A 254,740-nucleotide genomic window follows, 5' to 3' on the forward strand; every position below is an offset into this window, starting at 1 on the left:
TTTATTCCCCTCCAGATTTAATCCTCATAGATATCACTTCTATAACCTTTTCTCTTCAGCAGCAGAAGGTACCATATTTTTCTTTTCCAATAACAGCTGAAATCCTCTGTTAGCCACAAGATAGAAGAGGCAGGGGCTGAAGAAAAAGAAGTCAGCAAAGAGGACCAAAGGCAGTGGCACCACTGGATGGCCACCGTCCCTGCCCTGTTGGGCCACTTTGTGCTCTGTGCCCCTTTTCCAGCTCTTCAGTGAGCGTGGTGTCCTCCAGAAGATCCCACAGGGATGATCAGTATGATATCTGGTACCCTGCCAGGAGGAAAGGGAACCTTTTGGTAAGAGCAATGCTTGCAGCAGCAGAGAATCTGTCTCTGCACCATTCCTAATCTTAAAAACATGCAGTTTGGCTGAGCTTCTTGGAGTGTTTTACTGGGGGTCAGACCAGATGTTCAAATGGGCCATGCCTCCTGGTTCTTTTAGTATATGTTGGCAGTGATAATTATCCAAGACCAGCATCAGATTTTTCAGCCCACTTCTGAAAATGAGAGTAGGTGTTTTGAGCACACTGGGAAGCGTGGGTTTGTTCCACTGGTTTGGGGGTTTTACAGGCGTGTCTGAAGGTGCTGCTATGGAAAAACTGAGACGCAGCAAAATGCTACTGCTTCTCCAATTGAAACCTTTCAGGCTTCTCAAATAGTCAGTTTTCTTGCTGGTCTTTGGGAAGAGAGGGGTCTTTCCCTGCTCTGCACCACGTGCTCTTGGGGAGCGCGATGACAGTGTCTGGGACAGAAAATCAGACAGGGGGATGGTGCTGCCGTTGGCATTAATTAGGTGACCCAGGAAGTGGGGTCTCATCCTGCTTTCTGCTTGCATTTTAACCAAACCTATGCGTGTTGTCACGGGCAGGGGAGAAGTGAGGGTAGATGTTTTTCTGATGTGTGTTCATAAACAATTTGAAGGACTTTGAAACATGACTCTCCGTGGCAAGTGAGTGGCTTGTTGATTAACAGCTGCGAGCGGAGCCGCAAACCTCCAAAGATCTCCTGTCAGGTCTGACTTGCTGAGCAAAAGAAGTATTAAAATACAGATGTAATTCAATTGTGCCTGGATTGCCGTTGTCTGGACCTTTGTGCCGTCACTTCTATAGCAGCAAAGTGGATGGGAAAATGTCACTGACCAGATTTGCGGAGATGCTGCTCTGCCTCTTTACCCTGACACATAAATAACTGCATGAGGTGCTGGACAATGGAAAAATCAGAGCTGCTCAGAGCAAATTGTTCTCAAAAACTGGACCAGGCCCGGCTGCAGCATGGTTGCCCCCCAGCAGTGGTCACCTTGGAGAGCCCTTGCACCTGTCTGCATATGGCACAGGGAGGGGTGGCAGGACCTTGCTGCCTGCCAAAGCACTCGAGCCCTCAAATGGATTTGTTTCCAACAAAAGAAAACTCAGCAGCAGATCAGGCCCTGGGTAGGAAATGCAGTTCTTGGTAAACTCATACGAACCCTGCAGAAAGCCACCTTCGCGCGCATGCGTGCACAGAACACATCACTAACATCAGTCTGGTTTTTAGAAGCAATAAATCATGCAAAAGCGAAATATGGCTAAGTGAAGAATTAAGGCTGATGAACTCTCACAGAGTGACAGCTAGACATCTAATCACTTCCAATAGTGCAAAAACACAGTGCTCAGAGAGGCACGGTGCACTGGAAAATGAAGTAGAATCACTAAAGCCTCCCGAAACATAAATCACAGCAGAATTTATTAATCACACAAAATACAAACAGCCATAAATCTGCCACAAACAAGCAGAGCAGGCCATTCGGAAGAGTGGGGAAAAATAAAGTGGAGGGAAATGAAAAAATATGAAGTAGAAATCAGAAGAATGAGAAGCCAATGACAGGGGAACAATTCTTGAGCTTAACATTTCACAGGGGAGCGATTCAAGCCTTTCCTTTTGCTGCTGTTAACGCAGGATTTGTGCAAGTGCCCTCTCATTCACAGCAGCTCCTTGTGGCTTGGGCCACCTCTTAGCAGAGTGGGATGGTAGAAGCTGGTGTGGAGTTGGACACGGGACTGCTCACCCTGGGCTCCACTCTCTGCCCACAAATTGGAATAACGCTTCCATCCTCACTGGTGCGAGCTCCAGGGCTGCAGGGAGGCTGCACAGAGCTCAGCAGCCCCGCAGACACAGCCTCAGGTGTCTTTGTTGCCTTTATTGGAATAATGCTGGTTACAGGCGGGATAAGTGAGCCTTAAGCTATGCAAAAGGCTGTAATTTTGACTGAGACTGCTCTTGGCAGGAGGTGATTTTTAAGTAAACTGTTGGTTCATGGAAAAGCTTCATTTCTTCTGTTCTAAAATTCCTGAGAACTTGAAGAGAATTCAGGAAATGGTCTTGGAAGGAGAAATGCTAGAGTGGGGAGGTGAAGGGAGTGTTAAAGAGACAGAGGGTGCAGAGCCCTCCTCCTCCTCCCTCTGGTGCTGGGGGATGTGAGCCCCCCTCCCTCTCCATGAGACACCAGTGGCCGTCCAACAAGGCGAATGCTCACAGGCTGTCCTGCTGATTTTCACTTTGGATGCATGATTAAACATTCCCAGGAGCACGGGCATGACCTCGCCACACCCTGACTTTGGGGAGCAAAGTCTACCTCCTCCTCTAGCAAAGATTCTGGGTTTGGGGTTTCTGCTTCTGGCAGAAAAGCGTCCTTCTGCTCATCTCACACCACCTTTCAGAGGAGTGATGCTCCACGTGGCATTTCTTCTACCCATGTTCACTTTTTCTCTTAGGAATGCAAGTGGCTTTGAGCTATAAACTAACATTATGATATTTTGCAAGTCATGCACCATAAAACGCTTTCTGCATTTTTGCGGGTCATGTTCAGTCATCCTTTGTTTTACTGTGACCACAACTCTTCCTTTTAGGACAATTGCATCACGTCTCCTGCCTCCCAGGGTGGGCATCGTTGCCTTTAATCTCCAGGGCATCCTGCTGTAAATCTTCCCCAGGCTCTGCTGCAGCGAAACAAAGAGACCAACTCTGCAAATTGGCTGAAAGAGCTCTTTGTTCTCTTTGTCATATGGGGCTGCAGTACAACTTTCCAGACCACGAGCAACTACTTTAAGTTTTACTTTTCTTTATTATTATCATTTAGTAATTTTTAGTAATTTCCAGCTACTTGCGGTAATTATTTGGAGTGTGAAAAGTTTTAAAGCAGACCATGAAAATTTTCACCCAGGAGTCCTAAAATGAATTGGCTACGGTAAACTCTGGCACAGTCGTGCTAATTTTTCATAATCTCGGATTACCAGGAGATCTGCAGGAAGTTGAATGAATGCCAGTAGCCTGTGAGTGTTCGAAAAGTGTCTGTATAACTTGTCAGCTTTCTGCTTTGTTAACTTCAGGCCAGTCCCTGTAAACTGAATGAGAGAGCCGTGAAGGACACAGCAGAGAACAAAAAGATGAGAGTGTGATTAACACCAGTCAATAAGTTTTGCTGTTTTCTTCTCCTTTATTTTGCAAAGAAATAGGTCTCATAAAAAAATAATAAAATATTAAAAAAAAAAAAAAAAAAAACTGATTTCTGCTAAGCTTTGGGTGTCCAGTTGCACAACATTTTGGTGTATTTATAAGGAACCCGGTGCCAGATTAGCAGAGTACACATTAAAAGGCTGAGCCTGGGTTCACTGACAGCTCTCAAAAAGCAGTTAGCAGCAGGGAGGCATTGCTGAGCAGGGATGTTACTTGTGGGTTCTGCCAAGACCACTTCCAGGCAAAGCCATTCAATATTTTTAGTAATGATCTGGAAGAAAATTACCTCCGACAATTACAGATGCTGCAACAATTGGCAAAGCAATTAATACCAGTGAAGACTGTGCAGTCAGAATAACCTGATTTCATTAATAATTCGGATCCATTCAAATAATCTGAATACCAGCAAACTCCTGGTCACTTGTTGAAGAAAAAACAAACCAGAAACTGTCTGTGGAAGCTTGGCTTCCCCCAGGGCATGGGGCTGAGTCCCTCTGATGGGCGGCCGGGCAGGAGCATGTTGAGAAATGGGCTTACACGATGCTGAGAAATATTGAAAGGGGAATTAATGAGTGGGAGTTTGGGGCTGACTTTCCAAACTTCTCAGAGCTGGAAGAAAGCCCTCAGTTTTGGTGTTGACATTTCAAAAATGTTATTAAAAATAAGGGGTGGAGGTTGCGGGTGGGAAATAGGCAGTGAAAGGATTTCCAAATACTGTCAGAAATGTCTCCCAGAGACACAGTGTTCGGTCCTTTTAGCTCATCCAAAGAAGATCAAGAGGTAACTTGATTATACAGTGTAAGAACCATCACAGGGAAAAAATACCAAGTACTAAAGGGCTCTTTAATCTGCGGGGAACGGCAGAGCCCTAACGGCTGCAAGTGAGAGGCAGACACATGTAAATGAGCGAGGCGGCTGGCTTCTGTAATGATGGGGCTGATTAGCCACCGAGACAAATTGTGGTCATTTTCGGAGAACATTGTGTCAGCATTCATAGCACCTCCTGCCTTTGTGAAATATCATTCCTGCTTGCTGTAGCCCTTAGAAATTGGTCTGTTTGCTTTGCAACAGACCGTGAGCTGGCAGCATTCGTCTGGGGCCATGGAGCATCCCGCAGCTCTCTTTGCTGGAGGGGACTGTAAGTGGGGATTGGTGGTGATTCCTGCCCCAAAAATGAGGTTTGGTACCAAAATCTCCTGTTGTGTACTGGGCAGGACAGCAGGACTCCCCCAGACCAGGCATGGCTCTGATCAGCCGTTCCAGGCAGACAGGGCTTCCTCAGCTCATCCCTTTCACCGTATTTAACTGTGCCCTAAATACCAGCCACGTTTCTCAGTAACTCTGAGGAGAGACCAATCTTCTAAGATTTAAGGTCAGATTTGTAGGAACAAGATTGGAAGCAAAAGGTGAGAAGTAAAACAAATACAAAACACAAGCCGAGCTGAGGTTTAACAAGCATATACCTCCCCTGACATGACTCCGATCTCCGAGCTGGCGATAAGCGTTCCCAGCAACAATCCATCTTCGAGGTGTTATCCTCATCTCCAAATACTTGTCCCCTTCACCAAGCCCCAGCTACATTTCCTTGGAGGTTTGTTCCATATATGAAGGTAACAGCCCTTGATCGTCCTATGTGGAGCCAGGTCTCCTGGGTTCTTGAAGGATGTCTCATCAACAGCTCAAATGCTGGTGATGGCCCTTCTCAGGTGGAGCAATACGTGTTTTAAAAGCAATTCCCACTTTGCTCCGAGCTGGCTTGCTGGAGTGACTGCCACCCACCCGGCTTGTTTTACCACGGGCTGCTGAGTAGCTCACACTAAATATTATATGAGACATCAGGTACACAGACGTCTCAAAAGTGCCTTTTGGCTCATTACCAGCTTCTTATACAGACCACACACCACACGCAGAAATACAGATGGCAGCGTGGTAGCGAGTGGTTTCCCCACCTCTTGCCCACATCAGGAGCACAATAGCACAGTGTCCTGGCACGGAACGAAAGTCTCCACTGGGAAATGCTGCCAGGACCTCCCATGGAGGGACCAGACCCGTCTTTCTCCCCCAAAACATAGAGTCTCTTTGCAGGCACCTGTGGGGCACTGTGATTCTCCCAATTTGCCTCTCATCCAGCCACACTGCAAAGCTAGGACATGGGAGCAGCGGCGCAACTCTCAGCCTTTCCAAACCCTGCAAGACTTCAGGGAAGGGAAAAGCTTTCTGAGAAGGAGATGGGAGAGGAGAAGAGGCTTGTGACAGGGTGATGTGTTGGGGGAACAGCATCCAGGTTTTCCTCGTTCCCCCTCCACCCCCATCGTAGCAGTTCTTACTCTGAGTAATGCCACGTCTCCCCCAGCGTTAGTTCCTTTTGCTGACCAAAATATTCTCAAAAAGCAGGGAGCAGAGGAAGATGAGGTAGCATGTTAGGGATGGAAATAACCTGCAGATGCTGGAGGAGGGTAGCACTGCAGGGAGACGATTCACCTTGCTGCCTTTGAACTTCTGGTCTCATGCACCAGGAGCCCCCTGCACACAGATGATCATTTCACTCCTACCAGGAATCACAAAAGGGGAACTGGAAGGAGTGGAGGGAGGTTTGAACTGCAGAAAGCACATTTTCTCTGCACTCTGCCTGTGTGCATTTTATTTGATTTAATAAATTAAGCATTACAGCAGAGACCACCATCACTCTCTGCAAAACACCTGTTTTTTTTTTCCTCTTTTGCAATTACTCCATCTGCCAACGTAAACAATAAATTCTGTCAGACCTCTTTTTAGTGCATTGTATACATCTCTGACTGGTGCTTAAGGCAGGATGCTCTTCCTTCGTTTTAGCAAAGACTTTGATTAAGAAATGTTCAAGGGGGAAAGAAACAACACTTATTTTAATAGGGCAAGGGTGGGGGAGGGCGATCAAGTACAATGAAAGAGGAAACCTTGTCACTGTGTCATGTTTAATTTGGTTCCTTGCCAGGTTGCTAAATTCAATTCAGATGCATGATCACACCTTAATAAATTCAATGGGGAAATTAAAATTTAACTATCTGCTCATGAAATGTTCATGCTGTTGGTAGTGTTTAATGACTAAAGACAGGATATGTTGAGTCAAAAAAAAAGGGAGATACCAGTCTGTTTTGCTATCAGGACACTCTATAAAATTTATTTAATCCTCTGGGTTTCATATTGAAAAAGTAAATATGGGTTTAAGCAGAAAATGGATTCCAGAAAGGCTCCTTCTAGGAGCTTTTGGGACAGGGGTTTCTTGCAGGTATGAGAGAGGGGTAGGACACGAGCTGAGGACCTCCAGGAACTCCAGAGGAGTCCAGAGGCTGGAGCAAAAACCTGCGGTATGGGCGGTTGGACTTCAGCTGTCATTTGCACCTCTCAGGGGCCCTTGAGCACAGCCCAGCCCCAGCTCCTCCATAGCTCGTTGTGCAACTCAGGGGATGGAGAGCGAGCCCCCAGCAGTGCCACCAGGGCAAGATGCTGCAGCCCTCCTCAGATCTGTGCCCTTCCCATCCCCAGGGCACAGGCACGAGGGCAGGGAGGCCACAGGCTCATGTTGACTCTGGATGGGACACATGTTCTTGAGTAAATCCTTGCCATTTCCCTGCAGCTGTAAATACACAGCACTATATATAACAACCTGCACCAGGGAGAGCAGCATCTGGGTACTGCGGGGATGAACGCGCCTGAAGGAAGGAGGACCAGGTTAGTGTCACAGCCAGAGGAGGGTTGCAGAGCTTGCTGCATTACAGCAGCAAAGCATCTGGTCTTGAGCTGCTCTCTGGGATCTGAGCTGGACAAAAACCTTGAAGAACTCACAGATATCCCTACAGGACCCTCCCCAGCCCTTCAGATCTAGCCTCAGATCTGCACACAGAGCCTCTGCTGCCAGCAGGGAGCTTAAATCAGCTGCAGAGCTCACAGGGCAATACCAGCAAGCTCTAAACTACTGTCCCACTCAAGAAGCCAAGGTAGAAGGAGATGGTTTAGCAGTGCAGCCAAATTGAAAACATCAGCACTGGGGTTGCTTTTGCTCCATATTGTTTGCAAAGTTATACAAAAACTGCTCTCCTGATCACTGCACACTCCATAAAACCCAGAGTGGGAGGCCTGGTGTGCTGCTAAACCCAGGAAAAGAGCAATCTCACTGCAGATGTCTGATAAAAGAAGCATAAAAGGCAAGAAGGAAAAGGTCAAATAAAAATGGCTGTGGAGGCGGCTGTAATAGCAACCCATCCTGTCCCCCCCCCAGTGATCCCAGGGGAACATGCAGGAGATTCAGAAACCTGTTTGACCTCATCAATAAGAACTGGAAATACCAGAAATATCTCAGAATTTTATTCATTTCTTCAGAGATGAGAAATAAGCACTTTAGTTTTTGGAAGGGAAACTGCGAAGGAACCTTTGCATTGGTCTGCCTGACACTCACTATTATAAATGTTTCCTGAAGCCTTGGGAGAAACTTTAACCTCTCCATCCTTTCAGGATGCTTTCATTTGCTGCAGAGGACCTCCTGCCTTGACAGGCACGTCCCCCGTCTCTTTTCAACTTGAAGTAGGAGTTACTTGAGGTGAAAACCTGGAGCATCTTTTAATTTTATTCATTTGGAAAAGTTTTAGAGGCAGAATGAAGGTTGGAGGGATAACTATTAAACTTGGCAGTGCTTTGACTTTGTAGTCTAAATAGCTTTCTTTTAATCAAGTAACTTTTTTTTTTTTTTTAATGGAATATTCATTGCTATTAGAGAACCCAGCCAAGCCTGAAACCCCTTGTGCTAAGTATAGTACACACGTAAGTGACTGTCCCTGCCTCCAAAAACCTCCAGTCGGGGTAAACAAGGCCAAGGATGGGCAGGGAATGGCAAAGAAGGTCAGCCAAGGTTGCAGCACAGTTTGGTAACCCAGCCCCGTGCTGAGGATGAGCACAATGTGAGGGCAAGGTGATGCACAAGCAGATGCACAGGGTTTAGGATCAAAAGGCGTCACCATATTCACCAGGCTGGCCTTCCTGGCCAGCATACCAGTCTCCCAAAGAGTTGTCCCCCACAGCATCAAAGCTCCAGGACGAGATGAGCAAGCTGAAGGTCTCAGTGGGTTTTCTGGTGCTTTAATGCTCCCCATGAGTGCCTCATTTGCAGTTTTTCCAATTTAAACTTCCTGCTCCTGGAGCTCCTTACAGACCAGAAAGCCAGGCTTGCTGGGATCTCATATAAGAGCACACCACAGCGAGGATCAGGTTTCAGGTTTTTTGACATAATGCCCAGCACGCCACACCGTGACCATCAGGGGTGTGCGAGGCTGTCATGCTTTCAGCTGGGGATGGGGTGGCTGGGCCACAGTTGGGGAGGGGAATGCTGCAGGGTCCTTTCTGTGCAAAAAATTAAAATTAAAATTAAAAAAGAAAGAAAGAAAGAAAGAAAGAAAGAAAGAAAGAAAGAAAGAAAGAAAGAAAGAAAGAAAGAAAGAAAGAAAGAAAGAAAGAAAGAAAGAAAGAAAGAAAGAAAGAAAGAAAGAAAGAAAGAAAGAAAAAGAAAGAAAAAGAAATGCAAACCTGAGGCAGCAGAGCAGCATCTCTCCTTCTCCTTCCCCCCGTGTTTGCGGTGATTCACTGGTCAGGTTGTGATCAATAACTGTGGTCTAATGTAGGAAAAAAGACCGTGGTTTAGGGAAAGAGAGCTCAGCTCTCTCCAGGGAAGCTTCCTACAGACATTAAAAGTATGTGCTGGATGCTCAGCCCCACCAACACCCCTGTGTGCAGCCCTCCTCCTGATTAGCAAGAGAGGACAATCCGACAGCCTAAATAAAACCAAGGGGACTCGGGAGAGCTCCTCACCTGAAAGGCAGAGACAGGAGAGCTGGGGGTGAGCGGGGGCTGGCGAGCAGGGAGCGGCTGTGAGTGGGGAAGCAGGACACGGCCCCATCCCCGTGGCCGTCCCGTGGGACCATCAGCTCCCCAGCGCCCAGCCCATGCAGCCCTGCCATCCCTTCCCTTCCCTTCCCAGCTTACTGCCTGCTGAAATGCAAAATAATTTAAATGAGGCTATAAAGATGTTAATTACGCTGAAGGAATTAACTGCTCATTAACTTAAACTTCCTGCTCGATTATTTTCATTACTGTCCCTCCTTTTAGGAGGAAAGGACACGTACCTGCTCCGGTGCTCCCCATCTGTCCTCTTCCCACGGCCTCCCCAGCAAGGCTGCCCAGCCCTCCTCGCCTCCTGCACATCTGGAGGCAGCGATGCACATCTGGGCACCCACGGCCAGGGCAAAATCAGGCAGAACACGGGGCAACTTGCTGCCTGGCTCTGCTCCCATCCCTCTCCCTCAATGACTGGGATCAAATTGGATGGTGTCCCTCCGTGCCTCAGTTTCTCCACCTGCATTATAATGAAGAGCTCGGAAAATCCACTTGTGGAATACCAGAAATGAAAGCCCAAGAGGATGTTAATGTTGAAACAAGATCTGGCAGCATGTTAGGAAATGCATTGTGAGGAGTCGTTTTGTGACAGCCAGGGAAACAGCCGAGCGATTTAACGCCGATAGTCATTGCCATCCCTCGTTTTTGTCCACAGATATGCCTGGGCTGATATTCCAAGTCATTCCTCACGTTGGCAACTTTCATCTCTTTCCACTCAAGCAAGCCCTATAAACTGCCTGTATTAAAACAATTAAATTACGTGCGTGGCGTTTACACAAATACTGGCACCTTCATTAATGGCAGCACTTAGGGATGCGAGCGGTGTCTGCGTCTGCTCTGCAATCCATCAGGGAGAAGAATCGAATTTGCCAGCCAGTTTGGTTAAAATATTTAAATGAGAGGTTTCTACACTTCAAGACAGAGGAAATACTGCCAGGGAATGTATCTGAAAAATCAGAGCTTATCGTGACACCTCTCAGAGGGCCATTTAGTCGGCTCTGCATACGGGTGGTGCTCGCTGCTGCTCAGCCCCAGCAGCCTGGTACTGAGCTCAGTGCCACGGGGAAGGCAGAGCTGCCTCCCCCAGCCTGCTTTGAGCCTTCCTTCTGCTAGCAGCCCCCCAAATATCTCTGAATCCTATGCTGGCAGAGACAACACACACCAAATCCTCCTTTGTACCCAAATTCTGTCACAGGGGTGAGATGATGTTCCTTGAGCATCACCAGGAGGGGTGGTGGAGCAGGCACTGGGGTGAATCCCCTGGCCCTGGGCAGCACTTCCCAAGCACTTCTTTATCCTGTGACGTTTTTATTTTATCTCTGTATTATTTGTACAGGTTAAGCCATGCATTGCAATGGAGTGCAAAACTGGCCAAAGCCACACTTTGCCTGCCTGTGTGCTCTTTTTGGCTCTGGTTCTTCATGCGACAGCAAAACGACGGCTGTGGCATACCAGAGAGATGCTTGGAAGGCAAATGGGCAGCCAGAGGTGGAACACATCCCTCCACATGGATGGGTGGCTGCAGAGATTGGTGCCCAGAAACCTTGGTGTCCCCAGGGGGCACGGTGTGGTGCTGAGGCCACTGTCCCAGCGTGGGAGGCGGCGCTGGAGGAGCCTGCAGGAGGCTGCTCCCCGAGCCTGAGATGAGCTGCCAGGAGAGGCTGGGAGCCGGGAAAAAGCAAACAGCCCTGGGAGGAAGAGACTTAACAGAAAAAGCCTGTGGTTTGTCGAAGGCAAGGTTGAACAGTGATTCCGTGTGTTCTGTAATTACCAACAGAGGGAAAAGGTAGCTGGTACTGGGGGAGGCTTTCATCCAGCAGACAAAAGCCTGATGAATCCAATGGCTGGAGGCTGAAGTTAGGAAGATTGAAATGTAGAATGCAAATATCTAAGACTGAAGATAATTAACAAGCTTCCCGATGACTGCTGTGCCAGGCAGTCAGCAGGCAGAGCGGGCAAGCTGCCCTCGTTGGGGTTTGTTGCATTTCCCCACTTAGCATCATGTGGCACGTGGGCAGCAAGGCAGGGCCAGCTCTGTGCACAGGTGGAGCAAATGGGACATGTACCTGGAGTGCCCAAAGTCCCGTGAAGCTGAGTTGGGGTTTCCCTGGATGCAGGAAGATGAAGGGAGGTCCTCAGCAGCCTGCTGTCCACCTCACAGGGGGAGCCACTCAGACTTAAACCCTTTTCTGCTCTCAGCACCTCCCTGGGTAGCACCCACCCATGGGACACAAAGACAATCAAAGACACCAAGAGCCCCCCCAGCTGTGCCACACATGGGGATTGCAATGAGTAGTCTGTCACTGATACCTTCAGTCTTACGTGGGATGTGCTGGGCCACGGCATGTGTCACGCTGATGTGCTACAGGGCTTTAAATACCTGCTGTGATGGCTTTCCTTCAGCTCCTGTGTTGTAGGGACTGCAGATCTGTATGAGGCATATCGTGCCTGATTAATTTTATGAACTGCATTGGGTCAAGGTTGATTTCTTTTCCAAATAAAATACCAGTTTAAAGTAACTCCATGCGCTTGCTAGCTTGGGGACATGGGGTGCCATTTTATTGGCTTGTGTAGATTGCTTGCTGGCTGTTTTTATTCTTTAATAAAACCTTTTGGCAGAGCTGTGGCTTCTTGTTGCCTTACAATTAGGGAGAGAACAACCAGTGCTCAACTCTGACACAGAGGTTTATGAAACCAGCAGAGAGATGCAGGGAGACCTCTAAGAACAATGAAGGCAGAACTGCTGGCTGCTAACAAGAAGGAAATGTGTTATTTTTAGCTATCCAAGAAGGTGGAAGGTGAAAAAAACAACACAAAAACAAAGAAAATCTATAGTCTGATCCAGGAAGCCAAGAAGCAGTGCCAAAAACAACACGGAGCTGACTCCCTGGCAGGGTATTTCTATTGCTAAAGAGGTGGAGGAGATGGGAGGGCTGCAGAGCACCGGGGTGCGAGGGTCTGCTTGCACTTTGCCAAGGCCAGGAGCCCTGTGGGTTCGGGAGGCTGGGGTGGCAGGAAGGTGACACCACAGTGATAAGCCCATGGGATGAGCAAGGAGCCCTCCCTTGGGATGTGGGGTGACAGGGACCTGCAGTGGGATGCTATGACCAGGTGTCTTCAGGACCTGCTGTGTGCTCACTGCCTGGCTGCTGGCTCGGTTCCTGCTGTCAGGGTTGTAGCAGGATGGGGCAGAGATGCCTGTGCTGGATTTAGGATTCCAAATGTTGCATAAGTAAACAGCGAAAATTCCTCTGCCATGAGAGATGCATCTGTGAATGTCCAGGTGCACAGTGTGAGAACAGGACAGAGAACACAACCAGGAAAGGGAAGGGGGGCATTTATTCAGATAACTGATCCCAGCTCTATTGGGAATGATGGTTATGGGCTGGAGCTGACTCCCTGCCAGTGGAGCATCCTCCCACAGAGGCGGCGTTGCATTATCGCATGTTTTGGATAGCCGGTGTCTGCACACACCGCCTGCAAAATCGAGCAAAACCCAGCTCCAGGGACTGCATTTCCAGCTAGAAGCTGTCTCACTGGTGGCACCCTGGAGCTTCCAGGCAGAGACACAGTGACACTAATCAGCTGGCGGTACCGTGCAGGAGCCAAATCAGGGGAAGGGAATGAAATCTAATTGACTTGTCCAGCGGCTTTGTCAAGGTTCCTCACTGCCATGTCCCATTCCCACGGCACCTCGGTGGGCCCCGAAGGAGCCTTCGCTGGGAACTGGGCGCATTGCAAATCCTCCCAGCCCCTCTGCTCTGCCTAAGGTCTGGTTCTTGCCAGGAGATGCCGGCTCACAAAGCACACCACGGCTTTCTCCTTCCCGAGGCCGGCACCACACAGAGCCGCAGTTTCCTGAGGCCAGCGGGGGATGCAGAAAGAGCTCTTGGCATGGAGGGGGAAGGACCTCCAGGGCTGACTTTACAGCATCGGTCTTTGGTTGTTCAAAGTCTTAAAAAAAGAAATGCACTCATCATTTTAACCCTTTTGCCTCGCTCAGATCCTTGCATCTCTCTTCACTTGGTGCTGTCTCTGTGTTTCTGCCACCCCACGGGCTGCAGCCCAGCCCGATGATGGGCAGCAGTGCCTGCACCACCCTGCTCAGAAAGGGATTTCGGGGAGGGCATCCTAACTGCTAGCTCCGGCCCCATGGGGTGAGTGCTGTCTCCTGCTACAGATTCACAGCAACCAGAAACACTTCAACGGGTCCAGCGTTGCCTACATTGCCATGCCCACCCCATTTAGATACCATTTAGCCTTTTTGCTGAGAAGAAACCTATTGCTCTCTGTGGGTTTAAGGCAGAGCAGCTCCCTGGCTCCCCAGGAGCCCACACTGATCCTGCACACTCATGCAAGGGGAGGGAGATGTAGGGGAAAAGGAGCAGGCTGTGCCGAGAGGGCAGATTCCCTCTCACATTTCTCTCTGCTGATTGCATCTGAAGGAGTTTGAGCAGCCAGTAGCATGGAGGTGCAGATGTTTGCTTTGGCATCCACCCATCCTGCCTCCCATAGCCTTGGGAAAAAAAAAAAAAACAAAAAACAGGATAACAGGATCTGCAACAGCTGCAACAAGTTGCAGTGTGTGCTCTCTGTGCTGCTGCCTGATGCTCAAAATAATCTTGTGTCATGTGCCTTGCAATGGCAATACAGTGTGACAGGGGTGTAACCCAGCCCAAGCAGAGCATGGCAAAGTGGTGCTACAAATCTGCCACCCTCAGGACCCCATGGGCTGCGACATTAACCCCAGTGCAGCATGACAGGAGCAGAGGGAGTGCTAAGAGCTGTGCTCTCCATTTCCCATTTGCTTAATCTCCAAGGGGTCTTTTGCATCATGAATGTCTTGCTGTGAAAACCCTGAGATTCGTTTGGTTTTTATACGCGTGGATTTGATGCTTTCTCAGCTCCATCAGCTGTAGGCAGGCCGTTGCATGCATCCCTTTGCAGGACTTTGCTGCTCTGCCCAAAGTGAGCACAGCACAGAAACCTACAGCAACATTTAGCATTGCAAGATGCCATGCACCCCCAGACTTGGGAAGCAGGTAGTGCTTCACAGCTGCTCAGGAGGTTGTGATAATGACAGTGATCAAACCAGCACTTAGCTCTTTTATAACCGCAAGCCTGAGAGCACCTTCTGCAGGAAGCTCTTCCCGAGCCTGCAGGTGGGATGTGGTTTATCCCTGGCACCAAGAGCCCAGCTCTGTGTCCTGAGCACACACTTCCCTGCGAGCACACCACCCCAGCTCTCAGCCACTTGTTTTTCCTCTCTCTGCACGACGGTTTCAAAGTCTGAATGGGAAACAAAAGATGAAAATCATTGTCAGTTGAAGTTCTCGCTGTCCCCACCCTCCACCTCTGATGCAGCTGCTCAGATGCTGGCGTTCGCACAAGCAATGAGCATCCCTCGGGGGACCATGCTGTCCCTCTGCTGCGAAGCTGCAGGCTGCCAGCGGATAAAACCCACGGAGATAGACAAGGCAAGCTGCAACTGCTCCGCAAAGCTCCCCCTTTTCAGTCCTGATGGACACGTTCTTTTCCTCTGGTATAAAAAAGACAATAGGAAATTTTTTTTATATATGTGAAAAAGTGAAACAGAGGTGTCCTGGAGCTATGGACTGTTTGCGAGTGCCTACAGCCAGGAAATTCTTGTTATCATTCAACATTTAAAGCTTCTAGTGGGATCTGTAAGAGGAGATTCCCTATGGGCCAGAACACTTGTCTCAGGGAAGATGCTTTGATTTTTGGAGGAGGTAGGAACTTACTCCTCTGCTTTCCAGGCATGACATTTATTGGGGGAAAGAGTCTTTTAAATCTTCACCAGCCATAGCTTGGAGCACTGCTGAAAAATGCTCCCACAGAGCAGACATTGTTTCCAAAAATCCAAATTATTTCAAAGATCAGGAGTTTGCTTTCACTTCTCTGTGTGGGTGAATGACACCAGGCCACTGTAACTAAAGTCGTGCAACCCCCCAAGGGAAAGGCACTTGTCACAGACAGCTTTCAGGGCCAGGGTGCCGCAGGCAAAGCCTTCCAGGCTGGTTGCAATAAAGCCAAGGGTGATGCTGGACTGAGATGGACGAACATCAGGATGTCCTAGCAAAACAAAATCACAGAGAATCTCCTGTATTTCTGTGATTTTGAAACATCCCTACCTCTACAAGGAGAGAACAGATCCCCTTAAGTCCCCCCAAAACTTGAAAGACAGAAAGAAATCAGCAGCAGGGTGAAGGCAGGGTCATACCGGGGCAGAATTGGGACCAGGACCTGGGCTGTGGGGGCTGGATGATGACAGTGGCAAAGAGGCTCCACCAGAAGCAAGATCCAGAGCCCTGACACCCAGAAGCAGTCCCAGATGGAAAAAAGAAGCCCGTGATGAGCCAACAAAGCCACTACAAATATTTTTAAACTTCTGGGTGTTTGTAAGGTCAAAGGAACGGGACCACAGCACCACCTTGGTCCATGGTTGATGCTGGGAAGCAGCCTGTTGATCCGAAAGTGGGGTCAATCCGTTTTGTTTTTAATAGTTACCCTGTATTAGCTCCTAGGCCTCAGCAACATAGACACCAACAGAGAAGCCCCCAGCCTCCCCAGAGGTCCATCCCTGCACTATTTCAGACACCCCAGCAAACTGCAGCCAGAGGAGCTCGTTAGGGGGTTTTTGGCCAAGTGCTGCTGTCATTTCCTGCACAAGGCAACAGCTTCCGAGGCTGATGGATTGAAAACAATTAGTCACTTCTCCTCCTTTCTTTGAGGAAAACACAGGCATGAGCAAACTCCCTGGCAGCGCATGTTGATTTCTGATAAAATAATTCATCCAAATGCCTATGCAAATCAGCTCTGGCCCATAATCACTAAAAATTTTAATGCTGTAAATATAATGAAAACATAATTAGCAATTAAAGACAAGGGTGACAGCCTGGTGCTATGGATGGAAATAATGGGAGTGTTGCTCTGCATCTGAATGCCGGTGGAAAGCAGCAGCCTTTGCAGGCTGTTGCTTCGAGTTCTGCAAGACACTAATTGAAACCCTCTCTCGAGGGTGAAGACCTCAGCACCTCCAGCAGCTTGGGATTACTGAAACACAGGGGAAGAGGATAATCCTGTCCTCCCTCGGAGGGTGTCAGCACATGCGCTTGCCCCCCAGGCTCTCTACAATGCTTTGTACAGATGCAGTGGTGCTTTGTACTGAACCCCCAAATGGGGTCCTTCATCCTACTCCTTTCCTTCCTCTGTTATTGACCTCCTTGTGAAACTCTGAGCTTTCCAAGTAACTCATTCAACTTAGGAGGACATAATTGCAGATATTGAAGCCATTGAGCCTGATCTCTGTGGGAAGCAGGGCACAACGCTCTCACCCTGGGATGGAGGAGCCTGTAAAGATTTATTCTCCTCTCCACCTTTAATGATGCAGAATTAGGAATTTAAATGCAGAACATTCAGCATCAGGTTTCCACACTTTGGCCTCCTCCCTGTGCTCAAAACCCTCCTTCTGTCGAGAGTGGCAATTATCTCCTGCCTCCTTCACAAGGACAGCGAGAAGTGCAATTAAGCAGGACATGAGTTTTTGTCAGCCATGTGCCCGCACCTCACATTAAAGCCAGTGGTATCTGAAGGGATAATTGAACCATGGGTGTTTGTGAAGCACATTTTGGGTGAGATGCGGATGTTTATTGCTGTGATGCAGCACCAGGGGCTTGCACAAAGGCTGAAATCCCAAGTGGGGTGCTGGATGCCCTTTCCAGCCTCACATCCTACCAGGGCTTTTGTGCCCAGGCTCATTATGGTTATTTTGGTCAACACACAGCACAAAGGCACTGCTGGGACAGGGGGTCAAAATCTCTGGTAATTTAGAAGCTCAGGAGACTGAAGTTGTACATGATGAGGGAAGAAAGGGAGCTGGGTTTTGGCCCATCGTGCACTGGTCCAGCCCCGGAACCACTTTGGGTTCAGGTCTCAACAAAAGCAGATGGCAACATCAGCTCTTTTGAAGCTGAGGTCTGGATCAGCCCATTTATCAGCACTGGCTGAAAACCCAATGTTCTGCTCCATCGGAAAATCTGACATTTTGAGTTCCTTTTTCAGTCCAAATCCAAGCCCATCAGCCCAGGCTTAAAAATTCCCCCAAGGCAGAGAAAGTTCTAAAAATGTTGCTGCCACATCATGGAAATATTATCTAGCACCTGGCCAAGTCTACCCCTGGATCCAACCTAAAATCCGAAGTCTCAGCTTTTAATAAGAATGGCTTTAGCTTTGGAGAGCGAATGTTTGAGTGATGTTAAAAAATGTACTTTATGGGAGGAAAATGAAAAAGTTGAAACTGTTCATTTTTGTGCTTTCCAGGGGTGAAGATCTCTTTGTGATCAATACTATTCGATGAGATTTTGGAATGATATTAGTGACCCTGTACTAGTAGCAATGCGGGATTATGGCTGGGGCGTACAGCTTTAATACTGAGGGGTTACTTGCTTTTCATTAGCATGGCATTATAGCAAAAGGGGAAATCCTTTATGAGCGTGATTAGAAGTGATTTTCATCTTTGGTGATGAGTAGCTGGGAGGGTTTCTGGAGCCCCCTGTTGCTCAGCAGTGAGGGTGGTCCCTTTCTGCCCTACAGACCAGACATCCTTGGATGTTCAGAGGTGCAGCAGACTTGTCCTCTGCTCAGCATCCCCACCTAACAGGGTCTCATCCTTTCACTCCTCTCCTCCAAACGCCCAGCCTGCCCCGTGGTCACCCCCTCCTCACCATTCAGCTCGGTTCAGTAGACCCAGATTGCCCAGCCTCTCTGTCCAATGGGATTCTGCTTGGCTGGGCTCGTATCTATTACCCAAAAGGATGCCACTAAACCCAGATGATTGGAAACAATTAAATGAGACACATCCTGCTGTTTGCCACATTGATTAAAAACATCATCCAGACACCATGAAAATTGACTAAATTTGTCACTGAAAACTCTGGGCTGGGAAGATCATTTGTCGCTTACACATCTCTGAGTGTGGTGTTAAAATGGAGACTTACTCTATGCGTGGCCACAAGGGATTTATATCTAAAGTAATAACTTAACGCCATGGCAAATGCTTTAATTTCTTTGTAGTATAAATTAGCATACTAATCTGATAATAATACATTACAGCCTAAAAAAAAAAAAAAAAAAAAAAAAAAAAAAAGATATCATGCATGGCTAATCATTATAGGAACTGAAACCATGACAAAGGATCGCACTGTAATTTGGCTGAAATTTCACGGTCATGCAGTGAGGAAGGTTAGGGGGGTTAGACTACAGGAACACTTCCAGTAGGGACCATCATATCAAAGGCTATCATGAGCATTAAAAAAAAATCATGATAAAAAAAAATTCAGCCAAAAATTTCACTGTGTATTTGTTGGTCTTTTATCTCTTGTATGAGAAGTATTCGTCAGGCTCTGTGGAAGTGGAAGGTTTAACACAGGAGTGAAGCCTAAACCCATCTGGGGCTGTTTTACTCAACCTGAGGTTCATGAGCTACAAGCAAGCATGTACAATATCAGGGAGCAGTGTGATGGAAAAATGTTATTTTGAAAAGCCAATATACACGTGCCGAGGATTTTCGAAAGAGAAAATAGCTAAAGAAGGGGAGAACAGCCTCCACGGGCTGTACTGAGAGATTTCTGCTGACCCCAGCAAGAGCTGGGGCACACAAACATCCAGACCCCCAGACATGGTTCTCCTAAATTGAGCTGAATCCCCTGCATTATTGTAAGGCAACACACACCCCCATGGCAGTGCTGCTGATGGACCACAGACCAGTCCTTCCTGCAGAGCAAGGCCTTAACTGAGGAGGTAATTAAGCATCAGGAGTAATTACCAGGAGACATGGGGGGATCTTCATCCCTTGAAATCCTTAGATCCAGACAGGGCAGCTTTCACAAAGCTTTGTTGTAGCCGAACCTGTAATTATGGGCTGGATGCCCATCAGGAGATAAGATGCTATGGTCTGTATTTATGCAGGATGATCTCGGGATGATTTCTGTGCTGCTGGGAGACTCCAGGCAGCACAAGGAACGTGTTCAGTTTTCAAGGTGAGCATACGAGGAGGTTGGCAAGCTAGGCTTTCTGTTCCAGGTATTTTGTTTAGATTTTTTTTTTTTTTTTGAAAGACATATTTTGTTTTGTTTTTGAAGAGCCTCACTGACAGACTGACCATACACACATCACACTCCTGAAATGGAGTGTTTTGGCAGAAACAGCAGAGAATTTAACTGGAAATAGTTCTGAACATTTTCATAGCTGACAAATTAAATTGCTTTATGTGGCTATGAATTTCATGAACCCCATAATGCCAATATCCTAGTTAAATTCCCTTAAATTTCTAGGGATGGAATGAGGATTATTCAGCTCTGCATTTGACATTCCTTTTCCTCTATTACATCTGTCAACAGGATTTAGGGGCCTTCTGTTCATCTCAAAATGGAAAAAAAAAATCTGCAGCTTGCAAAGAACTTGCTAGTTAAAATACTTTCTGCACAAATTAATACCAGGTAAAGACATGGCACACAGTGCAGCATCAACAGCAGAAGAAACACTCACCAGATGAAGAATTCCTACTTTGGTGAGCAACTGGAAATGAATAATTTTCAAATCAGCCTGATATACTTTATATTGTTCTGAATGAAAGGACTTATTTAAATTTGGAGTGATTTGATGCCAGACTTTATTTTTATTTATTTATTTATTTGCTTTACTTTAAGGAATTCGCTCCATTTCTATTAAAAGTGCATTGCTTTCTTCCTAACTGATGGAGTTTTTCTCTTTCAGTGCTACCTCTCCATCACCCCATGATGTGATCTGTTGTGCCCACACGCTTCTGCTCAGGTCCTGGTCCAGGTCCGTCCATCCTCCCTCCCTTCCTCCCTCCCTCCCTTCCTTCCTTCTTTTTTTCTCTTTTTCCTTCTGCTTTGCATCCTTCCTGTCCCAGCAATAAAGTGAGCCCAATGATAGCAAAGTCTCCCTGTGAATCAAAAGGCTTTTTTGGACTGCTGCAGAAGGAAGCTGAGACCCGCCAAATTAAAGATATCAGGCAGGGGCTGGTAAATTGAGAGTACCTGCTCATTTTTGAAGATCACAGAAGTGTACAGTTTTGTGAAACTACAGGAATTCCACCTCCAAATCCCACCTGTTTCTAGACAAAAGCTTTTTTTTAAAGGATGCTGGACAACAAAAGGCAACTCCATCCAAGTACAAAGCTCAAGTTAAACCTGAGCAGGAGCACAGGGAGGTTTGGTTCACACAAAAAATGCCCGCAGAAGCTAGACAACTTCAGAATAAAACAGCATGTGTGTAAATTCTGAATTGTTATATGGTAATTTCCAGACTGTTTGATTTACCCTACTTGAAGATCCAGCCTTAAATGCCTACATGGGTATCGGGGTGAGGGGTGATGTCTACAGGCAAAAATATCTAAGGCAGAAAAGACAAGAAGGGAAATGGGACTCATGGGAAGGGCAAAGACACCACAAGGCCACTTGCCAAGCCAAGGTCAAGCAGGAGGTCAGAGCCAGGAGAAATGCTCAGGGCCCTCCTTGCCTCCATCCACCGCATCTTCATAGCCTCACCTCCTTGTTTTCTTTGAAGAAGGGGTGAGGAAAATCACAGGAATGGATGCAAGAGATTCTTGCACTTGCTGTACGGGTGTTGCTCTGGGGGAATTGCTTCCACCTTTGTTTGGATATTTTTATTCCCTGTTCCTGCAGACCCAAACCAACCTGGCACCTGTTTTGCTCTGAGTTGCCATGGCAATTAGCGAGGTGTTGCATGGCCCCGCTGCAATCTGCAGCAGCCCTGTGCAGGCAGATCTCACAGGAAGCCAAAGATCTGAGCTGGCCTCAGGACTAACCCCAAACCAAATATGTACAGCTGCGCCTAGAATACATCACATCTAATGCTCCCCCTGCTAAGGAGGAGGAATTTAGTCAGGCACAAGTGAGGCAGATGGGTAAAATGCACCAAACTGAGACCATTTCTTCAAAATTTGGCCACAGCAGGTAGCTGCTTGATGGCAAGGATCTGGAAACTGCTTTTGAAAAATTAAGAAGCAAAGAGGCAAAATATCACGGGAGAATCAACTCTGCTGTTTCTGAGGGAAGAAATTAATCTTGTGAAAAATGCAGAGCATGGTCCAGATTTCTGGAGCAAAGCTGAGCTCTGCAAGGGCACCAGGAGTGGCTCTGGAGACCTGAGCTCGCCCCCTTGAGCCACGCTCCTGGCCAGCTTCAAAACCCTCAGCCTGAATTCCCAACCAATGCTGGGTCTCTGAGCTGCTCTCCATCACCTCAGTGCACTAAGCTTTCCATGAACATTTGTGCAACTTCCCAACCTTCCCCGCCTGCCTGATTCTCTGCAGGAGACGAGACCCAGAAGGATGGTGCGTACCCATGCCTGTGCTCTCCCTGCAGTTTCCTGATAAGCTGGCTGCGATGCCAACTCAATTTCTAGCTTGAGAAATCAAGCTGCTTCTTACTTCAAAATATTCCCCAGCCCTGCACCAAAATCTTGATATATATTTCCTGAGCACTGGAGATCCCTTGGTGTGTCCCCCCCGCTCAGCCTTGTCCCACCAGTTTGCATGGAAGCGTACTGATACTGGTCCCAGCTGGTTGCTGCATCATCTCTAGGCTTGCCAACTTAACTGGGTTTAACATTAATTATCCCCATCAGCAGTTTTAGCCCTGGGATTTCCCCTGAGCCCTGCAGGCTACATTAGACAAGGGTTCAATTTATACAAGGTCCTGGAATACCCCCTGGTACCTGTAACATCTGGCACAGCTCAGGGTTTCCACACTGCTGGGGTCTCAGCCCGGTCACAGACCCCGAAGGATATAAGGTTCCTGGGTCAGGACCTATCAGTTCCCCAGGGCTTTCTATGGCATTTGTCAGTGGTCAGGGAAAGGGAACTGAACCCAAAGCCCAGCGGTGGGGGCTATGCATGCACAGGCACAGTCATCTGGCTTGAGGAAGAAGTTAGATAGAAAGGCGTTTTTGTTTAGCTAGTCCCTCTTGGTCATTTGGGGCTGGAAAGGAAGCCAGAAGGCTGCTCTGTCATTTCCACAGCCCCGGACAGTGGCCAAAATGTTGACTGACATTCCGCTGTCTGGCCAAGAAGATGAGGCCTGAAATGGTGTATGATGGAGTCAGCAAGTAAAGAGCACTTAAATTGGCTTCTCCACCGGTTTCTCTGGGAGTACAGGCCAGGATAGATTGCTGTCACTACCATACCATGCTGGGGAAACTGAGGCATGAAACCTGATGACTTGCTGGGTGACCTCCAGCAGAAAAGTGGCATTGAGGGGACAGAAATAGAGCAGCCTGAGGTGCTCCTTGCTATCTCTGGACCACAGCGCATGCATCAAATATGGTGCAAGGGCAGATTTTAAGTAACACAGGGGGCTTCCATGCCCTGCTGAGCACTACTGGCTCTCATGGGGATGCCCACACATCCCATGAGGATAGCTACTTATCTCACGGGGATACCTGTATATCTCATGGGAATATCTAAATGTCCCATGGGAATACCAACATATATCTTGGGGATACCTACATATCTCATGGGGATATCTACATATCCCATGGGAACACCTTCATATACCACAGGGATACCTACAAGTTCCATGGGGATACCTACATATATCATGGGGATACCCATATATCTCATGGGGATACCTACATGTCTCAGGAAGGTATCTGTGTGTGTTCTACTCTCAGAAATCAAGACATTCACTCACTTTGCAAGGCCCCCTGCCCTGCACCAGGCTGGCTGTGTGCTGACTGGCCACCCGCAGCAGCTCAGAGCCAAGGACTTCATCCCACCGCACCCTGCCAGGACAGACAGCATCGGGGCCGTCAGGGGAGGGCAATGAGCCCAGGCCTGTCTGCAGCAGCACAAACCTACTGGAGGGGAATAAGCATGTGCAGGGCCAGAGAGGCTCCCATGATGAGCTTTTATGTGCTTAGGGAAGGTTATTCAGCTAGCAGCACAACTTCTGCATGGCGTAAATGCTTCTCAGGAGGACAGGCCTTGAGCTAGACCTTTGCTGCCCCCCCTGAGCATCCCTCCCTCGCTGCTGGCCCACGGCCGTCAGCGCCTTGATGAGCAGCTGTGATTAATTGTGTGAGCTCGCGGGCTCTCGTCGGGGGCTAACTGACAAGAGGTGAAGCGCGACAGTGAGTAATGGCAAGACCTTTGGAAGTCCAGGAGAAATTAAATCAACACAACAGTATTTGTTCGCTTTCGAGTCCCCTGTCCCCGCTTCGCCCCCCATGGTAATGGCATTTCAGGCTGCTTGGCTGCGTTCCCCACCTCATAAACCAGGGCTCAGCATCGCTGAGAGCAATGACTTTCAAAGTGCCGGTGATGCTGATGGCCTGGTGGCTGTGGTGGCAACATGCTGGGTTTAACCCTTTCCCCCTCCAGCAGCAGGGTTTTGCAAGCTCCGTGCCGAGGCAGAACGAGCCCTGCTGTTACGGCGCTCGTGCGGTCGCTGAGATGAACCGGTTTTTATTTTTAACTGACTGTGAAAATTGCTTGTGCCCAAGAGCCTCAGAGACTGAAATATCAATTGCCCAGGGCAACACAGCTAGCAAACACATTCATTTTTCATTCTTGGCCGCTGGAGTGAGAAAGACGTGTTGTGTGCGCAGATCTCTGTCTTCCCAGCTTGTTCAGTCCTTAATGTCTCTGCTCTTGGCAAGGGCACGGACAGAACCAGGCTGTCTTAGAGGTGCCCAACCCCATCAGAAGACAAGCAGGGACCTCATAAACTTGGCCCAGGCTCTGAAAGCATCACTGACACAACCATCCTGCACAGGATCTGGATTCACAGCTCTATAACCTGCTTGCAGACCTCCCAGAGCAACGCCTCTGACGTTGGGGCTGGGAGAACAAAAGTTTCTTTCCATCCTTGGTGGATTTTTTTTCCCACTGGGCTGGGCTCCTGCAGTCAGAGGACACAAAGCCATGCTCTGCGGGGAGGTAGCAGGGTATGGGAGGCAGGATGCACTCAGAGCAGATGCAGGAGGCCTGACCTTAGCCCCTTCTGGTGGTTTCTAGCGGTGGTGCAGGGGCACTGAAGGGACAATTCAGGCAACAGCAGTTTTCCCACATGGTAGTGGCATTTCAGGCTGTCTGGCTCCATTCCCCTGGGGCTTTCCAGCAGCAGGCTGAAGCCATCCCCTTTGACATGAGATACCCCAGGGTGTCAGTCATGGCCTGAGAGCATCCCAGAGCAGGGGGAACACATACAGACCACAGGGATTTGATTCTCCCTCCCCAGGGAGAATCAAATGTGAGTGACCGAAGTGCTCCTCAACTACAGACCAATAAGGAGGAAACCGTACTTCATGGCCCCCCAGCTTTGATACACACTCTATAAATGATTTATTTTTAATTATGAAAAGAGCTACAAGCAACCCAAAACCATGCAGCCTGCATTTTATGCTGTTTACAACCAATTTTTAATTTATTCTTCATTTATTTCCATTATTTTCTCTTTCCTATGTGGAAAGGAAACATTTGCAATCCGAGACGATGATTTAAGGGTTAAGGGAAAGGCTTGGAAAAAGCAGAGTAAAATCTCCAGCACAGGTTGGCTGGTTCAGCTGTTGTGGCTCCGGGGACACCTCATCTGCCAGGATGTGTGTGCAGGGGTCCAGCCTGGAGATGCCAAGAAGTCAAAGCCAGTGCTCTCTCCAGGTGTCTTCTGTCACAAGCAAAGAGAGATTTTCTTTTCTTCTCTGTAAAAAGCAGCTGACATATTAAAAAGAAGAAAAAAAAAAAAAAAAAAAAAAGACCAGCATTGCAACAGAGAGTTTTTTTGTTGTTGTTGTTATTTTTATTTTATTTATTTATTTGTTTATTTATGGTGGAAAAGTGATGCTTGGAGCAGGTTGTATTCTGCAGCCTGCTCTGCCTGTGCTGTGCTGCTGGCTGGGAGCAGACCTCGGCTCGCAGGGCAGCAGCAAACCTCACCCTGCCAGGGCACGTGGAGAGGGGCTGCGGGATGGAACCAGCTCCGAGGGACAAAGGAATGCTTGAAAGCGTACAGAGAGACTCCCAAAGCTGATCCAGCACTGCGATTTATGCACCACTCTGCATGCAAATCAGGATGCCTGTGCTTCACACTCTGTTTTTTCCAGCTTTGCTTGAAAGAGAGGTTTCTAAAGCCCTGACCCTTCAGGGACAAGCGTTCCTCCTGGCCACAGCAACCTGCACACTGCCTGCAATTACACAGCACATTAACAGCATTATTGAGATTATGTTCTGCCAGCTACACAAATGAGCTTCTCTCCTTCCAGCAGTTGCAGGCGCAAAGGACCCTTTGCTATTTGGGTGCAGTGAAGCCCACCAGCGAGAGCTCCCAGGCCCTAATGAGAGTCAAATGGCAACAACAACAGGCAGCAATGCTGCTTTGGCCTTGCAGCTTTTGTGCTGAGGCACGAGCAACTCGAAGGACTGCTCTGCTTTGGGAGGGAAAGTACATTCCTGATGGCACCTGGGTCACATCCTCAGCTGGAGAAACCTGGCAGAGTCCTGCAGAAATCAGCAGGTTTTATGGGGTGTAAATCAGCCCTGGCCCAGCACGGGGCACTTCACACATCTCTTGGAGCATTGCTGTTCTGCTGAAGCTGCCGGCAGCCTTTCTGCTGACTTCCCCCGGTGCTGGATTGCTTCCTAGAACAGCCTGGAGCCAAGGGCAGCAATGAGCTCTTATATATGGCTTGAACATCTGCCTGCTTTGGGAAGCTTAACAAAGGAAGAAGAAGCCACTCTGTCCTTCTGCAGAGGGGATAGAGGATACTCTGGTTCCCACCCTGACATTTGGACACAGGTCTGACCATCAGCAGTCCACATGTAAGCAGGACCAGGCTCCTGCTGTCCTGTTCAAGCCACAATACTGGTACCTGTTCTCCATCCCTCTTGTGACCTAGTTTCAAAGTGCTTATTACTCCAGGGAAAGACGAGAGATGGGGTTCTTCTCCATGACCAAGAAGGGGTCTGGGCCCTGTGTGACCTATCCTGAGCTCCAGACAACAGCTATGCCAAAGACATTTTGATATTCAATTGCTTGCTTGCTTTGCGGAACAAGCGATTTAGTAAAAGCCACTGCCAAGCTGCATCTGGGTTTCCACTGAGCTCCCAGGTTTAAAGAATTTTCCACAGGTAACAGAGCCTTCTTCCCTCTTCATCACAGAAAGACAAAGAACAACAGCTTGTCCTCTACCCAGGAGGTAACTGACATGTCTCCATCCCTCAGCAGACACCTAATGACTTGCTAGACCATGCTGATGCAGAAATGAGACCCCATCAGTCTTCAGCACATGCAGCTCAGTGCTCTCCTCACCAAGAGGACACCACCAGCCCACCACCCAGATGCTGATCCAGCTTTTCCCCTGCGCCTCTATGGCTCAGCCTCTCCGTTCCAAGATGATGAGTGGCAGAAAGATGACATCTGCCTTTGCTGTGGAGTGTCCCATGGCCTCCTCATGGCATGGGCCAGCCCTGTTTCCAGCTGTGTCCCCAGCCCTGCCTAGGGAAGAGCTCAAGCCTTGTCATTGCCCTGCAGCAAAGTTTTACTTTGCGTTTGGGCAGCTGGCTATTTGACTAGGAAATCCAAGCTGTGCTTGGAGGAAGAGCAATGGGCTGCGTCTTCAGCAAAGGCTAATGTAGCAGAAGGCAATTGCAAGGGAAATTACATCTTGTGGAAGCAGGTAGCCGTGCAATGATGTGAAAAGTGTTTTCCCTCCAGTGAGTATATGCATGCTGCTGATGTTTTGGTTTCCTTTATTTTTATTTTTTTAAGAAGGCGGATCAGGACTTGATGGTTGCAGTTTACTCCAGGGCAGATGATTTCATGGGTCTGCACACTCCGCAGCCACACTCGGGCAGGGCTGCTCGGGTTTGGTGCTCCTTCCAGCCCCAACATGCTGCCCTCTATAGTCCTTACTTGGAGAGGGGAATGATGGAGGCCAGTGGTGCAAATATCAGGGCAGTGCTGAAAATATCTCCGCATCCTTCAGGCCAGGGAGAGAAGATGATCTGGATGAGGGGAGACATTCCTGACACACCCAAATCTCTATTGCGAAGCAGAAATCCTGCTTGCTCCTGTGCTTGGGGTACATCCCTGCCCAGGATTTTGCCAGGCAAATGTTTTTCCTCACTACAATATCCAATTTATCCTTGTGTTCCCCTTCTGCAAACATTTAGCATCACTAATGTATCTCCTCTGCCAAATGCTGAACCTTCTTCCCAGGTTTCTTTATCTCTTTTTTGGGGGGGATCAGATGATCTGCATTCTTATGGGAGAAGAAGGGGCTGACAGGCCCACAATCACAGGCATCCAATTACAGCCCCTGCTGGGGCTGCTATAATAATATAAATAAAAACTCCCTTTCCCAGCCAAAAACAAAATATCTTTTGTTGAGCAGCTCATGTCTAACTGCACTCATGTGGGATCTCCGGGCCTGGATCTATGCATCCAGGTGTGAAAATATCAGCACTGGATTATAAACCACTCTGCCGATCCTTTGGGACAGGCAATGCCCCAGAAATACTAGCTGTGATTCTATTGCTTTCTCAGCGGGTCAAGTCCAGCCTGGGTCTGAGCAGCCTTTGCACACTGATTTGGGCATCAAGAGGCCACTAAATGAGTTTTGTGCAGTACACAGCTCATCAAGGATTCAAATGTAATAACAGTGTTTATAATGGATTTAAGTAAAAAAAAAATAAAAAAAAATCCCTTCATGCATAATTTATTTACGCCACGTATATATATAGTTGAAAATGTGCTGTGTTAGCTGTGAAAATTGCACAGCTAGCAAAAGGAGAGAAAATTCCCACCCATCCTCTTCATCTGACGGGTCAAAGAGACATTTCAAATTGTCAGATGCTACTGGCCCTAATGAAAATTTCGGTCATAAAAGCTCTTTGTAAGGAACAGATCCAAGCCAGGTGCTCCATGTGCCACGTGTCACTCTGACACTTGCAGTGTCACAACACTGAAGAGCCAGCGCTGTGTAGGGCAGTGTCCATCCCAGCCAGTGCGTTGCCCACCTCCAGGCAATTTCAGGGTGTGGATCTGGATCTTCTCTATTTTGTACCATGTTCTTGTATCATGCATTTGGGCAAGATGTCCTGAGAGCCACCATAAACCTTGCTTTTCTGTCCGAGAGTTCAGGATGCTGCTGTGCAGGTTGTTGCCCCACGAGCATGCCTCCACTGGGGCAAGGTCCTCCTGCTGCACTGCAAAAACATCGACATTTAATGGTGAGGCTGGGGGAAACACAAGGGCTGCTGAGAATTACAGCGTCTAGCTCCTGTAGAAGACAACATGTTTTGAAATGCAAACAATATGAGCACAAAGCCAGCGTCAAACCCCTAACCCCAAAGGGCTTATATCAGCACAGAGGAATGCTCCTTTGAGAAATAGCAGCAGACCTTGCCCAACTGTACTGGCAGCAGTACTGGCAGCAGGATGGAGCTGCAGAGCTGCCCATTTGCCAGCCAGAGAGATGGTACTTTGCTGCAGGGGTAGACCAAGACAGAGTTTTTGTCCCAAAGAGCTTATAATGAGGCCAAAAGCATCCACAAAACAACACAAAACAGACAAAAACACTTGGCAGATGCAGGTGGAAAACGCTGTGGGGGTGAGCTGGGACTGAAGGGCTCATTGCTGGCTCTTGATGCACAAATTCATTTTCTCCTCCTTTCCTTCCCTGTCTGGCTCGACATTTAGTTCAGTTCTTGTGGGGCTTAGTGACCTCCTCCTGACCCGGTAGCTGGGTCTCAACATGCCCCAGGGAAAGGGGAACCATAAATTTACCTTCACTCACTAAAATAAATTACCAGAAATTAATGTCCCATAATGAGACAATTTGTCATCACTGATAGGCCTGGCTTTAACGGAGGGTTTTAAAACAGCACCATTAATTTATATGGCTTTGCTATTTAATATTTAAAGAGGATGAATCTTGCCGAAAAGGCAGTGTGCTTGGAAAGCAGGGAGAGTGGGGGAGGAGAGGCGCAGGGGTGCACGTGGGTGTAGGGAGCACAGAACTGCCTCCTGCCTTCCATTCAAGGAAAGGTGGTTTTACCTCTATAAATTCAGGTGAGGGCTGCAAGACCTCTTGGGATACAGCCTGAGACTCCCTAAAAGTCAAGGGTCACAATGCATTCCCTGAAAACTGCAGTGTTATTTTTCCAGGGTCCCTCCACGCCCAGTGAGTGCTGGCTCCTGGTTGCTGCTAATTACTGGCAAATTTTCCCATCCTCAGCACAATAGGTTTGGGGCTAACAGCAAGCAAGACAATTTCTTCCAGTCGAAAAATCAGGGATGCCTGCAATGCTGATTTGCCTCCCTATGCCCTCATGCAAGGCTTCTGCCCAGAGGTTTGCAGGCCTGCTGTGGGTGTCACAGATGCAGCTGAATACAGCTGCATGGAGTAGAGGATCCCTGCTCCTGTGGCCAACAACCAGCCCTTTCCCATCCCTCTGGCTTCTGCAGGTAGATTTTTAGAGACGCACTCTGCAGGGTCAGAATCTTTATACTGGAAACAACCAGCTGGATTTCTGTAATGTTAAAATATGTTCCCATGATTTCACAACTTATTCCTCTCCTTCTGCTGTTCCTCTGCCAACCTCCGCACCTAAAAATGCTGAAATGCCAAGGCTGGGGGATTTAAGCACCAAAGAGCATCCAGACCTTTTGAATGGAGCTCCTCCATCCCCTCTTTTTCTGGAGGTAGTATTCATGGCAGGCAACATTCCCACCATCTCCTGCTCTCCCTGGAGTCTCTTGCCAAGCCCCAGAGCAGTCTCTTGAGGTTGCTGGACAAGCAATCCCATGCTCCTAATCAGTGACTCCCATTGGGATCTTGCACTGCTGCAGAAACTGGGTGAATAACAGCTCATAAAGCAGCATGGTGCCTGCCTGCTCCATCTCCTGTAGCAACACAGCCATCCCCACCGAGTGCTGTATCCATACCTGTCCAGCTCTGGGGCCCTTGGGGAGCTGCATTTAATTAAACTACCATTTACTGAGCTCAGCTGACTCCCTTCTCCCAGAGAGATCTTTATTATTATTTTCTGAGCCAATTGTTATTCCAGAGGAGATCTCTACATTTATTCCTCTTACAAAAGGGCCAAGGTGCCCACCTGTGGGGTTCAGAAGAGGATGGGTTTGACAGTGGGGGGCCCTGCAGGGGCTGAGCAGAGCAGCTCTGCACCAAGCCAAAGGCAAACACCCAAACCACAGGCAGTCTTCATGCTAATCAGATTTACTTCTTACACTTCATCCTAATTAGAAATCATTTTGGTGGCGTGTCCTACATTATACTCATAAATTAAATATTTCAAAACCCAAAAACGTTTAGCTCAATGCCTTCTTAGAATTACACTGCATATGAAACAGAGGCAAAGCCACTCCATTAAAACTATTGTTCTCCTAGAAATGTCATTAGGCTTCGCTTAGTGCAGTGAGTTATCGTGTAGCAGGACAATATGAAAATGCCCTGGGGAATCTGACCTGAAACACGTATAAAGTCGTAGTTTCAGCATGGACTTTCTGCTACCTTTATCAGAGCAACATCCCCCCAAAGCCTTGCGCTGCTGCAGCATCCACCCTATGGCAAAGGATGCTCCAGGGTGCTCGAGGCTTTCATCCAAGGACCACAGGGATTCCTCAGATGGAAGGAGACCTTTAGTAGACTATCTTTTCCTTTCTCTCCTGATCTCTGTGCTTGAAAGAAGGACATTTAGCTGCTCATACAGTGCGTCAGGCATTGTGAAAGGACCTGGGCTGGCTCACCTATATGTCCTAGCAAGCTGGCTGGACTCCTCATGAATCACTGAATTCATTTTCCAGTTAAAGTTCGCTGAAAACAAAGTGGGTCAAAATACTCTGTCTTGGCTTCTCTTCTGGGGCAGACATGGAGCTCTTTTATTACTTCTGCATGTCTCTGGGGATCTAATCTCAAATGTATCTCTCTTAACTGATGATTGTGACACAGATGTACAGTCCGAACCCCTTGGTTTACACATCAAAAGGGCTTTGCACACCGGTTGTAGTTTCCATGGGACATTACAAATTTAATCTCACACATTTTGCTCTTAGGCTGTTGGAACAGGCACTTATTTGGGGCGACATTGAGTTGTTTTCTTTGTCTCAGAACTTATTTCAGGTAACTTCAAGATGCATGGTGGGTGAACTGCCAGCATAAAACTTGAAATCCACATTTTGTGTTCATGTGAATAGGGAAATTAAACTGGATTAAGATGGGATTGAATTTTAACACAAAACACCTTTGGAATTAAGATCTTTATTCTGAATTTGCTTAATCCATTTACATTCCCTGGAGGAAATTTGATAGAATCATAAAATATCGTGACTTGGAAGGGAACCACAAAGGTCACTGAGTCCAAAATTCAACTTGGATCATCTTACTTCAGAATAAGGATGTACATGCTTGGAACTAATCAGACACAGTTTCCTATTCGGACACCTCCTTTCAAGTTGTGTTGAGAGCTTTTACTGCTGTTTTGCATGTATCTTTAGCAAATAAAATACTTCATGAAACTTACCAGTCCTTCAAGACCCCAGTTTTCCTTGTAAGGCTTGCTGGGTTAATTCATACCTGATACTGCCATATCAGAAACAAAGGCAACAAGTCCTAATCTGTTTCATATTTGTATGAATTTTATGGCATGCATCTAAGGAGAGAACTTTGCTCTTTCATCTTGAGATGATGCATCAACTCTATTAATCTTTGGGGCCAAAGAATCAATGAGCTTAATGGAGCAAACATCCCATTTATTTTTATGGGATCTAAACAGTGAAAATCACTGTATCATGTAGTAAAATTCCACATTTGACCAAAATATTTTCTGTTGGGTTCCAGCATCCTAAAGTGCAGATAAAGCCTGAAGCTTCAGAGAAAGGGCAGAAGCGCTTATAATGTGCTTAGCCAGTTGTTCAGCAGGCAAAAGCAAATTCATTCCTCTTCCCTTGGTAGTGTTCTTATGTCCTGAAGCATGAGGTTTCATTACCCTTATCATAGTCTTAGTTTGCACAGTGTCAAAGGTTATTAATGGTCATAAAATTACCTATTGCCATTTCATCTGTAACCAGTGTATTTCTCTTTATGGCAAGCCTGTTCCACATTGTGATTACCCAAAGCACTTGCAGAACAATGCCTTCATCCTGCAAGTTGGACCAGCAGTCATTTTATTCACATTATCTATGTGCACAATATAATATAAGCAATAATCTTTGCCTATTATTCTGACAACACAATATCCCATTAAGGTCAATGGTTCAAGAACTCATTTGACTTCAGTGGAACACAGGCTCATTAAAATAAGGCACTAATGCCACTTGAGGGGTACCCAGAAGATCTCAGAAAAAAGGAGCAAAAGGACCGTATTCTTCTCTCCCTTAAGTCCCCGCCAAAGGGAAAGAAGTGTTTATGTTAAATGAAAAGAAGTGTTTAGAAGCAGGATTTCCGTTTGAGGAGAAATCCCAGTGTTTAGGGGCTTTTCTTCAATGCAGATCAGAAGGGAAATTTTGAGATGTTGCATGCACCCAGACCATCAGCTGCAGGGATGCCAGGCAGTGAGCGAGGAGTGAGCATCAGCAGAGGACAAATCACTGCCTGCCTGGTGATGTGGCATTCTCAATGGGAAGATCAAGGCACACGATGATAAACAGGCCATAGGGAACATAAAAGAGGAATGAGAAGTGAGTCTGCAAGTGTATAAATTTTTAAAGGGGATAACAAAGAAATGGCTGGTGCACCTTCAGCAGAAGTCTAGGATGAATAGGATGGTTAAGATGTACACTGCCAAATTGATATCAGTTTGCTGAAGGGTCACCAAGGTTTGGCTGGAATTCATGATGGTAACAGTGGTGTACCTGCTCAGGTTACAGCAAGGGAAAAAAGGAGGTTAGGGAGATGGCAATAAATGAAATATGTTCAGATGGACCTGGCTTGGTAACATCCAGAGCACTTGCTGACCTAAATGACGCAGGCTCAGAGCTGGTGTGACTCTTGTCAAGGACACATGGACAGCAGGGGATGTCCCAGCAGGAAATGTCCCCAGGCTGGAAATGGAAAAGCATCACGCCTCTGTGTAGGGTGAAGGCAGATCCCATGACTACAGTTTAGTTACCTGGCCAGCCCTGATACACGCAGGTAATCAAACCTGCCTTTTGTGAGCCTCTGGAGGACAATGGAGAGATGAATCACAGCCAGCACAGATTTGTCAGGAACAAACTCATCTCCTGTTTTGACAGGGCCATAGGCTTTGTGGACAACGGAGAAGGATGCGCCCTCATGGAGCTCTGGGTGTAGTCCCCTGCTATATCCTTAAAAACAAGGTGTGGTGACATGACTGGCTATTTAGTGAACCTAAAACACTTTTAAAAACTCATTTTTGGAGGGTGATAAACAAAGGGTGATAAACTATTGTCTGGGCTCTTTGAGGTTGAGCAGGGGCCCTCCTTGGGGCTGGCGCTCTTTGATGAGTGCATTGCTGGCTTTGGTGATGAACTGGGAAGCATTCAGGTTAGGTCGGGAGGAAGATATGAGTGCTGGTATACATGATTAGTTAAGGACAGTGCAGGAATAATTGGCATGCTATAAAACCTATATTCTCTAATAATTGAAATACTAGCTCAATCTCTGCTATGTGGATGAGAACCGGGGAGTGCCAGTGGATTGCAAGGAGTCAGCATCAGCAAAGAAAATGTCCTGGGATATACAAGGACAGGGGGCTGCAGGGATGTGTAGGAGAAACCTCGTCTTTCTGCTTAGCCTAGAAAGGTCCCAGCTGAAGCTGAGAGGTCAGAGACAGACCCAGGGAAGAGGCAGAGCTGTTAGAAAGATCTGGGACTGCCTAATCTATGGACAAACTGACCAATGGAAGTATGATAACTGTGCACAAGTATATAAAAGGAAAGTGTTAAAAGGAAAGGAATGAGCCATTCCCTGTAAACTTCGCAGACAAAACAAGAAATAATGGGTTCACCTGCATCAAGGCTGGCATTATGGGAGCCTTTCTCACAGTAATAACAGCACAGCATTGAAATAGATTGCTCAGCTGATTGCAAAATCTCGGTTTCTAGAGGTTTTTCAGGAATAGGTTATACAAATATCTCCTAAGAAAGGTTTTTGCAGAACAGACCCTATGTTGTGGCTGTGACTAGATTAAACATCTTCAGTCCTGTCACTGTGAGTCTGTGCTCATATAGAAAATGCCATTCTTAATATTTAAAATCCATCTAAGAAGGTTGGTGTTATATATCTGTATTTACGGGTCTGTAAATATACACCTGAATATTAACCTTTATATTCAACAATCATATAGAAACCTATATTTAATGAATTTTAAAAAGCACTTTGATATAAGTTATTGGAAATGAGAATATCAGAGTTTTCAATTTCTCCTTTATTTGTAGGCAGAAATATCACTGAAATCAGTGACAAAAAGATTTTATTTAAAAAAGCATAAAAGCAACCCTCCATTTTCCAATAGCAAATGGATCAGTTTGAAGTGCAGAGTCACCCTAATTCCCAGCAATTAACTCTGAATGGCCTCCAGAGAGTTTTCTGCTGTAAAGAAGAGAGTTAAAACATTAACTCAGTACTCTCTCCGAGTCTTTATACGTGACTTATTACTGTCATTAATAGATCCTTATCTTTGCAAGGATATCGATAGAATAGGAAAGTGCTAGCTCCGCAGAGAGAAGGGAACAGAAGCTTTCCCACATCGCTGGGGGGCTGCAGATCCATCCCCAGCTCCACAGATCTCAGCCCTTCATTTTATAAGCAAAGAAACCAAAGTGCTCAGAAGGGCAAAGCCTTGCTTAAAGCTTACAGGGCAAAAAACAGCAGCCAGGGTGTAAAGAGCCCCAAATGTTTCTTTTACACACCAGAGGATGTAGGAAGCTGTGTAGGGGCATGGGTTCTGCAGCAGGGCTGCAGGGCAGGGCAGGCTGTTTTTTTCCCCCTACTCCAGTACAGAAAGAAGTGGCTCTGGCACACTGGAGGCTCCTTGCAAGCATCATTTCATCCCTGCAGCTTTCCCAGGGCCTGAAATCCATCACCGGGCCTGTCAAATGCCGAGGGCAGGGAGGTGAAATGTCCCTGGGGAGGTCAGCAATGAGTTGCTGTCAAGCCCAGGGATGAAGCTCACAGGGGGCCCCGCACCCACGTGTTGCTGCTCTGGGCTGGTACTTGTGGGGTTTATTAACAAAAGGCCAAGACAGAAGTTCATAAGTGGAGAAATAAAAGGAGGAGAGCAGGAATGATTAACATTTAGCATTTTCCTGCTCCTGCGCTGGTGTTTCTCCTGCTCAGCCCCACTATACTACTTCTCTCCCTTGCCTGCAGGCAGAAGTGTCTCCTTTTTCCCCCAAGGATCTGCCCAATATTTTAATTTCATCAGCCAAAAGTGCACTATTTCATAGGTTTTTGTGGGTATGGAAAAGGGCAGATGGGGTAAACATCAAACTCCATGGGCCACATTCAGACATGGTTTCGCAGGTATTTTGGAGCCGTACCCATGTGCCCTCTGGGTGGATTTGCCTCTCCAGCACTCCTGCGACAGCAGCAGTGACCCTGAGAGTGGAGCCCTGGAAAAAAAAAAGAAAAAAAAAAAAGGATACAGAACCTAAAAGAAATTTGTGCTTTCTAGGTCTCTCCTTCCAAGCATTTCCATCCCATCCTACCTCTATCACCCCAGTTGCCTCTGTTTTCTTTTCTTCTTCACTCCTTCACTGCTCAGCTGCGGCTGCCTCTGCTGATTTATGGAGGATGCATAGAAAGAGCTGCGAGACCCTTTGTTAGGTGCAATCGGTGCTGAATGGCCACAAAGATGTGGCTGCTGACCCCAGCACCTTTCTTCACCCCTAGCAAGCAGCACACACACCACAGGGCAAAACTATTTTAAGAAAGATTTGGGAAATTTTTAACAGGGTTATTTTCCATCTGATTTTCATTCCTTGTCCTGGGTGCCTTAGTGCCAGGAATGTGGCTGGGAGAGAGAGAAAAGCAGGCACCATGCATGCTTAGTGCATGCAGGGAAGGCTGTCAGGGGGTTGAATTTGGCTTTTTTGGTATCACAGCACAAGCCTGGATTTAGCTCTGTGCCTGCACGAGGCTCCTTGCACATCCGCTCATTGCTGGGTCATTTCTCTTACATGTTTCACTGGCCAAATATCAGCACCGAAAAAGTGGAAAACTGAGGCACAGAGAGATGCCTGATGCTGAGAAAATCCCAAGCATTAGACTGCCATGCCCAGCCTGGCAGGAAATCACTGTCTTTCAAACCAGCTGGAGTTTGTGCTTCTGGAGCAAATGTGAGAATTATTCATCAGCAAGGAAAGCGGTGGAGAGCCACAGGAATTGAAGTTGCAATTTTTCTTCTTCCTTCCACTGGAAGCTGCTTCTTATTCCTGCCTGTGCCAGGTTTCCCAACCCATTTTCTAGTGATGCTGTGATCAAAAAGCTCACTGAAGACTTGAGAGCAGCACGGTGACAGCAGAGCTGGCGAGCACCACTTCACCAACCCTGCCCCATTCATCTCAACCCACCTGGAGCCCCTCACAAATACTGTAAGCTCTTCTGTCCTGCTGGGTTTGTGCAGCATTGAGGGAATTCCCTTGCACTAAGGAATATGAGATTACTACTATCACTTTCCAGAAGTGTTTCGGTCACTTAAACATCTCATCCTTTATAAACAGGGGTTTCCTTGCTGGAAAGCTGGAGCCCTTTTGCGTGTCCTGCACGAAGAAGACAGGATAAGAGGCAGGCAGCAGCCACCCCACTATCCACACTTACAACTTCATTCACAGCAGCCCCAGCTGACTGCAGTGCTTGGTGGCTGCACCCACTGATGTATCTCAGCCTGGATAAGGATCTTCGCTCTGTCCTTCCCATGGCTTTGACAAATAATGTGAAGATCAGCCCCTGCTTGTTCCGGTGATGAAAGGACACAGACAAAACAGCTCAAGTGCTCCCAAACTTCACAGAGCCCTCCCTGCCTTGCTATTTCTCAGCTCTGTTTCTAAGGTTGCAGACTACATGAGAAAGGTGAGTTGCCCTGGCAACATCTCAGCATTCTGCCTGGGCAGAAATTACCTGTCAGTCTCTGAGAAAATGATGAAATGGCTGAGTCTGGGGGTTTCTCCTTCTGAAACAGGGTTTTTCTTCCCCTTTCCCCAGCTAACTTCACCAGCAGTGCTTAAGCCCTCCAGTAAATAAGAGAAAAATAAAAAGGAGGTGGAAATGCCCATTTCTGAAAATTTGGTGAACATCTGCTGTCTGCAACCAGGGGAAGGTGTCAGTGCTGGCCAACGTACAGTGCTGTTTCCAAGGTATTTAAGGGCAAAAGAAGGTTGAGAACCTGGTCTTGGACCAGGGAAGGCAGATTGAGCTGGGGCAGGTGGCCTCTGCTCCAAGAGGTGCCACAAGAGGTGCCACAGGAGGTGCCACAAGTCCCTCAGCTCACCAGCTCCTACCACTGAAGTCACAGTTCCTCTCCAAGCCCTGCAGGGATGATCAGGACAGGGGAACTTGGGGCTTTCTGAGCTATAATCCTTGGCTTCAATCCTGCCACCATTGCCCCATGTGCCCCACAGCCTCCCCTGAACCTCAGCCAGCAGCAGCAGAATGAAGGGAGATGTGGTTTCTCCCAGCCCGGCACAACGTAAGCCCCCTGAGCTCAGGAGGAGACGGGGATGTGCGATGCTACTGGGGGATGCCCAGATCCTCTGAAAATACATTAAAAATGTATAAATCACCTGTAGCATCTTAACAGCCTCATTCAGTGTTTTTTTCTTGCTGGAGACCCTGAGGCCATGGGACCCCTTGCATGGAGCAAGGCAACGCCAACAGGACCAGCACCGGCACCCAGCCTGACCCAGCTGCCCCCCAGCTGCATTGCCACCGCCTGTCCACCCACCCGGCTCTGTCAACACGTCTGGCTTGGGCTGGGATCAAAAGATCCCCAGAGAATGACAAGTCCAAGAGCCATTGGCATGCAGAGGGAGTGAAAAACCACAGCCTAAATCTCCACTGAATGCTCCTGCTGCTGCTGCTGGGGTTGGGATGTCAGGAGCATTTCCACGGTGTCCAGCAGCACACAGGGAGGTTTCAGTTCTGAACACAGCTACTTTCATGGAGTTTAATTCCAAAAGGATCTTGCTTCTCTTTTTTTTCTTTTCTTTCTTTCTTTCTCTTTCTCTTTCTCTTTCTCTTTCTCTTTCTCTTTCTCTTTCTCTTTCTCTTTCTCTTTCTCTTTCTCTCTCTCTTTCTTTCTTTCTCTCTTTCTCTCTCTCTTTCTCTTTCTCTCTTTCTCTCTCTCTTTCTCTCTCTCTCTTAATTTTCTCCCTTATCTCCCTTACTTTTCTTTTCTTTTCTTTTTTGACACCACTTGCATGTAAGAAGAAAGAAGGGCACCGCACCACTGCAGATCCCAAGCCCAATGCTGCAGAGATGGATGGAGTTAGAGCCATGATCTTACTACTAATTTCAAAGTAAATTTAATAGGTCACTTTGTGAGAAAGAAGAATGTTAAGAAGAAAAGAAAAGCAATCCAGAAGCACCATACTGGATACTGAACCGTGTTCTTCAGGACTTTCTTCAATCCAGCTCCAAGGCCACTCCTTCAGTAACAAGAAACAAAGGTGTTTCCTAATCGGAGCTAATTAACTCTTAATGAGCACCATGCAACAAGTGGTTTTGCACATGAATCACTGTGTCAAGGCAGGATTTCCTTGGCTGGCATGTCCACGGGAAAACAAACTCCTCCCTTCGGCAGGCATTTATCCCACAGTCCGATCACTAATTTGAGTCACGTTGCATCTTCCTTCAGGGAGGACAAGCCTGCAGCACGGGGGATGAAGCCTAATGAGGAGGACAGGGAACAACGGTCCCCATCTGCCCGGCACATTGGATGTGGGACTGAGTTTCCCATCCCCTTTGGAAGCAGTTGGTGGCAGCCCTGGCGCAGCCCAGCCACTGGTCCGTGGGGGCTGCAGCTTTGATGCCATCTGCCCGTTTCTACAGGAAAAGAGGTGATTACATGAAAAAAGAAGCAGAAGTGATGCTGTTACCCAACAGGGAACGTAATGGCTAGGCAGGAGTGGTGGTACGGACCAGAGGGAGGTTTTCAATCAAAGTCTTTTTTTTTTTTTCTTTAATTAAAAACATTTTTCCCCTCTGCTTTTTGAAGAAAAGCTTCAGGAATGTGTGTTCTTCTAATTACCATACCTAAGAACATGTGTGAAAGTGAAGCGAAACATCCCCTCCTGTGCATCCCTGCACTCTCCCTTTTCCTTCCTCCCTTCTATCTACAGGTGGAAAGGGTGACCAGGCAGAGGGGAGGGAGCAAACCTTGAATGAAACACATTTGCATTTCAACAAATGACCGTTTTGGGTGGAGGGGGGCAGTTTTATTTTTCCATAGGAAATATGAAAAAAAAAAAAAATCATGCATTTTTTGGTGGAGGGGGATTATTGCAGACTTTCCAGTAAAAGTCAACTTGTGTATATCCTGCTGAGGACATTTAATTATTTCTTCCTCATTCCATATCCCATAAGTGCAATTAAGTCCTTTAACAGTCAAGGAAACTGAGGCAGGACAGGATATAAGGTCATGCAGTATATCTTGGGCAGGAACAGAGCCAAGCAGAGATCCACCTGCTCTGCAGACAGGTCAGTGTTCATTATCCAGCTGTTTTTTTAATTGAGTCTAATGGGGAGGATGCTCTGGGGCCAGGCAGGGATCTCGGGCACAGGCATGGTGTGGGCAGTGCTCAGCACAGCCCTGCTTGGTGGATCCAACAAAATCCCTCCAACGTCCCTTCGGGGTCCTGTGATGGTAGGAAAAGTTCATGTGCCAGGATGGCCTTTTTCTGACAGCGTAGGGGGTGGCAGGGTGATGGATATGGCCTTCTCTTTCTCCGCCTCCAAGGAGAGTTTTCCATTTTAGCCATCATTAGGGCAGCCAGATCACATCAGCCACAGCCTTTAGACCCCGTCCCGGCATCCTGATCCTGCCATCAGTGCTCCCATTGGGATAAGCACAGGAATTGCTGATGGATGATGCTGTGGGGATGCAGGCGGGGAAGCCAGGAGCCCCTGACCTGCTCTAGCATGAGACATCAACACAGCCATCAGTCAATGGGTGGAAGCAGGAGGATAAATGAACAAGCCCCGAAACCCCCAGGGAACCACTGCAGTTATGCGTGGCCCAAACTGTCACCAAGCAATTTGTCACCCCAACCCTAGCCCTGAGCACGACCAGCCCCAAACACTCCATGGCACCTCCCCGTCCCCAAATATCACCTCTTTCCTGCTATACAAGGGGCTATCTGAGGGTTTTGGGGGCCAGCACAAGAATAATTACTTCCAGTTAGCAGCCAGATGGGATATTTATAGAAAACCATTAAAACAAATCCAATCTTCTTACGTCCTCCCTTGTACGTTGTTCATTACATTTCATCTGCTCTTGAAAGCCGCCTGAGCCTGAGGACATTGCGCTGCAGGGACCAGACCGTGTTCGTTTTGTTTTCATCTGCATCTGGTAACTAGGTTAAAATCTAAAGTAGGACTAATCAGGCTAAAAATAGCGCCGCTCCCTCCCCAGGATCAGGTCATCATCACCGCTCACGTCACTACTAATGTTAGCGTGCTGCTGACACCTGACAAACAGCATAGCTTTTAAAGGCAATTTAATGAAATTGGTAACTTTGCCTTCTTGATGTGCTCACTTGTATTTACACGCCGTGCTCCAGCATTCCTGCCCCGCACAGAACATTGCAGTGAGCCTGGGATTATGAAATCTTAGAGAAGACTTTTGGGTGAAAAATTTGGTGAATGCAGCTTTGATCTCCCCAACAAAACCTCTCCTCTTCTTACAAACTTTTCCCCCAGGTGACTCAATGCCCTTTACCCATTTCATTCATTGACTTCCCTAGAGGGGCTGAGAGGTGGACAGCCAGCCTACACAGTCAGAAATGCAGCCATGGAGAGGTACCTGCACTGCCTGACCCAGAAATACAGTTTATACCACCAAATTCCCAAGAATTTTGTACTTTTCAGGCGACACCAACCAGCCCACCCAGAGGAACGGACACCAGTACCATCTGTGTGCTGGATGTTGCAGAAGATGCAAGCCCTGAGGCTGTTTGTGAGCTTCCCCCCATTTCTGCCATGCTACAAAGCATAACAGTCCCTAAATCCTGCATTTTGTCCTTATCTTTGAACATACTCCTGGACACAGCCCTCCTCTGCTAGCGAGAGCAGACCTGCGTACTTGGACTTCAAGCTGTTACACACTTAGGAGCCTCTTGTGTCCTTGGATATAAACAGCCTTAGGAGCAGAGCCAAATTACACCCTGGGCCACAATTTATTGTGTTCTTGCTTTTTTATTTATTTTTTTGTTCTTTTAAAGGGAACAGGAACGTAATTGATCTCCACACAAACTCTCCATAAAATTCAGCACCACACAAGCCTTATCTCAGCCCCACTTACAACAACTCCGCATAATGGGGGCTATTTATGTCCCTGCCTCCTCTAAAATAAAACACATTCTTTAAGCTATTTGCAAGCGAGATCATCTCTGTTTCTTGAGAAAATGTATAAATAATGATAATGCAGCTAGAAACATGCTTTATAACTAGGTCTCTGGCAGCACGGGGAGCTGCATCAGTCTGTGCAGATGTTCAGCCTCCACGGGCAGCACACTGTGCCTCTTCACTGCAGTCCAAACGCCGACTGCAGACAGAGAGGAGGTATTTGTATTCCTGCCCTGGTTCATCCTCGCAGGACCTTGGTCCTCCAGAAGCACAAAAGGACCTCGTTCATCTCTCCTTATCTCCCACTACCGCTCACCACCTGGCTCTGCACTGCAGCCAGGTGCTCGCAGCCCAATGAAGGCAGCATGCACCATCCTCTGCCTCACCCAGCGCCCCGCAGGGCTGCTCGCTTGCTGAGTGCCGCTTCTCAGCATAGGGATGGGCTCCTGCAAGCAAGGTGTTGAAAATGAGAATTACTGACACCTTCCACACAGCCTAGCAAATTCCCCAGTCACAGCAGAACTGTAGTAACCCATTCGTATTCTCATCTAGAGATCAGATGATGTTACTCTGTAGTATTTGTTTCTGTTAATAAATGGAAATCCTGACTTGCTGGTCTGCCCTGGGGTGCCCAGGATGCTCGCACACCTCCGCCTGCAGCAGAAGTGCTTCCATCAGGCAGCAGCAGGGCAGGAGGCAGAGACCCTGTGTGATTTGCCTGCAGCAAGGAGAGAGTTAAACCCAGCATCCCATGCTGGGCTTGGGGTTTCTTTAATACTATCAAATATTTTCACTCTTTCTTCTGATTATTGCACTTAACATGAAACAGGCTCGATTCCCCAGGAGAACATTTAGGATTGCATTTGGCATGTACTGGCCGTCCCCCACTCCACTCACCAGAGGAAGGAGCCCTCTGGGGACCCGCTTCCCAATCAGTGCAGGGATAAATCAAGCAGGACACAAATTGCCCCTAACTCCCCCAATACGTGTTGCCCTGCACTGCTGAGGACACAAATGCGTATTAGCAATGGAGTTATCAGAAGAGGCGTTAACAAGAGGTCTGGGAAGGGATAGAAAGAGATATCTTTCATTTAAGTAAGGGAGAGCAGGGAAAATGCATAATCATATGAAGCCTCCTGGGTAAGCAATTTGTAGGAATAATATACATTTTCATAGAGTGGAGAACAGCCGGCTGACATAACATCCTTGGTAATGAATGGCTGAGGAAGCGTCAGCATGTACAGCCATCCATAACCACGAGTCATATCAGTGCTCACGGGCACAGCTCGGGGACAGCATGGGGACCTACCGGGGATGGCCACAGGCAGGAATCAGGGTGCAGGAAGGGTCTGGCAGCCCGAAGAGCTACCACCAAGTCACAGAACACCTCAGGCTGGATCTGAAAGGAGGGATGGAGGAGCTAAAACACAGTCTCCTGACACTGATAAATTCATTTCAGCTTTGTGTTCCCATTTTGCTGGTTACAGCTCCACTCCTTTCTCACAGCCCCATTGCAGATTGTGCAGAAATTGCCTACCAGGGGTGGATCATTGGGTTTGGGGGGACAGAGATCAAGCTGTGGCATGGATGCACCCGAAGCACCAGGAGTGCTAGGAAAACCAGTATTAATGCTGACATTTTGGGATAAATGGAACACCACCTTTAGGTGTGTTTTCAGTGGTGGTGGTGGAAGAAGGCTTGAAATAAACTTAGGGATTGACTCAGTTACCCAGACACGGAGAAAACTGAATAAACCCTGCCTTTACCTGCCCTGGCTGTGTGGGTAAGAGATGTATGCTGGCTGGGAGGCCACAGCAGCAGATTCCTTCCCAAGGATGAACAACACCTGGATGCCTATGCCCAAGGACATTCTTTTATCTGAGCACATCACAGGCTGGCACATTTTTACTTGCTACTGTTTTGTTTCTGGGAAGCACAAACCCTCCATCTCTTTTGGGTACACGGTACCAAGGCGCTGAGCTTTGCAGTGACCCCAGCCACCATGATCTCTGCAGATGGGCAGTCATGGGTCTTACATGCACAGGTCCGTGAGTTCCTGCCTTTGCTATTTATTCTCTGTTTGAATAACAGCCACCTCGTGTCTTGGTTGGGTTTTCTAGTGTTCCCTCCCTGCCCTGTGCTGGAGACTCGCTGGCTGCAGCAGCCTTGGAACAGCCGACAACTGATGTTCCTTCGGTACGGAGATGGGAGCCCCTACTTCTAAACAAACTCAGCAGAAAAACAAGCAAGAACAACCTGATGTGTCATCCTGCCTTTACGAATCCAGCCCGCAGAGCGCAATTAGGAAGGAGATCACTCAGCAGTGGCTTTCCAAGCGCTCTCGCGTTGCTTTCTCTCACCCGACAGGAGGGAAGGGAAAACATCAGCCTTCCCCGGTGCAGCGCTTGATCGTGAACTAATGCACAGCTCCGAGCCACGGCAAGGGAACTGAACCAAATCTGGTTAATTAGAGTGTCCAGACAGGCAGAATCCTTCCTATGCTCCTCGCAACACCTCAAAGGAGATTATATTTTGCCTTCAGTTAATAGAGAAGGAAGCGTTCCTCCAGGGACAGCTCTTATGCCTGCACAGCCACTGTGGCTCTGAGTTCAGGTACCGTGGGAGAAGGCATGGGCAAGGGGAGGCTCCCGGGGCTGCTGCTGGCTTTCAGATGCTGAGCATGGAATAAAATGTAGAATGTGTGAGCCCTGGAGGACTCCCTAGCTTAGCATCTCATGGACAGCAGTCACATCAGGCAAGCCAGCTCCACAGGGAGAGCCAAGCACGTATAAAGGCCATCAAAGGGCTCTTTGGAGAGGCAGAGATGAAGTGTTCTTTAGAAATTCTGCAGCACAGGTAATTGTAAATAGCCTGTGAGTACATTTACACTGGTAAATTGGACAATGCTCAGTCACGGGTCTGTGCCTTTGAAAGTGGCTCTCTGTGCTGCTAAACGGCTAAAGTGGCCCCAGGAGCAAGCATTTTGGTTGAGGCCTCCCTGTTCTAGTAGGTAAGGCTCCTGGCTTGAGCTATTCTCAAACTATGCCCAAGCACCATCTGTGGCACTGCTTGGTGATACCGACCAGTGTCATGCCAGGGAGCCTGCTGGCAGCTTTGACGTCTGCTTGTTGACAAGTCATGCCCAAGAAATGCCCTGGCCCTGCCCAGTTTGCCACCGTACATGAATTTTGGAAAAACAGATGGAAGAAAGACAACCAGCCCCTGTCATCACCCCTCTCTGGAGTGATTTACAGACTATTTGCAGCCACTGTGGGTGCACCCACACCTTCCAGTAAATTTAATGCTGCAGCCTGTCTTCAAGCACTGGGAACGTGCCAGCACAGTGGGCAGGAACAAAGCAGGTAAAGAACAATAGGAATTCATTAAGCAGCACAGCGTGCTCCTGCGCCTGAGTGCCTGGCTGTGATTTCACTCCATTCCTAAGGTTTGCGGAGCTATTAGGAGATAATTTGGTCATGCAGTACCAGAAATGACTTGCTCGGCTTTGAGGCTGTTGATTTGTTTTGGAGGTTTTTCTTTTTTATTCCTCCCAGCCTTTTCTGATTTCTCTTTTAAGCTCTTTCAACAAATCTGTGTTAATTTGTTAACTCAGATCTGTTGACTTGGTTTATCCTCTGCCTTGGCATGATGCCGTAAAGCCACCAGCAACACGGATAGGGTGAGAAGACTCCCAGGAATCTCCCAGGAGAAGAGGAAGAACTTCAGATGATTGCAGACCAACATGAAAGGGGTTCAAATCTAGAAAATGTTGGGTACCTGAGATACCCAGTTTTTAATTACTTTTGATATTATTATTTTTTTTAATGTTAAGAATGAGATGCTTGTGGCTGACTAGTTATATCATGAGAATGTCCATTTTTAAAGTGCTCTCTTGGGGTTCCTAGTCTGAGAAATTTAGTTAACAAACTTGCTTTAGACTTTTGCTTGTGCTCTTGAATGAACAGCTCAAGCAGGATACAAATCATAGCACAGAAGGAGTGCATAAATGATTCTTAAAAACTTCAGGGCTGGCAGATCCATAACTGATCTCAAGCAGCTTGAGTCTCATCCTTTAAAGCAAAACCCATCCCTCTTCAGAAAGCACTGCAAAAATGTTATCTATTTCTAACAGTATAACACTGCAACAACTTTAAAATTGCTCAATGGTGAATGTATGCAAGCAATGAAACTCTTAATGATGCCTGTAGCTGAAACAGCTTCTGTGCTGTTGATGGTGAAGGTCTGTTGGGCAACTGAACAGCAGAAGCACCGTGTAGTTGCCAAAAGCAGCGGAACAGTGGCAATCAGTACCTGGGCCTGAATTTCCTGGCACCAGCAGGACGTGTGTGCATGGAGCTGGCAAGTGGCTGTCACTGCCGCTGCTCTGGGATTCATCTTTTTTAGCTTTGCTCTTTAAAAGAGACACTTTAATTTTATGAGGAGATGCGTAACTACCTGCTCCTGGAACATCAAACCTACTGACGTGCAGCATCTGCCCATTGCTCACTGACCTGCTTGCTCTTCCAAACCACCGACACCTAGAAAACCTCTCCAGAAGGCCGAAGCTGGATGAGCATTTCCCCACGAATCCCCAGGCTTCCAAGCACTAAAGCCCAGCCTCTGGCTTGCTTTCAGCAGCTGATTCTCCCTCAGAGCCCGAAGCATCCTGCAGCCCTCCCAGCTGCCCCATCCCCACTCGCAGTCGGCAGCGCCACTGCCAGCTGTGCTGTGATGGTGCAGCCTCTTGATTTCCTCTCGTGGTGGAGTTTCTCCTTGTCATCCTGACCCCATTCAGTCCTTCTGCTTAATGAATTCCTGGCACTTTATTAACAAGAGATACCCAAGTGTGATAAAGGCCATTTTACAGAGCTGGATGAGTTGTGAAGAAAAGCAGAATTGAAGCATCAAAGAGATGCTTAGCTACAGATTATAAGAAATCTTTACATTGCAGCAAAGGCACAGAAGGGACATGGCAGGCTGGGGCTTACGTCCTTGTTTTGTCACGGACGACCTGTATGACTTTGCTGAGCAGACAAAGGGTCTAATCTGGGGAAGTGCTGGACCCTTTTCTATTGATCTGGAAAAATTCATTAGCACTTGATGACCACAGCATGGCAAGGGGATGGAGGACAGAGGGCAGAGTGCTGACTGCCTTGGAGGAGGCAGGTCTTCTCTCTCTCCACTGCCCACCTGCAGGAGAGGGCCCTGCAGGACAGTCCTGTGCAGATTAGAGGGACTTCTGCCAACTGTCAGACCATCTCACAGAGCCACCCAAGACACCCCGAGATGGGAAGCATTACTAGATATCTCGCTCAGAGAAACCAAGAAACAGGACAGGGTTGCCCAGAGCCAAGGAAGAGCTGATTTACCTGGGAATTAAAGTGTTTTGCATCCTATCATCCCAACCACCAGACTGTCACACCCTGATACATGCAGGTAGGGACTCAGACTCCATCACCACCTGGCTCATAAGGTCACCAACAGCTGTAAACCTGGCACCCACCAGGAAGCCACCGGGACACGTCACCCATCCTGGTGCTGAGCAAACCGTGGGAGCTCAGGTGGGCTGAGTTCTCCCAGGCACATTTTCTTTCATTTATATGACATGTTTTCAGAGATTTTCTTTCCGGAACAGAGCTGCTATGTTCTGGTTTCGCTGCATTAATGAATTGTAACAGGCAGTGCCCACTTCAGCATTATCCTTGCCACATCCACCTGTATTATCGACTCTGTGATGGGTGTTTCTTCTCCAGCTCTCATCTGTGCTGTCTTTTTCACTCCAGTCTTTTCCTGCTGAGTTGTCTTTTCCACACAGCGTTTGCCAAGGGGGGATTTTCCTCCTTTGCATTTCTAAGGTCTCTTTCATCCAGGGATCCCAACACACCCAGCCTCCACAATGCTCCTGTGAAGCAAAGACAGTAACAGAATAATTCACACAAGCACAACTGGAGCACCGGGATGCTCAAGGGTTACAGCCGAGTTCAGGACACGCAGCAGCAGCAGGGATGTGCAAGGATGCAGTGATGCTGCCACCAGACTGGCCCAGGGCTGTGCTGCACCCACAGATGCATCAGGCTGGGCTGGATGGGGCTTTGCACAGCCCCCGTCAGTGCAGAGTGAAGTGCCCTGAGCTTTATTCCCCAGTTGAACTCAGATTTAAATCCTGAGAGCAGCAGTGGTAATGTAGGGCCTGCAGTCCCATACATTTTCCCAAAACATAAGCTCCTAAGGGACGAAGTAGCATCATGGCTGTTGGTACTGAAAGGAGGAGGTGGAGGAGCCGGCTGGAGCGAAGCCTTACATTGTGCTGCTGTTGTCCCCTGTGCCACCCAGCCAGCTGACATCCCACCCACCAAATCCTTCAATACAGAAATGGCTTTTTTCCCCCTCTCTTGTTTGTCCAGCACTTTGCACTTGTAATCTGGAGAAATGAGCAAAAGGTTAAGTCCTGGGTGATATTCAGGCCTTCTTAGGAGAAGACAGAGAAAAACAAAGGTTAATTGCTAAAGAAGGAGAGTAAATAGCAAGGGATGGGGAGGAGGCTGAAATATCTTTTTGTTTTCTTCATTCCTATGAGGAAGAGAAAACAACATCTTCATAATTAATGCAAACAAGGGAGAGAAACCCAGAGCAGCAGGAGGAGAGCAGGGTGTTGGATGCCCTCGTCAGCAGTGTCTGCAGACTCAGCCCTGCTGCCGTGGGGCCTTGCGGTCTCTGGACCAGCAGCAATGCCAGAGAATCAGCAGAGGCAAAAATAATGCCTGTGCTTGGAAGACCTAGAGCCTGAAAACATGGCTGGCCCCATTTCCATACCCCAAAAGACCCTCAAACAAATCATTACGCAGTTTCTAAGCACCTGGAGGATAATAAAGTGATAAAAAAACAGCCAATGCGAATTTGTCAAGAGCAAATCTTGTCAAGCCAATCTAATTGCATTTTCTGACACAGAAACTGGCCCTGTGCATGGGAGGGGGGTGCGGATGTGATGCATCTTGACTTCAGTAAAGCTTTTGACATGGTCTCTCCTGACATCCTAAAGAAACACAGTTTAGAGGAATTCCCCCGAGGCAGATGTAAAATTGGTGGGAAATCTGTACTCGGAGAGTATTTATTCTCAGTTAATTGTTAAAATAGGGAAGATTTCTCATCCAGGGTCCCATAGGAACCTGTTCTGAGACCAAACACATCCTTTGAAAGCCGCAATGATGACAAAGATTGTACATTTAAAATTACTATGTGAGACCTGCAGAGGAGCGCTAAGCTTGAGTAGTGCAATTCAGAATGGAAGGGATGTTAGAAGTTAGGATGTTATTCTTATTCATGACTGTTAGAATATTTACTTATTCCAAATGTCTGGTATAAGTAAACATGAAAATTAAAAATAATTGTATAAAACCATGTATTGCATTAAAAGTGAAAGAAACCTACAGAGTCAACATTGGATAACCACCAGGTAGCAGCACAGAGAAGGAACCAGGGACATGCATGGGCTCCCTCTCCCTTTTCTCTAAGTGTTTGTTGGCCAGGGATAATCTATGGCCTCCTCTTGGGGCCCTCTGATCACCCCTAGAGGCTGAGCAGGTGCTGTTTACAACCATCCCATGGGAGCAGGGAAATATGCAACTGGAGCATCCCCAGCAACAGCCAGCGAGGGGATGTTTATGGAGCAGACCACAAGGATGACCATAAGGATGGTCAGCTCCAAACCAGGCTAACTGGGAGGACAGAGAAGTCTGCAGAAGGAGTTTCAGCAGGTACCAGGGGCAGCCAGACGGATGCCCTGCCCTCCCACAGCACAGCAGCTCTAGCCCATACCTGGGGGCCACCTCCCACCATCCGTCTGATTTTCCCCTCATCCTCAGCATCCTGAAGCCCACAGGGATTGCCAAGCACACCCTGCCTCCCCAGCCTTTCAGCCATGCTCCCACTTCATCCCTGCTGTGCAAACCCCTTGCACCGGTGCCTTGCAGGAGGACACGACCGGAGCTGGCTCAGCCGGCGGTGGGTAGTTTTTCGAGCTGACCCCTGCTGCCCTCGCTGCTGTAAGCAGACAGGCTTACATGATTACGCTGTCAAGGCACGGTGGCCTCTTTTCTGCAGAACAAGAGGGGTCATTTTGCCAGTCAAACCGTGCTGACATCCAGGGGCATGGACAGGGTCCAGCAACCGGCTCCTGGGGGCTGTGGCCAGGGGAACCCACTGCCATCTCCATTTCTAGGAGCATCCAGCACATCCAGACCTCGGTCTGAGGTCTGACAGCCAAACAGGAGACACAGAGCCCACGCTAAGGACAGCCTGTGTCTCGTATCACAACATCACATCATCCCCCCTCTAGCACAGTGCCTGCAGGGGACAGATGAGCCCATTCTGCACCACATTTGGGGGGCAGTTTCCCAGCTCAGAGCTCAGAGCTCCTTTTGTCACTGCTCAAGTTTAGAGTTGGTCCATGTGTTTAATCCATGATGATGCATTTGGATGTTACAAACATGTTAAAAATGCAAATCGTGGATCCTAGCGACGCTGAATGTCACCCCGCTATGTCTTAATTTAAAATCAAACCCAGCTTCATTTTAATGTTCTCCTTGTGCTGGGGCTTAGCAATAATTTTCACTTGTATAAATACACTCGCAATGCGTGTATACATATTTATGCTATTCCAAGAGGAAATAAAAAGCCATCAATAAAGCATATTATTTCTACAACTACAGAAATAACACGAGCAGTGACAGCAGACACAGAAAAAGACCATCTCTCTGGGGTTTTGGCAGAGAGTGGGTGCTGCCTTCAGCACTATTAGTATTAGCTGGGGGAGAGAGAGCATCCTGCCTGAAATATCGGCCTCGAGAACAGGATCTGTAGCATCCTTGGAAATGATGGCATCCCTGTGCCATCACTTTCACAGCGTGCCAGGGATGGAGCACGGCACAGATTCAGAGCACAGCTGGTGCCTGGGTCTGAGCTGAGCCTGGCACCTGACCCATGGAGGGGAGGGCACAGTGCAAGGGGGCACAGCCCCTGCTCTCACCGGCGGAGCTGGATGACAGTATTTCACCAGCAGAGGAGTGACCAGCTCTGGCTTTGGGCAGCGGAGAATTGCGAGCACCACACAGCTGATGCTCAGGCTGTTTGCTGTCCAGGAAGGGGCAGCGGGGTCCTTCCCACATGGACATGGTGCAGCACTGCTCTCGGGTCTGCTCCCTGGCAGGTGGCAAAGGGCACTGGCTGCTGGCTCTCCACTACAAAAATAGCTGGTGTGCACATGCCTTCTGTGCATTCAAATCCAAATTTCCAGGGAGGAGACGAACAGGCTGGGTCATGATGTCAGAGCAAAGATCAGCTTTTACATCCATCAGGATCTTCTCTGCTCTCCTCCTCCTCCTTTATACATTTTTTTCCCCATAATTCACCTATCAATGTTGGCATACGGAGTTAGGAACCAAATAGGACTCCTTGCCCTTTAGGTACAGCAGCTGAGAATAACCAGGGCCCCTTTGCCCAGGCTGGTTGCAGCCCGAATGAAGCATTTTGGATGCATCATTGCCCCAGTATCCCTGAGCCATGAGGGTGATGCTACAGCTTTCCCTTTGTTCTTCCCTCTCATCAATTATTTGATTTAATGGGTTGCTGCTTTACAGATAAATGCCTTTTCTGCTACATGCCTCTGCTCTTTGCACCTAGAAAAGAGGGACAGAGCCCTGCCCAGCCTGAGATCTTGGGAGCTGAGAGCGTTTTCTCCTGCTGATCCCTGCAGCCCCAGCAGGCCCTGATCTCCATTAGGAATCCCAGCTTGTGCCGTAATCGAGTTACAGCCTAATGTACTGAAGGCAGGATGCTGGACTCCACTTCAAGTGGAATATATCGTAACGCATTAAGCATTTCTCTTCAGATAGATAACTGGAGAAGAAGTGTTTCCATTATTTGTGCATGCCATCATACAGAAATGGCAGAGGGCCTAGGAGAGGATTACATTCTTTTTTTAATTCAATAAACAAATGTATAATTGTAACTTCTGGGAACCATCCTGCAGAAAAAAAAAAAATAATAATAATAAAATAGAACCTTGTCTCCCTGCTCTTAAATTCCAGTGCTGGTTAGAAACACCCAGAGAAAGGCTCTTTCTGGCCAGCAGAGAGCTTTATCAACCCTCCTGAGCAGCAGCTCTGGGTTAAGCCCAGCAGTCCCACCAATGCAGGGTCCTCAATTTTGATTCAAATACCTTCTCTCCAAGGACAGAGCAGAAGGTTCCCACTTGAATTTAGTCCCCAGCACCTCTGGGCAGGCCGTGGTCTCCCAGATTTACAGCAGAGCAGTCTGTGGTTAGGATCCTGAAGAGGCAATAGGGGCCAATTCCTGCACCAGGAGAATTTAATTAAGCCTCCTGCTTAAATATGCAACTCTAAACACTCTAAATATAGGTTGTGCTTTATGGAGGGAGAAGAGGCAGAGAGATCGTTTATTGAGATACAAAGCAATGATTTCAGCTGCAAAGCCTCTGAAACAGCAATACATCCAGCTGCCAAAGGCATCTTTTAAACCAGCCGCTTCTTGGTGGGAGAGAATAACACAGCCATCGCTATTGTCTTCCTTGCTTCCAGTTATATTCATGAGCATCTGTCCCTTGCCTCTGCAGGAAAAGTCCTGCCTGGCCTCAAGAAGGAGAGGAAAACTCTGTTGGTGATGTTCACATGGGAGACTGTGTGATACTTCAATTTAAACCTCATATCACAAGTATCTCCTGGAGAAAAGCCCCATAGCACACTCTTGGTCTGCCCTTCTCTTTTTCGTAGAGGGCCTGCAGGTGAAACGGCCTTGAGGGGACGCTGAGAACCTGCCTCCACCTGCAAGGGCTGCTCATGACCCCCATGGTGCTGCCTGCAAAGCACCCAGGGGTGAATGGCAGAGGTAGGGGAGCAGCAGTCCTGGGCTGGGAGTTCCCACATCCTTCAGATCCTGCCAGTGATGGAACACCAGCACTGCCACCGCTGTGACATCCCCACCCGCTGGTCCCAGCACACCAGGGACAGGGGGGTGACAGCACTGCAGAGGGGGAGGACAGAGCCAGATTCAGCGGATGAGCTCTCCTTTAATAAATCCCTCCTTTTCTTTGTTTCAAAGTTTTCATCATGATGAAGTAACCCAATTCAACAGAAAACTAATTCAGAGAAATTCATCAGCATGAGTGAAAATGCTTACCTGGGCACAAGAAGTTGGGATGATAACTTGTCATCAAGCCTGTCTTATATTAAAACAGGGTTCATACGTGTGATACACTCAGCAAAAATTCAAATTATTTACAGAAGTGGCCCAGGAATGTACAGGTCAAATTTACAGAGACAACCAGGTGTCCAGGACCCAGCCAAAGGCAGTGGGGGTGTCTAAGATGTTTAGCTGATTCACAGCCCCATCACGCTTGGCTGCTCACCAAACTCTGAACCAGGCAGTGACAGAAGGATTAGTCAAGGTCTTCAGGAGAGCCCGTGGCACAGCAGGAGCCTCTCACCATGCTGACCTACTCCAAAGGTTTGTGCCTTCATGCAAGCAGCCTGAGCACAGCTGCAGCCTTCCCTGATAGCTCATTTAGGAGCAGTAATTTTCCCAGTGAACAACAGACAGATGTATTTTCCTTGCTGTTATGATCACACTTGTAGGTGACAGCAATAAAACCGCCGTGGTTGTATTTCAGCTGGCTGAGCATCAGGAGAAAGCACCTGAGCTGAAGTGTTTCTGCCTTCTGCACAAGCCTTCCAGGGAGGATGCCCCAGGTGAGCCAAAAGCTACCTCCCCTCCTGCCAGAGCTCTCCCAGCATGTCCCATGAACAAAGACACCTCGCTGTGCTGGAGGACTGGGGACAACGTCAGGGTGAAGGCTTTCAGTAATTCATTTCACACAAAACCTGAGCATTCCTCTGGCAGGGGTGATGGCAGCAAGGCTGAGAGCTGATGCTGAGTTACCTGGGTTATATTAAGATGAGCAAATTGTGGAATAGCAGCAAGCCATGATAACAGGAAAGGAAGCTCCTCAGCTCGTTGCTGAGATGCTGAGAGGTGGCAATGCTGAACTCCAGGCTGCCTGCAGCACATTGCAACAGGCTCAGGGTCCCTCTCCTTACCTCCAGGCCAAGCATGCCCAGAAGAGCAGCTAACATCTGGGAGGATGAATGTGGCTGCCAAATGAGCATCTTGGCACCACCAGCAAAGGCAGAGCTTTTCTGGGAGGGCAACGAGCTTCCTCGGGGCAGACAGGCAGAAAAGCAAGCACTCTGCTGATGTGGGACCGATGCAGCGTGTCCCAGAGCCTGATGTAAGGGGAAGAGGCATTTCTTCTGCACACCTCGTATACCCCAAAGGTAATGCAACCGCAACAAGCACAAACAAACAGCACAAAAGCAACTCATAAAAAATGAAATAAAACTTAAAAATGCCTGGAGAATAGCTCTGGAGAGACTACAAATGCTTCTCACCAGGAACAAGATGAGGAAACATCTAATGGCACTGAAATTTTCTCTTTCTTTCCCCTCTCACAAATAATAAACTTTGCAAAGCAATGAAATTCAGAAAGAAGCAGTTTCCCTGAAGTTTGGAGTGGATCACTTAACAATTTTATAATTTCCAGAACTGGATGAGGTAAATGGAGAGGTGGAACAAAATTCCGACTACCTTCCTTCTCTGTTTTCAGAAGGAAACTTTTTTGGTTTCAGTTTTACAACTCTGTAGGCTTTTTTTTTTTTTTTTTTTTTTTTTTTTTTTAAGGCCTAAACTGATAAGGGACTAAAGGTATTTAAGGGGTTCAATACTTCAAGATAAAGGGGTTAATGGACTCAGAATGGTGTGCTGTGGTTTTCTGGGGCTGAATACTTGAAGCTGACACAAAATACCATTTTTCACCACCACGAAGCTGCAGCCACATCCTGGCAGGGCAGGAAGGAGCAGACTTTAGGGACCTTTCCACCCTCCCCAGGGACAGCCCACCCTTCCCGCACTGCACCCTCCTGACCAGAGCAGGTATAAAGCAGCTGAAACTGTGACAGCTTTCCAGACGGGGAAAGGAAAGGCTCCCCATAATCCCCCAGCTCAGCTGGTGCATCCAAGCAGTTTAGCAAAGGCCCCCTCTGTGCCATCTGCTAGACTGCAGCCAAGTCTGAGCCTCCAACACGCTCCTTTGCTGAGTCCTCAGAGAGGATCCAGGAACTAGAAGAAAGGGGAAACACAAAACCCCAGCCTTGCACCTTTCCCCAAATTATACTCAACATTTTAAAATAGGTTAATTTGTGAAACCAGGCACGTTTGTAGCAACACCTCAGACAGAACAGACTCTATCTTTCCCTCTTTCTCCAGCCTTTCTCTCTGCTGACTCATGCTGCAGACAGACCCGAGCGAGCTCTGGTTACTCCTTTTCTCACTTTCTTGTCCCATCCATAGGATAAATTCAATCCATCTCAGGAGACATTAGAATATAACAGAATAGAATATAACAATAGAATAGAATAGAATAGAATAGAATAGAATAGAATAGAATAGAATAGAATAGAATAGAATAGAATAGAATAGAATAGAATAGAATAGAATAGAATAGAATAGAATAGAATAGAATAGAATAGAATAGAATAGAATAGAATAGAAAAATAGGATAGGATAGGATAGGATAGGATAGGATAGGATAGGATAGGATAGGATAGGATAGGATAGGATAGGATAGGATAGGATAGGATAGGATAGAAGTCCAGCTGGAAAGGCCCTACAAAGTTCATCGAATCCAACAGTCATCAAGGTCTTTGAGACCAGCTTGCCTGGAGCTCTTCCTAAAGCATCACCACAGTGTTGTGACAGAAGATTTGCTCTGAATTAACCTATATAAAAATCTGAAAAGAAGAGCAGGGATTCTGCAGTCTTCATCACCCAAAGAGATCATTAATCCTCAAAGCAGGACTGGCTCAGGGTGGAGAATCAACAAGAGGTTCAAAAAGCTCAGGGCTTGTGGCTTTTGTCTGCTGGTCTGTCACTCCTGAACTTTGCCTCATCTGACTCACATGGGATATCACATCAGTGACAGCACAGATCCAGTCCAGTGAAGTGCTCCCTGGCTTTGTCTTGGTCTGGATCATTATTAAAAACACATTATGTTTAAATTAATTGGAAAGAGCATGGAGAACTAGCATGAGTGTGGGGCAGTGTTCCAGTGCACACCAGTATGAGGACAAAGTGCACCAGTTCCATCTAACACCTACAACGGGAAAAGCCCAGCAGTACGCAGAACTGGAGGCAGAGCACAGAAGAAATATCTATATGTTTATTCCTGTTAAGTTTTCTTTCTAATACTGTTATTTTCCTTGTTTTCCAGGCAGCTGTGTGGCATGAATGACATCACATGAGCCAAAGAGCATCTTCACCTTAACAGGAGTTTCAAGGGCCCTTTCTGCTAAAGGTTTTGGGTTTGGGGTTGAAAACTGAAAATTTTGGTTCTCTATATTTGACTGTATATCAACCTCACATGCCTTATTCAAGCAAGCTTAACAAGCTCCAACAGCACTGTCAGTGCTGTGCAATTCTCCTCTCGTTGCAAGTTCTCCCTGTAAATCCCAGCAAAGGCATGCAGCTCAGGCTGGAGGGCAGGGTTTGCTGGCCAAAGCTTACTCTCAGTATGGGACACGTAAGAAGCATCAATACACATCAATAATATCAATAACAAGCACTTTTTCGCCCTCTTTCTGAGATCATGTAATCAGAACCGACACGATAACGCTGGCCAGGAAGTTGAGACAGGAAGAGTGAGAAAGAAGATTAAAAGGGAGAAAATCTGGAAGCATTTCTGCTGAATTTGCTGTCAAAGATGCATCAAAGTAAATTACAACAAGCCCATATCTTCACCACCTTTCAAATTCCACCAGGTCGCTGCCACCCAGCCAGCCAGAAGCCAAAGGGACAGGAAAGATTTCACCATGAAGCACAAAGCTGCTCCTTGGAAAGTCTCGTTTTGTCCTGCAGTGAGCCTGGATTTTGCAATTTGTTTTATCATGCTGAACTCCCTCTGCCTGTGTCACACCAGGTGCTGATGAGTTCCCCAGGTGCTGATGAGTCCTTGCCGTGGGGTAGATGGTGCCTTGGAAGAGCTCTGAAATTGCTGCTTGATAACTTCAGAGCTAAAGGTGCCAGCCCAGGTACCCCAATCAGAGGAACAGAACTTCTCATCTTGAATAATTCACCATTTTTTTGTAATTCTTTCACAGTTTGCTTGTTCAGTTGCTTAATCTTTTAGAGATGCAGTTTTCCTGAATAACTCCTCTCTAGTCTCTGCAGTTTTAGTCTGGGTTTTCTTGGCTGTGATGGCCAGAGCTGTAACCCCTCTGGGCCAGCTGATGTCACTCAGAGTGAGGGGTTTCAGTGTTTCTTTCCCTCACCCTCAGAGCAGAACTTGCTCACAGACACTGAGAGAGGGGTCCCTAAACCCCTCCCAGGCACCCACTGCAGGAGATGTGCCTCTGCCTGACATCGTGTGGATCATCTTCAGTTACATTGGGCCAAGAAGACCATGAGGCAGAAGGGGAAGGGCATTGAGATATTGGCTGTGTCCTAGGGAAGGCAAAGAGCCCTGGATCCCACTGCTCCACCCCTGGCACAGCCATTTGCTCTCCATGGAAATAAAATAAAAAATGCTGCTATTGCACCAGTACAACAGCCAGATGCAACCTCAAGGGAGGCTCAGGCATCCCCGTGTGATGAGCCGTGGGGTTCTCTGCAGGATGGGCACACCCCAAGCCTGCTGTGAACGCCTTCCATTAGGAGCTGGCCTCCTTGCAGGGAGCCCCTGCCCTGGCTCAAATTTTTCTGGGAGTTCACAGCAGGTTTCTCTTAGCAGGGGGCCAGACCCCATTGCTGAAGGCAGTGGCTGCAGCTCCTGGCACTTGTTGCACAAGAGGCTGCAGCACTGCCAACCCAGGACACATCCCAAGGAGGGCACGGCTACCGACCAGACAAGACAAGGGCATTTGGGAGCTGCTGCCAAATTCTGGCATTAACAGCAGAGAACAGATCTCAACAGGCGCATCCAAGCAGCGCTTGAAGGGCAGGGATGCAGAAGGCTTCCAAAAGCGCAGCTGATGCCAGGCGCCAGGCAGACGGCAGGTCCTGCCCACGCCATCTGCCCGCTCCCAGCCTCCCTGGGCTTGGCGACTTAGGCAGAAGTTGCAGAAGTCACCCATCGCCTGCCGGCTGGCGCCTCAGGGTGCCAAACCCATGGCAAAAGGCAACCGTGCACCCAAGGTGCCAGGGAGAATCCAGCCCTCAGCTGCCACTAATTTGTCTGAAGCGGTGACAGACTTCATCTGTTTCCACCACAGGGGAAGGAGGTCCAAGAGGCACTGAACTGATCTGTGCAGGGAAACATTGCTGTGATTGCATCTGCAGAGGGAGCTGGAAGGCTGCTGACGTCCAGCCCTGGCTCCAGCAGCTCTCCTGCACCTCAGGAGCAACTTTCCCAGGGGCTGCTAAACCCAGCGACATTGTGCACATCAAGCAGCATGGGTAAGAAGGATCCAGAGGTCAAAACACAATCAAGGGGCACCAGAAATTAGTTCTGACATCCTCCTGCCTTTCTCTGAGGAGTCCAACCCTCTGGACCTCTATAGGTCCCTATGCAGGGGATGGGTAACCCCAGCTAGACTAGCCCTATATTCAGTTTATTCCTGATGGGCTCCTGGAGCCACTGGTCAAGTTTAGAAACTGAAGCCAACACATTGGGATATTTCCTCCATCCCACTTGGCCCCAGCCCCACCTTTACCACCAGCAGAACTAAAACCCATCGTGCCATGCCCAGGGCAGCAGCTGAGTGTTGCCAGTCGGTCTCATGGAAGTGCAAGGCAGAGAGCACAAAGTTTCTTTAATTTTGTCCCCTGCTCCAGCCTGGACAGATTCGTGTCGCACCAAAATCCAATTAAGTTATCCAGCCTCACTAAAGCCTCCAAGACTAACTAATGGATGTCACCATCTCACCGAGCAACACCACAGCTTTCGCCATGGAGATCTTCATGGGGTGGGACATGGCTGCCATTCTCTGCTTCTCTGTTCAGGGAAAGCACAGCCCAGGACAGACAGACCCCTTCAAGGACACATCATCACCAGGACTGACCCTGAGACCCCTTAAAGACCAGCCCCCTCATAAAATACTTGGATATCTGCAGTGGAAAAGAGCTATTATTTTTATTATTCCCATATGATCGCCTTGTGAGGTGCAGCTGGAGGAGTCCTCGATATGTTTCCCCGAAATATAGGCAATAAAACAATAACTATAAAAGTTAACAATAAATCTGATTCAGTGGTGCTGCTGGGACCTTCCCTCCGAGAGGAGATAACTCAATCATTTCCCCTCTCTTACTCCCAAATTAAAATGAATTGATTCCTCCAACAGTGGTGTGTTTATCATGTCTGCAGGCTGTCAATGTGCAGCAAGTTCCTCGGGTCCTATGGGTTCCTCCTACTTCAAAAACCTCAATCTGTCTTTGAGACAGCCCCATTATGGCAGCTAATGCAATCCCTCTCCCCCAACGCACATGTTCAAGTCCATCTTCCCAGGGGCAGCCCAAAGCCCTGTGCTCCCACAGCCTTTCTGACCTTGTTTCCACACAGCAAGGGGCTGGGGAATGCCCACGGGAACACAGCAAGCCCCCAAACCATCCTTTTATTGAGGTAAGGCCTTATGGACAGTCAGGAATGGGGGGAGGAAGGGGGAAAAGCATGAGATGGGGCAAGATGGGCTCTGCACCAAAGCACAGTGCTGCTTGTGGACACATTAATTTTACTTTGTTTCTTTGACTTTTCCATTTGAGAAGAAGGATTCACTGATGCTAAAGCTTTTCCTGGGAGCACACCAGTGTAGGCAGCATCCTTCCACCAGCCAGAAAAATGGGACACCAGGATGGTTCCTTCAGCTGCTAGAGAGCCCCCTTCAAAACCTAGTGCTGCTGGAGCTGCAGTGCGGATCCAAATGGTGGCTTTCACACCGCACTGAGCGAGCTACTTGGAATATCAGGTTCATTGCTAACAAAATGGTTTAGTGGGGTTTAGTGGTTTAGTGGGGACTGTTAGCGTTAGGTCAGAGGTTGGACTCAATGATCTTGAGGTCTCTTCCAACCTAGAAATTCTGTGATTCTGTGAAAACACTTCAAGAGTCTTTGGGGTTCACCCAGAGGCAGAACAGACCCAGGACCGTAGCATGAATTAAAGTAGAAGTGGTAGACCTGAGCCCTGAGCAGATTTGGAGGGGCACACGGCAGCTGGACTCCTGCTGGACTCCACAGGAGTTGCCACCTCTCCTTCTGTATTTAACCTCTGGCTTGGGAAAGAAGAAAATATCTGGCATAGTGCTCTGAGTGGTCTGCCTGCCCCTCTCCTCTAGTCTGCTTCTCAGTACTGCGGGGCTGTCTGAATCTTAGTCTGTTCCTGGAAAATGGGGAAAGAACAAACCCAGCAATTGTCCTGAATTACTTTTAAAATAAGTTTTAGAAGGAAAAAAAAAAAAAAAAAAAAAAAAAAACAGACCTCGGTTTAAAAGCTTGATCCTCTTGAAAGCTGCAATCTGCCCACTCTGCCTGATAAAACCACTTCAGTCTCCTTCAGCCATTCTGAACCTTCATGAAACAGAAAAAAACAAAAATCCTTTCTGTTGAGCTAATAGATTCCAGGTAAAAATTTCTCCCTCTTGCCATGATCATAACTCCTCAAAGGATAAATAATTCAAGTTTCTTGTGCCATCAGTCTTGTCCTCAAAAGCATGTCTGCTCCCTGCCCACTGCTACTGGAGCTGCTCTCTTCTGTGAGGACTCCAGCGAAAAGTGCTCCTCTAAAGCTGCATTTTGTTTTTATTCCTCCACTAATTAGTAAGATTAACAATGACAGCCCTGGGGTGGGTGCAGCACCTCCAGAGCAGCATCCCCAGCAGAGCCCCCCGGGATGCTCACTGCCCAGGATTTATTAACCCTGGGCTGTACCCCTGCATAAGAGACACCAGCAGAAAGCTCTTGCCTCACAAATAATCACTGCCTCAGGGCATCCAAAAAATACTTCAGACACCTGCCCTTTTTCAGACCAGCTGTCAGGAAGATCTTTATTTACAGGTCCTATCCTCATATTCCACTGAGAAGCTGCCCATAAGCACATAAGGGCTTCATCTTTGACTTACATTCTCTCTGGCTAAAGAACAAAAAATCTCCATTTAACTTCTCCCCCATGATACCTGTCCCAGGTTTATGAGATACAATAGCCCCAGCCTTCTGATGACACCAGGTATACATACACCTTGCCCATGGAGGAGACTCGGCAGCCTGGTTAAGGCAGCTCTGTTCAGATGCAAGGAGGTGGCCTGGTGGGAGAAGGGGGCTGCAAGCAGCATCTGGAAACAGCTGGCAGAGGGAGGCAGCTGCTGGTGGGAGCAGCCCAGCTGTCTAGGTGTCAACACCAGGGCTTTGGTCCATCTGGCCTGATCCTTGCTCTCAGAATCACCCAGAAGATATCCAACAGGGCACCTCTGGGTCCATCTGGTCCAACCCTTCTCCTCAAGCAAGGCCACCTAGAGCAGGTTGCCCAGGAACTGCTGGCAATGCTCCTCTCCTAGAATAATTTCAGCCCCCAGTGTGTGTGAGAGACTTTTTAAAGCAGAAGCAGTGTTCCTCTATGTAAGTGGGTATTTTCCTCCAGCACCTTTTACGTGACTGGTTTTGAACTCCAAAAAACTTGGGGCTTCTGTGACCTCCTGCAGCAAGGAGCTGCACTGGTAAGTGATTCTCACGTGGAGAACAGCATCCCCTTGTCCCTCTGAGCTCCCTTCTAGTGGTTTCATTCAGAGACTCACACTGGGAGCAGACTGGGAACAACAGCCCCTTGTCCAGCTTTCCCATAACCTGTCTCCTTCCCCAGCTGATTTCAGTGCACACTTGGGGTGGTGATGCCAGAAAACGGGGTCACAAAGGGTGTCAGCAGCCCTCTCTCAGATCAAAATCCCACCAGGACAATGCATTATTGATCAGGACAGGGGCAGGAGGCACCATTCCAACCACACAGCCCTTCTGCACCTTGCACAGCCCTTCTGCACCCCCCTGCTGCTGCCAAGGTTTCCATTTCCCTGGGGCTCCTGCTCCATCTCCAGCTGAGCACTTTCCCCGCGGCAGGTAGGGTGGGAAACGAAAACAGGAAAAGGTCAAGTGCTGAGCTGCTTGCTTGAGCTCTGAGTTATTCATTCAGCCAGCCAAAAGGTTATTAAGGCTTTACTGAAGCTCAGAAATTAATCTGCCAAACTCTTGATCCAAAACTTCCACACTTAACATTATAAAAGGGTTAACTAAGCATTGGTGGCCGTGCACCCACAGTTGTGTGACGGCTGGAGAGCCCACTGCTGCAACAGAACCTTTCTGAACACTGATCTACACCTGTTAATAAATAAATGAATAAGTATTTATTTATCTTGCTCTTGTGCTGTCCAAAAAAATCTTCCAAGGAGCAGAGAACTGGAAGGTTTGGGCATCGCTGCACCAAGTACCTGTGAGCAGTTGTGCAAGGCTCTGCACAACCACATCGAGTTTTTGCTCCAGCAAAAACAAAGTGAGGCTGTGGATGCAAAGGCAAGTTCATCTCCAGGCTTTTTTTTCCAGATGCAAGCCAAGATTGGAGGAGACGGCAGCCCAGAAACACCCTCATGGTCACTTCAGGCTGTTCAGAGCATGTCGAAGAAGCAAGGAGGTGGTGACTTGGGGCTCAGGAGCCTGCTGACCCTTTCTCCAGGCACGTGCATTCCCCAAACCCCTAGCTTCCTTCCCAGCTTTGTCTCTGAGCCCTGGGTACAGGAGCAACGTGATGTGCATCTCCTCTGCACCCACAGGTTATGGAGCCCAAGGGGACTTTTTGCCCTGTGGGATACCGCACATCTTGGATTTGAGCTCTTTTGGCAGGAAAAAAAAAAAATCCCCCAAAACTCCCACCAGTATTTTTGTAACTTTTCATGACAGGTAATTCCAGCTAGTTCTGAAACATCTGAGTGATTTATTGAAGCTTTACAGCAGAAGTACCACTGAAGTTACGTGAGTCACAGCAGCGTGTATTTGCATATGTCCATAATAAAAAGGGTTTTAAAAGAAGCAAGACAAAGTGATTGATGGTTTAAACAAACATTACTGTGTTATCAAAGGGAGATGTCTCAGCGAGCCTGACCCTTTCCTCTCAAAGTTTTCTGGGAAGTTGTTGTGCTTCCTCTTCAAACTTCAGAGAAAACCTGAAAAACAAAGGGTTTTTTTGATCAGCTCACTTGACACATTGCAAGGGAAAGTCCTCAGACTAACAGGGAGCTGCTCATCAGTGCACAGACAGCTTTGGGCACATGGGGCACTGCTCCTACCTGTGAGACCCCCAAATCCACCTGAGCAGTGCCACCTGCACCCCACTCTGCAGCACCCATGGGTCCCTGACAGCACCCACAGTTTGCAAGGCAAGGAGGTGGATGATGGGCACACCAGGCTGAAGGTTTTCCTGCACAGCAGAGGGAAATTGCATATGACCATAATAAAAAGAATTTTAAAAGAAGCAAAACAAAGCATTTGGTGGCTGAAACAAACATTGTCATGTTATCAAAAAAGATGTCTCCAGCAGGTGAGGCTTGGAAAATAAAAAACACATCTGGATGGATCTCCAGAGAAACTTCTTCCCAGTACTTTGTTATACAACTGATAAATAAAAGTAATTGTCACACAATTAGGTTTCCCATCTCCTCCAACTTCTTAATCACATCAAGATTAATTATCGGCACTCTTATTGTTTTGCTTTATGGGTTTCAGTTGTTTGTCTGCTCTTCTGGAGCTGCACTGAGATGAGAAAAGGCTTTGAAGCGGCTTAAATGGGAAATTCGAGGCAGTGGTTTTGTTAAAGTTGCTTCCTCTTAACAGCCAGCTTCATTTTCTCATCGGGCTGGATGTTCTGAAGTCATTTAATTGCAATTTAATCTTCCTACTCTCTCCTCTAATATATTTCGGTGCAGTTCACCGGGTTATATTGGCCAATTCATTAACAGCCTCTCTGATATTTGACATTTCGCTTTAGGGAAATGCAGGTATGTGATCTTTAATATTTTGAGCATTTCTTAATGAGATTTTGGGGCTGTGGGCTGGGAATTCTGATTATATATATTTTTTTTAATTTAAATGTTTACTTTAGGGCAACTTTGGGCATTTTTCTTGAATTTTCTGACCAGGGAGCAAAGGGAAATCAATGGGAAAGAGCAGCAACATTTGTAAGTAGAGAAACATGTAACTGCCTCTTGCCTCCCGAGCATACCAGGATTAGCAGCAGGAAAGTTTCCTAGTTCCAAATCCCAAGCTTTATTTTCCAGGACTTTTTTTTTTTTTTTTTTCTCCAGAAAGGATCTTGGGCTTTGCCCATAACAGTGTCTCTGCCAGCCGGTTTTGCTGCTATCACACCCAGCACACATGGCACATTGCATCCCTTTGTTAGCACGAATCTCCCCCAAAGCCACGGCTGAGGCCAGCCTGGGATGTGGCTCCTCTCCTCCAAAACCAGCCGAACATTTGCTGTGAATGGAGCTGGGGGATGGATACGTGCCCAGCAATGACAGCTCAGCCCTCTCAGCATAACGATGCTGAAATGAACTCCAGTCTTCTTTCACTTGATCGTTTAGCCTTGAGCTCACTACTTCACCCCTTTTCACCTTGCCTATAAAGGAAATCATAAAGATCCAAAACTGCACACATATGCAAGTAACCACGAAACCAGACTTTTAAAGACATTTGACAAAAAACATTAAAAGCATCTGAGACTTTCTTTTCAATTCCCAGACCTCTGAGCTCTAAAGGATCAGCAGTTGGTGCAGAAAGCCTACAACCTGCATAGACAAAGCCCATCAGATCCCAAAGGGAAATAGCCTTAAAATGGAGTTTGCTGCTGTGGCGCTTGGCAGAGGTTTTATCTCCATTTTGTGCCTCATTCTCTCTTTGGACGATGCTGAGTGCAATGCAGAAAGCAATCAGGGCATTAATTATGGCATGCATGCAGCATTTCTTATTATGGGATCATTGTTAGAAATGTAGAGTCAAATATGCAAAAAGTTTGGAAATACCAGAAATTAAGATTGCTTCTACCACCCTAATTAGGCCCCTGGTGAGCACGCATTACCTCCCAGCATTAATCACCGACCTACAACACTCCAGCCTCCATTGCTATTGCAGCATTTTTTAAAACTACAAAATATTTATCTTCTTGTTAACCTTTTGCAAAGCACACATCCCCTTCCCACACAGCAATACCTGCTGCTGCCTCTCAGTACAGAAGAAGGTCTGTGAGATATCAATGTGCTTTTTTTTGGGAAGGAGCCAAATGATGAATCAAAACAGCTACCAAATGCCATCAGCACGACTGGCACCTGGAAGATATTTTGTCTGGCAGGAGGGCTGTTGCATTTATTTGTTCCAAAGCTGTCTCCAGATAAAGGATGTTTAATTTTGCTGTCTCTTCCTGCAAGCTGCTCCCCGTATCTCTCAGCTGTGACCCCAGACCGTGCACTGCACCCACAGCGCTGAGCACCCCAAGTCACTCTTAGGGCAATCTGTGGCCCTGCCAGTGTTTTGTGGACTGCAGGAATACTTGCAGATCCCAGGCATCCCAGTAAGGACCCATTAAATAGAAGCAGACTTCCCAGTGTCTTCTTTTGGCTTGCTGGCTCTGGCTTGCCCTGCTTAAGCCAAAGGGAAGAAAAAAGCTGGCAAGAAGCAACTATCGTGACTTTGTTTCTTGAGGGGCTGTCAGCAGTGGGAATTTGCCTTCGGTCAGAGTTGCAGTGAGAATTATTTGTTTATTAGCTCAAGGGATGAAAGGGAGAGCTGTTCTTGCAGGGACAGTTAAACTCTTCCATGCAAATCCAGCCACACTGCAAAAACAGGTTATGCTAAATCGTGTGCACTGATTTTGGCTGTATAAGCCTGGCAGGGAGCATCGTCTCGTGGTTAGACTGAGAGATCTGGGTCCTTTCATCAGCTCTATTCATAACACCTAGTTGTAGGAGGCCTATAAAACCAGGCATCTTCTTTCTGCCTTAGTTTAAAGCAGTATTATTTTTTTCTCCCTATGCATCGAGAGATAGAATTAACTGATGGCTGCATAGTGCTCTAAGAGCCACAGGGAAATGGAGCTCCAAGTAATGCAATAATTAAACTGGGTGGTTAATGAGGTTTATAACTGAGTTGAAGGGTGGCTGTGAGGCGACTTGCCACACAGACAGCCAGGTCCTGCAGCCGCTGATTGCAACCAGAAGCTGCCTGGGATGAGGGCAAGGTGGAGACAGAGGGATGGGGGGAAAAATGGGGGGACGGTGTCACCAGAGGGGCACCTGGGTACCACCAGCAGTGACAACCTGTGCTTTGTGACCTTGTGTCCATGCACTGGGCAGAAAAAACAAGAGTATTTCTGCAGAAACGAAATGCCACATCAAGGCTCATGAATCATTCCTAACTATAAATCCAGGTTCTGCGATGGCTTTGGTTCCCCACACACTCCCATCCTTAATAACAGTATATAGTGCTAGCCGTATGCATTGGGTTATTGCCTCTGAAATGAAGCTGAACCTAATAACACTGTCAAAAGTGGAAACACTGTTTAGTCATTAATGGAATTCTAATAGCAAAGTCATTAATTGAAACCCAATAACGCTTTTCCATCCCAGTGACTTACTGCCATTGTTTGTGCTGAGAGGCCCAGACTTACATCTGCATCTCGTTTCCACGTTCAGCAGTGACTGGACCCATACCTTTTATCATTTCATATGCCTTCGGATCAGGGGATTTTCTACTTGTTATTCACTCTTAGGAAATTTAACAAGTCTACACAGGCTCTTTAAAGCTAATGTTGCATGAAATGCAGGGATAAACCAAAGCAGACAGCTTCATAAGTACAAACATACTATCAAACTGTTCCCATCACCCAGTCTTCTCCTAATGTGTTCATTATGTAAAATGGTTCAGAGGCTGGAGAAAACCCAGCACTGCCATGGTAGCAGTGCCAGGAAGGTATTTCCTTCCTTATTTAGACAGGAAATATAAATGAAATCACACTGTAGCCAAACAAACTCCTAACAAGACTTGTTATCAGCTAGTTCCCAGGTCAGGAAAGTGACAAAAATTGCCGTTTTGGGTTGCAAAGAGCATGAGTTTACTCCAGGGGCTTCTTGCCAGCAGGAATTAGAGCCAAGAGACCTGCAACTAGAGCCTATGGGCTAACCTGAGGGAATAGCCCTCTCTATACCTGTAGCACCCCTGGAGAGAGGCTATGACAGTTGTTGAAAAGCAAGGAGATGCTGCACCATTAGTCCAGGCCCAGAGACAGCATGTGTGCTTTGCACTATCCCCATTAAAAAAAAAAAAAAAAGAAAAAAAAAAAGTGTCAAAGCAGAGCAATAAATTTCAATACCGTGAAAGTCTCACCCAAACAAGATTAGCATCTTCCAAACAGCTTCTCCTTGAGCGTCATCAACTTGAATTTAAAGTTGGTGAAGTGTCTGAAGTGTGATTATACAAACCCACTTGTTCTTTACATCTTTTTAAGATCTTTTAATGCAAACATGCATTAAAATGCATGTTCATAATCCCAGCTGTTTGCTGCAGAAATCCTTCCCTTCATTTCCTATCTGCTGTTATCACGTGCTGGGGTCACAGGGAGGTGGTAGAGAGGGGTGGTGCAAAGCATGGGGCTTATTTAGCCCCACATAGGGTGGCAGGAATCTCAATATGAACCGCATCACATGTGAGTCCTCTTTTTTTATACTTTCAGTGGGGAAACAAAAAATATCCATGCTCACCAGAGCCTGGAACCTACCCCTGGGCCTTCTTGGCTCCTCTTCTGAGCAATCCTGCTTTGCTGGGTGGTAGTTGCTGGCCTGAGTCTTGCCGTTTTCTTGTAAAATAGAGCAGAAAAACATGCATCCATTCCCTCAGAGGAAGGGAATGGCCCTGATTAATTTTAGAGAAGCATTACAAGGTCAAAGGTATATTATTGCTAATTCATCTACATATTGAAGAGATGTCCAGCATTTTCCAGAGGACCCAGAGCATGACACACGCAGCGTTATAAAGCCAAGGTGTGTGCTGTCACAGCCCACAGTCGCTGGGTAATTTCAGCTGAATTTGACAAAGAGGTTAAGGTCTCCAAACTATTAACATCCTGCAGCTTTCTTGAGAAAGGGAGTGATCTGGGCACTTAAGTAACAGAATCAATTTTACCATCCTAAAAATAAAGTCGACATTTGCAATTCTTTCCATATGGAAAAGTCATCTTGGTCCACAGATTTGTTTTGTATAGCCTAATACCTTGTATAAATCCACTAACGTACCTCATACATATATAATTTTTATTGCCAAATGCATTGCAGAAGAGGCCTGCTTGGCCAATATTTAAAGTTTGTTGTATGACAGAGTATGCCCCAAATCTACTTCAGAGACAGTGAAACTTTGCAAGCACGTACACACAACATTAACATGCCTCAGCACCCTGGGAAGCAGCTCAATAAACTCCCTCGAAGACTAAACTGATGTCCTGAAATATCAGGGGAATTTCCTTGCAGCTTTGGAGACCAGACTTGTTTTGGCTGAGAAAGTGTCGCAGATTGTCATGTCCTTGTCTTTGTAGATTAGATGCTTCTGATCGCCTCTGCTCTCACAAACCGTTTCTTCAGCTGCCAGCAAGGAGCACTTCCCAGAGCCCCAGGGATTATGATTAAACGAGAAGAGGTGCTTGTTGCTTTCAGACTCCCCAGTGCCGGCCAGAGCCCCCCAAGTCCCTCCCAAGGACCCTGTAACTCAGGAGCTGTCAGAGGAGATTCTGCAAGCCAGCTCCTTCCTGCCCTTCTTCACTTTTTGGACTGAAAATACAGAAGAAATGAAGCCCTCCATGCAATAAAATTTTACAGCAGAAATTTTTTTCTATGGGGTGGGGGAGCAGAGATCCTTCCAGACCAGCACAACCCCCAGCAGCAGGAAGGAGGAGGTGTTTATGGAAGACATCACCCTACACCATCACTACCATATTTGCATGGGGCAAGCTCAATGGTGCTGGGTGCATTTTGGTTGCATACATGCTGTTTGTGAGGAGATGAAGGAGGGCTGCTTTGCTCTGCTCTGCTCTGCTCTTTTGATCTGATCTGATCTCCTCGATCCTTTGTCCCCACTGAGGCAGCAGTCCTCAGAGCATCAGGTGCCTGCTGATGACAACAAAGAGTGACAAACGAAGAGTGACAAATTAACTCAAGAGAGTGGAATGGTAAATCAGAGGAAGTGCAGATCCTCCCAAACCTCTGGGAACACAGCGGGCTTCTGAATGAACTGAGCAGCCCAGGGGGCAGGCTCTGCGGGCTGGGGGGTGCTGGTCTGTCGGGGCAGGAGGAGTGCTGGAGGGAAGGGCAGTGTTTGCTGCACAGAGTCCCAAGGGTGCTGGGCTGCTGCCAGGCAGGATCAGCCCCCAGGCACGCAGGAGGCACTTGCTCATTCCAAGTCACTTGCCCATCGCAGCATCTGCCCCAGCAGCAAGGCTCAGCTGCCAGCCCACAACAAACCTGGAGGTTTGTCTGCATGCTCCCCAGCTGGTGCTGGGGGAAGGTCCTCTCTCTACGTTTGGTTCTGTCTGGATACACAATATTTTCCTAAATCTCACCTTGTTACTGACACACAAAATAACAACCTTCCCTCATCCCCCTTTCTCTGTAGATTTAACATCCAAGTGTTGTTATTAAGGCTCCATTACTTTTACAAAACGCATGACAGATCATCTTGTGGAACTCTGTGAAGTACTATAAATAATTAAACTTCAGCTAGACTTGTCAAAATAAATGAGCAGAGTAGACTCCACTCTGTGGTGCCTTTGATTTTGTTTGTACGTGTTGGTGCTTATATTTTGTTATCTGCTAAATTGCAAAAATGAGCAAAGCAAGGAGGCCCTGCCACCGACCTCGTGTTACAGCACAGGGAGGTTGTAAAACCTCCTGCCTGCCTGGTTGGAGGCTTGCAGCCTTCAGCAGTGGCCAGCTTTGGGGGGAGTTTGGTGGCCAGGCTCCTCTTCCCAGCTGTGTTGCACCAGTGAGGAAAGCAAAGCTCCTTCTGGAAGGTGCACAGCTCCTCCTCAGCCACTCTTGAATTATTCATTGGGTATTAATGCATTTGACAAATCCAGTCTTCTCTGCATGAATTATCCACAAAGCAGTGCAGATTATGTTTTTGTATGTTTTTTTTCCCCAAAATTTATTTTTCATTTACAAATTGACCAGCAACTCCAATCAGTGCAGGTGGGCGGTGTGTGGGCTCCATCCCAAGCCTGCAGCAGGAGCAGACACCCCGCGAGGGCTGAGTTCAGAGCTGCCTCCCTCAGCCTGGCTGGGCAACACACACCTGTAGGGCACCAAACAGGGAGGAGAAAGGGGGTGAGACAGGAGCTGTGCCTCAGAAACCTCATCTGGGTGCAGAACTCATTGTGTCCCATTAATGTGAGCTTCCCACATGGTTTTAGAGCAAAGGACTGTGTGTGGGGGGATGCCCTACACCTTCACACTCATGTTTCAGGCACCTCCATAGCCCATACATCTCCCATCAGCCAAGACAGGCAAAATACACAACTTTCTCTGATCCATTCACTACCCCAAACATACCCGTATAGCCCAGCATTAAGCTCAAAGCCACTACAGTTCCCAGACTGCTCCCTTAATATATGGGATGAACTCGGGCAGCTCAATGCCACCTCCATTGATCTCATCCAGCCTCCTGTCTCCTTGCTCTGCAGTTCTTGGTCACGAAATGATCCCGACAACTCATCAGATGTCTCCAAACTGATGAAAACTCCTGCAAAAGAACAGGGGAGGCAGGGGATGGACTGGAGCATCCAGAAAGGGATTTTTATCTGAGTAATGGCAGAACCAGACTTTAAAACTCCAGCAAGACAGCAAAGGACTCTGGCTGCTAGCGAGGCTGTTGAAAAGCCTGCTTTGCCAAGACAGGAGCAGGAGGACTGGGCTCTCCCTTCTGACACATTGCCCTGCAGCAAACCGTTCAATTCATTCAATATCAAGGTGCAACTCCGCTTATTCCCCTGAGGCTGCATTTTTCCCCCTGGAAGATGCCAACCCACCGCTTTGTGCTCAGGCACAATTCACACCCTGATTCACCGTTGCCCTCCGCTGTCACCATCTGTACCAGAGAGTGTGAACGGCCGCTCGCATCCCTAGGAGCTTATTTCCATTTCACACTAATGCACGCTGCGGGCTGGTGGGACGCAGGTTTTACTTTCCCTGGGTGGGAGATGTTGGTGCAGAAGCTGCTAACCCACTAAGAAGCAGGCGCATGCTCCCCATGCTGAAAAAATCAGCCGCTGTCTGACCGTGCAGCACATGAGTGGGAACCCCTGCATGAAAAACCTCTCAGAGACCTCCATCCCAAATCTGGGTCCGATCTGGTGGATTCTGTATCCTGATAAAGGACCTCTATCTGCAGGCCTGCAGAGCCTTCCTGCCCTGCAAAGTGGCAGATAGCTCTTGTTTAGGGCTGCCAAGTGTAATACCTGCTGCTGCTACTGCTGACTAATGAGAGCGACACGGAGCTGGCTGCCAGGGATGTCCTTGGGAGAGAAAAGCAGCTCACGGGTCGCTGACCGGCAGAGGGCATTAAAAGGAGCATCCAACTGGAACCAGCAACATCACGGCTCCTGTCCGGTCTTGTGCACTGTCCTTGGAGATGGCAAAAGAAGGGAATTTCTTTGCTGGGACACAGGAGCTGCAGAATTTGCTGTAGCAGCATCCCCCGGGCAAGGTTGTGATTGGGATGCACCTTGGGGACCTGGAAGGAGACTCATGGTCGTGGTCACCTCTGGCCAGCATCGCCTCTGGCCACCTCCATCCGGACAGCTTTACCCCAGCTGAGATGTGCAAAATAATCCCCTCCTCTTACAGGGCTCACATCTTCAGAGAGGATCTAAAAGGAAGATCCTAAACAAGCAGGATTTTCAGGAGAGGGACTCAAAGGCCTTCCCCTTGAGCCTTTGCCAAGAAGCCGGGTCCCTGATGGGGAGGGTGAGGAGCAGCCCAAGATGGGAGGGACACAAAGAGGAGATTCAGCCCCAAAAGGGACTCAGAGCAACACATCATTTTTAGGCAGCCTGAGGCACTTCAATAAGCACCTGAATTGCCAGAAAGGCTGAAATTCTGGCAGCTCTCACCCGTCCTTTGCTGATGTCCGATTTTGAGGTGAAACACCAGGAAGGGAGGGGAGAGGGAAAAAAAAAAAAAAAAAAAAAAAAAAAAAAAAAAAAAAGAAAGAAAGAAAAAAAAAAAAGGAAATTACTCAGTTATTTTTTTCCCTAGCACTGGGAACCTGCGGAGGCTCTTTATGCCCATCTCCTGCTGCAGGTGGGAGACGAGCTCCACTTGGGAGACAAATTATGGTGGTGAGGCAGGTTGTTCCATGTTAATAGCATTAATTATCCCCCCCCCAGGAACCCCCACCAGTCACTGTCACCTGTCAGCCCAAGGGCCAGCCTTGCTTTTGTTTTCCTCTAATTCTGTAATTGGAAGGGAGGAAAGGGGGAAGAAAAAATCACCCCTCAAGTGTAAATCATTACACAAATTTTCCCAGTGCTAATTGTATGTTTATTTTGATGGAAGGCGGACTTGGGTAATTGCTCTCTGTCAGTTCATCCCTGCAAGCAGCTCCAGGGAGGTCACAGGTGGACCTGGCCAGCCCCAAGCAGGGAGAGTGCTCAAAGCTCATGCAGGGACAGAGGGGGAAAAAGAGAGCATGGAGAAAAGCCCCTTTGTGCCAAAGCACTAGAGGAGAGCTCTGAATGCACCAGCTGGATCAAAAGCTCCTTTTAGGCTCCTTCTCTTTTTGCTGCCAGTTGTTTTTCAGTCCGTGCACACTGCTGCCCTCCTAGCAGTGCCCGCTGACTGAGCAGGACAAAGCTGGAGACCTTCGTGGCCAGGGGAGGGTCAGCCCAGCAGTGCCACAGCAGCCTGAGGATCCTGTGGTGTAAAAGCCAGACCCCAGGGGCAACGGAAAGAGGCAGAAAGCAGGATTCATCCCCAAGAAGCCTCTGACTTGTCTCAGTTCAAACCAACAGCCTGACACCTCCAAGCCCTTTGCCTCCTGTGGCTGCCCCACAGGTTGTTATCACGTTTATTACCTGTCCTGCACCCTTCCTCCTGCCAGGCAGCCAAACAAACAGACTGCCCGTGCTATCATCCCAGCAGCCTAAGAGGGATGGAAAATTTAGCATCTTCCCCATGCAGCCCCGAGGAGCAAAGCCTCCTCCCAAGTCTGGCTCAAGATTCAGAGCCACAGGGAGGTCCCAGGGGACCACCAGGGGCCAGGCAGGGCATTCACTGCTGCCTGGCATCCCCAGCGAAGGCACTAAGAGGTCTGGGGACACCCTTTCCCCAAAACAGTGCTTCTGCCTTTAGCATAGGGCTGTGAAGGGGTGGGTGAGCATCTCCTCTGCCTCCCCTCTCTCTTGTGGTCTCAGTATTACTCACCAAGCCCACGAGCATTTTCAAGCTTCCTGACTCTTGCTGCAGTGGGTTTAAGCTTGCTAGAGGCTTGTTTGAGCAGCTCACTGTACCTGAGATATCCAGGTTTCTCTATGCATATTTCACCCACAGTAATTCAGCACTATCAGCAACACATTTAGATTTTTACCTTAAATCTTATATTCCCCACCTAAAGTCTGCAGGGGGAAGGACACACCTGACATGCTCTCAGTAAACAACATTCAAACTCGGCAGCTACCCACCAAGAGGAAGATGCTCTCCTGGAGCACCCTGGTGAGATAAAGTAACCATTTTTCTATACATTGGTGACCCGAGCTCACATTTATTCAGCTTAAATGTGGTATCAAGCTCTAGTGTGACTTTCATGCTAAAAATAATTGCAGTTTTCCAAATGTATTACAGAATTTCTTAGGAGATGGAAGCCCAGGGAGGATTCCCAAAAACTGAATATAAGGCTAAGAAATGAAAGAATAATTTAAAGCTTTCGAAATTAGATCATTTATTTTTTTTTTTTAATATTGTAAAATTCATAAAATCAATGATTCATGGAAATATTTGCCCAGCCATCAAGTCAGCTTTGTAACAGGGTAAATAATTGAGATGCATTTATTACATTATTTATTTGAAAATTCACAACATAAATAATTCAAATTCAGCTAATTATCTCAAAACTAAAGGCTAAAGGGAGACAACACGGTCCATTAGCTATGGCCAACTGATGGGGTTTCATTCGCCTTTACCAGGGGATGCACAAGGTCTTGGAAGGACACATCGATGCTCTTGAGCCAACCTCGGGGCTGCTATTAGGGCAGAGGGCGAGGGGACGGGTGCTGGTGTCCCCACTGCTGGCACCCATCCCCAGCCAGCTGTGGGGGTGAGCCAGGGGTGTGCAGGCACTCAGCACCACTCCAGCTCAATTAGCTGCAGGTTGAGCTGTGCTGATGGAGCAGGGTGGTTGGATGTCTCCATGGGTCACAGCTTCTGCCTTTCTCCACGCCTGGAGTGGCCACCGCACCTAGAATGGAACCACAGAATCATTTAGGTTGGGAAAGACCCCTAAAATCATCAAGTTAAACCAAAATGGGCCAAGTCCTTTGCATTGTAGCATCTCTCTGGAGCACTTTGTGGTGCCTGGAGACTTTTTCCCACAGTCCAAGTGCTGCAAGCTGGTGGGAGACAAAGGGCTCACCCCCACTTTTCCTGCAAAAAGCAGGTTTTCTGCGCTCCCTGAGGGGCTGCTGGGGCTGGCCAGCAGGCAAGAAAACACCTAGGTGCAGTCTGCAGGAGAGAACGGAACTGACCAGAGCTTGCTGTCCTCTCCCAGGGTCAGATCTGCCTTGGTCCAGGCAGGGAAGGCAGCTCTGTCCCCATCCATCCTGCTGCCAGGGCACAGAGGGGCAGCCCCTCTTCTGCAGGGGCTGTGCCCCCCGCGGGCTCGCAGCCACTTGCAACTTCTTCAGAATGAAACACCCCCAAACACACACATTTTTCCTTATCAGAAAAAAATAAAAATAAAAAATGAAGGATGTGTATTTTCCACTTAGCTCCATCAAGACTGTAGCCGTCATTAGCTGAATGCGTGTTGCAAAATGCATTTATCACTGTCTGGAAATGTTGACTATGTAAAACTTTAAACACAAGATTTTCTTTTTTCCTCTTCTAATGCTAATTTTTGAAATACACAAGTTTCATTATTAAAAGTTCAGCCTCTCCCCTTCCTCCCTCCCATCTCTCTCCCTTTTCTAACCTACTAAAATCTGACGGATGCATGGCTGCTGCTTTCAAATCCTGAACTTCATCAGGAATCCTGGAATAAGCAGCTTCCTGCCATCAGATCTGCTCCACATCTTAGGAAGAGGTTAGCGTCTGGGCTACAGCTGCAAATGAGAATTATAATAGAAAATTATACCTCTGTTTTGTAAAACACCACACAAGCAAATGAAGACTTATGCACATGCTTTATATAAAGCGTGAATTTCTTATTATGCAGTGCCATTACTGTAATTTTAGCAGCAGCAGATTTATTCTTAATCCTTGTTTGTTAGCGTGCAGTGGTGATGGGGATCCCACCTCGGGGTGCTGGGGCTGGGGGTGTCACCTCCGCCTGCGCCAGGCACCGGGGGCCTGGGGACGAGGGAAATAGGGACTGGATGAAGGCAGGGCAGGAGGAGGAGGTGGCACGGAGAGGAGAGCTTAGGGATGTGCTGTGGGCTGGAAGAGGGACTAGGAACCCCCCTTACCCATCAGTGCCCCCCATTGGTGCCCACCAGGAGAAAGGATGCTGGGCAAGCCTCAGCTCTGCTCTCTCCCCGACCCTCCTGTGCTCAGCCAACGGCTCCACTGTTGGGTCTCACAGGAGCAACATCTGAAATGATGGTCACAGATGTTTTTGCCCTGTTTGTGTCCATTTCTCTGCTCATCCCTCATCACCAGGCCTGGATGTGGCCATGGACATACACCTCCAGGCAGGGGGGACACAGAGCTCCATTTTCCCCTTCCCTTGGCACCACAGAGGCTCACACCTGCACTGCCCACACTGGTGCCCGTGCCCTTGCCCGCAGCCTGGCAGAGCTTCTGAGGACCACAGTGACCCCAGAGAAGGACCACAAGCTGCAGAGACCCCTTAGCTCTGTGCTGTGCCCACCTCAAGCACCCACAGCCCAGCTCCACCACCCGGGCTTATTCCCACACACAGTCCTGACCTTCGCTTGTGTCCTTGTGCAGGCTCAGCACCATCCCTACAACACCCTGCTTGTTCCCCTGCTCATCCAGGTGCTGTCCCCTGTGTCATGGGGACCCTAGCAGGGCAGGATGAAACCATGGGGACCCTCATGTGGAGCAGCCCAGATCTGCATTCTGCCATCACACAGCACTGCCCACCCCTGTGCAGGGGAGCGGGAAGGCTTTGGAGATATTTTCTTTGACAATACCTTTGAAATCTCTCCTCTGATCAGTATGCTGGGGCGTGCTCCATTCAGCACACATCCCCTTGTGCTGTCCTTTGCCAGAAGCCTCGTAGTCTCCCCGTCTCCTCACACAGAGCTGCCTTTCAGCTCGAGCCCCGCTTTTGTTCCAGCCTTGCCTCTCCCCAGAGGAGTCATTAACTCCGAGCCTCGGCTGCTCTTGCCACCAGCCTGGCGTGACGGCTCCTCTTTGGGAGCACGGGCTCGGCTCTCAGCTCAGCGGCAGTCGCTCTCGGTGACTTTGGCTCTCGTTTTTGCCTAAGCCAGTTATGTCCCTGGCTCGCCAGCCTCGCACAGTGCTTCCATCTGGATGTAATCTGCACCTCGTGTCACCCCAGGAAGCGGAGAGGAAGCCACTGCTTCTGGCAGAGGGAGAGCAGAGTTATTGAGGACAGCTTGTCTGGGCTAAGCCATGGTGCTGTCCTCTGCCCAGGAGCTGTGAGAGCTGGATCCTGGCTCCTGCCTGGCCCTGCAGCACGCTGAAGTCACTGCAGATGTGACCTCTCCCCATGCACCAGTGTGTGTATCCTGGACAGGACAAGAGCCCATGTGAGGTCTCCTTTTCCTTGCAAAAACTTGAATTTGTCAGGCAAAGGAGCTGCCCTGGTCCAGGGTGAGGGATACAGCTGCAGGAAAAACAATTACAGATGTGAGAGTCCCTGGGAGACAGCATCTGGGCAAGGGCATTTCTGCTGGAGAAGGCTGCTGTCCTGCAGCACCCCAGCAGTGTCCTGGCCCAGCAGGAAGCATCTTTGCAAAGAGTGGGCTACAGAAGTGCCATAAGGCTTAGTTCTCAGTACATGACATTTGGAGAAGACTTCCCTTCCTTGGTCCAGGTTCCTGGAGCATTTTTCTCTGCAAGGAGGAGGAACAGAACCCTTGCCTCTGCTCCAAGGATGCTGGGAGCTGGGAAGGAGCTGGGGGAGAAGATGACAGTGGTTGTCCTTGCTGGGGGCTATAAATGGTTGCTGACCTCCCCGTTAACCTCCATCCATCCCTCTAAGAGCTGCCTCTGCAGAGGTTATGGGAAGATAAAAGGAGCAGTGATTGTGCAGCTGATTTTAATGGCTCTGCCTGTGCCAGAGCCACCCACCTGCCCTGGCACAGGTCAGGGTCCTGCGAGCCCCAACCGCTCTGGGGAAGGGCCACATCCAGCACTCTGCTCCTTGCTGTGTTCGGGAACCAGACTCACATCCTCCCCGTGCCTTGCTCCAGCCACTCACTGAGGCTGAAACACCCTCCAGGCTGTCAAACCTCCGTGCACTTGCAAGGGAAACCCTCTTCTCCATGCACGCCTGCACTCCATCGCTCCCCGTCACTTGCTCTCACAAAGACCATAAATACGCATCAATTATCCTGTCCAGGACAGCCATCTCGGGCAACCGTGGTTTTAATAAACTATAATGTTATGCAAATTGGAGCTGATGTGTGTTTCTCCCTTTGCATCTCGGAGACATTTGTGCATGCCGGCAGACACGGCGATATTGCGTTAGCTCCCTCGTTGCTGTGACACCGGGGTTTGTAAGTGTGATTTATTTGCCTCTTGTAGCATCAGCCAAGCATGTCTCATGCCCAAGCTCCCAAAGATGCTGCAAGGTTCCTTTTTTTGTCTTTCTTCCAGCAGAAATATGATAAAGAGAAACCTCCCCCTTCCAGAAGAGGCTTGTCAATAGCTGATGAGGAGGTCTCTGCTGCAGGCTTGGGACCAGAATTGCTGATGCCTCTTCCTTCTGCTCTTTGTGCCACACTTGTGGTCACCAACACCAAGGGGTTTTCAAGAGGATTGCTGTTTGCTCCTAAGCACAGGAAACTGAGTAATGCTGCTGAGCCCCCACATCATCATAAAGATGCCTTCCTCTCACACTACCAACAAAGACAGTAAACTGAATTTTCTTATTTTCTGGGCATAAATCTAATCACAAAATTTTTCCTAGAAGCAACATGACCAAAGGCAAGTCGTGGTTTACCAATTTATTAAAGGCAGCTTTAGGTTGATTAATATCAGCACAAAAATGTTGCATGGTACCAAGACCTGCTGTCATTTCAAATGTGTTCAGGGTTCCCAGGAACCCCCCAGGCTGGAAATATTACTAGGGTAGCTGCAGCAGGAAGGGAAGGCTGGACTTTCACGCAAGGCATGGGGTGATTTCTTCCCAGACAAGCCAGACCCTGCGCCTTTGGACCATTTTGTATATCCCAGACTGGAAAAGGCTCAAAAAAAAAAAAAATCTCTCCTATGTCATATTCCCATCAGTACACCCCTGCCAGCTTCGTCAAAGTTCCCCTTGATCTGCCTTGGTGCAAGCGAGACAGAAAGAGTCACAGTGCAGTAAGAAAGGTGGAGAAGACAAATATTTGCTGAGCTTAGCCCAAGAACTTCCCCACAACTTTGCTTCCTCCAACCTGTGGCACTCAGTGCAGGGCTGCCCGTGCGTTTCTGTTGCATTTGCTCTGCAGAGAGCTGGAAGTCAGCGTTTTGGGCATCTTACAGAGCACCAGAGAAGGGGCTGGAGGAGCAGAAGCTCACACCCTGCCTCAAAGCATTTCCCTCACTGGTGAGGTGCTGAGGATGCTCCCGCTCAGCAGTCCTGGGGCTTGCAGAGCTGAAACCTGGCTTTGGGCACAAAAAATGCCCAAAGTGATCTGCAAACTATTCCTGACATCAAACTAACCACAAACTGTCTCTTTTTCTTTATGCAATGTGGTAACAAATAATCTTGGCTGCTTCTTGGGCAGGGAGGGGTTGTAGTGCTCCTTCCACCAGACATGGGGAAACTGAGGCACAAACCCACTCACAGCAGCGAGCTGCAGGCTTGGCCTCTCCGACCTTTTACTTTCCTGAAGAGCAATTCAGACGGAAGAAAAAAAAAAGGCACGACTGATTTGTTATAACAAAGCAAGCCAGCTCGAGCACCCCTCCCCAGCTTTCCAACAAAAGCAGAGCTTCACCCAGACGTTTTATGGGCGCAGCGTGACACTCTCCATAGAGACGGAAATGTTTATTTAGCCAAAACCCGACGTGCCCCCGCCGAACGGCCTCGTCAGACATTTTTCAAGCTGCCCTGATTTATACAAAGCCGGGAGCTGTGGCCCAGCCTCCCTCGCCCTTGCAGAGGGATTTTTCTCCCAGGGTTGGATGCTTTTAACTGCAGCGGTGCTGGGAGCCCTGCCCAGGGCCAAGGCGCTTCTGCGAGCACCAGAGCTCGCTCGACTGAAAGGTCAAGGGATGGAAATGGAAACATGCCCTAAAAAAGAAGAATTCCCGGGTGTAGGCAGCGGAGATTGTTCATCTCGGGCTGTTTACACAAGGAGAAGCAGCTCCCAAATAACCCCGAGCAGGGCAATGGCTGATTTTACAGCCTGTTCCTTCAGTGACCTGCTGGCTATTACCTGACCGGGAGATTTAATGTGTCAGGGGGGTGAGGGGTGGCTGCTTTCCTCCTCCCTCACCAGCCCTTTCTGCCCCGTAATGGGCTGCATCTGCTGAGCAGAGCCAGCAAGGCTGGGGGGGCTGCAGGGGGAGCCTGGATCCCATTAGCAAGTGCTGGGATCCTGCAGGAGAGAAGCCTCGGAGGGGCTTAGGGGATGCTGTGTTGCTTTGGGGAGACCCTGCCCTGCATCTTGCAGGGATAGAGGGTGGCTGGTTCTCCAAGGGGTTTCCCAGCTCCAGGCTGGCTCCATGGGAGGATTTCTGCACCCCCTTGGGTCCCTGGAGGTGTCCCAGGAGCTGCCCCCATCCCAGCATTGCTGACACACGTGCTGCTTGCTTTGGGTTTGCTAAATTCAGTGGGTTTGCCAGCTCCCTTCCAAGGTCAGACCTGCCCGTGGGTGGAAAACAATGCAAATTCGGTTTCAAGCCAGCCAAAGGTCGAGCTCTGGAGCATCCATTGGGAGCAAGGTTACAGAAGTGGAAAACAAAGCACGAACCCCTCCGGTTCCTGTTTGGTTTCTGCGATCCCTCTCCCCTCAAATCCTGCAAAAAAACCGAGCCCTTTGACACAGGAGGACAACTTGCATCCCAGCGGGGCTGTTTCCAACCAAGCCATGAACAAACCTTTAATTAAGCGAATTTAATTCATAAACGTACGGCGGGCTGCGAAGCTTTCCCTGATGTGCCTCAGTGTATCTGCGGGCTGGAAACACCCCATGGCTCAAAGGCTTTGCAGGCAGCCTAAGGAGATTGCGTGGGTCAAATGCAGCCAGCCAGCTTCTGCAAACTGCAGAGCTGTGGGAAATGGGGGCCAGGGGGTTACGGGAGAAAACGGCTTTTCTGCTGAGACATCCATGCTGGAGCAGGCTGGGGGCAATGCAGGCATGGTGGATGGAGGCAATAACGGGGGCAGAGCTGGCTCCTGCCACCTACACCCTGATAGGAAATTCTCCTGGCTTTGGGGTACCCTGTGCACGTTTTCAACCTGCTTACGCTCTCTGCAATGCTTCCAGCCATGATGTGCTCAGCTGGCCAAAGTCTGGGGCTGTTCTCACTTGCTGGTGACCTGCAAAGCCCTTCAAGAGCCCCAGCTGAGTGCTGCTCAGGGAGGGGAGAAGTCTGCCCCTGCTCCAGGCTTTGGTGGCACTGACATCCAGTAGCTAGGCACAGAGAGGACGATGGCCCATGCTTGGGAAACAATATCGCCCCTAATCCCCAAATTGTGTCTCCTGGGGATCGTTAACCAAACATCTTGTCCACAGCTTAATTGTAGCCAATTATGCCAGCAGGGAAAAGTGCACCTTCATTGTCTGGACACAAAGAGAAGCTGAGCAGGAGAGCTGGATCAATCTACTCAGAGGAAATGTAACAAATGGGGCTTTGTAACTATCTTTCTTCTTCCTTTTTTTTTTTTTTTTTTCTTCTTTTTTTTTTTCCCCTGTTCTGGCTTATTGCCAAGTCCAAAAAAAAAAAAACTGGGGCAAGGGGTGATAAGGGGGAGTAAATTTAGGTCAAACAGAGAAAAAAACACCAGGCAAATTAAGAAGGGAAGGATTTCATTCAGGTTTTAAAGTGTTTCTTTAAAGTCCTTAAAAATGGAATGAAGAAAAGTCCCAGCTGAAAAGGTCACGCTGAATCTAAAAAGAAAATAGCAGGGTCTCTTTCCACACATTTCAGCTGGGGGAGGAGGAAGGTGTGCTGGGAGCACTTTGGTGTCTCTGTGCTGTTCGTGGCGAGGGGAGCCCAGCACCCAGCTCCAGCAGCTGCAGAACAGCCCCCAGCCTTCCCCCTCCCTGCATCCCAGTACATCCCAGTGCATCCCAGTACGTCCCAGTGCCTGGTGGCAGCTAGAACCACTCCTGCATGTGCCCATGCTTACACTTGCCTGGTAACACTGCAGCTGGTGGGGAGGTGGCTCCAGTTTGGCCAATGCTCATCTCACCTGCCCAGTGCAATGGCCTGGGGCATACCCAATTGCAAGAACCATGGTTTTACAGATTTCCCCGAGTCACAGCCATCCATTTCCATCACTTGGGCTTACTCCCCAGTGTCGCTGCCTCCTGGCTGCTCTGAACTGGGTGACGGCTCCGGGCACAGTCTCAGGTGCCACATTTACACCACTGCTTGTGTAGGCAGGCTCTGTTGGATGGGGTAAGAGCAAGATGGATTGCACATGGTGCCTGTCACCAGAGGGGGAAAACCCACCTGTATGATCCATCCAGCCTCTCCCAGAGGTACTGGCAGAAGAACCAGGTCTCCCAAACCTCCAGGACCTTGTCCCAAAGCAGCAGGAGCTGCAGGCATGCTGCTCACCCAGGCACACATAGCTGCTTTTGCAAAGTGGCCAGGATCTGCTGGCGTGTCCTCAGTCCTCTGGGCTGGCTAAAGGGATGGAGGGGGAAATAAAGAGGAAACTGTATGATACACGATGAGCGAGAGCAAAAGAAGCATGTGGCCAGAGAGGAAAAGCAGGCACAGGGCCAGCACAGCTAGAGAACAGGCCAGACAAGGGAGAGGAAGTGTCTAAGAGCGAATCTCTGTGTATTTTCTACTAAAGTGCTCTGAAAGGCAGACAATTCATTGAGTGTCTGCCTCATCTCCTACTCCAATTAATTTAGCAATAGAAAAACCTCACACAGGCTCATCAGCCACGCTCTTCCTTTCATGACTGCTTTCCATCAGCTTATGCATATTTAAAACACCTCAATCCTTGATGCGCAGCAGGCATGCAACTCGGAGAAACTCCTTTCTGAAGAAGTCTCAGGTGAAGAGCCCGTCGCTTTACACCGTGACAAAGGACAATTGGATGGTGAAGGACACAGCTCTGGGTTTGCATCCAGTCCAGGTTGGTGGCAACCAAGAATCGCCACTTTCTTATGGCACTTTTAACAGTTTTACCTAAAAGACTTGGGGAACAAGGTCAGATATTTTCATCTCAAATCTCACCACCACTGGTGGACTGGTTGATGGTCCTACACTGAGTCTTGGACCACACCAGCCTCCTCAGAGGGGCATGAAGAGGAGTTTCTGCAGACCACAGCTGGGAGGTGATGCTGGGAGAGGACCTCTTGCCTTGGAGGACATGCACACAGGTTAACATCTCCGCCTCCGGGACTGCCAGACTTCACAGATTTCAAATAAAACAGAAAAGAAATGAAGCTGCCCATGGGAATGGGAACTTTCCCAGCCCACACGGGAGCCCCATGTTGTCAAAGTCCTGAGGCTGTGCATGGCCAGGTCTTGGCCAGGGACCTTCACAGAAAAGCCAGGGAGCTGCAGAGAGGGGATGTCAGCAGGTGGTGCTCTTCACCCGAAATCAGTGCCCCGGACTGTGGGATTAGGGGAAGCTCCTTTAGCTCGGGGCATCCTTCTTAGTGCTGAGTTATAAAACAGAGGTCCTGACTGCTCATGACCATTAAACTGCTCAGAGAATTGACTGTAAAAATCGCACATTCACTCAACAGCTCCATTCCCTCCGATACATCCCAGCCACGAGCAGAGGCTTTAGTGCTTCTCATACCTGCACGGAGATTGCTAAAGCCTACGCACAGAGCTGGTGGGATGGATCTGGTGCCTCCTGCCCCAGAAAAGTGGTGTGGGTGCTGCCCTCATAACCAGTTGCACATGAGGCACCCAGTTTGGTGGTTGGTCTGCTCTTAGCCGCTCGTCAGTTGTCAGCTGGACATGTTCCTTTGAAGGCTGTGGCATTTTGGGGGTTTCAGGGATGCTGTGTGTTTGCATGTGGGGGATGCAGCACGAGCAGCACTGTAAGGGGCAGGACGCTCCCAGCACGGCTGTCAGATCTCTGGTGTCAGGAGCATCAGTGATGCTGACAGCCAGGGACAGGGGAAAACCAACAATAAACACTGAGCCTAATTGGTCTGGAGCACTTGGGAGCACACTGAGAGGCTGGGAAGACCCCGGAGCCTGCCGGTCGGGGTGGTGACACCTCCCTGGGAAGACCCCAGAGCACCGAGGGTGTCAGCGCTGTGCCAGGGGGTGCTCTGATCTCCCCAGCTGGTCTCTGAAGAGTGACCATGACAGCCTCGAGGTCTCATTTTTGACAGCCCTACAGATGAATCCTCAGACAGTGCAGCTGGCATGAAACCCTGTAAAATTGTGGCTGTTTTTTACCAGGCTTCCCGACACACTGATATTCCTGGCACACGTTTGCAGCTCTTCTGACCAGCTGACATCTTTCCTCCTTGCACAGTGTTTAGGCAATTCTTAAGTCATTTTTCTCCATGTCAGGGTCTGCACCTTCTCTCACCTACTCCAATATGAGGAGCTGCTATTTGGGTGGAGGAAGAAATCCAGTTATGCCCTCCAAAATGTTTCTAAGACCAGCCTGGTGATACAAGGAGCAGAGCAAAAGAGTTTGGGTTAATAGCTAATATTTACAAAATACGTAATTTCTTCTGAAAGCCTTTGGGGAAGCTCAAACAATCCATTCAGGTTGTGACACGCATCCGGGCAAGAAATACAATGTACCCTGGGCTCACGAGCCAGCAGACTGCTATTTGTATGCAGCACCAGTCCTCGGTAACACTGCTTTGCTCTGCAGGCCATCCTCAGACGGGAGCACTGCTGGGTGGGCTTTTGGTGAAAGCACTGAGTGCTCTTTTGGAGCAGTGAGCAGTGAGAAACAAGGCACTGCATCGCCTTGGGGTGATGCTGAGCACCCGAGGACATGCAGGAAACCTCTGCCAAGAAGGAATGGGACCAGTGAGAGCAGGGGACCACGTCAGGGCTCTGCCCTGGGTGTTACAGGCTTGCTCTGACTTTCCCCTGCTCTCCCTCCACCCCTGAAATGCTGTGCGTGGGCTGCGCAGCGACTGCACTCAGCCAGCCAAAAAGAGGCAATTTCCGCAAGTCTTTACTGCATTTATAATTAAGAGGCACCGCGATTTCCTCCCAGCTGAATTGCCTTGGTAGGTCAGAGCTTGAAAGGGGCTCGCTTTGAAACAAGGACTGAGGCTGTTCAATTGGTTATTGATTATTAGCCTGGCCTCATTCCTCAGTAAAAGCAGGCATTAAGAGAAGAAACTCTCAGTCTGAGATCCAAGACCTTGCAACAGCTCTTAGAAAAATAGGGTTTATTTATTGAAGCACTGGCCCAGTAAAAGCAAATGTGATGGCATCTATTGATATTTGATTAGGGTTTTGCCAAGGGGCTAAAAATACATTATTAAATAAGCCTACCACCTATTATACACAAGAAAAAACTACACTACTGTCCCCTGCTGTCCCATATAGCCCATGTGTCTGTCTCCATCTGTTGTTTCTCACTGCAGTGTTCAGCTCTTTGTGGGCGAGAAACCATCTTTTTCATGATGAATGCCAAACACAGAGCACAACTGGGCCTGATTTGGGGCTGAGGTGTCTTGGTGTTGCAATAACAAAGACAAACACCATTGATTGTTGCGAATTAGGACACGTTGCAAACACCGAGGGAGGACAGGGAGACCACAAAGCATCTGAAGAGATTGAGAGGGAAGGGGGTGTTTGGTTTGTGGATGAACACATCTGTAATTGCTTGGTAGATGAGGTGGGGAGGAGAGGAACAGTCTGTTATTTGGGGTGAAATCTGTCTCACTGCTTTTATCCATCCGAAGTTAGGTATCTGGTCTAAGATCTCTGCATCAAATACAGCAAACTATACAGGTGTGATCCGGTTGCTTAAAAAGACATAGATATCTATACCAGATAAGATTCATGAGAGTATCCGGGGCACTCTGCAAGGCTGACCAGGCTGACACGGGACTTTTGGAAAACCTTCTGTCTTCCACACCAGCAGCTGGAGGTTGGGAAGCTCCTCCTGCACATCTGAGCCCCAAATCCTGTCCATCCTATGGCAATTTAGCCCTTGAAGAGGAGCCTGGCAAAGCATAAGTTACTCCAGGAAGGCTGTTTATCCCCATAGTGCTTGGGGCACCTTGCTGGCCAGACCACCACCGACAGATGGATAGAGATACATGGGATGAGCCCGGTCCTTCCAAAGTTCATGGGAAAGCTATGGGGCTTCACTGCTCCAACTTTCAGTACACCGAAAATTAAAAATCTGGCTCTTTTTGTGTGATTTTGTGTCTGATTCAGTCCCCACTAGGCATGGTGACAGTGACAACAGACAGGAGAGCTGGCAGTAGCCCGGGGACCCCTCAGCAAGGCAGCACACATCTCACTGCAGGGTTTCCCAAGGGAAGTGCTGCTGGAGGTGTGTGGTCAAAGGATAGAAATGCTGCTTTGTGGGAGGAGGTTATGGTAGCTCTGCAACTCCTTTCCCTCTCCTGACACCTCCCTTTGCCAGCCTGTTCCTCTCCCATATTGTCCGACTGAGTACAATCCAACTAAACCCCACCCTGCCCCAGACATTGAAGGTTGTTCCTTCTGTTTTAGGTAGAACAGTCCTAAAAGTAGTCTGGTTTCTTTCCACTCTGTCTGCTGGCTTAAAGTCATTCCCTTGGGCTGGAACCCTTGCATAAGATTTTGCAGCAGGAGATGTGTGTGCAGAGAAGCACAAACCCACTGGGAGCCTTCATGTGAGCTGTTGTGTCAGATCGGGCACAGGTGTGCTTGGGATGCCCCCTAAATCCTACAGTGATCAATTAGGTATATGAGGGGGAAAAATATACACAGCCCCCATGGGAAAACCAGCTTTGTATAGCCAGAAATACCTGGAGAAAGCTGTAGCACTCCCCAAATGTCTGCATCCAGTGGAGCAGAGGCCATGCACTGGGAGGCAGCACTGGGAGGCACTGGGAGGAGACAGCTCTGAGCTGGCCGGGCTGTGCAGCCCAGCTGGCAGGGCAAGGAGCGGGCTGGAAGCTCTCCGACCCATCCCTCCTCTTCTGCATTCATGGCTACCGATGAATATTTTACAAGGCGTGAAATATTTACGGTTGGAGTTGACCTTTTTTGTTGCTGATACATCACACGCGGTTAGATGTGATCCTTTCTCGGTGACATTTCCTGAGCCAGGAAAAAGTCACAAACTCCACCAAAGCTGTTCCCACGCTCAGCTCAAAAGCTAGAAGAGTTGACCCTGAACAGAACCACCGGGTCAGTTCCACCAGGCAAGAGATAACCACATGCTGGGAGCTCACTCCCGGACCTGAGGAGGGCTCCAGATGAGACCGGTGGACGAGTTCAGTCCCTCTGCCCAAGGCCCTGCTGTGTATTTTAAGTTTAAAGAATCTCAGCAATTCCCAGAATCTGGCAGGTGCCCAGACGGGACATCCTGAAGCATGGAGATTGGCCCAGGGATGGGAAGCAGGTTCCCCCATCACTCGTGAAAAAGGCTGAGAGAGGTCCTGGGAGGATGAAAAATGGTGCAGGCACTGCTTGTAAAGTTCAGGCATTTTTTTAAAGGATTGTCTGTATTTACAGGAATCTCTCAAAATCAGCTATTGGCCTGGCCAGTGTGTCCCCTTTGTGCCCATTCAACACTATGAACTCTCATCCTAAGGCATGCAGACAAGACACAACATTTTAACACACTGCTTAAGTCCTTAGGGAGCTGAAGACCTGCCACATCCCCCACTTTTAGGTCAGATTTTAAGTGTCCATACAGTGATGACACCGACATCCTTTTTTTTCTGCCCCTCCTTGTAGGTGTCCCAGTGCAGACAGCTCTGGAAGAGCTCCTCCTGATAAACCCACTGCCCCGGGGTGGGCCTGAGCACCATTTCCATTGCACGTCCTCCTTTGCAGCCAAGCAGCCTTCAGAGACAGCCAAGCCCAAGGGTGAAGGAGGATCCTTCTGGAGCAAGGAGAGTTTGGGAGGCAGGAACCAGAAGGAGCAGAGCTACCCTCCTGTGCCCAGGCTGTGGGTTGCCATCAAGGATGGGGTCCTGGGACCAGCTCCAACCCAGCCCAGTTCAGAGCAGCTCAGCCCTTCACGGCTGGGCCAAACCAGCTCTGCTTTTCCAAAGCTGCTCTCAGCTCTTCTCCCATCTGCTGCTCTCTGGCACAGAGGCAGCAGCAAAGGCAGAGCCTTGGGTATCTGCCACCAGGCCCACTTTGCATTCAAAGCCATCCCACATGTCTTGAGCTCCCACTCAGCCCAGAGCAGCTGCAATTCCTAAAAAAAAAACAAGTGTCAGAAGATGATACTCAAAGCAGCATTAAGCACAAGTGATCGGGCCACGCACCAGCAAAGCCTCCCAGTTGCACAGACCTCAGCTTCTCTGACACCATTTTAAGGAAGAAACTGCCAACCCAGCACTGAATTTGAGCTCATTTAAATTGAGAGTTTATAACTCCTCTGTAGTTTTCCCTTCTGATGCCTTTTCCCTTTCTTCTCCCTTTCCCAGTCTATTTCTTTTCCCTCTGTTTTCTCCTCTTTCTCCCCTTGCCCTTTCCTCTAAGAAATGAGCTCAGGATGAAGAGTATCTGTTTTCTGTTTGCTCTGTGACTATCATTACTGTTCCCCGTGCCTCTGCTGTCTGAATTCTGAAGACAGGGTGCAGTAAATGGGATGTTTAATCTTGCTGTCAGGCCCATATATCATTCCCCAAGCTCCTTCTGGGGTAGCGAGAGCAGCTCAATTGACAAAACAAGCCAAGGAATGAATAAACCAACAGAAAGTGTTCAGCCCCTGTTATTAATCCGAAGAGAGCCGCAGGAAGGGAGAAGCACACAGCAGTGCCTCCAGGGCCCCGTCCCTTCCCAGCAGAAAGGGGCACATTGCCCCGAGCATCTGTGCATCTCCCGCAGCTTCTCCCCATGAGCGAGCTGGTCAGTGCCTCTCACCGGCGTGCGGGAGCCATGGGAAGCAGCAGCAATTTCCCCTCCTCCCGCGAGTCTCATTTCCAGGGCGAGATGGACTTAATTGGTGTCTCCTCCAGGCACTGGCTTCCGCTGCATCTCAGAAGCGCCTGGTGTGCTCCGAGGTGCTGCTGTCGCGGGGAATGAGGACTCATTAAGCTGATGGGAGGCTGAGGGGAAGTGGCAAGTGAGGGCGGCGTTTCAGGAGCAGCCTTGCTCAGCGCGATGCCGGCGGCATTTTGCTGCGAGCCCACTGCACGCCCAGCAAAGCCATCTGCAAGGGGCGAGGGGAGCCTTCGTCCCCAGGGGTGGCAGCTCACACGGACACTGGCAGGGTGTTTAGCTCTGTGCTTTCGAGCTCAAAACAGCCTGTCAAACCGAGCTCCTCTAAAAGGAGCTGAACCATGATTTCCTCCTACATCCCCCTCTAAAATGACCGGTAGTGGCCATTTCTAAGCCCTCCCACAGGGATGCTGAGGCCAGTGCAAAGCACAGAATTCTTCAGGATTTGTGGCTTGGAAGGAGCCACCCAGCCCTCACACAACCCACAACAGGGGAAACAGCCTGAACATGATCCAAACACCTCACTTGCCTCTGACCCCTCCTTGGACACCTCAGCTTGGCCGTGGCAATGCCATGCCCATAATAAGACCAGCAGGAGGAGGCTGGAATAGAAAGGATTTTATTTTTTTCTCCCAGTTTCCTGGTGCTTGACGTGTTCTAGATGCAACAGTCCCACAAACACAGGGATGGCGAGGTAGTGTGTTCAAGGGCACAGAGCCAGGCACTGATAGAGGTGCTTTGCCATGAGGTGTTCAGCCCTGTATGGGCACAGCAATGGGATAAATGCATCCTGCAGATACCACGCACCACACGGGACAGGCTTGATAGTGGGAGCTGCCTCCTGGCCCCAGACCCCCAGACCTCTTGGCCCCAGACCTCCTGGCCTTCATCCACACATGAAGGAGAGTGTGAGATGTGCAGCAATGCTATCCTGAGCTCCCTGGGCAGAGGATTTCTGAGAGGAGAGTCCCCTCCACCTGCAGAGGGAGGACAGCAGCCTCCCCAGGAGGCACGTGCCCCGCCGGCCATTTCAGTGCTCAGGATGATGAAGATGTTTGTTAATGGAGCTGAGGTAAAAGGCTAGACTCATCCAACTGCGAGAAGTTTCTGGAGATGCCCAGCAGAATAATAATTGCAGCATTAAGCATTGGGAGGGTACTGAGCAGCGCAGTGACAGCAGGCAGGACCATCAGACGGGCAGGAATGCACGCACACAGCCACCCGGATCAGGAGGCGGGGAGCTGGGGGGGGTTAAAGCACATCCAACTGCTCAGGCAGTGGGGGCAGGGGATGAGAGGAGAGATGATTTCAAAGGTGGAAGGGAATGCTTTTAAGCGTAAACAAATGGAGCATCTGAGATCCCAGCTCATGACGGGGATGGATGCCGAGATCAGCATTATACCTCTGTGCATTTTAATGGGAAACATCTGCTTGTCTGCATGGTCGGGGAGGACAGCAGCTTTTAGGGAAATTGTTTTTTTTCACCTGTAGGACTCGAAAGACCTCCTAGGATTTCTCAGGAAGCCCATGTCCCCCTCCTGGTGGTCTCTGAGGTGCCCAGAGCCCAGCAGGAGGACATGAAGCATCTCTGTGTGCAAAGACAGCTCGTGTCCACATACACACTGGTGGGACAACTCCAGCAGAGCCATTCTCAATGGAAATCAGTTCTGATGAAGCAGATTCATGCACAAAGGCTTTACTGACCCTTAGGACAGCAGGAGGTTGTGGCACCCAGGTGATCTACAGATCTACAGATCTACAGATCAGCCCTGTTTCTGACCCTAAATTCGTGAGCAATATCTTAAACATGTTCAAAGCCAGTTCCTTCCCCATTCCTCAGTTTCCCCTGGTTTGACACAGCAACGACACTTCCTGGTGTCTGTCATCAGATGGTCTGAAGGGTGCAGAGCAGTGCAAAGTTACCGTGCTGGTTACAGCTAGAGGGTATTCTCATATTGCAAGCTGCAGTGGAGCAGACAGGGCTCTCAGCACACCCCAGTGAAACCCTAAGGAACTCAAGCACTTATTGCTCTTATTTATATGAACACTTGATCAGTAGTGACATATCTACTATGAGAGCTGGAGCAAGCAATGCAGAAAATGGGGAAATAAGAGAGAAAACGTTTCTGTTTGGAGCTGCAATGTAGAAATGACATCCAGTGCACCAGGAGCTGAACCAGGAGCCCTGAGCCTGCTCTGCTCAGCCACGGGTTGGCACGGGGCCTGTGAGGTCAGCTCTACCGCAGTGTGGGATTCATAAAAAAGAGCCCACAAACTGTCAAAAATCCATTAAAAATGCAGCCGTTACTTCTCATAAGAAGACATTCTGTCTGCATCGCCTTTCCCCACACCTACGCAAACAGCGGCGTGTTAGAACAGGACCGTGGCACCCTCCTGAGCAAAGATTAGTAAAACAAAAAGGGAAAAGCAAAGCAAAACAAAACAAAAAACCCCAACCTAGATAGGGATCAGCTGTCACTTCCAATCAAAACACTCCTCAGTGCCCTGTTTTCCCCCAAACTGCCACCAGCACGGCGGAGCTCTGCCTGCCCTGGCTCCACGCTCCCCGTCTGCAGCAGGGAGGTGATGGATGGCAGCTCCTCCTTGGCTGGGTTCCCAAGGCTTGGACCTTTTGCCCAAGATCTACCTGCTCCTGGGATGGGCAAACAGGGCCAGCAAAGCCCCCCCAGCCCTCCCTGCTTCTTCCACATGGCACCTCCCGCAGGCTGGGTGCCCGTTTGTCTTCTACCGTCAGAGCTCATTTAGTTATTACTCTTCATGTTGCCTCCAAAGCAACAACAGAAGAATGTAAAGTTGCAAAATGGAGTACTAAGGAAGGAGGAAATGACAAATTTTGGCACTTTTTCACCTTAAGCTTGCTGCAGGGTGTGTGTTTAATGTGATAAAGTTGTTCAGGAGGTGGTAACATGATTTTTTGCTCCCACAGGCCCTTCCACACTGCTGTCTGGTTATCTAGCTGGGCTCACACTGTGTGTTGGAGACATCCCAAGTGCAGCTGGATTGCTTCTCTCCAGGGCCCAGAAAGGCAGACTCTGGGAGCCTTGACCAGAAGGTGCCTTGTCCTTATGTTTGGTGATAGATGCCATCGTGACACTTAAATCTGGTACAATTAGCTGCTGCTCTGAACATTGCCCTGGCCTCTTTGTGGCAGAAAGTCTCCAGAGGGCATGGATGGCTGGATGTGTCTACAGCGTGGATGCAAGAGAGGAGAAGGAAGGTGTATCAGGTCCTTACTCAGTCCTAGTCCTACCTAGAACCACTGGCAGAAGGTGACCTGTTGCAGCACCAGAGCAGTGTCACCCCAAAAACCTCACCACAGGGGCTGATGGAAAGAAAGGCACTGAGAGAAGCGAACAGAGTGAGATGGAAGGCAGCCAGGCTTTGATGGGGGCTGTACGGTGCCGTCCCTGTCACAGCAGAGGTGGCCCTGGGGACTCTAGGAAGCCCCTTCCAGACCTGAGCAGCTATGGTTGGGGACAGCAGCACAAAACCAGCAGATGGTCTTGTGCAGATGGTGGCACTTAGGTGGTGACAGGAGCTTCCAATGGAGGTAACAGAACAGGGTGAGAAAGGAGGCTGGGCAAGAGAAGACTTCTCACCCATGTCCAGAGGTGCTCCTTGCCCACCCGGAGGACTTCAAATCTATTTCACCTCTCATCACCACAGCAGCAAAGAAATGCCTTTATGTCTCTTAGTAGCTGCTGGGACCAGGGGAGATGTCAGGATGACATGACCAGTGAGGGCCCAACAGACGATGGAAAACCTGGGATTCCTGCTCCCCTTCCTGGCCTCATCTGAATTACACTGAAGCTGGTGAAAGGGAAACACTCCCTTAAATGCACCCCACTGAGAAATGAGGAGTAGAGGAGTGTGGCGCCCTTCGGCAAGACATTTCCTCCATCCCCAAAGACACGTCTGAAGCAGCTAGAACGATCTGTGGCTTCCTTCAGCGAGAGGACCCAGGATGAAGCCCAGCTTTGACAGCTAGCAGAGTGGCGGTGAATCCCTGCCTAGTGCTGCTGGCCAGTCCTGGTGTGGATTAGATTACTCAGAAATTAAAAGGGAAAAAAAAATGACTTCACATCCCAGTTAAACAGCAGCTGAACAAAACTGAAGGAGAGCATAGGCTGGAAAAAGCCAATAACCGGTGTGTCCTGGAGCCAAGAAACACACAGCACAGAGGGTCTAGCTTGAGACAACTGCAAAGAAAAGACTTTTCCTGCAGTTTTTCCTTGCTCTGAAAAACCCTTTCTCGGCATGTGCGAAAGCCACTAGACAATCAGTCTGGATTAGTGAGACATCTGATTAAAACAAGCGCCAAGAACAATGGCTGCTGATGATGAGCAAGATTGGATTTAGGTCACATTAAAACACTGTGAATAAATCATCCCACTAAAGACCAATTACACCAGATTCTTTGATTGATGAACGGAAAAAAAAAATATATATATATTCTGATACATTTCTGTTGATTTCTGGGCTGCTCTTTAACCAATGTGTGCCCAGAACAAAGCACATTGTTCTTCAAGAAAAAAAAAAAAAAGAAAAAAAAAAGGCTGCTGGGAGAACTTTCTTGCCCTCCAAGGCTTTTGAAGAAGTGGTGTGGGACAGAGCAGAAACAGGTTGACCTGCACGTGTTCCAGTGTAACCTAAAGCAAGTTAGATTGTGTCTGTGACCATCTGTAAAGCGATGGAATAAGGTCCAGCCTTTCTCCTCATGCAGGGAAGAGGAGCACTCCCTTGACCCTCACTGTAACTCACCCTAGTTCCCCTTTAGAAAGCTCCCTCTAAAACCCATGACAGCACTTTGCCCCAGGTTACAGAGCCCTGCAAGAAGTAGCCTATCTGGGGTCTTCTGAAAGCTTCTCTGAGACTTTTTTCGGCTTTTGACTCTCCTTTTTCAAGGATGCTTTTGTTCTTTCTTCATCTCGTATCCCTCCTCTGTCCCATCTTCTCTTTCTCAGTGATTCTCTTCCTCCATTTCCAACAACTATAATAACTTATATATAAATTTAAAGAAGTAGAAACTGGACCCACTGAAATCAAAAGTTAAAACACCACTTTTTTAAGCAAAGCCGGGATTTCATCTAAAATCACCCTTTAAAAGAAATAATAAACACATGCTAAGCTGGGTAATACACGATAATCTTGACTTACTGTGCTAAATGTTTGACTTCCCATAGCCAACAACCTTTATCTACCTCATACCTCAAGTGCCTTTTCATATGCCACTGGTTATTGTTCCTCTATCTGTGTTCACCGACCTCTTAAACTATTATTTTTAAAAAATAATCTCTGTATTGTCTCACCTGAAGATACAAAGAACAATCCAGGAACAAAAGGGTATTCCCCTTCCTCACGGTTCATTGAGGTGGGTTGCAGAGATTTCTACCTGCTCTAAGCACATCCTAGAGTTAACCAAGCTCTTGCCCTTCCAGCAGTCTCTTATCCACCACTGTCCAGAGCCTCAGCACCCTAAATCTCCCATTACTCATGCAACTTCGGGTGCCCCCTCAAGATTCAAGCTTACACAGTACAGAAACTCCTACAAATGCACATCCTGATGCGAGCATGCATGCTCATGCAGGACCTGTTAAGATCCACTGGGAAGCAATGCTCCATTCCCAGCCTTGTCCTTGATTCTCTGAGCTCTCCAAAACTTGTGCTGGGTCCTTGTTTACTTTGGAAGCCACAGCTTTCCGTGTTCTACATGAGGCAGGCTCTGGCACAGCTATGTTGGCAGCTGAGCATTGGTGGCTGCAGAGAGAGCTGTCCTTTCCATATAATTGTCTTAGTGATCCCCCCAGGATGACAGGAACATTCCTATCCTGTAATAAATATGCCTGGACTGCCACCGAGGTGAAGGAGAAAGGATTAGTTACTAATCTTTTCTAATAGAGAAAACCAAGTTAACAAGCTTATTGATTTTGGTAAATAAAGCTCTTTCTGCTCCTGCCTTGTTTATATAAATACAAGCATATATTTAGATAAAGTACATATTGCCAACCCTGCATGCTGTTACTCAGCCCATCCCTGATGCACACTGGGCCAAGCCACCCCTAGAAGTTCTTGAATTCAGATCGCTTGCTCCCACCAAAACTACCACTGGAATATGCAATCCCTTTGCTAAATGTCTGCAAAGCATTAATTGGTTCTTATTTCATTTCTAACAAAGAATGTGAGAAGCTGAGCAGAGCTCAAAGGCAGCTTGCTCTAACCTGCCTCGCCACGGGGGACGTGCTTGCTAGGAATCAATGGCATAATCCATTTTGTTCTGTCTTGCAATGCACTCTTACATTTAAGCCACAAGGGCATTGTAGTTGTGATGCCAAATTAGTGCTGGCACAGAATACGTGCATCACCTGTGCCTGGCACATCACCTTTACAAACAAATTCCTAACTGTATTGCGTTTGGCATCCTTTACAGTCCAGGGGTTATCCAGAGTTTAGCTGCAGCTTTGACATCAGTGCTGAAGCATCACGGGAATTTGGTTCACAGCCTGACATAACAGCAAAAACAACTTTTCTTATGAAGACATGAATTACAATAGATCTTTAAGTATATATTACTACCAACCATAACAAATGTATTATTAATCACATGACGATTATATGTTTATTCCTATAGTTGTGTGTATGACAGCCCCAGCACATTCTGAAGAGTCTGGCATAATGTATGCTTTACATAAGCATATTCTTGATTAACAGTATCCTTTGATCCTTGGTTATCCATATAATTAATCTATCCTTGATTTTGGTTGCATAAACTGGTGACCAGATAAGGCTAGGAAGAGCTCATCTTTTAAAAAAAGTAAATATGAGATACAGGTTACTGAAAGAGAAATAAATAAAAAGATTAAGACACTTCTATGAGTCACCTAAATGAGATAGTTACGAAGGGAAAAAAAAAAAAAAAAAAAAAAAAAAAAACAGCAACAACAACAACAAAAACATATTTGTCATTGTAATATAAGAAAAAGGATAGTTGGTTTCATGAAGTATTTTTTATTCTTTTCCCGGAATCTGTCTACCTAAAATTCTTTGAACAATGAACTCACTAGAGGAGTCCAGACATTAAAGCTGCTCTCCCAGTAGATGTATTAGAAGACCAGCAGGGCTTCCAGCAAAACTAGACTCAACTTTCCTGCTCATTCGAAAGCAACCGTCAAACATAAACTAACAAAAATATTTAAAAATCTTTCAGGGTTTCTCTATACATTGCAAAGAAATCACAGCATGATAGAATTTGCTTTCTAAAAGCCATCCTTTGAAGGTCACCTTAAAAAAATCCCAAGAGAAAGCAAAGACCGAAATGCCTTAAAAGGAACTTTCCCGGCCATCAATTCAGCCCTTGCTATTGCTGGCAGCCACATAATAAAACCTATTCATAAAGCTCCATTTTAAACTACGTGGGCTTCTTGCCTCCACTGCTCCTGCTGGAACCTGTTCCAGGACCTCACTTTCTCCAGGCTTCGAGACCTTCTAATTTCCGGACTCGGTTTATTGATGGCCATTTTGTAAGAATTTGGTGCTGGGCCAGCCTCGTCCCTCGGTTCTCCTCCCTGCACAGCAAATCCCCGTGTTGCCCTGCTTGGGGAGACCATCACATTTGCTCCTGTTCTCCCTTTCCTCTGGGCAGACCAGGACAGGACCTTGCCCCCCCGGCCCCTCTGCAGATGGACCAAGAAGCGGCTTTTCCCAAGGGGAATCTAGAGCAGCTACCTTGGCTTATTGCTCCGAGCAACCTGCTGAAGGAACCCTTCTCTTTCCATTAGCAGGGCAGTTTAAAGACATTAGGCTGTGGAAGCTGCTTTTTGTGAATGGCTTTTCTCCCAGCTTTTGAGTGTCCCCTTCCCAGATCACCCCAGAAACCCCTATCCCAGACGCAACCTGACTTCCCTGCTCAGACAACATGCAAAAGGGGCAGTGAACACGTCCATGTGTTGGATCATTCGCATAAAGCCATGAATTAGCCTTGACATCAGGAAACAGCAATATTCCTCTGGTAGGCAAGCTCCAGGTACTTCAACGCTGTGCTTCTTCCTGTCCTGAAAGGAGCAAAGATATTGTGAGATCACAAATGGAGCTGCTGTCAAGCTGGGAAACTGGAGAGGAGACAAGCCCTTGTAGGTTTTACCTGGATGTGTCTCCCTAGCCAGGTTCTACATGGGGTGGAGGTGTACAGCCGGAGAGAACAGTATTCATCTCCTCCAGCAACATCAGAGCAAAATCTACATTTCCTGATCTCCTGTCGGGTTTTACAGCCAGACAGGTACCTGGCAGTGTGGCAGCTAACTGGCTTTCCAGCATCTCTACAGCAAACGTCTGAGCAGCATTGTCAAAACCTCTGAGAGCTGGAAATAATTGAACCAGAGACAAAGGTCTCCAGGAAACTGTAGCTGCTTCAACATCAGTTCTTATGTAAACAGAAGTGAATTACTTTTATGTGAGAAAATCTTGTATTTGATTTTATTTTAAAGTGGATTTTTTCGCTCCAAGATTGTTATAATTGTGTGTGTGCTTTCTTATGTTTCCAGTGACAGGACATAATGTGACATGCCACTCAGTGTTCATGGTGACAGAATGCAACATGACACATTAGCTACTACTCCTGCCATGTCACAATGTGACAGAGAGTGTCATTCGGAATGAAAATGCAGCAGTAATACAGATTGTACTATTATTTTGACCATTTCCCACTTTGTTTTTTGACCAGCTAAGGCAGTTTCTACTTGCTACTCATTAGAGTAATTTTTCTAAGGAGCCGCCTGTTTGTGCTGTAATGAAAATTTGACACTTCAAACAAGAAAAGAAGACAAGTACTTAGCACGCTAATTAGAGCAGAAACTATTTTCAATATCCTAGGAAGGTGACTCCAGTCTAACGCTGAGCAACACTACAACTAGCTCCTGCCATCCTGCCATACAACCCGGCATTCTCACCTCCATTTAAAGATCTCAAAAGCCCTTTGCAAACACTAATAAATTAAAATTGTTTTTTCTTTTTTCTATCTCCTTTTCAAAGGTAGGTGTGAAAGAAGGGAGGCGATGCATATTGAAAAGGAGGCTGCAACTGCAAAGGAGCTAAAATGGATTTCCCAAGGCACCACGTAAATCTCCATCACCTAAACCCCACTGCTGAACTCACTGGAGACTAGGAGAGGGGAAATGGAAGCAAAAACAAAGAACGGCTGAAAAATAGAACATATTACCCAGTGCCCAGTGCACTTTACCCTGACCTTCCTCACTTGATAACCTCTGATGTTCAAAGAAGTGCTCCTTTCACAAATGCCACAAATATTTGTTTCCTTTGATCACTGCTAAGTGGTCTGTAATATGCATGCTTAAGCTATTTTTTTTTTGTAACAAATTTAGCCTACTAAATTTAACCATTACCAAGGAGTGAGCACATTACTATTTACTGAAGAAAATCACTGTTGCCATTTTTGCAGCTCCTAGGTGGTACTTTATGTGCCACGACTTTCCTTCCTACATGCACAGGGCAGTCCTGTAGCCCCTTGTGTGGGTGCATGTACTGTATGCGTAGCTTTGAGAGTAACACTCTGTTTTCCCGGGCACAATCAGAAATGGTGAAGAGTTTTTAGCAACATGGATTTCTCATATATCCCTGTGTCAAAACCTTGTGGCTTTCCAAGCTGGAAAAATCCAAGGTTCCCTTGAACCTCTGCATCTTCAGGAGGTCCTCGCTGACCACGATAAGCAAGAAAGCCACAACTAGGAAAATCCTGACTGCCATGGATGTTGCACTGGTTCCATGAAGGTCTTTGAGAAAAAACAGGGCAATGTGAGAAAGCATTTGCAAAGTTGGAGGAGCAGGCGTAGCCCCAGGCTCCCACCACCCACCATCAAACAGGTAGGGCCAGGGTCCCCTCACACAAGCCGAATGTGTTACCCCTGTACTAGGGATGGCTTGCAGCCTGGTTTCCTCCTCCCAGCAAACCCTGTGGGTGCTGTGGCTGGTGTAAAAGCCTGGACATAGCTCTGTCCATCACTCTCACTCCAGTTTTGTGCTCTACAATGCCCTGGACTGGAGCCAGGAGCCACACAATATCTCACTTGTCCCATTTACCCACAGCTACGTGCTGCAGGAGTTACTGGCTCCTGCCCTTCCACCCTCAGGGCTTTCCTGAGGACACCCTAAATGCTCGGTAGAAGGCGATTTGCTCCTAACAGCATCTGGCCCTCAGCAAGTCCTTAAGATGACCAAGCAGCTAGAGGTAAAGGCAGGTGTGAGTGTAGGGCAGGCTGGTTTGATCTAAAGGGAGCCAGGACATTTCCTGACCTCTTACAGGCTTGCTGTGTCAGTCTAGAAAGCAGCCTCATTTTCCTAAGTCTTGACCCCGTGGAGGGGAACCAAAGTGCTTCCATCTCAAAAGTGCCTCAGGCAGCAAGAACCTGAGGGCTGAGAAATCCTAGAGCTCATCTAAGTACCAGAGCCTGAGAGAGTTCTCCCTCCACATTGATTTCCTTTTATCTTCCCCCATAAATCAGTCTTTTCAACTCTTATATCCTTTTCTGTTCCTTTCCTCTTAACACACTCCAATCCATCAACCTCTCTGCGATGCCAAATGCCCACAAAAGAACATCCTGTGCCATTCATGGCTCAACACAGCTGTCGAAGGAAAGGACTACATTCCCCAGCAGATTTTGAGTTGGGTGACATTTCTGAACACTCGATAATGGAAAATCTCCAATTCTTCTCATGTATACTGCAGGCCTAAAACAAAGCTGATGGGGACTGTTCAGTCTACACCAGGAAGATAAAACTCGACACACCAGCAGCTGCTCCATAAATCCAGACAGCATCAACATTATTTTAGAACACACCTTCATCCTAAATAATGCAATCGATGTAAATGAGAGCTGATGTGTTGATACATCAACATTTTATATAGACATCTAATCTACATATTTGCAGTCACAACAGATTCAAAGATTGATACTGATACCCAGTATAGTTTTATGGTATCTATTAAATGTATTACCCTCTCCATCAGAAAGCTGTATGTGACAGCGTATTCTCTCCTGAACCAATACGAGTAGGGCTGGGAGTGGGAGAAGTCATTTAGAAAGAGTGCTGTAAATGTCAAGTCTGTCATCTCTGTTATTAATATGTCATGAGTGGACTCTAGGTGATGCTCTCTGTGAGATGAGTGTTATGAATGGAATAAGCTGCATGTACAATTAATATTCCTCTTGATATATCATTTGTAAGTGTTTTAGAGAGGTTGTAAACAGGGAAAGCTTGCTTAGAGATGAATGAATTAAACAGGAGGGAAACAAAGGAAGAAAGAAAGGGAGAGGGAGCAACAAAATCCATGCATTTGATGATGTCCCATAGGCCACTACTTGGAGCTGGAGTTCAGCATGGGGCTGGCAAGGTGGACTGAGCTGCTCCACCCTTTGTTGCTTTCATTTTTAGTAGATCATTGGTCATTTTAGATAATGACAGTGAATTTCCATCCTCCTGATGCGACTGTCTAGCCCCAGTTCCAGGGACAGTTTGATGTGGAAGATCATCAAAGCCATCAGTGGAGGCTGATTTTTCCTGGGGGAAATAAGAACAAACAGCAACCAAAAAGAGAGGTGTGGAAGCAGTCATAGATAATTGACCTGCTAATTGTCCCCACGGTGTGATGGAAGCAGGAAGCCATCAGACTGCTTGTTTTGGGAAAGGAGGAGACTCCCCTGGATGGTGAAGCAGAAGACAAGAGACACACAGGGAAGCAGAGGCAAAGAAAGGCGGGAGCAGAGAGGCAGCTTTATTGACATAGAGCCTGAGTTCAGCTGCCCTTACAAAGCCTGCAGCCTCCTTCCAGGGTAATTTCAGTACTGGGCCACCATAAGTCTGTAAGTCCATTCCCACCCCTTCACCTGCCTTGGGCCGCTTTCTGTTCAGCCTCAGGCACCCATGGTTAATAAGGTGTTAAAACCGAGCACAGTAAATGAGCTGCTTCACCAGCTGCAGACAAGGAAGAAGACAGACACAGCATCCCTGTGGGAGCCACCAGCAGTGCTCCAGAGGCAGCTGTTGCTCCTTGAGCTGCTGGCTACATTCATTTTTTACTTTTCTAAGAAACTAACAGGGTGCCTCAGGTGCAGTATCGGCCAATCCTGTCTGCTTCCTAGAAAACAAACACCGGCAAGCTCTCCACTCCTCAGCCCTGAAAGCTGTGCTGGCTTTACGTCTCCTCTCTTGGGGCCAAGCAGGAGCAGGCAGAGAGAGGGGATGGCCAGGAGTGTCCCCTCCGCCCAGCCAGCCCCCCATGGCACAGGACTGTGCACACAACATGGGGAAGGGCTGCAGGGAGCGGGAACTCCTCAGCAAGCATTTTGGCCTCATTACTGCATGTTTTGCAGGCGTCCTTGGGCTCCCCTCAGCTCTAGTTGGGTAATGATGAGATGGAAATCTTGGCCAGCTACTGCAGACATCCATCAGCAGCCACTTCTGGAGGGACTGCTCTGCTGCGGCAACGCAGCCCTGCCGGCCATGGTCTAGACAGGGATTTCTGGCATGATGTGGGATCATAGCAGTCAGACGGATATTCCTTCTGAGCTTGCTTTTGAAAACAAAAACAAAACAAAAACAAAAACAAAAACAAAAGTGTTGGTGGTGGGGATTTAGATGTTGTTATCTCCCAGGATATAACCTGGAAGCTCTGAATATCCCAGTCGGGATAACTCAATTGCACTTTGGCACATCCTGAATGCAACAGAGAAGGTGTAACTTCTAAAATCACCATTCTGATCCTTGTGTAGAGAAAACCCAGAAAAGTGTGTGTCTTGGGGACACTGCAGAAAAATCAAGGTGAGGATGGAAAAGGCTAAATCCCATCAGGGAAAAACCTGATGGATGGTTTTGGCCTGTCCCTGGGTGATAGGTGCTGTATAAAAATAGAACAGCAAGTTGATACGATCTAAATAAAAGATGAAAGGCAGTCAGCGAATACAAAAGACGGCCAGCAAAGCACTCAGGTAACAAAGCAGTAATGAGCACAGTGCCTGCTGTATGCAAGGAGCAATTCCGGCACACGAGCGGCCTTGCCTCTGCCTCACTGCCCCAGCATCCCCATAGAGGTGCATTGGAAAGCTGACTGCATATGAGCCGTGCCTGCCCTCTGGACAAATGAGGGCTGGAGTCCCCCAGTTAACAGCCTAGTATCTCCCACCAGAATTAATTCACACAAAATGTGACAAGAAAAACCTGTGTGTGCTTTATATGAGTGAAAAAATCCACTGCTGACAGCCTGGCTTTGTGTTGCCTTAGTGCTTTTCAAGCAGGGCTCCCAGAGGACCTGGGGCCTTCGGCATGCTTTTAAGATAGGCTTGGATTAAAGCTGGCCAAGGAGCACCAGAGGGCTGGCAGAGCCCCCTGCCCAGCACGAGTAGTGGGGTCCCTGGTGAAACCAGGGCAGGCTGCCCTGAGGGAAGAGAAAGCTTGTCTTCATGCCTGCCACAGCCAGGCCCCTCACGGCGCACTGCAGGCCGCACCAATTCATTTTGCTCACCCTTGGAGAGGTGAATTCAATCCCACGTCAAGTTTTTAGAGCCAAGGGACTTAGTCAGTCCTGCTTGTAATGGAGGCGCTCAGGTTTGAGCTGCTCTCTCTCATTTTGGTGGGATGTCCAGCCTTCCAGCCTGAAGCTGGCCTGCAAGCCATTGCCAGGGCAGCGTGCTCCGCCAAGGAGAGTGGCTTGCAGTGTGAAGCCTTGTCACGGAGTAAGACATGGCCATGGTGAACTTATCATAGAGTCATAGAATGGCCTGGGTTGAAAAGGACCTTAAAGATCATCTAGTTTCAATCCTGTGAAGGCTATACAGTCAGAGGTATCCAAGAAAATACCCACACATGGCAAAGGACCACGCAGACCCCTTACATCACCCACTATCACAGAAAAGCTGGGAAATCCAGAGGGTTCAAAGAGTGCCTGTTGCCCGTATTTCCAGTCTGTAGAGATCAAGACCCATAGCACAAAGGAGGAAAATACACAAACCTGTATATATAGTGTCACAGAAGGAGAGACCAGCAGTGCCTCACAAGTGTGTCCATCCCTTCCACAACAGGAACACTCATGCATACACTTGGGAACTGTCTTTATCAATCCTTTTTTATTTTATTTTTTTCTGAGAGAAACACACATACCAGAATAAATAAATAAATAAATAAATAAATAAATAAATAAAAAGCAGGCAAGAACCTGAAGATCAAAAGCTCCTTTATTCTTTCAGTTCTCTCCAAAGAACACCTTTGGGATCCTATGGCCAGAGCCATCACTGTCCAAAGTGTTACAGAGCACCATGTTTCCATGCAGGCTGGGACTGGTGCAGTGTTCTCCACACCACCCTTTCTAACAATGTGTCAAGGCTCCTATGGAGTATTATCAGAGCTGATGCTTGCCACCTCCTCAATCAATCGTGTCTTTGTCCGACTGGCCAATACCTGTTACAAACTTTGTGAAAAAACAAAACCAGAACTTTGGTTAGATAAACCGGTGATGTTCCACTGACTGACGCTAATGCTTCACCAATTTACATGCGGTGAGGATCTGCTCAGACACAGTGCTGGGGCTTTTCTGAAGGGGAGACCCTTATAAAATAAGAGGGTCATGACACCATTGATTGAAAATAGGAGCCACATTTCACCCTTCACCTGATAGTGCAGCTGGGCACCCAACTTAAGTTACCTCCATGCCAACCAGCCCCAGCACAGTCCGCAAATTGGGAGACCAGGGCTGCCTCTAACTTGATGTCTTTCACAGGCTCAGCAGCACAGCTGTTAGAGGCTGGTGGAGGCTGGACCCTGGGACAGAGCAGGGAAAAGATGCTCGAGCCAAAACACTAATTGCTTTTCTCTGTGCAAGGAACAGGAGGGAGGAATATTTTCACCATACCGGAAAGCCAGATGAGATGGGCTTACGGTCTCCAGGAAGTCAGATGAGAAGGACTAATAGCCTGAGGGTTATGAATCTAGGAGGAGATGAAATGCAGAGAAAACCTTCCCTTGATCTAAGCCACGTTCCCGGTAAAGCGTGAATAACAGCCCTTGCAGGCCTGGCTGGCTGCTATCCTTTCCTTCCATTACGGGCAGTCTTCTGGGAGCCATTGCTGAGGCTGACTCTCATTTATTCTTCTGTTTACAGGGACTGGTCATTATTTACTGAAGCTTCTCCATGCCTCAACAGCATTTGCAACAAGTAGGAAGTACTGCATTTCTAAAGAGATAGACAGAGATGACGGAGAAGAAAAGGCCTCCAGTAATTGCTCCTATTTATCACGCTGGCTTCTCTGCCTTGCTCACACCAGGCTCTGCTGCTGTTAATGCAGGCTGTGGACACTCCCTGCCTGGAGGGGCTGGGCTGCATGCTCTGCTTTCCCTTCAGTCATGCCTTGCAGCAACACATGCTATTTCTTTGAAAGGCAGACAAGATGGAAGCAGAGCCTGAACAACTCTGAAGGTGGACTTTGCAGTGAGATGGGGTGGAGAGAGTTGGGTGCAGACCCTCTGTCTGCACTAACACGTGCATGAATGTGCAGACACAGATATGTATGTGCTTTCCTCCACAATGTGTGCTGATGCTTGCCATAATCCAGGACCAGCAGCTGTCAGTTGTAGATCAAACCTGTCGCAAAGCTCCATGCAGTGGCTGGGAGTTTTTCAGTCACGTTTGATGAACACTAGAGCTATGATTTCAGGAGGGAGGTGGCTGTTGTAACTTCATACAAACCACTACTTTGTGGTAACTCTAATGAGTCATGAAGCTTATACTGTTAATGATGCTGTCGCAAAACACTCCCAGAAGGATGCAATTAAGAAAGGTTGGTGATAATGGGCATTAAAGAGACATTTTATCAGCTCTCTGTTGGGTGGTAAAAAGCTGCTCAACCAGGCATATACCTGGGTAGAGCTGAAAGGTTCCCACATGCACTCTTTCTCTGCATCACCTCTTGCCCCAGTCTTCCCTGGTCTGTGGTTTCTATGGTTGCTATCATTAGCACTTCTGCACAGTACCTCTTGTGCACACACCCACTTCTCTTCAGCAGCCAGCAGACTCACCTCTTCCATCATGGGAGCCTTTAGCTGTCAGACAGGCACTTTCAGAGACAGTAGCTCTTTCTGTTGACTCAGGACATGAGATGTTCTTCTCTTGTTCCTCTCTTTTCACCAATTCTTCTGCTATTTCCTCACCTCTCAGCATTTTGGTAACATCTTGCTGTTATTAATGTAGCTGTACAATTCATCCCAGCTGAATCCTGACCCTACTGAGCTGGTGGTTGCTTATGCTGAAGGCAGTCCCTGTTGAGGAGAGCATAACATCCTAAAGAGACAAGATCAGGCAGTAGGAAAGGAAATGAAGTCCAGAAAGAGGGAGTCTCTAATCCAAAACCATCAGTAGTGGTCTCAGATCTCCAAGGCAGATATATCCACCTCAGTGACAACTATTTTGGGTTCCCTTCATGCTCTGAGGAAACTTCATGGCTTACTTCAGCTGTGTTATTCCAAACGTCTGCTCTAGGGTAAGATGAACCGCACTCTGAAGTCCACTATTTATCTCTACAGACTGTATAGGGACAGCCAGTTATGCTGAGAAGGATTCCAAGGATTTACTAGGGCAAAGTCTTAAATTCCTCTGCCAGTACAAAGTGGGCAAACTATCATCTTCCATAAAAACAATATATTCATTAAACTGCAGCAATTATTTTATGTCTCTCTCCCAGTTCAGTTGCACATCAGATAAAGTTCTTAGCCACAGAAGTATTCCCGAACAGCAACTCAGTGACCTGCGTGCTGCAGGGGAGCCAGGCTGTATATCACAAAGACATACAGCAGCCAAAAGATCTGAATCTTTTAACATCAGAGTAGGACGTGGCTGAACACACTACCAAGGGATGAGGGAGAACATAAATTATGATATCTACCATGCTATGCCTGCAGCTGGTCATGAAGAAACCATCTGTGTTTGTCTTCAGTTCGCCTTCACCTAAGGCACATAACTTTTTCTTCATTTCTAATATGAACTACAGCTTTCCAAAATGTTTTCTTTACAGCAGCTATTAAGAATGAAGGGTTAAAGTTGCCACTTTGTGTTTCTAACATGGTGTGGTATAACCAGCAACTAAATTACAGCAGGCCAGACAAAAGGGCAATGAGTCTCTGCTAGTCTTGCAAAAAAAAATTGCTCAGGTGCACTAATGCATCTTCTTGAGCAATGTCTCCTCCAGCAAAATTCTGCTTGCTGAGATGGTCCTTAATCAAAAAAATAGCTATTACCTGTGACATGACCAGGAGTTTGATGGTTCCCCCATCATCAGCAGGGGAAGGAGAAATGCTTTGCCACAGTGTCTAAAAAAATCCCATAAACCCAAAGATCAAAGGCCTGTGAGAAGAGCCTTGGAAGAGGAAACCTCTTCACCCCAAGGGGTGCCTGAGGAGAGACGACCAGGAGAGGAGATGTGCCTACAGAGCACGTTCCAGCAGCTCCTTTCAGGCAGCACCCAGGCAGCCCATTGCTAACAGGGATGACTCTTTAAGTAAGTCCTCCACTTCAGTGAGCCTGAGGTTATAATTTAGGGTCGAGAGCTCGGCAAACCTTTAACTGGCTGGGGATGAACCAGGTGCAGACACCCGTTCTCCTTCCAGACCCCATGAAATCCCCCTGTAGGACACTGTGCAGCACCCAGGTGACACAGCAACAACTGGCACGTCAGCAGGAGTCACGCAGCGTATATGTACAACCTCTCCTACAAGCACACAAAGGACATCTTCTCTCTGTCCACAGCAGTTGCAGGAAGAATTTACAGACACAGGTAATAAACTGTAGCAGCCCTAAGAGCTGGTTTCCCCCCCCAAAAGCTGTTTTGTTTTGTTTTGTATGGACACTGGCAGTCAGGATGATTTTTATTTTTTTTTTACCAGCTCTTCCTTCAGCATCCAGCATTTCCCCAGCCAGACCTCCTGCAGGCAGGCAGATAATACGCCGCCCGGCACACCGGGGACGCGAGTGCCTGACTTCCATGCTATTTCAGAGCCAGTGACCTACATACGAGCTGCGAGCCCTGGATGCCAGTCACAGCTAACGGGAGAGACGCTCCTCGGCTCGGTTTTAGATGCACTCACACACGAAGGATTTCTGCCTGGGTCATCAACCCTCGTTGGCAGAGCTTGCTGAAGCCTTGGTTTCCGGATACAGAGGAATGTGTTGGCGTGTACCAGCAAGGAAGCTGAGATCTGGCGAGATGCTCTGGGTGGGATGGGGTCTGTCCCACACCTGCCACCACTGAGGCTGTGAGTATCTCAAATGCTGGAGAACAGCCTGTGATAAAGAGGCTGTGTTAAAGATGGAATTGCACGCAGCTTGCTGACACCACAGTGAAGCGAATGGTGCCGTTAGCAGACCAGTGGGTTTTATAGGGTGCTCCAAATAAATCCTCCCCAGTGAACACTCCCTGCATAGCACCCCACAGCTGGCTGCTCTTCCAGCTGCGGAGCTGCTCCCGTGCTCAGATCCTGCCCCTCCCCTGCAAAGCATCGTGTGACTGCCTGCAACCTCTGCCCATCCCGCCCCTGAAACAGCTCAGTGACAACGATAAGGCCCAGCAGACTTCACTTTGGAAGGCATTTGAGCTTTGGAAACACTGCTGACTGTGTGACCCCGTTCCTGGGGTCTTCCCAGCCAGCCCCCAAGCCTTGCTGTGACCTCTGTGGAGGCAGGGACCCTCCCTGCCTCCCCCCTAAAGCCCAAGCCACGTGGATGCGATCACAGCAGAAGGGAAAAGCAATGTTATGTTGTAGCAGAACCATGCTGGCAGGTCAGAGACACAGAGACATCTCTGCTGCCCTGGTCCAAGGGCAGATGCAGGTCCTTGCAGCTCCAGCAGAGGAGCTCCTGCCACCTGAAGAACTTGGGGTCCTCATCACTTTGCAGGGCATCCTTCAGCCCATCTGCAGCCTGCTGAAACACGTCACGTTGCTGCAGAATCACACAGCTTTGGGCCGATCTAATCAGAAATATGGGGAAAGGAGAGAAGCTGTGATAAATATAACTTTGCAGAAGGTGATATTTCATAGCAGGCTCCAACCATACATGACGGGGGGGACCCAATAGAGATTGGACTGCAATGGAAACATCACCTTTTGAACAAGATACTTTATCTGTTAAATCAGTTCCCTCTCTTGTCAAATTAAATCCATAGCCCATTTAATCAGGGAAGTCAAAGCCAGATCCAGTGTCTCGGGGGAAGTTTTATTGGAAGCAGGTTCTCTCTTTGCAAAAAGGAAGGTAATATATATTTGAGACTGCATACTAATGCTAAAGAATTTGTCAGGAGGAAAAAAAAAAAAAAAAAGGAAGGAGGGAATGGTTCAGTTTCCCCACAGAAAATTATCTAGATTGGGGAAATATGAGCTGACCTAGTTTTCAAACTTCTTTTTTAAGCAGAAAGAAGTAAACCTTGTTCCTAATGTTTCTGAACAAGCATAGAAGCTTTGAAAGGCACACCAAAATTCAATAAACATAAAACAGAGGGGAGCAGGGGGTAGGTAGGGTAGCACTCCGTGGTGTCTATCCTGAAAGGGGTTGTGGAAAATTTGGGTCAGTCCCTGAGATAGGATGTCTTCTTGCCTTGATCCTTTCCAAAAGCATGGGCATCTCAAGGGCACTGGTGGGAAGCAGGGACAGGTCCTAGGTCCCATTTCTGGAATATGCTCTGAGCTCTTCTGCATGGATGAATCCTTTTGTGGGAAGAATGAATCCTGGTATAAGAAAAGCCAAAAAGAGTTAAAGAGGAGGTATGGCAGAGGGGGAAAACAAATAGGAGAGTAAACCAGAACCCAAAAAATCTGACCCACCAAAAGGCAGGACACACAGAAAGATATTTTGCTGCCTAAAAGTCAAACCAGCCTCTGGGAAGGAAGCAGCTGAATTTAAAGCAACCATTTTGGAGATAAAGACGACACTAAAATTACTGTTGAACATTATCCAAAAAGGCAGATAATGCCTAGATTACATCTTCAAAGTTTTATCGCCTTAAGCTAACGGAGAAGGAGAAGGGGGAGTGCAGGCTCTCGGGGAGAGAGACTTGGATTCCTAGGTCTGTTGTGAGCCACATTGACTTGGACTCCAATGTCCGGTATGTTTAATATGTAGATTGACTTAGGCTTTCTCAGTAAGTAATTTAAGAAAACAGCATCTGGAAAAAAAAAAAAAAAAAAAAAAAAAAAAAAAAGCCTTAAGTAATTTAAACTTGCTGCAAGCAAAGGCAGCAGAAGGTCAGTTTTTTTAACTTACGCAAAAAGTGATGACATGGTATCTGGAAAAGGGCCAGGTTTGTGCAGCAAAAGAGGATTTCCTGCTTGTATTCCCATCCATTGTAGCTCACTGCTCTCCTTTAAATGACATCTGGACGTGTGTGTGGGGATGCACATGTTTCCAGCCGCAGCAGGCACCCTGCAAGAGTTCTGAGCCTCCAAGGTTTCATCCTCCCAGCTGCGGCTGGCTGGTTAGGGACGTACCCCAGGCTGGTAGCGGTGTACTCAAGGGAAGAAGGATCCCCTCTAGCATGACAGAAGCAGCAAGGTAATGATTCAAAGAGATGGATTCTCCTTGCTGCCACTCCCAGGAGAAAATCTCCACTTCATCCCCTCTTTGTCTGGCTTGTCTGCTTAGGGTCCAGCTCAGCGAAGCATTTAAGCAAATGCTTAACTCCCATTGATTTCCAGGGGATTACGCACACAGCCTGAAATTAAGCACGTTTTTAAATGCTTTGTTGAGCCAGGGCCTGAAAAATGTGTTTTGCAGTGGTAGAGGACTCTCCCTGCATCTTTCCAGTGCCTCATGCAGCGGTCCCCAGAGCAAGGCAGAAACTGTTTGGGAATAAACATTTTGAGGCTTTCCCCCTGCTTTTTGTTGAGCTGTGATGTGGGACATCACGTGCTGACAGCCGACAGCGGGTGGGCTAAGCAAGCAGCTTTGCAGTGGTCTGCTTGTCACAGGGGTGTGCGATCGCAGAGGGAATGATGAGGAATTGCATGGAGCAATGCTCCTCATTGCTCCATGCAATGAGGAGACTGACTAAATCAGCCTACACCATGCAGTGGGGAGCAATTCCAGCTCCAGGTCCAGCTGTGCACCCAAACCTGTGTCTGGAGGAGCTCTGCACCTTCCCAGAGGAGAGCAGGAGATGGGGCAGCTCTGTCACCAGTATGGACAGCGGGAAAACCAGTGCCAGAGAAAGAGGACCCTTCAGGCCTGGCTTAGTCATGGTCTCACATAAAACCAACCTCAAATCATCCCATCCTGAAACCAAATCTCACAACTTTTGATTGCTTGAAGTCAACAGTATCTTTTGAGCTCCTTTGAACAGCAGCACTTTCATGGTGCAGGACCATGCAGAGCCTCCAACATGCTCTGCTGAGCATCCTCAGAGATGGATTTGACCAACTCTGGGGCTGTTTTCCAAGGTGCAACAGAAGTTATTTTCCTATCCTCCAGATTAACTATGCAGGAGACCCTGGGATTCCTTGGGTTTATTTTTTAAAGCTGAGAAATGAAGGTCAACATGGTGGCCTGGCCTGTATTAAGCTTCACTCCACAAAGTCTGAGCTGCTTTTTCTGAATTTTTCCACCAACTTTTAACATGAAGTAAAAGCTGAGCCTGGGATATTTCAATCCAAAGATGAAACACTTGGCGAAATGATAGAAAATTGAAATCAGAGGCTCACCATGGGGACAACCAGAGAGTGCTCCAAAGGGGGGTGCTACAACTTACCCCCCCATTATAATCCCTGCGTCTTTAGGTTTCTTTGTGATCAGTCGTTGGTGCTAAGTAACCACATTTTAGTATTAAAAAAAGCAATTTGTTCCAAATGCAGTGGCTACAGGAATGCCACATCCTATTCTTAACAACCCCATGATGTACTGACAGCAAGCCAAATCCTGTTCTCAATTACAGGAGTGTAAATTCACAGTAACTCAGTACACAGCCCTCTGTGAAGGGAGTGAGCAAATGCTCAGAGCTTTTGGAAATCACGTTGCAAGGATTTGCATATGCAATGATAACTGAAAGGCTGTCAGCCGGCACACGGGGACTGTGTGTAGCTGGGACGTGCCAGCAAGTTGGCATCAGTGACACCATCAGGTATCACTGCCCGTGCTCTGGATGGCAGAGATTTGGCAAAGTGAGCTTGTCAGACAGTGCCTGTATTTTTTTTCATGCTCCCATGCATGGGGAGATGCCTATTTACAGCGGAGTGACTCCAGGAGTGGGGATCAGAGCCGGGCTGGGGCACATCACCTCCTGCTGCATCCTGCAGCCCCTCTCCGCTCCAGCTGGGCAGCACACTGCCGAGCCCAGCATCAAAAGCCGGCGGCAGCGGCGGAGCAAAGCTGGGCTGAGCTTGAAAGACAAAGTCCTTGAGAAAGCCTCCACCCCCCCGGCGGCGGCGGAAAGCACGCCCGAGCCCACATACGCTGTCCCTGCCAGAGACTTCAAATGGAGACAGCATCTCCCTTGCGTGACTCCCCTTTCATGCGCCCGGATGCATCCGAAGTCCCTCGCCAGTGGGACGGCCGCTCGGCGAGGACGTGCTGGGGGAGGCCCGGCCTCCACAGTGCTCCCATTGTGGAGGGAACACAATGCAGTCACCGCAGAGCTCATGGGGAGAGCAGCAGCTTTGATGCACGGCAGAGGAGCTGGCTGTGGGGTCGGGTCACCCCCGGGGCTCGGCCCAGCGCTGGCTTCTTCCTTCTGTCCCCATGCGAGGGGGGCTCCAAATGCCTGATCCCTTCCAAAGAGGGCGAGGCTGGGGTTTTCTAAGGAGCGCTTGGGGCCGGGTGTCAGGATACCTGGGCTGTCCCATAAGCACAGGGAGGGACTCCCATCCTTCCCAGCAGCTGTTTTACAAGGTGCAGCAAGGCTCTGCTGTTTTCCCATCCCTCCCCTGAATGTCTCAGAGGCTGCACTGGAGGAAGCCCCATTTCCTCAGCTCTCCCTTACTTACCTGTCCTCCAGCACCCAGGGCCAGACTGCTCCTGAGCTCCATCCATCACATCCACCTACCCCTACCCAAAGGTTTCTGCTCCAGCACTGATCCCATGTGTACAATCCCACAGGTCTCCCCTTGGACCTCTCCGATGCAGCGCAGAACATCCCGTGGTGTAAATGAGCCCTCGTTAGCACCCTGGAGAAGGAGCGTGGAGCTGGGGGAGGAGGAACACAGACGTCTTGGGATGATGGGTCTGAGGCTGTGATTTTTTCTTGTTGACCAGAGGGGGAATTGCTGGAAGGGAGGCAGGACACAGCAGCTGGGAGTCACGTGAATCCTCTCCCAGTTTCAGCACTCACCCACACAGGTTGCTTGCAGAGGGCAGGCCGTTAGCTAAATGGATATAACATTTCTGGGGAAGGGAATGGAAATTACACCTGGGCTGTGGTTCATCTGCCACTCTGACTCCAATGCATACAAAAGCCCAAAGCCGCGCTGAGGAGCTGGCAGCCATCTCCTTTGGGATTACAGGAGCAGACTCCAAAGCAAAGCCCTTTCCAAGACTTGACATGCAAAAATGCAGTTTAGTGGCCTGATGTTCAAAGACACTTTTTTTTTCTCCAGGATCCCGGCCAGCAGCGAGAGAGGAACTGCACATGGGTGGCAGGGCTGAGCCCTGAAGCCAAATGTCTGTGAAGATGCATCTCATTTTGAGCATCTTTATTCCAAGACTGTGCCAGAGTGCACTTGTTGCTGTGGGTTAAATCCAAGCTTTACCCAACATAGCCAGAAGCCCATCACTGCCATCCGAGTGGGCAGAGCCTCTGCAATTACATCTACAGTGAAGCAGAGCAGACAGGAGCGTCTTGCAAGTTAGTTTACGACAAAGCAGGATCAGCCCCAGCTCGCTTTATTGCTCTTGTTTTACAAGCATCTGTTGTTTGGGAAACATCTGAAATGAGCACAGCCCGACGCAAGGCACCCTACGCAAAGCATCCTCTGTCAAAGGGGGAAATCTCAGACACGTGTCTGAAGAAAAAGACTTGAAAGCTTTTTGTTGTTGTGTTGGTGGTGGTAATTTTGTTTGGAAAAAAAAAAAAAAAAGGCCAGAGAAGAGATTTCTTTTTTGAGAACTCCCCCAGATGTTTGTGGTTTGGGATTTTTTGTTGTTGTTGTTAGTGCCTGGTTAGTTTCATGGATATTGAAACCTGCTCTGCTCACACAGAACAAGGGGGCTCTGATGATGTTCAAAGGGATCTGGAGAGCAGCAGTCGGCACAAAGCTGTGCTCCGCTTTCCTGTGCGGGAGGGAGGGGGAAGCAAATGGTGGGCAAGGGCCTCACGGGCGGCTCTTTGCTGCTCAGGCAGTGGGAACAAAGCCCAGGGAAACTGAGCTGTAAAGCAAGAGGTCCACAGAAACACTTGGGATTTTCTCCAGCACAACATTCCCAAAATATTTAATGGTGTTTGGATGCAGGTAGAAAACACAGCCCATGTGCCAACATGGGAGACTGGAGACGTTTTCTGCATGTCCCCCAAATCCTAACTGACTCCTGCTTCCCATCAGGGGCACCATGGGGCTGTCCTGATGCCAACTCTCTTTTGCAAACACTTTTTGCAAAGGGAATTTGATACGAGGTAGGGTAGGTGATAGCTTAGGACAAGAGGAACAAGCCCAAGAAGTGCATGGGGCATCAGGCTGAAATAGGGCCATACTGAAATATTCTGGAAAGGTCACACCTGGGGCAGAGCCTGAAATGAAGCAGATTTCCAAGCAGTTTGCATTCCCTCTCCAGAATTCCTGCCACCACATCTCGAAAGGCATCACCCGGCTGAAAGACTTGAACCAACTCAGAAACCAGGGGTTCCTTGAAGGGACACCAGAAGGACCCAGCGAGGGTGCAAAGAGCCCCCCACCGACCTCCATCGCTCCAGTTAGAGCTATTCCATTTTTTCCACCCTGAAACGCAGTTTGACCTAAAGGGGCATTTAATTGCAACATTTTCCACCAAACTGGGAACTGTCAAATGGCAGATCAGAGCTGAGCAGAAACAGACACCATGCAGCCGCAAGAGAGAAGACAGAGCTAATTACCCCCAGATTACAGATTGCAGGAGGGGGGGTGGAGGGACTGGGCTACTAAGTGGGCCAGTGAATTGGGCAAATTGAGTCATCTTGGCTCGGCGGTGTCAGCTCAGGTAAAGGCAGCTTCGCCTCCGCCCTTCTGCTGTGTCCGCCCACCTCCTCCCTTTCCATTTCAAGAGATTTCGGCACCTCGGCTCGACCCACTCAGTCAGCCGAGCACGGAGGGGCTGGATGGCTCATAAAGCTGGCGGGATTTCAGCAGGAGAAGATGCATGGCCTCTCAAAGGTAAATAAATAAAGCCTATGCAATGGCATCCTCGGGCAGGCAACAGCCAAGGCTGGGGCTGGAGAGAGGGAGGAGAAAAGCTCTCCTGTTCTCTGCATCCATCACCGCTAGGCGTACCTGAAATGGATCCAGGCAGAATAGATGGCACTAACCAGGTACATTTTTCACTAGGCTAACGAGGAGGTACTCTAAATCTTAGCAAGGAGACCTAAATAATGCAGTGAGCAAGACTGGTGCAGGTGAGAGGACAGAAGGGAGATAAGAGCCCCAAGAAAGCCTGCTGATATCCAAACCATTGCCCCAGCTCTGAGGTCAGCTCCACCATACTGGGATGTGGGGGTTTGGGCTCCATGGGTGCCCAGAGGCCCCATCCTCCTTCCAAGGGGACTCAAAGCAAGGCTGGGATGAAGATGTGGACCTGCAGCACCCTCATGGAAAGGCAGCAGCCTCAGGAACCACTTTCAGGGTCCTGAGGGCCTGTCTTCTCCCTAAACCCCAGCCTCCATCTCTCCTCTTTGACTTTTTTCTTAATATATGCATACTCCAAGAGAACATGATGCTGCTGTTAGAGACCTCTGCTCTTGGCTGCGACTGTGATGCCCTAGGACAAGAAAAGGAGGTGGAGAACAGCTTTGAGACCACCAAGACAGAGGACACTGCTCTTTCCTTGCACCCCTGCCTGGGTTCAGCTGCTGGACCTCTGCTTCTGAGGCTGTCAGCTCGAAGAGCCCCACAGGTATGAGATGCCTTACAGGGCTTTTTCCTTCTTCAGGGACATGCCCCATCAGACTACTGCTGGGTCCAGCCCCCAAGGCTGAAGGAAGAGCCTCATCCCAGGCGCTACCCTCCCCTATTTCTCTCCACCCTCGTTGAGCTCTGAGGACTGGATACCTGCCAACAAGCAGACAATTTAGCACCAAGTGTCTCTCTACTGATGTTTCCATCAAGACAGGGAACACGAAAGGCTCCACTGATTTACCGAGGCTCGCTGGTTCTGTGCCTTGACAAGAATTACAAAAGGAATCTCATTACAATCTCCTCGCTTCTCATCAGCCTGGCGCAGAGCCCACTTGTGAGCGGTGCCGATCAAAGCCTTGCTCGTGAAAGCCCTAAGGGTGTAGGAAGAGCTGTTAGAAATGCGTTTTTTCTTCTTGTTGTAGCCACAGCACTGGGGTGAAACCAGAGAAAGGCTGGAGGATCGAGCAGGGGACACAGCCTCTTGGGGTGGACAGGGCACAGAGCTCCACACGCTGCTCTGCTGGTCCCCGGGAGGCTCCCAGCTGCAGCCATGGGCAGTATCTGGAGAAAGCTGTGATCCTTGCAGAGCATCCAAGCCCACAGGGATAACCATCCTTTTGCCATTGATCCCAATAAACAGGGCACAACAGAGGGATTGGCAGCCACAAAGGGCTGGAAACCTACTTCCATGCTGACTCCATGCTGCGAGGTCACCTCTGGGATGTGCTGGGGACCCATGGGGACATGGGTGCTGTGCACAACATTGAGATGCCTGATTCAGGCTTTCCTTCCCAGCCCCTGGGAGGCATGGAGCAGGGTAGGAGATCCTCCCCAGCACAGTCAAAGGCCACAGCGTGGGGCGCTCTGCCGGGGGAAGGTCTATGAGAAGCCCCACGTTCACCATTAGGAACTGATCCAGGGGATATCGTGGATGAACATCTCAACTATAACCCAAGTTTGGCAGTAAGTGAGCAGGGATAAGGAGCTCTAAATCCCTCTGCCAGCATTGAGGGCTGTTGTGGAGGTCTTCCAACCCCCAGCAGACCACACAGGGACGTCTGGCCACAGGACTTTCCACCCTGAAGCTTCTCCTTTTAGCTCCAGTCACCGTCTGCCATGGGCAAGAGCAAATGCTGCAGTCCCTGGTGTACACCGGAGTGATACTTCCATTAGATTCCCTCCTTGGCTGAATGGAGGCTGGGTTGCAAATAATTCAATGTCGACTGAAAGGGTTTGGTAGACTTTCCTATTGTTTTGGCCCATTCAGTTAGGAAAATCCAATTGGTTTTCTGTTCCTCCTAGTAGTTTTGAAGCTGTCAATTAATTTCCAGAGATTTTGATAAAGTGGGAGAAGTTTCAAATATGTTACAGTGCTACAAACTGCATGAAAATAGATGGCTGGGAGAAGAGAACCTGTTAATGTCTCACTGGACAGCTGCAGGATGAATTTATCTGAGGTGTCAAGCACCAGTAAATCCACATTGGAAACTGATTTTAGAACTGTGCCCAGTCTCAGGAGAAGTTTTGATCAGAAATTGCACTTCTCTCATCACAGGAGGAAAGGAAAAGAAAAGAAAATTGAGAATCCCGGTTCCAGCTACTTCAGGGACAACTTGTTTTAGCCAGTGGAAATGTTCCTCTCTTTGACTGGGGAGTTGCTCTAATAATCTGGGTACCTCAATCTAGGGCAAGAAACTTTTTCTACCTATTATTAAATCAAGTAAATATTGAGACATCATGGAAATGGTATCATTGATGTTAGACTGCACAAGTGAGGTCTGATGGAGCATCAAGGAATAATTATGGCAAGAAGGGTCCCTAATAGGGACCCCCAGCACACGGGCTGGGTGCACATCCCACTGTTACCTTGATGTAACAGGGATTAAGTCTCAAAGCACCCTCAGACACCTTCAGTGTTGTGAACAAGGCTCTGTAAGGAATTCTTCTGACTTTTACACATGCGGCTTGTCAAAACAGTGGCGTCCAGCTCGTTAATGTATTTTACAACATCTACACAGCAGTGGCTTTTCTAGTGGCCATTAAGACAATTCCACTTGGCCGATTCCCCTCACCTCCTGTGTGCTGTCACAACGATCGGGCTCTGCATGTTTTGGAAAAGCAGACATATTTATGAGGGCTTAAATCTGGAGTCATTCCCGTAGGGTTTCCTTTAAATGTTTTCAGCATCTCCCCTTCCCTTACTCTGCAGACTCCAGCATAGGGGAAATTTTTTCAAAAGCCAGGTTAACTTGCTGAGACGTCATTATAAATCCAGGGCAAATAGGCCTGAGATGTTCTTTGCGAGCCTTTTTTTTTTTTTTTTTTCCAGTTAAATGAGCTCGGCAGTACAGCAACTACTTTGCAAATGCACAACAAATCTTTGAGGGTTGCCTCAGACCATAGGGTCTCTCTTTGCTGCAGGAAGGAAGGCACATCACTGGATTACACCTGCCAGGAAAATGCTTTTTTCATAAAGGTCGGACAAGCTCCTGCCATGATCCTTCAGGATAAAAAGAGATATTTGGTTCTGTTTACTCTGCATCATCCTTCTGCCTACACAGAGCCATCCCCAGCAGACAGGAGTAGCGCAATGACCACATGCAAGGGGCTCTGCAGGACGTGCCTGCAAGAGCAGCACTTCCCCCTTCAGCCTTTGGTGGACTGGAGATGTTCTCCTACCATGCACATCCCTTCCAGCAACGACTTGGTCAAGCCCTGGGAGGTCTGGAGCATGGTGAGCCCATCCCCACTGAGCATTTGATGCTTGTAGGGTGCTAGAAAACCAAGCCCAGTCATTGATGAAATGACTAGTAGTAGTGGGCAGATCCAAACCAAGACCAGCAAGGTTCATATAGCTGTCAGGTTGGGTGCTGCCAAGCAGGGATGATGAGACCCCAGAGAGGGACCAGCACAGGATCTGCTCAGAAGCCCACATCTCCCTTTCCATCCCCACCGGTACCAACAATTGCCATCCCTGCTCCATGGGCCCTCCCTACACCATCTCTTGTCCCACCTTCACCCCTGGCTTTAAAAATGGGATGGAGGGAGGGACATGGAGCAGCAGTTCAAGCCTGCTGGGTGACACCTGTGAGCCAGTCCCCTCTCTTGGGTATTCACTTTGTCTCCAAAGAGTACAACCACAGAAGGCAAACAATGGCTCTACTCTAGGAAGCCTCCAGCCATTAGCTAAGCACTAATAGTGTCTTTGCATTCAGTTTCACCTAAAGCAGGCCAGATGAAGGGCAGTTCAGGACACTCCTCCAGCTGCTCTTAGAGGTGGTTTCTCTCCGCTCAATCAATTGCTCTTGTGTCAAATACCCTTGCCCCAAGAGATATGCGAACACAGTTTGTTCAGCCTCTGATGAAGGCAGATGAAACACTCACTCATTTTCTGAGATTCAATCGTGCTAAAATCTATCAATTAACTAAAGACATTGGAGCTTGCTAATGTCAGACTAATTAAGACATGCTTCAAGCACTTCCTATTAGTTATTCTTGTGGTTATTAGGTGTGGAGGAGATGTATATATAGACAGGAGCTCGCTACTAAAGTAGGAAAATTGTTGCAAAATTAGGTTTTGGTGGGGTGTTCTGAAATGACGTTTGATGGATATTGATACTTGGGAAAACACACATCTAATATGAATATTAGCCATACTACAGCAGTATCTAGAAACCTCTCAAGGGATTGGGGCCTCTTACACTAGGCGCTGCGTGAAGAGCTGCTCCCCAAGAAGAAGCAATGCCAGAGGACCGCTGAGTTCCTCTGTTTCAGACACACTCCTGAAATGCCCCTCTCCTAAGCAAAGGGGAATGGGATAGCTTCATAAAACCAATATCTAATATGTAAATAACCAAAGCTTGGGGTGATCTTAGCCTTAGTGAGCCTGTGAGGCTTCATCCTGCTGATGCACTTCGTGACAGCACTGACCCTGCTCACAGGGCCTGGAGTCCCCCCCTTGGCCCTGCCCTGCAACCCAGACATCTCACCCCCCAAAAAGCTGGGCTCAGGGGCATCTCAGCCATGGTGCTGCTCTGTGAGAGGAGGGAAACAAAGGTTGGTTTGAGCGTCCTGCAAGCAGGAAGATGAATTAAACATGATTTGGGGCTGGGGCTACAGGAGTTGATCTCTGCTAAAGCACTGTCCATGTATGTCTGGAACTGAGTCTGGGACAGGAGAACTGGGTGACCAGGGCATCCATTGAGCCTCCTCCCTGCTGGGTACCGGGTGCATGGTCACACGAGCTGTTCCTATTGCATCTGCCTGTCCTGAGCAATTTGCAAACCTGCTGGCTGACTTCAGCACCATCTGAGAAGGGGTAAGAAGTCTCAGGCATATCATTTTTCTACAGGTGTTGTGAAATGTAGGTCAGAAGAAAATTCTGAGGGAGAGGCTGCCATAAAGACTTAGCTTTCCTTAGACTCCTGACTACTCCCACAGGAAGAAAGGAAGATGGAAGTGCCACCTACAGAGAAATCTTCCCTTCTGTGGTTAGAGCAGAGAGTCGATCTACAACATCTCTAGGAAATCAGAGGTCTTTTCCTGTCCTCCTGCTGTTGGAAAACACAGCTCAAGTGCTCCGAGCTGTGTTGCAACGCTGGAATTCTCACTTCAGTGGAGCAGAACGAAACATCAGGCCCAGAGAGGTGCCCAGGGACCACCTTTTCCATGAGCAGCAGACAAGGCAGCCCAGCCCCTTTGCTGAGACTGGTTGCACTGGTGCTTTTTTACAGAACAGCAGTAGAGCCCCAGGGAGGAGGACCATGAGCTGGAAGCCCCTTCTGACACCCTGCCCAAGGGGTACCGTGGGGTACAGAAAGCCTCTGTTCCTCCTTCCTGGGCCCCTGAGCCATTCAGCATCCTCAAAGAGCTGCTCTTTAATCAGGCATCTGAAATAGCAAATGAAAGAGTCAGCAGGGGAAGACGTTGAGTTATAAAGTCCCTAAGTTATAAAGGGAACTTACTATAAAGCTTGAAACTAGAGCAACCCGCCCATGAGTCTCCTCCTTGCAGCTATTCTCTTCTCTGTCCAGCAAAAACCTCAAGGGATCAACTCTCACTAAATTACCCTCTTCTCTGCCAGCCAGAAACTTGTATGCATCACCTCCCACTAAATTACCTCGTCTCTGGCCAGCTTGAAACCTCAGTGGCTCACCTCCCCTGCACTCCCCTCTGCCAGCCGCAATTAATCCTTCCAGCCGAATTTTCGTTCCAAACTTCTCCTCTAAGTGAAAGATCCAGGGCTCCAGTAAGGAAAAAAGTCTGAGCCTTCCAGAGACGTCTGAAAAGGCCTTGAGGAACAGGATCTTACCAGAGCCAGGCATGAAAGCCCAGGCTTTGCTTTTGCTGCTCCTTTAATGCTTCCTCTGATGTAGGAGGAATGGAGAGTTTTTTTCTCTTTTGTTGAAACAACTGCAGCTACGGGGATTTGTTTCTGCTCTGTCCTCCCCCCAGCTCCCCGAGGAAGGACAGAGCCACATCCCAGAACAGTCTGGGGGCTCTGAGATGCTCAAAGCTACGGCAACAAGGAGGGAGAAACCTTCAACATTTTTCATTCACACACTAAATCTCTTTGCAAAGTATTTGATCTGGCAGCCTCCAGAACATTTGTCAGGGGAGAGAGTCTTTGCTGTGTGGGGCTGGTGATAAAGAAAAACTGCCTGCCATCAGCTGACCACCTCGTCCCAGCAGGAGACATCCTATCTTGGGCACATCAAGGCAGATTTCATTATTAAAGAAGCTGTTTGTTTGCCCTGATCTATGGGAAGAAAAAAAATAAATAAAGGGGGAGGAGGGGATTTCTTTTGTTCTCCACAAGCAGCAAATCAGGGCTTCTGTTCTGTCTTCATTACCTGCTCAGTAATTGTCACTGCTGAGTGCCTGGTGAGACATCATGAAGGATGCTAAAAGCTTTCCTCTCCCTTTTTGCCTTTCCATCTGCTCATCTTCTTGCAGGCTGATGGAGGCAAGGTAACGTCCACTGTTTTTAAAGAAGCGAGGTGGTGTTCATGTAACCCCTGGCTTTATTTTTAACCTGTTAAATAATAAAAGTCAAATGGCCTCTTGCTTGTCTGCCCACCACCCTCAGCACCCACTGCAGGAGCTGATTTATTGGGAATAATGTCCTTGGGCTGTGAAGGTGAGGGCCCTGCCCTGCTGTGCCTTCACCTTGCCCAGAATTAACAAAACAAGGTGAAATTTGAGGTGTTTTAAAGGTAAAGCAGCTGGGGAGCAGCTGTTTCATTGCAACCTCCATTTCCCCCTCATTTTAGGAAAGGACACAGCTTTGATGGAGGTGCATAAGAGTTACTTTCCTACACAAATGTTGTAGAAATATGCAAATTTAAACCAGAAAGAATCATTAACAGTCCCTGAAGGGATAACTGGTGGCCATTCCACAACGCCCTTAGACAGCGCAGCCTCTGCTCCTCTCTCCCTTCTTCTAGGATGGAACTATTTGTGAGTAACCTGGATCCCTCTTGCTGCAATTTAAGCTCATGATGCCTTATCTTCTTCACGACAGACATCAAAAATCAGGTTTCATTTTCATCACACAATTAACATTCAGTAAAACCAACACTTTTTAAGGGAATGATCTACTTCACTGCCTTGCTTAATGGGAATATTGCAGTCATTTCTTAAAGCTGGTTGAAATGGCGCAGTATGTCATCTGCGCTGATGACACAAGATTGGCTTCCCATTTTAAGATGACAAACCATTTTGAAATGCAACTTGATTACCACACCACACTTCTTCCAAGGTGGTGCTGTGATTTGGGATATTTCAGGATTATCAAAGCTAAATCCTCCCATTGGGGAGGAAGCAGCACAGCACCGGGGCCCTCCCCAGGACTTCCCTATGACCTGCCCCTGATTTCAGCCTCCCAGCTCCCCATCAGAGCCTGCTCCAGCCCTCACTGATTGTATTTTATTTTTTTTAGGAAACTCGTATCTTCTAGTTTAAGTTCATTTATGCTAGTTTATACATGCTTATTTCCTAATTATTGCCTTTGAGCTTAAATAGCTCTTGTCCCTCCCTAGTGTCAACATTTTGGATGCCATTAGGAAAAGCAGCATTCCTCTTGTTCAGCCTCTGTTCACAGGACTAAACACAGGTTTCTGCAGTCTCAGAAAAAAAAAAAAAAACACAACAGTCCAAGTTCCCCAGGCATCCCAACAACCTTTCTTGGCTCCTCTTCTTTGCAGCGATGCAGGTGATTAAAAATTGCATGCAGAGAACAGATTTTGGCTCAGGTCTCGTTGGCTCAGGTGTTTTGCCTAAGCTGCTCTCAGGGTCTTGGGGCAGGAGGCGATGCTAACACCCACCAAGGGCAGAAAAATCTCCCTGTGGAGTTTAGGGTGGCATAATCTGCCTCTCCGATGGCTGTTCAAGGGGACAACCCATCCCTGACTAGGTATATTATACCATGGGTCACCCCCAAAAAATAAATAAAGGGAATACCCCCGCCTGGAAAGAGAAGGTTTTCCCTTCTTCCCCCACCAAAACCAAACCAGCAGCTAATTTTTAGGTTGCTGCATTGCCTGTTGGTGTGGATGCACACACGAGGAGATAATTTCTGCTTTCTAGGGCAGAGTCAGCACCAGACATCCCCCTCTCCCCACCCATAGGGAGGCCACTGCACACTCAGCCTCCTAAAATTTTGTGTTCATTCAAGCCCATAATGGCTAATTCAGCACCTCCAGGAGATCTCAAGGAGGCAGAAATAACGAAAATTTATTAATTAGGCTCTTATTAATTTATGAGAATTATTAAGTGCTGGTGTTCTGCTTGGCACCAGGCCTGGCTCCAGCTGGTGGGACTGCAGGTGCAGACAGGGAGAGCCTGCCACAAGGAGGGACTGACTTCTTGTGCCTGATGCCATGCCCCAGGGTGAGCAAAAAAATGCAGCTCCTGACTCCCACGTGTATTAAATGTCGTGCCCAAGCCATGCACATGCCCCGTACTTACAGGAGAGGTGGCAGCAGGGTGGGGAGCACTGGGAGGGTGGGCATGGTGCCTTATCAGAGCAGAGACAGAAAGGCAGGTGAGATGGGAAGGCTGTGGCCCAAAGCCTTCTTGGTGCAGCAGGACACAGCGCACAGGCTGTGGCTATTGCTGTTCCCCAGGCTGTGCACACACATCGATGTGCAGTCCTCTCTGCCTAAACCACCCCAACTCCTCATGTCAGCCCACGGAGGCCATTTAACACCAAACCTTCTCAGGACACCACTCTTCATGCAAAACACACTGCCGTGAAGTGCCCCCAAACCTGCCTGCTTTTAGAGCTTTTCCACAGATTTTAGCTGCTGAACTCATTGCCTCGAGCTGTTCTGGACTGGAAAAACCCTGGGGTGCAATAACAGGGATTCAGGCTGAAATCCGAGCCCCAGGCTGGGCATAAGACCCTGTCTTCCTGAGCAGGAATTAACTCCTAGCTGCTCACAGACACAAAGAAACTTTCAGCTGCACTTCAGAGACCAGCACAAGAAACCATTTCTATACCTAGCTGATGCTATTAAAGAAATTTGGGGGTTAGAGAGAGAAAAATCTGTGCCTCAGTGTCCCCAACAAGAAGCTAAAAGGAAGCTAAAGAAACATCTCCAGCAAAAAATCTGCCCTAGCTCCATGAAACCCTCTTGGTTTAGGCATGCTGCCTGGGATTTATACCATTAATCTCCCTGAATTCCCATGGACCCTCATCTTCCCCACCCACAGCAGCCCCTCCGGGGCACAGCACTGCCCTGCAGCTGTCTGGAGAGCACCCATGGGTGCCAGGGTGCCTGTCTGAGCCTTTCCCATGACCTACGTGCAGGGGCTTGCTACAGGCTTGGCCGATGAAAGCCTCCTCATTATCCAATTACCTTGAAATCACTTTTAACTCAGGCCAAATTAAGGTAAAATGCAAATAGAGGTGTTAATTCCTTGCATCCAGAAATAGATAACAGAGCCAGAGATGTTTGTAGAAGATGCAGGGGAGGGAATAAAGGAGAGCAAAACAAACAAACACAGAAAAAAGCACATATTTCACAAAGCTTCGTTATGTTCCAATAGAGCAGTCGTGAAAGGTCAGTGAAAGGCACAAAACACAAAGCTGGGTGGGAGACGATTTGGGACTCCACTAAGAACTTCTCCAAGCCTTTGGAAATTTCAGGTGGTTTCTGTGGTAGGATGCAAGCAGAACTGCCCAGCTCCTCCCCTTGCCAGGTAAGCTTACTTGTACCAGGCCTGCAGGAGAGCTCCCCAGCCTGTGCTGTAAGAGTCCCACTCTGCCTCTGGCACAATCCCTTCCCAAAATTCAAGCTGTGGAAGATGAACAGGCTTACTGCAAGTCAGCGGGCTGAGTCCAGGGAGAAATCCCATGGTCACATCAGGAAATGTCCTCTGTGGAGAGAGGAGTGGGGCTGCTTGAGTTTTCCTCTGGAAACCAATGGCAGGGAGGAAATTTGGTCTGGGTCTCATCAGAACCAGCTGTTCCAGCTCGGCATTCCCAATGGTTTAGTGTGGATAAGAAAGGATTGCAAAAAAATATAAATAAAATAAAATAAAATAAAATAAAATAAAATAAAATAAAATACAGAATCAGATTGGGATGTTTGGACTTTATCTAAATGAAACACTTCAATTGATTTAACCTTTTTTATTATTGTTATTATTTTGTTACAGGCAGTAGCGCAGGATCCCTATTATTTTTAATTGGCTCTGTTCCTCATTAGACTGAGCACAGATTGTCACACAGCAGAATTTCTCATTGAGTGCAAATCAAAGCACCAAATGTCTCGGCTCCAGCAGTCCTGGGCAAAATGCTCCTTCTCTGCACCTTTCTATGGGAGGAAATATCTCCCCATGGACTTCTCTGTCCTCTTCCATGTAGGACACAGGGCAAACTGTCCTGTCCACCCATCACGGGGGTGGCTGCAGCCCTGGGAAAAACAACGGCTGGTTTGCAGAGGGTAGGAAATACGTCTGAGCAGGTGAGAGACATGGGAGCAAATCCCAAAGGTGCCTTTACAGATGGCGATTGGCCCAAAGCAGGTAAATAATAGGAAAGGTTTATTAGGTCGCTGTATTAGCAACCATTAATATCTGCTGATGCTCAGGAAATGTCGTCATGCAGAGCAGGAATAGGCTGCTCTTTACCTTGAATCCCGTACAATAGACCAAAAATACTCCGAGGCGGCGTTCTGGAGCCGCCGGTGTCCGCCGTGCCCAGATAGCCATCGCTCCCATCAGGCAGTCCCATCTCTCAGACCAGGACAAGGAGTTTTATCCGGCCATTCTCTGCTGGGGTTTTATTTTGCATCTTTTAAAAAGAACTTCCTGTCCTTGGAAAGCAGGGGAAAGTGTGCAGGAGCTACAAAAAGAGAAAACCAGGGAGGATGCGTGGCTGAGTGGGATTTGCTGAGCCCAGGAGGTGAGCTCTGTGGGAGGGACCTTGGAGGAAATAGGGAACGATGGGAACGAGGATGTGGGGTTATTTTATTTACAGGGAGGTTGGGGAGAAGGCTGCAGGGGAGGACCCTCTGTGTCTGTGCAGCGGGGTGGGAGCAAGGGGTGGCTGGGTCCTTGCTGGGCTGAGGCATAATAGCCCATCCCTGCCTTCATTCCTCAATACCTGAACATTCTGGGGAAATTCATGGCCCCAGCCCAGATCCCCCACTCCCTCTGCAAAGAAGGAAGGGAACGGGATTCACCGAAGCCAGCACACCTTGGAGGAGCCTCCTGATGTTGGGGCTTGCTCCTCCCGTGGGCATGGAGGAGGCTTCTCCTCTCCTCCTTTCTTTGCTGAGAAGGGGCTGACCTGGCAGCGCTGCCTGCCTCCCAGGGGCAGTTTCCAGCTGCAAATCCCAGGCAGAGGTGGGTATTGCACCCTGCCTCGCGCTCCTCCCAGCATGTCCCAATGGCCCTCATCCAGCAGAAGCGCCTCTGGCACTGCACCCAGGTACCCTGGAGCATTTGGGCACCCTGGGGACCTGCCCAGGATTTGGGTGGTGCTGGGACATCCATACACAACATCCTTTGGTACCAATGTCCCTGGAATCTGGCACCTGACTCCTTTACACCTTTGAAATGCTGCCTTAGCAGAGATGCACAGCACCATGGGCAACAAAAAGCCACATCCAGCAAGGGAATTCCTGCAGGTGGGCTGTCCCAGTTATACCAGTGCATCTTTTGTGGCCATAAAATGTGGCTCTTCTACACTGCGATAGTGCTGGAACACCTGTGTTAGGAAATGGGATGGGCTGGTGGCCTGATGCCTTGGTGAGGGAGCCCTGGACCTTTCTGCACGTCAGAAAGCAAAAGCCACCAGCGGGGTGGCTGTGGGTGGTGGATGCCAGATGGGTTCTCCCTGAGCTGGAGAGCAGCCCCGTGCCTGCAGCAGCCACCTCCTGGGACTATGGGTGATGACAGCAGGGACACGTCCTGGCTGGTGGCTCTCCGAGGACTTCACTCATCCACAGGTGCTGACTTGGCCTGGGATGAAGCTTGGGGATGGACATGGCACACGGAGCCACACTGTGCTGGTCTGCAACACAGAGAGGCACAGTGCCTTCGTTTGCATCTCAGTAAATGTTATGTCCCAATTTTTAGTCTACATTAGGCTGCTTTGAAGTAAATCTCTCAAACCCTGCTGTGTTCTGCAAAGGGACAGGCAGGACAAATCACCTCCTCAAGGTTTCTTCATTGGATTCTTGGATAGACCACAGCGAATTGTACTCTGGTGGTACCGACCTCTTGATTGATCATGGAGGTGATATTTTCCATTTGATCTCTCCTATTTATTAGGATCATTTGGCATTCCAGCCCTGTCCTCCAACATACTCGCTGTCCCTTCCAGCGAGGTATCGTCTGCAAATTCAATAATCATCCTTGTTATGTCATCATTCAACCGTTAATGAAAATATTGAATGCATTTGCCCCCAGGAGAGCCCCTGTCTGGATGCCCACTCAATCCATACATCTGTTTTGACAGGGAGCTGCTGATAACCACTCCCTGGGTACCTCACCAACAGGTTTTTCACCCATCCTACAAGAGCTGCATGTGGACAAAGGTCCCCATGAGACAAAACCTCTTTGGCGTGACCATGTTTGACACAGACAGGTCCTTGTCCCTGCGCAGAGCAGGGCTCCCATTCACCAAAGGACATTTGATTGATTTGATGCCTCAGTTCTTGACAAGTCTGTCAAGACCGATGTCCTTGTTTTCTTCAGGGTGCTTCCAAGCAGTGTGATTACTTCATCCAATATTTTTCTAGTTATTAAAGCAAATTGGGAGGCTCAAAGCACCCTGGTTCATCTCTTCCCACCTTCTCGAAGTGCCTCCACAGGTCTTCAAAGGGAACAAACGCTTCCAGCTGGCTTAGCCAGGCTTTTAATATGTTTTACTGGCTTCAGGTAGTTCGAAAGCATCTCACCTTGGTGGCTTGCTCATGCCTCAGGTCCTGATTTAGTGCCTTGCCTGTATCTGTGCTTCTCTGTGACTCGGTGAGCCCTTGGGGCTGAGCCTTGCCCCATGCAGACCTCGGTGCCAGGTTTGACCTTGTTGCCATTCTGCTTCATCGTCCTCCCCCAAGCACAGGAACAGACATGGGAGCTGCTCCCTCCCATCCTCTCCAAACTGCTCATCGCTCTCATCCTCAAGACAAATCGTCCCATGTCCTTCAATTCCTTTTCCCAGACATTGGGCAAGCAAATTGTGAGAGCCCACATAATCAAAGTGCCTGAAAAGCCAAGCCCAACATTAACCCTTTGGCTTGCTGCTATTTAATTCTTTCCTTTGAAGGCTGAGAGCCTCTTCCCACTCCATCTGGAGCACGTTAGTACCAAACAAATCATTTCAGTGCTTTCAGAACTCTCTTAAAACAGACTGGAAGGAATTGCTGTATTTCAGCTAATGAGCTTGTCATTATTGCTTTAGGGTTATTTATTCCTATCTCGGGTTCCAGGAGCTGCATATCAGCCAGGTCTCCCCTCCCCAAGCTCACGCTGAGCTGGAGTCCTCATGTTTTAGGGTGTTTTACCCCTAAAACAGGCATCTTTGGCAACACATCTTTTTAAAGCATGGACTCAGTGATCATCCCAGTTACTGAAGACTTTGGGGACAGGTTGCCCAGGCAGTGGTGACGATCTCCATGCTCTTTCCTGTTCTGGGCTGGTACCTGAGGACCTTTCCCAGTGGTGTCCCACAAGGCGTTCAGCACTGGGCACTCAGCTGAGCATCGGTTCTGGTCTCGTGTGGTTGCCCAAAAGCCTGTGAACCAGGAAGGGGTTAGTGCCCTCCACCTATCAATTTGCAAAGTGAAGCCCCGGATAGGTTATTATTCTTGGATGCTCAACTCATCATGGAGATTTATGATGGGTCACTCACAGGGAGCCCATTTTGCTAAAAAAAAAAAAAAAAAAAAAAAAAAAAAGAAAAACACACCACTGGGGCTCTTTGGGGTCATCCTCCCAAATCCTGGGGGGCTGCAAGGGTGCTGTGGGAAGGGAACATTTCCATACAGCTGTTGGGGAGAAAAAAAAAACACACAAGGAATGGGGGTATAATTAGAGCCTGTTCCAAGCCTCCAGCCCGAATACCGACACCTCCCTGTGAGCAGTTATTCCCATAGCTTGTAGCAGCAGCTGGCTTAAGTCACTGCTGCTGGGTCTGGGGATGGTTTGACAGCCCGATTGGGTGGCCCTGCTGAATGTGAGATGCTTCTGGAGGCAATGACACCAAAAGTAGCTCCGAGGAGTGCACAGGGGCTGGGGGCGATGGGGACCTGCCAGGCTCCCCAGCCCCCACCGGCAGTGGCATTGCCCTGGCTCTCAGCGTCGCTGCTGCACCCGTGGAGGTCTGTCCTCTGCAACGCAAGAGAGCTGGTTAAACACAGCCAAGACTCCTTATGGAGGCCAGCACATCGCTGCCAAACCTCTCACCACGTTCGCTTCCAGGAATTGCTTTGGAAAGGAGAGTGGGACCTGAGGCCAGCAGGCGAGGATGCTTCCTTCCACCTCCCGCTCACGGAGAGGCACGTGGCCAGAGCAGGAGAGCTGGGCATAGCAGGGGGCTCCGAGCCAGGCACCCCCAAGGACCTGGGACAGTGGGAAGACCCCAGCAGGACACCCCAAGGATGGGAAACCCTTTTGCTGTGGGCTCACCCCCAGCAGCTCCCAGTGCTCAGCCACCCGCTGGTGACAGTGGTGGCCCTTGGGGACATGATGGCCTGGCTCTCGGCAGAGCTGGGGACACCCGCAGTGCTCACAGCCCCCCTGCACCCCGGTCCAGGATCAATGGGCACTGCTGGGCTGGCTCCTGCTGCTGCCGGCTCGTCAGCAGCCCCGCAGCGTTGCCATGGAGACCTTTAATTAATTATCCACCAGCCCTCGCCTGACAGCATCACACCGAGAGCGAGTGACATCTCCCTTCACCCGCAGCCCCTCGGCACGACAAAAAGCCGGGGCAGGCAGGCGGCAGCAAGAAAGCAGGCGAAGCCCTGGGCAGATAATGTTTAAATGACTTTATTTTTTGTTCTTTGTTTTTTTTTTTTTCCTTTTATAAATGGGCACAGCACAGAAATAATTAAAAAAAATAGACAGTACCATTACAGTGCTAGATCCGTTGGCAAAGATTATTTTTTATAGTCTTTTTTATTATTTTTAAAGTTTTGGCCATTGAGTAAGAACAAAAACAATTAACAAACATTTTATTTTATTTTTGTTTTTAAACAGACACTATGAAGCAATTTAAGTACTAAACTCTAGAAGAGTTATGTACATACAAAAAGAAGTTCTGTTTAAGATATGTTTCCTATTAAAAATATTTACATGCATTTTTTCCCTCCCATATTCATTGAAAGGTAAAACACTCGTAGTTTTCTTCTACTGTTAAAGATTTTTCATTCTCCTATTGGGAATTTAAACCAGCTCCAAAGAAAAAGTAAAGTGGGGCTCACTTGTTAGGTTTTCCTTTTTCTTTGAATTATTTAAATCTTCTGGAAAGGGATATTTTTGGACATATATCAATGGATTTTTTTTTCATTTTTTTTTCATTTTAATTTATACAAGAATGTCTCGTGTTTATTTACAGAAGAACCGATGGGCGGTGATTTATCCTGGCAACATGGTGGTGAGCGTTAGTGAGAGATAAGCACGTGATTTTAAAAAGTTCTATCAAACTGCAATGGATACGTATTTTTTCTAAAGTCAGCATTTCTGTCAGGTTTGATTGTCGGCTGTACATTTATGACTTAGACCAGGGGGACCCAGAAAAGGGTGGTTGACGCACGTAGAGTCACTGGTACCCTTGAGGTCTTTGGAAATGCAGCGATGGAGCTGTCTGCAAGGTGTGGGGGGTTAAATCTGGGCATTGCGCGGGCGTCTCCTAGGGTGAGTATTTTTTTTTAGCAAAATAATAAAAAGTTATAAAAAACCAAAGCCCAAAACTATGCGTGCTCCAGACTGAGACGTCTCTATGGAGCCGGAACGTGGGTGCGGCCGTGGAGCTGCAGGCACAGGTACGTGGGGCAAAGCAGCGCAGCCTCGCCGCCCTTCCTGGGGCTTCGCTGCCCCCTCGGGCTCCGTTTCGGCTCCAGCCAGGGAAAGGGGCAGGCGGCAAAGGGCTCCTTCCCCCAGCCCTGGCAGATCCCAGGGGGCAAGATCCGGCCCTCACTGCCATAGCTGGGGTGAAGGAAGGAGCCGGGAGCACAGGGACAAATCCTGCACCCCCAGCACTCCCTCCTCCCCATGAGGTGCAGTTTGCATTGAAGCTGTGCACGCGTGCGTGCTTTGCACACACACGTATATACATATATACATATATATTAATTACATACACATATATATACATACATACACGCACGCCACACACATCCCCGCCGCCTTGAGCGCAGCCGTGACACCGGTTAATCAGACAAATATTTCAGTGGTGGAAACCCCACGTCACTTTGGGAGCTGCTGGAGCCTCCTGGAAAGCTCCAAGCCCAGAAACTGTTATAACCATGAAAAGGGTGGTAGGGAAAAAAAAATAAAAATTTGTTCTGGTTTTTAGTTGATGGGTTTGCTCCCGGCACAGGCTCCATGCTGGTGGCTCTCAGTAGAGGTTGGATAACTCTTGGGAATAGGAGCCAAGGTTTGCATGGAGCAAAGATGGGTGGTCTTTGTCACCCACCCACCAAGCAAAACAGGGTGGAAATGGGAAATTTAGAGGCAAAGCAACATGTGCCAGGTCCTGCTGCTTATTTTTGGAAGGTCCAAACACAAAGAGGTTGCAGAGGAAGGAGAGGGGTGACCCACTCCCAGGCCTGCAAAACCCACCCGGGGCTGGGTGCTGCCACCAGCTGGGGCCACCTCCGTCCCCTTGCTCTCCTAAAATTGAGAAGCTGGCACAGCAAAGGGTCTTCCTTCGGCTTTGCCATCTCACAGGCACACTAAAGGCAGGGAAAAGCAGGAGGAACGTCCCTCCTCTGCACCCCAGGGCTCTTTGGGGCGTCCTCCTGCAGGCGCACAGCTGGAGGGATGAGCACGTCTGGGCACTGCCCCAGCTGTGCTCAGGGACACAGCTCCATGGGGACACGGGATTGGGGACAGGGCAGAACGGCCACAGTGGTGCCAAACTGGCCGGGCTTCGGCAAGGGGCTTATGGGCGAGATCCTCCTGTTACTGTTGGAATCAATTTCCCTAAAAACCTGCTCCATGGCCAAACCAACAGCTGCCTCCATACTCCCCCACCATGCTTCCTCGCCTCCTCCCCTGTTGTCCTGGCAGCAGGAAGCCCTCTCAAGCCCTGCAGAAGCTCCTGGATGGGGCAGCCAAGCCCTCCCATCCGCCTCCGGCCACCCCAGCAGCAGCAGCAGGCACCTGGGGTTTGTGCATCCCCTTCACAGAGAGCTGATGGAAGCTGCAGTTTTTGGAGCTGGGCTTTCCCCAAAAAAGCAGAGATGCTGCAGCCCCTGCTGGGAAGCCAGGCAGCAGGAAGGGCTCCTTTGGGGTTAGCTCCACACCAAAGCAGACCCCAAACCCCAAAGGACTCCTCCTTGAGACCATACAATTCCTTGAGCAATACAGCAACTGCGTGGAAGAAGCGGGCAATGAACTGACTTTGGTCAATTCTAATTATTGGTTTAATTGACTTCACCTTTATTTCACCCATGGTGGTCTCCTGCTTTTAATGACGACGAGGAAGCGCTGCCCAGCCTCCTCTCCCTGCCTGCCATCCTCACTTGTGGAACTGTCACGGATTTAAGTGCCAGGATTACAACTTAACACCAGCTGAGCGAGCTGAGGTTAAGCTTGAGTGAATAAAAAATTGTATTATAGAAGTTCAGACTATTAAAGGAGAAAAAATGGAATGAAGAAGATTAGAGAAGCAGCTAAGAAAAGCAGCATTTAAAAGATTAAGCTGGGAGTTTGTTTTTTTTTAATGCAAGCTCACAAGATTAAGTCCATGTTATTCCAAAAGATGGTGATTTGGGGTGGCCGTGATAATTGCCATGCCCAGCTCACGATGCCAAGAAGCTTGATCCTGCCACGCACCAAGAGCTGGGGCCCTTCGCGTGATCCCAATGGGACCAGACACACACAGCCATCAAACTCTCCCCTTCCAGCAGCTCAGAGAAAGCAGCCTTGGAGCAGGCACCAGCCTTCCTCAGCCACATGGTCCCCTTTCAGAGCATCCTCATCCTCATGCTGGCACGCACGCTGCCTCTGGGCGCATATACACACATGTACATCACCCTCTGCCTTTCAGCATCACCATCCCAGGCATCCAACAGGACAGTCTTCCCCAAACTCAACCAAAAGAATGACTGTTTTGAGGCTGACATCTCCAGATTTGGCATTATTAAAGCTGGCCTGTGCACAGGGACTCTGCTCCCTACCCTGAAATCAGTCCAGGTTGGTGTTTGGAGCTCAGGGACCGAACGCCGACACCAAACCTCAGCTCGGCACAATCACAAAGTCCCTCCCAGCCATCAGATGCAGTGCAACGAAAATTTACAGGGATTTCATTTCATATATATATATAACTGTGTATGTATGTGAGTGTATATATATATATATATATATAAAATATATGTGTTTGGCCCGTCAAATTCCTAACATGACAAGAAGCTCTGCTGTCTTGAAGCCTCCACCAGGGTGATAAATCCCTCTATGCCCTGAGGGGGACCAAGCATCTCTGTGTCTGTGCAGTTTAATTCTTGGTGCAACAGAGCCAAAGTAACCTTTTTTTTTTGTTATTTCCCAATTTAAATTGCTCTAAGGGTGAAGCCAAGGTCTCCACGGGACACCACTGAGATCGCAACCATCATTAAAACCAAGAGCCTTGACTGCATGGCGAGCAGTGCTTCAGCTAATTAAAAGCCAACTAATTGAAATATCTAATTGACTTTTCTGCGCAGAGGGCTTGCTCCAAAACCCAGCCTTTCTCGAAGGCATGGCTGGGGGCTCTGGATCAGGCCCTGCTGCTCTGCGCCCCGGGGACCATCGGAAGGGAAACCACTGCTCGGTGATGGTGGCTCCCAGCGTCTGCTGCCGGGCACCCCGAGCTGAGCCCCGGCTGGGAGTTTGGCAACAACAAATGGAACAGAAACGCTCAGCGCTGGGGCGCGCCGAAGCAGAGCAGCAGCTGAGCTGCCCCGCTTTGAGCCACCACTCTGCCCCGCCTGGTGCAGACCCCCTGCGATTTATTGCCTCTGGTTCTTCCTTGCTGCTGTGTCTCATGGCTGGCTGAGCTGTGTTAGGCATCGCCCCTGCACGAACAGCTTCTTCGCTTCCCCTTTTCCTCCCTGCCAGGCCCCAACGAGCGCCATCCCGTGCCATCTGAAAACCAGAGCCGCTGGTGGGGCTGCGCAAGCTGAGGTTTATTGGTCACAGTGAGAACCCAGCAAAAGCACGGTCCCGTCTCCAGCCACCCAAAAGCATGGTCCCTTCTCCACCACACCCCTCCACCACCGACACCATGGAGCCATCAGCTCTCCAGTCGTGCTTGGTGCTCTCGAGGAGGGTGGCGGTGGCCAGGGCGGTGCCGCACGAGGCACCCAAAGGTGGCTCCTTGGTGCTCGAAGAGGCGAGCTGGCTCCATTGCTCCTCCTGTACTGGCCGTGGTGGTGTTCATTTTGTCTTCCCCCACTCCAAGAGCAAAGCCCGGGGCTGCAGGTATTCCGGCCCCTTGTGCTTTTTTCAAGGTTTGAAGCGTATCTGAGAGTCGCATCCTCTTGTCAAACAGAAGCAGGGAGCAAGGTAACTCCTGCAAAGCAACCAGTCCCACTGAAAAAATAATAAAAAATAATAATAAAAAAAAAAGAGAGAGAGAGAGAGAGGGGGAAATAAACCTCCCTCCTTTCCAACAGGAAAAAAAAAAAAAAAAAGATAAATCCAAACCAACCCCCCTGCGCCCCAGGGCTGGTACAAGGTGTCCAGATCCCAGAGTCCGATGTGGTGGTGGGAAAAGCCCCGTGAGCTCCAGCCGCCGTCTGCAAAGCGGCACGTCCCTCATGCCGAAGATGCGGTTTCTCCTTTTGCATTTTTTTTTTTGCTTTTTAAATTCACAGTCTGATCCAAAAGAGAGAGAGAGAGAAAGAGAGAGACGGGATGGAGGAGAGGAGAAGGGAGAGTTTGGAGCAGGAAGGGGAGCGCGAGGCACGCCGGGCTCTTGTCCTACGCGTAAAACTCCTCCTGCTTGTCCGGCTTCTGGTAGGTGACGTTGGCTTGCTTAGGTTCCTCCAGTGTGTAGCTGCCCTCGTCCTTCTTCTTCATCCGGTAGATGAGCAGCATGACGAGGAAGGCAGCGAAGAGGGCTCCCACCACGCCACCCACAATCACCGCTGCAACAGAAAGGTGGAACAGCCATCAGAGGTGGAACCCGGCCCAACACGCAGAGCAAACAATTGGGAAACCCTGCTGGATGCTTGCCGTGTGCTTTGGGAGATGAATCCATGCTTAAACCTAAAGTGAAGGTGTTGGCCTCATGCAACAGTGTGATTCAAGGAGCTGAAACAGTTTCGTGATGTTGATGGATGGGCAGGACCCAAAGGACCAAGGCACCTCTGTCCTCTCTTGTGGTCAGGGTGGCCGGTGGCATTCAGCCATCACCATAGGACATCTTTTCCCTAAAACACCCTATTTCTTCCCATAAAATTCCTCCTAGCAAACACAAACTGTGCACAGCTCCGTGCTCTCCCTGCAAGGACGGGAAAACCCCAGGAAGCCCCCAGTACAGGCACTTGAAGTGTCTACTTCGGCGGGTGACAGGGGGTTATCCCAGGCTCAGCACCTCCCCAGCACCCTGCTGAAGACCAAGCCCTCTCCTGGGGGCTGTCCATCCCCCCTACCAGCCCACCACCTCTGCTCTCACCTATCAACACCTCCTTCCTCTCCAGGATGTTCTTCTGGGGTAGCTGAGCGGCCGAGCTGCCCGACTCTATCGTGTTGTCGATGAGCCCCGGCTCCGCGTTCCTGCCCGGCCCCGGTGCCGATGGCGGTGTCACCACGGCCACCACCTCGTTGCCCAGCTCGGGACGAGTTGTCTCCTCCTCCTCCCGGATCTCGAAGTCCCCACTGGGGCCACTGCTGACCGGGACTTCCAGGTCGCTGTCGAGGACTGTTGACACCTCCCCTGGCTCCACCTGGGAGAAAGGACAAGGTGGAGCAGCGGACAAGGACCTAGGGGTGGTTCCTGCCTCCAGCAGCACCAATGTGGCTAGAGGAAGGACACCAAAACACCGATGATCAGGTGGCATGGGGGATATCCCTTTGCCGTGCCGTTGCAGTGGGTGGTTGGATTGCAGAGAGCACCACAGCCCCACAACTTGGCAGTCACCAAAAAGGCTGAGCCCACCTGGGCTGACACCATTCTGGCCTGCCCCCACCCAGGTGCCCAGTTCTCTCCTCTGGCTTCCTCCAGAGACCAAAGGAGGGTCGGGGGGGCCAAGTCCCAGACCCTTGCTTGGTCTCTGTCCCCAGCACAGACCAAGAGCTGGCTGCAACATCTCAGACGCCTCCTTGAAAGGCAGGAGGTGGTGCAAGGTTTCGTGTTACAGCACCACAGCAAGGCTGAAGATAGGATGCCATCAGATGAGCCCCCCAAGCCCCAGGGATCCCCTCCCTCTCCTTCTCTCCCTTCATCCTGCTCTCACGTCTCCCTCAGACCACTGCAAATGCAGACGAGCAAAGAGCTCCTTGGGGATGAAGCTGGGGTGGGTGAGACGGGGCCCTCTCCATGTCACACTGCCCCTGGCATGAGCGCACGGCTCGCTGCTTCCGCAGGCACGCGGTTTTGTGACAGAGATTAATTGAAGGTCAGCGGGAGCCCGGAGCACTACACACATATATACGTACCCAGAAAAGAGGGACTAGTTTAGACAAATCACTCCACCTCTCAGTCAAAGCGGTTTTCAAAGGGCCCCTCAGGGGCTCTGAACGAGAGATGGAGCAGCGGATTAAATCCCCAGCTCAGGACCCCCGGCGGGCTGGAAATGCTCCATCACGCAGTAATTGCAGAGCATTTGGGACTCCCAGCGCCAGGCTGCAAGCCGGGCTGCAGTATGATGAGCTCAGCAAGTGTGTCCAGAGGAAAGCCCCTCTCTGCCCCTAAACCCCAGAGGAAAGCCCCCAACCTCCGGCCCTGCTCCCCCTCCTGCTTCCTGGCGAAGATGCTCTGGAGCAGCAGTCCCCCATCAGCCCCATCACTGCTCGTGCAGGAGCTGCCCCCACCCTCTCATCTCCCCTTTCCATCTCCCCAAATGTTCAACTCTCTGCAGAGCTGGGAAGACCCCCAACCCGGCTTGACCTCCTGCTGAGCTGCTGGCTCAGGATGGAGCCACCCCAAAAGCTGCCCGTCACCATCGCTTGGCTTCAAATGTGGTCCACGGGCCCTTCACCAGGCAAAAAGGGCTCCAGGCTCCTACCTGGGGGGCTTCTGTGGGTGGCAGCGTGGTGGGGCTGGAAGGCAAGGCAGTGCTTTTTTCCGTGAGGTCTGCAGTCCTGGAGGTGCTTGGTTTTGGCAGGGACCTGGGCTTGGCCGTGCTGGAGGGGACAAGCTGTGTCGTGGCCACCTCCGTCGGCGTGCTGGTTTCGAGGACGGACGTGGTGGGCGTCTCCAGGGTGGTGGCCCTCGTGGTGGCCGCCTTGGTGACAAAGGGGGGCAGGAACCTCCGGACGGTGGTGGGCTTGGCAGTGGCCACGGTGGTGGTGCTGGTGGTGGTGGTGGTGGTGGCCGCAGTGGTGGTGGTGGCAGCTGTGGTGGTGGTGGTGGTGGCGGTGGTGGTGGTGCTGGGGGCCTCACTGGCAGTGGTGCTGGTGGTGGTGGCCTTCCAGCTGGGGATCACCGGTGCCTCCGTCACCCTGGGGATATACGAGGCGCCGGTGGTCTGCTCGGGGACGGTGTCCTCGGTGGGGGACGTTTCAAAGGGGGTAGCCACGGGCTGCACCGCGGTGACGGGCAGCGCGGCTGCCGTGGTGGGGAGCGTGACGGACGTGTCCGTGGTGAGGCTGACGGCCGTCTCCAGCCCCGACTCCTGCTCGAAGTCTGAAAGGGGGGAGAAGAGCAAAGGGTGAGGCAATCACTTCCCAGGACTGACACCCACGTGGCCTCAGCACCCAAAAACCAAGGGGCATGGACCCGTTGTGGGTTCAGGAGGAACCAAGGGCTGCAAATTCCCAGGTGCTGAACAAAGCCCCCCTCTGTGTTCAGTGAAACCCCTAAAGCACCAGCACAGGCTATCAGGAGAGGGCTAATCCTGCCTGGTAGGGCTGGAGACCTAAATGGGAAATGGAGTCACTCAAGACCAACTTTTGGGGCCATTTCCTTTTGCTTTGGGCCAGGAGAGGGCAGAAAGGCTGCTCTGGAGTGGGGCAAGGGGCAATCCACCCCCCCCAGCACCCAGGGCCAGATCCCCATAGACCAGCACCCTTCCCCAGGAGCCCTGCAGCTACTCACAGCCCGAGCCAGAGCCCGAGTAGACATCATCCAGTTCGTCGTCCCCAAAGGGGTCATCATCCCCGGAGCCCTCCAGGTCCACCGGCCTCTCGTAGTTCTCATTGCGCCAGCGCTGAGCCTGCAAACAAGCAGGGAGAGCTGTGTTAGCTGGCCCCAACCGGGACAAGGGGGTCACCGAAGTCAGGCTGGGCCCTGCATGGCCCCCCCCAGGGTGGGTTACGTGGGACAGGATGGGGACAGCAAGGCCAAGAGAGCGGGACTGCAGGCAGTGCTCTCCCGCTGAGCTGCCCAGAAATGTTTTTTTCCCCCCAAATAATTCTCTGTTGCAAATCTTTCAGACAAGCTGACATTTTGTGGCGAGTTCACATTGGCACTGATAACATTTCCCATGGAAACGAGCCCTCTGGAAAAGGGGAAATATATGATTTTGGAAACTGTTAGAGAACACATTATTTTAGTTCTCCAGCTCGGTATTGTTCTGTTTTAAACGATTCTCACTTAATTCCTGGCTTAGGTGTGACAGCAACGCATGCTATCAGCTCAGAAAGTCACAGTATGAAACAATGTCAGACTTCAGATATTCCACGGCTGCTAAAACTTGAAGAGCCCTTGCTAGTAGGGCTCTTCAGCATCTTGTTTTGCAGATCAAAGTGTCTGCTGTTTGTGTTGCAAGGAAGCAGTTTGACACTTCATTACAACCCAAACAAGGAGGCTTTGATCTGTGAGATAGCATCAGATGTTTCAAGATGTAATGAGCCAGGTTAGTGCTTAAATGTAAAACAAGGGGGTAGAAGGGTCCCCCCTCCGCTCCTACAGGGTTTTACCTCTTGACAACCACTTCGAGTTTCTTTGTTCCCATTCCAGATTGGAACAAAAATGAAGTTTGAGATGTCAAAAGGTCTCATGATAGAGAAATGTGGGGCTTGGCTCAAGCTTTGCCCCCACGTCCCTTCCCCTGGCACCCATCAGCTCGAATAGAGAAGCCCCAGCTGCCATGGGGGAAATCGAGGTGTTGTCGAGGGGTGACAAGTGACATGAGCTCCAACAGCTTCGCAGTCCTTTGCTCTGACCCGTGGAGGACCGAGCTCCAGATGCCGGAGAGGAGATGGTAAAAGCGGGGCAAAACTGCTGCTCCAAGGACCGGTGCAAATGGCTTTGCTAAATAAGCAATGTCTGACCTATAAACCCGTGCCTGACCCCACAAGGACAAAACTGCCTGTGTCTCGCTCTGGTTCCCACACGGAGCACTCGGGTTGGAATCGAAGTGTGGACGTCCTGCAGAACCTCGCATCCACTGGCCTGGTGGTGGAAGCTTTGTGTGTGCCAGAGGGGTTTTATGAGCCAGGTCTTGTAGTCAGGGCTGTGAGGGAGCAGCCTGCCCCTTCCACAGGTGGGATTTCCCTTTCCTTTTTCCAGCCCATCCACTGTGACCAGCGTGGAAAAGCAAGGGAGAGACCAGGAGATCACAGGGGACAACACAGGGGCTGGTTCTGTGTCTTCTGAAGACTGATCTGCTGCAAACACAGCACAGGAGGGACTTGGGAGGCACTGGGGGTTCTATTACTGCCCCCCAGGCATCCATAAATTATGGGAAAGGCCACCAAAATTGACGGGAGGGCAAGGAAAAATTGCAGGGTTTGGGAGTCGGGAGAAGGAACATTTGAAGCTGCTTTTTTTTGCCTTTTGATTTCTGTGCTTGTTGGATACGGCATGGTCAGACATCAAAGCTTTCCAAAGAAGACAGAGATGCCCAGAAACTTGCATCTGTCTTCTTTTATGACTTTTTAAAATAAATGAGGACTAATCCTGTCATTTAATCCCAGACCTTCAGCCAGTTTTTATTCTAAAAACATCAAGGCTCCCCAAGAAACAAGGAGCTCGTAGCACAGGCGCTCCCCAGCCACCCCTCAGCCCTGCCGGCCGATCCGGGCGAGCTCCCCAAAGGTCACATTCTCTCTGCTCGACCTGCAGAGCCTCGCCGTAATGGGAGCCACATGGCCCGGCTCTGCTGAGCTCCCTTAAATTGGAACCAGACGAGGCAGCTCCAGCCATCGGCTCCCCGGCTCCCCGTGCATGGATGGGGAAAGGAAAAGGCAAAAAGCATGGACCCAGCATGCCCCCACCTGTCCGTCCGTCCGTCCATCCATCCATCCATCCATCCATCCATCCATCCATCCATCCATCTCTCCATCTATCCATCCCATGGGAAAGGAGAGGCTTGGCGTGTGCCCTGGCCGTATTTTGCCCAGGAAAAGAGGCAGGAGCAATGCAGCGTGCCACCACCCTGCTGCAAAGAACCAAAGCCAGCCGAGCTTTGGTTTGGGAACATCATATCAAAGCAACTGTGGCAGCTGCGGGTGCTGTTTGCAGACTGGGCTTGGTCCTGGCGGCCCCATGGTGACAAATCAGTGGGGATGTCCTGGAGATGATGGAAATTGCTGCACATCGCCTGGGCCTGGGTAAAGAGGGCAGCTGGGCAAAGAATGCCTGCAGCTGATCGCAGTGCTCAGCGCAGCTGAGCCCCCTACACCCCACGGTGACAGAGACAAATTACCCCTCGGCTGTGGGATGAGCCTCATCCACGCCATGCCAGGGCATGCCTGGTGCTCTCCCCGCACCCCATGGCAAAGGCAATGGCCAGTTTACTTCCAGCTGCCTAAAACTCCTGCCTGCCTGGCACACGTGTGAATTTCCCAGCCCCAAACCCAAAAGCAGAGCTTCCCATGGGAGCAACCTCACTGCACTTTGCTCGGACAGCAGCCGAGCCCACTCCAGGGAGTGGGATCCGGAATGGGTGAAGGGCAGGGATGCTCCAGCTTCGGGATCTGAAAACCCTGGGGCAGGGAGGCAAAAGGCTGGCCCTGCCACGAGGACACCTCCAGGTGTTCCTGGTATAGAGGGGGAGGTTCTGGGGACGTGGTTGTTCCCCCAAAACCCTACACACACCTCTTGATGCCCACCATTCCCCTTCCCTTACATAAAGCCCCTCCCGGCCTGAGCTGCCCCCTCTGCAGCGCTGACGCCATCGGTCAGGCTCATGCAATAAATCTTGGGGCCAGGCGGTGTTTATTTGGATTTACTGCTGCTTAGACTGTTAATGCTCTGCGTGCCCCAGCCCCCCCGGCATCGAGGGGGGACACAGCTGGGGGGAGCGCCGATTCCCCAGCTCACAGAGGATGAGGGCTCCCAGCCTGCTGCTCAGCAGGGATGCAGCTGGCTGGATTTGTCCTGGGGAAGAAACTTCAGCCAGGCTTTATTGCTGGTGCTCAGAGTAGTGCTGGGGGGCCGGCTGGCAGCACCCCTGGGTGTGCTGAGGAAACACAGGGATGTCCCCATGGTGGCAAAGGCACCCCCGGGCTGCGATGCTACCTGAGGTCTACAGCACACCAGGATGGGGTGTACGACAGCCTGGCAAGCCTGCTGGTGGCTGGGCATCGTGCAAGCTGCATCCGAACCCTAAAACATCAATTTAGGGATGGGGATATGCGCACAGCCAGCTCGAGCCAGGGGCCAGGAGCTCCCATCCCTGCAACTCCAACTTCTCAGGCCTCATGTCCCTTGGCAGGGGGCTCACCAACCAGCTCAGCCCTGCTTTTCTGGGGCCCTGCTGTCCCTTTGGCAAGGTCTGGGGCTGTGGGAGGTGGAAAGGAACAGAAAGGTTTCACCGTGCCCTGCAAAGCACCAGCTCCACCCTGGCCCACCAGTGCCACCACCCCGCAGCCCCTGCACTGGTCAGCTGAAACCACCCCAAATCAGTGCCAGGCACACAGAATTCCCATGTCACCAGCTCAGAACACGGAGATTGGTAAGGGAGACATCTCCCCCTGCCCCCCTGAGCCCAGGGGACCCTTCTGCTCCCGCAGCCCCCCACGGGCACACATCGATGCTGACCCAGCCTCGTGCTGTCCCCTCGATGCCTCCACACTGGGGCTTGGCTGGGCCAGCTGGGATGCGCAGCCAAGGGGCAGCAGCAGCAGAAATCACGGCCAAGTCCGGCGCTAAGAGCCTTGGAAAGCGAGCGAAAGCTCCAGCCCTTTGGCCTGGCCCCATCAGAGCTGAGCTGGGGATTAGAGAAGCTTCGGTCCCTCCACAGTGTCCGTGCACAGCAAACCCCCAAGCACCCCATCCTCTCCCTTTATCAAGGTGCGTTTATCATGGTTTTCCACACAGAAAAATGTAAAGATGGGGAAGAGGGTCCCCATGGTACACTCAACCCTCTCCATGCACGGCAGCGCTGGGTGCTTTGCTGGGGAAACCACGGCATGGAGGGGACCTGCAACCTCCTGCAGATGGCCACAGAGCTCCCCACATCTCAGAACATGTCCTGGGGAACCAGGATGGTTGGTTCGAGTCCTCCTAAATCCCCCACACAAACTCCTATGCACACCCTGCTGCATTCCCACTCCACTGTGGGATTTCTGGGGAGCCAGACCCTCACCCCAAATGCTCCCCCAAAAAGTGCTGCCGTGGCAGAAGCGAGCTTTGCCACTCAACATCTTGCAGTCACACCGGGAGGAAGGAAACATAAATCAATCCATCTCTAACGGCAGGGAAAGGCTGGCGAGCCTCCTCGGGATGCTCTCGGGTCCTTCTCCGGTAGCCATCGGCATGGCAACGGTCGCCAAGGAAACTGCCTCCATGGCGACGCATCCCTGGATGCGGGCGATGGGCGATGTCCGCGGGCGCACACACCCCAACCCCGGGCTCTGCTTCCCCAGGGGGGACATGGGGAAGTGGATGGCCCCAGGGGGGACACAAGGAGTGAGAAGGGGAAGAGCAACCCCAAAAAGCACAGAGCAGCTCCCAGGCAGGAGGCTCTGTGAGGGGGGAGATCCCGACAGAAAGCCCCGCACACGCTTTCCATGGGATTTAGGAGAGGGTCAGGGGATCTCCCCGCACCCCTGGATGGGGTGTATCCACACCAGCCTGGGTGCCTGAAGTTATTGAAGACTGTGGATGTGTCTCTGGACTTGAGAATTTCCCCTGAAGGAATCAGAAGGGAGATAAAAACTGAAACGTGGTGGTTTCTGAGGCAGCTGGGATGCACGGGGACAGGGCTTGCAGGCTTGGTTCATGCCCAGCGCCTGGGCTGGCAGCAATGGGGACGAAGCTGCGTGGTAAAATCCTTTCCCTAGCACACACCTGAGGCCCATCAGCAGCGTGCACAGCGAGCAGGGCTGAGCAACCCCAGGGGCTGCGTGAAGCAAAGCCCAGGGGAAGGGGTCTCCCAGCCCAGGGATCCCACATGCATCCCCCCACAGGGTCTGGCCCCAGCACCTAGTGCCACGTGTGGGGTTTGGGATAGGAATGGAGACCTGGTGTGGCTGGCTGCAGACAGAGGTGGTTTTACCCCAGGATTTGGATGTCCACGGCCATCCAGCACCCCGTGATACGGATGTCCACTGTCATGCAGCAGTCTCTGGCACAACCTGGGGCACAACACGAGGCTGAGGGGTAAGGATGCACGTGGAGGGCATCAGCAGGGATGCAGGGGACCAGCCCGCTCTGTGTCTCTGTGGGCAGGAGGTTAAAGAGGAAAAAGAAGATTGAATCGGTGGGAAGCAGCCTGGAGAATGGGATGGGGTGGTGCAGGGGAGTGTGGGGATTGGACTGTCCCCACTTTGTCCCTTGTAGCCAAACAGAGCTTCTCCTCCGGGTCTCTGCATCCCATCCCCTGCCCATGGCCAGGGAACTCAGCTTTTGCTTGCAAAATGAATAGGAAAAAAAAAAAAAAAAAAAAAAAAAAAAAAAAAAAAAAGCAGGCCAAAGGCCATGTGCTTTTTGTAAAGGTCTGTTTGCACTTCTACCCAGTGGCAGCCTCAGGAACCCCCAACCACCTGCTCCCAGTAGCACTCCCCAGCCCTGTGAGGGGAGGGACGTGGGCAGCAGCCTCCCCTTGCCAGGATGGAGCGATGCACGGGGAGGTGGCAGCTTGCAGGAGGCATCACTGAGCCAGGCAGAACAGCACTGAGCATCCCCCTGCTGCCATCCCCACAACAGGGACATGGGGACCTCTGGATGAAGCCAAGCTCTGTGTGCCCCACAGAATCCCGCAGCCACAGCACCCGGGGAGGGTGACAAAGCCGGCAGTGTTGGGAGGCTCAGGACACAGCCCCGGTCACCAACCTGTCCGTGGCCGAACTGTTTGCTCCAGGGAAGTGCACTGAACTGAGAACATACCCCAGGAAAAGCCTTGATTATTTCTGAGATATTTTCCAGAGAATATTTTCAATTAAATTGCTCCTTGAAAGCACCTTTCTGGTGCTTTCTACATACAGCCTTAGTAACTCATTCCAGCACATGATTTAGCGATACTATAAACAGTTGAAATAATATTAACTTGCGCATAAAGCTGAAACGAAAACACTGTTCCTGAACCTTAAAGACTCCACGATTCTTTTCCCACTACAGAATCGCTGAATTTCCGTGCTTTGATCCAAGGCTGAGTTAAAAATAAACCTGTTGGGAAGCTGCTGCTGACAGCAGGAGGACTGGTGCTGGAGACCATCGGGGCTGCTCGAGGAGAGCTGAGGAGGCCGGGCAGAGGGCAGCGGGATTTTGGGGGTGTAGGGTGCTGGTGGGGAGCAGAGGGGCTGATGCTCACGGCCGGCACAGATCCACCACGCGAGCCGTGGAGTGAGCTCAGTCGAGCAGCAGCCAATTATTTTTTTTTGTAACTTTATTCTTTTTCAACCTAATTAAGCCCCCGAATAACAGCTGCCTAAGCCCCTGCGCATTTTGATTTAATAGGCCGGTTACTTTATGCGAGTAAAATAATCATTAGCAGTTACCAAGTGGCAGCAATTATTCTGGCTCCGTACCGGCTCCGCACCGAGCAGGGTGCGGGCGCTGCCCAAACCCAAGCCCTGCACGTGTGTGAGCGCTGTCACCGCCGGGTGCACAGCCCTGGAGAGGGCTCAGCTCCTCCACCAGCATCCCCTCCTGCTCCTCAGGCTGCCTCCGGCAGCATCTTTTATTCCTGTTCCTCAATGGATTAGTGCCAGAGCTTACCCCGCTACACAATAAATATCCCCGAGCCAGGGCTGGCATGAAAAATAGCAAACCTCTCGACGTAAATCGTTGCTAACACCTCATCCCCCAGCACGCTCCGCTTTCTGCCTCTGGGGAGACGGAAGGGAAAAGAAAAAAAAAAAAGCAAACACAACAACCCACAAACAAAGCACCACCTCCTGCTGTATGCAAAGCGCCAAACGATGAGGTACAAACGAGCCCAGCGAGGCCGCTGCTGATGGGATTGCATCAGGCACTTGAGGATGATTCCCAGGGATGGATTCGCCCCAAGCACCAACCACCCCAGGGATGATGTGTTTTGGGGGAGGGGAAAAGCCATGCTGGGCCCTACGCCCCCCCACTGATGCTGCAGCCAGAGCATCAAGCTTTCTGCCCACTGAAAACCCCAAACCTCTGGTGCCTCGGTCCAGCTGGAGCATCCCGAGCTGCTGGAGGATGAGGGACCCACACACCCACATCAGTGCCCATAAACCAGCACAGAGGGCTGGGGAGATGTGCCCTGCGTGGGGAGCATCAACAATTCCCACAGGCAACCCCAGAAAAATCCCAGCACGTGCTATGATCTGGGGCTCGGCCCCAGGCTGGGGTCTTCCATGGGAAGAGCGCGGTGAGCTCGTCCCCATGAGGTGGGCTCAGGGCTGCTCCTTCCCGGGCTCTGCACGTTGGAGATGGCCCCGGCGGCTGAAATACACCGTGCGGGACCTTCCCCCCGCAGCCCAGAATTGATTTAATTTGCTCGGCTCCATAATCCTATTGCAGCTTAGCATGCAAAACCGTCTCGGGCTTTTCTCACCTTCCACAAAGGCGCATTTCCAAGCTGGCTCTCCAGAAAGAGACGCAGCTCTCCAAAGAGCCGGGAAATAGGACTTTAGATCTGTCCCCCCTCCTTACGCAGACACCACCCTGTCTGCTGAGCACCTCCCCAGCACCATCCCTGCTCCAGGACCATGCCCTGGGTGTTTTGCAATTTGCATGCCCCTGTCACTCCTCCAGCTCCCTGGGGAGTCCCCGCAGCACCGCCAGGCCCCAGGGGCTCGTGTTACCCAGTCTGGGGAAGCGTTTGGGTGGGACAAGTGTCACCCAGGAGCCGGGAGATGACCCTGCTTAAATAGATGCAATGTTTGCCTGCACCAGGGGCTGCAGCAGGGCTCTCACTGCATCGCCTCGCTGATTTATTGCTCCAGCCCCCTTAGGGCACACAGGTAACCCCAGCAAGGTGGAAGCAGCTAACAGCATCTCTCTTCCTGAGCTTTATCGCCTTTTATTTCCTTTTCCTTTTCAGTTTCCCTTCTCCATTGTTTTTTTGGCAAGTCTGTAAGTCCCTGCTGCTGCTGCAACAATTTCAGGCACAGGAAAACAGGCATTTGCTGCTTTTCACCCCAAAAGCAGCACAATTTTGCAATCTCTTCCTCTGGGCCATCTTTTTCTTGGCCAGCCACTGAAGGTTCAGCTTTCACACAGCCTCCAGCAGCGCCGGCTCCAGCAGCATTTTGGCGAGCTGAGTGTTTTGGCCCCAGCTCGCGATGCTCCACGCATCCCAATGTCCCCAGCCAGCCGGCTTTGGCTGCTGACACGCTTGCAGGTTACACCAACACCCCCCAGGTCCACCAGCTCTCGAGTGAGGAGGAAATATTTACCATCCCAGCATCTTACATGGAGGCTTTTGCACCACCAAGACATGCAGCAGGGCTGGGAAAACATTACGGTGCCTCCAGGCTCCCAGTGCAGTGATTTAATGCCTAGGGATATGACCCCAAAGCCAAGCCCCGAGGGGATGCTGATTTGAGTGCTCCCAGGGACAGGCACTGATCTACTGCCGTGGTTTGGGACCAAGGTGGTTTGGGACCGAGGTGCCGCTGTCACAAGAGGATGTGCCCGGGTTGGGGTTAACCCGGCAGCACTCAAAAAACCCACAAGTGGTGAGTGTTGCTTGCCTGACACTTTGATATCTGAAGTTTTTGCACCTTAAAAATAGACTGATGCATGATCAGATACAGAGAAACCTGGTGCTGGAGCTGCAAAGGTGGCGTGACAATCCCCCTCGGGTTTTCCGTCCGCCCCTCAGCCCAGACCACTCCCAGCAATTGCCCCCAGACACCTGGTGTCCCTGTGCCCAGGGCCACCACGGAGCAGGGAAAGGCCAGGAGCCAGCCCGGGGCCACATCCTGGCTCTACCCAGCCCCTCTGGGCCAGACAGCAGCAGGTCCCAGCTGGGAAATTCATTCCAGCTGCATCCTTTTGGCTGCAAAAGCAGCCCGCCTCCCTCTGCACGAAGCGCTCGGGAGCAGACAGACGTTTCCCACCCCCAGCAGATTGCCACCGGAGCTCCTCGATTTAGGGAAAGAAGAAAAGAAAAAAAGGTATTTCCTCTTTCTAGTCCACGCTCAAAGAGCCGTTAGGCTATATTTATCTGCCCTGAACTTTATCTGCTGCAGTTATTCATCTGGAAATGCAATCAATCTCCTTTCCGACGGCACCGGCCCATCCAGCCCCGCTCCCCGCTCCGCATCGTACTTTTCAGCAACCTCACGTGACGTGCAATAAAAAGTAACAGAAATGCAAGTAGAAGAAACCGAAAAGGCAGCTCCCCACATGGAGCAGCTCAAGCACTGGGTGAAACCTTGCCCTTTTGCAAAGCACGGGGGGTGGCGGGGGGCTGTGCAGCGGGGACCACCCGAAAGGCGACCCCCAGGGACCCCGTCTGCAACCGCTCGGGCTCTGCGCCGCGCCAGTAAGGCTGAGGTTTCCAGATGAAAGGCAAACTCCCGAACACAACGGAGAGCGGAGTCTTGACCCCGGTGTTGCCTTCTCTGGTTACCTTGCCCAGGAAGCGCCTCCATCCCCGCAGGGCTCATTTTACTATGAAAATAAACGGGCAGGACGGTTCGAGCCTTGGAAACGAGCAAAGTTTCTGCTAATGGACAAAAGCGACCCAAGCTGTGGCCGAGCCTTGGCTGAGTCCTCACCAGGCACAGGGGATTTTCAGGATTTCGGCACATGATGGGAAACGTTTCAAGTTCTCCCCTCCATATGTGTGTGTGTGAGCAGGGCTGTGCGCGCGTGCGTGCGCGCATGCACACGCGAGGGGTTATGTTGCTGGAAAGCACTCTTCAAATATTTATACAGCCTAAGCCTCATTGTTTCCTGCCCCCAGATGAAGTCCTTTTAATGAAATGTAACTAAACAAGCCGTTTCCATTCTGCCTTTCCAACGATAATTACGGCTGATACACTAAAGGGATGGCAGAGTTTCAACACCGCGCTGCAGAGAGGAAAACCAGCATCCTCGAGGCAGCTTCTCCTAACACGCAGCTCTGGCCCTGGGGCTTTGGGAAAGGGTTTAAATTTGGGCTGTGAACAATCAGAGCAGCCCACGTGGACGGGATGCTCACGAGACTGAGGTGGCATCACTGGTCCTGAGGCAAAATCCTGCAGGAGATGTAAGTGGTGGTTTTGGGAGAGCGATGCACGCAATGATGCCCATAACTTGGGAGGGGAGGAAGAAGAAAAAGAAGGAAAAAAAAAAAAAAAGATTAAAAAAGAAAAAGAAAAGAAATATCCAAGCTGCTTCAGACCCTCCTGGGACAGACCCTGCATGGCCGAAGAGGGGAGGATACAAGGATGCTCTTGGTGCTGCAGGTTAACCCCACCACCAGCAGTGCCCTGATTGCCGCTCACCCTCTTCCCAGAGCCCGTGCGGGATATCACCCTAATCACAGCGGGCATTTTGTTTGGTTGGGGAATAAGCAGCTGGAGCAGTGGGACTGTGGGCAGGAATGGGGCTGGAGGCTGCAGGCTTTGGAGCTGGTCTTCATTGAGCTGCCTGCAGTGAATGCAATGCGGGAGGAAGAGCATCCTGCTGGGCTTGGTGGGCAGAGGGAAACTGAGGCACAGCCTCGATCCTTCGCCTTTCCTTCATGGGAGGTCCCGTGGGGAGATGAGCAGAGCAGAGCCCTGCAGTGGGACTGGGCATCACCTGTGGTCACAGCAGTGCCCAAGCACCATGCAGCTCCTGAGATGCTCCATGCCTCCAAACAGTTGCCAAAGAGCACAGGGTTCCCAAAACCTCTAATTTCCAGGCTAAAAACACATTGGGGCATCCAGCCCTGCCCCACAACCTCAGAACAAACCAGTCTCTGAGAGGCTTTTGCTCTGCAAGGATCAAAATCTGCTGAAAAAAAAAGCATCAAGAAAAATGAGAGCGAAGCCACAGGCTTGTTGCAGCATTTTGATATTGATTTCCTGGCTGACATCCTTGATTTGGGCTGAAAAACTGCAGAAAACAAAGGGGTTACAGACAACCCAAGGCATCCGCTGTGCTGAGAAGGTCCAAGGGAGCTGCCCAGGTGGGGACAGCCAGGCTCGCAGGGGAAACTGAGGCACGGCACTCCCAAGGCCTGCAGCCACCTGGGAGAGCACCTGGCACTGCACACATCAAACCCGACGCTTGTGGCAGCGACAGGGCTCCCCAGAAAACTAAAAAAATGTGGAAAAGCCAAGAACACAGGCAAAGCAACCCACAAGCAGACTCTCAGCCCACCGCTATTTTTTTTTCCAGCTCTAAAATTGATTAAAATAGCCCCCGTGATCTGACTTAGCTGTTTCTATTTAGGACCCAAATAAGGACTTGTGAGCCCAAAAGCTTATCTGCTTGGGAGTATTTTTTCCCCAACTATATCAGTTGCTCTAATAAAAGCTGTGACCTCTCCCTGCAAACCTCCCATGCCCGTATCCTTCTCCTGGCACGGCTGCAGCCACCCGGCCACCACCACGCCGACCTCTCCGCCGTGCCCAGGCTGCTGTCAGAGGAACGACAAGATTAGAGCTGGCCCAACATTTGGCCAGCCAAAAAAAAATTAAAAAGCCAAAAGTTTATGCCTAGAATCTGCCTCCCTCTCCCAGTTCACTTCCATGTTCAGCGGTGAGACCTTCCCAGCCCGACACATGGCTCAGCACAAATCCTGGGTGCCTGAAGTGGTGCTGGAAAATCCCCCAGGGATGTTTTGAAGCAAAGGAAGCAGCAAAATGTGGGTGTAAGCACGTTGTGAAGCCACGGGCAGAGCCCAGACCTGGCCACAAGCATCTGTCTCGTGGTGTCCAGGTCCTCTTTGGCTGCTTGGTGGAGGTGGGGACCACAGGGGACCCACATTTGGGTGCTGGGACCCCTCCGGCTCTCACAAACCCTCACCCTGCTCCAGCAGATTTTGGCTCCATCGCTCTGCCAGGGCTTCTTGGAGAGCAAACTGGGAGCACTGGGCTCGCTCCCCCTCGGTTCAGCGAGGGACAGAGCCGGGATTAAGGCTGCGAGTGCAGGGATTACCGCAGCCCTCGGCCGGCTCCCGGCAGATTGTGAGTGCCATGGGGGAGGGCAGCACAAAGCCCCAGTGCCTCTGCGTTTGGTGGATTTCGTGGTGTAATAAATGCAGGATTTACCTGGGGAGGCTTTAAATGCTAAAATTACACCACTGGGGCGCACACACCGTGGCAGAAGCGAGCAACTGGTTTGCGAGGAGTGGGCAGCACTCGACCAAAGGATCAGGCGATCAAAGGAGCTCTTTTTCCCCAGGAATCCACAACCCAGCCCCCACGCCAAGCAACTCCCCACCGCCAGCCCCTTCTGCCCCAGGGGAAACTGAGGCACGGGGCAAAGCCCTGTCTGGGCTGTAAATCCCCTCTGCCATCAGCATCACCATGAGCAAGGGGATGAGTGGGTTTCCCTCGCTGCTCCTTGCTGCAGCCACAAGCATCAGCCTGAGCCCCACGCCCCATAAAGCTCCCCAACACCCAGCTGGCACTGAGCAGCCTGGGCTTTGTGATCCTCCCAGCTCCCCTTCCTGCTCGCTTCCAAAAACACAGGCGCAGATACGGCGCTGTTCTTGGCACCCCACGTCAGCAACCTCCTGGGCTCGCTGCCACTCGAGGCGTCCCCAGGGACACGTCTCAGGAGGGTGCAGCAAACACTGGGGTGGGGAACGCACGCTTCCCTCAGCCAGAATAAAAACAAGGAAGGAAATCCGGGCATTGCACGAGAAGCTGGTGCTCAGCCCAGCTCCATCCCCAGCCTCCAGCCCAACCAAGCCCCCCAGTGCTTCCCCAGGTACCATCAGGGTTTCCAGAGCCACACGTTGCATGTCCAGTGGATGACCTGCAGCCCACATCTTCACTCGGGGCAGTGCTATTTGCCCAGGAGGAACCCAGAGAGGTCTCTGTCAGAGCATTTTCACCCATCGCACAGTGGTTTCAGCAGTGTGGGTGCAAGGAGCCCTCAGCCCTGCAGCCTCAGCGGGGTGGGAGCTGCCCCAAAGCCACCAGGGCTGGGCACAGCTCAGCCAAACACCGGGCAGTGGCTGCAGGATTTGCTTCTCCCAGGCGTGCTGGGTTCATGCTGTGGCAGGGATGCTGGAGGACACTCAGAGGATGCTCAGAGGATATTTGGCTACTTGAGGCTGCTCGCTGTGCCTGGCTCCACTCCTTGCCCAAGGAGCAGGGACCCCACAGCCAGGCTTTAGCCGGGGAGGTCAGGAATGCTGTGATCCCCCCTCAGATTGCTCCTCCCAACCCAAAAAGATGCTTTTCAGTGCTGGCAGCCATCACTCTCTGTCCCCCAGACCAGCCTTGCATGGGGCACGTCCCCAGTGGGCGACGGTGGCAATCCAGCCCCTGGGGGTGACCTGCCCGCTGTCACCGGGGGGATGCCGATGTCACTCGGGGAGGCCCAAAACCTAATTACAAGACTCCCAACTGCTCACCTCGCCCCCAGGCCCCACCACCTCCCTCCATGCCTCCTGTCCCCGTGGTTTATCTCCCGTAAGCCGATTGCTCCCCGCAGCCAGTCCCCGGTGCCCGCCGGCCCCAGGTGAAGGGGCGCAGCCCACAGCCAGCCCAGCAGGATTACAGGGAATTAATTACAGCCGAAACGCGCCGGGGGCAGCGGGGCAGGAGCCAACGTGCCACCCCGGAGCATCCTCCCAGGGCTCCCCGTGGAGAGGTGTCCTTGTTCTCCACCTCATTTCCAGCCACAGCAGGAGGGCCGGATCCAAACCCTCCTGGAACGTGGGTGGGAGATGTCCCCAGGGGGTTTCCCTCTCGGTTTCCACAAGCACAAACGTGCCCAGCACCAGCACCCATCCCTGGCACCCATTGACCACGTCCCCAACATGGGGCGTCCCTAATTACAGCCACAAAAGGTTTGCTGCCCCTGTTCCCAGCAGGGGCTGTGGCGAGGCAGGGGCAGAGCCGGGGCTGCTCCTGCAGGGAGCAGATGGCTCAGGAGCCTAATCCTGCCCAGTGGGGGCGAGGAGGGGTCCGGGACCTCACCTCCTGGAGGGAAAATCCCCAGGGGATAGGAAGAGCCCAACCAAAGGGATGGCACCAAACCGCAAATCTGGCATTTAATCTGGAGAGGAGGATGCAGGAGGAAGGGCTCGGGGTAAATCCCTGCCCTGGGGGATGAGGCAAGGGAAAATCCATGGGGAAGCTTCCCGAGGCCGAGCGCTCCCCTGCTGGCACCTGCCCTGTCCCCAGCCAGGGAGCTGAGGCCACTGCGAGCTCTGGCCACGCACCCGCATCCTTTGGAGGAAAACCAGCCCGTGAGCCACATAACCCCCCTGCCCCATGCCAGCAAGGCAGATTTGGTGCCTGCCTGCTCTTTTCCAGGCTTAACTCCCCCAGCACAACACATCCCACCCGACCCATGCCTTGGGATAGCACAGAGGGGACGGGAGCTGATGGACGAGGCTGGAGGCGGCGCTGGGCTCGCTCTGTGCCTGCCACGCATCCCACTGTGGATTACAAAATCCCGTGGTGTCCTCCCCCAAATCACGGCCACAGAGGGTTTGCCACACCGGGGAGCACGGTCTGTATGTGAAATACAGGTCAGCTGGCGCTGCTGTTAAACACCTGGACGGTTTCCTTTAATTAAGGGGGGAAAAAAAAAAAAAAAACAACAAAAAAAGGAGAGCTGGAATCTGTCCCCCAGAGCAGCAGGGAGCTGCAGAGGGAGACCTGCAGCACGGGAGCCTAAAGGGTGGGATGTAAGAACACCCTGGGTCTGGTGCTGGGGGTGATGCTGCCAACGCTGCTCGGGAGCTTCATGCTGGGACCCTTCAGGACCCCTCTGTGCACCCTGCAAGCACCATTTGGGTGCACAGATCCTGGGAGCCCCCGTACACCCTCCTCCTCCTCGCCCTCCCCGGTTCACACTTGGAGCTCCTCCACAACCCCACAGTGACGGGGACGTCGCCTCTCATCCCTGAACCGCTGACCTGAAGCCTTGGATCAGCTGCAACACAGAGCCAAGCTCTGAGGCTGCCGCTCGCTGCCTGCCCAGGCTGCAGCCCTCTGCTACACAGCGGCAGCACGAGGACAGAGCAATTCCCCTGCAGGAGCAGCTGAGCACCGCCCGAGCCCTCGCCCCCATGCACCGGGCTCCCAGCGCCAAATTGTGGCTGGGAACCAGCTGGGGGGGTCCAGCCCCAAAACCTTGCAGGCCCAATAGAGCAAAACCCTTCCCAAAACACTTCCAGGAAGGCCAGGAGCAGAAAAAAAAAACAAAGCCCAGCTTATTGAATGTGGGGTGGGGAGCGGGCAGCCACCAGCAAGCCCATCCCGGTGCTTTGGCTGCACCACCTCATCCCCTTCCTCGCTTCCCGGGGAGCACAATGAGCAATTGTTTCTGGCGCCGCCGGGGAGCCCAAAATGACCTCACTGCTGCTGGCGGGACGAGGTTTGGGGTGGAAACGTGCGGGCACAGGAGGGGAATTACCCACCTGTTACAGGACGTGGGACCTGTGTTTCCAAACTCTTTTCTGCGAAGCTTCCAACGAGGGGTTGCAAACGCCTGCCTCGGAGAGCCCACATCTCTGCCCCACGGTTAGTTGGGGACATGGGGACAGCTCCTGCCCCTGGGGGGGATGCAACCCAGGGGCCACGCTGTGCAGGTGGGCGCTGCAGGGGCTGAAACGCACCCGGGACCCCCCCTCGGGGGCTTCACAAAAAAGGGGCACGGGGTCGGTGTGTGCCTGGGGCTACTCTGCCAAAACCACAGAGCAAAAAGTGCCTTAATGACCACAATAAGCAATTGCGGGATGATTTTTTAATACCATTTCATTTTCTGGGCTTGGCTTAATTGTGGTTATTTAAAAGCCACCAGAAAGCCCTGACACCAGCGGGCTCAGCACCGCTTGGGGGATGCAGGCAGCATCCTGGTCCAGGCTATAGAGCAAGCATAAAAAAGGCAAGAAATTCATTAAAAAAAAAAAAAAAAAAAAAAAAAAAACTATGAGGGGCAAGGAGGGCAGCTTTGTCCATCCCACATTTATGCACCTTTTAAAGGAAAAAAATGACCAGGGTCCTGAGTGAAGCGTGCCACGAGAACCATCCCGTACCTGCTCCTAAAACTGCTGCAGCTCAATTACCGGAGCCCCGCTGCCCCTCCCAACCCGTTCCCATGCTGAGCTGTAGCTAACGAACCTCCTAATAATGATTAATCAGGAATACATCAGAGCCTCCTGCACGCAGCTTTGCTGCTTGGAGCCTTATACAGAGCCCCCCTCCCAAACTGCAGCTCCCTCGACCGTTGCTGGAGGAGGGGGGGCTATTCCCAGGCCTTTCCCAAACAGCATTTAATTAGGAGTAATTAATCCAGGGGGTGCTTTGCTGCCCGCTGTCCCCAGCAGTAGGACATGGCGTTTCCAAGCCTGCCTGCTCTCCGCGGAAGGAGCTGTGCCCACCTTCCCCGGAGTTGTCATGGAAATGGTGATGGATGGCGAGGACGATGCTGCGCTTCCAAACCCCTGCGTGCTGCAGCCCCGAGCCCTGCGCTGCTCCCCCAGGGACCTGAGCAGCTGCACTCACCCTGCACCGGCACAAAGGGGCACCCCAGGGGGACACGGCCGGCTTTCGGGGATGGGGACGCAGAGGGAAACGAGCCTGGGCGGGCTTCACGCTTTGCAAATGCGTCTTTAAGGGGATTTCTTTATTTTTTTTCAGCCACTTCACTCGGAGAAAAGAGATCCCATGGGGAAAAGTGCCGCTGGAGATGTGCAGCGCACCTGGGGTGAGGAGGCAGCAGTGCGAGATGCCCGATCCCACAGCCCCATAAGTAGCCCCGGGTTACATCCCTGGGTTACATCCCCGGGTTACAGATGGAGGACGGAGCCCGCACACCAGCATGGCCACGACCTACTTTTGGACAGCACGGCTGGGGGAGCCCCATGGCGGGACCGGGGCTCAGCTCAGCCCCTCTGAGCCTCCCCAGCACCAATACCCAGGGGAAGGGGCCAAGGGGCTCTGAGTAGCCACCAGTTTCCACAAGGAAGCTCAGGATCCGGCCCCACTCATGTCACGAGCTGCAGGGGCTCAGCCAAATCTTTCGCACAGCACAGCACAGAGCGAGGAGCTGCTGGCAGTGCCTCTGGGGTGCTCCTTCCCTCAAGGACCACAGAAAGTGACTCGTTTCCACACAAATGCTGCTTTTTGCCATTTAAAAAAAAAAAAAAAAAAAAAAGACATAACCTGCTGCTGCCATGCATTGCCCCGCTCGCAGGCAGGAGGGAGGTTTGTGCTCCACATTCCTCCAGCAGCAAAAAGATTCAGAGCAGCTTTCGCCTTCCACAGGAGAGCCCCCTCCCCAGCACATTCAGCGTTACTCAGAGCTGTGCAGCGCTCCCAGGCTCTGCTGTTGAAGAAAAACTTATTATTGAAAGGGAAAAAAAAATAAAAAAAATCTCAGCTCGCTCTCAGCTTGAGTCACTGCAAGCAGGTGAGGAACAAACGGCAGCTGCAGGAGGAGGCTGCTCCTCGGCACCCCTTGTCAGAGGCTCTTTTCCACACCCAGAGCACTTTGCTTTACCGCCCGGCTGCTGAAAGCACGAGAGGATGAGACAAGAGGAAAAAGAGATGGATTCTGCCTGGCTTGCCTCTGAGAGGAGAAGAAATGAGTCTTTTTTCTGAGGGTGGGTGGTCAGTGCACTGACAAACACAGCAGCATCCCCACATGGGGACTGCCAAATCCAGCAGCACCCCTGCATGGGTTGGGTACCAGCATCCCACCAGGTGGACTGGTGGCACACACCAGTGTCCCCACGCCAGCCACAGCCAGGACACGGCCTCGCCACCTCCTGAGACCCACTGCTGTCCTCGCCACAGCCCCCAAATTGTCAGACCAGGAGGGAAACCAAAGCCGGGAGACCCCAGCGCCGCTTCTGCCTGGCGGAGCTTTGAAGACACGGCCCCAAGGAGCTCACAGCCCAGAGGGGAAAGGAAACGGAGCCCAGGTCTTGGTTTCTGAAGGAAAATGAAGGGGGTTTTCACACACTGAGGGTTTTCAGAGAGCAGCTGTGACTGCATGGGAAAGGCGCAACGCTGCGAAAGCAAACAAAGTCGGGACGTTTATTAGCCTGAAACTCCAACCAGCCCCGGGTTTCGTGTCCCAACAGGCCACCTCGTCCTCATAAAAGGCTCTTTTTTCCTCCACTTCCCCACACTTCAGCAGCACAGCAACATGACTTTCCAGGCCCCGGGTATCATCGGGCACCATCCCAGGGACATTCACACCTCCCTGGAAGCCCAGGGGGTTTCTCCACATCCCCAGGGGGGACACAAGGTTGTGCTTGCAGGCCTGGAGGTGCTTGAGGTGGGAGAGCTGGGCTTGGACCTTGCCCCTGCCTGCAGGGCATGGGGAGCAGGGAGGCTGCAGCCCCTGTGGATGGGAAATGCCTGGAAAAGAGCCGGGCTGCAATAACACAAACCGAGCCTTTTTTTTTTTTTCCCCTCTCCCTGTAATTGCTCCAGCTATTTTAACCGAGACAGACATTTCCTTGACGATTTTCAAGGGCTATAAATGTTTTATGCCCCTTTCCTCTCCGCCCAGACATCAGCCTGGTGCTGATGCTTGGTGCAAGCGGAGACCCGGCGTGGAGCCACGGCGGTGCCACCAGCCGGGGACAGCACAGCACGGGGACAGGGGACACGGACAGCCCGGCCACGTCCCCTTCTCCTCCTCCTGGAGGGATGCAGGAGGTGCCACCACCACCCGGCCTCCTCGCAAGATGTCTTTCTGTTGCAGGGAACTATATATAGTGCCCAGAGCCTTCGGGGGGCTGCTGCTTTCCGAGGTATTTATAGCTGCAGGCGAGCTCCGAGGACACGTGGGATGGAGCGGCTGGAATCGCACCGGGAAGGGCAGGATGCGGCCCCAGTCTGCAGGAGGGAGGCACAGGGGGGACCCTGCCTGGTCCCCAAAATTCATCCACCGGGGAGCACAGCCCCATCTCCAGAACCTCAGCACCCCTCCTGCTGCTCAGTGGGTATCATCCCAGGGGCGATACGGAGGAGCCCACAGCCCTTCCCCGGTGACTTTAGCCCAGAGCAAAACCAAACACAAATGCCCAAAGCACCCCAAGGAGACAGCCCCAGCGAGACCCCAAAATTCACAGTTTTAGCCCAGAAGCTCACTCCTCCGGCAGCAGAGAGGCAGGACACGGAGCCCTTCTTGCTTCCTTCAGCCCCAGCTGCGCTCCCTTTGCGGGCGGGATAAATCCCATTTCCTCCCCAGGCTGAGCCCAGCTGAGGCTGGATGCTGCACACACACAGCCTGGCTGGGCTTCGTCCCCTCTCTGCCAAAAATACGCGAGGAGCCTCATCTGCTCCAGATGTGGTCGGCACTGCCACTGAGGGGAAGCATCCATAGGGACGTGTGTGCCCCTCTAGGGACGATACAGCCCCTGGTAGCCCCTACAAGCCCATAAATGCCCCTCGGACCCCCACATGCCAGCTGGCACTTGGTGGGGTCCCCTGATTCCCCACAAGAAGAGCCTTCACCTCCCTCCTCCTCCTCCTGGAAAACAAAGGGATGGGGGAAGTTCTGCAGCCAGGACTCGTCCCCCCACCCCACACGGGGAGCGCCCACATCCCTGGGGCTTGCAAGCAGGGTGGATTTAAGGGCATTCGGGACCCCCATTGTGGGTCCTACATGGCTCTAAGTGCCACGGCCAGGAAGTGTCTGGGGTCAGAGGAGCACGGGGGTGCTGCAGGAAAAAAACAATTCAGCCCTGAATGTAAGGCAGGAGGGGGGTGAGGGAGGACTTACTGGGTTACCCCAATTACAGCTGCTAATTAGTACTCAAACTTCTGCAGCCCTTGCAACCCGCAGCCCCACCGATGGCTGGGAACAGTCCCTGACCAGAGCAGTGCTGGGGACACCCCAATACCGGGGGAGGGACACCCAAGAGCCCAGCCAGCTCGCCAACCCTCCCGCAGCCCTCTCCAGGAGCCTAATTGCAGCCTGCCAGGCAGCTAACTACCAAGTTGCACCCAAAACAATTATCTGCTGATAAATGGGGAGAAACAGCTCCTTTCAGCGCCAGGAGCAAACAAAAACAACCAATTACGGAGGCCGGGCGCTGCGAGCGGAGGCAGCCGGCTGCTGCGGGGCAGTGCCTGGAGCTCACCTGCGGGTCCCAGCACCTCCAGCGCCTGTATCCCCGGTGGGATGGTGACACCCCACAGCCACCAAGGCCAGCTCAGGACCCTATTGCATCCCAGATCACCGCCCGTGGTGTCTTGAGCCCCGATTTATGCCCCATCTGCAGGTGTGTGCCAGCACGCTCCCACTGGTGGTGATGGATTTTAACCCACATCGGGAGCCCCCCGAGGTCTGAAGCCCTCCTGGGATGGAGGCAGTGGCGGACACACATGGATGTGAGCCTCCAGGCACAGCTCAGCCCCTCAGGCAGTGACCTGCAACGGGCTTGTGGCTAATTAGAGCCTGATTAGTGCTCACAGTGCAGAAGGAGCTGGTGGTCCGTATCGCAGCCCCGCGGCACAGAGGAAGAGGAGGAGGAGGAAGCAGTGATGCTGGTTCACAGAGCCACAACCCCGGCATTTCCCAGCCCCAAATCGCCCTGATGTCCTCCCAGCACAGGTTCCCTCTCCGTCTGTCCCAGCTCGCCGCAGCGCCAAAAAAGGGAACCCTGTGCTCTGCCAGGCACAGACGAGAGCATCGCTGCACAGAATCACCCCCTTCCATCAACAAATACCTGGCAGCTCCGCGATTTTCCACTGGGACAGAGCCAGGGCTTCGGAGCAGGCTGAGCACCATCCCCAGCAGGCCCCCACTTTCTCCCCATGCCCCCCAGTGCCACCGCCGCTGTCACCCTGCTCAGATTTGCAGAGCCCTGTGCTGGGGGTGGGGGACCCCCACCAAACCCTCACCTTGCCTTTAGCAAATGGACGGGCAGCCTGCACAAGAGGGAGAAGGAAAATTAGAGGTTGGGTGATGCTACTTGCCAAAAAGCCTCCAAAAGAGGAAAAAAAAGTTATACATTTCCTGGAAAAAAAAAATAAAAATCATATATATATATATATATATATATATATATATATAAAAGACCATTTTTAACCAGAACTCCCACTCTCCTTTCCCAAAACACAGCCCTCTGGTGTATTTTGGATGTTTGCTAACATGAGCATCACTTAAAAAAAAAAAACAAGGCGAGCACGTGCTCGGCAAGGCATGCCCTCCTCACAGCAGTTCTTCAGCCCGACCAACGCGGCTCACAAAATAGCTTCGGCCTCCTCCTCCAGAAAACAGCATTTTTTGGCAAAGAAACCCTTTTGCCAACAAGTTTTGCTCAGAGCTGCCCGAGGGACGAGGCTGCCCCAGCTCCAGCCTCCCCCAGCTGCCTCCACCCTGACTGCAGGAGGTGAAAGCGGCCGGGGGCAATCCTTCAGCAAGGATTTCCCCCCCTCCTTGTCGCTAAAACCAGCCTCATTTCTCCCTTGGCCAGGAAAGAAGCAGCAGCCCCAAGATCACTGCTGTTATTTTTATCTGGAAATAACTCCTTTGAGCCGCGTCCAAGCCTCTCCAAGGCAGGGAGATGTTTTGCAGCGCGGCCGCGGAGAGCTGCGGGGACGTAAACACAGCCGGGGCAGAGCAAATGTCCCGGCCCAGAGCAGGCAGGACTCAAATCGCTCGTTTTGTGGGCTCGAATCGCTCGTTTTGTGGTGCTGAAGCACGAGAGGGGGATGCTTGGTTTGGGGAGCACCCCTCAGGGCAGGAGGTGGTGCTGCTGTGCTCCCCATTGCTGCCCACCCCATCCAACGCCACCCCCCAGCTCCGGGCACTGCTTGCAGCAGCACAGCTGGGTTAAATTCGGCTTTAACCAGGACTGGAATTAGCTGAAATCATTTTTTTAAAACAAAACAAAACAAAAAAAAGCTTTAAAATAACCAGCTCTGAAAACGCTTTCCCCTTCAAAGCAACAACAACAACAAAAGGCATCCTGTGCCACCCCCTGAAACCCATTTCTTCCCCCAAACCTCACTTGGAGGCGGGGGGGGATGCTCCGGCAGGGCTGGGTTTGGCGACCCCAGGAGCTGCCCTTCACCTTTGGGGGGCCCCATCCTGCCCCGCGGTGCTGGCCACAAAGGGCTTTTGCCCCGCGCAGCCCTGCACGGGGAGCTCGGCGAAAATGTCACATTAATTAACTGGGCGAGCTCTACGCGCCGCCACAAAAAGCCCTCTGTTCCCTCTGTTCCCTCTGTTCCCTCTGCTCCCTCTGCTCCCTCTGTTCCGCCCCGGCTCCCTGCCTCCCACCCCTGCTGTCCCCGGGGATGCTGAGGCTGGCAGCAGCCCTGCCGCTGGGTACGCTCCTCCCGGGGGGAGGAATTCCTGCTCCCCCCTGTCAATGCACATCGAGGGACCAGGGAAAGGCACAAAGAGAGGAGGGAAAAGCTGGAAAATGCTCCCGAGGCTCCGCTCCTCCCTCTGCACATGAGCTGAGGCTCCGTCTCCAGTGCCGCGGTGGGCACAGCAATGTAACCCCACAGAACCCACCCCAAAAAAACCCAGCCCGTGCCTGAAGCCATCCCAGGAGGGGCTGGGGGTGATGGAGCCAGAGCAAGAAAAGGTGATCCACAGCCCTTGGCTGCTTCCTCAGACCCGCCACGTGTCCATCTGTCCATCCACCTCGGCAGGGCTCCGGCAGGGACACAGACCCGAGCCACCGGCACCTGCGAGAGGTTACGGCTGATCTGCGCCCTCAGCGATTACGGTGCCGAGCTGATCCCTAAGCTGCGGGCTGCCAGAAGGGGCCAGGACAAAATCCTGCCCAGGGGCTGGGGTGGCAGGGGCTGGGGGCTCCTCTCGTCCCATCCCAAGCCGGGACTCCCATGGGGACGAGGCCGACCCGCTCCTCTGGGAGCCCAGCACTGGTGGCACCACCACCATGCAGGGATCACCCTCACCAATTAACACTCATTAACCCACCCTTTGCCCACAGCACCCAATTAATGTGAGCATGAGGAAGCAGCCCTGGATGCCACTTGGCTGCAAAAGCCCCGGCTCTGCACGAGAAGAGGAGGAGGAGGAGGAGGACAGAGTGATCGCCAGCCCGCCCTCCCGGCACAGAGCAGCCCTGGTACCAGCACCATGCACGGCGTCCCCAGCCCTGGGCTCCCCAACGAGCTCGGTGGCCCCGCTCCTTCCCATCTCACCCCCATCTCATGCCCATTTCCCTGCCTGCCTCCATCTTCCAGCTGGGACCGGGCTCCTTTCCCTTCTGCCTGGCTCCTGGGGCCACGCTTGGCTTCTCAGGTGGCTGCTACGGGGTTGAGCTGGTGGCCCCATGAGCAGGGTCTCCTCTCCGCCAAGCCACCTGGATTTCCCAAACAGATCCAAACCTTCATCCTCTGCCCAATGGGGACAGAACCAGCTCCAAAGCAAAAACACGGGGCAGGGAGTGGGCATGAGCAGCCAGAATCACGCTGCCACCTCCCACAGCCAGGCTCTGTCCCAGCAGGGGGGACAGGACGGGGACCCCACTCCGTGCCCCGAGCCCAGCGCCCCGACGGTCCCATCCTGGGGCAGCTCCTCCTGGCACCCAGCCCAGGAGCTGGAGCTATTTGTCAGCTCGCTTGGTGCAAATATTAATTTGAATTTTAATAAACCTCTTCAGGAGAGCTGCTTCGTTAGGGATGACGGATGCTGCTCCGGAGAAGGCGCGGGCAGGGCTTGCTGGCACAGAGACAAAACAGGACGTCAGCAAACATCCGCCGGGCTGGGGACGGGGCAGGACACGGCGTCCCCAGGCTCGGTGTCCCCGGGGACACCCAGGGCTCAGAGCACCCAGCCCCGCAGCATTCAGGGGATGGGGACGGGGCGCTCCACACCCAAATCGCATCCTGTGCACACCCCGCGGCTCTCACACAGGTTGCGGCCCCGATGCCACCAGCCAGGTGGGGACCAGGATCCAGCAACAACACAGGGATGGGCTTGTGGGCAGCGTCACCCTGTCCCTACACACAAGGGGGTCCCCAAATCCACCTCTCAGCCCCCTGACACTCGGCTGGGGTGCACTGGAGCTGTTCCAAGTCATTGCCCCCATCCTGGAGAACCTGGGGAGGGGGGACAGGTGAGACTTTGCCCAGCGCCACCAAACAGCTGTAAAGTGACTGCGAGGAGCAGCAGGGGAGCAGCGAGGCCTTGGCCCCCTCCAGCTGAGGATGCTCCGTGTCCCCCAGGTCCCCAGCGAACCTCCCCAGCCCGGCAGCTCCAAGCCTCGTGTTTAACGAACCCGCGGCCCTTCCTCACTAATTATCCTCAGCAAATGGCTGCACCGCCACCCGCCAGCTGCAGATCCCCAAATGGAAGAAATTAAGATCACCGAGGGGGGAGCAGGAGGCACACACACAACCGGGTGCTGGAGACGCAGCGCTCGCCACCGCGGGCACCCAGCGGCAAAAATGGGTCCAGCGGGTCCTCGGCTGTGATGGGTGAGGGATGGGACCACCCGGCGCTGCATCACCACGACCTGTCCCAAAGCTGGACCTGAGCCCCCACCACAGCCCCCCCCGGGTTGGAGGCTGAACGCCTTCTTCCCCAGTGTGATGTTGGGTGCCATAAACGCCCGGTGCGCCGTGACCGTGCGGCATCGCGCCCGGAGCCACACAGCGCTCGGGGCTGCTGGATCGAGGAAATCGCAGCCCTCGCTCGGTGTGTGCCCGGCACAGCCTCGGCAGCCCCCTGGGAGACGCAGAAGTTGCAGCTGCTGCTTCGGGGAGATGCAAACGCCACCGCCACAGCCCCGCACACCCACTGCAGCGGGAACGGGGGTACCGGGACCCCCAGGGAGCAGGGCGGGCTCCATGGCATTACATCCAGCATTAAATCCAGCATTAAATCCAGCAGGGCGTCCAGCACCAAGCAGCCAGGCCCTGGGACTTTTTCACGAGGAGAGGGAAAGGCAGGGAAGGCAGCCCGCATCCCTCCCTCCCTGCCTGCTTCGACACCCCGACGAGCCGTGCGGTGCCACCGTCGCTCCGCGCGCAGGGAAAGCCCCGTTCTGGGACCCGGCACGCACAGCATCGCCCTACAGCTGCCACCCCAAGAGCCACCCGGGTCCCTCGGGTGTCCCTATAACAAAAACACGGCACAGGGAGCGCAGGGCACGGGGTACCTGCTCGAGGCTGGCTCCGGCAGAGGGGTTCCCCTGGCTGCACGGAGGACAGGAGTGCCACAGCCCTGACCCCTTCCTCCTGCCCCTGCCCAAATCCCTCTCCTGGGAGCGGGGCTGGAAAATCCTCCTGGATGGGGGAGCCGGGGACCAGTGCGGGGATGGGAAACGCTGGGGTCCGGGGGGCTCAGCCCCACAGGGGGGGCAGCACCGGGGCAGGGCTGGATCTTTGCAGGGTCGGGGCCAAGCCCCACAAGTTTCTCTCCCCCTCCAGAAGCGGGGAGGGGGCACAGGTGGGATTTTCCCCCCGGCCGCCCCTCGGGGCTGCTTCAAGGCGCGTTTCCCCGTGACCTTCAAACGGCATCTACCTGCAGCCCCCTCCCGCACACCCTGCATCCCCCCCCCCGCCTGCCTGCACCCCAAAAACCTCAGCCTGCACCCGGCTGGGGGCGAGCATCACTTGGGGGGGGGGGGTGACGGACATCCCTTGGGGACAGGAGCATCCCTAGGGGGCCGGGAGGGCAGGCGTTGGGGGGCAGAACACGGCTTAGGGGGGCACCCTCTGAGGGGGGGGAGGCATCCCTTGGGGTTGGGGGGAGCATCCTTTGGGGGGGGGGGGGGGCTGTAGGGGAGGAGGTTGTAGGGGGGCACCCGCTGTGTGGGGAGAGGTTGGGGTGGGGGCTGCTGCTCTTCAGGGAGGCTGCAGCGGGTGGGGTGGGGGGGCTGAAGATATTTGTATAGGTTCGCTCTTCCCCAAAACTCCCCATCACCCCCCCCAAAACCAACCCCGAGCCCGAACCCCACCCTCCAAAGACCCGCGCCCACCCCGCGACATCCAACATCGGGGTCCCCTCACCCTCACCCTCACCCCCTTAAACACCCCCCCGGCCCCTCGCCCCCCACACTCACCGCGGCGGGGCGGGCGCCCCCCCCCCAGCAGCAGCAGCAGCAGCAGCGGCACCGCGAGGCCCCGCGGGCCCCGGGCGGGCGGCGGCGGCGGCGGCTCCGCGGGCATCTTCGGGCAGCGGCGGCGGCGGCGGGGCGGGGACGGAGCCTTTGTTGCCGCCGCCGCCCGCGGGAGGCGGTGTGCGAGCGGGGGGGGGGGGCCGCCGCCGAGCCGCCCGGCACAGCCCCAGCCCCAGCCCCAGCCCCAGCCCGAGCCCGACCCTCCCCGGCACGGCAACGGCACGGCACGGCCCTCCCCCGGCCCGCACGGCTCTGCCCCGCCCCACCCCGCTGAGAGGGGAGGGGAGGGGAGGGGGACGCCCCTAAGAGAGGGGGGGGTGTGGGGGGGGGAGGGGGGGGTGTGGGGAAATTGGGGGTGGGGGGGGGGTATGGGGGGGGTTGGGGGAATATGGGGGGGGTAAGGGGAATGTGGGGAGTTGGGGGGAATGGGGGGTGTGGGGGGGATTGGGAGGGTTGGGGGGAACGGGGGGGTTGGGGGGGTTATGGGGTGGCAGGGGGGAATGGGAGGGGAGAAGGAATATAGGGGGTAAGGGGGAAAATAGGGGGTGAGGGGGAAATGGGGGGTGAGGGGGAATATGGGAGGGTTGGGGGGAATGGGGAAATATGGGGGAAAATTGGCAGTGGGGGGAATGGGAGGGTGGGGGGAAAATGGGAGGGTATGGGGGAATATGAGGGGTGGGGGGAGAAATGTGGGGTTAGGGAGAACATGGGAGGGGTGGGGGGAATGGGGGCTTTGGGGGAAAAATTGGGGGTGGGGGGTGTGGGGGGGTTGGGGAGAGTGGGCAGGTAAGGGAAATATGGGAAGTTGGGGGGAACGGGGGGTGTGGGAGGGATTGGGGAGAATGGGGGGGTTGGGGGGAATATGGGGGGTGGGGGGGTTATGGGGGGATTTGTGGGGATATGGGGTGGGGGGGAATAAGGGGGCACGGGGTGGGGGAATGGGGGAGCCGAGGAGTAGATGGAGGGGTATGGGGTAAATAGGGGGATGTGGGGGTAGATGGGGGGGCACAGGGAGTATATGGGGGGGTATCAGGGAAGGTGGGGGGAGCCAGGGAGTGCAGAGGTGTGGGGGCTATGGGGTTATGGGGGTAGATAGGGAGTGTGCAGGGCTGTACGGGGAAAGGGGGACCCAGGGCGTATATAGGGGGGTATGGGGGCAGATGGGGGGAAGCAGGGGTATGTAGGGTGAGGGGGGGAGTAGATAGGGGGGTATGGGGAAGGTGGGGGGACACAAAGAACATATGGGGGGACATGCGGGTACACAGGGGTAGATACAGGGATATGGGGAAGATGGGGAGGCCCAGGGAGTGTATGGGGGGGTATGGGGGCAGATGAGGGGGTGCAGGGACAGAAAAGGGATATGGGGAAAAGGAGGAGACCAAGGAGTGTGTGGGGGTTATGAGGAAGGTGGGGGGACCCGGGGGTAGGTTGGGGGGGGAGGGGGGAATTTAGGGATTATAAAGGGTGGAATGGGGGGAGCCCAAAGGGTATATAGGGGGGACATGGGGGAAGAGGGGGGGACACAGGGACAGATAAGGGGGGCATGGGGAGGATGGGGGGGAGCCAGGGGCAGTTGAGGGGGGTCAGGGGGCACATGGGGACGGACACGGGGGGAGGAAGTGAGGGTAGATGGGGGGCACCCAGGAGTAGAGAGGGGGAATGGGGAAAATGGGGGGACACAGGGGGTATATGGGGAGCTTATGGGGGCATCTGGGGGGACACAGGTTAGTGGGGGAAAGTGGGGCAGAGGGGGGGGACCCAGGGGCAGAGAGGGGGATGCAGAGGCAGAGGGGGGGCATGGGGCAAAGTGGGGGGAGATGGGGGAAACCTGGGACAAATGGGGGGGTGCTGAGGGACCCCGGGGCAGCTGGGGGGGACCCAGGGGTAGGTGCGGGTACTCAGGGGAGATGGGGGGCAGCGGGCAGCTGGGGGGGGCGAGGGGCAGATGCAGGAGGGACCTGGCACCAAAGGGGACAGCGGGTCACCCCGACGGGCACGGGAGGTGGCAGCTCTGGGAGAGGTGGGAGCAGGGGGAAGGACACGGGGGGGGTTCTCTCTCGGGGCAGCCCTAGCGGGTTTCACACCTTCCCTGTGCAAATCTGAACAAATAAAACCACAAAAGCCCCGTCTGAACTCCAAGCGCTGCGGTGAATGAATGCAGGTGAGGAGCAGCGGCCTTACCTGGGGTTAGAGGGGAAATCAGGCAAAATCAGCTAAAAAACGAGCCCCGGCCCCGGCTGGGGTCTCTCCGAGGGGGGGGGGCAGAGCCCCGGGCCTGATCTCGGGGGCGTCGCTGCCCCTTCTGCCCCTCCTCATTGTGCAGTAATTAACGGGATGATGATGATGATGATGATGATGATGATAATAATAATAATAATAATAATAATAATAATAATAATAATAATAATAATAATAATGATGATGATGATGATGATGATGATGATGATGATCCTAGAGCACGGAGCTGCGCTAAGGCCGAGCCGGGGCCGGTTGCTGAGGCTGCACCGCCCCGCTGTGGCTGCCGCGCTCCCTGCAGCCGCCCCCGGCCCCGCCGCGTCCCCAAAAGCAGCCCCGAGCACCCCCGGGTGGGCACCCGGCGATGGGCACCCACGGGTGGGCACCCGGCGACGGCCCCGTGGCTCGGCTGGGACTCGGGGGGGTCCCAGCGGGGTCCCCGGAGGGGTCTGGGCGCAGCCGCTGCCACCGGCCCCGGTCCTCAGCCCCGCTGCAGCTTCATGGGCAGCGGGGATGCCGACCCCAAGGGGATGCCGACCCCAAGGGGATGCCGGCCCCATGGGGTGGGATGTGGCTGAGCTGGGGGCTGGGTTAGGGCTCCTGCATCTCTCAGCCCCGCGTCCCTTCCCCGGTGGTGGCAGCAGGGCCCCGTCCCCCCGCAGGGTCCCCATCCTGTCCCCAACAGGACCCCCCCCCAGCACCCAGGGGCCCTGTGCTGGCACCCACATCCTTCTTCCATGGCCAGGCGTGGAGCAGAAACCTGCAGGCAACACCAAAACCTCCAGGGTCGGTTCCTGAAGTCCCGCAGAGCTGTGCTGGGGAGCGGGGGTCAGGGCCAGCACTGAGCCCCCTCTCTTTCCGAGGTGCTGCTCAAGCAGCTCCCAAAGCTCAGGGACGCGGGCCCCCAGCACCACCCAAACCTTGTGGCCCCAAACCTGGTGAAAAAAAAAAAGGTGTCCGAAAGCCAAACCAGCTCTCGGCTAAGTTTAACGACAGGTGTGAAAACTGATTAAAGCCACTGCTGGGCCACGCGGGCACTGCCTTTTGGTGATGGGAAAGTGGCAGCGTGGGAAGCTGCAGGCATTTGACACAGAAAAAGTAAAAGCCCTTTGAAAGGAGCGGGCGTTACTGGAGCCTGCGCAACCCTTCCAGCAGCATCTGCGCTCCCGGAGCAGCTCGGTGTGCTTTTGGAGTCAAGTTTGGTCCAGTGAAAGCCATCACACTGACGTCTGTGCTGGGCATCAGTTCTTTTAAAATGCTAATTTCAGATGGAAACAAGCAGCATCACGTTCTACTACGAAACTGAAAATGTTTTAACAAGCTAAAGCAAAAATAAAAAAAAAAATCCCACAAAATGTGACGTTTCCTCCCCTCCTCCATCAGGGGCTTTGCACAAGTGCTTTGAACTTAATCAGGATTTCCAGCGATGCTGATGGCAACCTTCAGAAAAGGGTTAAGACCCAGCAGCCCCTGAAGTGCAGCAGTGGCAGGGAGGATCCTTTATGCTCGTAAATGAAGAAAAATTGGTGGTAAGCAGAGGCCAATTTTCTCTCTGAGCAGAGGTCGCGGTCAGAGTCCTGAGGGGATCTGCGTTCGGGGCGGGCTGCTCAAAGCATCCAGAAGGGATCTGGCAAAGGGGATGGGAAACAGACCCGGGGCTGCCTTGTAGCACTTAATTAGGGTAATAAAGGACCCTGAGGAGCCGCACAAGAACCTCCCAGGGCTCTGGGACAGAGCAGCTGCTGCTGACCTCAGGGTCGGGGTGAGGAACGGTGCTGGAGGAAGAACAACCCCAGCATCACTCACCCAGCGCCAGGCACGGGGCTGAACGCGGCCCCTGGGGAACCAGATCCTCAGAGATCCTCAGAGCTGGGGAAGTTTCCATGGAAACACAAGCTTGTGCTCAGCTGCAGCCACAGCAACTGCAGGCTGCTGGTTGTGGCGATGCTCAGCAGCCCCAAATTGCTCCTCGCATCGCTCCCTGCCCTTGGAGCGTCCCCACCCTGCCTGCTGGGCACAGCTCGTGGTGCTGCTCCCCTGACCCTTCCTCCTGCACACACAAACCAAAGGATATGAAAAAAAGTATGAAAAAGCTTCTGCACAACTAGCAGCTCCCTGGAGTGACAGTCCTGGACTGCAACAAGGGCAGGGTGGAGAGGAGGATGACAGAAGCCGAGGAAAGCATGAGTAGAGCACAAGAGGTAATGGGGAAAATTATTCCCTGCCCTTCTCAGCAAGAGCTGCAGTGCTTAAAAAGCAACCAAGAGGCAGTTTACCTACAGAAGGTGGTTATTCGGCTTGAACTTACCACCAGAGGATGGATGTTGTGTTTGCTTTGAGTTGGTACAGGCTCCAAAGAGGTTTAGCAATCCCAAGAGCACAGGTCAGACGCAGGCCAGAAAGCCCCAGACAGCAGCAGGACGGGTGCCAGAAGGGGGAAGCAGCACTAAGCCAGCACCAAGCACTCACTCTGCTCCCTCATCTCTGCACGTTGCTGCTCACAGAGGAGTTGGAGGCTTGCAAAGGAAGGCGAAAGCAGAGAGGGAGGTGTGGCGGTGGCACTCCACTCAGAGCGTCCAAATAAAGCACCAAGCCAGATTCCAAAGTTCTGTATTTTTCAAAATAAAGATCACACGTTGTTTAGAGACAATCTACACAAGAGTTACAAAAAATAGTCGCCCAGGCATAAGCATACACAGGTTTGTTAATTATACACATATGGTTACAAGTGTGCTTGCAAAAAAGTTCATTGGAAATATACACAAGGCTCTGTAAATGTACACCGTGTAGTGTTACAATTCTATATTCAAACAAGGAAAATTGACAGTATGTTACATTCACTTACAAGTAGACAAAATGCAAAATACAGTTCATCTTCTGTACAAAAAGGGAAGGTGATTCACACTTTACAAGGTGAAAAGGGACTCTGATTGTAAGGAAAACTAGGGGATTCTGTACTTTTGCACTTTTTGTTTCTTACTGTCACAAAATAAGCAAAACATTACTTTTTAAGATTCAAAAAAACACTATTTTGAACTGAATCATTTTGTATAACATTTAGAAAGGATCGCTACTGTTCAACTAGGTGACAAATAAAACCAAGCAATTTTTTTTTTTAAACATTAACTAGGCTGTATAAAGAGAACATTTCCTTCAAAAGAAAAAATTTACTTCTGGTTGAAATTACAATTTACAATATACAACACTATATGCTACGACCATAAAAGGTGTGAATATACACTGAAATGCACAGGTTTTGCTAATTCTTTTTTCTTACCAAAAAACGGGTTTATGTCGATTCAAACTTCTCCACATTTACATTACAGAGGTTTACAAATGTACAATTGTACAGTCAGAAGTATGTTCCACTACTAGGGTACATTATAGATACAGATCAGACATCAAAACAAGAAAATACTACAAATTTTTATATATGTAAAGTCTACACCAAGTATACACTATATATTTATAGAAGCAAGACCAAAGCCGAGTTGGATTTTTTTTTTCCTCATGCTAAATAATCAAATTGTGTCTCTCAATGTTAACAGAACAAACTGAGTAGGCAGTAAACAAGTACACCCGCCCCCCGCCCCCTTGCTTTAAAAACTTTCTGGGTGTGTACGTTTTCTTCCAAAAACGACCACTAAGCTACCTCCTTTAGCATGTTATACTCAAAAAAAACAAAACAAAAAAAAGCAATTAAAAAGTTTCAAAAACTTAATTCTTTTTAAACTGAAGCTTTAGCAAGTTGAATTTTTTTTATATTTATAAACAGTGTTAAAGGCATCCTTTGTGCCATTTAACTAAAATTCAAAAATTCTTGCTGACTTTTGACTAAAAGGAGAAAAAACAGGTATTTGCAAAAAAGTTGCCTGCAAGGCAGATGAATTAAAAACGTGTTTGTTTGTTTTCTTCTTCAAACCAACCACCCTGAAAGTTTCCACATTTGGAATATAGATACAACAGTGAACAAAAATGTGGCCTTCCATGTACATTTGATACCTATGTACAAGTATTCTATACACCAGTAAAACAGCAGGGCAATTAGTTAATTAAAAAAAATAATTAGTACATGTTATGCATAATAAAATTAAAGAAATTTACAAAGGCTTTTCTTTTTTTCTTTTCCTTTTTTTTTTTTTTTTCTCTTAGTAGTTTAGCAACCACAGACCGTTTTCTAACTGTACTGGAACAAGGTGGGTTGCTGGTTGTGAACGAGTGCCTGCTGGCAGCGAGCCCCGCAGCGCGCCGCCTCAGATGATGCCGTTGGGGGGGCCGCAGATGGGCCCGAGGTCAACCCCGTTCTTCATGTAGTACTTCTCCAGCTTGGCCAGGATGTGTTTGCCGTAGGTGTACTTGCGCAGGGTGGCGATGTGAGGCCGGATCTAGGAGGCAAAAGAGAGGGGTTGGGGTTGGTGACCTGACCCGCAGCCGCAGCGATCCCATCCCACGCCATGGCCGGCGCCAGCACAGGTGACCCGAAAATGCCTCAAGGAGTAGGGTACCCTTTGCTGTAATCACCTCAATCTGTGAACCAAATCAACGTTTCGTAACTCACTGATGGTATTTTTCAGGTTAATGGCCAAATGAATTCCTGGTCAAGCAGGTGGGATCTTGAGGCCTAATACAGGATCAAGCTGAATCCCTGTCTCGTGGATGAACCTAAAGCATTGTCCAAAGCGAGGCTGGCAAGACAGGACTCCTGGATGCTCGAGCTTCCCAAGGGTGCTCTGACCCCCTGCCCATCTCCACCTCTCTGGCCTGGGGACAGACTGACTGCTACCACAGAAAATACACTGCAAGGGGTGGTGCAGCTGAGCAGCTTTTACTGCACCTCAGCAGCCCCAAGAAGTGAGACAGCTGAGCAGGGCCTCACCCTCCTTCCACGCTCAGCTTCTGAAGGGCTCAAAGCCTGGAAGGGCTCCCAGTAGGAATTTCAGCAGTATATCTGGAGAGATACTGGGAAAGGCAAGCAGCCTGGGCTGAACAGCCGTTTAATTTCTGAACCTAAATACACCTTTTTCCGTTATTTTTAAGCAGACTTCACACAGTCATACTATTTCAGAGTAAAAGTCATCTGCAGCTCTACCAGAATTCCTGTAGCTGGAGTAAAGCCACCTTTACTGGAAGAACCAGACGAGGAAAACCTCTGTAGTAGCTGCGCTAGCGTCCTTGTGCTGCTGAAGTTCTTCTGACGAGCTTCAGAGCAACGAGACCTAAGAGCCATTTATTTTCATTACTGTTACTGTGCCACACCACCAGCAAGTTCCTGTGATAAGGCAACTACTACAGACTTTTTACTGCATGGTGGAAAGTGCAGACAGGACGAGGAGCAGCCAGAACACGACGTACAGCCCTCCCCTCTCCTCCCCTGCTCCTGGGGCGGACACATCACCATTGCTTGCCCTAGCCAGGGCTGACTGAACTCCCATGGGAAGTCCACCCCATACTCATCCTATCCATCAGCTCAGTCACTAGCTGTTTGAATTCTTACTCGACTTCAAGAACCAGTTTTGTAAAAATTGGATTTATGTCTCGGCCCTCCCCACATCGCGTTCCCAAGGAGGTCAGGCTGCTTCACTGAGGTTACAGGAGAACATTCCCAAGTCCAACAGCACTTTCTTTGTTCATCTTCATTTCTAAGCCTTTTTTTTTTTTTTTCTTAAATGACAGAACTGACTGTTAAGATTATTTTTATTTAGAAAAAAGTGCTGTTAAAAGCATGATGCAAACTGCTTGTTTGCACTACGAACAATTTTTACAATCCCAAACCAACGGGCAATGCACTCAGTTTTCCCAGGCTTTCATTCAGCTCGGTAACGCAGCTAACATCTTCACATTCAGCCAGTCTTATTTAGCTGTCATCCTGCTTCTATTTTTGACAGCCACACTGATAACCTGATTAGCATATTATTCAAAAGACTCCGCTTGACAAGAACAGGAACGTGTCGGTAAAGATTTTAAATGTATGTGCACACATCTCACAGATCAGCAGAGCTATGGGTCATTTTGCTCCAGTGAGGCTGTACACTTTTGTTTGTTTTTCTTCTGGACTAATACAGGCTTTGGTTTAAAGTAACTACTGTGGATGATTCCTAAACCTAAGAACTAGCCTACCTGATTATTTCAATTGCGTGTTTGTTGTTTACAAAGCAGGAAAATGAAGACATCACCTGATGTTTAGAGCCTCCCACCCTTGTGGAGCAGCCCTATAAGCCCTGGAAGGCAGGACTGGCAGCAACGCTTACTGAATTCCCAAATGTCTTCATTTTTGACAAACAGGAAGTCCTCAAACTGTTACACACTCCAACACTGCAGCGTAGTGCTAATCCCTGGAAGTTTCTCGTCAAAAACATATCCAAACCTGAGAAACACGGGACTTGATTAATGACTCCGGGCTCAGCAGCTACAGGAGCACCACACGTGCCCCATTAGCACGATGCGAACGGCTAACCTGACTTTCCTGATCAGCGCTGCAGAGCTGGGACACGAAGTGACAGGCAGAGCTTGGCAGCCCTTCGAGAGGCAGCCAGCAGTTCTGCGTTAGTGCTTGAGGTGCTCCGAGGTCTGGCTCAGCTCCGCTGAGTACATAACACATCTCTCATTAGCAAACGCTCTTCTCAGAGAGGGCAAGTGTGTCATCATTGCCAGACTTTCAAAAGGCACCTCGCCAGGCACCAAATTGGTGGCACTGCTACAGGAGACATCTTAGCGTTTTTTATCATCGCTCACTACGCCACAAGTGCAGAACTGGGTTACTAGGTCAGAGAAGATTGCTAGAAGCAACCAGCTAGTTTTAAGTCCAAACGGCATCTCATTAATTCATATAACATGAATATATTCCAACTACTACTTTCCTGCAACTTTGAAATACCTGGGTCGTTAGGAAGTTCTAAAGGCAAAAACAATTATCTCAGCCTTCGTTTCTCCCTGCAACCAGTGTGGCAGTGCCACTTCTTCCAGCACAAGCCCTGTACCCTTATCAATCGACAGCAGCTGCTTACCTTGTGCATGACAATCTTGCGCTGAGATGGCTCTGCCACATCGATCATCTTCTGTACCACGTAGTTGGCATACTGATCCTTCATCATGGTGTATAAGGCACTGTGAGGGCCATCATTCATAGTGCACACCTCATCGATCAACATGGCACGCTCCGTGCGGGAGGCATGGGTAACGCATTTCTCCACAACGTTGCTGTAACAATAAGAGGACGAGCAGTGAGCACGCAACATCCCCACTGGGCTTTTCGTTCCACCCCAAGGAGATCTCCTCAAGCTTCTAAGGAGGGCAGACCATTTGGGAAAGAGGTATGTGCTGGTGCAGAAGTTGAGTAACGTGAAACAAACAGGTCCAAGGACCTCAGGATCTGAGTGAGAATTTGGGTAGAGGACCAATTCAGGTTTTATTTCACCCAGATTTATTTGTCTGTCTCTACAGTGACGCTGTAGTGGAGATCAATGTCTGTTCTCACAGCACGCCCATTAGAGAAGCAGATGCGCTGCTCTTTGTTTGGCTTTCTCAGTAGTGGAGCTCGGCAGGAACAGAGGTCCAAGGTTATAACAACAGGGAAATATGATTCAGGAATGAAAGAACTTAGCAAAGAACTTCCCAAATTCCTGAATACATTAGATGACTAGTCTCTGCTCTCCAGAGAGCAGAGTTAAATAGGATATACGAAAGAGAAAAGAGTTTTGCTAGCCTTATCTGCTGCACCCCCGAATCATAAAATCACCAAGTGATTTGCCACAACTAGCGCTCAGCTCGGGGGACATGATACGCTAATTAACACTCCATCTGGAAAGAAGGTTAGAAAAAAGAGCAAGGCAAGGCAGGGAGAAAGAGGCTGAAACAACAGCGTTCAGACCGCACTCTTCTAATTCTTGTTAATGTTATACTTCCCTTGTGCCCATAAGAATTAAAGCACTATGTTACCCAATGCAAAGAGGGAGGTGTGTTATGCCTTTGAAGACATCAGCCTTCATGTTCGAATGGCTAGGAACACACACAAAAGGAATTCACAAATGTGGGAAGCATTACTCAGTTTTTACATCCATTAAGGTACCTGAATTTTGCTTCTACCCAAGACTAGCTCCATAGCACCTGGTCTAACAAGCTCAGACTGCTTCAGCTTCCCTAAGAGGATATCCTCAGGCATGCATCTCAGAAAGGACCACAAGGCATTGCGTAAGAAAAGCAGGATGAAAAAGAACTCTTGCTACATCGATTTCCTAAGCTCCCTTGTGGCTTGACACAACATCCCAGAGGTACTGAAAGGCTCTTAAAATGTTATCATTCAAGGGATAGTGATCACTTAAAAAAAAAAAAAAAACAAAACAAAACCACACACCACACAAACTGTTGGTCAAGTTCAGGAGCCTGAATTGGAACGACTCTTTTGCTTCTTCATCCTCCTTTGTTACAAGTAAAACTTACCTTGCAGGCTGCTCATCCCAGTTTTTAAGCAGTTATAAATAGCATTCTGCTGTTAAACAAAAAGTTATTTATCAACTCCTTTCACCTACTTACACCCCACCTCTAACTTCTGCAACTCTAGCACACATCCATACTCCCACGGGGCATGAAGACTTTAAGAAACAAATTCATACCTAGCAAATTTATGTTGACTCAACACAAGCACGTTGCCTCTAATTTCTGCTACAATCTTGCTCTTATCCTCAGGCCGACCATGTTCTAGTACATGCTGGATAACATAGTTCCCATACTGATCCTGTTTGAGAGACAGCAGAAGTGTGAGACAAAATCTGGACAGGAACCATTAGTACCAAGCTAGTTCCCAATGTGCATTAATTAAGTCTTACAAACTTGGACTAAACACTAATTAGAACATCTACTGTTTAAATCATACAAATACTTTATACTTCTACAGAAACATGCACCCTAGATTTTCACCAGGAGGTAAAATACTACATCTTTGTCCTGATTATAAAGCTCAAAACAATTTCCTTTAACATGAAATGCCAATACTCTGCTCTTCTCAATTTTTCTTTGTTCTAGCTACAAGATACTGTTCTTATCTACATTCATATTCTAGACATGTCTATACTCAGACAAGATACATGTTTATTTCACTCTAATTCCAGAGGCATGCCTTGGATGCCTCACCTCCACACCCAACCTCTTCCCACTATCCACATGCTATGTATGAGCACACAGGACAGGGTTTGTTTGATGTTAGATCCACCATGCCCCAGTGCGTGAACCCTAAAAAAAAAATAAATAATAAAAAAAAGGGTTCTCGGACTGCAAAGAAGAGAAAAGGCGGGCAGGAAGGGATGTGCATAAAAACACATTTTAAGAACCCCTTCTGAACAGGATCCAACTCCAGCTTTGATACCTGCTGGATATTTGCACGTAGCCAGAACAATTAGTGACGATGCATTTCTTGCCTGCCATTTTCCCTTCCACCCCACCCCAGGAACGGAATTCCTATGTTCACACAGCCCCACTAACACCACAGCTACAGTCTCAAACGTGCTGTTACCTTTCCTAATACAAAGCAGCAACCACAAATCTCGCAGCACCCACATCCCCTCAGACTGACCTGCACAAGCTGCTCGGTGTGTTGGTGGAGTTCCTCCAAGATGGGAAGAGTCTGCTCAGGAAGACAGTGCTCTAGGATCCTCTGAATCACACGACAGCCATATGGATGTGTAGACAACGCAAAAACCTGCGTTCAAGGAGACAGGCAAGCACAGGCAGCAACACATCTGTTAGTCTTTGTGGGTCCTGAAAACCTTTCTGAATTAAATGAACGCGTGGTGGTTTTTCCTGGGCATGGTAGGCAATGCCAGCTGCAGAACTCTGCTTGCAGCACCAGGTAACAAACTGAAGCTGGATACATCTCACTGCCCCAGGACTGCCTGGGTGACCACAGGCACATCACATCCCCACCCCTGCTTCAGCTTCTCCATCATGAAACAGGAACACAAGCAGTAAAGTGTCTTGATTAATGAAGAGAACACTTGGACAGCCAAGCATTATTGGAAGCGGTGTTAAAACAGTTTCAGAGGAATAAATTCAGCACACAGTTTGCCGGTTACCTAATTACAGCTATGTAATGAAAGCGTAGTATGAAACAGAAAGGTTAAAAATGCTCAGACAAGGATTTTCTTCAAGTACCCAGATTTGTTTAAAAGCCTTAACTGTGCTTAGCAGAAGCGACAACAAGGAATCTTCTTGCTCATTTCTAGAGGATTATCAAATCTGTCGGTAAGAACACCTTATTCATTTTATTATTGCTGTGCAATTTTCTTTCTAAAGCACGAAGTCCTAACTGCTTGCTTAAAATAAATTAAAAAACATAGCAAATCCAAGCACTGAAGTCAAATAGTCTACAAATTTTTAATAACCATTTTGAATAAACCGTGCAGGAAAACAGGACTTTAAAATGTAATTAACCACCAAAAAACGTTCTTGAGATGGTAAGTTTAATCTTGCACATGAAAGTTCAGATGGACCTGGGACAGCCAGTCAGAGAAACTGCAGTGCCATCAGCCAAGTTCCCAGATGTATTTCTGCCTTGCCTAACTCCCTCCTCGAAGGTCCAAAACTAAAGGTTAGCCAGCAGATTTGCTGAGCAAGTTTCCAGCCAGAGCCCTACTTGTTTTGACACAGCCAAGCAAGTCCACACTACCACAGCTGTTCCAGGAGCAGCCCAACTAATAAAGCCTGGTTCCTGCTACAATAACCCCAGGCTATCCTCACATCCCTGTGGCAAAACCCTCAGTACTTCAAAGTCCCCCACCAAAGCCAATTAAGCTGAAGCTGGAAACACCCTGAACAGCACTTTTGGAATGGAAGACAAGCCAACTACAACCAGAATAAAGGCATTAATACCCAGAACATCAATTCACAAGGGAAAATGAAGAAGAAAAAAAAAATGGAATAAAACAAGTAACTGCCCTTTGCTAGATGAAGCTTTTGTTTTGCCCCTGGTCTGGGATCCTTGGGAAACAGCAGCCTGATAATCCACTCCCACAGAGCAGATCTTAATGAAAATTTCCTACACCCACCACAAAACACTCTGCTCACCACCTTTACTATGAAGATGGATTAATAACAGACTTGCTTTTCCCCCATCAGTCAAAAATAGTATACGTTCCAGGAGAACAGACTTTTGCAAGGCTGCTTTGCTGCGATACACCTGCATGAAAATGACAAGCAGAGATGTGATCGAAGAGTTCCTAGGCTCACTCACATAGCTGCATAACCCTTTCACCCAATGCTTGCTAAAATTTAAATTCCCAAAGATTTGAATGAGTTACGGTCACTATTGTGCTACTCAAAGCAACGTAAGAACACGAAGAACGAGACTTAGATCTTGGTTAAGAACTTACCTGCCCCTTAAATGCATCAATGATAAACTGCAGGGACTGAGGCTGCACGCACTCGATGCACTTCTGCACCACGTGGTTACCGTTCTGGTCTTTCACACACTTGAGGACATGGCCGTCCAGCTCCCGTACCATCTCGTTCTATTAGGAGGAGAGAAAGACAAACAGAAAGCACCACCAGGACTCACGGCTGATAAATGCAAAGTTTTCACTGCTACACACGGTACAGGAACACGAAAGGCATGAAGGATGCACTGATGTATTTCAGTTATCTCAGTGAAGTTTTCCAGTGGCTGAGAGCTGAGATGAAGCCTGCTGTGCTACAGAAACCATCTAGAAAAATACTACAGGAAGATGAAACACTTTTCATTAACTTTAAGAGGACACCCATGTGCAAATATAAAATTTAAGATTTCCTCCCCCCCCAATATATAGCTTTTTTTTTTTTTTTTTTTTTTTTTTTGTGTCCCTCATTCCCTCATCTGCTCCCCTCATAAAGAAAGAAATCTGAGATGTTCAAGCTTCACACCACTCAAATGGAGTCAGCACTGGGATAAAAACTTGCTGGCATCTTACATATGCAGGCTAATATTACATGGTAATTAAGGAAATGGAGCAGCTAAGTTTTAGATATGACTAATGTGACAAACACACAGGCTGAAAACAACTGGAAAAGGATGGATGGCACTTGACTAATTTAACAACACTACGGAACGGGACGATGGACTTATTCTACTGGTACAAAAACGGGCATTTCGGGAACACGCAGCGCTCCCAGACAGCTTTCTAGAAGAAGACATTAGCAAATCCTTGGACCAGCAGTGCCACAGTTTGTGCCATCACACTTCCACTGTTATCCAAAGCCACACGTATTGCTAAGGCAATAGGTGTGCTCAGGCTTGACTCGGAGGCAACACGCATTTCTAAATCCTGTTTCAGCTTTTTAACTTAATAACCCACATTAAGATTCTTCTATTGTGATTCCTAATGCCTTTATTAGCTAGCTTGCATAGCATATTTTTCATCTTAATTCATTGCTAATAAAATCCTAGAGGAACAGCTTTATTAACGAGCTTTCAGTAGAATTTAGGCTATTCTCCACCTTTCCCAATGCTAGGCCTGGCTCAGCAGGAACCAGGGGCTCCTCATTCTCCTCTCTCTGTGGGGAAGCAGAACATTGACCCACATATCAAAGCAGCAATATCTCCGTGAATAATGAAGGTAGAACTCTGGCACTGCTTACTTCAAGGGATTTAAAATATCTCCTTATTCACTATTATTCACAATTTCCCCCTCAGCCAGCCTACATCACCTGACTGAAGGGAATTAATGGAGAACCAACACCATTAAGTGCTCAGTAGGACAACGAGATGACAACGAGACCCAAGAACATATCACACACTTACCAACCACAAGAAACATAACAAATATACCATAAACCAAACCAAAAGAACACCAGCCACAAACAAAAGCAAGAGTAACAGAAGTTTGCAGTCCGGGTCACCAAACAGCAAGGAACGTTAAACATCAAGAAGAAAGTTAAAATTGAAACTTACAATTACCTGCTGGTCTGGGGGAATAAACTCAAGGGCCTTCTGGATCACCCTACAGCCGTACATCTGCAAAGCCAGGGACAGAACATGCCCACGGATACGTTCTGCCAAGGCCAACTTCTGCTCCAGGCTGCCAAACTGGAAAGATTAAAACCAATCACTACAGACACAAAACCCTCACGCGGCCAAGCAGCACAGCAGCCCTCCCGTCCTGTGGTGCCGAAGTGTTAAACAAGAAACACTGCACCTACTGAAAAAAAACACCAGCCATAGCTCAACAGATCTCACCAGGCACAAGTGAGATGTCTGTTCTGTCTCTGACATGCCTGACATGTTTGAGACAAATTCCAGAGTCAAAGGTGCTACAACCACCAGGGCGACGTGCCAGTCTGCTAACGCGGCAACCCTTGAGACTGGGGCTCTGAAGTTATTGGATTCAAGATAAATAAAAAACCACGGCTTAGTGTAGAAGGAACAGACCAGTTTCAAGAAAGAGATGGCTGTCTGCTCACCTTCCTTGTACAGAATTACACGTTTTCTGTCAGTGAATGCTGATTGTTGTGTTTCTAAATACATGAGTACTGACTGCTCAGCACAGCATCCTTGGAAATGGGAAAATGAAGTCTCCTTGGCCCTAAATCTCCTGGATGCGCTGTTACTTATTCCTATACCTTTTGCACCTCTCAAAGCAAGGATTTACTCTTCATAAGAATTTTTGAGACCCCATTTCATTCACCCCAAGAGGAATGATGCAGCAGCATGTGGGGATGAGATGACATCAGCGATGACAGACATCCATCCTCTTAGCCAAATGGCAAGGCTTCTAAGAGCTCATCCTGTGCCTCAGGACAGCAGGAAGAACAGGAGTTGTGAAGAAAGGAATTAAGACTTACTTCAAAGAACTTCTGGATAACGTAATTTCCAAAGACATCGACCATCAACTGATAAGCCGCCTGGAGGATCTCGTTGAACACAAGCTGGCGTTCTGCTGGGGTAGCACGCTCCAGTTTCAGCTGAATAAACCTGAAACATAAGGTTGGTATGATGCCACTGGCACTTGTGCCCTCAAAGCACTAATACAAATCCATTCATAAGGCTCACACACTGAGCTCTTACAGAACAAAGATCTTTAAATCACAGGTGCCCTGTACCACAGGGATCTGAAACCTTGAGTGGTGGCAGTCATGAGACCTATGTCTACGTGTCATCTGTATCCCAAAATCTTAAGCAAAGCAAATCATAACTCGGTAATACAGCAAGGTCTTGCATCCAGGCAAATTTTGAAGCAAGCAAGCCTATCTTTGGAGAGGGGAGTCATGCTACCAGGACTTGTCGCCAGCCTATAAAAAGGAAGGTCTGAGTATTACACTACTTGGCTTTGTCTCTTCACACCCCCTTTCCCTCTTTACACCTCCTTTTTCCTTGCTTCAGGACGTGACACAAAGTGCCAGCTACGCTAAATCAAAGAGCAGCCGTTCCAAAAGCTCCCCACAGCGCAACGTTCTCAATCCCACCTGGATCCATGCTGATCCTGGGAGAACTCCATGATGTGCCCGGCAATCTCCCTCAGCTGTAAATTGGGGTACCGGTTATTGCGAAAGTCTTCGAGCAGCCTGCTTCGGCCAGAGGGCATAACGTCAGACATCCCATAGCGCAAGCGAGACGAAGGGAACAGCGTACTGCTGGGGCTGAAGAGGCTGGAGGCACTGCTCGCGCTGCGGTACTTGGCTTCAGCTCCAGGAGCAGCAGAGATGTAGCGGCCACTGCCGTTTGTCAGCCCTCCTGCAAGGCATAAAAAACAAGGGGGGTTCAAAAGATGAAATAAAGCGGCCGAGGAAGTAGTTTACAAAAAAGAAGCACAGCCTCTGCATGCCGTTTTGCTTCTATTTACTCCTCTTCCACCAAGATGGGTTGAGCTCAAGATTTCAGCACAGAACAGGCTGGAACAATTGCTGTTCCTCGCCACGTGTTCAAAATGCCTAAAACTGACAAGTGGCAATCCCACTGCTGGGATCTTTTTGCTCACGTGAAGTTTTCATTGCTTTATCCCCCATCCTCACTCACACAGCCCTTCGCTGCTGTGCGAAGGACTGAGTTAAACAGAAGCCCACCGGTGGTAGGGACAAAATCCAGATGAAATCAGACTACAAAAAGGCAGCAAGAAGCAAGAACAAAAAGTTCAGAGATTACAGAAAATCACTATTCAGTCTAGGTTAAAAAAAAAAAATAAAAGCAATAAAGACCACAAAAAAAAATCCTGTGCTTTCACATTGCCCTAAAGATTTCCATCCGTACTGAGAGCACTTTGCTACCCAGTGATGGGGATGGGGAACACTCACAGTCAGCAGACTGAGTGTTGATAGGAACCAGCTAAACCTTTCCTCACCATTTCCCTGCCCGTGATTTCTGAGCACGCAGCAGCACAGCACAGGGCTCTTCCCTTTCCTGTGAGGCTCGGGATCCCTCTGCTGGCCAAAGGCCGCAAGCTACTTGGGCAAGAGGGATTTTCCTGGGAGGAAGCAGGTTCCCACCAGAAAAATACTCTTCTGGCTTGGGGATCTGCCACCTGAGAGACCAACACGAGGCAGCAAGGGCAGGTCACCTGAAAAATCCACAGGGAATCTTTGCAAAGGAAGAGAAGGAAGGACCTTCGAGGCAACGGGCTGTAGGTCTGTCCACACGAACAGACCTCCTGGCAGCCACGCAAATGACAGGGTCAAAACAGGATTTAAAAATGTTTCAAAAAGGAGTGAACTGCAGTCCTCTGCCAACAATGCCTGGAGGAAGCTTGCCTGCAGGAAGCACTAGGTGAGAACTAGGTATCCGATAAGGGGCTAATTAAGTTCCCCTGTTTCTGAGCTGGGCAAGCATGTTCTGACACCTCCCGAGCTGGTGCCAAACCTCGGCTTTCTCAAGGAGAAAGCGACCCGAGAACTTCCTCTTCCCCTCCTTCCTGGGCTGCCTTGCCAACGGCGTGCCCATCGGTTCCTCCACCTGCCTTCCTCTTGGAGCCAGAGCTCTGATGTGACCCAAATTCCTTGCTGCTGGGAGGAGCGGGATACCCGAGGTAACACTGAACAAAGCGTGGGGTACCGGCATTCTGCGCTGCATCCGAAGCACTCGGAGTTAGCGCTTGTTTTCAGAAGCCTGGAGCAGGTGAGAGTCAGAACACAGACACTAAAATGACAAACTGTGTCCTGAGCAGCTCCTGCCAACGGCTGTACAAGGGAAGGGGTCAGCACTCCGTTCCCATCTGTGCCTCGTGTCTGAATTCAGAGGGGAAGCCTCACCGGCACGTGCAAAACCTTCGTGGTCAGAGGTTTGCCCAGTAAGGGCTTCAGATTGTTTTGGAGATCCCAGTTCAGGCACTGAAGTTCTGCCTCCTCCTGCTGGAGATGCTGACCCACGGTCTCTCCACAAGGGTCAGTGCTGTACTGAGAATTAGGGACTGGGGGGGGGACAGGTTTCCTAACAAAGCAACTGCTTCTGAAACCCATCCATCACCACCAAGGGCAGAAACCCTGGAGAAGCTCAGGCTCCTCTATGCCAACGGGTGTGGGAGCACAAGGAGACAGGCAAAGGATGCTCGTGTTATTCGTGTGATTTGACCAGTTCCTACAGAGAAACAGCTCCTCTTTGAGAGCAGCACGGGCTGGAAGCAGCGCTGCTGAGGCTCATGGGGACACTAAGCTAGAACAGAGGGACAAAATCCCAAAGAACAGAGATGCCTCCTGCAAGATGCTGGCCCTGACAGTTTCTCCTGTGTCCTCAGCCCCAACAAACCCCCAAAGCAGCTCTGCAAGCTGCCTGCAGCCATCCTCCCGGTCCCGCTAACACCAGGCTGCCCAGGCTGAGCGCCACCCCTCCGACAGGGAGCCAGGACATGAAGCTGTGCAGTCACAGCTGTGGCACGGTCGTCTCTGAACAGACCGACAGGGGAAGACCGGGTTGTCTTTATAGTGTGTGGGATATATACAGAGAAATCCGTATCTGGGGAGCAACACGTGCACAGACGTCCCAGGACTCCAATGCAGAGGAGATGCTCGGAGTCCTGCTGTGGCCCTAACAACTGCTTCCTGTTTTCAAACACTAAGTCATCTTCCTAGTGCTTGCTGGGACACTTAAGACAGACGTTAAATTAAAAGAACTACTGATTTCAGGAAAAAATGACAAAAGGATGAGCAAAAAAATAAAACACACAGGGGAAGAAACATAGAAGCTGCTTTGTCTTTCCTAGGCTGCTTAGGAAAGACAAAGCACTTCCTAAGCAAGCTTCCAGTGGACTTTTTCAGGGCCCCCAAACTGCTCAGAAACATGGGAGTTGCCTGCGTGCACAGGGCAGAGCGGTGGAAAACAGGAAGACAGACAGACAGCTCCAAGACAGCCGGCAGAGAAGAGGGCCGGGCTGCCCAGCAGCTCAGCACCAGGCAGGTCCCACTGGGAAGCGCAGGAGCCAGCAGCCCCCAGGGCACCCCCAGTGTCCCCTGCCCGTACCACCCAGTGCCCCTGGTCATCAGTGACAGAACTGCTGCTGGCACTGCCTACATGAACTGATGGAGCTGTAACCTGGCCAAAAATAAATGTTACAATTCATTTATTTTTAAATAATGTATGTGGTATTTCAGAATTTTGATCAGTACCAGGAAAGGAGAGGAGCCCTGCTGCCTTCAGAGCCCCTCAGCACGTACTTACCGACAGCTGTTGTACCCCAGCTGCACGTGGTGCACACACCTTTGAGCTTAAAGCATGCGGTTAGCTCAGACTGCCTCCTTCTGCAGTTCTTCTTATAAGAACTGCCTGCACGGCTATTTCAGGTACTTGCAATTGCCCAGACATTTCACAAGGTCACTTTACAAGCCCAGAAAACACCTAACGCGACAAATACACACCGCTTTTCACAGCTATGAGCCTTCAGAAAGCCAGAGGAGCAGGAGCTGAATCGTTACTACTTCCACACAGCACACAAGCCCAAGAAATGATCGACTTTCACATCCATGAGACAGGACAAAGTCAAATCCACGGCTTACATGGCATTTAATTGTACATCTGCTGATGGTGAGCAGGATTTAACACCTGCTTACCTCACCGTGTAACCCTGAAATCAAACAGCTCCCCCATGTTGTGTCGTCTGCCCCCACGACACAGCGATAGGGCTGTTCTAAACCTGGCTGCCCTCATTTCCCTTTCTGCAAACACCACGTTTGCGTGTTCCCATCTGTCCTTTCATTTTTAGATATTTAGTAACTCTCCTCAGCCTCCATCACCAATGACTTTTGATATCACCCCAAAACAGGAAAGGGGCCTGCCTCAAGCTTCTTGTAGGGAAGTAGTAGTGTCAGGGCTGTTTTTATAGCATTAAAACTTACTTTAAAACCAAAGGAAATGGTGATTACATTCAGCACTAACATCTTATGCTATGGGTGGAAGATAACCTTAATAAAGCGACCTCTTACAGATTTCCAGGTAAAAACCACACTGAGCTACGAGATTTCTTTCGCAATAGCTCCCAAGCATGAAGTCAGGCACAGAGGACCCGTGGCTACAAGGAGAGGAGCGTTTTGTCAGAGTGGGAAGACCCAGGCTCACTGCTCGGGGGCACAGGCCATTTATGTAAATGGGAACTCTCCTTCCTTCCCAGTGTTTGTTCTTAGAACAGATTAACCTTTCTCTGATCCAGTTTTTAAGATTCATTCTTTTGTTTGCCTGCAGGGGCAACAGCCTTTTCCTAGTGCCAGAATCTGAATCTGGTTAGTCTTCAGCACTAATTTATCGTAGCCATTTAACTGTCAGCTTAAGGACCGTACAGCTGCATAAATAAAGCTAAAAGCCCTTCAAATTCTATTAAAGCTCTGAACAAGAGATGGTAAATCTAAAAATCATATTTGTTACCATTTCATGCAAACTTTTAGCCAGCATCAACACTGAACACATATGCTTGTGGTAAACAAATCTATCTGATGAGTAATAGCGTGTGTGCATCTAGGAAGCATTCTGATCACCCACATCCAGACTGATGCTTGACAAACAAAAAGTCATTTTTTAAACAACTGCTAAATTATTTGGTGCAAAGGCAAAGAATAACCCACCTTTTTTGTTTATGAGGCCCTGGAATGAACACTTCAGGAAGCTCAGATGAGCACTGCTTTGTTATTTAATATGTCCTTTATTCATTCTAAAAGATTTACTTCATTGTATGTAGGAGTTCTGGACCAATTGAAATTTCAAATGGAAGACATACGTTACTCTATGCAAGTGACTTTACCAAAATTAAGAAAGCCTCTGCTATGCACTGAGCTGCTTTTGATAAGGGCATACTGATGGGAATTTCTGAAAAGCAAACTCACAAAATCCTCCGCTAAAAGTTGAGTATCACTCCTGATAATGTTACCTATTTTGGTTAAAAGAAGCTGTATCCTAAGCTTGTTAATTACTCAATGGAAAATTTAAAACATTTGACAAGTTTAAGGGTGAGTCCTACATATCTATTCAACCCAAGGGTAACAAGCAACTGGTGCTGGTACTGAGATCTGTGCAAAAAAAATCTTTTTAAAGCACTTGTAAATGTTATCCAAAATTTAGAAATGAGGAAGCAAGCAGGCCATGCGTGTACCTTCCTGTCTGACAGCTCAGCTATTCAGAGAGGCACCGACACACAACACAGGTACTACAGATCCTGCCTCAGTGTTTCACCTACTTCTGCAAAATCAGGGAACCTCTCGCAGGACTAAGAGCAGCGACCAGACCGCAAGCACCTCACCCACCCAGCAGCGGGGGTGTTTGTGTCTCTGCCCGGCAGGAGAGCAGACCAGCAGCAACGTGCCGTGCTGGGGCAGCGGCCCTGGGGCTCTTACCCAGGTTTAGACTTGAAGAAGATCCGTGTGAGGATAAGGAAGGTGGTGGAGTCTGAGAGTGGCCAGGTCCTTGGCTGGGCAGAGGCATACCCACAGGTCCAGGAGACGAGGAAAACCCAAGGCCATTATAAAAACTGTGTCCTATGGGTGTCAAACTGCTGGATGTCCTCTTGTACAGGTCACTGCTCCCTGTGAGGGAGTCTCGGCGGGAGCCGCTGCCAGTGTTGGAGTTAGCAACTGGAAGGAGGACAAGAGCAGAAGTGAGTGAAGACAACAAGGGCCCGAGACAACCGGAGAGCTGGGGAGGCGTGCAAAACAGGCAAAAATAGAACAGCACCTATTAACAACGCCACTGCAGAAGGCTGTTGTTCTCCTACAGGTGGTGTATGAGCCCATGTGAAATGCATTTAATAAAGTCATGTTGCTAATGATCAAGCAGAAATCCTCAATTTAAATAATTAGCTTGAATCCTGTCTGTCTCGTATAGTTTAAGAGTTTTCATACTGAGAGAACACTTCCAGAAAAACAGCCCCAAAAACCTAAAAGCCGAAAGATCAAGAAGATACAAACTACCTACAGGAAGCGACAGAACGAGAAACAACAGTGAGCATTTTGGCTTTTGGGCACAACCACTTGCATTTTGCATCTGAACCCTCAAAAGAAAAGTCTGTGTACTTCAAAGGGCTTCTTCCCTACGCATATCACTTAGTACAACATAAGATACTGCATCACCCTACAAGCAGTGCCTCATACTTATCCTTTGGCCGTTAGAGCTCAAACAAATCCAACAAGAGATTTTGTCTATTAATGTTTAAGATCATGTACAGTTTCTTGGATGTTTACTTGGAATCCTTATTCTCACCTTTCACTGTACTAAAAGAGCTGAAGAGTCATTTCTTTTTACTCATTTGCATCCAGCTTTATTGAGATGGTAATCAGAATTCAAGCTAAACACAAAACTAATGTTTTTGAAGAGTTTACTTGCTAGCCAAATAAAAACCTCTTTAAAAACACTGTCTACTTGAGGAAAAAAAAAGTCATTTTTGCATTAAAATCTGGTTTAGTAAATAGTGGAATTGATAACAATTTTAATGATCTTTTTTTTTCCATGACTGTAAATAATTTCTAGAAGCAACAGCCTCACATTTTATTCATGGATTAAGGGAAAACCGGTTTGTGCATCTTGGCTTTGGGCAAACTAGTCACTGAATTCAATTAGTTGAATAAACTGGAATGGAAGAAGTGAATACTGCATTTACTTCATCCAAGATGGTTCACATTGGGATTAAGAAAAATATTTAGAATAAATTTATTTAAAATCGTGACTTGATGCAGTGACACTGTCTTTTTTTTTTGATGAACCAGGTTCAAAAGGCATGTTTTAACTTCCCCTTCAGACGGATGAAAGCAGGAAAGTTCAGGATATAATTACTACCTCTAAGACTAAGCAGCAATTAAAACAATTGTTCTACTTAAAAGGAAGAAAAAAGGAAAAAACCCCAACCCATAAACATCTTTCTGGGTTGGTTTTATTCTGAAAAATCTTTGTCTCCAACTGGCTAACAAACAAATCAGAACAAATCTGAACAAAGAAATGATGTGCATAATATTTCTTGCAACCACAAAAAGTGACTGGTTTTTGGGTGTATGATAGAAATAATGACCAGAATAAAGCATAGAAACCACCTCAAATAAAAAGAGTCTTTAAATTACAAAAAGCAAGTTACTTAGCCATTACTCTGAGGTAAGAGCTAGCACACACAGTTACCCCTCCAGAGCCCGTTCCTGTCAGTCCAGTATCTCCACCGAGCACATGCAAGTAAAGGCAAGGCAACCCAGAGCTGTTTAACATCTGTAGCTACAAGGGGATGGCTGATAATGCGCCAAACGCTTACAGCAAAATAACAAATTTGCCATGTTACCTCTACCACATTAGCTGCCAGAAGAAGTTTCAGCAGCCTGGACTGCCCATTTTTAAAGCCAAAGCTGTGACGAAGCTGCAGCTCCTACCTGCTGTTCCAAAGCCTCCCAGCGCCGACCCCAGCGTGGCACCGAGAGAGCTGCTGCTCCCAAACCCCAGGGAGGTGTTGGCAGGCTGGGCAGAGCCCTGAGAGAAGAGGGAGCTGCTCTGGGAATTGCTGCTGAGAGAGTTGTTGCCATAAAACGAGCTGGAGGCCAGGTTGTTGGTAGGCTGCTGCTGAGGCTGGGGCTGAGGCTGCTGCGTTCCCAGAGGGCGAAATGGTCCGTTTGTTGTTCCTGCCAGGCCACCAGCTGCACCACTGGCCGAAGCTGCAGCTGCTGCAACTGCTGTAGAGAAAGTAACAGCATGCAGAGTTTGCAAAATGTGTTTCTGTATCCATTTTGGAAGTTAAACCTCAGCAGGATCCTTTTATTTCCCACAGATTTTTTTTTCCCCCCTCAGCAAGAAAACCTCCCTTTCACATCAAAAATCTGTAAACATCTCTGTACTTTACACCTATGCTCCACAAGTCCTACACAGAGACACCAAACAACAACAATGCAAAGTTGTTATTGCTGCTGTTGGTATTATTGGAGCTACATATATCAAACAAAGTTCCCTTTCTCCTAAAAACTGAGATTCAAATCAATTCAGCCACACACAGAGTAATATCTAATCAAGAAACAAGTTTTGAAACAATCAGAATTGTCCTTTGGTGCATGAAACCAAACCCTGCAGTGTTAAGAACATCAAAACCAAATACTTCTGTTTTCCAGCCAGTTCTAAAGAAAAAGCAAAATGAGAGCTACAAGGAAACAATTAAAAAGCCCATTTCATAATCTGTTACCAGCACTGGCAAGGACTGCTTACACACACAGATTCTTGCTGAAAAATTCCTTTTAAAGCCTTGACCTCCCAAAAGAACCCCAATAAAATCCAACAAAACTCATGGCAAAGACCAGGCCCATAACATTGTATGCAAGTAAGGTGATCATCTGGGAGTTTCACACAGGCTAAAAGCCTTTTATTACGTGGGAAACTGGATGCCAGCAGACCAGTTTAAATAACTGTCACGAAACCCTGCAGAATAACACGGTCTAAGCCACGCTACCTCTCAGGGGGATTTCTCGAGGCTCAGCCCACAGTGAGTCCAGAGGAAGTTCTCAGCAACAATCCCTGCATTGGATCTCAGTGAGGGCAAGTGGATCATCATCGCCAGCAGGGCGCGGGGGGGCTCGGTCCCACTCCCCGCAGGTCGAGGCAGATTTTCACCTGGCTGGTCTGGGACTCACCTGCTTGTGCTGCAGAGGAGCTGATGATGACGGGCGCGGGGGCCACGAGACGCACAGGGGCCCCCAGGCCATTCCTGGCTCCTGCGTTCACCACGAGAGCACCCGTTTGGTCGTAGTACGCGGCAGGAGCCAGCACCGGGTAACCTGGGGGAAGGCACAGCACAGAGCTCACCAAGCAGCACAGCACACAGCTACCATCCGACTGACTGTTCAGAAACATTGTTAAAGGAAGATCACAACAGATAAAGCGAGAGAACAACAGTTTTGATTCTTGTTAAGCAAGATTGTTTAATTAACAGTTATATCCTGAATTATTCCACAACTTTCATACCTCCATGTCTACCTTACTAAGTCTTTCAGTTAGGGAAGATTTTTTTCCCCTGAAACTACTACACTAACATTATCCTCTGTGTAAATTCTGTTATCCAGAGAAAAAAATGTCTTAAAATACTACAGCACTATTTCTTTCCCCTGACAAGTACAGCCTGTGCTGGCACTTGTCACATATGTGAGCACACCGCACTTCCAACTCTCCCGCTGTATGCTGGAGGGGCTGTGTGCACACGTGCAAACAAGACACCAAACTTATCTAAGGTGCTTTTTTTTTTTTTTTTTTTTTTTAAAGATACATATTTATAATAAAGCACCCTTCAGTATTTATGAATACTCTTAAATATGCTGGTAACACACACAGCAGCAGACTTTCTATAGAGTACAACTGTTAATTTAGGTACCCAGCTCCAGAATCCCATAGTTTAAAACACCACACACACATAAGAAACCCACATTCACGAAAAAATTACATCATTCTCCACAGCGAGGTCACAAAGCAGAAATTGTTCTGTGGATATTTGTTCTGAAACTATGGCACCCAGAACCTCAGAAAAGCAGATTTAAGAAAATTCACAGATCACTTGAAAGCACATCTGCTGCTACTCACTGTGTAACTTAATATGGCAGCATTCTTTTTTAGCCATAAAACAACCATGAAGCAACGCTGTGACACTTCTAGAGGGAAGGTCTGAGGCCAAAATGATCCTGTTTGGTTACATTTGACCAACAGGACATACTTGCACATTATTCAAAAAATACTTACGTATGCCCTTGGTCATTACAACCACATCCTGTATAACCGACGTCTTACCATTTGTACAGCCTCACGGATCAGAGCTAAGGCTTATATTGCAGCTTCTCTCTCGCAGAACAATAAATTATAACAAACCCCTGCCTTTGTCTCTTTTTCTCATTTTTTAAGCCACCAGTTTTTGTCTGGAAGAAATTACGAGGAGGAAGTCCTTAATCTGTTAAAGTCTAACACCCACCAGGATGCAGAGACAAGGCTAATGAACACGACTAAGGTGTCTCGGTGGTCTTAAAATAAAGATCACATAAGCTAGCATAAGCCACAGAAAAACCTGAAGACAACTTTCCATAGAAGCCATCAATTCTTTTGGGTAGGCAAGCAGCTAACGTGCCAGTACAGCAATCCAGTTGATAACATTTGTTTCATCCGTGGCACAGGGACCCGAACCCTGCTTTCACTTAACTGCGGCACAGGTAGCTCTGCTCGCATCTAACAGCCTCTCCAAAACGCCCTGGATACCCACAGATTAAAACCTACCAATACTGTAATAAAAACAAAACACTGCTGAGCACCAGGCAAACGTGACACCATGCAGAGACACAAAATGTAATTTTCGTGGATCTCGCTGGGCACTGGAGAAGTCACAGCCCCCTCGGGCTCCCTACCTGGCATCCCTGCTGCCAGCCCTTGTCCAAAGGCAAGGGCAGAGTTGACGGCTGCAGCAGCCACCAGCGGATCAGTCTGCTGTCCCTGCTGGTTCTGATTTGGGGTCAAAGGACGCTGACTGGCTCCTCCACGGAGAACCTGAAGAAAACAGAGGAAAATCAGCCTGTTTAGCTCGAGCCCCAGGAGTAAACCACGATAACCAGACACTTGCAGGACACCAGCAGCAACCTACTTTAAGTTCTTGCACGCAGCAGCAGCTGTGTCACAACCAGTGTGTGACAACCCCTTCCCTTTACTTGGAGAAATCCTGCCTTCTCCATCAGGACGTTTTAACACTATCACCATGGGTAAATGCATAGGACCCGATGGAAACAATACACCCTTTGTCAGGCTCCCTGAGCATAAACTGGAAGAGCTTCATTTTCTGACCTTTTTCATTTCGTGACATACCTCCAACACTCATCCTCTGTCAGAAGTGTCTGCGAGCCTCTGTCCCATTACAGATGGCATTCGGTCTCTGCCAGAAAGGCCCACTTGAGCAGAAACCTTAAAAGCCTGACTTTGGAGCTGTGGGCTGATGACACGAGGTGACCTGGGTTTTTCCAGCCACCATAGAGAATGGTGACCCAGTGACACGACACTTACTCACTGGAAATAATGACCAGAGATCACACACTGGCTTTGTGTATGTAGCTCTTGTGGTTTAAGCACATGTTGCTCTCAGAGGGGAAGATGGCAAACTGACCTTTCCTGTAATTACCTGCGACAGGCTTTGTTTGCAAAAGCCTTTTACTCAGTGGTGATGCAAGAGTCTGCACCCACTTGCGAGGTCAGCTTATTAAAAAAGCTGTCCCCTGGTACTCAGCACGTCTGGTTGCAGAAATTAACATCGTGTGTGTTACCCGATAAAGTTATTTAAAGGAAAAATTACTCCGTGCACAGAGGCTGGGAGAGGATACTGAAGCCAATAGATTTGGAGACATCCCAGAGTCAGCTATGGCTGTCAAAGCCTGAATGTGAACTCCTAACCTGGGACAATTCCTAGGCTGGAAACGAGCTGCAGCTCTCGGTAAGCAGGCACAGCACACGGGCACTGCAGAACGCGTGTGATGGACGACGTGCTGCAGAAGTGAAACGCTGGCATGTTTATAAATACACCCCCCTGTGTAAGACGTCGTGAGCATCACAAATCGACTGTCCATAATCATCATTCTAGGTTTCTAAAACACGTGCCTCAGCACTTCTTTGAAGAATTTCATCCAAAATTACCCACTCATCTTCTTACAGAGGGAAGGCCTGCATTAAAAACAATACACACAATCCCCACTCACACCTGCTCCGTGGCTATGAAGTAATGAAAAATATCACCAAGGCTACCATGATTGATATGTGTTGTTTTAATAGCTTAAGCCTGTGCAGAAGCTCTCAGAACATACCTATTTAAAGGGGAAAGGCTCCCAGTCTGAATGCCAAAGCATAGATGTGCCACACTCAACTCCGTTTACCTGGGTGCACGGATGTGTGCAGAAGGGCTGCTCAATGCGCTCCTGTCAGTGACCTGCCAGGTGGGGAGGTTTGATGATTAACTTTGTCAGGAGCAAAGTGTTCTCCTTCTGGTCACTGGTCCAGAATCATTGGTGTGAAAACATCACTGCTTTTATTATCTGAAAAGGCCTTATAATACTACACAACCGCTTTTTTGCTTTAGATTTTTTTGTTTTGAAGCAGAAGCTAATAAATGCAGTTACCAATTGCAATCTTCTCCGAGGGCTGAAATCTCCAAAGTACAAGCACCAGAAAGGAAGGCTCTGCGCTGCTACGACGCAAGCTCCTCGCTTTTCAGTCAGATAATGAACCCATTTTGTTTCCAAGCAGGAACTACCGTGGGACAGCAGCTGATAACACTGTGTAAAGCCAGCTCCAGGAGGCCCAGTGCTTTAACCAAACAGCAGACAGCTGGGCAGCAGAGGCAGCCAAGTAACAGGAGCCCAGGCCAGCTCCTGACACCTGCCCTGCAGACCCCTCCTTTGGCGTGAAAGGGGAGAAGTGGAATATATCTGAGCACGTCTAATGGGAGCGCAGCCCAACGCAGTGACAGCACAGCGCCTCTAATCCTTTAGCACCTGAGTTGACTACAGAGCTTTAGTAGCAATAATTACACTTTTACCATTGATTTATTGTGAAAGTTTTGTTGTTGTTTTTTTTTAGTGCCAGTATAAACAGCAACTTGACAATTTTTGGGGGTGGGTGGTCCTTTAGGGTCCCAGGATTTGGACTCAGTGATCCTTGTGGGTCCCTTCCAACTCAGATATTCCACGATTCCATAGTTTTATGATTTGCACTCCCATACTCTTTAATGAAAAGCTGAATTACACTTTTACATTTTTTATATATATATAAATTGTTCTGTATTAATTCTCAAAGCAGTCTCATTTTCCACCTTTTCCTCCAGCAGTTGCTGAATTCAAGTGTCATCTGCAGAGTTACAGCTATGATTAAATACCAGACATTCAAAATGCTTATTTTACTTAACTGAAATTAAGATTTACTAGATAAAAATTAAGATTTACCTAGGTTGATTTTTCTAGTTCAGAACAAAAATGGACAAAGAATTGCAAAAAACGTATTCTTTTACTCTTCTGTTGGAAAACATACAAGCTATGTAAGCCAATATTCTGCCCCTGCCAAGAGATTAAGACAAAACAGTTGGATGGTGCAAACCCCACCAACCTCATTTACAAAGCGTGTAAGCAGGAGCGTCCCCTCATCAGCCCTTCGTTGCCTGTTTTGTGAAATGTAAACGCCATTTAAACAACACACACCTACCTCTATATTCAACTCTAACATACTTATAGGGTAACAACTGATCACACCAAAAAAATCCTTAATTTTGTCCTTTTAGGTGTTAAATTCTTCTATTTTTGTGTGACTAAAGCATAACAGCTGTAGGCTTAGCCTTATAAAAATAGCAAGTTCAGTGTTTTCTTTTCACACAACTTTTGTTTCCAAGTCCTCGCACAGATACCAAACTAATTCATTTTGCTGTTATTTTGACCCTTTTAAATCTAGTCTTGACGGGAAAAGCATCATCCTGAAGATGAGAGCACACCACTTACTGACAGCTAGTATTTGACGGGCATTTTCATCCTCTCCGGGGCCTTCAACATGAAAACCAATTGCGTGGTGATAATTTCTGCTCGCACGCCAAGGACACGTGTTTGCCAACAAATGGCTGCAAATGACTTCAGGTGCAAAAGCATCCGCCCACTTACCTGTTGCTGGCCCTGCTGGGTTTGCTGAGTGGTCTGCTGATTTGCCGAGTTAGTCGCAGCGGCAGCTGCAGCCGCTTGCTGTTGGAAGAGACTGGCAGGATAAACTCCCCAGGGCGTAACTCCATAGTACTGGTGAGGGACAACCGCAGGGCCTAAAACGCCAAGGGAATCAGTGAGCTTGTGGAGTGTCACAGCCGTCACACAGCAAACGGTCACCAAAAATACCTGCACCTCATGCTTGGTTTAACAAAGCCTATTTCAAGGTGATCTGCTTTAAATCCTTTGCAAATACGAAGGCATTCTGCCATTTGCATTATTCATTTTAAGAGAGCTTACAAGTCAGACCTGAAATTTCATCTTTACTCGCTTTTACCTTACCAGATGAAGTCCAATTCTGCTGCCGGTGATCCTGCTGAAATTCCACGTTTTTATTGTTGAACCCTAATTACATAGTGAAGCACCAAAACTTTTTTTTTTTTAGCCTCTAACAAAAAGGAGAAGGAAATTTGTTTAAGCACAACAGAGATGTGCAAGTCTCTCCTGATCTCAGCTGACACTCACGGCTCAGTAACATCGATCATCAGATCTCCAAGAAATAAATTTTAAAAAATCCCTCTTCATAGCTGGATAGCATCAATTCGCAAGTGTCTAAAATGCCATTCCTCTAGCCACCGAGTCCTACCTTGTATTCACAAATAACCATTAAAGAGCCCAGAAGATCCTGTATCTTTCACTATTCCACTGTCCTTGAACTGCTGGCTACATTTAAGGGACTTTAAAAAAATAATAATAATCTTGGAAAACAGAGAAAACATAAAACACAAGGAATCTTCAGAAGTTCTCAAGCCTCAGGACATCGTACCCTTAATTTTGTGATAATAAAACAGCAGAACATATCCTTAACCAATTCTGGCTGGTGAAGAACTGCGATAACATAGCAGAAGAAACAAGTCCTTGGCGCTGAGCAGCGGGGTCCCTCCCACCAACTAACACCTATGTGAATCTAATAATATTTTTAATATGCCTGCTCTGTATCTTTTGGAAAGGTCAGCGGAGGAGGAGAAGTATTTCCTTAGCTTTTCAAGCACAACACCTATCCCATGATGTGTGGCTTCTTTCCCCACAGCAAAAGCACCTTACAGCAGGGGAGCCTTTTAGGATAGTGCCACATGGTCAACACTGTCGAATAAACAAGTAGTTAGTGAATTTGAACCACAGTTGTTCTTAGATGAAGAAAAAAAACCTATTTTAAGAGAGTTAGCATTTGAGTTCTAACTAAGTCATTTAAGTATCACTGTTAGTTATGTCTTACAAGTCACTGCACCAGAGAACAGATTTAACCCCACCAGCCCTGCCCTTCCTGACCTGAGCAGCTCCAGACACGCAGTTATCGATGGCTCACACCCTGTTTGCATCCAGCTAACACAGATCAGATGCAAAACGCTGGGGTGGTTCTGCACTCCAGAGAAAACAGTTCTCAGTGCTCCATCACATACAGGGAACTGGTTTGCCTCTGTCCTTGGGCTACTGGGAAGTTGCTGCGATACACCTTACCTGGGCAGAATTTGGGCAGCTCTCTGGGTTATTTTAATCTCGGTTTTAATTATCAAGCAAGCATAGTCTAGAGTGTTTTCTTTTTACCCTCCTAGTTAGAGATTGCTCATCAGATCTGCAAAAGCCTTGGGTGTTTAAAAGGAGAAGAGACAAGTCCTTTGAAGTCTGCAGGTAGCTAGGCTTAAAAGAGCTGCAGGTATTTCTGCAAGTCTGGCTCAGCTGAGTACTCGATGAGGTTCTCATTACTGAACCACGTTCTCAGTGAGGGCAAGTGTGTCATCATCGCCAGACATAAAAAAACCATGCGAAGTGTTTCTTTACTGCAGATGTTACACCTGCTTTTACACTTATTAATGATACACACACACGAGAAAACAAAAGCCATTTAGTGTCTTTGCAATCAAATGTTCCCACTACCGTGTCTCACTTACTGGCCACAGACACCCACAAATACTTCTTCCAGGAAACACCAGGAAAAACATATCAAAGTGTGTTCGGGGCAGGCTTTCCCCTTTTACTCTCGGCCTTCCCTCTCCAGTCACTTTAAGCAGAAGCCGTAGCTGCTCTCAGCAGAGCTGCACCAGACGTGCCGGGATTCCTGGACCTAGTGAACACCCAGCTACAGAGCCTCAGGTACCCCATGTCTGAAAATGCGAGGCTGCAAACAGCAGCTTTATCAAATATTTACAGCTTGTGGGCTGACGGCTTCAGAATTAACAGTAGGGCAACCACGGACATCCCAGGAGTCCCAGGAGTGGTGACTTTTTAGGGAGGGAGGGAGGAACAGCTCAACTCCAAGGCTCTTGTGCAGCCCCGTGCAAACCCTCTGGGGCCAGCACCAATCCAGACCAGGAGAAGCACCCTTGCACGACCCCGTGCCCAAGGCAGCTGGGGAAGATCCAGCTGTGCGTGCTCCCCAAAGCCCGGTCCCAGGCACTATGTGCATGCAACCATACCCGCTTCCAGCTCCAGGCTGGCTCTGCAAGGGACACAGCTCGGCACCAAGTGAACGAGGCTTCCAAGAAACCCAAGCTTGAGAAGCCCGGCACAGACACATCCGAACAGACTCTACCTTCAGTCTAGGAGCACTGTTTTTCCTGCGTGCAGATTATTCCAGCATCCACTTTTCTACAAAGAACAGAAACACTTTTCCACCTGTAACGCATCACCTCAGAAGGAATCAACATTCTCCAACTTAGAGGGAAAATCTAAAGGCGAAATTTCTTTTTCTGTTGTTGACATCTCTCTCAAGTGACAGAAGACAATTTCACAACACTTCCTAAAGCCAGCAGCATCTTCCCCAAAGTTTAAACTCACAAGCTATTCTCCTAGGTCTGCGATGCCCTTCCCTCTATTCAAATTTGCTCTTCTTTTAAGTGCTGCTATTGTTGAGAAGAAAAGAGTATTATCACAGGGCTGACAGCCTTACAATCATGAAAAAGCTGCCATAATGATCGAATCTTAATTGGCAGAATCATCTCTGCCATAAAACACACAAAAGTTTCCCCTCCACTCTTAAGAGAAGCTGTGAACAATAGGCTACCGACAACTCCAAACTCATTTCTTCCATCTCATTAACTTCTCCAAGTCTTCCCAATTTAATGCTCCCATACAAATCAGGAAGGCTGTCTGCTAGGCTTGTAACTCTGAACAGCTAAATAGTTCCACCCCCCTGCAGTGCATCACTCACTCTTATTAGAGAAAAGGCTTTCCAAACAGCTCTGAGTCTAGACAGAAGAGGTGCCTTCGCTAAAACAAACACCACCCAGAAGCAAAGTTTGTTGCATTGCCATTTTTAGCCGAGTCCAAAGCCCAACAGGACAGACCAAGTAACTCACATCTCAGAGCTGTAACGCTGTGAGCACACTGCAGTACGTTACACACTTTCACTTTGTTTTCAAGAGCCATGAAGTTTAAAAATTATTCAGGTCGAGACTTTCCTGCCAGTTTTTGGGAAGCTTCAGCTATCCTGGGGGGGATTTTCTAGTTCAGATTTATAAGGCCTCAGTCAGAGATTCAGGCATTTGCAGCTTCAACACTGCTGAGAAAAGGGTGGGAGGGGAAAGGGGGGGCTGAGAACACCCTTGCCATTTCCTAGAAATCCAGCAGCAGTTACACGTGGTCTTTCTATGAAAAGAAGACCCTGTCCTCCTGCTCCGCTGCACTTCAGCGTCCTGCTTAAGAACAAACACCAGCTTTAGGCACATTAAGGTGACACAAGAAGGCCACCCAGAAGCCTCTTCCTATAATACTTCCTTAGGAAGTGCTCCACAGCACTCTGCTGACTGTAACTGGCCCTGATCCCATTCCAGCACCCTCTTCCCCAGCAAGGCCTGCCTACAGCTCCCTACATTTTCCACAATGAGTTCAGGTCATTCATTCATTGTTATGCTTTCTTCATCACGTGCTGATTTATTGACTCCTGGACTATTCGAAATATCCTTGTACTCTAGCTCTTGGCTTTCCTCCATTTAATCCCAGCATCATCTGTTTGCCCACAACATGCTGCTACTTACACTTATCTTTCATTGCCATTATGCAATCAGCATACAAAATTCACAACAGCCAAAGAAGTCCAAAGCTCACATCTTTGAATTACAAACTCGATTCCTTACATAATTCCCTGTGATCTATTAAAAATGCCATACAAGCAGGTAGCACTTGCTAAAATCCCATTTCAAAGCCTGACCTGACACTGGCCCCAAAGCTTAGAAGCTCAGCAGCACGTACCTAACTGCTAAAGCTGTAAGGAGTCACAGCCCAAACCTACAATGCTGTCTGACAGAGCGCTCTGCTCACGTACACCCAAGGTTTCACAGTTCCCATTGGGCACAAACTATCTCACAGCAGAAGAGGTTTGCAAGGAGCAAGCAAGTGGAACGCGGCAACGGTGTGCAGCCTTCACTACAAAATAACCACTGCTCTCAGCTAAGTGGCTTCTATTTAAAACTAAGGCGGCTTCCACTCCAGGTGGCTCAAAAAAAGTGAAGCATGATTATAAAAATACTCTTCTGAAAGTACATTCTTCTTTTGTCCTCACCGCTAAGGCCAGAACTTTGTGGCATATGCAGTAGAAGTTCAACGTGCAATGTGTTCTTCACACCGTCTGATAAGCTGTTTTCCTGAGCTGTCATCTCGAGATACAACAATTTTGGCTACGACAGTTGGAAAGAATTTGGAAACTGATACTTGAACGTTTGGGAGAAAGATCCTGCACAAAGCCTAGAACCACCATCTTTGCCTGCCATCTGGAAAGCGACACACTCATCACGTAAGCCTCACAGCAGACACGGGATGTTTTCACCTACACGATCTAAAAAGCATACATTTTTAAGAGGCAGCGAGCAAAGGGAAAAGGTATCGTTTGCAGGATACACTGCAGTAAATCAAGCTAAGTAGCAACAAGATGCAATATTCCTGGCAGGAAAACACATCCTCCATCTTCATAGCATTTAAAAAGTGTATTTATAAAGGTATCTTTCACTACTGTCAGTTACCAAAGCGTCCCAAACATGTAACAACATTTATCTCTGCAAGTGCTTCACTTCAGATTTGCTCTGCTTGTTTATCCTCAGCAGAAAGAGAGACCACAGCAAGTGCTATACAAGAATTATCACATTTAATCTACAGAAAACAGGGTTTCCGAGACAAATTCCGCTTCAACTCCACAATGATATACAATTATCTCCCTGCGGAAGTTACAGTGTACTAATAATTTATTGCCACAGTCAGCAGAGTCTCAAGAACAGTTTTGGTACAGAACATGGCAAGGAATGCACAGACAACTGGAAGTACCTCACCTAACGTTGCAGCTGCTGCAAGTCCGGCTGCGTAGGGATCCGTGCCTGGAGGAGCGGCGCTGATGATGTATGGATTGGGGACAAAGGCAGCAGGAGCTAAACCTGCTGAAAACATACCTGTCAGTAAAAACAGACTTGACTAGAACTGAAGCCCTACCAAAATACCTCTGGCTATTTGGCTGACAAATTGTCTGACTGAACAGTGTGGAAGAAAGGCTCATGTTGCTTTAGGATTTTCAAGCTTTTTATAGGTTGCTCTCTATAGGCCTCTGTGTTTCCTAGAGTCTTATTATAGGAAACTACAGAGAATACGGTTTACATTGAAAAATCAACCTAATTCTAACACCGCAGTGCCCCATAAGGAAGGCTAGATTGGCAAAACAGTCTACATATAGTACCCATACCTGCTAGGGTACCTCTGCAGTGCAGATAAACCCTCACTGTTTAAGTGCTTATTAACAGCAGCTAGATATGAAGGCTATCTAATTGCTTGTTTGGAGTAGCAAGTTAATCAAGAACCAGTTTAGCCTACTTTCTGAGCTCCAGGCCAACTACACAATACCAGCACTCAATGCATTACTTTGGAAGGAGCTCAGCAATGTATGGACAGCATCACGGCACTGACAGTGCCTGCAGGCATTACCTCCTCTGCAAGGAAAGAGTTAATCATTAGAGAAATTACTGGTGGCCACGTAAAGGTGAAGAAGAATAAGTTAAAGCCGAAGAGCTTAATTCAGCTCTATCCCTGAACTCCAAAAACTACAGAACTGCATTGCACAGAGCTGAGAGCCACAACACATTTGTATTGGGCTTCTGGGTACCAAGAACTACCGATTAATTTGCCTATTGTGCTAAAAAACATTTAACCTTGAGATAGTTCAACTCTAATCATCCAGGAGTAGACCCTTTCACAGTTCTCTTTCTCTGCAGAGGATCAAGTGCTTTCTTCCCAGTCAATCCATACTGTTTTAATGATACGGATCATGTGCTTGCATAAATTACAGCTTTAAGTTAAAGTCAGACCCCAGGCAGCCAAAAATTCTACCCTGCAATAATTTAAACATGAGTTTTAAAGCTGAACCACAGGAAGCACATTCAGGCATCCACTGGACTGAGCATTTTTCCCCTCACTTCACTATGCTGCTCAGCCCAATTCATAGCAAGCAAGCACTTCAAAATGCTCTCATTACTGAACAGCACTCTCAGCAAGAGCGAGTGTCGTTCCTTCCAGACAAGAATGCTCTAGAGCTTTTAAAGTGCACAAAAGACATCTCCAGAATTTTTCAAGTATATCTTCAAACAATATTCTTCTGCTTATATGTCAAGTACTTACCAGTTGCAAAAACATGTTTAGGATTCTCTAAAATCGGCCCAATCTTTTTTCCTGCCATTTTCCCAGGACGTTGAGGGCTAAAAGACATCTAGTACAAGGTAACGTATCGAGTGCTAGACTTACCTATGTGAGGCTGATGGGCAGCTGCCAATGCATATTGCTGCTGCTGGGCTGCTGTTAGTTGTTGGACAGCAAGTGCATTCGGTCTTTGGAACAACTGAAGGGACAAAAGAACAAATAGGATCCTTTACTCATGCACAAAAAGCATTCTCTCAGTGTCTTTTACAGCAATCCCTTTATACTAGATTCATTTCCACAGCCACAGCCACTCCTCTTTAACAGGAAACATCTCAAAGTGAAATGACAAAACCGTATTTGAAACCAATTGCCCACAATAATCCGCCTAAAAAGAAAGCATTTCTGAAATACAGCTGAGCCCTACCCAGGGTTTTCTCTGCTCTCTGCACGCTGCCCAAAAGCCTCGCCTTCCCAGCTCCGCAGGCACACGCACCCCTCGCTGCAGCAGGGGGACCACTGGTGGCTGCCACAGCCTCTCTCAGAGCTCCAACAGCACCAGGTACACCGAGAACACAGCTGCAGCACCAGGCAGCCCAAGCTGCTTTCAGAGATGCTCTGAAACGGCCAGCGAGACACCAGCATGGTGTAAAGCTTGGAGTGGGAGAGATGATAGACTCGGGACAGCTTCGGAGGTCCTCCAGAGTCAGGAGCCCACAGCCCCTTGGACAAATGAGGGACAAAATGCTTTTTTCTTTCCATTCTTGCCCAAAATCACCTACATAAATCCAGGCGAGGAGCATGAATTCTTCTTTGCCCACAGTCAGAAAACAGCCCCTGGGACTTTCTGGTTAAGTCACCCAAGGCACATACAAGTTTGCCAACTTAATGTTCACTACAGCCTTTAGGAGCGACGTGCAGTGTTACTGAGACACTGCATAAACTTACTGAACTTGCTAAACTTATTTCCCCGTCTCCTGTGCCCAACTAGATGTCTCTACGCAAACATAACTCCCTGAATCAAAACCTCAGCAGACCACTGCTCATCTCCAGTAAAAACATTTAAAGCACATGCGGACGGCCACTCTGAACTAGCCAGAAGCAATGTTCATACCCATTTATTTCCAAAAGTGATCATTTTTGAAGTGTGAATGACTCCATGAGCTGCTGTGATAAGTGTTTTCTCTTTCTAATCACCTGGAAATAAAAGGGGCCTAAACGCTACAGAGTTTTCACACCTATTATCTCTGCCCTCCTCTCAGGTCTCCAGCAAGACAGCCAAGCTGCAGTTGTCAGAAGCTGCAATAATAATTCCGCCCAGATTTCTGGCAGAAACTTGCAGCTATCAACAAGGACAGAATCAGTTCGGAAGCAAGGGGCTTTGTAAGTGAAAATTGGACACGGTTCTCCTAAGAAGATAAGCAACTGTGCTTTTTAAGGAGAAAATGTGGGGGGAAAAAAAAAAAAAAAGTAATAGTCTATTTTAGGTTCCAAAGGAGAAACAACATGCAACAGATCAGACCCAGATTTAAGAACTGGAAACTCAATACCTGGGGGTCACAACCTATGCCTTCCCTAAAGGCTGCTTACCCCAAACATGCCAGGACGGCTCCACATGTCCAAGGAGGGCCCTAATGCTGCTCATGGAAAATGCATCAAATCCACAGGTCTTTTCTCACCTCCCCAGGCCTAACCTCAGAAAACATTCCTAGCAGTCTTTACTCAGAAAACATTCCCCCTGCCTTTCATTCTTTTTAATTAAACACCATTCAACAATACTTTATGCTTACACAACGCTGAGTGCTTGCAAGGGGTGTAATCTTCACTAATATATCATCTGTCATTAGCAGCTGGATCAAATACTTAGTGACATCTCTTAGTTAAATAAAGCAAGCACATCGCGGACACCGTGACCTCCAGGAAATGGACTGAAGGGTAGCGGCGCTGTAGGAGTCTCCAGCAGCATGTCGCTGGGATCAGAACCAGCAGAAGAGTTTAAAAACAAAACAAGAAACAACCTTCAACTGCTTCATTGCTCTAGACACATCTAGAACAGCCGTGCTTGCTTTTGTGGTCTGCTTTTGGGCTGAATTCAGTGATCAAATATTCTAGCTTTCTTCAGCTGCAAAAGCTTGACTCAAACTTTTAACTTTCCATGCTCTTGCATCCCTGGTATCAGATCTTCCATCACGCTAAGCTGCGTTCTGTCAAGCGAACAGTGGAAGAAATGGCTAGGTAAGTGGGTTTTCTTTTTGCCCTTCAGCTCAGCAGCTCATTGTCTCCTCTGAAACGAAGTTATCTTTTGCCCAGCCTACACATGCAGTGATTTCTACACCTCCAAAATGCATCTCAATGATTCATTTTTAAATTAGTAGTAGCAGCAAAAAAACTCAAAACATAAATATTTGACCTAATATTTTTTATATTTTTTTTTAATCATCATCGCTGTCTGCTTGCCCTCTCTCCCTCTTGTGACCACAGCTGATGACCGCTGGATCTGACCTGCAGCCCCGCAGGTACCCACGTGCATTGTGCTGTTGCTGAAATGAAGGCGCAGTGCCCAGCGCACCCTGCAAACGGCTGCTGCAGAGTTCACAGACCCAAAGATGAGACAGAAAGGATGCTCCTTTACCTAAAGTTGCAACTGGTGTAACAGAAGGGAAGAATATGGAACACAATGGCAGGGCAGAGCCCTTTCATCTGCTTCAGAAAAAAAAACAAACGAGCATCTCTGCATCTGCATCCTAAGCTAAGTAAGAGAACTAACGATCCGGCCCCAGCTTCGTTACCATTCCTTCCCCAGACTGTGCTCTTGAGCTTCTGTAAAGCCACGGGCAAACACTCGGCCGCTTACACTGCGCCACAGGCAGGGCTGCATTCCTCCTGGCTGCAGAAAACCTCTCAAATCTGTACAGAGCTTTCCTTTCAAAGGCAGAACAGGTGAATGTTGATACCTAAGCCCTGGACTCTGGCAGCGTCAGCCAGCCACCTCTCTCCCTCCCCCCCTGTATGCTTTAAAAGGCAGTTTCTCTAAGCCTCCAAACCAAGACTCGACTTCCCCAGGTGTGTGAGCAGCTGGAGCTCTGTGCAGCTGGGGGTTGTGCACTGCCTGTACCACACGCAGGGGAGCAGAGCCAACACTGTCGGAATTTCAGGCCGTGCTCAGCCAGCTAAGCCCCTACGCCACACGAGCTCTGGGAATCATCAACCCGATGTATTTAATGGCAGCCTTACCAAGGCCTGGATGCACGGTCTCCGTCTGCTGCCAGCACAGCCCCACGTTCCAACAGATCGCAGAAGACCAAAGGTCAATCTCCAGTAAAAGATTTTTGTCATCTTACTCAGAAACTTACATTAAATCAAGGTTAAACTACATTTCCACGTTAAATTGTAGTTTCCAGTAAGTGGAAAGAAAGAGAAGAATAGTCCTTAAAGAGCCATTAGCTGGAATTCACACAAATCCCCACACGGAGCATTTCAACCTCTTACAAATGGCATTTGGTGACAACCCACGAACAAGTGCCGTAGCTTTGGAGGGGTTCAGCAGTGTCACTTGACATTTCAAAGACTGAGGCTATTTTCTCTCTCACACAGGTACAGGAGTGAAGTATCTCTAGCAGTGTGCGGGGGAGCTCAGAGGGAATTCCAAGAAACCAGCACAGCCCAGCCCGTGTTACACGGCTATGGAAACACTGTGCAATTAGATTTCTGTAATCCAGTTTCTTCTGCAATATAAACATCTGACATCTCTAATCAGATTACACGTGATTAAGACCTTCCCTTCTTAATATTGCTTTTAGCTGCACTTGCTTGTAATCCCTTCAACGTATGTGACGCTTCCCAACGGACCAAGAAAGACGCTTTTAAAGAGATCTTTTTGTTCAGGACACTCGGGATGTGTTTCTGACAAATGAATGGAAAAAGCCCTGTACTTTCAGAAGACAGACCTCTTTCATCCAAGCTGCAGCAAATGCTAAGGAGCCCCGGCTGCTGGATAGAACATATTAAGGAAATGGGTCCAACTCTGAGCCAAGGCACGCTGCGCTTACACCGGCGTGCAGTGAGAGGTCGTGTGGCAGTGAAAAAAAATTAGGAATGATTTTCTATCTTAATGCAACATTCATGCTTACAAAAGCCTGTCATTTGCGCTTACTGTCGTTGTGAGTAGCTGTTGCAACAAAGCTGGAATTTTACAATAACAGCCCGCACTGAGCAGCCTGCCCTGCCTGCCCTCCGCGTCTCCCAGCCAGCGCTGAGCGTGCCAGACCCAGGCAGAAGGCACCCAGCCACACTCAGAGCACCAGGACATCTCCTGCTCTCCCACCAAATTTCGGTTTAAAGAAATGACAGAACCACAGCTTCACAGGCAACACAGAAAAAAGCTTTACGGATGATTACATAGAGATTACATCAGCCCCACACCGGTATTACTATGCGCTATACAGAGAAAACACAGGCATGTCTACAGGGCCATCCAGAGCCTGAACCCAGAAATGCACTTTGCTAAAACATGCTTTCCAGGGATGCCTTGCTTCAACAGGTTTTTTTTAGTCCTATTTTTTAAAGGCTAGGAAAAAAAAAAACTAGCTTGAACCAACTTGTAAATGAGCCTTAAACAGAAAACACTGCCAGACAAAATAGAAATCACAGGCTTCGCATCTCTGCGGTTGTTTTCCTATACAGGATGGTTCTTTAAAAGTCAGATAGCTGCAACGTGCTTAAAAATAAGCAAAACAAGTTTCATTGTTTAATTGCTTAAAAAAAAAAAAAGCCAAAGTAAGTTTTGCATTCAAGGTCCTACACCTGAGTAAGACAAAGACTTGGGAACAGCTTGCTTTTTTCTCCTTTCTGAGCTATACAGCGACTATTTAGCTTAATCATTAAAAAAATTTCCTCCATTAACCTCCCCAACGTGCTACATAAGAGAACAACCGACTGAACTAACGGTTATTTACATTGCCTTTAAGACTACGATAAGTCTCTGAAGGCAGGGCTTTCATATAAACATGGCAACAGTCCTTCCTCTGTACTCAGTGTCAATCAGGCTGTTTTGCTAAAAACCAATCAGATATTTCAGGAAACCCAGGGCCAGTAATATACTCCTGCAATAAGCTCCAACAAAGGATTTTATTCTTCTTTGAAGGATATTACGCTTACAAAAGGAAAGCAATAAACATTTACAGTCGTTACCCAAACGGGCAGGAACAGGAGCAGATTACAAGTCGATCGTTGGATCTAGGCCCAGCACTCAAGAGAGGCCAAACAGCAAGGCCAGGACTCGCCTTACTTGTCCGGGCTGAGGAGTCTGGGCTGCTGTTATGGGAGAAAAGGTCAAACAAACCCACCGGGCTGAGATAAAGTTCTGTAGTGCTGGACTCTGACCCCGGGTTTTGAACCATGCTCCAGTAAGATCGAGCTGGTTCAGATTCACCATCCCTTCGGCCTCCTCTGATCAGTACTGCCAAGATCCCAGAGCGGGGCTGCAGCACCCAGGCTGAGCAGTGGTTTGGCCTCTAAGTCACGTTAAGGGCTCAAGGGTTTTGTTGCTTAGTACACCTCACTAATTAAAAGCTCTTCTCCAAGGCAAGCTTACTCAAAAGCTACAGATGATCGATCACCAGCACCCTGCTGTGTCTGGCTGTTCGCTACAGGCCCTTCCACCTGCCGCTCGGACTGCATTTAACACAGGTCTCCTGCGTCGAGCTGACGAGGAGGCTACGTGCAGCACGCTGCAGACACACGTATGGCACAGGAACGATGAAACCATCCTGAGTCTTCCTCCGTAACGCCCCAAGGCGAGAGCCTGAGCTCACACTGACCCCAGGATGCCTCCGGCAGAGGAGCCCTGTCGGTACGTTACCTGCTGCTGGGAATTGTAATCGAAGAGCCCCACGGTGGCTGCGGCTGAGTCCACGGGTACTTGAGTGCCAGAATAATCAAACTGCAGAGGCTCCATGCCAACGTGCTCCATGGGATCCAGAGGAACACTCTGGGACTCTATGTTGGAGAAATCTTCCACCGGCTTGGCACCATTAGTACTCGCCAGCTGGGCTAAGCCCTCGGATCCGTTCTGGTTTGGACCCAGCAGATCTACTTCACTAGCAGAGTTCTGGCAATTACCAGGTGTGCGGCTACACGGAGAGAAAACACATCCGTCACTGGGCACATCCATTTAATGCTCTGTCACACAGCATCAGCTCTCAGCAGCAGACACTACTACCCAGAGATACTCAAAGATGGTGGGGAAAAAAAGAAAGAAGATGTAGGCAGCTATTCCAGACCCTCCTGGTATGAATTCTACAGAATAATTTGTGTATTAAAAAAAAAAAAAAAAAAAAAAAAACACCACACACACCACAAAATCCCCAAGCCTCTGCACTTCAAAGACCTGCTCCAGTACAAGTGTACAAGTACTCTTCTTTTTTTTCCTCCTCAAGTGAGGAGAAAGCCATAACAAGACATTTCAGAAATGGCAATGTTATTTTTCATAAAGCTATTCCATAACTACTGACTACATAAAGCTCTGACACTGTATCTCACTTGAAACCTTTCTGAAACAGCTGCCATGGTTTCCTATTCGCCTAACATAAGCACTGGGCTGAATTGAGAACTGGTTCGTCTCTATTCAAGGGCCAGCAGTATGGGCTCACAGTGTATTTGTTTTCCTTTTACAGCTTTCCTACATGCCAACACAAGGCTCAGCAAGCAGGTGAGCTAGCAAGAAATAGAAATACATTCTTTGATTTTATCAATAGCCAGATTTCACAAGGCCTTAATCTCGAGAACTACGAGGAACAAGTCCAAGAACTCAACTACAGCTCAGACCACTCTACAGGGAGGGTCAACATCTCGGTAGGTATTTCCAGAAGAATCCCATGCAAAGTAGCTAAAACTGCATGTGAAAACAATCCCAAGACTACACAATATGGAACCAGGTGTGCGCAGGCCATCAGTTATCCTCCACTTTCTCACAAGCACGTCCCTGCGTATGCTATAGTCCTTAGGGCACTGCTTCAGTGAGCCAACAAAGGCTTTTCACTACTGTTCCCAGAGCATGAAAGATCTTTCAGAAAAGTGTGACACTGATTAATTATTAACTGATGGTGCACATACCTGAAGTCTTTGACATCTGTGTCGATTCCATTCTGCACAGGCAAACCATTTGTTTTATCCATCACATCCCCCTCCTCCTTCAGATCTCCTAATTTATCGCCATCAAATGTGCCCTTATTTTTCTTATCCCCTTTGTCATTCTCATCATTCTCTGCATCCCTTGGCCCCTAGGCAAAAGAGACAATATTTTAATAAGCTTAGGTTTCAGATCAATTTTGCTTTCGTTCCAAGACATTAACAAATCAAAGAAACATGTCACAATCAAGTTAAGTTGCTTTTGAGCATTAGTTCTTACAAATAAAAACATAAAAAGAGCAAAATCATAAGTCATAATCAAAGAAACAAGGGAATCTGTTCTCATTCCCTTCCAAAAGAGGTTTCAGCTACCTGTTCAGTTTTTCCATTCAGTAAATCAGGGTCCAACTCTATCAGCTCTAAAAAAATCCCACCCCAAGATAATTTTAAAGAGAATTTACCCAAATCCTCTTTAGAAATGGGACTTGAGCACACTTCAAAATTAACTCAGGAGCTTTTAAACATAACAGCATGCACGGAGGTGTAAAAACTGAACTAGAGCCTCTCCATTGGTAATGCCTCCACGTCGGAGATGCGGGAACTGGCTGGGCAAGTGCATGCACCCAAGCACAACAGGAGCAAACAGGAGCAGCACGCAGCTGCCTCGCTTTTGGGGGGCATTACGGGGATTTGCACAGGGAACTCCACGGTGCAGCTCCTAAGAGCACCCGAGTCAATGACTGGCTCAGATCATGTAAACCTACAGCACTTTTTGCAGGGGAAAAAAAAAAAAAAAAAAAGGATTTGATTTCTTGTTGAGCATTTTGTAAGTGGCATGGCATCTGCAGCGTTCCCACCCCTAATGTCTGCATTTTATTTCACTTGGGAGAAGAATAAAGGGTGATTATGCCAGGGGCACAATTTTGAACAACAAAAGGAAGAGGAAAAACAACAAAATTTATGATAAAAAAACAGCAAGGGGCATATAAACATATTTATCATAGATAGTTTTGGTGCTGTCAAAAGACAGACACTGAAACCCTCTCTTCCACTTCAACTGAGGGAAAAACACTCCGCATACATACCAGGGCATTTGGACCCTGTATCAGCTAAATCATTTTTCCATTCTCTTTTTTTTGTTGTTGGTTTGTTTTTTGTTAGTCTTGTGTTTTTTTTTTTGTTTTTTTTTTTTTTTGGAGGGATGGAGGGGTAGCTTTCCTCCCATACTTAAAAAAAAAAAAAAAAAAAAAAGATCATTTTAAAAGTGACCATATTCTGATGTTTTCTGATAATTATGATGTTAAATAAAATCCAATCCTTCTTCACTGATACTAGAGAGCAGAATTGGAAATGCCAATTACAAACACAAATTCGGAGCCCTATTTTCACCCACACAACACGGTATTTACAAGTTTTCCCTTTGTTTCAGAACTGCCATCCTGACCACCAGTGCTGCAGAGCAGACGCCTCCCTGACCCCAATTCTGGATGATAAATCTGCTCCCTCCACTGACTGCTCCCCTCCCCCAAGTCATCTTTCCTAGGCTCTGGATTCAAGGAAGTTACCAGGTGCCCACTAATGAGGGTCAAAACTAAGAGGATGGATGAAGGAGGCCACAAACCATCTCCCTGAAGGGATGAGCACGGCAGTCTTCCAACAGTAACAAACCCACTCAGCTTTTCTGTTCTCCGACACTGACCCAGCACCCGGCTGACGAGGCAGAGCTGAGATGCAGCTCTTTTTTCCCCCAGTATGGGGACGGGACTCGATGATGCCTCTCCTGCCACATCCTTACGTTAGAGGCAGCAGTGACTGCACTCTCCTCCCCACCCCACCGAGCACAGTGACTAATGCCATTCCTCCCCAGGAAACAATATGCCCTTGACAGCATTCCCAGCCTGCAGTGGCTTTTGCAGCTACGTTACGTCTCTAGCATCGTTACATGGAGCTTTCTGTTCTTAGCCAGCAACAAAGCATCCACACGCTCACTCAAGAACCACGCTGCTCACTACAGGTACGTCTGCATGCTCTCCCAACCACGTGCTCAGCTGGCATTACTGCAGGCGTGCTTATCCTCAGAGCAACCTCCCTGTCCTTCACAGCCGCCTCCCCCACTGCACCCCTCCGTCGAGAAGCGCCGAACTGCTGAGCTACTGGAGCACGTAAAAGGAAGAAGGAACATCTGCCTCTAGGGATGGATTAACAAACAAACAAACCAAGCAGCAAATGGAGAAAACAACACAATGGGAACTCAAAGTTCAGAATCAGGCACACTTACAAATCCTCCTTTCCTTAGGCAGGAATCTCCCGGAGATGAGCTCAACACATACTCCACCATGCTAACTCCAAGTCCTCCACTCTCTGACCGTGGTGAAAGCACTGAGTTGACTTCACTATTCACATGAAAGCCCTGACCAGGTCTTCTCTGAACCATAATTGGTTGGGAAACAGAGTGATCTGGAACAAAAACATGTGCAATTCTTATAAGCAGATCCAACTATTCAAAGGAGACAAGTCATTAATACGTACTCTAGTGTCTTAATTGTACTAAGAAGCGCCAGCTTTTTGACTCTGATGATGTCCATTGGGAAGAGAAGGATTGCTCTCTCATTCAAAAAGTACTAGAACCTGTAAAGCTTACAAGTGACAACTGCATTCGAACTCTAAAATCATAAAATTTCAGAAATTTGTGTCTAAGTAAAGGATGTAATGTTTAAAAAGTTTTATTAAATGTAAATACTAGAACTCCTGTGTTAATACAGTGCGAAAAACAATCAGTCTCTGTTTTAATTGTCATCCCAAGTGTCATCCTGTGGTTACACCAGCTGCCATTTGTTTTCTTGGTCGTATGAGTTCACATTCTCGTAACTCACGATCACAGTTTCTCTCAGCTATTATTTCCTCAAGGAAAAGTTTGAAAACTTCACTTCTTTCTCTGGCCTCCTGCACCAGCCCCATCCCTTTATCCCCTCTGCAGTCTGAGGGTTTGAGATTCTGCACCAGAGCTGACTAAGGAGAGATGTCTCCAAGTCCTAGCAGGCTCTGCGAAAACTGCTGCCTGGGCAGGAGGTGACCTTACATCCCAGCGAGGGAAGGGAACTCAGCTCCTGCGTGTTATGACTGGTAGCAGCCAGTAAGCCAAAAATTACAGGCAGAAGACATAGTAGGTGCCCGGGGATGGTGAAGGGACACGGGATGTCATCGATGCTGTCATTTTCTTGTAAGGCGTAAGCCATCAAGAGAAGAAATTCCATCACTGCTCCGAGCTGCACTCCCTGCCTTCTCTCTCAATCCAGCACGAGCATCTTTGTGGCCGCAAGTAAAGCGGGGCTGAGCAGGCTTCTCTGGGATAAAGCTAACAAAAAGAGGAGCTAGTTTTAACCTAGATCATTTCCCCGGCAGACTTCATCACACTGCTGCGTAATTAATTGTACCACGAGGAGAAGAAGAGAGCAGCCTGCATCAGACAGGACTGTTTCTTTCAGTGGTACTGGCTTTAAGTGCCCACAAACTACCACAAGCTAAAGCAGCGAAGAACCAAAGCCGTGTGGGATGCCTGCAGCGCTGGGGACGCAGACAGAAGGGGAAAGGGATGCAGCAGAAGGCCGGGCTTCATCAGTTCCACTGCTCGTGGAACAAAGCAGACTGCTGGCCCAGGACACTTCTGCACCCCACCTCCAAACCGTGCTCCTCGCTCCCTGGGGTCACTGCCAGACCACGGCCGTTTCTTCGTTTTAGATGAGCAAAAGGGGAAACTGTGACTTCCCTGACTCACAGACAGCAGCGCAGGTCATGGCTCAGGAATAAAGGCTGCGAGGTGCACAGGACTAATTGAGAATAAACAAAGGAAGACGTGAGACTGACGGCTTTGACTCATGGAGATCTGTGATCAGCCAGCGTAGGAGGTTGCCTCCCCCACGTCTACCCTGCTTGGCTAGTGGGTGCAGCCAGCCCAGCAGGGGCAGCAAAGGAGAAAGTTTCAGCTATTACTGTAGAGTCTGGCTCCAGCCCTTTTTAATCCACCCTCAGCTTCAGTTTACATTAATACAAGCATGCACAAGCTGTTGTTGAGGACTGGATGCACGTGCTGCTAGGGAGACCCCTTGCAGGCAGGCCAAACAGCTGGAGGCTGCAGCTCCCCGAAATCTCCCCAGCACTCGGCGAGCCTGCAAGGTTCAGCCGAGAAGGTTTTGAGAAGCTACAACCCTTTTTCACAGCCATTTTGAAATTTAAACAATAAAAAATGCTCTTATCACATAGTTTACTAGAATAGTCTTTCTATCCCAATGCCTTTGCTCCAATAAGGATATTTTTGGCAGGCAAAATAAAAAAAACAATAACTAAAAAGAAAACAACAGTAAAGTTGCTCTCCTCTGGAGCTGTAGTTCTGCACAGTTGTTTGGAAACTGCCCAGGATACTCAGCAGTGTCTAAGGAGCGTATTCAGTACACATGGAAAGCACAAAAAATAAAGAGTAAAAGGTTAGCATTTCAAATTCAGCACATGCATGTGATTTTTTTTTTTTTTTTGCCATTTAACTAAAACAAACCTGAATGCTTTCCCCTTTAGTTCAAAATATGGGATGGTCTCTCATCCAAGAACAAAATTCTTGGCAGATAAACTTCAACAAAGCTAATTCAAAACATCATTGTATTTATTTATTTTAAAATTTATGTTGTTGGGCTTTGGTTGGTTAAGTATTTAAAAATTGTTTTTATCCCCCCACTAATCTTGTTCTCTAACATCTTTGTTCAAACTTCAATCCATCCTAGGGCAGGAAACGCATGAGAAAGTTTAAATTCAAATTTGAGTTGCAATCTAACATTTTTAAGCAGATAAACATAAGGGTACATACGTTCATGTTAGACAATTTATTTTATAGCTACGGATATCTTTTTAACTCTATCACAAAGCAATGTGGGTTTTTAAAGTTTTCTATCACATAACACAAGATTTTATTTTATATTTTTTTTCTTAAAAACTGCGTCGTCCAGACTGGCCAGCAATTTTGAGTAGATGAATTGCACATTTCTATGTTCAACCCCAACTACATTAAGTAAATAATTGAGCTACCTGATGTTCCCCAAGCACTGTCTCTCCACTGATCTCCCAGAAATATCCCTTTTGGTCCATCTTTGCTGGAATCATCAGATTCCCAAAACTTTTTACCCGGCAACAGCTGCTGCAATTAAAAAAAAAACAAAGCATGATTAAAATAAGTATAAAATGCAAACATAAACCATAAGCGTCTCCCTTCTAAACATGAGTCAATCATTAAACACAAACTGATACATGCTTTATAATCAAAATATTTACACACTCCTAGGGCAAAAGCCATACAACTGAGACAGTAATTCAATCTCAGCAATCCTCTTACATTCTTAAATGCTTTATGAACAACACACACGTAAGCGCACACATACAATTTGCATTCTCCAGCCTCTTAACACGAGAGCTACTTGCGAGAAAAAATATTAGCAGAAAAGCTGTTCTGAGCAGAATATTGTTGTGGCTTCCACCTGAGCTGCACAGATACGTCTCCTCTCAAACTACCCCGCATTTCCAGCAGGAACAAAACCCGAGGTTGTGATGCCAGCAGGGACAGAACACATCAAGAGGTGCCAAGAGCTCTCACTTCTTGCTTATTTAATGACTGCTGAGGACTCTCAATGCTCTGAAGGTTATTTGTAAACGCTAATAAGAGTGAACAGTTCTGGGCCACCACACCTGCCACGCATGCATTGCTCCTACGGGAGGAGAGGAGAGAGGTTATGCACTTACTGAGAACGAGACAAAGACATCCTTGGCTTGGATGAATCCAAGGAAGCTCGCACTGAAGTCCAGAAGATGGCTAAAAGAACAACGTGCCCTATTTAGGGGATGTGCTTTGAAAATCCCAGCCTCACAGAAGGAACACCTGCCGTGTGGCATCCACATATGGCAGAAGGAATTTCAAGCCCTCCTTAAGTGCCTTAGATGTCAAGTGTACAATCTTCAAATTAAATCTTCAGGCTGAATGAGATGTGTGCAATTCAGACGGCAAACAACAGCGCATTCATAGCAAATTAACAAGATAAATGAGCCTCGCCTGCTGAAGTTGGAATAAAACTAAAGGAACTGGAAGATTAACAAGTACTCACATCTGTACAAAATTACCATAGCACAAACAACAATCATTAGATTAGTCAACGTCTTCTATATATTATAAGTGCTGATAACTCCATACTCCATCAGCAGGCGTGCAAATTTAAGGCTACAGCAAACAGAGTGCTGGATGAGGACAAAGAGCGTGAACAAGTTCCCAGCTCACAGCGTTCACAGCACGCTGCCTTAACACCGACAATCAGGGAGGTCGTGCTCACTATTTACTTTTTACTTAAGGAAGATCTGTTTAGTCAGAAACATCTTGTGAAGCAGGTCTGTGTGTGTGAGATACAATCTGAGGTACACAGGTTTGGATAACTGGAATGATTACACCTCAACTGGGTATTAGGATGGGAACACCACCCATCTCAGCCAGCACGTGAGAAGCAGAATTCCTTCCAAATTCTCAGAAAGCCCCACCACAGAACAGATAAGAGGGAGGCTCCATCCGGTTATCGAACAGACACTCCAAGTTGCTGCTGCCTGTTACCTAAGAGTAATGCTGCTTTTGCGCCGAGAACAAAATCAATCCACAACAAACAAGCACAGGGAAAAAATAGATAAGCAAGCGTGATACGTTGGGAAAGAGCTCGTGCAGCCACGAGATGGAGGACAGCCAGGCCATCTGAGCAGAACCCAGGGCAGAAGCTTTCGGCCATGCCCCAAACCACTGGCTCCACGCAGTGCTGGGGTGGCTGAAGCTCGCTCCCAGCTCCTCGTGCCGGCCGCACGCCGCAGCCCGGGCACAACTCGTGCACGGACACCTGCGTGTGGGCTCTGCACGCTGACGGGAACGTAAACCGAAGCAATCCGCACCCACGCGGGGCAGATCAACATTTCCAACCGTAGCATCCAGGAGGTCACATTTTCAGAGGCCACGTGCCAGCAGCGCTCCTCCCAGCGGGCGCAGCAGGAGCGCCAGCACAGCGCCAGCACAGCGCCAGCACAGCGCCGCGCCTCCGCCCCCAGCCTCCCGCTGCCCACCCGCCGGAGGAGCCCAGACGCTCCTGGCAGGGCTGGGAACACCACTCACGTCTGCACACGCGGTCCCTAGCAAAAGGAGACATCGTTTGCTGCCACAGTGCTGCAAAAAACTAGTTACAGATGAATACAGCTCAACGACGCCGCGGTTTCTCTCAAAACATGCGCCTGTATGAGCTGTTTCCCCGCCGTAAAGCTCCTCTTCCAGCTCACACTGTTGTCACAGCCTCCCATCTACTAATTCAGGAGCAAAATACTTTGGAGCACAGATTTGAAGTAAAGGATGAGATAAGCTCATTCACCTTTTCTATGTCTGAGCACAACGCAGCACGCTCCAAAGTCCTTGAAGCGATGTGACGCTCCAAGCACAGCCGCACACGTGCCCTGTTACCTGTCTGTCCCTATGGCAGGGACAAACGCTTCAATACACGGATTTATTAGTGCCAGGAACACACGGGACTCGGACCCACCTTGCTTCCCAGCAGGTATAAACGCCATGTGAGAGGTCTCTCTTTAGCACACTGAAGGAGACAATGGCCCTTTCCCAAGTTTCGAACTAAACACTGGCTTTCTGTACCAAAAAGTTTCAATACACAAACACCAAACTTTTGCTATTCCCAGCTCTTCGACACAGAGCACACCATCCACACCCACGAACTCCCATCCTGCACACAGTCTGTCCAAGCGAGGCCATTTAATGGCCTGTTTGCCCTACAAGGTGTCCCAGGCTATTTTCAAGCTCTTTATTTGGCAGTGAGTCATTTCCACCCAAACTTCTCAAGGAGGAGGAAAAAAAACACCAAGAAGGCATTGTAGTCTAAGCACTAAGCTTCCTCTGGGTTTTATCGTCTTCTTTTTACTGCGAGAACAAGCCTCAGCTTGTTATTTTAACTCTCAAACCACTTAGTAGGAAGCACAGCATTTTCCCTGGCTGCTCCTCCTCTGCAGGAACGCAAGATACCAGCAAGCCACTTCTTTTTAGGCATCCTCCGGTGATTTTAGGATCTGTTATTGCATTGGCAACACAGCAGAAGCCTGCCTATAAGGCTCTCAAGCCAAGGAGAAGCTGCACTGTGCCCCTGCAGTTCTAACACGACAGCAAGGACGAGAGCAGCCCAGCAGCGAACGCCTCTCAGAGCCCCTGGGCCTGCTGCTGCTCCATCAGCACCAGGGGCACCGCCGGGGAGGTGAGGCGGTCGGGTTGGAGGAGGTGAGGCAGTCGGGTCGGGCCTTTCCAGCACTGATCTGCATAAACACACAGCACGCGTTACAAGTTCATCGCGGGGATTTTTGTTTCTTAAAGCCTCTGCCGTTCCTGGATGTCACAGGACGCAGCTTTTCCACTCCTGCTGACGCCGCCCCACCGTAGGTCCTCTCCTTCCTCACTCTCAGGAAGTTGAGAAGAAAGCAACATGGAGCAATTAAACTAAACCTCAGCTGCAGCTACAACTTCTCAAGCCCTTTAACAATACCTCGCAGTGTAAAAGGACAAGAGCTGTTTGGCAGACAAGCCTGAAATAAAAAGATGAGGAGTGTGGACTTGCAGAAAGGAGGCAGGAAGAGCTGAGCAGAACAGAGTATTTTTATCCACAAGCATCATCTCGTTTAGAGGAAAATTAAGCTCCTACCATAAGCTCTTGAGTTTCCAAAATGTAAATAAATTTCCCTCGTATGCTCCAGAAAGCAATAGCAAATTTTAAGTTTACAGAAATTATTTCTATTTTAAGAGAAAAAGGGAGTTTAAATTTAGAGCTAAAAAAAAAAAAAAAAAAAAAAAATCAAGCAGGAGGGAAAATTGGCATCTGTAAAGCAGCCCGAGGATTGCCGGGGAGCCCAGGAACTGCCTGGCCCGTAGAGCCGAAGCACTGTGGAATCTCAACATTTCTACAGCAATCCTAAAATCTGAAGCAAACATGATTAGGGGTTCAGATTATTAGGAGTAGCTCCTTCTCCCAAGGAAGCCTGTTGCAGGTAACTACGTTCAGTCTCCGTCCTTGGTGCTTTTCAGCTCGCTGCCTTCCCAGACAATATCAGCAGCGGCAACAAAATGAGATTTTTCCTCTTGCAGAACTCCAAAGCACTTTCTCACAAAATGCTCTCAAATTTCAATTATAAAATCATACAGTGAACACGTGGAAAGAGATATCCACAGATACAACCCCCATGCTCACATGCACACCTGCGACACAGCTGCACGAACTAGGTGCACTCACAACTGGAAGGGAAGGGAAGAGAACAACCCCTCCCATGAAGACGTGTGAATGAACCACAGCAACAAGCTCTGCCACGAAGTGCCACATACAGAGCACGCTTTTATTTGCATTCTGGTGGCTTCTATAACAAACACTGCTATTTTCTTGAAAATCCAAACTGATTCCCTACCACAGAAGGTAGCAAGATCCTTTCCTCTAGCTAGAGGATGAGCTGAGACTGAATCCTTCATTTCAACTGCCTTTTACTCCGTTACGTGGTTACGTGCACGTGTTTTGACACTTCACAATGCCATCCTGAAGAACTGTACCTACCACCTTACAGTTCTGTGCTGAATCACAAACAAGGGGCAGAAAAAACATTCTGATACTCGCTGTGCCACTGCACAACGAGCAAACCACAACTCTGCCCCCTGTAATTTCCTCTTTTCCCCTAGAAGATGAGCATAAAATTTCAGACTGAAAGCTCTGTAACATTAGCAGAAAGAAACAGAATATTAAGGTTTAATTTACATCTGTATTCTGGATGTATTTACTGATATCGAGGGGGAAAATAAAGCAAGAGACAATTTAAACAGATGGCAAGGGGGTCCTTGCTCTGTCAAGTAGTGCTCCATCCAAAACTAGAGGTTTAGCAGGCAGTAATTATCTTGTACTGAATTACACAACAGGCTGCCAAGATGATGAATTTTTCCTCAGGGAAAGTTGTTAGTTCCAATGGAGAAAAAGAAAACTTGTTTAAGTAAAAATAATCCAGTTTTTCAGGTTGAAAATTAAAAAGAGAAAATGCAGAGGATACAAAACCAGTTTATTTGTTCCCTGGTGATTTTCTTCCTATTTATTTATTAAAATTGACCCTATCTAGTACAAAAATAATCCTTCTAAGCCCTCTTACAGAAGACTTACAGATTTAGGCCAATATTCAATTTAGCAGAGAGGGAGGAGGCGAGGGGGGGGCGACTTACACATCAACAAAAGCAATTCTACAATCAACAAGTACTGAGCCTGGGCGTACAGACCCCACCGAGATGGGATTATCAATTAGACAAATTAAGTGAACTGATCCCCTTCAGACAAGGGAACACTACGATCACAGAAGCCACCTGTGCCCCACGGCAGCAGCTGGGGAACTCGGCTTACCCGCAGCAACAGGTACAAGGGGGCAGAGCTCACGGTCACACTCGGGCAGCAGCGCACTGCTCCCAAAACCAGCCACGACGGCCAGACGCGGCGTGCAAGGAGAGCTGGCGTCCCACTGGCAGCAGCACCGGGGTGAATGCTCAGTGCCACCCCCCAGCTCTTGGTCCCCGACCCCAAGCAGGGGCAGCCCCTGCCAGCTCCCACCTTGCAGGGCTCTGGCAGAAGAGCCTGCACGTAGCAGGAGGCAGGGTGTCACGTCTGGGAACACTGGGGAAGGTTAAACAAAAAAAATCCACCCTGCCACAACGTGCTGTTAACTGCATGCCACCAAACCCACGGCCGTGAGCAGCAGCTGCCAGTCTGCACCAGTTTGGGCCCCCCATCCCTGCTGGGCTCCTGCTCAGCCCCTGCACCTGGGCCAGCAGGTGCTTACAGACTGCTTCCGTCCTCCTGTTCCTCATGCTGCTAGCACTAGGTAGCTAAAACACTGCACAGAAACATTATTCACACCTCCCAGTAGTCCTCAGCCCAGCTCCAGCGATGACTGGATGAGAAGGGAGCGATCACTGCTGGTGAAAGCAGCGCCACGTGGGCTTTGTTTGCTTTTGTACCAGATAAAAGCAGCCTGGGCCCAACGTTACAACCACGGTGATTCAGAAAAAGCGCTGCTCACTGGAGGCAGGGTCTTATCGAGGCCCCAACCAGCTGCATCAAGGGGCACACAGACATGGAGAACACAAACTGCTTCAGCCTCTGCCATTAAGATACCTGCTGCAAGGCACCACGGGGCTGTTACCCCAGATATTCTTACTTGGAAATCTTTGGTTCAATTCTTGGCAGGTTTGAAGCTAAGGGCCCACCAGCTACCCCGTGTCTTCCCATTCCCATTCCCCTCCCACCCTCCTGGATTGCGTTACAGCTCGCTGCTCACCCAGCTGCTCAGTGCTGCAGGCTCACGGCCCAGCATAACCACCTAGCAAACCAAGAATGCTTCCGCAGCTCAAAACTCGTGTAATGCACGATGACAAATGCCACCTCAGTCTCTCTGCACTGTCCACTACACCAAAAAGACACCGCACGAATATTCAGTATCGCTAAGCTCCAGATAAGAGGGATTTATGTGAAGAAAAGCAGACATCCAGCTCCTTGTCTTGAAGGCCTGAAAAGAAAAAAACACTCGCATAGCTTGTGTTAAGCTTCAGATAAGCATCGCTGCTGCATGATCAAAGACCTCTGAAGACAGCACAAGAGGCAAGGACACACATTCTGGTCCGTGTGCTAAAGCAGCAAAGCCAGGCAGCCCCTGCGTGCTCTCTCTGAAATGCCCTTCTCCATCGTTTTGCTTCTGGCTTCACCAACTGCCAGACACCATCTCTTTTATTACTCTCCAGTGCAACATCTGCTGAGAAGCAGAGTTGGATACAGATCCAGTGAAGACTTCAGGATGCTTCCATTACTAGCAATCTGGACCAAGTGCTAAAAGCATAAGGAGGGAAATCAGATGTCCCCTTTGGAAGATGACTTTTAACATTACTGACCACATCTGCTACACATGAACCAAACCGTTTCCATTTCAGAGCAAGGCAAAGGGGTTTTCCACAGATCTTTTCAGCTTCACTTCCAAAAGCACCGCGCTGCCACTTGCACAGACAGCGAGGGGGCACAAGGCCAGCTGCAACGGGAGAGCGGGATTCTGGAGATCGAGAGAGATGCACTGCAGATCAAAGCTGTGGTGTTTTTTTTAAAAACTACTCTTAATTTCCCCAGATTAGGATATCTGTTCATCACAAATCAAAAGTTATCTGGATTTTGACAGCAGCACAGATCAGACATTAAATGTTTGACAGCGCCCTTTTAAAAAGCTCTGATGTGTTCAGAGGCAGAAACTCCTTAAACCACTAAAATTATGATATTGCTTACTGAGAAGCAAGGCAACGGGAAGATAAAAGATACACTAAATGCCTTGTTTTCCCAGATGTATAAATAAACACTCTTTTCCTCATCGTTCTCCTCCAGGGTTTTCAATATCAACTCAAAGTACAAGATTATCAACACTTCCTGCAGGTAAGAATCAGAAGCACAGATCTCGGCTTACAGCTCCTTAAATTGGCCAGCTGGATGTGTGCTGAAATACCTCAGGAAATACAGAGAAAATTCAATGGATAAAGAAAGGAAACTGCAGTGACTAACAGAGAAAAACCTAAGAGGAATAAGAAATGGTGTCTTAGCTCAGACAAAGAAAATGTGAAATGTCACCTCTCCTGGAAAAAACAGACACGCCAGAATGGGGAAAAGCCCAGTGACAAAAGGATGCCATCTCCAGAACTTCCAGTATCACAGTAACAAGAACGGAGAAGGAAAAAAAAGAATGAGTCATCATTTAAAAAGATCCAGTGAAGAAAACCTCGGATCCAACACCCCACCCCCAAAACCCGAAATTCACTTCTCTCCAGAAATCACTCAGGGCTGGTAGAAGCCAGCAAGCTTCGGAATGCCTTTAGGCGTTTCAAGTGGCACGATCTAATGCTGTATTAAGCACAAAATAAGTGCTATACTTACTCTTAGCAGGCTTTCGAAGAGCCTGTACACTCTATATCTGAAAACGAACGTCTTGCCCCAGTGAGGTGTTAAAAAAAAAAAAAAAAAAAAAAAAAGAAAAGGAGGATTCACAGAACATTCACACCCCTGTCATTCCCCGGCATGTTTCATATGGAGGCACATCAGCTGTTTTTCAGCAGCTTTAGATGGATTTTTTAACGTCGTGATTTCTCCTTTCTAAATCATCTTCATCTACTCTTAGTCAAGAGTCTCCGTGTAGGCTAATGTAACCTAGAGAACCAGAGATTTTCCTACCAAACAGCACCACACTGAACAATTCAGTATTACAATCTTGCTGAGAAGAATGGAAGAAGAGCAGAGAAGCCAGGCATCCAGCACCAGGAACTCACAGAGGTCCTTCACCTGACAGAGGCACACTACCCAAAGATGTTGGCTTTGCGTTTCCTCCACACCAATCGTTTCTGGATTCTACAGACTGCTTTTTAACCTGGTTCATAAACTGGGCTGCAGAAATAGGATGCACTCGAGATGCAGAAAAACTACTCTGAATTTGCCAGACAGGAGCACAGGAAGGAAGCCTCTCCAGCAAAACAGACCTGTAGCAAGCTAGAGGCAGACCTGCTGCACATCAACCCTCTCCTACAAGACATGATTTTCTCATCTCTGTTCTTCCACAAACCTCTGAAGGGACTGGCTACAAAGGAAAGGAAAGAAGTCAAGGAAAAGAAGCGTTTACATCCCACTTCTAGGGACCTAGAACAGCTAACTGAAGTAACTTGCTATTCTTCCAAGTCACCGTAAATAGGCAAGTTCTTTCTTCAAAGAAAAACCAAAGGTCACGTTCCCCAAATCTGCTGCTGCTCACTGCACTTGCGAGATTCAGGTAATTCCTCCTGTTTTGCTCTGAAGCTGGAACTGGAGGACCCACTATCTGACAGCTCCTGCTCAGTCCTTTGACCTGTCCGAAGCACTTAGCACTTCTGCAACCCTCGATTATGTTGCCCAGCTACTTCAAACACTAAACACAGCCTACGCTTTATGGCAAGAGCCAGAAGGTGGCCAGGAGCAGAAACCGGGCAGCAGACAATGACAGACAGCTAAACCCCACAACACTACGGGGTCTGAGATCACCGGATCCCAAAATAAACATGCTACCAGTATTGTAACACTTGTCACAAGACAGATTTCTAACTGTTCTTTTACAACCACCATTTTGCTGGTCGGTGATACAACAGGTGGAGGGCTTAGCTGTTCCTCCTACTAAGACGCATTCTAGCCTGACAGGTTTTTATTTTGTTACAGCACACACACACAACCTTCACAGCCACAATGGAGAACTTTCAAGTTCAGAATCATACCAGCAGCTTCAAAAAAACTCTTATTTTCCCCCTCCCCCCAAAACACAATATTTTTTCTGTATGTCTTTCGCTTACCTCTCCCATAGCCCGTCCTTCCAGAGCAAGCGCTTGGAAATCATGATTCAGTTCATCCATAGAACGCACCTATTTAGAGATGGGTAAGAAAAATACATCAGGAAATGCTCTTTTTTTCTTCCAATGACAATTACCGTTTACAGCCATTTCTGATACAGACTGAGCTACGTTCTACATCGCAGCACACAACAAAGCTGCTGAGCTCTGAAAGACGACTTACCTTTAGAAGTTCCAACTTACAGTGTTATTTATACATGCACAAAAAGGGCAAAATGAGCAATTATTTTAAGACACGAGGTCTAACACAACTGCCTCTGCTCAGTTTATAATGAAGATTAATATTTCACATCGAGTTGCATAATTTTGGGTGAGGGAGTCAATGCGTAAGCAAGTCGGGATCATTTCCTTTCAGGCAAGATCAAATACAGACTCACAAACCAGGCAGGTTTATATTCCACTTACAGCAACACAAAAGAGGACAGAAAGCAAGTTAAGTGAAACAGAACTGTGTGAAGTGGGAGGCTGAGGATGAAGAGAACAAATAGTGTCTCGAGATCAGCTGCTGTTCATTACTACACCCGTACCAATGCCTTGAACCACGAGCCCCAAGGCACAAACTGTACCCCAGGGGTGCAGGAGGCCTTGGGAAGGCTCCTGATGGGGCAGGACTGTTCACTCCTTCCCAAGGGGTGTGCACGGCAGCCACGTGGTGCCACGGCCATACCAGGGGACCCAAGGTGTGCGAGGAAAAGCGCAATGGCAGAGGGGTCCGTCCAGGTCCCCGCAGGGCACCGAGGGGCACGGGGAAGGTGCTGGTTGGTGCCCTGTGCGCATGGGAGGACCCACGGCCGTGCATTTACCTGAGCAGTTACCTGAAGTGCTGCTGCTGCAGATCATGATCAGATGAAAACAGGTTCAATGAGAACAGCAAAAAGCAGCAGAGAGTGTTAGCTACATAAATCATGGTGCTGAAAACACGAGAAAACTTTTCTGATTTGCATCCCCAAATCTCACCGGGCAAGCCCGTACACAAGGAGCCACTGAGCACATGTGCAGGAGAAAAAAACAACAAGCAAGAGCCCTAACTAGGGACTTGAGGACGAAGCACCGAGGTTCAGCTACGTGCTAGGATTGAGGTGGAATAATCCTTGCCCTCGCCAGCCACCACGCCGTCTCGGAGCAGGTTATTACAGCAGCCACAAGCCCTTCGGATGGCACCCCAGCAGCACGACGCGCCTCCTACTCCGTGTTTACATAACCCTGCAACCCAACAGATCTGATACAGGTTTCTGCTGGCGCAGTGGTGAGAGTTTATAAGACTTGTGTTTATGAGTAACCCACGCGCTGCTGCTCACTGCGGTCCTCTACGGGAGCTCTCTGGGACGCTGCAGACTGACAGTGCTGAGCCACGGCACCGCCACAGACCTGCAGAAGATTTGGGCACAGCTGCCCCCAAGCCAAGCCAGGTCAGTTATGGCACCTGCTGGGCAGTTTGGGGCACAAAGGGAAAAAAATTGGTTTAGCTGATCCGTGCCCCACCTCACTAATGGGCTGGTGCCATACGGTTACACCGTGTGCACTGAGCTTAAGCCTGACCTTGGCTCCTGATCCTCGTGCTACTATTTCCAGCAGAACCAAGTCAAGGCGTCGCTGTGAGCATGCTTTTGGTTCTACTTTAAGATAAGGTTCAGTAGACATCATCTGAGAATATCAGATGGAAGGAAAGCAAAGTCCCCTCCCGTGTGAATTCTGTTACTATTCGGTGACAGCGCCACTTTGCAAGAGTTTAATCTCTCTCTCGGTTCAAAGGTGCTTCCAGTTTTGCCTCAGCCTCGCCTTGTTCTGCGGTGAAGCGCACTGCGAGCACGCTTGGAGAAAGCAGGACTTCACTTTCCAGAAACTACAGCACCAGACAAGAAAGACTCGGCTCTGCTGCCAACCCCACCGCTCATCTGCCAGCTAATGCGCCTCGGCTGCCTCGTGCAGGAAATTCTGCGAAGCGTTTCCAGCCGAACTCGCGGAAAACGCAGCAACCCCCAGTCACGCTAAGCCACAAGAGCCCATCAGTAGCACGTTATTATTTGGATGAGACGTGAGGAATCGAGAGGCTAAACAAAGATTTGGTGGGTGATGTGCATTACTCTCACTGCTAAAGCCATGTCCCAGCAAACCACAGATGCAGCCACGGTGGCACCGATCCAGGACTCGCAGGGCTGTAGACAGTGACAACGCAGAAAGAGGCTGCTTTGTGTCCCCCCTGCTTCACCAAAACAAATGCACTCCCAGAGGTGGATATTATGCTATGGGAACCTTAAAAGAAAGCTACAAGAAAGATATTATCACTACAAGTCTTCAGATTTCTGCAAGGAATTTAAGAGACTTTTTTATTTTGGTCACGTCCCAGCCCCAGTGACTCCAGGCTGCCAACATGAATTCCCCTCCCCAGCTTCAGCTGCACGCACATCCCCGGTGATCCCCGCTCAGGTTATGAAGGTAATCTTGGAACAAGAACTCTCCTTCTTGCCTCAGCCCCTTTCCTCCCTGCTTTTTTACAGCATTTTGGTGTGTTACAAGGTTGCTTGTGCTCTACCAAACATAATTCATTTAAGAAAACGCTAGAATCGCTGTTTTGTTTGTGTTAGATGCAAGAACATTTTCAGAGGTGTCTTGTTTGAGCATTTGTCCTGAGTAGGAAACCATGTTATCACCGAGTCAAACCAATTACAGCAGCACAAGGACGTGATTTACATCCGAGTGGGAAGCCACGTTCCCACGCTGGCTGGATTGGTAGCAGAGAAGCTAAAGCTGGTGCAACTGTTAACACCACCATCACCTCTAAAATGGTGAACACCTCCAATGCAAGCTCAAGATCTTCCACGGAGAAACATCAGCTGCTACATCGTCATGGTTTTTGAAGGGCTACAGACCAGTAAGCATAGGTAGCTCTCCTCACAGTGCTGACCATTTGTCCATTTCCAAGTGGAGAAGCGCGTTTGTCTCCAACAGAACGCTGCCAGGAGAGCTGCAGTGGGTTTAGCAGCACCGAGGGATACAGGGGCTGAGATGAGATGAGTGGCAGAAGGCAAAAAGCAGAACCACAAAAGCCCAGTGCCTGCTTCACACCTGGTTAGTCTGACTGCACACCTAACTGAGCACTGTTATTTTTACTGCTGAAGGTCTGAAGGAAGCCTTCTGTCAAACACCTCACAGCCTGCAGATCCCAGCCTTCCCCACAAAGTGATACATGGGGAAAATGGGCTGCCACCACGTCCTTCCCAAAGCTGCTCCAGTCACTATTAAAAAAGGTTTCAGCTTCTCTGTCTGCTGTCAGGTATATCAGGTAACAGGAGAAATCATCCATTTCAGATATTTATGTCACACTCCTATGATCAATCCTGCCAATTATGGATAAAACTATTTCCTAAATCAGGTCCCTGTCTTGACTTCCACGTACCGGCTGCTCTAACAGCCCATTACCACCAATATCGAGGCCCCCTCTCAGTCACATCATTCCTTTCTTTCTCCTGATCATCTCATTGATTTGTTTGCAATATAGTCTTATTATTCCACTTGCAAAGACCTCTTTCCCGCTTTTACAATATCAAACAGCAACACCTCTTCAGCCTGTTTTCTCACACGACGTGCACAAATAGCAGAGTTCCTTTATTTCCCTGTCAAAGAACAAACACCTTCGGGACCAGCAGAGCTTAAGACCAAAGCCACGAGTGCTTACACCTTCGTATGCCAAGAGGCAGGCCGCACTCTGCTAACTGAAACACACAGATGGCCTCGCACCTCACCGGGATCTATTCCTGCTAACTCTCCCTGGCCTAGAACGAGCACAGACCTGTGAGACAGCCACGATGGTGCAAGCACTGGAAAGGAGGAGCTGCACTGAGGCAGAGCTCATTCACAGGTTAGCACTGCTGCGTACGAGATTTGATTACCATAAAGTCTGGTTCTCTGGTTCTCTCACTGATCGCGAGTTTTGAAAGAAGTCCAGCAGGCCGTGCCAAGATAAACCGGCTGCCCAAGGAAGCAGTGCCCTGCTATCTGTGTGTGACATGCTAACCTGGTTCCTTGCAGGAAGAGGTGACCCCGAGAAACGTCGGGAATCGCACAAGGAGAGGTCAGGCCTCTGCCACAGCCACCGTGTAAGGGATCCTACACATCCAGCCTCTGCTCCCAGCCCCACGGCAGCCTCTTCGCGGCACCGTGCCTCTGCAGAGTGAAACAACGTGCCCGTCCTTACCAGCCCCACAGAACAGACACCTCCTGACCCCCTCTGAGGAGTGCTTCCACTCTCTGGTAGCACAGAAAGCCAGCAAGCTCGCTTCTGAAGCCAGCTCAGCACCACTCAGGCCGTCTGTCAGAAGCACAGCTCCTGAATGAGCGCTACAACGCGATGTCACTGCACGGGAGCGCTCCTCACCTTCACGCTGCGCTGCCTGCACGCTCAGGAATTATGTAAATCTCAAACTTAATGAGGATCTCATTCAAGGAGAGCGATTTCCATGCACACCAATATACCAAAGTGTGTCACTGGAGCACGCTCCAGCTCACAGCTGCTTCCTCGCGTGCCCCAGACCGTGTGCCCTGCTGAGGAGCTACAGCAAACCCCGGGGCTGCTTCACCCCAGCCTCTCCAAAGCCTCTTAACCCATTTTCACCTTTGCTCTGAAAAAAAAAAAATGAAGCAGGATTCAGCTGCATGGCTCAGCACACGGTCACTCCAGGTCACACCTCCAGTTCTTGTTTTCAGTCCCCTGAATCAAAGCCCCTTGGTCTCAGCCACGTGAGGCCATGGAGGAACCCCGGCCCTTCCAAGTTTCCACAGTGCTGACGCCCACCGCCTGCTCTGGAGAGGACGAGACAAAGCAGAACACTTTCTACTCTTTGCCACTGCAGATTTCAGCAAGGCAAACCGATTTATCTCTAGGTCAATGGCCACTTTCAAAACTCAGCCTCCTACGCAGCAGCAGAGCCTCCCGGCAGCCCCACGCCGGGCTCTGCATCCCCTCGAGCAGCTCGTCCTGCCAGGGAGCCAGCTCACACAGGGCAATCACTTCTTTTTTTCCCCCCTCTCAATTAGATCCGAGGGCCTCATCACTGCAAAACTGAATGACAACAACTCCAAAACAACTGTTTCCTCACTCCCAAACTACCCAGACACCAGTCCCTGCCCGTACCTGGAGCACTTCACTGCATGGACGCAGCAGAAATGGGGGCGGCAGTGAACCAGCAGCTGCGCTCTGCCATTTGGTGCCAGACCCGGCACGCACAAACCCAGGCAAAGCTCTCTTCCCTGTCCCCAGGGCCCCCAAAGGACGCTGTCACAGACCCAGCTGTGGCACAGCTCTGGCACAAAGCAGTGCTGGGGAGCTGTGACCCCAGGAGCAGCGGGCAGGGTCCACGGGTTCCCTGCAGAAGCATCGCCCCCAGCAAGCTGGGCGCAAACCCACCCGAAAGCCAAGCACCTAGCGGGCACGCTGTGCTGCCAGCTTAAACCTGCTGTTAAATTTAACCCAGCAAACAACAAGGCCCACAGGGCTAAATGGCACTTGTCAAAAGGAATTCTGCAGTCAGCTAAATTAACAGGAACCGGGGCCCTGAACTGTCCTCGCGATTACTAAACAGGGACTTGAAGGACCTACCAAATTAACAGGAGGGCACCAGTGTATTTACCTTCCCCATCTCCAGCGCCAGGAGAAATGGCACTGCAGCTTCTAGAAATGCATTCCAGAAATGTGTTTTTCCCCCAGCAGTGATAGCTACCAGCAAAGTAGCTGAATTGTAATTTTAAGTAAATATTAATGTCAATAATCCAAGGTAACACCGTACCTTACATTAAACAAGCACGGGCGCTACAGACTCCTCAGGTGTCCTTTACATACGAATGCAAAGGTAACGCTGCACCACGCTCCGGGATCTGCAGGTAGCTCCGGGGATCGCACGCTGGCCTTAGAGACTGAGGAATCCTCATTTCTACAGAGCTCATATTCACTGAGACTGACATGCTGCAAAACTAACAAAAGCTAAATTTCATCCTTAATCACAATGGAGAGTCACAGGATTTCTTCTTCCTCTCCTCATGCAAGGAACATTTCCCTGTAAGAGGGACTGGGGTCGAATTAAAAAAAACAACATAGTGGTAAAAAAAGTTCTTTGGTGGAAAAGCAGCTTTCTCTCTGAAAACTACCCAGACAGTTACTGCCAATGATCCATAAATAAATAAAAATCATCTCTAAGAGCACACCATGAAGCTTGAGGGATTGGTTTTTATTTTTGTACTTAGTACGATGTTAAAGAGACCAAATGTCTGCATTATTAGCAGCACCGGTGATTGAGGAGGATTGAAACCATCTATTCCTACTAAGCCAATTACATTACATTGGGTAACCAAAGCAAGCTAGCAGGCTGCTTCTGCAAGCTCCAACTCCAGTTTCCCCATTCCCCCTCCCCCTGAAGCTCTGCGGCCCCATTTCAAAGGCTCCCTTTCTCCTTCCCCAGCACTTTCTTAAACCAGGCTCCTCCACTCCTCCTCGCCTCTGCCCCGGGTCACAGCTCTCCTTCCCCCTCCAACCAGCAGGCAAGCACCCAGGCCTCCATCTGCTAAACCCTCGCGAGGCCGGGCACTGCGAGGGCAGGACTGGGCTGTGCTGGAACACGCCAGTGGCTGCTTCCAGAATATCTTTGATGTGCAGTAAATTACAGGGCTGACTGCTGCCCTCAGCCCTGCCAGCCAAGCGAAGGAACTCCAGGGCATCCCACAGACTCTGCCCTAAGCTCTGAGCACTCTGCCCAGAGCCCCTTATCTCCCGTCCTGGCAAACAGCACAGGCAGAGGCAGGGGCAGGGCCCTAGGACCACAAATCCATGGGAAATGCTCGGCCTTTGCTGCTGTGCTCTCGGCGAGCCCGCAGGAAGCCCTCCAAAAATTGTATTTTAAGCTCTGCCCAGTGCTGATGCACCGACCTCCTCCCTGTCCTGAGACCACTTGGTTTGCTCTTCTACTCCTGCAGAGTAATACACGAAATCACCTTACTGCTGTACTTGGCAGGAGAGAAAACTGTGATTTCTCTGCTCTTAAAATGAGTAGTGTTTGTGTGTTTGTTTCTGTGAGAAGATCAATAACATTCCAAGCTCTCAGTCTGCACAGGTACCTGACAGGTGCTCACATAACCTCAAAGTGTGATTATTTCTTGGATATTTATTTAACTCATGTGCAAGTATGAAAAGGCAAGTGTCTTGAAAAGTTTCCATTCGTTAGGCTCCCACAATTTAAGTCTTGCTCAATTTGTAATGAGGGGGAAAATACTTTTATTTTCTGCTGAAACATTTCTCAAGAAAGTAAACATTACTCCACGAATGCCAGGATTAGGACAGTAAGGACAAGAAACAGAAATACTCAAACAGCTGCCTGATTAAAACATTCTTAGAATGGAGAGAGGGAAGGGGGAAACAAAAAAGGTAACTTCAAGTGGTTTAACAGCCTAAATACTTTGTAGCACCTGATTTATATACTTACAAGTTGTTAAAGACTTTTAAATTAACTATCACCAAGGGTTTACAAATTTCAGATGGAAACAAATGTCTCTTGCTCAGCTGTGGGAGACTGCCTGCATTTGTCTTGTTTGAACAGCTCTTGTAGCACGTTATTTAAAAAAAAAATCTGCTTTGCATGCATGCACACTATATATAGTACCTAGGAAAAAAAAAAAAAAGTATTTACCAGCTGACAATAAGAAAAGCAGCACACACTCAACAACAGGCTTTCCACTAACAGCTAGATCCAGGGTTAAAATTTGTTGTTCCACCAACTGATTACTGCACTATTTTTAGTCCTCTCCTGTAACAATAGTCAGTAAAGAGAGAACGTGAAGTCACAAGTATTAGGCAGGATTAGGTGGTTTAACTACTATTTTTGTAGTAAAGGGCTCATCGTTAGAATTGCTACTACCATTAGCACTCGAAGCAAAAAGCTATTGAAATTACAGATTGGCTGATGCTTTGCGTGGCATGTAGCCAAGATGATTAATGATTCAGGGTACAGAAATAAACGCAAGAAAGGCAGCCGTTCAGCATGGCGCAGCTTAGTTAGCTAATTATGTTTTTCTTCACATTTTATTCACTGAGGGAAGCACTTCATTAACGTGGAATTTAGGTTACCCTCTGATGTCTTGGGCACGTATTGTTGGGGCACAAATCTCCAAAATATTAGATTACAGAAGAGGCGACCTTAATTCTGCCCCGCTGGAGCTGGCAGTACCTGGGGACGTGCGCTCAGGTCGGCGTTTGTGTGCAGGCACTCAGCACCCCACGGAGGGCTGCCCCGTCCGACCCCTGGAGGGCTCTTCCTTTCACTCTCACCTTCTGAGGTTTAAGTTCAGAGGGGGAAGAGGTGTAAACAAGGGACCCAGTGAGGTGTCAGTCCGGTGCCAAGCTCAGTACCGCTGTCAGAAACAGACTCAAGCAGCTCCTTGCCACGCTGACTGCTTGCAGCAGGGCGAGGGACTCATTTGGGGGGTTACAACCAGTCGAGTTTTACCCCACTACAGGCTCAGGGGCTAAAGCAGAGCTTCAGTACGAGACAATAACAAAGGCAGATGCTCCCAATAAAAACAACTGCCTTAGAACAAAAGTTGCCCTTAACAAAGGAAGAGGAGTAACACAGTATCTTTGAGCAGATCACTCGAGGAGAGGGAGTGCAGCATCACATGATATCCGCAAACAAAGGCAAGTTTGTTCTTCACAGACCTGCAAGAACATCATTCGGAGAAGACAGCCTTAAAATCCTCTCACCATACACCTAGACACAAACCTGCACCAGTCCTCAGAAGCATCACCGCGTTCAGTGCTCTGGAACAGCTCTGTTAAGGAGATTTCTGATCAGTGGTCAAACTTCACTGTGTACATTTACCACTGCGGCACTCCCGGGGATGGATTATTCGGCTGCCATCTTGTGTGAAGTTTCTGTTCTGTAACAGGCACCCATTTATAAAAACGCTACGGGTATCACAACCTGCTCTGCAGAAGCCCAGATAGGCCACACCAACTCAAACCACAAGAGAGCGGGTAAGTGGAAGCCAAAGCTGGATACAGGGGAGGAAGAAAACAAGTAGAAACTGCACTCCAACAAAGCTCTTTTCAAAGCACGCTTGGGCACCACGTATTAACTGAAATACCTGAAGTCTTACCGAAGCATTGAAATCTGCGAGTTCAATAGTGTGAAAATCTCTTGCTCTTCCTGAGCTAGCGCCGCAGCAAGGAAGCGACCACAAAGCCGACACACCGCTGCCGGGCTGCTCACACCAACATGGCTACGGCCAGACAGCTTGCAACTGCCTGGCAGGGACAGCAAGACCCCCAGCTTCATGGGGAACAAACTCTTAAAGTGACTTCCTGAAAATGTCAGGGTTGTTTCCCACTCCCCTCTCCCCCACAGGGAAAGGATTTCCCAGCACCCAGCTACAAACACAGAACGCGGCCAGCTACTCATGCCCCTGACCCCAGCAGGGGTTTCCAAAGGGCAGTATAACGCAGAAAACTCAGTTAAATGCTCTGAATCCCCTCCTCCAAGACACCCCTCTCCTTCACTAGAGAGGAACACCGTGAAATACATCAGCCAAACCAGGCATTTCAGTTCAGGAGGGCACTGGTCTGCATTACCTGGGATCAAAGGAGCACGGTCACCCCGCGTTCATGTAAGAGAGGCCGTCATGAGTTGACTGTGATACCTGGAGCTATCGCATCCAAATTCAACAGCCTTAATGAAACCTAGGTGAGAAAAGGCCCAGGAACAGAGCCATGCACTGTGGCACCCAGAGGAGTCTCTGGGTGCCCTCACCTCTCGCACATCCAGTTAGCCAAATTATTTAGACCACAAGGGTGCCTTCCACAGACAGATGACAAAATCTGGTCACTTGAATGGGATTCACTGTGGAGGAACACTGTGGCTTCCATAGCTTCCACGATCATTGCAGAGGGCCCTGCCACGACTTCAAGGCATCTCCTGGTAACGGTGCCAGCCAGCAGGCACCCCAATGTTAGGTGCCACCACATCCAGACGTTTGCGCAGCACCACAGCTGGCATAGCTGTGCTCTATGAGGGCTGCTGCCAGAATCACCTTCTGTCTCCACTCCAATGCAACTTCTCAGTTCAGAAGCTGCAGCCACGTTGCCAGAGGGCAAATCCGAGCAGAAAACCCGGTTCCAGCCGTGTTGCTCTCACTATTCTTCACCAACTGCATGTGAAAAATTCCCCACATTCAAGAAGATGATCCCTGCAGAGTTCTATTGTCTCAAATTATTAATTAAACATGCTCTCAAAGAAAGTTAATCCCTCAAATCATTTGCTTCTACTAAGCAACTCCCATATTACTCTAACTGCAATTCAGACAGTCTAAGTATATCCATTTACTGCAATTCAGGAGGGACCACCACCAGAGAAACTCTCTTTGCTCCAGTTCAAGAACATGCACGCACGCAAACAAGCCACAGGAGACCCCATCCAAGAAAACCCACCCAATTTCCCTAAAAGCCTGCTCGGTGTTGATAACTTCTCCCAGCTGAGCGTCTCGACTGCCTGTTCAGTTCCCTCAGGAGAATGTGTGGCTGGCTGGATTTTTAACGAGACAGGCGACTTCCATAAGCAAGTCAAATCCAAGCTGGGCCCTTAGTGGTCAGGAACCACCCTGTACCTCTCCACTCACCCCTGCAAAGGGAAGTTCAGGTCCCCAACCATTTTCTGCAGGACAAACAGCATAAAAACACCCTAGTGCAGCTAGCCGAGCAGTCTGCCCACACAGCCTGAAGTCGTGAGGCACTGCAGATGAGTTACAGCCTTGGTTTGAATCTCAGAATCACTGGCAGACACTGACACTCAGCCTTATCTGGCTGCTTCTGGGGGGAAAACGTACGTCCTGCAGCCAGGACCCAGCTGGCAGAAGGGTCCTCCATGTAAGAGTCTGACAATTTAAATGCCTGTAGCTGCAGAAAGCTGGAAGTTTGTTCAGGAGTTCAGGCATTCAAGTCTAGGAGAAGTCGAATTTCAACATCACCTCTTTGTTCCTGCTGAGGCTGAAGGACTTACAGCGCAAGCTATTTAGACAGAGGCCGTGTCTCTATCAACTAAATATGCAAAGTGACAGAAGTATCTTCAATTCCTAAATTTTGTATTACCATATAACATTTTTCCTTTTAAGGAGAAGGCAAAAATACAAAGGGAAGGTAACTTTTTGGATAAAATATAAAAGAAATGGAACTTTCCGCCTGTTTACAACAAGAGGACATTACCTACTTTCTAGGGAGCAGAAAAAAAACTTTCTTCAGTCATCACTGTTAAAGACATTCACAGCTCAATTCTCAGAGCTGCTAGTCAAAGGACAAACAGATGAGAGAAACAGCCAGCACAATAAAAAATGGAAAGCAAAGATAGTGTAAATAACTTCTGACTCATAGCACTCAAGCATTTAATAACACATGATGAAATACTATCATTTTGTAAAACCACTGGAGTATTATCACCAACAGACAGGGACAGATGCTTGTCTCCATACATAAAGAAGAAAACTGGGATTCAACAATTAAAAAAAATCCCTCTACCTTTAATTACGAGGTCCTAAGCTCTAGGCAAACATTAACCTATATTACCCTATAATTAGTTTTTCTGACTTTCCATTATCTTTTAGCTACTGATTTTCTTAACCAGTCTTGGAGGCAACGAGAAGGGCTACAGTTGCAGTATATTTGGAAGTTTTAAATCAAGTGTCCAGTAATACAAATGTATCCTGATCTCCAAGAAATCAGGACCCAGCAGACCTCCAGAAGGATGCCCCACCTCTCTGCACGTCCCACCACTTCCTTCCACTTCTTCTGTTCTTGAAGGACAAATTCAATTCTACCCTGATTAAGCCCAGATTGAATTAAACCATTTTGTATGCATAAGACTAGTTCCCGCTCCAAGGAACTTATAATTTAAGAAACACATGCAGAGGTGGCCAAAAAGTCAAAAGGAATGGCAGTATCAGGATTACATGTATCCTGCGTTCTGCTTCCCATGATAAAACCCTGAAGCAACAAGAACTGCAGAAAAAAAGGCATCCGAGAAAGGCTGAAGCAAGAAATTTGTACTTAAAAAGACCAATCACTGGTGTATACAGCATAAGACACCAGCACAAAGGGTTACTGCCCCATCTCAGAGCTAACTTCGAAGAAATTAAACACAAAGATTGGTTTAAGGATGGACACAAAATGCAAAACACCAGGACTGAAGAGCAAATACATTACAGCTGACGGACAAACCCCCAGGAAATAGGACAGACGGTTCCAACTTAACTACATTAGGGTGAGTATTGCTTAAGCATCAGGTCACAGAACATGTGGAAACAAAAAAAAAAAAAAAAAGAAAAGAAAGCACCACGCACAGCATCTGGGGCTTAATCTTGCAGGTATATTCCACCCAGACAATCTTCTCAGAACTGTTCTGCCTTCAAAGATTACGTGCATGGTTTTTTAAAGTTTCTTCAAACTGGTGCATGCTGGTTTTTCCCCAGTAAGTGCCACAAGTGGTTGTATCACTGGGTTCAAGAACCTTCTGAATAAAACCAAGCTGAGGAAAAGCAGCACATCAGCCACTGTGAGGACAGGTCGCATCCTTTCAGGGAGAGTTTTTAAGTCTCCTGACTATAAAAGAATGCAGTAAAAAGAGTTCAAATGCCAGTGCAATTTGTAATGCCTGCGAGGTCCACCCCACCTCACCCCCTCCACCTCTCATGAGTCCTCTTTGCTTTTAGTGGTTTTCAGAGAAAGGAAGATGAAAGTTGAAGGAAAACAGAACTAAGAATTTTATGACACATCTTTCAGTTTATAAAGTCATCTTTACACAAATAACCAAACAACAGCAGCTCCTGCCTAAACATCTCCACATCAGACCACAAGACAGTTTTTTACTTTAAAACCTACAAGTTAAAACCACCAAGGAAGAATTTTTGCTTATTGCTTCTTTTGCTTAAAGCACATTCAAATCTCTTCCATCTCTGTCTCTGGAAACAAGCTGTACATTTAGTGACTGAAAGCTTAGTTAACTGATAAAACTGCATCTCATTTCAACAGTTATCTCCTGTGGAAGGATAACTTAACTCAGCACTGTGCTTCCACAGAAGGGAATAACTACAATATTCTTCCAGCTGCTTATTTCACACGGCAGCATTTTATATGGGTTTTCTTACAAAACAAATTAACAGGGCACTTGGGCTTTCTTCTCTATTGATGTACACGCTGACTTCAGTGAGGTTGCAAAATTCCCTGCAATGTTTGCTTTTAAATGGTCCGGATGACAACACATCCCCCGGGGAGGCACAGCAGAGGCACAAGGGCTTGATCATTTTTATTTTAAAAATTAGAGGCAGGAGATATTAATAAAGGTTGCAAAAGCTTTGTGTCTGCTGCTCTGAATAGATTTGTGGGAATCATACATTTTAAAAATGTGCTTACACCTCGGCTCTGCTCTCGTGCCACCCTCAGCAGAGGAAGCACGTCTCCTTAGCTCACTGCTGTGTTTGACGAGTTACTTACAGGTCACAGTCGGCAAGCCAGAGTGACTCATGCGCTCGCTTAAGTCGCAGCACATCTGACAATGCAACTACTGAAAGGACTTCTAGTAAACACTACTACCAAGGCATGTTTTGGCCCACTACCCTTTTAGAAACGTTAAGTCCCTGAGTTAGGCGGGTTTGTACAAGTGCTGTTGTTTCATGATGTTCTTTGCGCTGTTCTCTTCTCAGTTCAGCTGAGCACACTGGTGGCACCTTCCCCTCCCAATTAGAACATTAAAAAAAACAACCCAAAACAAACAAGCAAGAAAACCAGGGAAGTACACACCACGAGCAACGTCCAGAACTGTGTTTTTCGATATTGGGAATGGTAAAAGCTCAACCTAGATGCATTGGCAGTTTTGTAATAGCATTACATAAGAATTATTTAACTACAGCAACAGATCTGAAAAGCAGCAGCAGTCACTGCTAAACTGGTTCACACATACACACAGAAACAAGGAAAAAATCAATAAAGAGAACGATAAATTTTGCAAACATGCATTCGACTGTCAGAGAGAGGATTGGGATTTCAACACCGTCTAGAGCAGAAACATTTCAGTTTATAGCTAGCAAGGCACTGCAATCCTGAAAAGAGAAAACAAGAAGTAGGACTGTTGTAATTCCAACCACACAAAAAACACCTTAAGCTTTTTTTAAAAGAAAAAGAAAGTCATTAAAAGCATCTATCACAAGCCCGGTGCGTTCACGTGCTCGGTTTGGAAACATTTAACTTTTTTTTACCTGATGTTCTGCATGAATGTTATCCCCAGTAGGCCAGCGATGTTTGCTGTTATTATAGCCGCCTCCGCCACTTCCTCCTCCCCCAAGCTGCTCACCATGCTGCCTCTGAAAGAAGTAATCCACCATTGCGTCGTCCTGGGAGCGGCCTGCGACTCCTATGGATCCGGGAACAGGGCTGGAGTGCGTCCCCGCTGCAAGTGCCTGATTTGCAGCTGGCTGCGGCTGAGCCTGGGACCCTGCTCCAGATGTCAGTACAACAGGCATGTTGGGATTAGCTGTGTCTTGAGCGTGCTGTTTCAGGTGGGGGCTGAACGAGTCCTGCCAGAGCACTGCTTTTCTCTTCAACACGCACGCAACGCTCATTCCACCAACACCTACGGGGGTGAGGGGAGGGAGGCGAGACAGAGAGAAAGGGAGAAGGAAAAGGGAACATTAAATCCTCGCAGCTTCGGCTTCGTACGCTCAGCAGCACAGCCCCCTTGGAACCGAGGGGAATGGCCACGAGGCCACGTCCGACTCCTAACAACACCGCCAGTTGCTCTATTAACCTAGCAACTCCACGTGACACCAGGTACCAACACACAGAACTCCCACATTTTGTGCTCTCAGGTCTCGTCAGCACGCACGGGATTCACGTAAGGCGCCCGTGACACTGAAAGCAGCACGTCGCTTTATGCGACGGACAGGACACCGACTGAAGTGCTGCCACAAAACTAGGAGAAAAAAATCCCCAAGAACACACCGCGTGACACAAACTGCACCGCCAGTGCCTGCCGTCCTTGTTTACACCTTGCAAATTACAAGGCAGGTCCTCAATCAAGGCAGGAGTGCCACTGTAGTACCAGGCGCTCATTCAGCCAACACAAAGTATCCTGGCAAGTTTTGTTCTTTTTAAATGCAAACTTAAAATTCGTAAAATTCTGGATTTCTGCTTATTTGCTTAATGAGGTCCCTAACACTACGGGTGCTGCCCTGCTACCTCGGCTGTTCAATCTGCACGCAGCTCGTTAGGAACTGCACTGCTATAAAAATCACGTCGTCTGAGCCTCCAGACAATCTCAGACAAGATCCGGTAAAGGTACTACGAATTTCTGCACAGGCAACTCCTACTCCAAGCAGCTTCCTCTTTCGTCGAATATAGACGAGGCAGCTCTAAACAAGAGAGAAAACTTGGCAAAGGAGACATTTTGAAAGGGAGCAAAGGGGAAAGGAGCATTCTGGGTAGTTCAAGTTTAGTTCCAAGATGTGTTTTTATAGAAATGCCATGTTAAATGTAGCAGACAGCTGAATACTGTCATTCAAAGCGCACAGAGCATCAGAAACACGTTCAGTCACCTACACAACGCACATTCATTAGCTACCCAGCAGCTGCAAGACCTACTGCTGCAAAGAGCTAATGGCTACCAGGGCCCTTTTCATTTCCAAACTCTTAGCAAAAATATGCAATAAACCTCTCCTGCATAAACAGCTCCCCGTGAAAAGTTACACATCTACAAACAAAGGCAGAGCAGTCGGAGATTTTGAGAGAACACGGCTACAAAGCACTTGAAGCAGGCAGCTTTCCTTTTCCCCAGAAAAAAAAACATAGTATGTAAATAAGCTGCTCTGTGTTATCATTACGAGGCAAATAGTTTAGATTATGAGACTCTCCACAACCAACAGAACTTCGCAGACATCACGGAGCAAGTTTGAAGTGCGAGCAGCGACGTCTCCCCGCCAGGCAGCTCCGAGCCGCAGAGAGCCCAGCTTTGTGCTCAGACCCCGACGCTCCTCCAAAAACTCCAGGCAACGTTAAAAAACTCACATCAGCACCCGAGGAGCGCTTCAGGAAGTTAAATCATGGGCTAGGTGAGAGGGTTTCAGTGATTTTTATATTTATTTTTTTTTTTCTGAAAGTTAGGCTGGAAATTAAAGCTGCCTACCCATTGTTTGAGAGCCGTGTGGCCTACAAGAACTTTTAACGTTAAAGCTTGTGTTTTCCTTAAAACCCAGGGAGACCCAGCAGGAAGTGGGTAAATCGATAGCCAGCCCAACCGCTCCAGCCACCATTAAAACATCGTAAGATAAATTCTACCCCTTACCCCACCTCCCTCACTCTTAATAAAGGAAATTCCTTACTCATGATCTGTCTAATAAAACCTCTGCTCAGAACAAAGTTATTAAACACTGACCAAAAGAAAAAAACAAAAAACAAAAAACAAAAACAAAAAAAATGCACTGAAACAGAACAAAAAATAAAAATAAAACAACAAACCAAGTATTTCTCCCGATGGGGCGAAAAACAAGAATCTCCTGTTAAAAATCGCAAGCGTGTAATTAAAAATGGCCAAACACTGTGATTAAGAGAAAGCCAGAAAAACAAGCAGGGGGGGAAAAAGAAAAAAAGGAAAAAAAAAAAAAAAAAAACGAAAAAAAAAAAAAACCACAACCCCCCCAGGGTCACCCAGCGCATCCCAAAAGTATTGTCTGGATTTTCGCTCCCTCCCCTTCGTCCCCGCTGCCTGTTAGGGCCCTCCAGGGCCCCCCCAATTCCTTCCAGTTCCTCCCCAAACCTCCCCAGCTTCCCCCCAAACCCCCCTAATTCCTTCCGACCCCCCCCAACCCCCCCAATTTCCCCCAATCTCCCCCCAATTCCCCCTTAAGTCCCCCCCACCTCCCCCCCAGCTCCTCCCCAGCCAACAAAGCGGGGCCGCGGCCCCCCCGGGGAGGGACGAGGCCCCCCAAAACAACGCCCCCCCCCCCAAAACAACGCCCCCCAAACCCACACCGGGCCCCGAATCGCCGCCCCCCACCCCTCCGGGGGCCGCTCCCCGCTAACAAAAGGGGCCCGGCCCCGACTCCCGGCCGAGGCGCCGAGCCGGCCGGGGCGCCCCGCCGCCACCGCTCGCCTTCGGGGCGGCCTGGCGCCGCTCCTCCCGGCCCCCCCGCCAATATGGCCCCACCGGCGGCTCCGCTGGGCTTCGCGGCGCGCCGCGGGCCCGCTCCGGTGCCGGTACTCACGGGCGGAGCGGTAGGATGAAGATGGATCTCGGCCCCCCCCAGGCCGCTCGCCGCCTGCCTCTCCCCCGGCCTTTCACTCCGACAACATGGCGGCCCACTGGGGACGGGCGGCGCGCTGCATGCCGGGAAGGCGAGGCCGGCCCCGGCTGAGGGGCCGCGGCCCGGGGACGGCTCCGCGCCGCCCGCCGACGGCCAGAGGGCCTCGGGGATGGCGACCGAAGCCCGGGGATGGCGACCGTGGGCTTAGGGGTGGCAACCGGAGGCCGGGGACCGTCCCGCACAGCCCGTGGAAGGCGGCCGGCCCCGCGCGGCGCCGCCGCGTCCCGGTTGTTGCAGCTCCCCGCGCCGGGCCCTCGCCACCCGCTGCTCCCCAACGCCATTTTCCGTGTTTTTTTCCCCCAAAATGTGCGCACTCCCTGCCAAACACCTTCACGGGCACTACCTACGTGGAAATATGAAGCAGCACGGTCCCTGAGTGACGACCCACAGCGGGTCCCAAGCACCAGCTGCGTGCTCTGGGCCCGCCAGATTGGAGAGGCAGCGTGTGGGGGCACCTCCCGCACCCCTGCTTCATCCCCACATATTTAATAAAATATACTCACTTTTCACTGGCAGATCAGCGGGCTGTCCCACACAGAAGCGCTGCAGCGCGTGAGAGATGCCTCTGTGCGATACACTGGGGTATCTGTTCCTACCCCGGAACGGACGCCGTGCTGAAGTGCCTGGCATTTCCCAGCAAAGCCCCAGTTTGAGAGCCTCCAGTGTTGTCTCAGTTTTACCACCAGTCCCCAGCCCCCTGCTCACTTGCTTCCAAGCCTCTCACTCACGCACTAACAGCAAACGAGGCCCAGCCCTGGGTGGGGGCTACTGGGGGCACAGCAATGTTGGATTGGAGCTAGCTCAGGCGTTAACTGCCATTAGGGCAATTCCTTGCTAGGTATAATAGTTCATTATTTGTATTATAAGTATGGTCATTAAAACAATTACTACTGTAAGAATATTTCGCTTTTGGTGAAACTGATCAGTAAAATCAAGTGCATGCAGAGTTCGGCTTAGTTTGGGGCAGTGAGGTGATCAGAGGAGCCAGATCTCTCCAGTTCCCAGCTAGGTACTTTAATCATTAAACTTTGCCTTTTCCCAGCTTTGGGCAGGCACGATAGGTGAAAGCACAAGCTGTCCTCAGCTCTCCTTCCCTGGCAGCGTGGCACTGAACTCTGCGTTATTGACACAAACTCTGTTTATTCGCAGCACTGCCGCAGGACTACGCTTTTCACACCCGATGCCCTTCTGTGCTCCCTGCCAGGACCCCGTCAGACCCCCCTGAGCCCCTTCACGGACCCACGTTCCACTGTGGAAATGCCTGCGGGCAGCTGCAGCCCCCGTCCCCAGCTCTGCGAGCTGGGCTCACCCTGCCCAAACAACAAACAGCGGCTTTGTGCCGGGCCTGCCCGCACAGAGCCGGAGGGGATGCAGTCCCAGACTGGAGGTGCATTAAACAGACAAGCAGGTGCACCAGAGGCACTCTTTCTTGCTCTGTGCATTCACAAGCCCAGCCCTAAAAGCCAGGCACAGCTTTTGGATGTTTTCCCTTTGTTCCCCTTGCTCCCCTTCTCTGAACTGCAGACTACGTGCCCCGGCATGCAGTGCTGCCTCCCCGGCCAGGCTTGCAGCCTGGGCATAAAACAAAGCGCAGCACCCTGGGACCAGTAGTTTCTGCCAGAACACCTCCATGTTAAAGGGGCAGCTCAGTCAAAACCTCCCACTATCACTTCCGAGCCCTCTCCCCAATTTTGGTGCTCCCCTCGTACGTTTCGGGGCAGTTTGCCACCTGCATCTGATGCTTCAAAAGGATCATTTCCATCCCTCCTCACCGGGCAAGCGAAGCACGCCGGCGGCAGGAGGAAGCTGCCGGCGCGGGGAAGCGGCACGGGGCATGCCGCCACATGCACAAAGTAAGCAAACAAACAGCAGCACGGCACGGCCGCTGCGGCTCTCAGAGGGCTCTGTCAGGCAACGGCGTCCTTCGAGCTGCAGAAATCTCAGCGGGGGATTTTGCGTCCCCAAAGTGCGAGCTTTTTGGGGTCGAGCTTTTTTGGTGTGGTTTCAGGTACAAGAAGTTAGTCTGAGCCCCGTTTATCACGGGAATTAAGCCTGAGCGGGGCTGGATCCAGCTGCAATCTGACTGCGTAGCTCAGCTCGTATCCATTTCCTCACCGAATGGCTGCCGGGGTGACGGGCATCCAGCCCTCTGCTGCCACGCTGCCTCTGCCAGCCGGGCACACTGTGCAGCCATCAGGCAGGGCTTGCAGGGAGCAAGGCCTGATCCCGGCCACCCCAAAACCCTGGGGAGATGTGGCTGCAGCCTGGGAGCTCTGAGTACCCCAAGCCAGGTGTGACTGGCAACTTTTGGGATAAAGAGAGCTGTTAGAAAAGGGTTTCACTGCAGATACTGTTTTTAAAGCCAAGCCTTGTATATCCTCCCAAAGCATTCTTCTGCTGGAGCTGGTGTGGGTTATTCAACCTAAAGCAGGGCAAAGTCCTGCTGTAATAGATTCAGCTCAGCTTTGCTGGGTTCAGCCCCGTTTACCGCAGGAGCACATTGCCCATACAGGTGTGTAATGTGCAGTACCGAGCCGGCTGCTCTGCTGACACGAAGCCCTGACGGGCCCTAAGCACCCTAAGAACTGCTGCCAACATGGATCCTGTGCAACAAGTTCGCGAGGCCGGGCCAGCCCGAGGCTCTCTGAGCCCTTCACCAGAATAAGAACATCAGCAGGTTCTTCTGGCAAGCGTTCCTAATGAAGACAGCTAATTCTGCAAAGCTGCACTGTCCTGCTGCAGGAAAACCACATCAGTGGTGCAGTCAGCCTGTCAGAAGCACAGCTGCGCAGTGACCCCATACCGATTCTCCAGCTTCCAGTCAGTAGAGCCCTAAACCCAATTCTGCCGTGTCCTGGTGCCCCGTCCAACATCCCCAAATGACAGCGGTGTGAGCAAGCCCAACCTCATGGTGTAACAGAGCCCCATGGGAGATACCGACAGTAAAATCTTGCCATCTTGGCACCAGGGGAAATAAATCTGGCCACACACCCTTCTCCTTTGGCACCCCTGCAAAGCAGGGTTGAACTTTTGCAACAAGCCCTGCACGGCACTGATATGTTACAATCCATCAGCGCTGACTGCCGGGTCACTAATATTTGGGCTGGGAAGCAGCCAGAGCTGGGGCAGGAGGTGTTTCACACGCTGTCACAGTGTCCCCACCACACAGTCCGGGAAAGGGGGGCTGGTGGGACCGTACCCGCTGCTGCTGGCCAGTTTTGGGGCACAACACGTACAAACTGGCCACCATCTCACTGGTGTGGCCGCGTGGCCCGGGGCTATCGTGCCGCCGGGGGTGCAGAGGCCCGCGAGCACCCGGTGTGGGTCAGAGATAACAGCCGCACCGCAGCGGGTTTGCAGCACACACCCAGGCTGCAGCAAGTGGCTTGCTGACACTAGGAACGGGGTTTGTGTTAATTACACCTGGGATAATGGCATTTATGCCCGTGTAATGAGAGGGGGAGGGAAGGAGTCTGTCTGTGGGTGAAGGATTAGTGGTTAAAACCCAGTTAGGTCAGCAGGTGGGTTATGCAGGTTGGGGAAATGGCACAAGGCGGGCCCCTGGGCTCAAAGCCTGGGTTTGGGCCTCTCCTCCAGCACCTCCCTCCTGCCAGCAGCCCCTTCTCCCTCCCACCCTCAGCCTCTGCCATGAGCCAAAGCTTGTTACAACCCCTGGGAAGTTCCCCATGGCCCCTGGGGATGTGCCCAGGCTTTGGGGCTGCAGCAGCAGGAAGCACCTGGGACCGGCTCGTCTCCTCCTGCCCCCGTGCTCCCTTGTGCTGCTGGAAGTGCAGTTGTTATTTGTATTGTCTGTGGTGTGCTGGAGCATGGGGATGGCAGAACAGCAGCAAAGACTTCCAGGAATGAAATGGGGACAGGGAAAAGGACAGGGTTCCTGCAGGTGGATGAGCCACGAGCCACCAGAGCTGTGCGGGACCAGGGCCTCCCCTCGTGCTGTGCTCACCTTCCTGAGGGAGAAGAGGTTTGAGGGTGCCTTGGGCAGGGTGATAAAGGGAAAATGTGAGCCTTTTATCACGACACTAAATGGATGCTTGGGTTTACTCAGTTCCTCTGAAGTGAGGGCCTGTTCCCCTCCCGGGATGTGATCAAAGGCTGGAGCAGCATTTTTCTGCAGAGACTGATGACCGCTGAGCTTACCACCCGGGCTCCTTCATGGTCACTGCTGGAGGGGCTGGCGGCCCTCTGGTTTGGGATAATGCTGCCGGGATGGAGGTCTGACCTGGTTTCCTCAGCCAGATCTCTCCCTACAGCCTCAGAGCGTGGAGCACCAGCAATAAAAACACGGAGCCCTGACCCCTGGGTGTGGGGCTGCGAGCTGGCCTGGACAGCAGCGGCGTGGGCCTGGGGCTTTGGAGACGGGGCTGGCCATGGCCAGGCTGCTCCTGCCTTGCGGCACGGTGCTGAGCCCTGCCTTCACTTCCATCCTGTCCGAAGTCACCACGTGCATCCCTTCCCTGCCAAACAGCAGAAATAACTTCAAGCTCCCTGGGAAGCACCTTGGGACTGCTCAGTGGATCCAAACCTTCCTCTTGGTCCTCTTGGACCTTCCTCAGCAATAGCCAGGTGGAAACCAGCGCAGGGGCGATGCTGCGGTCCCACAACGTGTGTGATGCGATGGGAAGCCTTCTGCTCAGGGTGCAGGTGGTGCTAGGCAATGAAGACCCATTTCTTACCAACACTGCCCCACGGCTTGGGCCTGGGAGGTGGAAAGGGCCTCCCCTTCTTTGTGTCCCCACTGGACCATCACAGACAGCCCTGGCACCACGTCCTGGCTCACCACCCCACCTGGCATCAGTCACCCTGGGCTTCGTCCCTGGTCTAAGAAGAGAAGGCAGCCCCCAGGAGGTGCCTGCTGCCGCCCCGACCCCTGAAGCTCTCCCTAGAAGTTCCTTTCTCCCCCCATGGGCTACAAGGGGGGCTTTGTGCACCCTTCATCCAACACCCAGCTGATGTGTCCAAATCCAGATCCCCCATACGTGCTCTGCCCAAATCTGTTTCTTGCAGTGTGATGCCCAGCACAGCAGTAGCTGATCTTTGAGAGAGAATTACAGCAAATAAACCCAGCACAGCTTCCCACAGCCCCATGGAGGAAGCACGTGCACAGGACAGGGAGTTTGGATGGAAAAGAAAATGGACGGAGTGATCCCATAAATCATGGGTGAGCAGGAGCTGGGCTCACCACCGCAGCTCCCTCAGCGTCCCCAGGCAGATCTGGTCCTGCACAGCCTTGGGGACATGAAGGTGGGGCAAGTGAGCACTTTCATTTCAAGGCCAAAAGTGCAATTTTTTTTTTGTCTCTGAAATTAAAAGTGAAATTAGAGGAAAGAGCATTTCTCCCTGCTGCAAAGTTCTTCTGTGGAGCAGCAATGTTTAGTCAGGAACACCATAAATAAATACATAAATAAATCATCTGCTGAAATAGTTTGTTGTTGTTGTTGTTGTTTTCTTGTTTTTTGTTTGTTTGTTTTGTTTTTCCCTAAACATAGCCAAAACTTGCTGAGATCTTCACGCGGCATGCTTTCAAAATATGCTTGACCAAAAAGCTTTAGGCACCGATTACAACACCCAGCTTCACCAGTGGGACAGCATTTCCTCAAACCCGGCTGCCTTCAGCCAAAAAAAAGCAGCAACCAGCCCCACGGCTGGGCAGCTCTGCTACTTATTCCCGAATGGGGGCCATGTGCCAACACATCGATCACCCCATCAGCAACCTTGCAAAGACGGCCAGGGTCCTAAAACTGTGGCCAGGCGGAAAAAACAGCTTCCTCACAGGTAGCTGCAGGCACCCCATAGAAGAAGCATTTCTCTGGGCTCGCAGCTTGCCCGTTTCCAAGACACCAACAGCTTCATCTCCAAGAAACAGCCGGCCCCGTTCCTGGAAACGCCACTGGGCCAGTCCTGTCCTGCAGGTGTGGGCACGGGGCATGCACGGAGCTGCTTTCGGGGCTGGACCTGTCATCGCTGGCAGACCTATACGGGAAACATCACGTCAGTTCTGCAGCATCTTTCCACCATCAGATAAAGCACCGTTTTCGCCGGCGCTTTTCGCCTACAGGTTTCCACGCTCTTGTTGAGAAACAGCGCAGACGTTTTCGGGAGTCAGCAGCCAAGTGTCTGAAAGCAGCTGGTGGAGTTTTGTGGTTCCTGAAAGCTGAAAGAAATCCTGGCTGCAGACCCACCTGACGACAGTCAAGGCAGAAAGTTTCATTTTGGCTGAAAAAAATCACTTTTTCTTGCAAAAAAAATACACCCCCTGAGATGGAAGCAACTCCTCCCAGCCTCGTGCTGTGCTCAGCCCAGCCCAGATCCCCTGATCCTGGGCACAGCCCCAGCAGCCAAGCTCTGGGCAATGTCTCGAGGGTCTGTACCCACAAACCCAGCTCTTTTCTCTCTCTGTGCAGCAGAGCAGCTGGCGAAGCACTGACACACGTCCCATGGTCAGAGAATAACACCCACACCATGCCAGTGCCTTCCTCCGCCTCGCTAGGTCCAGGGATGGGAAGGATGAGAGGAGACATATAGGACTTCTTCCCACTCCTATGGGGTCAGGAAGAAGTTTTCCCCACAGACCAGGAGGTGAGAAATGATTTTTGTGAGGTCGCTGGCCACTCGAGGCACACAGGACCAGGGGACCAGGACATGCAGGGCAAGGTAGCAGAAATACCTGCAGAAAAACAGCAGCAGAAACCACTGACAAAGGGCATAAACCAGGAAAAAGGAAATTCTTGTTTCTTTTTAAAACCACATGGGTTTTTCCGCTGGACCTGGCTGCTGAGCAGCATCGCTGCAGTGAGGAGTGGGAGGGAGTCGGGGCAGTCCTGTTTTGGGGCGCAGGTTTTTTGGGGTGCAAGGCTTGGTGACCCCAGCTCAGCACCACAGGGCCAGAGCCAGGGGACGGGGCCCTGCTCCATGTCCCCACCCTTCCGTCAGGCGTCTCGGAGAGCTGCTGAGCCACCCGGAGCCTGGACAGAACGGGAGCTCAGAGAGATGCTGAGGATAACAAAACCGAACGTTTGGGATGTAAGCGCCTGTTCCCCACAGAGAGCCGTGCATTTGGGCAGGACCATGCTTTGTGGGGACACAGGGGTGCTCCCAGGAGCAGGGGGGGATCCCCAAAATCCCACTGCTCAGCAGGGCAGGGGGGTTCAGGTGGTGTCACCGTGCTGCCAGGCAGGCGATACCCAGTTGGGCAGAGGCTCCGCGGCTGCTCCTGGCCGGCTCGTGCCAAGCTGGAGCAGGGATTTGTCCCGGCTCGGGGGCAGCGAGGTGGGGAAATGCTGCCAGAGGGGTTTTGTGTCCACCAGGGGCAGGTTGTCCCCGTATCTCATCGCGGGTGGAAGCAGCACAACGGGGGGCAGCGAGATTCCCCTTCTCGGAGGATCATCCCCCACGTGGTGGCTCATCCTGGTTTCTAATCGTCAGAGCTCTGAAGCAGGAGGCTGATTAAGCTTTCCAGATTGTTTGTTATCATTAAGCACATCAGCTCTGGATTTTTCTTGACAGGCAATTACATGACTAAGCCCTTTGGAAGCTCTCTGCCTTCTCAGCCAGAATTCAACAAGTCCCGTAGCCTGATTGCACCTCGTGGGGAGCGATTTCCCTCCGTCGGCTCCGCGTTGCCATTTGCATTAAATCGGTGCTGCGGGGTGCACGGGGGGGATGCTCCCACCTTCTCCTGCTTCCGTGGCATTTCCTGGGCTGAGCTGGGCTGGAGCAGGACCTGGCATTGATAGCAGCTGGTCCTTCCCCTGCAGAGCCAGCTATACATCACCCACCCTGCCTACGTATAGGCTGAGGCAGAGCTCAGTTTGCTGCTGTCTCTGTCACCCCAGGGAGGTGACACGGTGCTGCCACCAGCCCACGGTGGTGGTGGCCCCCCCACAGCACAGCTGTCTGCCCTTTGCATTTTGCTTCCTGTTACGTTCCCGGTGAAGAAAAAAAAGAAAAACCCAAGCCGTTCAGATCACCGGCCCAGCTGCAGACTCGCCCGCTCAAATTTAGGAAATACCAGAATTAAATTTGCCTGCGCAACCTTAATTCAGCCCCCTCGGGCGTGTGCTTTGTGATCCAGCCTTTAATTACAGGTTCGCAGACGAGGTTTTTCCCACGGCGCCCGTGGCCCAGTTAGTGCCCGGGCTGGCTCTGCGAGGGGGGGACGTCTCCATGGGACCCCCGCGTCCCCTCCTGCAGGAGCTGGGAGGAGGGAAAAGGCATTGCTGATGCTTGAAATGCTCGCCTGCTTTTCTAGTCCTTTTTAACCCCAGCGATTTGGCTAAAACTCGGGGTGCTGGAGGGTTTGGTTATGAAGAAATGCTGCGATGGAGCCGGGTGTGCTTAGCGCACAGGGATCCAGCTCCCACGGGGCTGGGGCAGGCAGAGGCTCCTCGCTGCACCCCCAAACCCTGCTGCAGCCAGCACCCCGAGCCCCCTCACCACCCTCCCGGTGCGTGGGGCTGCCTGGCTGCCTCCCCGCGTGGCTCCATGTGCACAGCCGTGCTGCTCAGCGCCCCTCCACCCACACACCCCTTTGATTTGGGTGCCCGGACGTGCCTGGGTGCTGGGTGGAGCTGCCTTTATTCCGCCTTCCTGCTCCAGCTGAGAACCCAGCGGCTCCTGCACCTCTGCCTACTGCTGGCTCCCCTGCAGGGCTGGCACCGTCCTTGCCAGCAGGGGAACCCGACTGCCCCCAGCACCCAGCCAAGCTGCCTGATGCAGCACGGGGCGAATCCAGGCTTCAGGACATCCTCCTCCTCCCCAGGGTGCCCGGCTGCAGACCAGGAGGCTGCATTGTTTGAGCAAAGCTTCAATGGGTGCTGGCAAGAGCTTTGCACATGTGGAGGGGCAACGCATTGCAGAGACCCCAGGGACATCTGGCCTGGGGTGGTCCGAGGACGTTCCCCAGGAGACAAGAGCAGCCGTGAGCACTTCTCCCATTTGTTGCACGTGTGAGATCGAAGAAAATGTGTCCCGTCCACCTTGCCTGCTGAAGTGGTGTGAACCCCTCATTTCCCATGGTTTTGAACCACCAACCACCACTGACCCAGGGTTCTTGGAGGCAGCCCTGTGTTACCTCCCCGGGACGAGGCACAGGACAGCTGTCAGGCTGACCCCAAGGGCTTCAACAGCAGCGAGAGGAGCTGGGCACGGCCCAGGAGTGGCAGCCAAGGGAGGAAAACTGTCCAGCCTTCCCCAGCTGGCCCATTATTCCCCTTTTTTACACCATTCTTGCCCGTAACAGCAGGGGCTGGGTGGCAGCTGGGTGCTGTGTGTGCCGAGGAGGGGATGTGCAGCCTTCTGCTGGTATCTGGGGGACCACCCGGGACCCTGCCATGTGGCCAGCAGCAGTGCGGGGTCTCCTGGGGGCGATGCCCAGGCTTTACAGATGGAGCACGGGCAGCAGCTGCCTTCGGGAGCTTTGCATGAGCTGGACCTGCAAATGCTGCCTTTGGTGCAGGGCAGTGGGACTGGGGGGGGGTTCAGGAGAGCAGCTCCATGGAGGAACCCCCAGGGAACATAAGGAAACCACGGGGAGAGCGAGCTCCATGTGCTGGGCGCAGCCTCTCCCTGTCTGCAGGGAGCGGGGGCACGGTGCCAGGAGCAGCACTGGGAATCCCATGGCAACAGGGCAGGGAGGCAGCTTCGGGGATGGTGTGACGCGGCTGGCACCGGCCCTGCTTTTAGGGGCAGAACGGGGCCTTTTCTGCCCCCCCAACACCCACATGGCTCCCACCTTTCTGGCACCAAACCCGCTGCAAACTCAGCCCTCACCTTGCTCTGCTTTCCCCGTGGTTTTGGCAACGGAGCTGCTCCCAGGCAGGCTCCATCCCACCCCTGGCCCCTTACTGGTGCTCCGGAGCTGAAGTCCAGGTGTGTTTCAGGAGCAGAGCACGACACGCTTTGCCCTGACAGAGGCATCCCAGCTGCTCTCCAGGGAGCAAGGGGGCCAGCAGTCCATATATCTGTTATATGGGCAGGGTGTTTGGGGAACAGCCAGATCCTGGGGCAAACGGGGCAGGGCCCAGTGTGGGGCAGCTCCCACAGGGTGAAGGACGTGGGTTCGGGTCCTGGAGCTGTGCCTTGTCCCCATGGGATGGGCCAAGGTGTGGGCAGGGTCCCCTTGGTGTCACCCTCCAGGGAGTGGAGGCGATGGGAGCACCCCAAAGGGCTCCTCGTGGGCCTTGTCAAGGGCCATGTGGATTTGGGGCCCCCATCCCCACCACGGCACGGCTCTGCCTGCACCCAGCAGCGATGCGCTGCCAGGAGGGGGTGCCCCCTGTGTCCCTGGGCACCCCGCGAGGTGCCACCCAGCTCATGCCTGGCAGAGTCCTTTGGACAACCACCCATCCCCCAAAGGGGGGAAAACAGCCCTGGGCTGTGTTTTTCCACCGATCTCCCCCCAGAACCAGGCAGGGAGGACGCTTCCCTCTGGGCACTGTTCCCATTGAGCCCCCTGGTCCTGGCTCCTTGCGTCTCCTTCTCCTTTTATCCCAGCACCCCTCGGGAAGCAGCCCCAGCACACCAGCCCCACGTGTGGGTCAGGGCTCGGCGCAGCCCTCATTCGGGGCGGATTTCCCCTCTGCACAGAGCCGAGGTTACGTGTGTGCGGCCGAGGAAGTGCGCGAAGGCTCCGCGGATGGGCTCAGGGCCCTGAAAAGAGGCTCTATGCCTTTGTTCGGCCCCGTGAAAGCAGCTTTTTTACTCCTTCACATCTGTGCCTCGCAGCGGCCCTGCGGCCGCGGGAGGGGAGCGGCGCCCCTGCGCGGGGTCAATCAGCCCTTTGTTGCTCCCCTCCGGTCCCTCACTGGGGCTGGAAATGGAGAAAAACTGGAGAAAGCCCCCTCGCTTTTCTTCCTGCCCTTCCTGTTTACGGCGGCGCGCCGCTGCTGCACGTGATGGCTGCGGGAGATGCTCGGACTCCGTAATGACATCCGAGCATCGAGGGGATGGGGAATAAATTCCCTGCTCCCCCCGTGGCTGTGGGGAGTGGCACAGCACCCGCAGCCTCGGGCTTTTGGGGTGGTTTGGGGTGCTGAGAGCATTGGTGCTGGGGGTGCTGCAGCCGTGTCCCAGTGAGACAAACGTGGGAGGAGGGGGGACACATCACTGGGGGAGCAAGAGGTACAGTGTGTGATGGCAGAAAGCTGAAATCGCCTTTTTTCTGGGCAAAAGCACTCATGGGTAGGGCCTGGCCGAGGGGACCAGCACCAGCACTCATATTGCCAACAAAGTGCTCATTTCAAAGATTTTTTCCCCACTGCTTCGGAATAAAATTACCTCCATAAACCCGCAGGAAGCTGACGGGGGTGCTAAACCCCCTGCTCCCCGATGTAGGGGAAACGCAACAGGTCCTGAGCCCAGGGGGAAAGCACTGGGAGAAGTCTCCTCTGCACCGCTGACCCACGGAGCCTGGACCAAGGGCTCTTCCTCTGTGTGCCACTGCTTTAAGGCAAACACGGGGCTGTTTTTTTGTTTGTTTGTTTTGTTTTGCTTTCTTGGGAAAGGCAGAAATAGGCTCGGTGTTTGACCATAAGTTTCACAAGGGCAGTTGTTTGCAAAGGCAGCACCCCCAGCAATGGGGTAGGTGCGCTGGTGGTGGCACCCGGGCGATCCCCAGCCTGGGGTGAGTCACAGGGGAATTGCTGGGATGGGGATTGCAGGAGGGGTTTTTGGGCCAGCATCTCCTCCCACACTGCCCAAGGACCACAGGTGCCAGGCCGGGGCTTGGGGGCCTGGCACCAGGTCTGGGTGCTGCAGGGCTGGGAACAGCAGGAATGATCCCGTTTGCTCAGCGTGGCTCTTTACTTGCAAAAAAATAATAAAATAATAAATGAAATGAAATGAAATGAAATGAAATGAAATGAAATGAAATGAATAAAATAAAATAAAATAAAATAAAATAAAATAAAATAAAATAAAATAAAATAAAATAAAATAAAATAAAATAAAATAAAATAAAATAAAATAAAATAAAATAAAATAAAAAGGATTGGTTGGGAAATGCACCCCGCTGCACTGAAATGCACACAGAAAAGCAGTGATTCCCACCCATTTTGCACAGGATGCCCAGGGCTGGATTTGGCAGAGCAGGAATGTGGGTGGGGGACGGGAGCACAGGCTCTGCTTCCACACCTGACCACGGCCTCCCAGGTGCCTTTCAGCTCTGAGACGTTCAGGATCCCTCTCGTTTCCCCACATTCCCCTTTCTCTTGAACCCCTCCCAGAGAGCCGATAGCTGCTCAGGGGCTGCGGCTCCCAGGATGGATGCCGAACCCACTTGCTCCACCTCCGAGCAGCCGCAATGCTCACCTGCACCCCGAGACAAAGCCTGAGCATCCCCGGGGACCCACACCAGGCTCCCCATCAGGGTTTCCCACCCCCCAAGGTCCATATCAATGCGATAAACCAGAAAATATCCAGATGCCTGCAGCAATGCTTGGATATCACACTCAGCTTGGAGCAACGCCCTCTTCAGTGCCAATTTTCCTGCACTTCAGCCTCTTTCATTTCCCCTGGAAATGCAATGGAGATGTGATTGAAAACCTTTCTGTGCTGGCTGAGCATTCCCAGCGAGCTGGGAGCTGTGCCAGCACCCCAGCTCAGCAGCTTGCTTGGCCCAGCACACAGCAGGGTGATGCACACCTCAAACAGCGCTGGGGGAAAAGCACCTGCAAGGGGAACAGAAGGGCGTGAGCTGGCCAGGAATGGGTCCAGAGTGGAAATCAGGAAGGTTTTGGCACTGACAGGTGGCCAAGATCAGATCTGGCAGGGTGATAACATCCTCACCCTCTGAGGCTGGGGATGGGGACGGTACTGAACATCCCGGAGGGACCCCATTGAGCTGCTGTCACTGGCTGTGCCTCTGGGGTGTGCTGCAGAGGGGCTGCAAGAAGAGAAACCAAATTTTTATTTTGTTTGTTTGTTTGTTTGTTTCAAAATTAGGGGAAAGGTGCCACGGGGGTCACCCCAATGCTGCTACACCAGCCTGGCTGCTGTTGTGCTGGGGGGAGCGGTGTGGATCCCTGTGTTGGCACCCAAGGTGCCCATCTCTGGACCCAAAATGCCCCTGCAGGTCCCAGCCCTTGCCCCATTGTGGGGGGATCAGTCGTTGCTGGTGGGGTTTGTGGTTTGTGGGGGATTTGTGTGGGATCACCCTGGCTTCCTGGGGACCCATCACAGTGTCCGAGGGGCCCTTGTGCTACGGGGAATTGGAGCCCTCGAATGCTGCAGCCCAAATGTCAGAGCACGGCTGAAGGTTTCCTATTGCTTTCCCTTTACATGAATTTTTGCAGATCAATATTAAGCTAAATCTTGTTTTCATGTCTCCATATCTCTTTGCCTCGGAGGCAGGCGGACAGACCTTCCTCCAAATTTCCAGCTGTGAACAAATGCAATTTATTACCTGTAAAGCAAATTTCACTCCTTGCTTCACCCTGAAATGTCCTGCTGGCTGAAAGCAAGGAGCAAATGGCCCAAAGCTGCTTGCAAAACTCATTTTCCTGAGCACCCAGGTTGTGAAAATGTTTTAGAAGAGACCTTTCCTAGCTGGGAGTTTTATTTAAAAAGGCTTCTTTGTTAGCAGACATAAAATCTGACTTGTTATAACTCCTGAAAACCCCAGCGCAGTGTTATCCTTTGTCTACAGCCGCAGTTTTTCACTCTTTATTACCTTATTTACTATTTTCCACGTGGTGTCAAAAATAACCCCCTAAGACAAAGCAGAGCCCAGGCTGGTGGAACCCTCCCTGTGGCCGTGGCACTGCCAAGAGCCCCCGGAGCTGCCAAAAAGCCGGCGCCTCGGTGCCGCCACCATCGCCTCCCGCTCGCTGCCGAGCCAGCAAAACCATCATCATCCTCGCTTGGCGATGGGAGAATTTACCGAGGGGCAGTGCTCAGCCATCCCTGCCTCCGTATTTATTGCGTGCTGGGGAGCGCCAGGCCCCAGAGATACAGCTCTGCCCCCAGCCAGCCCGGTCTGGGTGATTTTAAAGCAGCCTTCCAGGAATTGTGTTTCTTCTTTTCTGCACCGCAGGGAGGGCTCGGAGCTGCCTGCGGGTGCCAGGAGGCATCTTCCCTGCTGGCCGTGGTGGCCTCCGGGGCTGGCGGCTGCTGTCAATAATCCCCTGCATGGCCCTGGGTTGTGTTAGGCTGCAATAAAATAACCCCCATCAAGGCTCCCCATGTTTCCCAGTCCCACCAGGGCCATTTGTTCTCCCCAGCTCCCAGCATGAGGTCCCAGCACGAGGCACCCGTGTGGATAAAAGCACACGTGGCTGAGGGTGCCCAAACAAGTTCCTGCAGGAAAATGCACCTAAAGCTGTTAAATTGCAAAGAAATGGCTTGGCTGGGGGGGACGGCGCTGGGGACGCTACTCCAGCCCAGGCCACC

The 254,740-nt window shown here is 49.7% G+C and overlaps 2 protein-coding genes across 8 annotated transcripts; both read right to left on the bottom strand.

Annotated features, from left to right (window-relative positions):
- Positions 1–129,450: 129,450 nt before the first annotated feature.
- Positions 129,451–169,051, bottom strand: SDC3 (syndecan 3; the record flags this gene model as incomplete). Its single annotated transcript, XM_084300597.1, has 6 exons — positions 129,451–134,769; positions 135,300–135,570; positions 136,852–137,471; positions 137,883–138,000; positions 164,278–164,636; positions 169,039–169,051. The coding sequence occupies 6 exons, from the start codon at positions 169,049–169,051 to the stop codon at positions 134,603–134,605; spliced, it is 1,548 nt and encodes a 515-aa protein (XP_084156723.1). The 3' UTR covers positions 129,451–134,602.
- A 112-nt stretch (positions 169,052–169,163) lies between these two features.
- PUM1 (pumilio RNA binding family member 1) lies at positions 169,164–240,331 on the bottom strand. Of its 7 annotated transcripts, none has more exons than XM_084300662.1 (22): positions 240,236–240,331; positions 237,236–237,609; positions 222,902–222,970; positions 213,508–213,613; positions 210,713–210,891; positions 208,420–208,586; positions 207,167–207,437; positions 201,415–201,508; positions 199,959–200,075; positions 194,605–194,756; positions 191,332–191,470; positions 189,583–189,726; positions 188,341–188,637; positions 186,331–186,567; positions 180,994–181,261; positions 180,373–180,502; positions 179,483–179,617; positions 177,930–178,067; positions 176,135–176,260; positions 175,179–175,300; positions 173,574–173,766; positions 169,164–170,954 (listed from the first exon to the last, which is right to left on the bottom strand). In XM_084300662.1, the coding sequence occupies exons 2-22, from the start codon at positions 237,596–237,598 to the stop codon at positions 170,823–170,825; spliced, it is 3,579 nt and encodes a 1,192-aa protein (XP_084156788.1). In that variant the 5' UTR covers positions 237,599–237,609; positions 240,236–240,331; the 3' UTR covers positions 169,164–170,822. The 7 variants fall into 7 exon arrangements, with proteins under 7 accessions (XP_084156788.1, XP_084156792.1, XP_084156791.1 ...); XM_084300666.1 differs by having other exon boundaries at positions 179,489–179,617; positions 199,959–200,060; positions 213,508–213,616; XM_084300665.1 differs by having other exon boundaries at positions 199,959–200,060; positions 213,508–213,616.
- Positions 240,332–254,740: the final 14,409 nt, after the last annotated feature.

The sequence above is a fragment of the Netta rufina genome (assembly GCF_964035555.1).
Source record: "Netta rufina genome assembly, chromosome: 23".
NCBI lineage: Eukaryota > Metazoa > Chordata > Aves > Anseriformes > Anatidae > Netta > Netta rufina.

Excerpts from the sequence above, each read along its gene's own strand:
- PUM1 (XM_084300661.1), bottom strand. The coding sequence starts at position 237,598 with ATGAGCGTTGCGTGCGTGTTGAAGAGAAAAGCAGTGCTCTGGCAGGAC. Across the intron at positions 213,617-222,901 it reads AAGGACGGGCTATGGGAGAG|CAGCTGTTGCCGGGTAAAAA; the intron begins GTAAGCGAAAGA and ends TTTTAATTGCAG. Across the intron at positions 200,076-201,414 it reads TGCCCATCAGCCTCACATAG|GTATGTTTTCAGCAGGTTTA; the intron begins GTAAGTCTAGCA and ends TTTTACTGACAG.